The 275997-nt window shown below is 42.4% G+C and overlaps 15 protein-coding genes and 1 pseudogene across 27 annotated transcripts in view; 7 read left to right on the plus strand and 9 right to left on the minus strand.

The window, feature by feature from the left end:
* LOC139365990 (adhesion G protein-coupled receptor E1-like) overlaps positions 1–326 on the minus strand; it is a 4819-nt gene extending 4493 nt beyond the window's left edge. Inside the window, exons 1-2 of one of the 2 annotated variants that reach the window (XM_071103060.1) lie at positions 226–326; positions 81–119 (exon numbers count right to left, since the gene is read on the minus strand). In XM_071103060.1, the coding sequence (XP_070959161.1) occupies positions 81–119; positions 226–256 (70 nt within the window). In that variant the 5' untranslated portion in view covers positions 257–326. The remainder of the gene's footprint in view (positions 1–80; positions 120–225) is intronic. The other variant, XM_071103061.1, reaches the window with a different exon arrangement.
* An 11611-nt stretch (positions 327–11937) lies between these two features.
* LOC139366308 (insulin-like growth factor-binding protein 7) lies at positions 11938–22713 on the plus strand. Of its 2 annotated transcripts, none has more exons than XM_071103651.1 (5): positions 11938–12424; positions 15971–16098; positions 18961–19068; positions 20123–20249; positions 21083–22713. In XM_071103651.1, the coding sequence occupies exons 1-5, from the start codon at positions 11962–11964 to the stop codon at positions 21103–21105; spliced, it is 849 nt and encodes a 282-aa protein (XP_070959752.1). In that variant the 5' UTR covers positions 11938–11961; the 3' UTR covers positions 21106–22713. The 2 variants fall into 2 exon arrangements, with proteins under 2 accessions (XP_070959752.1, XP_070959753.1); XM_071103652.1 differs by having other exon boundaries at positions 11965–12424; positions 15971–16080; positions 21083–21239.
* A 110-nt stretch (positions 22714–22823) lies between these two features.
* Positions 22824–32662, minus strand: LOC139366307 (DNA-directed RNA polymerase II subunit RPB2). Its single transcript, XM_071103650.1, has 24 exons — positions 32476–32662; positions 32010–32082; positions 31752–31902; positions 31532–31644; positions 31201–31420; positions 29773–29931; positions 29481–29645; positions 29177–29373; positions 28863–28982; positions 28507–28693; positions 28237–28380; positions 27902–28041; positions 27636–27747; positions 27133–27486; positions 26746–26914; positions 26523–26619; positions 26346–26440; positions 25925–26175; positions 25457–25546; positions 24986–25093; positions 24644–24757; positions 24361–24521; positions 23568–23763; positions 22824–23298 (listed from the first exon to the last, which is right to left on the minus strand). The coding sequence occupies exons 1-24, from the start codon at positions 32492–32494 to the stop codon at positions 23209–23211; spliced, it is 3525 nt and encodes a 1174-aa protein (XP_070959751.1). The 5' UTR covers positions 32495–32662; the 3' UTR covers positions 22824–23208.
* Positions 32663–33746: 1084 nt separating this feature from the next.
* Positions 33747–37789, plus strand: LOC139366310 (nitric oxide-associated protein 1-like; annotated as a pseudogene).
* Positions 37790–38620: 831 nt separating this feature from the next.
* LOC139366309 (RE1-silencing transcription factor B-like) lies at positions 38621–46805 on the minus strand. Of its 3 annotated transcripts, XR_011626739.1 has the most exons (5): positions 46661–46805; positions 44013–44929; positions 43832–43915; positions 40354–43470; positions 38621–40238 (listed from the first exon to the last, which is right to left on the minus strand). XR_011626739.1 is itself a non-coding variant. In XM_071103655.1 (4 exons), the coding sequence occupies exons 2-4, from the start codon at positions 44917–44919 to the stop codon at positions 41489–41491; spliced, it is 2973 nt and encodes a 990-aa protein (XP_070959756.1). In that variant the 5' UTR covers positions 44920–44929; positions 46661–46805; the 3' UTR covers positions 38627–41488. The 3 variants fall into 3 exon arrangements, 2 of the variants coding, with proteins under 2 accessions (XP_070959756.1, XP_070959755.1); XM_071103655.1 differs by having other exon boundaries at positions 38627–43470; XM_071103654.1 differs by lacking the exon at positions 46661–46805 and having other exon boundaries at positions 39232–43470; positions 44013–44967.
* A 5253-nt stretch (positions 46806–52058) lies between these two features.
* LOC139366311 (beta-1,4-galactosyltransferase 1-like) lies at positions 52059–68925 on the plus strand. The gene is made up of 6 exons (XM_071103656.1): positions 52059–53635; positions 54738–54973; positions 62683–62870; positions 64716–64838; positions 66680–66784; positions 67431–68925. The coding sequence occupies exons 1-6, from the start codon at positions 53338–53340 to the stop codon at positions 67561–67563; spliced, it is 1083 nt and encodes a 360-aa protein (XP_070959757.1). The 5' UTR covers positions 52059–53337; the 3' UTR covers positions 67564–68925.
* A 7391-nt stretch (positions 68926–76316) lies between these two features.
* On the minus strand, positions 76317–78567 carry LOC139366313 (exosome complex component RRP40-like). The gene is made up of 4 exons (XM_071103659.1): positions 78107–78567; positions 77150–77299; positions 76724–76875; positions 76317–76547 (listed from the first exon to the last, which is right to left on the minus strand). The coding sequence occupies exons 1-4, from the start codon at positions 78422–78424 to the stop codon at positions 76340–76342; spliced, it is 828 nt and encodes a 275-aa protein (XP_070959760.1). The 5' UTR covers positions 78425–78567; the 3' UTR covers positions 76317–76339.
* Positions 78568–78577: 10 nt separating this feature from the next.
* Positions 78578–82355, minus strand: LOC139366315 (probable pancreatic secretory proteinase inhibitor). 3 transcript variants are annotated; one of them, XM_071103663.1, is made up of 5 exons: positions 82338–82355; positions 79716–79937; positions 79475–79509; positions 79195–79307; positions 78578–78868 (listed from the first exon to the last, which is right to left on the minus strand). In XM_071103663.1, the coding sequence occupies exons 2-5, from the start codon at positions 79771–79773 to the stop codon at positions 78823–78825; spliced, it is 252 nt and encodes an 83-aa protein (XP_070959764.1). In that variant the 5' UTR covers positions 79774–79937; positions 82338–82355; the 3' UTR covers positions 78578–78822. The 3 variants fall into 3 exon arrangements, with proteins under 3 accessions (XP_070959764.1, XP_070959763.1, XP_070959765.1); XM_071103662.1 differs by lacking the exon at positions 82338–82355 and adding an exon at positions 81025–81042; XM_071103664.1 differs by lacking the exon at positions 82338–82355 and adding an exon at positions 80612–80769.
* Positions 81428–86389, plus strand: LOC139366314 (nipsnap homolog 3A (C. elegans)). Its single transcript, XM_071103661.1, has 6 exons — positions 81428–81802; positions 83824–84031; positions 84291–84452; positions 85187–85336; positions 85458–85544; positions 85667–86389. The coding sequence occupies exons 1-6, from the start codon at positions 81728–81730 to the stop codon at positions 85741–85743; spliced, it is 759 nt and encodes a 252-aa protein (XP_070959762.1). The 5' UTR covers positions 81428–81727; the 3' UTR covers positions 85744–86389.
* An 86-nt stretch (positions 86390–86475) lies between these two features.
* LOC139366312 (phospholipid-transporting ATPase ABCA1-like) lies at positions 86476–127046 on the minus strand. 2 transcript variants are annotated; one of them, XM_071103658.1, is made up of 38 exons: positions 126902–126981; positions 125559–125622; positions 122581–122691; positions 120901–120994; positions 118388–118529; positions 118049–118167; positions 111804–111925; positions 107973–108170; positions 103626–103715; positions 100195–100438; positions 99919–100058; positions 99700–99816; positions 99184–99378; positions 98528–98733; positions 98117–98293; positions 97776–97998; positions 97309–97530; positions 95679–95883; positions 95417–95530; positions 95091–95265; positions 94836–94967; positions 94414–94691; positions 93767–94314; positions 93593–93644; positions 92964–93477; positions 92512–92796; positions 92227–92365; positions 91876–92120; positions 91566–91743; positions 91173–91433; positions 90888–91011; positions 90475–90788; positions 90263–90369; positions 89889–90165; positions 89232–89335; positions 88774–88866; positions 88130–88373; positions 86476–87937 (listed from the first exon to the last, which is right to left on the minus strand). In XM_071103658.1, exons 3-38 carry the CDS (start codon positions 122644–122646, stop codon positions 87782–87784), a joined length of 6900 nt encoding a protein of 2299 aa, XP_070959759.1. In that variant the 5' UTR covers positions 122647–122691; positions 125559–125622; positions 126902–126981; the 3' UTR covers positions 86476–87781. The 2 variants fall into 2 exon arrangements, with proteins under 2 accessions (XP_070959759.1, XP_070959758.1); XM_071103657.1 differs by lacking the exon at positions 125559–125622 and having other exon boundaries at positions 126902–127046.
* Positions 127047–134650: 7604 nt separating this feature from the next.
* Positions 134651–152528, plus strand: LOC139366318 (choline transporter-like protein 1). 2 transcript variants are annotated; one of them, XM_071103672.1, is made up of 16 exons: positions 134651–134842; positions 136328–136417; positions 136878–137020; positions 141150–141286; positions 144705–144798; positions 145015–145184; positions 145963–146052; positions 146245–146420; positions 146847–147033; positions 147515–147683; positions 148208–148364; positions 149125–149208; positions 149342–149479; positions 149907–150143; positions 151011–151112; positions 152379–152528. In XM_071103672.1, the coding sequence occupies exons 1-16, from the start codon at positions 134651–134653 to the stop codon at positions 152400–152402; spliced, it is 2190 nt and encodes a 729-aa protein (XP_070959773.1). In that variant the 3' UTR covers positions 152403–152528. The 2 variants fall into 2 exon arrangements, with proteins under 2 accessions (XP_070959773.1, XP_070959774.1); XM_071103673.1 differs by lacking the exon at positions 134651–134842 and adding an exon at positions 135424–135713.
* Positions 152529–156704: 4176 nt separating this feature from the next.
* Positions 156705–180917, minus strand: LOC139366317 (TBC1 domain family member 2A-like). Of its 4 annotated transcripts, none has more exons than XM_071103671.1 (16): positions 180738–180917; positions 172034–172547; positions 171454–171604; positions 165735–165861; positions 164814–164929; positions 164321–164559; positions 163782–164051; positions 163397–163522; positions 161301–161411; positions 160970–161142; positions 160360–160672; positions 160044–160231; positions 158969–159089; positions 158489–158674; positions 158162–158283; positions 156705–157448 (listed from the first exon to the last, which is right to left on the minus strand). In XM_071103671.1, exons 2-16 carry the CDS (start codon positions 172541–172543, stop codon positions 157244–157246), a joined length of 2958 nt encoding a protein of 985 aa, XP_070959772.1. In that variant the 5' UTR covers positions 172544–172547; positions 180738–180917; the 3' UTR covers positions 156705–157243. The 4 variants fall into 4 exon arrangements, with proteins under 4 accessions (XP_070959772.1, XP_070959770.1, XP_070959771.1 ...); XM_071103669.1 differs by having other exon boundaries at positions 156751–157448; positions 180413–180917; XM_071103670.1 differs by having other exon boundaries at positions 157010–157448; positions 163382–163522; positions 180417–180882.
* A 128-nt stretch (positions 180918–181045) lies between these two features.
* LOC139366316 (elongator complex protein 1-like) lies at positions 181046–196446 on the plus strand. Its single transcript, XM_071103665.1, has 35 exons — positions 181046–181256; positions 182504–182625; positions 182797–182966; positions 183087–183239; positions 183346–183427; positions 183540–183620; positions 185239–185324; positions 185411–185510; positions 185609–185699; positions 185831–185954; positions 187135–187228; positions 187951–188181; positions 188368–188538; positions 189291–189375; positions 189470–189634; positions 189714–189820; positions 189942–190042; positions 190179–190232; positions 190427–190657; positions 190791–190943; positions 191373–191452; positions 191553–191690; positions 191852–191937; positions 192026–192174; positions 193968–194091; positions 194199–194296; positions 194399–194600; positions 194715–194839; positions 194926–194986; positions 195131–195244; positions 195388–195499; positions 195630–195757; positions 195842–195993; positions 196074–196146; positions 196290–196446. Exons 3-35 carry the CDS (start codon positions 182817–182819, stop codon positions 196355–196357), a joined length of 3969 nt encoding a protein of 1322 aa, XP_070959766.1. The 5' UTR covers positions 181046–181256; positions 182504–182625; positions 182797–182816; the 3' UTR covers positions 196358–196446.
* Positions 196447–196631: 185 nt separating this feature from the next.
* On the minus strand, positions 196632–197939 carry LOC139365991 (uncharacterized). Its single transcript, XM_071103063.1, has one exon. It carries the CDS (start codon positions 197937–197939, stop codon positions 196632–196634), a length of 1308 nt encoding a protein of 435 aa, XP_070959164.1.
* Positions 197940–201017: 3078 nt separating this feature from the next.
* Positions 201018–205568, minus strand: LOC139366319 (WD40 repeat-containing protein SMU1). Of its 2 annotated transcripts, XM_071103675.1 has the most exons (12): positions 205331–205568; positions 204754–204964; positions 204488–204640; positions 204064–204174; positions 203809–203937; positions 203466–203585; positions 203199–203315; positions 202954–203081; positions 202716–202842; positions 202343–202510; positions 202074–202226; positions 201018–201708 (listed from the first exon to the last, which is right to left on the minus strand). In XM_071103675.1, exons 1-12 carry the CDS (start codon positions 205354–205356, stop codon positions 201610–201612), a joined length of 1542 nt encoding a protein of 513 aa, XP_070959776.1. In that variant the 5' UTR covers positions 205357–205568; the 3' UTR covers positions 201018–201609. The 2 variants fall into 2 exon arrangements, with proteins under 2 accessions (XP_070959776.1, XP_070959775.1); XM_071103674.1 differs by having other exon boundaries at positions 203809–204174; positions 205331–205443.
* Positions 205569–261048: 55480 nt separating this feature from the next.
* On the plus strand, positions 261049–263642 carry LOC139365992 (neural cell adhesion molecule 2-like). Its single transcript, XM_071103064.1, has 2 exons — positions 261049–261097; positions 261364–263642. Exons 1-2 carry the CDS (start codon positions 261062–261064, stop codon positions 262918–262920), a joined length of 1593 nt encoding a protein of 530 aa, XP_070959165.1. The 5' UTR covers positions 261049–261061; the 3' UTR covers positions 262921–263642.
* Positions 263643–275997: the final 12355 nt, after the last annotated feature.

A 275997-nucleotide genomic window follows, 5' to 3' on the forward strand; every position in this document is an offset into this window, starting at 1 on the left:
AGTCTAAAACCTTCACGTTCAGTCTTCATCATCATCATCACAAATAGCATAACACAAAATCCCCTTAGCTTCAGACCCACCTTCCTGTAGTGCTCCATGACCATAGTCCTTGAGAAGCGCTAAATGAAGACACAAAAGAAAGGTTGAACTGCACACATACATATAATATATATCTTTTAAAGACTCAGTGATGTTGGTCAAATAAAAAGCTGAACATTTACCGACCCAGAATCAGGAGAAATATAATTGCTCCCATGCTCTCTGACAAGCGATGAGTTAATGTCAAATGCCAGCTTGGCTTTCATTCTAAGTAATGATTTGGTAACATCACGCATATGGTAAGCACAGTGAAGTAAGAATAGCTCATCTTATCTAGCAACATCTTTCTCTTTAAACAGCAACCGCCCCTAAAAACCAACTTCTCATTTAGAAAACAGCCTATGTAGCATCTATATGAGTCCAAAACGTATTCTTCAATGTCAAAATCGACTACCAAGTGTAAATAGGATCATTTTTCATAAAGTCATTCTTTAACCAAGTTTTGTGAGATTGTGGTCGTGAATACTGCATCACAACATAAATGAAGGTTGGGTTTGTTGAAATGGAGTGTAATGGATGGAATGGACTGAATGGAATATTATCAAACCCATGAAAACCATGTTTTTTATACCATTCCATTTACTCTGAGACCTTCCCTACACCTGCCACCTCAGGTAATTCATCCTCCTTCTCTTCTAGTTCATCTCCAGAGCTACTGGAGTACAGCTCATTCTTATGGACTCGACACCTATCTTCCTCGACACATCGTCTCCCTCATTGTTGCTAGCTTCATCGGATTCAAACTTGTAACCTACTTCCTTCCATCTCCTCATTGACAACCACCCTGGAAATATACATCAGTTGCAATTCTTATCACTTTCACTGTCAGACACCATGTTCCCCGCATAGACTGTAAGAAACACAGTAAAAACAAAAAACCTGTCTCCATCCCGCCATCCTGTGTGTGAATGACGTCATTAGCTCTTAACGAGACAGCGTGCGCTTTCATAAAAGAAGAGGTTGTGTCTTTTTATGCAAATATCGTGGATCAGTATAATAAAATAAGTCCCAAATGGAAGGGAAACAGATTGTTTGTCATCTGTAGCCTCATGATATCAGCCAAAACATGCTCAATAACACTATTGAATATGCATTCACCTGAATTATGAATAGGCCTAGGCTATATCTTGGTTGATTTACACAGTTTATCAATAGAGATTTACCATTCATATAAATGATTACCATTATGTTATGTGCAGTAAACAAAAATATGAATGCAACATGTAAAGTGTTGGTCCTATGTTTCATGAGCTGAAATAAAAGATCCCAGAAATGTTCCATATGCACAAAACGCTTATTTCTTACAAATTTTGTCCACACATTTATTTACATCCCTGTTAGGGAGCATTTCTCCTTTGCCAAGACAATCCATCCACCTGACAGGTGTGGCATATCAATAAGCTGATTAAAAAGCATGATCATGACACAGGTGCACCTTGTGCTGGGGACAATAAAAGGTCACTTTAAAATGTGCAGTTTTGTCACTTAACACAATGCCAGAAATGTCTCAAGTTTTGAGGGAGCTTGCAATTGGAATACTGACTGCAGAAATGTACACCAGAGCTGTTGCCAGAGAATTTTATGTTAATTTCTCTACCATAAACTACCTCCAATATCGTTTTAGAGAATTTGTCAGTACGTCCAACCGGCCTCACAACTGCAGACCACATGTAACCACGCCAGCCCAGGACATCCACATCCGGCTACTTCACCTGCGGGATTGTCTTAGACCAGCCAGGAGTATACCAGGAGTATTCTGTCTGTCATAAAGCCCTTTTGTGGGGAAAAACTCATTCTGATTGGCTGGGCCTGGCTCCTCAGGCCCAGCACCGCTGCCCAGCCATGTGAAATCCATAGATTAGGGCCTAATGAATATATTTCAATTGACTGGTTTCCTTATATGAACTGTAACTCAGTAAAATTGTTGAAATTGTTGCATGTTGCATTCATATTTTTATTCAGTATAGTTAGATTTGTAAAAACAAAGTCAAATGTATTGTATGATTGTATAATTGACTGTATAAACAGACACAGGTCTGTGCGCAGTTTGACTGGCAATTTGCATTTCAAACAATAAGAAATCAGCAACCCTACTACAGTTTGGATAAAAAGCTAAGGGATTTGGCTAGATAAATGTCACCACTCTCAAAACAAATGATGATTAGCAAATTAAAAAAAGGGGCTTTCTGGTTAACCCTTCACATTTTTACAAACATATTTTATACTTTGCAAACACAAGTGGTCAAATATGTTTTTCTGAATATGACAACATTTGTGACTCCACAGATGACATTTGTGACTCCTTTTCCTCATATAATTTCCAAGCTAAATTTCCTTTCCTTGTTTCCTAGCATCCTTTCCTTGATTGTTTTCTTCCTTTCCTCCTTTGCTATGCTAGCTCTCCACTACTACTGCTAGCTCTACACTACTACTACTGAATGTCACACCATCCTTCGCTCTGGCTCCCCCTCCTGTCCAGCTCAGAAGTCCTTCTAGCTGCTGCCAAATCTGCTGTGAACAAACACCCTTCACTCATCAACCCCGTACATGTCTCGTAATCATTACACACACCTGGTTCCAATCCCCACTCTATCACTGCATATATACTCCCTCTGTCATTGTAAATGTTGCTTGTTTTCCTTAGAGGAATCTCTCCTACTATTCCCTGAGAACTTTATTATTTTGCACTTTGGGTTTCGTCCCGCTTTTATATATGGCGATTTAATAAATGTAGTAGTTCTATACCTGTGACTGCCTCCTCCTCTCTACACTTGTGACACTGCTACAATTACAGTTACTTTAACAGTACCAGCAAATCAGTGGCCCCGTGGTAGAGTCCACACTGAGATTGGAAGGGGGAAGAAGAAAAATAGACTTAAATTGAGATAGCCTCAATGGCGCTGGCCATGTTGTTGCAGACTCTATAATCAAATATTTGTATAACTAACCCAAGATAGACCAGACAGAATCTGTCGTTTCCAACGGCAGCAAATTAATCATAGTTGGCAGAACAAGCAAGGTGGTTGGCAGAGTGAGATCCTATTGGCTCGTTGATTTAACTTGCTGGATTGTAATGTACAGATTGCAGATTTAATTCATTTCAATATTAGTTTCTGCATTTGGAATGAAGGTGAGAATGTATAACTTTATCCAAACTGCATGGGATAGCTAGTTCATGTGCAATACATTATGTACTAGTAGCTAAGCTACACAGACAGGTTTTAGTTGTAAGATAACCTTGCTGCTGCTTGTTTGCAACAGCTTTCTTGGGTGGTTCCTATTCTTCTAAAGTAATGGGAAAGTTGCTTCAAAGTGCAAAAAACAATGTTTTAAGTTCCAATGTCCAGTGACCTTGTTGCTCGTGTCGCTAACTAGGTAAGCTGATCAATCAGACAGCTACCAGCTTTCTGGTAACACAGCCTGAAACAAGCACTGCAAAAACTTGGAAAGCTGGTATCACAGTCTGATTTACCAGACTACCTAGCTAGCTACACAGGCAACAGGTTATATACAAATGTGCCAATGGTGACTGTGGGTTTCTATATTACTGTGCAACTTATTTAGCCCATTCACAAATGAAGCCTACTTCTCATAAAAATAGTCGTCTCTTCTTAAAGATTTGTCACAATACTGCCGCAGAATATTAGCAAGCACTTGGAGCTCTCGAGTGGCGTAGCGGTCTAAGGCACAGCATCTCAGTGCTAGAGGTGTCCTACAGACCCAGGTTAAATTCCAGGCTGTATCACAACCGGTCATGGTTGGGAGTCCCATATGGCAGTGCACAATTGGCCCAGCGTCGTTAGGGTTTGGCTGAGGTAGGCCTTCATTGTTAATAAGAATTTGTTTTTAACTGACTTGCCTTGTTATATAAAGGTTCAATAAAAAACATTACATCAAATCAACCACCTCCCATTCGAAGCATCTCCCACACTCCCTTTGCCTGTGACCACCACACAACACACAGCAACCACATCCCTCTTAGGGTGGCCACATTATCCTGCCTCCATCCTAAAGTTGTCAAATAAACTTAATGTTTCAGCCCGGTAGACCAGTTCCTACAACCAGCGGTAGAGGCCGGTATGAGAGCATAGCAGACTCTACTCCTGTCCATCTGACTGAGCAGCTACTGAGATCTATCCATCAGAACACAGGTCTACCATGGTGGGCCAGTACCGTCTGTACCACCGTGGCCTTGAGGACAGTCGTAACACTGCCACTGGGAACCTATAAGGTGGTCATCCTCGCAAAGGCCTGTGTTGCATCAAGAACCAAGCATCCTATTATACAGTGTGTTTTTTCAGCCCTTGTTGGTGCACACACTAGTCTCAACAGGGTCAGAGTTGAGCTTGAGAAGCCCTGGGGTGAATCTCCATAGTCTAAAGTGAAGTAGCATCCTTCCTCATCTTATTTCCTTCATTTCCACAGGTGAAAGCAAATATCCAGGAAGCATCGACAAGTGGTTTCACCTATTTTGTGAACACAGATGGATGCAGTTGAAGGAGAAGAGATACGAGTAGGAAGCTACATTAGACTATCGAGGTACAACCCTGGTGTAATGTATTATTTGCTAAACAATTTAAAATGTAAATGTACAGTATCCAAACAACCACAACAGATTTTATCAGGAAAGAAGTGCTCATCCATATTGTTATGGTAAACAAGTGAAACATGATATAATCACTATGGGGAGATGTTCTCTGCTGCTCACCATTCCACCAGAGGGAACACATGAGACACTTGTTGAAACTCCCTCGTCTCCCATCGTTTTGTCTGTTATTGAAACATCCCAGGAAGATCAAGATGTTTACACACATTCTGGGGAACTATGACAGGCATTTTAAAGTCAGCCAATGCTGTGACTGGTGCAAACGTTGCTAAGCGCTTGGCCTTATTAAGCATTCTTTCCCACTCCTCCATCCTTCCTCAGCTGTGGGATGTTGTTTTTTTCTTGCCTCCACTTACTCCTTTTCCTCCCCTCCCCAGTGCTGCTCTCTCCCCCACTGTGTGAGAACAAGGGTCAGCATATTGCTCCCCCCTCTCACAGGCCTGACACACACACACACACACACACACACACACACACACACACACACACACACACACACACACACACACACACACACACACACACACACACACACACACACACACACACAAGCATTCTATTCTACTCATGTCTGTGAATGACCTTCATGAGTCATCATGAGGAAAACAGCATTTTTACTTTCATATTTGTCTGTAATACATCAAGGTCCCTGACTATTGGAGGACTTTGAGAACTTGATTTAAAAAAAGGAGCAGTCGGTTTGAATGTTTCGTTGTCATAACTCAGAGAGAGTGCTCCCTTCTGACCAGGCTACTTGGCTACCCTGATTCACTCTACGACCTATGTCCAGTTTTGGGTTACTAATGTGTGCAGTGTAATTTTATAACTTTTGGCTGCAGGGGGTGTCTATGTTGAATCAAAGCTAATCCCCGTGTTTCTCTTTGCCTCCAGCTAAGTTGAAGACCTGAAAGTGGAGATGAAAAGGGCTGGATAGAAGGGCTGGATAGAAAAACACTGCCGGTAAAGAAATGACCTTTGACCCAGGCTTATGGAGGGCTGCCTCTGGGAGCTTGGCACCAACCTCAAGACTCTAGTCTATACATATCAACAGAAATAGAACGCACTGCCTCACTCAGTACGGAAGTGGTCAGATGATGCAGATGCTTCGCTACCAGTACTGTTTTGCTAGCCCAGACTGGAATATGTTCCCATATTCATCCGATAGCATTGGCGAGTATTCCTCATTAGTCACCAGCTTCATCAACAAGTGCATCAATAACGTCGTCCCCACAGTAACCATATGTACATATCCCAAACAAAAGTCATGGATAACAGGCAACATCCGCCTAATGGCTAGAGCTGCCGATTTCAAGGAGCGGGACACTAAGCTGGACGCTTATAAGAAATCCCACTATGCCCAACAAATGAATCATCAAACAGGCAAAGTGTAAATACAGGACTAAGATTGAATCTTACCACACCGGCTCTGACTACCAGATGAGCTAAATGCTTTCTATGCTCACTTCGAGGCAAGCAATACTGAACCATGCATGAGAGTACCAGCTATTCTAGACAACTGTGTGATCACGCTCTATGTAGCCGATGTGAGTAAGACCTTTAAACATCTGGAAGGGGCCAAATGGATTTCAAAGACGCGTACTCAGAGCATGTGCTGACCAACTGGCAAGAGTCTTCACTGATATTTTCAACCTCTCCCTGGCTTAGTCTGTAATACCTACATAGTCCCTGTGCCCAAGAAAGCCAAGGTAGCTTGCCTAAAGGGTAGCCATGATGTGCTTTGAAAGGCTGGTCATGTCTTACATCAACACTAATATCCCAGAAACCCTAGACCCACTACAATTCACATATCGCCCCAACAGATCCACAGATGATGCAATATATATTGCTCTCCACACTGCCCTTTCCCACCTGGACAAAAGGAACACCTACGTGAGAATGCTGTTCGCTGACTACAGCTCAGCATTCAACACCATAGTGCCCTCAAAGCTCCTTACTAAGATAAGGACCCTGGGACTAAACACCTCCATCTGCAACTGGATACTGGACTTTCTGATGGGCTGCCCCCAGGTGGAAAGGGTAGGCAACAACACATCTGCCACGCCAATCCTCAACACGGTTGCCCCTCAAGGGTGAGTGCTTAGTTCCCTGCTGTACTCCCACGACTGGGTGGCCATGCAAGACTCCAACACCATCATTAAGTTTGCAGACGACACAACGGTGGTAGGCCTGATCACCGACAACGATGAGACAGCCTATAGGGAGGTCAGACACCTTTCAGTGTGGAGCGCTAAGTCTAGGTCCAAAAGGCTCCTTAACAGCTTCAACCCTCAAGCCATAAGACTGCTAAACAGTCAATCAAATGGCTATCCAGACTATTTGCATTGACCCCCTTTTTTTACGATGCTGCTACTGGCCATTTATTATCTATGCATAGTCTCTTACTACCTACATGTACATAATACCTCAATTACCTCGACAAACCTTTACAACCGCACATTGACTTGGTACCGGTACCGCCTGTATACAGCCTCATTACTGTTATTTTATTGTGTTACATTTTTAAAAACGTTAGTTTCTTTAATTTAGTATTTATTTTTCTTACTTACTTTTTAAAGACTCTGCATTGTTGGTTAAGGGCTTGTAAGTAAGCATTTCATGTTAGTCTACATGCATGTGACAACATTTGATTTGATAAGCCTTGCCTTTTTGAGTTTTTCTTAAAAGAAAAATGCTCTCTTGATCTTCACTGTCAATGCAATGGTGTATGACAGTTTCCTTTTTAGATCTATTTTACACTGAACAAAAATATAAATGCATTTTCTAAGATTTTATTGAGTTACAGTTCATATAAGGAAATCAGTCAGTTGAAATACATTCATTAGGCCCTAATCTATGGATTTCACATGGCTGGGAATACAGATATGCATCTATTGGTCACAGATACCTAAAAAAAAAGGTTTGTTTTCTGAATCATGCCCCTGTCAGTATCTGATGGGACCACCAGCCCACCACATCTCCTTCTCATAGAGTTAATCAGGCTGTTTATTGTGGCCTGTGGAATGTTGTCCACTCCTCTTCAATGGCTGTGCGAAGTTGCTGGATATTGGCGGGAACTGGAACACGCTGTCTCACAATGGATTTCAGGGGTGGAGTGTCATGTTTTAGTGTAACAAAACGTAGGCTAGAACAGAACATACTGTTAAAGATGATCTACTGTGATATGTTTGCAAAGGATAGAAATATGAATAGGGTTGCTAAAACATTTTTATATTTACATTTTAGCAGATGCTCACATCCAGAGCGACTTACAGGAGCAATTAGGGTTTAGTACCTTGCTCAAGGACAGACTTTTCAACTAGTCAGTTCATGGACTCAAATCAGCGACCTTTCAGTTACTGTCCCAACGCTCTTAACCGCTAGGCTACCTGGCGCCCTGGTTCAGATTTACTGTATGTGATTGACACATCTGTTTTGGATTTTAATTTGGTCATTCTGCATCCTTCACTGACCCATGAAAATACAGAATGTATTTCCCACTAGGAATGAGAACATTGAGACCTTATTGACCTTATTACGTCTGATTTCTGTGTTGTCCAGTATTTTCTCTGCGGAGGAAAGAAGCATCCAGGTTCCAGAAGTATGTAACCAACTTTGTCAGAGGGATTTCTCTGGTGATGATGCCCATAGCTGCCACCGTGCCCTCAGTAAGTTTATGTGTGTGTGTGTCTTTGCATGCGTGCGTATAAGTTATCGTGTTCGTGCCTGTTTGTGAGTCCATCCGTGCGTGTCCATATATCTGCATGTATGCACTTGCGAGTCTGCATGCTTGTCTGCACACGCAACCACAAACCAGAAACATTTTAGCCTTCAACAACATTTCATCACAAAAGCTATTAAACATGCCACATCACTTTCCCCTGTGGATTAACAAACAGCTAGCACATTTCCCTAGCCAGCCCTGTTAACACCCTACCACTAGCTCTGAAACAAAATACTTCAGCCACACCTCTGTCTCCCTAACTCCAGTTGCCTCTGTGTGCCTATCCATCCATCACATAAGGTATGGATGAGAGGAACACTTTATTTAGAAGCCCACATAAATGGTAGTAGCTGAAAACACACTGAGAATGTCTTCTCCCCGACTTTAGTGACAATTCCACCAAGTCCACAGACCCATGCACAGGACGCCTCTCTTATATGGAAGATGCCCACACACGCACGCACACACACACACACGCTGTACATTTTTTTATAGTTCGACAGATGTTGCGACAGACAAACCCTGCTTGTCCCTGAATAGCCTTCTCTGTTTTTGAAAGCCCTCTCTCGCTCTTTCCCAGGTACACTGATTCATGCGACTTATAATTTTGTTGTCTTCCTTTGGAGCACCATGATCGTTACATAAGAAATCGATCTGCCAAAGAGAAACCCAAAACACTGGTCCACGTGTGAGTAGGCCCATGAAATCCTCCAAGGTAAACTGAAAAAATTGGAGGCTATTCCTGACCTTTGGTTTAGTTAGATCTATTCTAGTAGGGTGATGTTTCGTATGCTTTTTCAGATATGATTCTGAGGGGCTACCCATATGAACCTCGCTTCCAGTTGAATTTTATTATATGTATGGAATTAAACCCTGCTTATTTGTCTATGCTGAATACCAAAGATTGACACACTATCCTTTTGGCCTCCTCATTCTTATCTAGTCTATAACTCTGTACTGGTTGACCTCCAGTTGGGTGGGACTGGGACACAATCTGCTCCTGTGCTCGCCTCGCTTCCGGAGGCTGTGCCGCATCCCCTCCACGTGCTCCAACTCAGACATGCCTTACAGAGATTTTGCTTCCTCCTTCGTTTCCAAATACATCAAGTCAAAACGGTTTTCCATCTCATAGTGGATAAAAGACTTTCAATCCTAAATCAACCCTAAAGCCCCTTCCCCAATTCAGCCAGTCAAGGTATTAATGATTAGCTGAATAATCACGTGTTAGCACTGGGTTGACACAAACGCCTGCACTGTACACCCTGTATCTCTCAAAGACAAGGGTTGGTGACCACTGAACTGAGATCTAGAGTGTACCACAATGGGTGATGGTCCATCAGAGAAAATCAGACATATCCAACACGTCCATATCTAACAAACCAAGTCAGTATCAAGATATCTATGTGACTGGTGTATACTGTAACATGTATGTGCATGCTTACTTTGAAAGGCAACCACTCCTTGTTCTACCCAGGGTAACTTGGTGCTGTGGTTAGGGAATGTAACTGGCAATGCAACTGGCAAACGATGTGCAAGAAATGTATTTAAGATGACCACCATAGTCATGGATGATCAGTGGATGCTACAGTGCCTTGCGAAAGTATTCGGCCCCCTTGAACTTTGCGACCTTTTGCCACATTTCAGGCTTCAAACATAAAGATATAAAACTGTATTTTTTTGTGAAGAATCAACAACAAGTGGGACACAATCATGAAGTGGAACGACATTTATTGGATATTTCAAACTTTTTTAACAAATCAAAAACTGAAAAATTAGGCGTGCAAAATTATTCAGCCCCCTTAAGTTAATACTTTGTAGCGCCACCTTTTGCTGCGATTACAGCTGTAAGTCGCTTGGGGTATGTCTCTATCAGTTTTGCACATCGAGAGACTGAAATTTTTTCCCATTCCTCCTTGCAAAACAGCTCGAGCTCAGTGAGGTTGGATGGAGAGCATTTGTGAACAGCAGTTTTCATTTCTTTCCACAGATTCTCGATTGGATTCAGGTCTGGACTTTGACTTGGCCATTCTAACACCTGGATATGTTTATTTTTGAACCATTCCATTGTAGATTTTGCTTTATGTTTTGGATCATTGTCTTGTTGGAAGACAAATCTCCGTCCCAGTCTCAGGTCTTTTGCAGACTCCATCAGGTTTTCTTCCAGAATGGTCCTGTATTTGGCTCCATCCATCTTCCCATCAATTTTAACCATCTTCCCTGTCCCTGCTGAAGAAAAGCAGGCCCAAACCATGATGCTGCCACCACCATGTTTGACAGTGGGGATGGTGTGTTCAGCTGTGTTGCTTTTACGCCAAACATAACGTTTTGCATTGTTGCCAAAAAGTTCAATTTTGGTTTCATCTGACCAGAGCACCTTCTTCCACATGTTTGGTGTGTCTCCCAGGTGGCTTGTGGTAAACTTTAAACAACACTTTTTATGGATATCTTTAAGAAATGGCTTTCTTCTTGCCACTCTTCCATAAAGGCCAGATTTGTGCAATATACGACTGATTGTTGTCCTATGGACAGAGTCTCCCACCTCAGCTGTAGATCTCTGCAGTTCATCCAGAGTAATCATGGGCCTCTTGGCTGCATCTCTGATCAGTCTTCTCCTTGTATGAGCTGAAAGTTTAGAGGGACGGCCAGGTCTTGGTAGATTTGCAGTGGTCTGATACTCCTTCCATTTCAATATTATCGCTTGCACAGTGCTCCTTGGGATGTTTAAAGCTTGGGAAATCTTTTTGTATCCAAATCCGGCTTTAAACTTCTTCACAACAGTATCTCGGACCTGCCTGGTGTGTTCCTTGTTCTTCATGATGCTCTCTGCGCTTTTAACGGACCTCTGAGACTATCACAGTGCAGGTGCATTTATACGGAGACTTGATTACACACAGGTGGATTGTATTTATCATCATTAGTCATTTAGGTCAACATTGGATCATTCAGAGATCCTCACTGAACTTCTGGAGAGAGTTTGCTGCACTGAAAGTAAAGGGGCTGAATAATTTTGCACGCACAATTTTTCAGTTTTTGATTTGTTAAAAAAGTTTGAAATATCCAATAAATGTCGTTCCACTTCATGATTGTGTCCCACTTGTTGTTGATTCTTCACAAAAAAATACAGTTTTATATCTTTATGTTTGAAGCCTGAAATGTGGCAAAAGGTCGCAAAGTTCAAGGGGGCCGAATACTTTCGCAAGGCACTGTAGATTTGTACTTTGAACATCCAGTGTAAATTGCACAAAATGCTTATTTATTGAATGTGAATCTCATTATGTCATCCATAAATCGTTGATTATATCAGATGTGTTCAAAAAGTTGAAGTAATTGGGTTGAAGTTACTTCAGTAAAATAAAACATTCTTTTGTATTAACTGTGGTGTTTTTGGTTCATTGCAAAGTCAATTTAAAATGGGGATTTAGACAAACTTTTATGGAGACATGGAAGTCAAAGGAGGGGATTTTGGGGGCGGGGTTGAGCTTCAACAAAATCGCTAATAAGAACTGTACAGTGCTTTACACTGTATGAGACAGCCATGGCGATACAGAATCACCACTATAAACTCAACATCAACATGTTGGTGCTTTTCGCCGTGGCGGTATCGTTGTCACTTGCGTCCGCATTTGCGGACCGTGTGCCGCGCACCTGTGGCACGTGTGAACCCAGCCTGTGCGACCCTCTACCAAAGGAGGGCTGCAAGTCTGGCACAATTTTTGACTCCTGCGGTTGTTGTTCAGTTTGCGCGTATGGAGCCGGGGAACCATGTGGGGGGCGCGGAGCCACAGCCAAGCGTTGCGCCTCTGGACTGGAGTGCATAAAGAGCGAAAAGGACAGAAAGACAAAGATCGGCGTTTGCGCCTGCAAAACCAACTACGAAGTGTGTGGCTCCGATGGGGTGACTTATAAAACTGGTTGCGACTTGAAAGTTGCCAGCCTGAAAGCGGTGAGCGAGGAGAAGCCTGAAATCAAGATCTTGAATAAAGGAAAATGCTCAACAGGTGAGAATGGGGGGGAACGGCAGATAACGGTCCACTTATTATATAGAGCGCAGTAGTAGTTTAGTTGACATTTAACCCTGTATATTTTGGAAAACTGTTTTGATTTGGTGTATCACGCTACAATAATTCTCATCCATATCAAATACATTCTGACCTGATAGCCAATAGTTCACCAAGGGGCCTAGACATGACATGACATTTGGTGTTACATGTTGGTGTCACTTTCATCTTGACTAATCTTGACTAATCTTTCCCCTCGATCAGTAAGAGGTATTATGTTTATTTTTAAGTGTGATATGCTTGCTATACACTTTCTGGCATAATCAATAACCATTTACACAATGCAAATAATGTTAATATATTAATCCGATGAATTCATATATTAAACTGATTCTAAATGGTCTTGATTAGACTACTGTCTAGTTACAGGATAGAAGAACTGAGAACTATGGAAGATCTTTGGCACTGTCCACTGGGTGTGGACAAGGTTTACATCATCCTCTATCTCTATAACCCTTCCAAAACAACCAGATCTAATGCCAGCCACTGAACAAGCTGAAAGCCGTTGTCTCCACTCTGGGGTGGCACTCTCTATAGAACATATAGCCCTGAACAGACATGTCTGAGATTTTACATTTTATAAAGGAGGATGACTGTCGATCAAACAGCGTCTCGCCTACAAACACACAGACAGGCCCTGTTGGTTTAAAGCAAAGCCAGCAGTGTCTAGTTCACTGAACCTTCACATGATTCATTATAACTGCATGCCGGCTCTGGATTAGGCAGGCGAAAAGGTTCAGGACGTGGAAAAAGAATGGGGAAAACCTGGCTAGCTGCCAGAAAAAGTCGTGCCACACGAAAGGCCCCACACTCTTGCTAATTTGCCCATATACAACAGGGCGAGGTCAGACCACCACTTAAGCTGCACCCTTTAGGCTCTCAGACAGGTCAAGGTGAATGTAACGTTAGGTTCAAATTCAAGGCCAACATTCCTCTCTCCACTCCAAGTTGTTATTGTTTTCTGCGGGTTAGTTGACTAGGCCTAGGGCTGTGGTTTCAGGGGAGGATTTTGTTGACCTTACTTAACTGGTGACAGTAAATTTCACCGGAACTCAAAACAACAGGGGCCTCTAGCTATAGTTGAAGTTGGAAGTTTACATACACTTAGGATGGAGTCATTAAAACTTGTTTTTCAACCACTCCACAAATTTCTTGTTAACAAACTATAGTTTTGGAAAGTCAGTTAGGACATCTACTTTGTGCATGACACAATTACATTTTCCAACAATTGTTTACAGACAGATTATTTCACGTATAATTCACTGTATCACAATTCCAGTGGGTCAGACGTTTACATACACTATGTTGACTGTGCCTTTAAACAGCTTGGAAAATTCCAGAAAATTATGTCCTGGCTTTAGAAGCTTTTGATAGGATAATTGACATCATCTGAGTCAATTGGGGATGTACCTGTGGATGTATTTCAAGGCCTACCTTCAAACTCAGTGCCTATTTGCTTGACATCATGGGAAAAGCAAAATAAATCAACAAGTCTGGTTCATCCTTGGGAGCAATTTCCAAACGCATGGAGGTACCACATTCATCTGTACAAACAATAGTACGCAAGTATAAACACCATGGGACCACGCAGCCGTCATACCGCTCAGGAAGGAGACGCATTCTGTCTCCTAGAGAGGAACGTACTTTGGTGCGAAAAGTGCAAATCAATCCCAGAACAACAGCAATGTGAAGATGCTGGAGGAAACAGGTACAAAAGTATCCATATCCACAGTAAAATGAGTCCTATATCGACATAACCTGAAAGGCCGCTCAGCAAGGAAGAAGCCACTGCTCCAAAATCGCCATAAAAATGCCAGACTATGCTTTGCAACTGCACATGGGGACAAAGATTGTACTTTTTTGAGAAATGTCCTCTGGTCTGATGAAACAAAAATAGAACTGTTTGGCCATAATGACCATCGTTATGTTAGGAGGAAAATGGGGGAGGCTTGCAAGGCGAAGAACTTCATCCCAACCATGAAGCAAGGGGGTGGACGCATCATGTTGTGGGGGTGCTTTGCTGCAGGAGGGACTGGTGCACAAAATAGATGGCATCATGAGGAGGGGGAATTATGTGGATATATTGAAGCAACATCTCAAGACATCAGTCATGAAGTTAAAGCTTGGTCGCAAATGGGTCTTCCAAATGGACAATGACCCCATGCATACTTCCAAAGTTGTGGCAAAATGGCTTAAGGACAACAAAGTCAAGGTATTGGAAAGGCCATCACGAAGCCCTGACCTCAAACCTATAGAACATTTGTGGGCAGAACTGAAAAAGCATGTGCGAGCAAGGAGGCCTACAAACCTGACTCAGTTACACCAGCTCTGTCAGGAGGAATGGGCCAAACTTCACCCAACTTATTTTGGGAAGCTTGTGGAAGGCTACCCAAAACATTTGACCCAAGTTAAACTATTAAAAGGCAATGCTACCAAGTACTAATTGAGTGTATGTAAACTTCTGACCCACTGGGAATAAAAGCTGAAATAAATAATTTTCTCTACTATCATTCTGACATTTCACATTCTTAAAATAAAGTGGTGATCCTAACTGACCAAATACAGGGAATTTTTACGAGGATTAAATGTCAGGAATTGTGAAAAACTGAGTTTAAATGTATTGGGTAAAGGTGTATGTAAACTCCTGACATTAACTGTATATGAGTCAGTGCTTATTTATGATCCTAATTATCATATCCATTCCTTGGGTTGGAGTATAGAGCATTGAAAAGACAACATAGTCAATCTTCCATAGGTCAGCTGTTTCATCATAACATTGTTCTAAAGCAGCCCTTACTTTGCAACCCTTGTCATTCAAAGCCTATTCATCATAACTAAAATAACATTCCAGTAAAGCTACATTTCTGTCGACACTTGTGGATCGCATGTAAAGTATTACGTGCCAGAAGTGTGACGTGATGTAATTGCACAAATTATTTTCTTGACCCATAGAAATGACAGATCATTCTGTTTGAGCTAAATAGATTACCAGTTTTGTTTTTCAGAATTAATAATAGAGTTTTAATTGGTGCAAGTCCGCATAAAGCCTGTCCCAATGTTTCAAAGGCAATTACAGTAATGTCCAGGTTCACATTGAGAAACCAAACAGAGGTCATGTTCAACTAATTCTTACTGGCATGAGAAAATCGAAGGGAGAAAGTATGCTTAATATTTCACCAAATTCCTAACTAACAGAATGAACTCAAAACTCCTTGATGTGTTCCATGTTATATCAGCTTCACCACTTACTGTAAGATTCACATGAAATATTTTCTGAACAGCTAAAAGGACTGGAGCCGCTATCTGTTCATTTGTAACACGCTCACTCATTTCCATCCTGTACCAGCTTGTCCCAGGGGATAACACCAGAGCTCTCTCTGAGTCCGCCCAAGGTAAAAATACATGTTACAGGTTGATGTGAAGGAGATATTAAATCCACTCAATTGTCACCTTTTTTTCCTTTCTTCTTCTCCTCCTCCTCTATAGCACCTGTCATTGTGACAGCCCCTGGTGAGGTCTACAATGTCACAGGCTCCCAGGTCTACCTGAGCTGCGAGGCCATTGGAATCCCCACCCCTGTGATCACCTGGAAGAAGGTACCAGAAGGTCCAACGGTGAGGTCAATAGGACATGTTCAATTGAAATTTGAATCAACACTTTTGTAGGTTATGGTACAAAAGAAAAGACAATCGCCCCATGCTTTGAGAAAACATTTCTACACAGGTATCAGAATCACTCCCATGTATAGTTTAGTATGACGGTCCAAATAACTGTACATACGGTAGGTTGTTAATGTATTTTCCTATGTCTAGATATTCATACATCCCCTTCAACTGAATGTTGATTTGGGCTCTATAGTTGAGGACACAATGGATGAAAGAGATATGACCATGGAGGACATGAAGCGCGTGATTGTTTACACTGAAACAATAGCACAGGACATAAGAGGTTAATATGAAAACAGATATAATCATGATGGAAATCTGGAAGTTTTGGTGGTAAACAAAAAAGTCTTCCTGCACTGAAAGAGAGAGTGTGGGTTTGAATTGATACATTTAAACATTGTAAGCATGGTTTAATTGATTCGATTAACACAAACGCCCACTCTCTACAGAATGTAGCTTTGTTCGAATGGAGCCCATAGATTAGAGATTTGCCTTGACCTGTTAAATCTGACCTATTTAGCAATCAATGCCTATGTAACTGGTGTTAGGGGTTTTCCTTTACATAGCCAGTCACACACCTTAAATAGCAGAACTTGAGGAATTAAGGGTGAGCTTAGCAACCACATTCCTCGTTCTCTTGTAGTGGAGGGGCCCCATTATGTTTTAATTACAGTAGGTAGTGGGCCTGTCATGGTCCTAATCAAATCAAATCACATTTTATTTGTCACATGCTTCATAAACAACCGGTGTAGACTATCAGTGAAATGCTTACTTTCGGGCCCTTCCCAACAATGCAGAGAGAACAAAAAAGAGAAATAGTAGAACAATTAAAAAATTATATCAAAAGGATTAAATAGAAAAAAGCTCAGTTGCCGGAGAGGAAGGAAACCACAGGGATTTCACTATGAGGCCAATGGTGACATTAAAACAATTACAGAGTTTAATGGCTGTGATGGGAGAAAACTCAGGATGGATCAACAGCATTGTAGTTACTCCACAATACTAACATAATTGACAGAGTGAAAAGGAGGAAGCCTGTACAGAATACAAATCTCCAAAACATGCATCCTGTTTGCAACGAGGCACTAAAGTAATACTGCAAAATGTGGCAAAGCAAATAAATGTTTGTCCTGAATACAAAGTGTTATGTTTGGGGCAAATCCAATACAACACATTACTGAGTACCGCTCTCCATATTTTCAAGCATAGTTGTGGCAGCATCATGTTATGGGTATGCTTGTTATCGTTATGGACTGGGGAGTTTTAAAGGATAAAAATTAAACAGAATGGAGCTAAGCACAGGCAAAACCCTCGAGGAAAACCTGGTTCACTGGTAGATTAATTTACTTTTCAGCAGGAAATTACCTAAAAGAGGCCAAATCTATACTTGCTTCCCAAGAAGACAGTGAATGTTTCTGAATTACAATTTTGACTTAAATTTACTAGAACATCTATGGCAAGAACTTAAAATGGTTGTCTAGCAATGATCAATAACCAATTTGACAGAGCTTGAAGAATTTAGAAAATAATAAAATGAGCAAATGTTGTACAATCCAAGGGTGGAAAGCTCTGAGAGACTTACCCAGAAAGACTCACAGCTGTAATCGCTGCCAAAGGTGCTTCTACAAAGTTTTGACTCAGGGGTGTGTAATCTTGATATTTCTGTATTTCATTTTTAATAAATTTGCAAAAATGTCTAAACTTGTTTTCACTTTGTCATTATGGAGCATTCTGTGTAGATGGGTGAGAAGAAGAAAAAAATCCCCAGAGTGGCCCCATGTTGAGGGTCAGCATGGCAGATATGTTGTTGTCTACCCTCACCACCTGGGGTTGGCCCATCAGGAAGTCCAGGATCCAGTTGCAGAGGGAGGTGTTTAATCCCAGGGTCTTTAGCTTAGTGATTGGACGGGATTATGGTGTTGAACGCTGAGCTGTTAGAGTGAAGGTGATGAATATGCCCGGGTTAGGTCCTATCTACTGTAGAGGACTAGAGCCTGGAGAAAGTAATGTCCGGGCCTCCTGAAGAACAGTTTTCAGCTTGCCTCAAATTCCCCTCTCCCTCCCTATCTGAGGGGATTGAGGGAGGAAAAGAATGGGAAAGGGGAGAGAGGGAGATAAAATTGAGGGGGAAGAGTAGGAGACGGAGACAGAACTGATGAGTGAGATAAGTGAGAGACGGGGAGAGAGAGTGAAGGAGAGAGAAAGGCCAAAATATGTTACAACATTTACATTTGACTAATTTAGCAGGTGCGCTCTTATCCAGAGTGCATACCTTTTCATACTGACCCCCCGTGGGAATCAAACCCACAACCACCCTGGCATTTCTCTCTGGAATTAAGTGACCTTCAACGTCTTCGACACACCAAAACAGGCCAAACTCACCTCCAGCTGGTTCTCACACTTCGTCTCTTTGAGGGGAGAGAGAGGAAAAACATGTCAGTGAGCTCGATAAAATACAACTGAAGATGGATGGTTTGGATCCAACAGAACATGTGTTAGTTACATCCATCTTTCCATACCAAGACTTTCTTGTGGCCCACTGATTTCCCAGATGAGCCTTTGCTTATGTCATGTGTTTTTATAGCTGTAGATGTCAGTGTCTGAGCTTAGGTCATATAAAGAGAATGTGATTTTAGATGACTTGAAATAACATTGGGCAATTTATTGAAACCTACTATAACCTGATTAAGTTGGTTGCCTCGAGAAGTGTAGTAGCTGAAGCGTCAAATGTTTCACAGCTGCACGCACACTGTGTGCTTTTAATGAGTTGATTTGATTAGTAAGTTATTACGTTAACGGTGGTTTTCCCAGGTCACCAGCGGAAAACAGAGAATGGAGCTGCTTCCAGGAGACAGAGACAACCTAGCCATTCAGACCCGTGGAGGACCTGAGAAACATGAGGTCACCGGCTGGGTCCTGGTGAGTCCAACCAGCCCACACACACATAAACATACAGATATGCACACTACTTGGAATATTTTTGCTGTCATACTGACTTGTGGATCTTCCCCCACAGACACAAATCAGTCAAATACCACAAAGACCACACACAGAGTTAATAAAGGGAAAATTAAAGCATAGGGTGGAAGAGTTACTATGTATTAGATAGCTGACATTCCATTATTTATGCAATTTATTTATAATTATAAACCAGGTATTTCGAGCCCTGGATGCTGATTGGCTTAAAGCAGTGGTGTACCACGGGTATGAGATTTTTTTTTTTTACTGTTCAAATTACGTTGCTAATCAGTTTATAATATCAATAAGGCACCTCGGGGGTTTGTGGTATATGGCTGATATACCACGGCTAAGCGGTGTATCCAGGCACTCCGCGTTGCATCATGCTTAAGAACAGCCCTTAGCCGTAGTATATTTGCCATATACCACACCCCCTCATGTCATATTGCTTAAATATTACCCGAGGCATATTCCAAAGTTGTCCATCAACGCTCCTCATTGACTTGTTCTGTTCAGAGCCTCTACATAACAGAGAGCTGAATAGAAATTAAACTCCTTCTTCAATGTCTCAGTAAAGGAACAGAAAACATTGGTGGGCCCTGTTCAGTGGTTAGACCTATATCTCTCTTCTTCCGTCTCTTTTCACTCTCGCTATTCTGCTCTCCTGCTGTCAAACATCAAATTCTCTCAATTTCTTGATCTCATTTCAGAGTATTTATCTTCCACAATGATTCGTTGCCATGTTTTCTTAATTTGCCATCTTCCACTGTAGATGTTTGTAGTTGTGAGAAGTAAACGTCTAAACATCTACACAGGTGCAAGCCGGCACTGGACAGCAGTTATACAACTGCAAACAATCCTGAACACTTGAAATGGCGCCCATGCTCTGTCGAAATGAGCAGAGTTTGGCTAGAAGGGAGAGTTTGAGGCTGTGTTTGTGTCCCCTTGTAGCTGCTTGTTTACTGCAGACCACATCATGTTGAGGTTTAATAACCACCGTCGCCATGCTTTTCAGATCTCGCCGCTCACCAAGGAAGAGGCGGGTTCGTACGAGTGTCACGCTGTCAACGCCAAGGGAGAGGCCTCAGCGGTGGGCACCATTCACGTGGTGGAGTCCATCGATGACATCCCTGTCAAGAAGGGTACTGAAGCACCCCTGTTCTTTTGCACTCCTATTTCACACGCATTTCTACTTTGTTTCATGTTAAATCTAGACCCACACAACATGGCACCAAAGGGCATGTCTACCCTTTATACATTGATTTTGTCTCTTCAGGTTTGCATGATGCTGTGTCTGTACATGTGCGTCCTTGTATGCGTACATTTTGTGTGTGTGTGTCTGTGCATGTATGCGTACATTCAATGTGTGTGTGACTTCTAGCCCGTGGTGACCATCCCGTCCTGACATGTTTAGGAGTGCCTGCTTTGCTTTTGGCTCGGCCCACGTCACTTGGCTCTCGACAGGGCTAGATGGTTGCCTCGACAAGGCAGCACGTGTCACTGGGGTTGACACATGCAATTTGACCTGCCTTTAAAGCTTTGCTCCATGGGAAAGAACCTGGATGTTTGAGTGAAAAACCCATCACAATAACAAGGTTAGCTCTACCTTTAGGTGATCTCCCATCCCTGGTGGTCTGTGATGATGGATACTATTAAAAACAACAAACCCTTTCCAAGGCACACTCTCCATCGTGCAAGATCCTATCTAAGCACTTCTCCTTCATTTCCAGTGATCTAAAAAGGAAGCAGGGCTAGATAGGTGACACAATCTGATGAAAACCAATCCAAGTATTCAGGTCTTCCCCAACTTTAGTCATCATTTGTATGTTTGTTTTTTTGCACCTTGGGTCTGAGAAAGCGCTTTTAACAATTAAATGAAGTATTATTATTTATTATAAACAGGACCAGTTAAGGACCCATACCCTAGACATTCACTTACCTCTTTGATAAATGAACTTGTCTGTGTCTCTTCCAGTGACCAAGGATGATGAGCTGTAAGGCATCTCAGCACAGTAGGGACTCAGTGGCGGCTCCTACAGGATCACGAGAGGAGGGAGCAGCCCCAAGCCCCCCCATCCCCAACTATCCCACCGCTGACACAAGTAGACCTGTACACTGACTGAGAAATAGGGCATCAATCGTATTTATACTTGATTTGTTATTTGGTAACAATTCATAGTTTTCATTGTGATACTCAGTATACTGTGTATGCACAAGCATCAACGCTGCATCTCACAACATTGAAAGTTACCATCATGGACATCCACAAGACACATCGAGGCCTCACACACATTTTTCTTGTCAGTTACTGCCAAAATAATTTAAACACTAGAGTAAATGAGGTATACAAAGCATATTGTAAGCAGGTATTATTCCTGGCTTAATTAAGCAATTATAACATCCCATCATGCTTAGGGTCATGTATAAAAATGCTGGGCATTCCATTATTTTGGCTACCATGACTATGCCCCCATAGGATGACAATGCCTGCATCCACAGGGCAAGAGTGGTCACAATGGTTTGATGAGCCTGAAAACCATATGCATGGCTGTCTCAGTCACCAGATGTCAACCCAATTGAACACGGGGGGATTCCGGCAGTGGCGCCTGAGGCCGCATTTTCCACCACCATCAGCAAAACACCAAATGATGGAATTTCTCATGGAAGAATGGTGTTGCATCACTCCGATAGAGTTCCAGACACTTGTATAATCGATGCCAAGGTGCATTGAAGCTGTTCTGGCTCGTGGTGGCCCTACACTACTAAAACACTTTATGTTGGTGTTTCCTTTATTTTGGCAGTTTCCTGTATGTGCGCACACACATGCATGCTCAACCAAACTCAGCAGTATTTCACATCTGCCTTACTCTTCCACCATCTCTTCCTTTGATGTAGTTTTCTATGTTTTTGTGAATTTATTTACTCTAAAGAATTTTACCCTGGGTACCTCAAAAATATTACATTTCAAGGCAATCATGGTTGGCCAAGGCAGAAATATACTGGCATGCAGGCTAAAAATAACTAAAATCACAACTTGAAAAACAAATGAATATGAATAAATCATTACATTCGAGATTCCACTTTTTATTGATAATGTACACTATTTTTCTTTGACCTCCTGAAAAGTACACAAATCATTCTTTCCCTTGACATGGTACTTGATAAGCCATAAAGCCATGCCTTTGCAAAAGCCATTGTGTGGAGTGAGCGATCTGGAATGACAGGCAGGCTTAACCAGACACAAGGCTTTCTCTAGCGTTCATATAACCCCAGGGCTCATATACCACGGGTTGAGCTAACAAACCACACAGCGGCGGATGTCTGGGGATGTACTGTAGGGTATTTTGAGGAAACGACAAGTTTGAAATGGCGTAGAAGAAAATTAGGATTTATGTTGGAATGCAGAGATCCACTTTCGGTGCTATTGCTAATAGTCTGCGACTCCAATGAAGGGGCCAGTGGACATTGCTTTTACCAAAATGTTGCTAGTTTTTCAGCTTAAGGATGTATTTGATGTATTCACTTTGGTGTATGGTTTACTAACACTGATGTTACTACCATGGGACACTTGCTGTACATTACTAATAAATACAAAATGGACTACAAGTTGTGGCTATTTCGATGTTATATTATCAAGACGTCTGCACAGAAGTGTAACACTGAAATATATATATATATATATATATATATATATATACATACACACACACACACACACATATATATATATATATACATATACACACACACACACAGTATATACCTCAGTTTTTCAAATCCACATAAAGCTAGCTAGCTCAGTACAAACACTGAATGAAGAAAGTGTGACAATAAATTAAAAACCAACCTTTATTTATTCTAGTTTGACAAAAACAACCGAGACGATGTTCCTTCCGTTATAAAACAGTGATATCACGCCCAAAATAATTTTGCGAGACAAATCGTGGGGACCTGACCATTAGCGTCAAAACAAGTTGACTGTTGCGTTTGGTTTTTGTCTCCCGAGGCTCCATCTCTCCCACTGAAGAGATAAGCGATGTCCTCGACATTCCTACAACACAATTAAATTCCTGTTGACTGGACAGGGGTTTAGTAGTGCTCCTAACTGGTCATCATGCGAGGGGCGATACTCATGGACATGAGCTCCTGGAAGAGCAGCTTGCAGGCGTATGGCATTCTGACCAGTGAGATCTGACAAGAAAGGGTGGAAACAGTTACATTGAACAAACATCTTATTCGATAAATCTTCAACAAAACTAAGGCTATAGAGGCAAGACTTTTTTATAGTCCTATTGGAACACTTTAAAATCTATTCCACTATACTGTATTGTAGTTAGAATTTAGAATTGACATTCTGGTTATAGTAATAAAGGTATAATGGACATATACAACATGTGAATAGGCCGGCCTAAGTAATAAACAGGAATAACTGGGAGACTGGTGGTGGTGTTGTTCCGTACCTGTGTTTTGTTGCGACAGCCCCTGCACTCGTAGGTGTGTGTACGGGTGTTGGCGATGGCCATGAGGCCACAGAGGTTGCAGACGTGGACCTGGTAGGGGTCAGACGCCTCGAACAGCCTCTCACGCAGGAACTGAGCCGCGCCGTGGGCTATCTGACAATCACGCTCCATCTCCCCAAAACGAAGACCTCCATCACTGGGTGCAACATGAGAGCATGGTTAGTTAAAGTGGCAATCTGCAGTTACTAAATCAAGTTTTGGACTTATAAAGTAATGACTTATAGCCATTGTTTCTTGAAGAATATAACTTATAAATGCCTCATGAGCTTAGTTCAACTGTCGTACGCCATCATAACCCAAAATATAACCATGTTTTACTGCATTATTGTTGCCTCAAAATATGGTTAAAACTATAATGTTGATATCATGGATGGTCAGTCCTTGCATCCATTGCTCTATGAATTTCAGTGGTTACATTTCTCCAGGCCCATCCCTCAGCTTTTTACCAAAACAGAGGTGGGGTGCCTGCTTTGTTTCAATTAAGGATTCTAGATTTAACTGGGCGAGATCAGGGCCTGTATTCATAAAGCATCTGATCTAGAAGTGCAGATCTAGGATCAGGTCCCTCTCCCACTGTGCATTTATTATCATCTAAAAAGACAGAACTGATCCTAGTTCAGCTCCTACTTAAAGTTGCTTAACGAATACAAGCCCAGGAATGCATGCCCAGTGCACTCAAATAGTGCCATAAAAGGGAAAAAGTCCTACATTAAATAATTCTTAGTATTCTTACCGTGATCTGCCCTCCATGGGCTGTCTGTTGAGGATCTGGACAGGGCCTCGGGCCCGAGAGTGGATCTTGTCGTCCACCATGTGCTTTAGGCGTTGGTAGTATGTGGGACCGAGGAAGATCTGAGAGGTAATCTTACGGCCGGTAAAACCGTTGTACAACACCTAGAAGGGAAAGACGAGGCCCGTTAATTGTACTCTATAGACAGACTAGTGTGAAATAGCTCTGTGTGAAATAGCTACTAAGGAAGTTAGATGTGAATGGTAAAGGAGGGTGTTGTCCTGACCTCGTTGCCCCTCAGGTGATATCCGTATTCAGACAGCAGGTTGGAGACCTTCTGCACGTTGACCGCATCGTTGAAAGGTGTGGCGTCACCAATCTCCCCTTTGTTGGCTGAAACCTACACGGTGAAAGAGGGTGAAAACAAGAAAACTCCCATCCATACACTATACTTTATTTCCATGACAAAAAGTCTGACCTTTAACAAACAAAATCACACTGACCTTTGTAATTTCTAAAATATTTAATCTAGGTACCTTATTAGTTTACTGTCACATTCTTCAGAGGTCTCAACATAGGAGTAACACAAGTTAAAATTAAGTAGGGGGAGGAGTTATTAGACAGGTACCTTGCCCTGCAGGCACTCGATCAAATGGCCGACTGTCATACGAGATGGGATGGCATGGGGGTTGATGATGATGTCTGGGGTAATTCCCTCGCAAGTGAAGGGCATGTCCTGTGGAAAGAAACGGAACAAAGGACATAGTTCCCTTACAAAAACTTGTGTGAGGGTTCCAGTTTTCTAAGCCAGTCTTTCTAAGGCATAACCCCTTGCAGGAATGTTGCACATTCTACAGAGACTTCCATGTTCTCTCTAAATCAGTTTTATAGTATTTACTGGGACGTGGTTGACTTAGCATTTCCTCTGAAGAGGCCTTTGGCTTTATTTATGTTTAGGCTCAGTCTAAACACAATGTCTCTAGGCCATTGACTAAACATCATGATAAACATTTACAGGCTCAATGTCATACTGTGTCATCTACTTAAGAGTGAGCAGTCCTGTAGACTATGCATGAGGAACATGTGTTTAATACGCTACCTCCTGTCTGTACTGAATACCACAAGTACCCTTCTGCCCGTGTCGACTGGCAAACTTATCACCAATCTGGGGGATACGAACAGAGCGAACCTGCAAGAAGAAACAAATGGAGTTTGAGATAAATCATGCCACAAGTTGGGCCATGAGGCTCCATAACCTTATGGCCCATGGTTAGAGGGTGCAATATTCAACCAGTGGAGCTCATATTTCATTTAGTCAATCTGTCAACATCTCAGATTTGGTATCTCGGGCTTGTTGCTTCTATGGAAGCAATCATGCTCGTAAAACTCAACTCAAACCTGCCCATTCTACGGATGACCTTCCTGCCTACTCTATATTTGACAAATAGGTAGAGCTGCCAACAGGGATAATTTATTATGGTTTGTTTGTCATTTTTACAACCTACTAATGCATTGTCAACTTGACACAATATGCCTACTGTGGGAAGCTAGAGGACTCAGGACACACCCTGATCTTGCAGAACTTGTAGCCCTCCTGGTTGAGGGTGACCATGACTTGGTCCACGATGCCCGTCTCGCTGGTGCGGAGGAAGGTGCTGCAGTCCCTCTTGGTGTAGCGCCGGTTGGTGCTGTCCAGCTCGTCGTCGTTCTCCGGCAGGGTCACCGTCTTGCCGATGATCACGTCCTCGCCGGAGACGCGCACGCCGGGAGCTATCAGGCCGTCGTCGTCCAGCTTGTCGTAAATGGCGTGCCTCATACCTGGGGGAAGGCAGGGGCATTGGATTGTTCACTGAGCAGTTCTGTTTGTATGACTGCCAATTTAAATGGAAGCTGCCGATGGAACATTTTATGAGATGATGGAAATAGTAGGCTCTGATTTTCTGGCCGACTCCTCTATACTTGTAGATGCCAAGATGCCTAGGACGTACCCGAACATGTTTCGCGTGTGGGTTTTTCAAAGACTTCCTCCTGATCAAAGCCTTTCTTCGACTCTTGTTCTTTATAGGAGCGGTAGAACACAGACCTGAAATAAACACCATTAATTACACCACCGCCTTAAAAGTCATTATCACAGCAAATTTCTATCTTCAAATCACAGCGCAAACCTGAAGAATCCACGGTCCACCGCAGAGCGGTTCATGATGACAGAGTCCTCCTGGTTGTAGCCAGTGTACGCCGCAATAGCCACAATAGAATTGATACCTAAACCAGGCACAAATGAGAGGATTTCAACGAGCCAGAACTTTAAAAAAAAAAAGAGGCATAAATCTTTAGGTCAGAGTTAAGGAGTGTTTTTGGCTGCTACTTCTGCAGCGCTCCAGTTCTCACCTGCTGGGAGCTCTCTGAAACGCAGGTACTCCATAGAGCGAGTGGTGACTAAGGGTTTCTGGGGGTAGTAGAGCACGTGGGCCAGGGTGTCCATCCGCACGTGGAAGTTGGTGATGTACACACCCATGGCTTGTTTACCCATGGCAGACTGGTACGTGTTTCTGGGAGACTACACAGGGGAAAAGATGGGGGGGAATGGTATTAATAAGATTACACTTAAAACAGAGGCATATAAATTACACATCGTGCGATACTATATACCAAGACTGAAAAAAAAACGTAGGTTTTATATCCTTGTCTTGTCATAGACAATACCACTGCCACCGCACCTAATCAACCATGCCAACTTAAAAATACATTTTAGGAGCGTAATATTTTTAGCCGTACCTGGTTGTGATCGGGGAAGGGGATGATGGAAGCACAGACTCCCAGGATCATGGAGGGGTGGATCTCACAGTGGCTGTATGTAGAACAGTAGGCCACGCCCTTCTCCTGGAGGTCATCAGGGGTCATGGCCAGCATCACTGTCTCTTCCTCCAGGGTGTCGATGTACTCCACCACGCCGCTGGCCACCAGGTCCTGCCAACTGTAGTTGTTGTACTCCCTCTCCTTCAGCTGGTCGATGTGTCTCCTCTTCAGCAGCAGCTTCTGTTTCTCTACGATCAGCAGAGGACGACAGATCCTCCCGGCGTCTGTGTAGATGCGGATCTCCCTCTCTCGGATGTCTCTGATCATGGACACCTAGAAACAGGCGTAAACACGGATCAGAACAACGTAGCACATCAGGATAAGGGATATTGTGTTTGTAGGTTAATTCAAATGAATAATAATAATAAATAATGAAAATGTTAGAAAAGCTGAAATTCCGGGAAAAAAATCATATCCCTTACCTCAGACACAATGATGTCCATCTGCCTCCTCAGTTTCCTCAGTGTGTTCATCAGCTGCTCTGGGTCCTTGTGTATTCCCACCCAGCAGCCATTCACAAAGATCTTTGTGGCACTGTTAGTGTTGAATTAATGAAGAAAAAAATTCTGTTAAAATGCAAATAAGAGAGGTTGACAAACTATACAAGTCACTCAGCATAAAAGACTGAGAATGCTTAGATATCTTCTGGACTGATAAAGAGCAGTGTGCTGCCATCTGCTGGACTAACTCTGCGATGGCTGCAGGTGAGATCTCCTCCAGGTTCTCCATGCTCCACTCCTCCAAGAACTCCAGGATGGGAGAGGGCTGGGAGCCCACAGAGATGTAAGCCATGAGGGCCAGGTTCTTCACCAGGCCTACAGCATGACCCTGGAGAGACCAGATAGACAGAGGGAGGCACAAAGACAGGAACAAAGTAAGAAGGGACAATAGCATTTCAATGACACGCCTTAATTGACGGAGAGCTTAATTCTTTGAGGGTAACCTCAACCTTAAAATATGGTATGATGCAACAATAGCCCTTGATATGAACACAGATGTCATTTGGGTTGGTTTTGAACGTACCTCGGGGGTCTCGGCAGGGCACACCATGCCCCACAGCGTGTTGTGAAGCTGCCTGGGCTTGGCTAGCTTGCCGTCTCGACCGATGGGGGAGTTCACCCGTCGAAGATGGGAGAGGGTTGAGGCAAAGGTCAAGCGGTTCAACACCTAATGAGATAAAGAACACAAAAAGTTCTGGTTCGGAATGACAACAATCATCTTGTCACAGCATAATGGCAAACTGAGCCTAAACTATATAGGAATGTGTACCAGATGTCTTCTGCACTGTGTTACCTGGGACACTCCAGCTCTGGCCTGATGGGCCTTCTTGACGTCACCCCAGTTCCCCGTGGCAAGAGAGTACTTCAGGCCATCGGAGATGATGCGTGTCTTGATGGCCAACTCCAGGTTGAAGTCTTTCCCTCTGTCAATGAACTTCTGGGCGTAGATGCGGATCTCTTTCAGCAGGTTCTTGAACATTCTAAACGCGTCCAAAAAAATGAAAAAGAGCTTGATTCAAGTTACAGGCTTAGTATCCCATTGACTTCATAAATATTCACCAAATGCAGTTTGGATAGGAGTGCGGTTTGCACAAAGTAGTCCTGCATCTGTGAATCATAGCTTTGTAGAGGTATTCCTTCAGGCCTTACCCTCGGAACAGGAAAGCCAAAAGAGGCCCAGCCAGGTCCAATCTTTTGTTGCCGTAGTGATCCCTGTCATCCAGCTCTCTTCTGCCCAGAGCAGCCAATAGCAGTCTGTGGACCATGTACCTACAAACAGACCCAAATATACAACACTGTGTTAGGCTAATACATCAAGCACAACAACAACATATTGGTCTTTATGCAATCAGTAACATCATACTGTGATAACCATAAAATTACATATAGAATCTCCAACAGAAACCTGGTGAATTATAGGATCTCTATGATTATACATCAATATAACATAATAAAAAACACACCCTAAGAAATAGGCTTTTTTGGTCTCACAGAAGTCACTGACTCCGACATGGGGGAGCACCTCCTTCTGCAGCACCTCCTTGGCGTACTTGATCCTCCTCTCTTTGGTGACACCGGGCTTGGCACCACGAGAGCCGATGAAGTTTAGGGCCACGTTCTGCTCCTGGATCACAAAGGCCTCATCCAGGGAGGGCTTGACCTGGTGGAGCACAGCACATCAGATTAGAGGTGTGGGTGGGCGCTGAGACAGAGGGGGGGGGGGGCAGGAGTATGTTTCATGTGTCAGTTAAAATGTAGAACTTTTACCATCTCCATCATCTCAGGGTCGTCAAAGTCGTAGATGATGTGCTCCAGGATGTCTCTGTCGGAAACAAAGCCCAGGGCTCGGAACACTATGATGATGGGCACCTCCTGTCTGATATAGGGCAGAGTGGACACGATCCTCTGACCAATGGCACTTTTCTTCACCCCCTGGGGGAAAAGAAACAAGGAGAGTCAACATTTGGGTGCAGTAGCAGAGGAAAGAGAACCTAAATGCAACTTTGCCAGCAAATTCAGACAGGGTATATTTTGGTGTTCAAGGTTGTTTGTTTCTAACCTGTCCTCCCCTGGCCATCATGCTGACCCAGATGGAGCTGGTGGGCCGCGAGGAGTTCTCCAGGCAGGAGCGGCACTCCCCTGTGTATGCGTACTTTGAGTCCTTCTTGGCAAAGACGTACACTGTGTTTGTGGCCATCTTTTCTTGGGCAATCAGGACCTTCACACCAAACACAACAATTGTTATCAATAAAACTTCCTCTTCAAGCAAAAGCGTGTGTTTCTCAGGTGCTTCGTGAAAAGTATTGAAGAAACATTGGTACCCAAACAAACAAGGCCAGACATACAGTACCAATCAATCAAAAGTTTGGACACACCTACCCATTCAAGGGTTTTTCTTTAGACATCAAAACTATGAAATAACACATATGGAATCACGTAGTAACCAAAAAAAAGTGTTAATCAAATCAAAATATGTTTTAATTTTGAGATTCTTCAAATAACCACCCTTTGCCTGGATGATAGCTTTGCACACTCTTGGCATTTTCTCAACCAGCTTCATGAGGTAGTCACCTGGAATGCATTTCAATTAACAGGTGTGCCTTATTATAAGTTAATTTGTGGAATTTCTTTCCTTCTTAATGCATTTGAGACATTCAGTTGTGTTGTGACAAGGTAGGGGTGGTATACAGAAGACAGCAGTTGCAAAAACCATCAAGCGCTATGATGAAACTGGCTCTCATGAGGACCGCCACAGGAAAGGAAGATCCAGAGTTACCTCTCCTGCAGAGGATAAGTTAGAGTTACCAGCCTCAGAAATTGCAGGCCAAATAAATGCTCACTGAGTTCAAGTAACAGACACATCTCAACATAAACTGTTCAGAGACTCCGTGAATCAGGCCTTCATAGTCAAATTTCTACAAAGAAACCACTACTAAAGGACACCAATAAGAAGAAGAGACATGCTTGGGCCAAGAAACACAAGCCATGGACACTAGACCGGTGGAAATCTGTACTTTGGTCTGATGAGTCCAAATTTGAGATTTTTGGTTCCAACCCCCTTGTCTTTGTGAGACGCAGGGCAGGTGAAGGGATGATCGCCTGACCTCAACCAAGTTGAGATGGTTTGAGATGAGTTGGACCACATTGTGAAGGAAAAGCAGCCAACAAGTACCCACCATATCTGAGAACACCTTCAAGACTGTTGGAAAAGCATTCCAGGCGAAGCTGGTTGAGAGAATGCCAAGAGTTTGCAAAGGTGTCATCAAGGCAAAAGGTAGCTACTTTGAAGAATCTCATATATTTGGATTTGTTTAACACTTTTTTGGTTACTAAATGATTCCATATTTCATAGTTTTGATGTCTTCACTATTATTATACAATGTATAAAATAGTAAAGATAAAGAATTTGAATTAGTAGGTGTGTCCAAAATTTTGACTGGAACTGAACATCCCACCCTCCACCCCTGTTCGCTCTTTCTTCTTCTACCTTCTCAGAGCCGTTGATGATGAAGTAGCCCCCGGGATCTAGCGGGCACTCGTTGAGCTCACAGAGATCACGGTCCGTCAGGCCGCTGAGAAGGCAGTAGGTGGAGCGCAGCATGATCGGGATCTTGCCGATGAAGGTCTTTTGGTGCTGGGTCTGCAGCTGGTCCTCTCCCTCCTTGATGATGGTCTTGGTGATGTCCACGTACAGGGGAGCAGAGTACCTGTATAATACATATGTGAGCCTGGTTGGCACTAGCAGGAATAAAGATTGCCTATGACATGCACAGGAAATATATTGTGATAAAATGTTGGCTCCAAATGGGCCAACTTACGTGAGGTTCCGGAGTCTGGCTTCGTTGGGCATCATAGGTGAAGGTGCTCCATCTCTTTCCCAGTGAGTGGGTTTGGAAAGGTAGATCTGTTCAAACTTCAGCAGGTAGCGTGGCTGTAGAACAAAGCAACAGGCTCATTAGTAACAGGCCATGAATTAGTGCCCTCAGAGAGAGGCCCTACATAGAGCAGTGTATCAGAAAGTTCCTGTCTGTCACTCACCGGGTCCTCCACCTCTCCAGAGGTGTGCTGGGCCTCAGCCTGCAGGTCAATGGGCGGGGCGTCCTCCACAATCCTCTGCACAGACATCTGGATGAACTCGTCAAAGGAGTCCAGCTGCTGTCGCACCAGACCCTTCTCATCAAAGTAGGAACTGTAGGGTGCATCAGAGAAGATAGTGTTATTTGAACATAAGCAAGCTGCATAGTGTATGCTCCATGATGATCAAAAGAGAAATAGGTAGGGAGAGCATCATTTTACCTGATAACAATCCAGCAAGCTTCCTGCCATAAATCGGGGGTGATTTCATCCTCATCCTCATCGTATTGGATATCTGCAAGAGATCACGGAAAATACATCAACAAAGTGAATGCAGACACAGTGATTTAATGTTAGCCTAGGCACCGGATCTAGTTAATGGAGTTTTCTACAGAAGAACAACTGATAGACACAAATAAAGGTATTTCAGCTCTGCAGATATCAAAGACAGCTTTTTTTGCACATAATGTCATTATGTGATGCTCATATAGATAGGCCTAGTTGAAAGTGTGCTATAGCTAGCTAACGTTGGGTGTTTAGTTTGGTGAAACCATATTTGGTATGTAACAAACGAGTCAACCTACATAGCGCTAGCAAGCTTGCTTGCTATCTCTTCTTGTTGATGCTCCTGGCGCCATATATTAGCCTATATGCTAGCTGGCTACATTATGTAAAATAGCTGAAATACCTTCATCTTGGTCATACATGGTTACTGCTTATTCCCTCTCGTGTTTGCCTAAATAAGCAGAATCCGACGTTTAAATCATCAACAGTGTCGGATTCAACGTTGTCTAACGTTGCACACTTTGCTATCTAAATTAATACAAAAAGAAATATTGACGGTCTATCGTAAAACGTCATTTCCTGCCAAAACTGTTATTTTGCCGTGCTAAAAATGAGTCTTAACTAAATATTTATACTATTCTGCTCTAATATTAACTATGATAATCATATTATTTGATCTAATAAATAATATGTTATTATTATTATCAGATGCCGAATCTTAATAGTTGTAAACGTAAATAAACAACATTTCCACCAACGTCAGTTCCGTCAGGATATACATGGAGTTTTGGTTGCAGCAACTCACATGTGTAATGGATTTAAACTACAGTTTAACAGACTAGATATTTCGCTGGATGTATAAAAAGGAAGCATCCGCTTGGCGTTTCCACTCATGACCAAATATGGTCGTGATAGGAAGCCTTTAGCCCACTGGCCGGCAGTGGGGGAAGATGGAACGAGCTGGATTTCGCCGACACTCTGCAAATGTTTTCATCGATCAAACATTTGATCTCAATACCGTTTTCTGTTCCCAAAACTAGAATCTGTTTTGAACAGAGTGGACTACGTTTTGTGGACTTTACCCTTTACCCTAGTTTTTAAAAATCGCGTTTAGAAGGAGTGCAAAGACTAATTGAATTATTGCGCACGTGCACTTCACAGAGTATGCGTTCCCTAACGAAAATATGCAGATGATGCTAGAACGCGCCAATAGAATCTCGCTAGCTCGTGCTTGGCTCTACCCACCTCCTGCTTGCTCTGCCCACGATAACTAATAGGTTCCCGTTGGAAAAGACAGGCTGTAGAAAAGACGTGCTGTGGTATATCTTTGTTTAGTTATACACTTTTGATAGTTCAGTTAGGGGCGGTAATGACTGCCAACCGCCGTTAAACTCCACCAAAGAAGAAGAAGAAGCAACAGCTTGTGTTATTCAAGGTTATGTTATCATTGTTTAATGTATGGTTCAATTGTGTTACTTTGTAAAGATTTATAAATTGTTGCCACCCCCATTATGGGAAAAATTTACATGTACATTTTTTCGACATCTATCAATTCCATGTCGATCTGTAAACCAAAGTACCAAATCGATCTCATCACCTCTACCAAGGCACTATATGTCTGTGTTTGAAGGAAACATGTTCCATCATAAACTCCCTTTTGTATTGGATGACCAGTGGTGGAAAAAGTACCCAAGTGTCATAGTTGAGTAAAGATACCTTAATAGAAAATGACTCAAGTAAAAGTGAAAGTCACCCAGTAAAATACTACTTGAGTAAAAGTCTAAAATAATTTGGTTTGAAATATACCTAAGTATCAAAAGTAAATGTAATTGATAAAATATACTTAAGTATCAAAAGTAAAAGTATACATCTTTTCAAATTCCTTATATAAAGCAAACCAGGTGGAACCGTTTTCTTGTTTTTTAAATTTACGTATAGCCAGGGGCATGCTCCAACATTCAGTATTTTATACAAACTAAGCATGTGTTTAGTGAGTCTACCCGATCTGAGGCAGTAGTGATGTTCTCTTAATAAGTGTGTGAATTAGACCATTTTCCTGTCCTGCTAACCATTCAAAATGTAACGAGTACTTTTGGGTGTCAGGGGAAATGTATGGAGTAAAAAGTACATAATTTTCTTTAGGTATGTAATGAAGTACAGATACCCAAAAAACGATTTAAGTTGTACTTTCAAGTATTTTTACTTAAGTACTTTACACCACTGTGGATGATACAAGAACGACCAGATTTTACAGCACTGTAAGAGAAGCAATGGGTGAAATTCAAGATCTGGGTAAAAATGTCAACATTCAAGGGAAATGCAACTCCATAGAGCCGGAAAATGAGGGGGAATTTGTTTTCCTGGACTACATAGATCAATAAAATACTCACAAGGACCAACTTCATGGTTAGCTCCATGTGATTGCTGTCCCCATGAATCACCGCCTGGTACGGCAACTGCTCCGCCCACAACCGTAAGGCTCTCCAGAGGGTAGTGAGGTCCGCACAACGCATCACCGGGGGCAAACTACCTGCCCTCCAGGACACCTACACCACCCGATGTCACAGGAAGGCCATAAAGATCATCAAGGACAACAACCACCCGAGCCACTGCCTGTTCACTCCGCTATCATCCAGAAGGCGAGGTCAGTACAGGTGCAACAAAGCTGGGACCGAGAGACTGAAAAACAGCTTCTATCTCAAGGCCATCAGACTGTTAAACAGCCACCACTAACATTGAGTGGCTGCTGCCAACACACTGACTCAACTCCAGCCACTTTAATAATGGGAATTGATGTAAGATATATCACTAGCCACTTTAAACAATGCTACTTAATATAATGTTTACATACCCTACATTATTCATCTCATATGTCTACGTATATACTGCACTCTATATCATCTACTGCATCTTTATGTAATACATGTATCACTAGCCACTTTAAACTATGCCACTTTGTTTACATACTCATCTCATATGTATATACTGTACTCGATACCATCTACTGCATTTTGCCTATGCCGTTCTGTACCATCACTCATTCACATATCTTTATGTACATATTCTTTATCCCTTTACACTTGTGTGTGTATAAGGTAGTAGTTTTGGAATTGTTAGTTAGATTACTCGTTGGTTATTACTGCATTGTCGGAACTAGAAGCACAAGAATTTCGCTACGCTCGCATTAACATCTGCTAACCATGTGTATGTGACAAATAACATTTGATTTGATTTGATTTGGTCATTGAAAGATGGGACCAAAGTGGCGACAGCTAGCCACGATTCTCTCATCGAGTTTCGTGATATAGACTTCCTTCTCGAGGAAACAAGCAAAAGGATGAAAAATAAAATCTATGGTACGCTAGATATGGAGGATTGACACCTGTTGCAACGGATGTGGTGCAGTCATGCACTGCACCTGATGTGGCAGGCTATCTACCAAGTGAGAAGTATAAACTTTTGCTAGAGGAGAAGGAATTGAAAAAAGGCATTTGTCATCGTTGTTACTTGCTCACACACCACCAAAAGGCATTGACTGTCAAGATGTCCAAGGAGGAATATCTGGATATAGTCTGCAGGGTCAAATCAGAGAAAGCCTTGGTACTGTTCATCGTGGATCTCCTGGACATCCCATACTCCATAGTACCAGACTTGCTATAGCTTGTTGGAGAAAACAAACACATAGTGGTTCTGGGTAATAAAGTGGACTTGCTCCCTGGAGACTGAAAACTACTTGCAAAATATGAAATGTCAGCTTTCCCAGTACTGTGCTGGTGTAGGCCTTTCCAGTGATAATATCAAAGATATCCCGTGTTGGTTCTAATGAGGGGGGTATGGCATAGAAAATCAAATCTCCAGAGATTGTGGAAGTACAATGGAGACGTGTATCTAGCGGGAATGGCCAACACGGGGAAATCCACATTGTTTAACACTCTACTGGAGTCAGACTACTGCAAATCCAGAGCCTCGGATGTGATCCACAAAGCCACCATATCTCCATGGCCTGGTAAGATGGAGCTCTGCCCAGCCTGCATGTTATTCACAGTTACTATAAGATACATTATGATTTATGGAACACTCTTCTTTGTCTATTGTTGCTGCAATCATTAGTCTTGAATGAGCTTCACATTCCAACCAATTTTACAGTCACATTGATGGAGGGTTTGAATCAGACTTACATTTGTTTATTTAAAAGTCTCTAAAATGTAGATTTTCTTCAATTTACTTTCAAATGTAATATTATCCAAAGATATAATGCCGAACCTTCTGAAGTTCCCCATCATCAACCCCATTCGGTACTGCATGTTCAGTAGGTCCTAGAGGCTCCAGAGTGCCTCCAAGCAGACGGAGAGTGATATCTCCACAGGAGCTCAAGCGACTGGAACAGTTCAGCAAGCAGGGCTACCTAGTGGGTAAGAGATTGGTATTGGCTGTTGGTGACAGAACTGGTGGTAACCCCACAGGGTAACCTAAATACCAGGGGTTCGAAATGGACATCCCATACAGCTCAACCCTTGTTGTTAATGGTTTGCATGGTTACTCATTGTAATGTAAGCTAATTATTTAAAAAATCCTATATTGATTTAGGTAGTATTGGGAGGACGTTCCGGACCGTCGTAGAATCCAAAAGAGGCCTGATACAGTCTGGCCTATGGAGAGGACATGATTGACAAGGAGGAGGAGAAAGACCGTACTCTTTTCATCCCTTCTCCAGATGTGGGCTTGACGCTCAACGAACTGAAAGATGCCCACTGGCTCTATGACACCCCTGGCATCATGAAAGACGTGAGCTACTTTCTGCTTCCGCTTGGTGCCACTGCTGGCTGTTACGCCGGGCTAAAACGACTTCAATGTGGTCTCATAGATTAGAGTGCAGCTCATAATGGAACCCTGTACCTTCCTAATTGAAACAGCGTGTATACATGTTGTAGCTGTTTACTAGCACTAGGAGAGAACACTGCTGACTAATTAATACCACTTGACTTAGTTTCCCTTCTGATGCAAGAGGGTTGGTAGATACAAAAAGTACCTTTGCATGTCCTCTGGGGGAACAAGGTGTGCCTTTCTATTTCTTCTATTACTAGGCTATACCACAAAGTATAATGCCAAGCAGGATGCCATGATACATTTACGCACACTGCAATAGAACAGAATTATCTATAAAGTGGTCACTGCAATAGATTTATGACTGGTTTATTATTGCATTGTACCACTCTAGTAAGGTGTTTCTTACAAGAAAAGCCCAGACTAGTGTTGAACAATGCCAACCATTCAGCTCATAATCTTCTGTTCATTGCTATAAACCAAGGCAAAGTCCCCCCCTACCCCTTTTCTCACTCTCTCATGCTTGATAGGTCCTCAATCTGTTGACCGAGCAGGTTAAGGTGGTCGTGCCCACACAAGCCATCGTACGCAGGACGTTTGTGTTGAAAACTGGAATGTTGCTGTTCCCGGGAGCTCTAGGATGAATTGATTACCTTCAGGTGAATGCCTTCTTTCATTATTAAACTTTGACATCAAAACAATGGTGCACACTTTTGTCTTTATGACAGACATATTACTAACTGCTGGTTCTTAGTCATTGCTTCTAACCGAGTCTCAATTCACATCACCAGTGTGGACAAGGCTGACCGCATCTATCAGAAGCATGCTGGTCAAATCCTGCTGGGGTTAAGTTGATGCTGCTTGCTCTACTCTACTCAGTTAAGGAATTAAAATCTCTTTCTCAAGTGCTACTACAAACAAGTTTACAAATAATGTTATCAACATGAAGAACTGTGTGAATAGGTATCAATGGGTTGAGAAGAACCCATGAAGGAATTCCCCCCTCTAGTCTCCAAAGAGTTTGAGCTGAAGGGGCAGGGCTTTCAGAAAGCCAGCCCTGATATTAAGATGTCCTCTGTGGGTAATACACACATAATTACAAATTGATCAACCAGATGACCCAAGATTGTCCTTTTTTCAAAAGAGGCAGGTGCTACTGATACATTTATTCTGTTCTTAGGTTGGGTGAGAGTGACAGGAGTGGAGGGGAACCGTTTCCTGCTGCGTGCCCATGCTCCAGAGGGTACAGGGCTCTCCTTGAATAGTCCACCTCTACTCCCCAACTTCATTAATCCTGAAGGGAGAGCACATCAACACATCAGTCTCTTGCTTATAAGACCAGGAAACCCCAGGGCCTGGTGGACACCAGCCTGTCCTACCTACATAGGAGCAGAGAGGCTCAATTTGAAGAAAAACTTAAGTGCGTAAAATCTAAATGGAACAACGTGCATTTTCAAAAGGCTTTTTGTACTCAATGTCTAATGTTGATACCGTACTTTAAGCTTGTGGATGGTTTTCAGCTCTGGGTTTTGTAACATTGTAAATGTAATGATTGTAAATACCCTACATATAAACAGCTGTCGTTATTTATCGATGTGTAGGCTGCTAAAATTTACATTGCTTTCATTACATTTAGACAGCAGGCACCATTAGTGTAATATATTATTAAACATATCAGTAACTGCTGAAAAGGTAAGAAATGGGAAGGAATCACACACCAACAATACCTCTGGATATTAGGCCAACTTTTATTAAAAAGTGTAGAGCAGAAAATGGTACAGGATGCTTTGTTTTAAACTGCACAAAATGGTTTTTAAAACAGCCAATTGTTTTCAAAAAGTCTTAGGGACAATGGCCAATAACTCCCCACTTTGGTGAAGGTATTAATAGAAGTTAGTTGTCAATTATTATATTGAAAAAGAGTACATTTCTTCACTAACTGCAAATGACAGGTATAGGCTAACAGTAAAACAAGTTAAAAAAAAAATTAAAAAAAATTGCTTGGGCATGTATTTGCTTTAATCGCTGAACACAACCGGTGCTTATTTGAGCCAGGCTTCTATTTCCTAATGCACACAGCTTTTCCTCAATAAAATGTTGTAAAGACTACCACACTGTTTGTGACCAGTATAAACATAATAACACATCCATCGCAGATCAGATTAGCAAAGGCTGCATATCAAACACCCCAATTTCACCCTTCAGCAACATGAATTTAATGTAGTTTTTTCTTTTTGGTGGCGACATGGCTAGCAACAATGACAGAATAAAAATAAATAATTAATGCACATGGGAATATCGTAAGCAATTCATTAGACCCGGGAATTCATTTGAAACATTTGTTTATTTGCTGAAATGTGTGCCGATTCCCAGCAATTAAAATGAACAGGCGGCTGGCAATTTGAGACTCAGCATTTAATTGAAGTTTTACGGTACATATGATTACAATATGTGAATGCAAAATGGTTACAATGATTGAAATACAGTTCTTATCCACTAACAAGCACAATACAGTAAGTGAACAAAGAGATAAAAGGTGTACATTTACAGTGCTATGGAATCTGTCTAGATAGGGTTCCCTGGGAAACTGCATTTATAGACCGGTTCAAGAGCACATCGGCTAAATTGGACCAGTTTCCCAGGGAACCCTGGTATAGTCTGTTCCTTCCAATAGTCAGGATACTCAAGACATACATCTTTATAATTCTATATCTTCTCACTTTGGCATCACACCCAAAATATATTGCACTGAATTTACTAAAAGAGTACACATGGCATATTTTTTTATTATTAGCTCAGTCTAACAATCACCTCATAGTACAGAAAACTAAATGCATATGAATGAAGTATTTCACAGGCTACGCTTTGGAAGTACAATTCTGTAAAAACAGATGAGTGGGGTACTAAAAACAGCAACAGTCAGAGAAATCAAACAATTACAACTAAACCTCAAGGAATGGTTATAAAGATAGACATGATGTAACAACAATATAATTGAAATCAGAGCTCTTACAGTGTACAAAGAATGTGACTCAATTAACAGAAACCTACACTGTTAATATGCAAAAACATAAAATACTGATTGTCAAAGGCACTGAAGAGTAAAAAAAAAAAAATAAGAAAAAAATGTAGAACTATGGGCATCTTCGCAGGCTCAACAACTAAAAAAATAAAAAAATATCTTTGGACTTTTTCTGAAATCAGATACAAAACTGATAATGGTGTGTTCACAAACTTCCATTTCACAACTTGTTTTCAATGTTAGCTGTCTATTCTCTGTCAGTGATATTAACATAGTATCTGTTTATACCACCCAGAAAATCTCTATCCATATCTTAAGTTCTAGAGGGCTACAAATGTCAAGGTCCAGTAGGCTGACACTAGGAACACCCTACCTTCCACAGAGTTGTGCATTTATTAATGAGTAGTATGAGTTTTTTTGTATGACTACATTTACTTGGATATTCAAAAAGTGACAACATATTTCAAACATTAACTCAAGAAACAATTCTATACACATCTCGCCACCATTGTACCGGATGAATCAAAAAAAAACTCACCCCATTTCATAGTTCATCAATTTGAGTGTAAGTCAAGTTTTTTTGTAATTAAGATATTTTTATAATTAGTCCATTGTGAAGATTGATAATTGATTTAATTGATTTTATAAAAAATCTCTTGATGTTATCAATAAAAAGACAAATTAAAGTAGTTGTCAAGTGCTCCCTAAATGGTGGAGTGAACAACTTACACGTGTGCCGACTTTGAACATGCAGCCCTCTTCCCCATTTAGGGCACAGACCACTTCACTGGAGTGGACTCACACAACAGGACCACCTGGGTCCTTCTAATATAATCCCCGTGTGAATGAAGGGGTTTCTTTGGTACTTCATTGAAAAAGTGTACCACTTCCTTTCATAATAGATGTACTGTTGTTGTTCAACTTGGCTGATGGATAAAAATACAAAAACCTGGTGCAACTCGTCTCTTGGTGGCTTCTTCTAATATAGAAACTCAACCGGCAAGGTGTAGCGATTTCTTGACTATCAACCACTATATATGTAAGATATATACAATGCTATTCGATTTTAGATACCAGTAGTTGAATAACCATATGAGATTTACAAGTATTCTGAGATTTACAAGCAACAAAATTAATATCCCATATTTTCTTTGATGGGTGTTTCAGCCAAATGCCAAACAATTAAACGTTTTTGGGGGCCTCTCACGTATTAACTCACATATCCTTTATGATTTAAATTAAAGGCATCCCATCATGTTTGAAAACAAGAACTTTAGAATTAATAGTCAAAATGTCTGGGAACCAATCCGTGAAAGCCCAGACACCAATAATCAAATTAACTAGTCGGCCTAAAACTGTATTACAATGGCTGTCAGAGAGTTTTAGGCATACCATATAATATTTTATACAGTACTTACTAGTGAGCACTAATGCAAGGTAACTGAATATGTAGTGTCAACATGTTTACACAGACAATTATGTTTTATAACAGGTAGAAAGGGTAAAACAAAAATACACTGCTGAAACTGATTAAAATGGGATAAATCAATGCCCCCTGCTCTGCAGTCACTCACTGGTCCAGCTTGGATGCATTGTCAAGATAATACACATTCACCAGGTGGCGATTCAGGTGCCGACGGTACTCCACCTCCAAGGGGAAGGTACGGTCGCAGAAAATACACATGTGACTCTTGAGTTCAGTTGGAGTCGGAATCTCTTCTGTGGGAGTTTCAGGGTCATTGGCCAGTTTGCCGGCGGCTGCGGCCAGTCCGTTGAGCCCCGAGTCGTCGCTGCCCTCCGAGGCGCTATCACTGATCTCACTTCCTCCGTCATGGCTGTGGATGCCCTCGTCCTCTTCAGTTTCGGTAGGCTTTCCTCTTGGCCTAGGGAGCTCCAGGGAGGGTGTTGTTGGTGTTGATGGTTCTCCCTGTGGCCGTCTGAAATCGGGAGAGCCGTCAATTTCTGTGGGAGATGGGGACTCGTCTTCAGGAGTAGGAGTTTCCTCTGAATGGTCGGCGACCTTAGCCTGCTCAGCCTGTGGAGTTGTGTCCTGAGATGTAGAGGTATGCATAGCGGGGACAGTCTCCTGGTCAGACGCCTTCTGCTCTCCCTGTAGAACTGTTGGCTGAAGCTTTGTAGCTGGACCCTTTTTGTTTTCAGGGAGGCTAATAGGGTTCTCAATGATGGAACACCCCTTGTTCTCACTGGAAGCCTCGGTCTCTTCATAGCTTGCTTCTGTCTTGTTGCTCTTTTTCACAGGCGAGTTCATAATCTGGTTTGCTGGGTTCTCCTGTTCTGACACTGGGCAAGGCTCAGTCGTCATGCTTTGGCGGATACTGGCTTTTGATTGTGACTTGTGACCAGCCTTGATTTTTAACCGTTTGGCCTTTATGTTGGTGCAGGGCTCCTCAGGAGATTCCTTCATTGATAAGTCCAAGGCCTCTGCAGCCTTTCTCTTTAGCGGCTTCGTCCTGCTCTTCTCTCCCCGTTTTTCCACTGGTGCGTCCAGACTTTGAGGTGCTTTTGCAACAGTCTTATCAACCACTTTCTTAATTTTTTTAGAAGGACTCTTCTTAGATTTTGTTGTGTTTTTGTTCTCTTTTCCTTCCCTCTCATTCTTCAGTGTTCCCAGCTGCTCTTTTTTCTCCTTCTCCAGCTTCTTGTTTTCCTCCTTCACTTTCTCCATATTCTCCCTCTCCAGCATGTCTTTCTCTAACTTCTCCTTGACCGATTTCTCCTTCTCAACATCGTCCTCTTCCAAACTCGCCTTTTGAACTTTTTCCACGGTTTCCTTTATTTCACTCTTATCCTGAACACTCGTTTTCCCCTTCATCTGTTTTTTGGGACGTCTCTTAACTTTATAACCTGTGGTTTGAACTGCAGCTGCTGTCTCCTTCAGGGTTACATGCTGCTTTGTATTCTCACTGCTCATCTCTGTACTCTTGCGTTTCAGTGTTACCTTTTTCTCTGCCTTGTCCTTTGCCTTTTTAGGTGTCTCTTTGACAGGGGAGACACAACATTTCTTGTGGGTCTTGTCTGTTGCTACACTTTCTGCAGCTTGAAGAGGGACGGGATTGCTGCTCTTCTTGGTTGAGAGATTGATATGGCTTGATTGTTTATCAGCTCCAGAGATCTCTGGTCTCTCCTCCATGTCCTCCTCCTCATCATCAATTGCAGACAGCTCAAACTTTGCAATTCCATTCACGATGGTGTACTCATCAGCGAATTCATCAGAATCAGGTTTCTTGACACGCAGCTTGACCTTTGACACATCCATTGCAATCTGTGGGCAGCCGGGATGTCTGGATTTGATGTGATACTGCAGGTTACACTTCTTGGAAGCGGCGTACTTGCAAACAGGACAAAGGAACTGACGCGGGTTGAGGTGGAGCTCCACATGCTTCTTGTAGTTGCTGCGATCAGCCGTCTTGTATGGACAGTGGGGGCAGCACAGGGGCTTGGGCCCATTGTGAACCTGTCTGGAATGGCGTGTCACCTCATGCTGATTTGCAGCCAGGTAGTTGCAGCGGTCACATTTGAAAGGCCTTTCACCTGTCAAGAAAAGCAATGTGGAAAATGCTCAGGTTACAGACATTTTAACTGATATTAAACTTCAATGGGAACACTGGCTCACATTTCATGCAGGGAAGATGGACCAGAGTAAGGAGAGACAAGCAACAATTACAGGTCGAACACTAAGCATCTCACAGCACGTATCGCAAACCACTTTACCGTTCTTATCCAAAACCATCTGCTCCAGCGAATGCAACAAAGGAGAAAAAGTTGACTATGAGAGGAAAGCAAAACAGAGACCTATATCTATGCATAAACAATTATGTGTGTAATTTCTGCTACATGCTAGAAATATGTACCGTCAGGCTTTTTTGTCATGTAGCCTGTGTTAGACACTCACCTGAGTGGGTTCTCATATGCCTGGTAAGATGGGTCTTCTGGGAGCTTGAGTACTCACAGTACGGACATCGAAAAGGACGCTCCCCTACAGCAGCAAAAACAGAGTTAGCTATACTGTTAAAAACACTCATATGTTGACCATTAAGTGCATTCTTGGAGTGAAAAGGTTCTGTTTGACATACCTGTGTGGGTGCGGATATGCTGCACGTAGTTGTTCTTACGGTCCGAGAAATAGCAGCACTGGTTGCAGGTGAAGAGCTTACTGGGGAAATGGTTCCTGAGGTGCTTCCTCCAGTGGTACTGGCTGACGGTGGTATAAGTGCAGATGGTGCATTTGTAGACCCTCTGGTCGTCGCCCTCCTTCTCGTGGTGCTTGAGGTGAGCCATGTAATGGTCGTAGCGGTTGGTGTTGTAGCCGCAGCGCTCACAGCGGATCACCCCTTTGTTGTTGGCCCCACCATCACCGCTCTCCGCCTCTTGATCTGGTCCCGCCAAAGTCTCTTTTGCCCGTGCCTTGTCCCCCTCCACGCGTTTCACCACGATCATCCTATTGGCACTGTGGATTTGGATGTGGGTTACAAACTCCTCCTCTCGCTGGGCCTGGTAGTTGCAGGGTTTACAGAAGAAGGGTTTCTTCTTCTTAGCTGACTCCATGATCATGCCCAGAGGGGTAGAAGGGGTAAAAGGGGTGGGAGGGCTAGAAGGGCGCTGTTCAGATGGTTTGGACAGGTCCAGACCTTCTTCCTCTTCTACTTCATTGTCAATCTCCTCAACCTGGGAAAGGGCCACCCGTGGAGACTCTGGGTAGTCTACAATACACATCTCTCTCTCATGGCTATCGTAACTGTATCTGATGATGTTCTCGTCTTCACTATCGGAGTAGCTGCTGCTGCCGACGGTTTGAAGCTCCATCATCTCCTTCCCTTCTGTTGGATTTTCACAGGCTACGTTGGCGAGCATGACCAGCTGTGGGGCCGGCAGCTCATTCTGTGGAAGCTCAGCCAACCCCTGGGCATCCTCCACCAAGGGCATGCCAGCTGAGGTGGCATACATGACCAACCCCATTGGATATACCGTCTGAGAAGCCATGCTGGGAGGGCTGTGGTTGTGGGGGAGGAGAGCAGAACCAGAGGTCATGGTCATTGATCAAACAACTTCAAATAAGATATGTTAAATTACATTTGTTTTCATTTCAGAACCAACATTTTTGTAGTAGTAGTCACAGAGAGTATGAGTTTTAACAGGCCTTTAATTCAGGACTTCATCAAACTTTTGAACGTTTATCACATAGGCCACTCAGTCCCACGTCATCAAAATGATATGGCTTGCAAGTTTTCCAAGCAATTACCAACCAGGGACATACCATGTAAGGTAATGTCACTGTTCCTTCTCTGAATTAGTAATTTGGTATTCATATCATAGTTGGAAAGTGCAGGATGTTTTTATAATAATCCAGGAATGGTGGACACAATAAAGAAAAAACAAATGTCATCAATCCAAGTGTCAAAATAAATAAAAGGGAAGTATGCTAAACCTATACAATTTCAGAACACTTTCATCATGTCATTGATTCCTTATCTAGATTTATTCATGTCTTCATGCAGTCTGCTGTACATATCAATGTGATGAACCAGTATATAAACAGATGACAATGTTGTATCTATTCTTCATTTGTAAAAAATAATATTTATCCAGACAATTTCATAATTAAAATGTAACCAATTAAATTTTTAAAAAAATAGTTTTTTCCCCCATAAATATATGTAAATGTTTAGCACAAAACTACCAAGAATATCCCACCACTTCAAAATGTATGTTTCATAACTTCATTGTGGGCCTACGTCATGTATTTTACTTTAACACAGTGCCTTGGGAAACCCCATAGTGTCCTAGTCCTGTGTTTGCATGCACAGAAATGTCTGTTCGGCCATTTTGAAACAGCACCACCAACTTGGTCGACAGCGCCCAAAAACTACAGTAGCCTGCCCTACATTCTAACTAGTTAGTACGCAGAGAAAATAAGAAAGGGGTTGTATGATCTCAATGCGAAACAAAAATATATAGCTATAATTGACCTAAATAGTAATGATGACCAAATACGTAAAACAAATAAAAAATAAACGTTTTACATGTCTTTACTTTCTAACTATGAGAAAAAGTGTATAGACATACTTTGTCACCGTGCTGGTATTACAATAATCAAACTGAATGCAATATGACTTGCAAAATAACATTTATTTGACTGCGTTATAGTCTATGTATAGTTGTAAACAAGGACTTGGCCTCAGCAATACAAAGCAGAAAGTTGCAACAAAAAAAGCTACAGTAAAGGTTTGGGCGTGGAGAAGACAATTATTTATTTAACAAATGGATCGATTGTAGTTAAAACGTACTTTTACCAACAATAGTATTCCACAAATCGCCATGCAAACTTGCCACGACAGGCAGAGAATGTCGCTGTCCAGCAAGGCCCTCAAAACTTCACTCAGAAAACTAGTTTTGCGGAAGAGCAAACTCCGAACAAAACGAGGTTGTTAACTTGTAAACTCTTGAAAAATGTAGCGATAATGAGTGTTGTTCGTTTTACTTAAAAAAAATGTATATATATATCACAAATAAAGTTTGGCGTGTAAACACTTAGGAAGTTAAGAACAGCGTTATGTTAGCCATGGTCCTGATCTTCGTGCTGAAATCAGCCCTGGACAGCGCCTCTCCCTTTCAACAACCCCCACACTGCCTCCATTTTCAAAACTGTTCGTCAAAGTTAGTTTGTTTCACAAATTAAAACAATAGACAACAAATATGTTAATTCCTAAATTAAACAACTCACCGTATATCTGTATCCACTCCTTGTCGGTATTCAGTCTATATTATCGATGTAATAGTACACAAACTATTCACGGAAGAAGTTTCCACACATTCCTACACATCGGCCTGGCTCCGTCTGTTTGCAGGGATGGTGACGTCAGCGCCAGATAGTGTTTCTGCCGGGGGCTTCTTCTTTCCAAATCCCAATGTTCCAAATGGCCATACAATCTAGCAATCCGGTTAGTATTAATCATTATGAGTAGATTTTTTTCATTTAGAAACGTTTTTGGCAAAAATGTATTCCTCTTATATATAAATTAAACTAATATTAAACTAATATTGAGTGGGGCAAAAAAGTATTGTCAGCCACCAATTGTGCAAGTTCTCCCACTTAAAAAGATGAGAGAGGCCTGTAATTTGCATCATAGGTACACTTCAACTATGACAGACAAAATGAGAAAAAAAATCCAGAAAATAACATTGTAGGATTTTTTATGAATTTATTTGCAAATTATGGTGGAAAATAAGTATTTGGTCACCTACAAACAAGCAAGATTTCTGGTTCTCACAGACCTGTAACTTCTTCTTTAAGAGGCTCCTCTGTCCTCCACTCGTTACCTGTATTAATGGCACCTATTTTAACTTGTTATCAGTATAAAATACACCTGTCCACAACCTCAAACAGTCACACTCCAAACTCCACTATGGCCAAGACCAAAGAGCTGTCAAAGGACACCAGAAACAAAATTGTAGACCTGCACCAGGCTGGGAAGACTGAATCTGCAATAGGTAAGCAGCTTGGTTTGAAAAAATCAACTGTGGGAGCAATTATTAGGAAACGGAAGACATACAAGACCACTGATAATCTCCCTCGATCTGGGGCTCCACGCAAGATCTCACCCCGTAGGGTCAAAATTATCACAAGAAAGGTGAGAAAAATCCCAGAACCACACGGGGGGACCTAGTGAATAACCTGCAGAGAGCTGGGACCAAAGTAACAAAGCGTACCATCAGTAAAACACTACGCCACCAGGAACTCAAATCCTGCAGTGCCAGACGTGTCCCCCTGCTTAAGCCAGTACATGTCCAGGCCCGTCAGAAGTTTGCTAGAGAGCATTTGGATGATCCAGAAGAAGATTGGGAGAATGTCATATGGTCAGATGAAACCAAAATATAACTTTTTGGTAAAAACTCAACTTGTCGTGTTTGGAGGACAAAGAATGCTGAGTTGCATCCAAAGAACACCATACCTACTGTGAAGCATGGGGGTGGAAACATCATACGTTGGGGCTGTTTTTCTGCAAAGGGACCAGGACGACTGATCCGTGTAAGGAAAGAATGAATGGGGTCATGTATCGTGAGATTTTGAGTGAAAACCTCCTTCCATCAGCAAGGGCATTGAAGATGAAACGTGGCTGGGTCTTTCAGCATGACAATGATCCCAAACACACCGCCCGGGCAACGAAGGAGTGGCTTCGTAAGAAGCATTTCAAGGTCCTGGAGTGGCCTAGCCAGTCTCCAGATCTCAACCCCTTAGAAAATCTTTGGAGGGAGTTGAAAGTCCGTGTTGCCCAGCAACAGCCCCAAAACATCACTGCTCTAGAGGACATCTGCATGGAGGAATGGGCCAAAAGACCCGCAACAGTGTGTGAAAACCTTGTGAAGACTTACAGAAAACGTTTGACCTCTGTCATTGCCAACAAAGGGTATAAAACAAAGTATTGAGATAAACTTTTGTTATTGACCAAATACTTATTTTCCACCATAATTTGCAAATAAATTCATTAAAAATCCTACAATGGGATTTTCTGGATTTTTTTCTCATTTCGTCTGTCATAGTTGAAGTGTACCTATGATGAAAATTACAGGCCTCTCTCATCTTTTTAAGTGGGAGAACTTGCACAATTGGTGGCTGACTAAATACTTTTTTGCCCCACGGTGTATATATATATATATATATATTACACTGGGGGGCTAATTAGCTATCTAGAATGCTCGGAACACCTGCGTGTAATGGAAGAAGGCTGCCAGAAATGTGTAAGCTGCAACTGTGATAAAGCCAGTTTAAACAGTGTACAGTAAGTGTATATTTTGCATTTCTGAAATAATTTTGATGTGATATGAAAGTAAAGGGCTGTACTGAGAATCAATTCACGTTTAGATGGAGTATTTGGCTGTTTTGGCTGCCAGAGCCAGTCTACCTCTGAAAATAATATGTTAAATCCTTGGACATTAAGGAGTACCGGTAGGCTCCTTAAGAGTACATATTGGGTTACATACAATGTCTACTGCTATACACATCATTCCCAATAATACCATCACGAATGTAACATTATAATTACATATAAAGAAATTTCACAAGTCAAAGTACAACGATTTTTGCATAATTCATGATGTGTTTTAAATCTTCACATTGTCGGCTTCACAACAAACAGTTGACAGCTCCAGCACCCTGATAATGCCACATAATCAGATGGTATCATGATTTAATTCACCATACCTGGGTTGGCTGGTCTGGTTATCTCCCCAAAACAGTCCTTAAACATTGTTTACATGATGTGTAATATATACATACAGAATGTGTAGTTATTAGATCAGTGTAAGGGGAGAAAATAGCTTAATCTTCCTGTTTCTGTGTTTTATTACCAGGTATACTGGGGGAAACCCACACTGACCATGGGGAAAGAGCTATTGCATAAATTCCACAATGCAGGTTTGATTGAATTCTGTCCACACCAATATAATATAATACCTGGATGGGATGGTTCAAGTGATGCCCATACTTCTGTGTGACCTCTGTGTGTGGGGAATGTTTCAGGAGAGGATCTACCAGGCCTAAATGCTAAATAAAAAATTTAACATGAGAGCAACCCACACCGACTGCATTCTCCAGTCCACAGTGTACTGCTGCACAAAAACTAACTTTGGTCTGTTGGGTCCATGGTTGGGTCCAAAGTCTTTTGGAGCATTCCAGGAAGCAGGCTCTAGTCTGGGCAGACATGTGCCCTCACTTGTGAAATTTGGTCTTTTCAACTGTATAGTCATGGGTCTGTTGCAAATAGAGACAGATTTTCAGCTTGATGAAAGTGTTATAAACAACTCAAGGCTTCCAGGTCATGAATTACACCAGAAGCATAGGTAGTTAGTTACCTTGGGGGAGTTTGCCTGTAAAAAATGTAATTGACACACACCAGCTGGTCATGATCAAATAAAAATTAAAAAAAAAAAAAATTTTGCTAACACAATATTCAAGAGAAACAGAATTATCATGGACACAATGTATCACAACGAATCGCCGTCCGCCACGGGGTGGCGCTCGTATGTTATATTTGACATGGGTACACTGCCTCAATCAACATTTTAACAAATATTGTTATAATTAAACCAAGATGAACCACAGACTGTCGTTTCAACTCGAAACAAATGAGTCAGTGGGAAGAACAAACAGGAGGTGGGCAGAGCCAAACTCCAGCTAGAGAGATCCTATTGGTGCGTTCTAGCAAATATTAAATCTACAAAACTTAGTGCACTCTGTTCGTAACAGGTTATAGTTTTGGGAATAGAAAACTGTATTGAGATCAAATGTTTTATCGATGAGAAAATTTGCAGAATGTCGAACAAAATCCATCTCGTTCCATCTTCTCCCACGCCCGGCCACTGGGCTTCCTCTCACTATCACATTTGGTAACGTTAGTGAGTCGAAACGCCAAGAGGATGCTTCACATTTATACATCCGGTGAAATATCTGTCTCACACAATAGGATTTTTATGCAGATTTGATCAAAACATTTTTTGCGGTTGATTAATTCTATCAATGGAGGTCAATTGATCTCATTGTCCAATGAAATAAAGCGTGCTCTTAATTTAGTGCTCCATTTGAAATCATTGTTACTAACAGACTAAATGTTTCATATTAAAAGGGACAATAACATAAAACCAAAGTTACACTAAATAAACAGTTTAATAACTTTCTACCACATGTTATTTATTTACACTGACAATTGAATTTCATAGTTTTATTTTATTTCCATCTGTCAAACAAAGAAAAAAGTTGAGAAAGACCAACTTCAGTTAGTCAGTGCATATATAAAGGAAATCCAACCAGTAACATTTACAAGCATATCATATAAGATATAACTACTACAAGCACTTTTTTGCTTGGGATGTATTCATTACGTCTTGCAACTGAAACCGTTTAGCGTTTAATAACCGAACGGAAGCAAACAAAGCAAACGTAACGAAATGGGGAGGGACCTACATTATTTGTTCAATAGAAACTCGTTTTCGTTACAAAACGTTTTCCTTTTGGAGTAAACATTTTCTGGTGAAAAACCTTTTGCAACAGAATAAGCGTAATGCCATGTAACTGTCGTGAGGGAGCTTGAGCAAAGTTGCAGGCAGTGAATGGACCCTGAGTGCGCGCTAGTTTGGAATTGAAAAGTGTCGCGGGAGCTTTTGATAAAGAATATCATCAAGACGAAGCAGCTGCATTATAAGTTGGATGCACTGTTGAGCGCTACATACCTAGGGGTTTGCGCTGATTGTACGGAGATTGTGATAGCTGGTTATATGACATCCCTTGAGAAAGCAAGAACAATATGTATGTATGTCAGGAGAAGTTCAGTATTATCATAAGGAGATGTATACTTGGAATAGGCAGGGGAGGTTTAAGAGAGAGCGGGAGGAAGATGGTGAGCTTGAGTCGGTTAAAAATAGCAGAAAAGGGAGATGGTTTGTTAAAGAAGAATGGTAGAAAGTGTAAGTGGAGTGTGCTGAAGACAAGAGGAGAAATGAAATGAGGGCAAAATATCGGAGGTGGTAGGTGTGGTGAAATTCTCGGAGCCCGAGGCTTGTACAGGGGGTCAGGATAAAGATGAGTCTGACAGTAGGAGCGAAGTTTTTGGCTGATCGATTTGTGGTTTCGGGGTTGGTGAAAACAGATTTGGGTACTGTGGAATCGGTGAGGGAAACTAGAAGTGGTCTTGTGATAATTGGTTGTGTTTCTGCTGGTCAGAGGGAGAAAGAGCTCTGTGTTTAACGAATGGGGCAAGAATTGTGAATTGTTTCCCTCTCAAGAAAAGGGCGCCATTGAAAGGAGTGATTACTGGGGTAGCAGTAAATGTAAAAGTTGACCAACTGAAGAGGAAGATTCCTGGTGTTTGTGATGCTCGTGGTTTGGTGCGACGCAGACAGGGTGGCGAAAGTGGTGAAACTGAAGTCATTGTCTGTTATTTTGAGTTTTGATGTTGAGTCTTTGCCCGACAAAGTTGATGTTAGGCTATATAAGTTATACTGTATGAGCTTTTGTGCCGAATACGTTGTTACAGGTGTCAAGCTTATGGGCATGTGGCAGCAGTGTGTAAAAGGGAGGTCCCTATGTGTGCAGAAGGGCATGAGACAAAGGAATGTGTAGCATTAGGGAAAGTAGTGGTATGTGTTAGTTGTCGGGGTGCCCATGGTGCTGGGGATCAGAAATGTCCCGTGTGAGAGAGGCAGGTTGAGGCTTCCAGGTTGAGAGTAGTGCAGAAGTTGTCATATGCTGAGGCAGTGAAGAAAGTAGAGCAAGATGGGTCAAGGGGAGGGAGCCTAAGAGGAGTGGTGTGAGTAGTAGATCTGTACCAGTACAGAGGGATAGGCCACACGTGATATATGTTTTAGTAAGGTTGGATCTTTAGCATTTATAGCAATGGTTAGCAACTGTACTACAGGGATGGAACATAAGTCACAGAAAATTGAGGTTGTGGTGACAGCTGCAGAGAGCTATTTGGGTGTGCAAGACTTGACATCAGAAGAGTTACAGGTTCTGTTAAGTGGTTATGTCCCATTCTTTCATGTTGTTGGCATGAGTTAGGACTAAATAGATTTAAATAGTGGAGTATGGTGGTGTTATTTTTATTTGATTAGATATTTTTTTTGTGAGTAGTGTTATAGTATGGTATTTATTTATCTAGTAGGTGAAGCTTTTGTGCCGAAAAAATAAAATAAAAAAATATAGTAGGTGGCGGTAATGCAACATATTGGGTGCCAACCGCCGTTAAACCTCATCGAAGAAGAAGAAATTATTCGTGGGGCAGACTCCTCCCTGCTGCAGTTCACATGGAAGATGTCACTTGAACTAGTCACGAATTTCTGTTGGGGTCTCCACAAGGAAATGGCTGAGGGATTACGTAGTTTTTTTCAAAATTGTACAACTCTTTAATCCTGGACGCGAATATTTTAATAACACTAGCATTATACCATCAGATATGTGTGTTTGAGTTTAGTTGAAGTCAATTTGGCCAACACAACGGGAAAATAATACTTTTGAACTTTTCGGACTTGCTGCTGTTAGTTTACTACCTAGCGATAACACCTGATATAGCTAGCTAAATAGTTTTAAGTAATTTGGGACAGTTAGTAGTAATGGCTGGATGATTAACTTGAGGGAGGCTTTTACAACAAGATAACTAATTTCTTATACGAAATACGACTGAAGTACAAGCAAGGTAAAGGATACAACGGGCAACTTTTTATTGAAGTTGTCTCGAGCGAAAATGAACAATTGTACCGTTAGCACCTAGCTAGCAAATTATCTAACGGTAGCTAGTTGAGTGACATCAGTGGAAATTGGGTATGGTGTTGCAACTTTGTAACGTCAACGTTACCTACTTTAGATTTGTTTATCAATTTAACTAGCTACAGTAGCTGATTTAGCATAGCATGCTAATGATGCGGGATTCAACTGTGAATTTCAGTGTTCTCCATAGAACTTGCAAATTGGTCGTCATTCTTTGTTTTCTCCATATTTCGGTCACTTTAATTTTTTACGTGAGGTCGTTAGATATTCCATTTTCGTTTGCACAAAATCAGCAAGCACACACAGCGAAAAAGCATAACCAAACTACATCAAAGGACACCAAACCTGACGTGGTTGAAACGAACCGCTTTTCTGTAGACAACGTGACATCTACATTCAACAAAGAACTTGTAAAATGTTTTGACACTTCACCACTGCTTGGTAAGTAGCTATGAATGTGTTGCCAAAACTAAACGAGTCGATGGCAACTAATATTTAATCAATATTTCTGACGTATGCTGTAGACTCACTGGTACTTTTTATAGTCATATGATGCCTGGTTGGTAGTCTTGCCAAAAGTGTTTTTTATCAGCAAACAATAGTTGTTGGCCATGTAAATCGGACACAGTCATTCATCCATCTGCTCTAATGAGGAATGGGTAGAGTTTGCTTTAATCTATATCTTAATGCAACCTACAAGCGCCAAGTATAACCCGTTAGCCACCAGTCGATGTCTTAGTTATTTTATGACCCCTTCCTTAGCCTGTAGGGTTTGGTATTTCACTTATTCATACACGCCCACACCCTTATGTAACAGTTTTGCTTCCGTCCCTCTCCTCGCCCCTACCTGGGCTCGAACCAGGGACCATCTGCACACATCGACAACAGTCACCCTCGAAGCACGGTTACCCATCGCTCCACAAAAACTACTTCAAGGTCTCAGAGCGAGTGACGTCCCCGATTGAAACGCTATTAGCCCGCACCCCGCTAACTAGCTAGCCATTTCACACCGGTTACACTTGCATTATTAATGCATAGCATAGGACTACTGCTAGTGCTCTTGAATGAGCAGCGTTGCTTGTTTCCACAACGGTTTGTTGTTCAGTGCCCTTCTCTCTTAGCTCAGGTTTAAACAAAAAAAAAAAGGTTTATGTGGCTGTGGCCCGAGCTGATCTGTCCCTCTGCCACAAAACCCTGACTGCTCCACAGGTGGGAATTGGTGGATTAAAGTGGTGTGCACATTCTCCCCTCAGCTGACTTGGAGATTGAATTGAAAAGCAATGCAGTCTAGGAACATCAACCTCCAGGTCACATTGCAGAAAACAATACAATAAGTTCACTACATCATATATGCAGTTTAAGCATATAGAGGAGAGGAGAATGAGGCTCAATTTTCTTACAATAGTATATTAGGCCTACAATGTTAACTGATTTTACATGCTATTTCCATTGGCTCTACTGAAATCATCAGTTATCAGGGCTGTTGTAAATAGAGCACTGACAAAATTGTATAAGACTTCCCTTCTCTCCCGTTCTCATCCAGTGGGCCCACTGCGAATTGAGTTTTCTAACCCAGTCAGCCTTGATGTGGTAAGGAAGGAGAACCCCAATCTTCAGAATGGGGGGCGCTTCAGGCCCAAAGACTGTGTGGCCCTCCAGAAGGTGGCTATCATCATCCCTTTCCGCAACCGCGACGAGCACCTCAAGTTCTGGCTGTACTACCTCCATCCCATCCTTCAGCGCCAGCAGCTGGACTACGGCATCTACGTTATCAACCAGGTGAGGCCTTCCCGGCCCCTGTCTGCTCTCTGTCTGCCTGTGTGGAGTAGTTGGTAGTGCTGAGCGATTATTGGAATTCAATTTTTTTCCCTTTTTTTTTTCTTTCTGTGAGCTCAATGCGCACATCGCACAGTTTCTCTAGAGATAAATCAAATCGAGCCTGAACTGTGCAATGTAGTAGGCAGTTGTTTCCAACAGGCCAATATTCTACAAAGTTTAGCGCATAAAACATGGTAATTAACCACAATGACCATAATCCATTGTGCATCTACTTGTCCGGTCTGTGTTTCTTTTACTACTGCTATGGAAGAGAGAACAATGCACAATTGTGAGGTAATATAAAGAGTAGTCGTTTTTTTGCGAGGTATCACTACCTTAAAATGCATGATCTAAGTGATTGATACTTGGTATTCAGCAGTCTTAAAGGTATGCCTATTTTATTTTGAAGAACTACAGTAAAGTGATTTTGTCAGACAGCTTAGGCAGTAGCTCTATAGAGATCAACCTCCAGGTCACATTGCAGAAAACAATACAATAAGTTCACTACTGGCTTGGAATGAAATAAGTCATCAAATAAAACAAATGTAATATGCACAACTGAAACATATTACTAAAGTAATGTGAATTAATGGTTAGTAAACAGTAATGGGCAGTCACTACTATCATAGGACTGGTATTCATTGTTTTGTGTTACAGCATTCAGCCCAAGTGCTTTTAATGTAACATAAAAAATACAATTATTTTTTACATAATCAAACCAACTTCAAAAAGCGCTTATCACTCAGCACTAGTAGTGGGAAATGCAGTAAGATTTTAACCAGTGAGCAAATCTGTGCCCCTTTTTAATTAGGTGGTTTTAATGCATGAAACAAACAAAGTTTGTCTGTATATTTCAAATATAGGATAGCTAATGTTTACTCATACGGTAAACCACAAGTACGCGTACTTTTGCCGTATTTTATTTGGGTTTGTTTTTTACGTGTTAGACTAAGCTATGTAAAAAGAAAAGGGCATCAAGCTCCCAAATGACAGGCTGTAATGGCAGTTACCAAGTGACTAGTTGAGAGATGTACTGGTAGATTTGTTTTCTTGTTGAGTAACTCTTCTGGGACAGAGACATATGGGCAATTCCATGGTAACGGTGTACGCTGAGACTCAGGTTTTTCACTTTAAAATGTATACCAAAGAAAAAACATTGATTTTAAGGTTTAACAAGAAATTAAACTTTATGCACAAGGACTACTACACTTTCAATACTTTCCACTGAAAATTTTACAAAAACACATTGATAGGAAAAACTGTGCAGATACAAAGTTTGGTAACAATAAAACTGAGGGAGATTTTATCGTAATTCTGTTGCCAAACTTTTTTTCCAGTAAATATACAATACTGTTCAAAAGATGGCGTCACTTAGAAATGTCCTTGTTTTTGAAAGAAAAGCGCTTTTTTTTGTCCATTTTAAAATAACATCAAATTGATCAGAAATACAGTGTAGACATTGTTAATGTTGTAAATTACTATTGTAGCTGGAAACGTCTTATTTTTTTAATGGAATATCTACATAGGCGTACAGAGGCCCATTTATCAGCAACCATCACTCCTGTGTTCCAATTGCACGTTGTTAGCTAATCCAAGGCTATCATTTTAAAAGGCTAATTGATCATTAGAAAACACTTTTCCAATTATGTTAGCACAGCTGAAAACTGCCATGCTGATTAAAGAAGCAATAAAACTGGCCTTCTTTAGGCTAGTTGAGTATCTGGAGCATCAGCATTTGTTGGTTTGATTACAGGCTCAAAATGGCCAGAAACAATATTTTCGTCAGTCTATTCTGAAGGCTATTCCATGCGAGAAATTGCCAAGAAACTGAAGATCTCGTACTACTCCCTTCACAGAACAGTGCAAATGGTCTCTAACCAGAATAGAAGGAGGAGCAGGAGGTTCTGTTGCACATCTGAGCAAGAAGACAAGTACATTCGTGTCTAGTTTGAGAAATGAATGCCTCACAAGTCCTCAACTGGCAGCTTCATTAAATAGTACCCGCAAAACATCAGTCTCAACGTCAACAGTGAAGAGGCCTTCTAGGCAGAATTCCTCTGTCCGGTGTCTGTTCTTTTGCCCATCTTAACCTTTTCTTTTTATTGGCCAGTCCGAGATATGGCTTTTTCTTTGCAACTCTCCGGGTTTGGCTGGTGTAGGCCATCATTGTAAATAAGAATTTGTTCTTAACTGACTTGCCTTGTTAAATTTAAAAAAGGCCCACCTGTTAATTGAAATGCATTTCAGGTGACTACCTCATGAAGCTGGTTGAGAGAATGCCAAGGGTGTAAAAAGCTGTCATCAAGGCAAAGGGTGGCAATTGGAAGAATCTAAAATATATTTCGATTTGTTTTAAACAAAAAAATTGATTATTACATGATTCCTTCCATATGTGTTATTTCATAGTTTTGATGTCGTCACTATTGTTCAAGAATGTTGACAACAGTAAAAAAAAAAAAAAATTTTTTTAAAAAGAATCCCTTGAATGAGTAGTTCTAAAACTTTTGACCGGTTGTTTGTGTATTTTTTCCTGTTTTAAATTGTTCAATATTTGTATGGTTTGAACTTTGAAATGAATGTTTTTTGTTTGGCATGCATTTTAAAGTGGAAAAATCGGAGTCTTGGTGTAATTCCGTTACTGTGGAATTGCCCAAATATCTGTTTTCCATAAAGGAATTTCTTGCTTTAGTCAAGAGGAAAAAGTAGGCCAGCGTCCAAATAACTCTTGCCTCGCTTCTTTAAAGAACTCCTACAATTTGCAGTAGGCCTAATCCTTTGTGTTCCCATCTATGGGGAAGAAATCAGATCTGGCAACATAGTGCCAGCATTTGTCTCTGCGTCTGTTCTTTGTCCATCAGCAATTTCCTTTATTTATTCATGGTGTTTGCACAACCAAGAGACTCATGCTCTCTATCGTCAAACTAGCACTGAACACCAATGGACGTGGCACAAAATAGAGAGTGGCTTTCAGACGGGGCTATCTCTGTCACTTTAAAGACCTGAGAGAACAATCCTATTTGGAATGCTCTTTTTATCATCACACATTCCTGTTTCTTTTCATCAAGATCCTTTATTAAAGGAAAGCTCTTATGTACTAAAAGTGTATAAAGTTGGTTACAGATAACTAATGGAAGAATTAAACAAGGGTTGTACTTAAATGTGAATGCACAACATTTGGGCAACCTGGCCTGGGTACAAAATGTCCTGTCTTTTCCAGATGTAAAAATGATTAGTAGGTGTAATTTGGGCTTTTTATTGCAATCAAGTAGGCCCATTTTATTGTTTAGCGGTGCATGTTCTTACGCTACTTGACCAAAAGTATGTGGAAACCTGCTTGTCGAACATCTAATTCCAAAATCATGGGTATTGGTTCCCCCCTCCCCCTTTGCTGCTATAACAGCCTCCATACTTCTGGGAAGGCTTTCCACTGGATGTTGGAACATTGCTGCGGGGACTTGCTTCCATTCGGCCACAATAACATTAGTGAGGTCGAGCACTGATGTTGGGCGATTAAGCCTGACTCGCAGTCGGTGTTCCAATTCATCCCAAAGGTGTTCGATGGGGTTGAGGTCAGGGCTCTGTGCAGGCCAGTCAAGTTCTTTCACACCGATCTCAACAAACCACTTTTGTATGGACCTCACTTTGTGCATGGGGGCATTGTCATGATGAAACAAGAAAGGGCCTTTCCCAAACTATTGCCTCTAAGTTACAGGCACAGAATGGTATTGTATGCTGTAGCATTAAGATTTCCCTTCACTGGAAGTAAGGGGCCTAGCCCGAACCATGAAAAACAGCACCAGACCATTATTCCTCCTCCACCAAACTTTACAGTTGTCACTAGGCATTGGGGCAGGTAGCGTTCTCCTGGCATCCGCCAAATCCAGATTTGTCTGTCGGGCTGCCAGATGGTAACGTGTGATTCATCACTCCAGAGAACACATTTCCACTGCTCCAGAGTCCAATGGCATTGAGCTTTACACCACTCAAGCTGACGCTTTTTGCATGGGGATCTTAGGCATGAGTGTGGCAGCTCGGCCATGGAAACCCATTTCATGAAGCTCCTGACAAACAGTTCTTGTGCTGATGCTGCTTCCAGGCAGTTTGGAACTTGGTAGTGAGTGTTGCAACAATACTATTTTTACGCGCATCAGCACTCAGCGGTCCTGTTCGATGAGCTTGTGTGGCCTACCACTTCCCAGCTGAGCCATTGTTGCGCATGGATGTTTCCACTTCACAATAACAGCACTTACAGTTGACCCGGGGAAACTCTAGCTGGGCAGACATTTTACAAACTGACTTGTTGGAAAAGTGGCATCCTATGACGATGCCACTTTGAAAGTCACTGAACTTCAGTAAGGCCATTCTACTGCCAATGTTTGTCTATGGAGATTGTATGGTTGTGTACTCCATTTTATACACCTGTCAGCAACGGGTGTGGCTAAAATAGCCAAATCCACTCATTTGAATGGGTGTCCACATACTTTTGGCAATTTGTTGTATCTAAAACCTTTGAATGAAAACGGACAAGTTGACCATAGACATCACATAATTTGTATGCCTGCCGATGACTAGTGATCATAAGCACTTAGTGCCACAACATGTTGGCTACTCTGTTTTGACAAATAGCCTAGCTACAAACTGGCCATTTGGTCATTTATCAATGGCAATCATTAGCCAGAGTGGTGCCACCTAAAACACTTTGGTTTCATGAATTGAGGGCTTTCCTGCCTAAAATCAGGTTCTGTCTCCATCTCTCACTGACTATCTCCCCATTTGTAGAAGTCTCTAAACATGAGGCCACAGACATGGGCAGAAACGTATTTTGTGTCTGTGTGCGTTGATGCTGTAAGTAGTTAGACTGAATTCTCACAGGTGTGGGGATTTAGTGACTTATGGGAACACTAAAGTTGGCCTCAAGTATATTTGGAAATTAATTTGGCAAAAGGACAAACTAGTATGAATGCCACTGCAGAGCCCAGAGTTGACAAGGTGAAAATGTAGTAGTTATTGGTTCACCTAATCCCATTTCACGCAAAGGCAGACCTTAACATAGGATAACGATATCCATTCTTCTCAATATCCTTCTAGTCATCAACACTGTCTGGGTTAAAGCAAAGTAACTTTTGAACATTTATTGACAACCAAAGTTAATACTAGCGTACAGGGCCATGTTGTAGATTAAATCTATTCCTATTTGATAAAAAATGCGTATCAGTTCGGTGTAGTTCAATGGTCTATTTAAGGACATGATTCTTTGCAGATGTAGGCTCTATTGGCACTTGCGAGGCCTGTACTGGGTTTCAGCTTGAAGGCATAACTAATTTCTCTTTCAGGTCTCATGCCAGGACATGAGTCTGTTGCCTCCCACCCACTAACAGGTAAAGTGTGGGAAACCAGCATGTTGTAGGTCAAACGCAACACCTAGGCTTTATGCAGTAAATACATGGTTCTATTTGAGCAGATAACCTTTTTTTTTGGACTACGCTCCATTCCAGTCTCCTGCACAGGTAGCAAATTGGTGTCCACTGCAAAGAAAATAAGCTTTAATGGCTGCTTTTATACTAATGGGCCAATCTGATAGGCCTAGCTATTGCTAGAGGGCCGTTCAATGCTGTTAAACACAATTATGGGGTCAAGGTTGAAATTATACTCAGTCTTTCTGTTTCTCTCTTCTCTCCTATTTCTCCTAGCCTTTCCTATCTTTTCCTCCCTTGTTTTATTTCCTCCTTTCCCTGGCCCCTTGCTCAAACCGCCGTCCTTTTGCATGTCAGGCGTATCTGGCCAATGGCTGTGGTCGCTGGAAGAGGTGAGACCGGCCCCCTGCTTGCTCTGGCCAATTGCGTGATCCCATGGGCTGAGGGGTTCTACTGGTAATATGGGATTATTTTCTCTCTGTCTCATTGAATTAGAGATCTATTTTAGTCTCATGCTGTCTTCTTCACTTGCTTGTTTCCGTCTTTGCAAATGATCCACATCCTGTATACAGGTGAAGCTGTCATGCACTGGAGGAGAGAGGGATGCATCACTTGGTGGAAGAAAAACGCGAACACACACACACACACAAACTCACTCCCATAAACACACTCACAGACCTCCTTAGCGGATATTTATTTCAAACCGTAGCAGATGTCGTTTATTTCAATCAGTGTACATGTCTGTTTCATTTCACCACAATGTGTGACATGTGACTGACGGAAGTGCATCCGCAGAGAACACTACTGAACATTGAATCAATTGTCCAAGGGTTGGAACGCCTCTTCAGATGACTTGAACTTCGCTGCTTTGTGGCATCCAGACCCTCTTCCTCATTTTCCATTTCTTTTTAGAATGTTGTCATTTTAAAAATAGAAATACATGTTTTTATTAAAACACTAGCCACACTATTCTTTAATTTGAGAACCTCGGTCCTTGTTTCGACTGCATGTTGGGTTTCATCTGCCTCCATTTGAGTATTTTGGTTCTGTGGGTATTCAAGCTGAACTTTTTCAGGAGGACCATCAGATAAAGCCAGTGATACATGAGACATGACCATTTGAAAGTAATTTGAAGGCACATTGACACAGAACACGATGCTCCTGTTTTTTTTGTTTTTTTTCTCCAAAGGACACCACACAGAGAATCATGCCAGGACACTGACGTACATTAGCCCTGGTAACTGACCATGTATGCAGCCCGAGAACACAAAAATATAATTAAAAATACCCACCCAACAAGTAGTGGATGACATGCCAGCCCTGAAAAGAGCCCAGAATATGTTGGTTTAACAGAGGATTAAGTTTAAAGCCTGTACAGACTGCAATATGATATTCTGTCATTCAATCCCCCAATTTAAGGATATTTTGTCCCCTTTCATTAAGCTAGGCCAATATAATATAAGACAAGAACTGCTGAAACTCGATTACTGCTTTAAGTTTCAAAATGGGAAATGGTTGTCTCCTAGATTTATCTATCCATGTCCATCAGCATTCCTTTGTTTTTGAGTCATAATAATTATCCTACACCTTGGAGAAAAATCTCTCCTTCCCATTAGAATTCTGTCTCTAGTTACATTCACTCTACATAAAGCGGTCGCGATCCATAAGCTGACACTGTTTTTAGCACTATTAAATTGTATTTGAATCTGTTGATTTATACACCCTTGAAAAGACCTAGCGTAACAGCTACATGAAGCCACAAAGAGCTGGGCCTGCAAAGCTTTGATGACCCTGCATCAGCAACAGAATGAATTTAAAGTTTGTGCGTGCACGCACTCTTGATATTAAGGGTAAACACATGTTTTCCAGCAAACAAGAAGATGACTACACAACGTCATCAAAGACCAACGACTCAAAGTCCTGTACTGTATACACCAATGTTTTTCAGTTGTCCAGTCCAACTAGCTACACAAGTCTGGTACCTTTTCTTTCCAAACTTCAGTGTAGGATGTTTGTAGCGTCTAGTGCTCAGTCTCTGACACGTTTTGTATTCCCAATCACATTATAATAGATAGCCACCTGGATGGTTTAGTTTAGCCTTGGTTCTGGTGTACACTTTAGTCCAATTAGAGATGGGTTGCCAAACAATGAGGACCAGAGTTGCTTACTCCTGTCTAGACCCTCAAAAATAACTATTTATTTTACCACGATTCACCTTCCAATTCCAAACCCATATTCTCTCCATTCACTCTCTAGGACGGTGATGAGATCTTTAACCGCGCCAAGCTCCTCAACATTGGCTACACAGAGGCCCTGAAGGAGTACGACTACGGCTGCTTTGTTTTCAGCGATGTGGACCTAATCCCCATGGATGACCGCAACACCTACAAGTGCTTCAGCCAGCCCAGGCACCTGTCTGTCTCCATGGACAAGTTTGGCTTCAGGTAAGTCAACCCCTCCCACAGATGACCAGGCATTCTCCCCAGTCCACGGCGGCCTCAGCCTCTCCCCAGTCCACGGCGCAGACATAGGACAGACACATGTGCATTCACATTGTCAAAGGCACATACACACAGCTCATTTAGTAGGAGTGGCCACATAAAAGCTTAAAGAGCACCTGTGGATTCCATGATGTTCTATCCCTGTCACTCACTTCAACCAATTTACTGCTGAATTACCACTACGGTTACAGACGGCTAACGGTAGACTTTGCTTGATGCTGCCTATTGAAAATTGGCTTGTCTTTTGTTTTGTTGTTGAGTTTCTGGTTCTGCCTGTCTGTATCTCAATAGCTGTCTATAGGTGTTTGCTGTGGACATTTCAAATCAAGCCCTTCACTGGGTTTTAGTGATTGACTACCACATTCCCCATGGGGTGGGGATGTAATTATGAAGGATATTTTATGGTTGGTAATGATTGCCTTCTTCCTTATTGATCACGTGACTGATCCTAACCAGGTTCTGTAAAAGATTAGACAATAATTAGGCTAGAAAGATTAGGCTATGTGTAAAGTATCACATGCCAAAGGAATAACATTATTTAGTTTCTCCCTATTAAATGCACAAAGGCTTGTTTCTCCTTTGTCGGTAAGACAAGCAAGCATTTAGATCGCTAATGCAATAGGCGGTGTTGGAAACAGCTTGACATGTCATTTGAAACTGTTGTTCATTTGTATTTGTTATGGATCCCCATTAGCTGCTGGGACTTTATTTGCCTCGAGTCGTGTGTTGAATAGCCTGCCTATAGACTTACATAGACTTACAAAACTGTGCGACACTCACATGAGCAATACTGGCTTCAAAGGTCAGCTGTCAGAATGGCTTAAATGCAAATCATTTTAGCCTTAGGTGGCAATGCTGTGAGTGTCTCATGGGTTTTGAACTGTTTTCTGCTTTGTGGAGTCCAGTGACCTGTAGCGCAAACTCCAGTTGGTTTAGCTGTTGCTCTATACGTGTAACACGTCAGACAGGGAAGGGCTCTTGTGAGGCTACAGGCTGTCTTTGTGTTTGATAAAGTGATTTGGGCGCTTCTCTTCTGATCTACACCTCTGGGCCTACACAGCTGTAGGGTTTATGCTTGGCTAGGCGCTGATCTACAGTCAGTTTGCCTCCGTTGTCTGCTTCTGATTTTAAGATTTAGATTAGTAAAGTAAGCTGCTCCCAGATCTGACGTCAGTGTGCCCCCTGTGTACAGGTCATAGAACCGGTCTCTCAGCTTCTAACTGGGCTTTTATGGGCGTCCTGTCACTAAATTCCTCCCTGTGTTGCACACACAACAGCTTGTGTCCTGTCACTGTGTCATGTTCCTCCAGGGGCATGCAGCTCACAGAGCATCCGGATGCAATATCCAGCAGGATTTGGGCAGGAAAGTCCAGCTCAAGGAGAGACGCCAAGCTCCCCTTGTTCGGTGACTAAATCCCACAATGGATGAATGTTTTTTTTTTTCTCTTCATTCGATTTTCTTAATTGTGGCCACCTTATTATAGCCAAGGATAACTCGTAGAGTGTCCAAAATCAACAAAATGAGGCAAGGCTAAACCAGGGAGCCTCAGTCTCTCAGTTGCCCTACAGTGTACAGAAAACCAGCATGTAACTTACAGAAGGCAGTGATGCATAGAGGAGGGTTTTTCTGCAGCATAAACTTCTTTCCTGGAACATAACCGCTGACTGCAATTTCTGCCGGGCCCCAAGTCCTTGACCCCTTCATTTGAGAGCTGTTTAAACTCCAAGTATCACTATGTATTTATTTATCTTTCTCTCTCCCGCTCTCTCTCTCGCGCTTTCTCTCAGGTTGCCGTACAACCAGTATTTTGGGGGCGTGTCGTCAATGAGCAAGGAGCAGTTCCTCAAGATCAACGGCTTCCCCAACAACTACTGGGGCTGGGGAGGGGAGGACGACGACATTTTCAACAGGTTAGAGTCCACACACCCACTCTGACTAACGTCTGTGGTGTATCAGGACTCCATGTAAAAGTCAGCCGCAGGACAGCGAGAAATACGTCTCCAAGTAATTCATATTTATTGGGTAAAGTGTTAACCGTTTCATGTGAAACCTTGGCTTTCTTGTTCAGTGTCGAAGCCCCATCACATAGTAACATAGCCCTAGTTCTTGTCACTCGTCAGTGATACTCGTCAGCATTGTTCCAACTTGTCCCCGAGGGTGCCTTTGTATGCCACTACCACCTTTTGCTCTTGAAGGAAATGTTAATGAGTTAAAAGAGAAATGTTTGCTTTTGAAAGCGTTATGGCTCCTTCACACCCAGTCTGACCTTTCCTGAAATAAGACTAATAGGGTATTTTATAGGGATTGGAACCATAAATATTTTTGTTCTGTTCCAACGAACAAAAATACAGTTCTGAACCGGTTCAAACCAAAAATGATTACCGGTTTATATCGTTCCCTTAACCTGTGAAAACAACTTTTTTTTAAAAACATTCATCTTATTAAATTAGTTCACCAATCAGTGTGGCTAGAGCAGTCAAGCTAGTTGTTTACATGTGTGATTGACAGACAAGTGTAGCCAGGACACAGATGTGGTGAGAGAGGGTTGAGGAGGAGGCTTGAAGCGCTGGGCATCTTATGACAGGCATTATCTGAATTGGGTCCACAGAATTATACCAATGATAGGAGGAGCGGCTTCTATGGAGGAACTTTGAATGTCGGCTTCTATGGAGGAACTTTGAATGTCGTTTTAGCTAGCTAGCTCACAAGCTTGAGCAGAGCAGCACCACTACCTTTTTGTAGTTAAATCCAATGTGATAATGAGGCCTATAGTATCCTTAACAAGCATTGAAGTTCATCCATTGTTCTCTAGCGAATTAAAACATCTCTATCTTCTGAATCACACTTGTAACGTCAGTACATTAGCCTAGACATCGCAGGTAACCTCAACACTGGCAAAGATTTTGCGCTTAGTTTTTTTTTTTTCTGTAACGTAAAATAACGTTAACTGGTTAACATGCTTTTAAAATAACAGTATGCATCACTTTCTTCCCGTTTCTGTTACTTGAAAAATTCTGTTTTCCGGTTTTGTTCCCTGAACCAGTTCCAACTCCTGGTACTTTGTGAAAAGAGAAACAAAGAGAACCATGCATAACTTAATTTACAGTATCTCCTGTTCCAGAGCCAGTTTTGTTCAGTAGTGTGATCCAAGCTTTGCTGGATTTGGCATTAAATTAGCTCTACAAAACATATACTGTGCCTTGTTAACCTGTGTCTTTGAGGCATGTGTAACCCTATAGTTGTTATTTAATTCAGTTTGGCTGATCTATAGAGCAACTCCACCCTTGGTGCGGAATGCCAAACAGCACAAGGTGCTAAGATGTGTTTTTGTTGCTTCTGCTTTACGTAGGTCTTCGTAGGGGTTGGTTTATAATTAACTTCATCCATTTTGATTGTGAAACTGTAAACTGGCAGACTGGATGTTTCCAGAGACGATCAATGTTATTCACGGTGTTCGGGAAGCTTTTGTAGCTGTGTCACTGAACCCAGCTACACAAATGTGACCTGTTATGTAATAAGCAAGGCCAATTTGCATCTCTTCCAGAGGCAACTGAATTGAAATCAAAGAACATGTTTTACTCCCTTTCACATCTATCCTATTTTAATTTGACTTAAAAAATAAATAAAAAAATTCACTAGTGTAAAAAAAAAAGTGCAGATTTTCTCCTCTGAGTTTAACTTTTTTGCAACTGCGGTCCAGTGTTTTAGTTAGACTGGGGTTCTGACGCATGTTGCTGCTGTCTTTTAACAGGCTGAGCTCCAAGGGGATGACCATCTCACGGCCCAGCGGAGCCGTGGGGAAATGCAGGATGATCCGCCACAACCGGGACGGTGGGAACGAAGACAACCCTCAGAGGTGAGGTTCCCCCTTGTGAACAGGACTCCTGCACGATGCTCAGGGGCGATATTTCAATCTATAATGGTACAGCCTCTGTCTTCATTCACTTCCTTTCACAGGAATATAGCCTAACTGGATTTGATAGGAGTAAGTGTTTTGGTCCACCTAGTTTCAGCTATATTGCTTTCACCTATCCAGCACTGTCAGATCTGTAAAGGAGAGCAGAAGGGATGGAACAATAGGTGAACCCTCCCCAGGCTCTGCTTTCCTTCTCCACACAAAGATCCGTTCTCTCGCTACTGTTCCCCTTGACGTCGTTTCTCACTAACGCTGGCTGACTTTCTGAACTTGGACATTCTTCTCCGTACCGATGCAACCTTAATAGAATATTAAAGTCTGGGAAAACATTGGCGTGCAATGTGTTTATCACGCAAAGCCACTTAATCCTTAATCTCTATTGAAATCACTATGTAGATATTTATAGTAATGACTTTTCCCTATAGCACTTTGATTTGTTTGATGTCGTGTAGTTTTTATGTTTAATCTAGTGACGATTGTTGTGAAATCCAAAAGAGATGTTTGCCATAGGCTACACCTTAAACAAAAGACATGGTTCCTGAACCACGATATTGAATTGTGGTTGAACTGTGGTTTTTCGTTCCAGGTTCGACCGCATCGCCCACACCAGGGAGACAATGAACAAAGACGGCATCAAAACCCTGTCGTACAAAGTTGTCAAAGTGGAGAAGGATCAATTATACACCAAAATTACTGTGGACGTGGGAAAAAAAGACTGAGAACCAATAAAACATGAACAGCCTTGACAACCTGTGGTGGATGCGGTAACCAAATGTGCCTTGACATTGTAAATAATGATATGCCTTGGACTCTTTGGACTACAGAGAATGACTGATCTGATCAGCAAACAAACGTTCCCTTTATTTTCGGCCTTTGCACATCCGATGGTGAATTGAACTGGGATTCCAGCTTTTTCTTTATAGGATCCATAAATCATTGACACCAGGAATGACCGTTGACATTCAGTACATTGACACACTGTTGGTTTCCTATTGGGCTTGTACGTACTCCACACTCTTTTTGAAGATTGCTGCTGCGACAAAGTCCTTTGTGAGCCATTTTGTCTTGACGGGTGGTTGTAAAATGATTCATTTATTGTCCTATGCATCGGGGACTCATTGTAGTTTTCTGTCACTTTTGTGAGATATTTGCTATTCCTTTTGATTCCTTTGCTGATCGAGCAAGGTTTCAACCCATTCAATGCCAAGTGCTCAGGCCAAAGATTGAACTTCAAATTGTAGAGTTCCATAACAAACCAAGTCACTTTTGTTTTGTTTGTTCAAAGGCAACCAAACAATGATCTTAAGATTGTTGTACTTTTGGATACATTCACAACCTTTTGATAGAGCATCAAAGGGCCTAGAACTCCAAAAATATATATTTTTTAAAGTCCAAATCCCATGATAGTTATATTAGAGAAGGGGTCCTTAAGGGTATTTGAACTATCTTGAAAGTGTCTCTGTTGAAGCTCCCTTCCCTGTGAAGAGCACCATTCAAGGTAGCCTCTAAGGAGGCCTATCCCTGGTGGAAAATAGGTATCTGAATGTATTTGCATGGTGTGTGTGTGTGTGCCCTGAGGTAAAATGCTACCATGCTGTTGTCTGTCATGAGTGTCTGGCGTTCTACTTTTTTGTGTCTACGAGAGTGGGTTCTATGCTGAAAAGGATCCTCTTGTAGTCCGTGTATGTCTAAGGAAGTGTGCGGGTTAGAAAAACAAGCATTTTGTATCCTCAATACGTAGTAATCAATACCCTTAAAGACATCCGCATGTTTTTAAACTGGATGGTCACCATGTCTTCCTCACAGGTACTTTATAGATCCTCATATACAGTGAAAATGGCTCAAGCTTGTGAGCCATGGGGCATGATGTTGCACAAGTAAAGTTAGTAACTCAAGCTTGAGAAAAAAAGCCATTGAGATTTCTGACTGGATGGAACAGAATAATTGTGCTGTCCATACTTAGGCTTAAATGTTTGCCATTCCTCTCCTGACTGCTTCTTAATTATATCAGTGCTGGTGTCTGGAGAATCTATAAAATGACTGCCATTTCTGCCTTACCTAAATAAACTTGAAAATATAAATTAATTGGTCAACATTTTTATATTGACATTTTAGTAATTTAACAGACACTGACTTACAGGAGCAATGAGGGTTAAGGGCCTTGTTAAAACGCACATTGACAGAGTTTTCACGTATTTGGCTCAGGGATTCCAACCAGTGACCTTTCGGTTACTGACCTCAATTTTAGAGACAATACTGTACAATGGACCTTGGACCATTTAGTAGGAGGGATGAGTACATTAAGCTCTGAAGCATAGTCAGTAATTCCCCAGCTGTTTCCCAAAAGTATTTACCCAGATACTGGACAATAGTTGGCTGCCTACTGTACATTCTGTAGTGAATGTTCCAATGAAGCAGCCAACCCATATGTATACACACACGCAACTATAGTTTCCACTGTAAAGTAGAGAATGGTCGTGATGTCACTGGGTTGCTCTTCAAGCTGTAAGCCTTTATGGGCTCGGCCAGGAAACCCAATATCGTGGGCTTATTCAACTATGGTGGAACGTTGCGTATAGAAATCCTTTTATATAGAATGAGCACAATGTACAATCATGGTGACTAGAGGATTGTGTCAGCTCTACGCAACACATTTCTATACTTTAAATTTGGAGTGGTTGCCAACATGAGTACATCTTAAAGGCCTCATCACCACATACCTCCTCACTCTGTCTGGTAGCCACACACAAACGCTCTAAAGACATGGGAGATGCCTTGCATGCAGGGATGCGTTATGTGCAATGCATACCATTTTTATCTCATTTTTCTCAATCCACCCAAAGGCTCTTTCAGAGTTAAACTAAGGTCTTTATAGGTTGGCTAAAGCCAGGTTGTGTACCTCCCATAGACAATGGCCTTTATTGAGAGCCAGCATTTTGTATGTCAAGTGTGAATTCAGTTTGTTTTACAAAAGTTAGCTGGCTAATCTGCAAGGCTTCATTACTCTGTTCCCTTTTCTCTTCATGGTTTTCATTATGATTCAATGTGTGCATGTATGCTTGTGATTTCTACAAATGCATGTCTTTGTAAATCTTTTGCTGGCTCTTCACATTTTCATTCAAACATGTATACTGACTTGCAGCAATGTTTTGGTGTCGATTTAAAAAAAAATCTGTTTAGGTAATTAAATATTTAAGTAAACGTCTTCTCATTCATTAACATGGGTCGAAGACTTGGGGTGGTTTCCATGACACAGATCAAGCCCTGGAATGAAGTCTCAATTGAGAACATTAATCTGTGCCTGGGAAACTGTCCCTGAAAGTCCCCTCACACCATTATTTTTGTCCAAGCATTGGGTCAGCCAGCTAAACTCTGTTAAGCGCCCTATTGGTTAATGTTCAGTGTTGGAATTGGCCAGTAGTGTCCTATGCACAGAGCAATGGGATACTTGACGGGACAAAGGTGTAGGGGCGGGCAGAGTAGCCCTCTGTACCTTTTTAAACTAAAGACAAGCTAACTGCTTTCTACATTTTATTTAGTGAAGGAAAAAAAACGTCCAGGTGAGAGGTAACTACTACTTCATCGTTGCATCAGTCTCACTCATGCAGTTTTGAGTTGAGACAACCAGCTTGAAGCTGTTACCTGTAGGTGGTGTCGTGAACACTGCAGTGTTATGGGGGGCAGGGGTTTTGACACAGGTTGGCAGCAGAGGCCGAAGTCTTTTCCACTTTCCAACCCCGTGGACGATATGCCACCTGGCTGACTTCGACTCACCCAACCTGGGACGGTTGACCTTCAGGGCCTCCTGGACTCGGGACAGCGTAGGAGAGATCTGGAAGTCAGTCTGGCTCGGGTCGAAAGTGCTCTGCAGAAACAGAGGCTCCGACTGCTCCAGAGAATGGGCCGAGGGAGCCGACATGCACAACCCCAGGTAATAGACAGCTGCTGCTGCCACCTGTTCTGTAGTATAGGCTATGTCCTTCATGACGCTTGCCGCATTCCATTATGTTTGTGTTCCATTTTGTATCAGGGATTCTAAAGGAAGGGAATTTAGGCTAATGACACATCTAAATAAATACCTAGCTGAGTGGATTTCCTTTCTCATAGGGTAACTGCTAACTTGTGCCATAGTTTGACCCATATTTGTTAATTGCTTCCCCCACAGATACTTGTTTTGAATCTTCGGCAGATCAAACGACCAGTAAAACTCCATCCCAGACTGTTATCAGGGAATGTCTACATCCCACCATGTGGTGACCTTTACTGAAGGTAATGAATAACTATGGTGCTTGTTGATCAGTGCAGTGGATCATTGGGCTCCTGAGTGGCGCAGCCGGCTAAGGCACTGCATCTGTGCTAGAGGCGTCATTACAGACCCTGGTTTGACTCCAGGCTGTATCACAACCGGCCGTGGTTGGGAGTCGCATAGGACGGCGCACGATTGGCCCAGCGTCATCCGGGTTAGGGTTTGGCCGGGGTAGGCCGTCATTGTAAATAAGACATTTCTTAACTGACTTGTCTAGTTAAATAATAATAAAGACATTTGGGGGGGCTTTCTCTTTTTGTATGTTGCCCAGGACTTTTCTGTCTCGTCCTCAGAGTGGGCAGGTTAAAGTTGGACTTGGAGATCATTAGCGCCCAACTGGACCAGGTTTTCTGTTCTGGGGGAAAGTGTCTCATTCAGCTTCACTCCTGTAAACCCTTCATAAAAGCATAGGAAACTATCCTCCCATTGGCAGAATGAAAGCTGCCCACTATGAAAGTCATATGTCCACTGAAATGATATCTTTCATTTTGACCTCTGTCTGTCAATCAGGAGAATTGACTCGGTACCGTTCCTCTAGTGTCAGAGAGAGGACCATAATATCAATGACCTAGCTTATTTCTCAAGCAGTGGACAAAGGTCAACATTTGAAAGTAAATCACTCTATATCATCCTTTTGTTCACTAATAACATGACAAAACTGACACCAATCATGTAAACACCATGAGAAAATAATTCTGGGTGGCTGACTGCTGTGTTTGGGCCCTAACCCAAGAAACTGTTGGTGTTTTCAGGAGCGAGACAACCTTGAGCATCTGCTGGAGGAGTCTAGGGCCTGGTGGAGCAGGTAAGGGATGCCTCAGAGGCCCGTATGGAAGCCCTCCACTCCCAGCTGTATTAGGAACGCTTCAGCCTCCAGGAAACACACAGAGAGACTGGCCACACAGACAGAGCAACATGGCAGCAAGCAGGTGGAGCCATGGAAGACCAGACCAACTAAATTTGTACAGAAGCATGTAATCTTGCCAGACGTCTTGGTAGTATCTAACCCAGGCCACACCTGATAAGGCTAACAGAAAACTGAAAGGGGTTGTGAACCAGTAGAAGTCAGGTTTTACCAATCATCACACCAGTTGTGAGTAGCCACACAACAGTTGTCTCTATAATAATGCCACAGTAAAGACATATACTGTTTTGTGTAACACCACTTTGTTGGCTGATGATCTGCAGATTAATGAGTCCCTGTAAAGGGAGGTGGTGTCTCTCAGACAGAGGCTGGGGTCTGCAGAGGAGTGACCAACCTGATGGAGAGTGACAGGCGCCTACTCAGGGTTCTCCTAGCGGCACCGGAGACTGAGCGGGAGGAGCTGCTTCAACAAGGACACCCCTCAGCCCTTGTAAGGAACCCCCAGCCTCTAATATTGGTGCACTTCGAGGGCTGAAAGAATCAGATGGATAAAATCAATATGGTTCTACTTTGCTCTTTTTATAGGCTGGGTAGAATGTCCTCCGTATTACTGCCTTACGCCTATCCAAACCTTATGGTCGTCATAGAGTATGGGTGGATTTGGGATGGAATCAGTATCTCTACCTTTATCTTGAGGTAATGGAGAATTTTATTTTCTCATTGTTTTCACTCTTTGCATCATCAGAGTGCTGATAGCTCCAGAACACGGAGAAACAGTCAGACTTCTAACGGAGGAACAAAAACCAGTGGTTTGTCAGTCCAATTGGAAATGGTCAGACTTATAAAGGACGAGCCAGAAGCATGGGTTTGTCAGTCCACATCTTTTTGTCTCTTAGGAGCACTTGGGAAACGAAAGTGGAAATCTTTGGAAAGGAGGAGAGGGTGAGGGAGGAGAGTGCCGTGTATGAAATGGAGGAACAAGATGAGGAGGAGAGAGCGGAAGGGAATAATGTGTCTGTTATTCATCTGCAGTCAAAATTCAGTGAGGACTTAAGATCCATGAGGTGACCCACTCTAGGCCTGGCCCACAGAAAGAAATAAAGGAAGAGAACCTGGTAACTGCCTCTTTGGGAGTCCTTTCCTACAGCACCATGTCACGTTGAAGCGGTCTAACATGTGGCAGACTGATGTTTCCTTTCAAACATACCTCTCCTCCAAACTCCACTTCAGCAGTTCCCAAACTTTCATTTAACATATAAAAATGTTATATAATATAACAAGCATATATTTTTTTTAAACCTGAGATATTATTAAGACATGGTATGTATTATACTTCCAGTACTTTATGTTAAAATATCACTTTAGTAAAGTTCATGCAACCTGAGAACCATTTTTATGCCAAGATGCTACTTTTTGCAGTTTACTGTGCTACATGCTTCACCATCCAGTATATGCCAACACATGCTGAATAGACAAGCTATAGACATACCTATGAGTTATGTGTATTGTGGATTTCTGAGGATTCTCTGGCTTAGAATACTGCTGATCAAAGATAATTCTAGACAGTCTCTGCCTCTGGTCTGTGAGGGGAAAGAGGGGAATCTGGAGAGCCCATTCTCTAACAGCTGTGCTCAAATCTGGCTATGTATACATTATAACAACCTTATGTAACAGCAAGCTTGTTACAGCCACAAAGCCCATGACCAATGTCCATTTCTTCATGTAACACCCAATTACACTGGTTGACACAGAGTGCCATTGTCTTAGTCTGAGGACTCTGACATGTTCTTGTTTATTGTTGAGGCTGGTGAGGAGTTTTGATTTCTGGCTTAAGCTAATACTAATCCCTCTCTGAGACTATTTTCTTTGGCCCTGAGCTTGTGGTCCACGGTGCACTGCCTTTTACTGCCCTGGTCCCCGAGGACACATAAACATGGATTCGTGGGATATGCAGACTGGGAAGACATGGTTGGAATACCGCAGGGCTAGACACTTTCTCTCACCGATATGACACTGTCATTATGAAAGGACCAATCAGAGCTGGGTGATAATGATGTCATTATGAAGGACTAATCAGAGAGAAGGGTTAAGACAGAACTACGTTTAGGATGTAAAGAAAGCACTCCTAGATAGCAGTATTTTTCTTTGAAAAATATGTAGACGGTTATTTTGTATTTATATTATTATCATAATATATGCCATTTAGCAGTTGCTTTTATCCAAAATGACTTAGTCATGCGTGCATACATTTTAAGTCTGGGTGGTCCTGGGAATCAAACCCACTATCCTGATGTTGCATGCACCATGCTCTACCAACTTAGCTACTTCATATTTTCCTCTGTTCTTTTCACTTCCAAGAACACTGCTTACTCAGGAATAGGTGTTACATAATGTTATTACAATCATACTGACCAATCCTGGCACTTTATTCATGGAGCATACTGGACTAATTTCCCCCTACAGTTTAGCTGATCTTGCACTAATGTTATTTGTTGCAATTGAGAGGTATGTGCCCAAAACCATGTACTTATGGCTGTCTGGCTGATGCAACGTTGCATGACTCCACACTGGCACAGACCGCACAGACAGTCCTTCTTGATTGAGGAAGCTGGAAACTTCCTACTCACTTACTAACACTCTCACTTTATTCTTCCACCTTTTTCTCTGTTACATTCTCTCGCTCTCTCTCATTATGAGGAAATGGGATGATGACCCTGTCATGAGATTTTCCATTGACGTCATCAGAGTCCAAGATTTCCATGTGTTCTCAGTGTATGCTTGTCCCTGTTGCTTTTTAACAGCCCCATGTCTGCTAATTTCAACGGCGATACAAACATCAAACTAGGTATGTTTCATGTTAACATTGCTCCACAATCGACTCCTGATAAGTACACTTCAGATACTGTAAGTGTAATCTGTTTTAGTGCAATAAAGTTGCATTTACCAGACGTTGACTGTAATCCAAAATAACTACTATTCATACAATGTTAATGCAACCCTATCATTCCATGTACAGAACCTGCAGGAACCCTAGCGCAAATCCTCCTTTTGAAAACCCAGGAGTTACACCAGCAGGTAAGAATGAAAACAAATAGTCATGTGGAGATTGAATAGATACACCTCCCTGTTTCACATAAAATGTCTTCCATGCGTTCCATTCCATCTACTACATAATGATGTACTTCGGTTTCACAGGCGGAGAAAGTCCTGGCGGTAAGGCACATTCTTAGTTAAAAAGATGCTATCTACAACCTAAAAGGGTTCTTTGGATATCCCCATAGGAGACCCCTTTGAGTTCCATGTAGAACCCTTGCCACAGATGGTTCTACATGGAACCCAAGAGTTCCCCTATGGGGACAGCCGAAGAACACTTGGAACAATTTTTTTTTCTTCCCTAAGTGTAGCCACAGATGGCAGACTTGGTGCCCTTGGGACCAGTATTTGTCATGAAGCTTAACTTTATACCGTCCTTCCTCATCTGAGGACAGAGAGAAGGGGCTGGTATTTGTCAGTTGCTGGAATTCATGGCAGCACGAGCCAATGGTAGCCAGTCGTCAGTTAGTTCATGGCATCATCATAATCCAATTCTTAGTATCACCTCACACCAAGTTGCCCATATATCGATATACCAGGCGGTGTCACTGTTCTTTCTGCTACCGCAACGCCAAGTCCAAGAGGCTTCTGCTTCTACCCCCAAGCCATAAGACTCCTGAACAGCTAATCAAATGGCTACCCAGACTGTTTGCATTGCCCCCCCGCTACTGTTATCTATGCATAGGCACTTTAATAACTCTACCTACATGTACATAATTACCCAGAGGCTTTCTCTCTCAACAAACAGTTAAGAAATTTTTCTGACAATTGAATCAATCCATGTGGACAAAGTTGTGTAGTAATAATTGTTTATGCTTCTACAGTTGGCATGACCAATATGTGCTACTATATCAGTGGTTCCAGTTATCATGCTAGCAAAGGTAACTGAAAGTGGTGACCCCTTGTGGACTGGTTTGAACAGGAGCACTTATTTATTTTTAATCAACCCAGATTCATTATTTATTTCTCAAATGTAGTTGACAAACAAAAGATGTAAAAAAAAATAAATCTGATTATTCACACAGCGCAAACACACTGGGGTCAAAATCCCCTTTGACTTGATAGGTTTCAACTACACTGCATTCATCACTTTTAGCTCAGTAGTCAGGAGAGGAGACAAGGAAAGGAGACGACCACACCAATGCCTCCTTGCCTTCAAATGATTGAGACAAACCCCATTAATTCAGACAGTTCTCGAACATCCTTCTCCGGAGCAGAGTGCTCCCCTAGCCTAGATGGATCCGTCGGCCACCCTTCTGAAGAGCGTCTGTCGCTGCTGGGCTGTCATGTTCTCACAGCTCTCCAGCAGGTTGGCCACGATGAGGGTCTGCTGGATGGTCTTGGACTTGACCCACACCCGTCCGTTCATCCCCACCACAATCTCAAAGGGAAACATCTTCTCCAGGTCCTTGGCTATCTCACTCTGGGGTGCCAGCAGCCTGGATAAAGAGAGGGCAATTACTATTCAGAACCAGGGTCGTGTTGAGTGGTGCAACATTACAGAATGTTTAGATAGATTTGTAAAATGTAGATCATATGCTGAATGTTAACTGTGATGCTGTTTTGAATAACACTTGCTAAATGACCATAGACTAGTTTTATTATTGTGACATACCTGCGTACAAGTCCTAGGGATACCTTGAAGAGAAGCCCGCCTGCTCCAAACACCCCCATCCCGTTGGCTCGTCCACAGCTGTCTATACACACCAGCTCCGGCTCCATGTCTTTGTTGGCAATGATGAACTGAGAGTACACCAGGTCCCCCACCTGCAACGGCACCACAGAAACAAAATTGAGAGACTAGTGCCATCAAACTTTAAATTGAATTGATTTCAGGTGAATTTGACTTTCTTTACGTGCTCACATGCCTGCAATTAATTGTTAGCTGAAGTTTGTAGTGGCTGTTTAAAGAACAGCCCTGGATGACCTTTTCTCTTGGCCCGTAAACTACTTTTTAGGGTGAAGAACCATCTAACGTCAAGTTGTAAAATAGTGAGCCTTCCACCTGGAAGAATAAAGAAGTGTTTGTGACAATACTGACCTGCACATTAGGTCTATTCCTCTTGGTAGCACCCTCGAAGGCGAGGTAGGAGAGTGACGCCTGCTCACTCCCCCCTACATCCACCTTGAAGATGTCACCTGACTTGGAAGTTATGATGCCAATCACACTCTCCCCCTTCCCTGGAACATACTGGGCGAAAGGAAATAAGCAGCGAGTCCATAACTTACTTGAAAAGGACACTGCCTGTGTTGTGCCGAAAATCTCCCCCCTGACAGAATTCTGCCCCCCCACCCTCGCGTGAACGCGCACAAACAATTCTTCATTGCTGCTAGTTGGGATTTCTGCTCTTCACTCCGTTGTCAGTTTAGGCTACATTTCACTGAAAACTGAACTGCAGGCATTACTAGTGCCTCCCCCGCGATCAAAACACCATAAAATTAAACGCAGCCTAACTGATCATTGACAGCTGCCTTGAAGGACATAAATAAAAAAAATACTTTCTGCTACTAAGATCCGTGAAATGTAGGCTAAACTGACGACGGAGTGAAGAGCAGAAATCTTAACTAGCAGCAATGAAGAATTGAGTGTGAGCGCCTTCACGCGAAGGGAGGGGGATTCTGGCAGGTGGAAGATTTGTCACAAAACCGGTAACAATCACTTATCTCCTTTGGGAAGTCCAAGTCTGGTACTAGAGTGCAAAATGTTCATGCATGCCATCAATTTCACCAACCTTTTTACCTCATTCCTGCCAAGACCATATTTGTATTGGGGTTGTGAATTGTCTGTTTACTGTGACAAAGATAGTAACGTTAGCTAACTAAATATAGTAGCCAAACTCTGCAGAGATACGATAGGCACGCGCCTTTCTTTGTAAAAACACGTGGTTACCAACGCATCGTGCGTTTCTTCTTCAAACACATTTAATGAATCTGACCCTGAATGATATCGCTAGGTATCTAGATAGGTAGCTATTTATCAGTTATTCCAGATACATACCCTCCTTTGCTGAGAGTCTATCCAGTACAGATTCGGTTGTTTATGTCGAAGGATTCCGCTTTTGCAAACGAGAACTTCATCTCCGTTTCGCCGAAGCCCTGGTCCACAAACAACTTTCTCGGGTTTGCTGTCGGTGATACTTTCAGGCATTTGAAAAGAAAATACATCTCCTGGTAATAAAACATCACCAACTTTATCTTTGAAACAACTCAGCATGTCTGTAAATGTGCACTTCTGATAGCGGAAACAATAAATGTGACACAGGAAATCTAGGAAGAAAAAGCAAAAACGGAAGTATATTTGTTGTAGCTCACCCATGTGGTTACTACAAGTTACTACTACTAAGAATGTGACTTAAATGTATTGTAGGTGTAATATCTTGTGTATTGTATTCCAATCAACATACTACGTGAATAATGACAAAAACAGGACAATATAACACAATCAAATAAACAAACCATGTGGACACAATAATGTGCATCTGGACCTTTAATGATAAAAGATTCCACACGAGCTGGGACTGAAAAATCGATTTATTCTTTACAAAGATAGTGTTATGATTGAATACAAATCAATATGATTATAAATGATTGTGTGTGTGTACTGTGCATGAGTGTTCCATAAAAAACTACTTCTACAATCACAGAAAGAATCAAAGATAAATGTGATAATATCACATTCACAGCGGAATCATCTGTACTTGAGTAGGCTACTCTTCAGCAACTTCCGTCTTTCACTATCAAGATGTCTGCATTGGTTTCCCTTAAGAGAGACACAGAAACAAACAGCCATTAAGATTTTTTAAAGCAAGCAAAATGTCTCTTATAAAGCTTTCCAGTGGACTAATTCTGTGTTTTCTATAGATCTTTTTTCATAGGTGGAGTAGAAAATCACTTGCCTAGTCACCAGATCTCTTTGTTCAGATCCTGCAACCAGGCAAATGTAGCACCACCCTGTGCTTACTGGCTATAACAAAATGTACAACTGTGCGTGGATGACGCTGGGGGTGCTACAGAGATGAGCAGCACACCCAAACAATTAGAGAGGAAACATTTCAGGATAATTAAACTGATATATGGTAGACTCACAGCCGGTGAACACACAGAGAACACTCGTTGGGATAAGTGTTTCCATCATTACCGCACACTGGGGAGTAGTTGAGCGGGCATGCCTGGGATTGGCTCATATCCCCACAAGATGGCTAGTAAAATAATAAAATAACATTTCAAGATGACATAATCTTGCCACCTGGAAGACTAAACCAATCCTGGTTGTCTATAGTCATGCATGGACATTCTCATTAATTCATTTGTAGTTGCCACATTAGTAAAGGGAACTGTAATGATAATATTGTAATGGAAGCCTCACCCTCCTGTAGAGTCTGGACTGGTCTGCTGCGTCTACTAATGTGACATATAACCACAAGTAGAATTTAACCTATTATTCTTTACTACCTATCATTTATTATCATAACTGCTAATGAACAGTACAATCAACAGTACAATCTTTGTCATGTTTTGACAAACTACTGTTCCTAAATGGAAATTAAACATGAATTATGTACAGAATAGTCAGACATTTTGTTCATATAAATGATTAATGTATTTACCTGCAGAAAAGAAGACAGCCAGGCAGACTAGCAAAAGAGTTTTCCCAATCATGTTCATGCGGTCTGACCAAAAGAGATCCAATTCAACTGATAACAATAGTTGGTATAGGTCCAATTACTGAATGCAGCTCCAAAAGTACACTATAATCTCTATGATGTCTCCTTTGCTACTGTATTATTTGCGATGTGCCTCTTGCTCAAGGTCTGCTGTTGGTTTAGTCCCTGTGGATGGAGTGGCGTTGTCATATAGTGGAGGTCGCGTCTGTTTGTCTGTGAAATAATGTGACCCTGTGTTGGGTAAAGCTGATGTTTTGACGGCATTGCACCTGACCAGCCCGCCAGCAACAGTTACGGCAGAGGCCCCCTATTGTCCAGGCCTTTATTAAGGGATGAACATTCCTACTGCCTAAATATTGCTGAGCGCCCAATAAAAACGGGGGTGTGACACTGGTGTTGTTGATGATGAAATGCATACATGTTGACCAAGATAAACTATCAAACCTTCCTATGTAATACGTTTTTTTAAAGCACTGAATTAAAGACCGTACATTATGTTGTTTACTGAATGTGTACCAATTTTGTAATATTTTGGTCCCCACAACAACATAACCTGGTCTTGTTTTCACCTGTATGTATACTGATATTGGCCGTGTTCGAGAGCATCAAATCCATGATGCATTATGAGTAAATGGTGACTGCCTGACTGATCTACAAATACTAATGAGTAGTTATTAAAGATGCATGGTGATTTGTAGCTCAGTCAGTCGGCAGTCGCCTGCACTGTCGGCTGCAACGTCGACAAACCCATTGTCTTTGTGCTAATGCTAATGAGGCTCTCATTCACATGACTTCTTCTATGTACAGTCAATCAAATATGATTTATATAATAATTTTACCACAGAAGGCTCAATACAATACGGTCAGGTAGCGTTGGGCCAGTAACCGAAAGGTTGCGGGATCGAATCCCCGAGCTGACGAGGTAAAAATCTATCGTTCTGCCCCTGAGCACGGCAGTTAACCTACTGTTCCCCGGACTCAAAAGACGTGGATTTCGATTAGGGCATCCCCAGCACCTCTCCGATTCAAGTGGGGTTGGGTTAAATGCGGAAGACACATTTCAGTTGTACAATTGACTAGGTATTCCTCTTTCCCTAAATTCTAAAATTAGTGACAGGGAGGACGAAAGTTTGAGATGAATCAGACTCTAGAGGGGGTGGTATTAATCTGGTTGTATTAAATATTCGGAATAGTAAATTATACTTTTCTTTTCAAATTTTACTTTTTTATTATTCATAATATTTTAACTCACCCAAGTGTGGATATTACATGTCATATTTCATTCTTCCTATGCGTTACCAAATTACATTTTATCTTCTCCCTTATTTTTTTCATGGATCTCTAAATTTGAGCTTCTCTCGGTTTCCGTAGTCTACAATTGCACAACGCCAAAGATTATCTATTATATTGACAAGATAGCCGAGTGACCGCTCTAACAATGGAAATAGGCAAGTGAGATCAGGTGGGACCATTCTAGCCAATGAGAGGGCAGATAGGCGTGTGAACAACAGGCATAACTGAGTTGTTTTTCTCAATGTCGCCGGAAGGCCACGTGCATCCACTTATACATTAACATATGTGTAACAGACTAAACTTCTATTCGATCAAATTAGCCTCACTTATATTCGACACTCTCTCATAGACGTCCATACAAAAAAGGACAGAGTAAATCATTTTTGGGCGGAGTAAAATCCTCTCGCTTCGTCTCTTCGGACAACTCAAAAACAGTTTACTGAACCAGAGATTTGTATGTAATGACGATATGCTAATGTCTCCGCCCAACAAAGGCAGGCGATGGAGTTTAGGTCCAAAAGAAACCCATATAAATTCGTTATTTTGTACAGATTTGGACGAGAGTGAAACGTCTCGCTCCGCCATCCTCTCTGACTGAACTCGCAAGGTGCTCTTGGTCACTTTTTGTGACACTAGTGTTATTATAAAAACTTTGAAGCGAAATGTTTACAGTAAGAAATTCATTTCGCAGATCGTCAAGGCTTATAGAAAATATTTGCTTGAAAAATGGTTACGTGGTAAGTTTGGACTATTATAATTTGGTCTATTTTGACAGTGGGATGAGGGCAAATTCCAATGCAAATCGATTGTTAAAACATTATTTTAAAAGTTCAAGTTTGTAGCTTAACAGTCACCAGGTTCGACAAAAGTCAATGTGAGTTTCAGTTTATCTATGCAAACGCTTTTTTTTTGCAATATCCGCGTGGTATTGCGAAATCTTAAACTAGGAGAGATTTGCCCTCGGTGTATGTAGCCCAACCGGTCGGCAGATGGCACTATTATTAATTTCACGTCGTTTGACAAAGTATTGCCTTAACTTCATTAAGTCATTCTATGAGAAAATGTCATGCATGTTACATGTTTTATTTACAATGGACCTATAGGATACAGTGTGTGACTTGTTTTTATAATTTACCATATCTAACTTTGCATAATAATTTAACATTGTCTTAGATTTTCGAAGCAAGAGTACGAGTAACGTTATGCAATATAAGTCATGCACACTGCAGACATTTTAGACTGGAAGAAGTCAAACTCCAATGTACGACAGACATTTGGACCAAACTGAATGAAAGGTTGGGTAGCAAACTGATTCCAAAACGCCAAGGCCCGGTTTTCCAAAAGCATCTCAATGCTATGTTCAATCTCCGAGCTGTTTCCCAAAACCACCGTTAACGTTGCCCTTGAAAACGCTCGTAGTCTAATTTTTGCCTCAGCTTTTCTACGAGTGGTCGAAGTGCTTCGTATATGCTTTTTTTTTGCCCTACCGCGTCACTTTAGGCCTATAGGCTACACAGAATATCTCCGCTAAATATTGGGTTTATCAGTCTGTGACCGCAGATAACTTCAGAATAAAGTTCACTACAAATAAAGTTACCAATGTCTTTGCAATTGATACAAACAAGCGAAGTATAAAAAATATGCTTCAAATTAAAACTGAGATGACTGCATTAAAATATAAACAGTAGGCCTATTTAAATCATATTGAAATACATTCCATGTTCAATCAATTTAGTTATATTTTGCTACAGGCTGTAATTTGTCTCAATATATTTTATGATGTGTAGCCTAACTGCATTTTTATTGGGTAAGCAATAAGACGCATCAATATTTGTAGCCGTAAACGGTAATATTTCTCTAGAAGCTGATCCGTCGTCAGTATTGTGAAATAATTCAAATGTAAAAGTCATATTTGCATTCAGAAAGCTGACCCGTGAACAGCACTCCCTTTCTTTCGATCATACCAGTATCGACACATTGTCCAACGATGTATTTGCGTGGTGTTTTGGGAAACGTGTATCTCCGGCGGTTGAAGGAACGATGCATCAATAAAACATCGGTTAGCCTAAATTCCATCGCTATCGGGAAACAGGACCAGAATAGTTTTGCTCATAGGAGTAGGCAATTAGTTTAAGATTAATTTAACGTGATAAATAGCGGAAAGACGACACCAAAGGTTTGACTAAAACTCACATTTAAGTCATGACACTGAATAAAGTATCCAGTTGGGTCCCTCAAGCAAAAAAAAACATGAAATGAAGAGAGAAATTAGAATACATATAGTATCGTATTAGAATTTCATGCTGTCAGTAATGGACAATTAATTCCATGGTAACGGAATTATGCTGAGACTCCCAATTTCTTTAAAACAATTAAATAAACAAACATTAATTTCAAGGTTTAACAAGCCATACTATGCACAACGACTACTTTGAACAGTTTACACAGTACATAAAAAAAACCTGCAGATTCAAAGTTTGTTAACAGAATTTCTGTAAAATCTCCTTCAGTTTTATTCTGTTGCCAAACGTTGGATATGTAAATTTCTTCCTGTAAATGTGTTTTTGTAAAATGTTCAGTGGAAATTATTAAAAGTAGTTCCTGTGCAAACAATTCTATTGTTTATTAAACTTTGAAATCAATCGTTTTTGTTCGTGTACTTTAATCTGTCTCAGCAAAATTCGCTTACTATAGAATTCATGTAAAAACCCACATTGACCACAGGGTGTCAGCAGTGACTGTACTTCTCTCCTGTCAGGCTCTAGACTGTATTTCCACTGGCCCCCAGCAGCAACAAGGGACCTTCTATGAATTCCGTACCTACAGAATCCTTCCAGAGAAGAACGCTGCCTTCCTCAAGCTGACCAATGAGAAGATCCACCTGCGTACTGCTCACTCCGAGCTCCTGGGCTACTGGAGTGTAGAGTACGGAGGCTTGAACCAGGTCTTCCACATCTGGAAGTATGGTGAGGAGGAGGCAGAGAGCAAGCTAGGGCTTTGAGGACCAGTCCATGTGTAATTCAGCCAACTCAGGAAATACTGTACATTGAAATTGTATAAAGGTATGGATATTCACCTACAATAAGCAAGCACTCATGTTTGCATTTCGGAATCCTAAATTGACTGTAAGGGAACCTGCATGAACTCAAGCCCAGAGAACAATGTAAAATAAGCCATTGTATCGTCAGTATATCTCACGGTCTCTCCTGTTGTGTTGCTATCTAGACAGCTATGCTCAGCGGGCAGGTGTGCGCGCATCCTTGGCTCAGGACCCCAAATGGATTGAGGAGTACATCTCCAAGGCCATGCCCATGCTCATGTCTCAGGACAACGAGGTCACGTATTTAGTACCCTGGAGCAAGGTGGACAGGCCACCCAAGGAAGGTGGTGAGTAGCTGAGTTAAATAATTACCCTCTTGTCTGACACTGTTTGAGTTTAGTTGTCCCAGGACAGAAAAACAGAACTTCTCCCTCCTTTGTTTGTGTGTATTTGTGCGTGTGTATTGACCTTTTGTGTTTATTTCCTTGGACAACACTAATATTTTTAGTTATATTATATTTATTGTAAGTACAGGACAGCACCTTGTGTTTTTAGCAGGAAAAGAAATCAGCCATGTTTACCCAAAAGAGGTGGTGGCAGCTAGCCTCGCTTCTTAGCATGTTGGCAAGTAATCGAAAGGTTGCTGGTTTGAATTCCCCGAGCTGACTAGGTGACTAATCTGTCAATGTGCCATTGATCAAGGCACTTAAACCTAATTTGCAACTGTAAGTCGCTCTGGATAAGAGCGTCTGCTTACTGATTGAAATGTAAATGAGTGATTTCCCCACAGGGAGGAGTTTAGCCTAATTTAAAAGGAGTTTTTGAAACGTACAGCACATGATATTCATATTGATTTGGTAAACAAAACCACTGTGTTCCAATTAAGAAAAAGTTCCTTTCAACACAGATCTGTAGTGCTATGTTGCATCACCCTCGACAGTTGAATGCACTTTTAACTGCTCTAGAATTCTGCCAAACCACAGCTCGATTTTAAAGCATTTGCAGAGGCTAGGGGTTGGTTTAAGAAATTATGATAGTTGGATATGTTGCATATTATTAAGGGCGTTGTGTGTATTTTCAGGGGTATATGAGTTGGCATCGTTCCAGATGAGGCCAGGAGGCCCAGCAGTGTGGGGGGAGGCCTTCCAGGCTGCAGTCAGTACCCACGCTGCCGGGGGGCATGCCCACCTGGTAGGGGTCTTTCACAGCGAGTTTGGACGGCTCAACAAAGGTACAGTAACAATCGGGTCAATGATTATCAGGATGGAATGATCTAACACGTGTAACAACACTGATATTATAATATGAATGCAAGAGTGTGAGGCAGAATGAGATTTCTCCTTGTTTGCCAGTCAATGCCCTGTGGTGGTATGAGAGTCCGGACCAACGGGCAGCAGTACGCCACAAAGCCCATGGTGATGCCAGGGTGGTGGCAGCCGGTAAGCCCTTCAATTTATTCCCCTTTTAATCCAGGAAGAAAAGGGAATTTTGACAGCTCTATTCACATTTTAGTTTCTATCTGCACTCTTCCAAATCTCTCTCATGATCTCTCTCCCCAAAGTGAGGGAGAGTGTGACCTATCTGGAGTCGCAGACGAGCAAACTCATGTTCCCCTGCCGCTACTCTCCCCTCAAGTGATCTCACACTGAAACCCAGGATTAAAGGGACTGAACCTCAACTGGATCTAATATGCGTCTTACACTGTTTATAGACCTAAGTAGAGGTTATAAAATGCTACTGAGATTTCTTCAATCAACCAATGGTGATTATATCACCAAATGTGATGACAGTTGCACTCAAACAATGTATTAATTGTAATTATGAATGTTATACTGATATCAATATATAAGTCACTCAGAACCAAGTATAATTAGGACCTTGGCTATAACAATGTTTATTTCATTCTACTGAGGACTGTTCAGTCTTAACAATAGATGGCTCTTGTGAAATGCATTTATATGTTGTAAAGAACTGCTTGTTATGAAATGCCTCTGTCCTGAATCAAACAGTTATGTTAGTAATGGATTAGATTTATATTATATGTATTATAATATATCACATGCGTGCATACGTTTTGCATATGGGTGGTCCTGGGAATCGAACCCACTACTCTGGCGTTACAAGCGCCATTCATACTATAATAGGTATAGATAATTGTGCCTTATTCATCGTGTACATACCACATGAATACTTGTCTGGACTAGAATGCGCTTTTCTGTAACCTTTGTCAATAAGAAGGTTATGTGAAAATGTATGACCAATAAAGACATATTTCAAAATGAAACATTCTGCTAAAATGTGGTTTTGGACAGGATTAAGTTTACGGCCATGTTGACACAAGATTAAGAGAATGGAAAACACTTGCCAGGACTGACGATCTGCTGGGTTTTATTGTGTAAATAAGTATTGTACAGGGCGAGTAACAGACATTCCCACAGCCTTTCTCAATACATTAAAAACAAACAGCTATTAAATAAATAATTTTCTTGATAGGATTCTTTCTTTTTGATCAAAAACAAAACAAACAATTGTATACAGTCTGTGGAAATTCCAGTGCAAAAACAATATTCCAATTAACACCACAAATAAAGTGCTTGGAATGTTGAACTGCCCTCATTTCAGGCAAGCTTTGTTTCAAAATACTGAGTCACAAAATGAATTTCACAATAAAATGGCACTTGACTGCACCGGTCTCTGCAACGATACATGACAAGCTTCCAGGTCACACGTTATGACAGGAGTTCAAAACTGACACGGCACGGTTGGTCCCTTCCAGTATCCATGATGATGTTACTCGATTTACTATTATCAACCCATGGAGGGAATGTTTCTGTTTTCACCTAGTGGTTAGGTGGTGAAAATACTGAAGTATCCTTAACAGTTTGTCTGGCAGGGCACTGTGGTATGTTGTGTTGAGGTATTCATTGCAAATGTTGATAATGTGTCTTAACCCACAAACAAATCTTTTAGTTTTCTGTAAAAGCTAAAATGTTTTTTTTATATATATATTTTTAACTTGTAGTTATTTGCATAGTGTACATTGAAAAGTGTACTTAGTCTCTGCAATTGGAGTGTTTCCAAATGGCTGAGTCCACTACATAGTAAGGTACTGAACTACAAGGAAGAACATTCATAATTACAGTAATGCCACAATGTACAAAATTAAACTATTCCTTGATATATAAATAAAAGATACTTCTTTCAAAACAAAATCAAACCAATTCAGATTCTACAGTACAGCCCTTGGCCACAGAAATGATTGGGATTCTTCATCATGTAATTCTGGTCTTGGAGAACAAAACCAAAAGAAACAGACCATTAATTATTTTCCTATCATTGGTAGAAACCAGTTAATTGGAATTACACAAATGAACACAGTTTCCTTAAAAATATACACTGCATAACATCTGCTGAAGCACAGGATAGAATTATGGCAGTTATTCCAAGTTTAATACTCTTTCTCCTTAATGACTATCGTGAAGGGCTCTCTGGGCCTCAACTCACTTCAGCACGATTAGGAAACTTTGCATTGAGCTTTCCAGCCGGGCCCTTCCGAGGGCAACACCTGGCTGAAGAATTAAAACGTTAAAATACTACTGTAATAATACAAGGACATAAACTCAGTCCAACACTGTTTGCGGGTTCCAGTTTTGGGTGGAAGATGGTGTCTGTTTGCTCACACCAAGCTCTCCTTTAGCCTCTCCTCGGCTAGCTTCTCTTCAGCCTGCCGCGAGCTGAGCGGGGTAGTGTCCACCACCGCCTCTTTGCGCTTTACTGAATTGTCTTTTGAGTGGTAATCGTCACTCTGGTCCTTGGCAAAGTTCACAAACACCTGGTAAAGAAGACAGCGTGTAAGCTATTATCACAGTACATCCCAATCCTCAATAGCGCACATGATGCTATGTCCAGTCTACTAAGAACATGCAGAAAGACAAACATGCATAGTGCTGTAATCCACAATCACACCTCAACGAAAACAACTCTTGACCACAAAGCCTTAAATCAGTGACGGATGGCGTCTTACCTGGTCCAGTGTGGTCTGCGACACAGAGTAGTCTTCTATCCGAAGCAGGTCCTTGTTCTTGGCCAGGATGCTGAAGATGTGTGCCAGGGAGGTGAGAGAGGAGGGCAGCTGGTACTGCAGCATGTTCCTGTGCTTTTCCTTCAGGGTGCTGCCCGGCAGCTCGCTCTCAATGAACTTCATCACCGGCGGCAGGTCAGGGTCCGCCCCCGCCACACGCAGGATGATGGTGTACCCGTCTCCGAACCTGGAGAGACAGAAGGAGAAAATATGGGGGGGGGGGGGGGGGGGGGGGGGAACGTCAAGGTGAAAAAATTATTTTAGCATTCTTTTGGCTCACAAGAAAATAAGATGAGCGTTTAAAAGGCAAACAAAGAGATTTCAGGAGAGGTAAAAAAAAAAAACAACCCTGAGAGGCTTGTAAGGCACCTCCCCTTTCAAATGATTACAAAACCATACAAAAAAGTATTGTTAAGAATTATAAACAAATACATCTCTAGAGTTACACAAAAAAATTCAAACAAAATGCAAAATAAAAAATATATCAATACATCATTTGAGCAATTTACTGTATTTAAAGCCACAGAGCACACTTTGTAGGTATTGGCTTGTTTCATATGCATCAGTGAAAGGACTTGTCATTTTACCTATTCTTTAGGTGCTGAACGCTCCCCAAGCAACGGAATCTGCCGTTGACCATGATGGCCATTCTGGTGCACAGGGCCTCACATTCCTCCATACTGAAGACACAAAATGGTAGACACAGACATTAGGTACAGTGTAAAGGAATTGATTAACTAGAAATCACATCCCTGCAAAGGTTAGTCTATGTCAAATAAGCGAATACCTTGTCAAATTAAAGTTAACACTCCAAAAGCTATTATTGTCATCCTGCACAGTAAGTGGGTAAGCAATACTTTGAATCATGTCAACTACGTAGTACAAGCCAATAGGCTACATTTGTGCTAATGAGGATTGCCTAACCGCAGCCTATACCGTACATAAGCTATGCTGCCAACCAATCAACAACAAGACCATGCATTTCAATGTATAGCAGTTAGCTCTTAGCCTAGCATGGCTGAGGTGTTTTGGTGTTTCTGGTTACCTGTGCGAGGTGAGCACCACGGAGCGTCCCTCCTTGATGACGCTGTGGATGCAGTTCCATAAGGCCCTGCGCGCTTTGGGGTCCATCCCAGTAGTGGGCTCGTCCTGTCACAAAGAGCACAGCCAGGTTAAGGTTGGCCCACAGGTTGAGCAGGAAACAACAGAGAAGACCAGCAGCAGGGGGGAGCAAGGCATTATGGCTCTTCTAGTGTTGCATTATGCTATTAGAAACTTGCTTTCTCTCTGGCTTTGTTTGTCTTTTCTCTTTCGCTCTCACCATGTCTCTTGGTCTGTCTCTTGCATTGTCTCACCACTCAGTTTCTGTCTCTCTCTCCCTTTATCCCGCTCACAGCTGATGTGGCCAGCCCCTCTCTCCAGCCCAATAGGAGCAAAACATAAGCCTATGATTTTCCAGGAACCATTTGAGAGCACTGGTGTGCCAGTGGGAGAATTTTAATCTAACCCTCATTACACAACCATCGCTGCTGCAATCCCCACCGGGAGAACAATGAAACACCAGTTATCTGATTTAGAGGAGGTTCCTTTGTTGATATGTCACATCAAGGTCACCTCCAAGCTGATGCAACCAGTCTGATCCCCTTGTGTTGGTGGTTACAGTTTATGTAGGTCTGTGTGTGTGTTGGGACATAGTACGTACCAGGAACACGACGGGTGGTCCTCCTATTAGGGCCATGGCCGTGGAGAGTTTCCTCATGTTTCCTCCGCTGTAGCTTCCTGCTGCCTTGTCCACATACTTTACTAGGCCCAGCTTACGGATGCCCCATTCAGCAACCTCACACACTTCCTTCTCGGGCACTCCACGCAGGACGGCGTAGAACTCCAGGTGCTCTCTGCCTGTCAGCAGTTCGTTGATGGCGTCAAACTGGGGACAGTAGCCCATGTTCTGGTGCACTTCGTCTATCTCCCGCAGTATACTATCAAAGCAAAAAAAGTAAGTCTCACATTTAGACTACTGAAGCTCTCCACTGTAATACCTAGTATGAGCTCTCTGGCACAAAATGGCTGACTTACCTTTTTCCAGCCAGGAAAGCTTCTCCACTGGTGACCATGGAGTCTCCTGTCAGCATTTTGAATGTGGTGGTCTTTCCAGCTCCGTTCACACCCAGGAGGCCAAAGCACTGAGAGAAAGAGAAAGGAAACAGAGGAAATATACCAAAGGAGATTGAAAGAGATTGCATGTCATTGCATCGTGTATTTACTTGTTTTAAATAATCTAATCTTACCTCTCCAGGAGGGATGCCCACACACAGGCGGTCTACAACTGGCTTTTGCTTCCTCTTGTAGACCTTGGTGAGCTGTCGGAGCTCCAGGATGTCTCCGTGTCCCAGTCCGTTGACAATCCTCTGCCTCTCTCTGGCCACATCCTCGTCCTCCTCGCCTACCGGAGGGAGCTTGGTGTGCAGGTTAATGGGCTTGATGCAGAAGCGGTACTGGAAAAGGACGGTGATGATGAAGAAGACCACTCCTTCCACGGCCATGGCAAACAGGTTCTTGCCCACCATGTCCCATTCCAGAGGGGATCGGAAGCGGTTCTCACCTGTGAACAGCAGGAGGAGTGGGTTTAGAGAAATGTTCAAGAGACACCTCTGCGCTGAATTACATAGAAAAATGGCTCATGGGGAAATGCAGTTCTTACCAAATCTCTCCAGAGCGTCGGCCATGGCCTGGTTCTTCACCATGTCGATGAGACCTCGGCCAAGACAGAAGTGAGGGAAGATCAGCAAAACGTTCTTCAGGATGTTGTTGATACCCCCAATTTCCTGAAGAGGAGGAATATTTAACCCTTAATGTCACCAGATAAGTGGAACATTAACAAAAGATTGTGTTAATTCTCTGTTGTCAAAAAAAATAAAAATGAAATGGCTTCCTTAGGCAAGGATGAGCACACCACATTATGCAGCTAATGTGTGGTGTCCCTTACGTTGTCTCCGAAGAGTTCCATGACGAAGGTGGAGATGCTGCCGTTGATGCCGATGAGGATGTTGACGGAGGTCAGCACCACGTAGGCCGTGCTGGGGATCTTAAAGAAGAAGGATGCCGGGTACATCAGGGGAGTGATAGACCAGCCATAGAGGAGCAGAAGCAGGGCCAGCACTGGCAGGTTGGTGGACGACACATAGGCCTTTTGTTGGAAGCAGACGAAGATGATGATGACAAGCGTTGCCGGGACGATGTAGTTACACTGCAAGACAAACGAGATGACAAGGTTAGCAATCAATCAAACTAATTCTGTTCATGTAGCGCTTTACACTAGTAGAAAACAGCTGCTAAATGCTCAGAAGAAATACTCAAAATGGCGGTTAGGAGTTCTCACCATATCCCAGATGAAGTTGGCAGTCCAGTAAAGCAGGGGCTGCACACCGCTGATGAACTGCATGTGCTTGGCCTTGCTCACTCTCTCCTGTATGAGGAAGACTACGAAGCTGGCTGGGACGAAGGACATGGCAAAGATCACGCAGATGGACACCAGGACGTCCACTGAGGTGGTCATCCTACAAAGAGGGGGTAGTTGGATGTTAAGGAGAGTACACTGTGCTTGGTACACTTTACAAACTCTACATTCTACTAGGTCAATTACTTTAATGATGTCATTGTTCCAAGATGTCTGTGGCGTGGGTACTTACAGTGCCACCTGGGACAGCTGCTCCTTGGTGAGGTTGAGCGGGTGGTTGAAGGCGCGGATGCCAAACTTGCTGGGGTCCTTGCCAGGGGGCAGGTTGGAGCGCAGGATGCCGTTGTTCATCACGTTGAGGAAGGCTCCCATGCTGTGCCATCCCTTGTTGTTGAACCAAATCTTGACATTGTTCTTGGTGTCCAGACCATTGATGAAGCTAGACAAGCTCTCCAGGAATCGGTCTGCGGCTGCACCCTGAAGATATATAATAACAATGGTTTAGATTGGTGAAAGTGATGTTGTGTTCAGTGGCAGAAACTGAGTTATAGTGAATGTGGAAATGAATGAATGGAAGTCTCACCTTCTCCAATTCAAAAATCTTCCTCACTCGAGCGATGGCGTCGTCAATTTCGTCAGCTGCGGGGAGGACGTTGGTGCTCCTGGCACCCAATGAGAAGCCACCGTACCTAAATTCATTTACCCAGATTTTGTTCTTCAAACTGTGATAAGAAAAAAAGAAGCATAATTATTTAATGGCAATTTGGGCTAGACAGGTATACAAAAACAATTGTATAACTCAATCATTGTACATACTATATCATACCACTGTTATAAAAGATATGCAATATATATATGAAGGTGATACCTTTTCCCAATGATCTCTGCATAGGTCTTCACCAGATAGTCAGAGATGTTTCTGTTGGTCAGATTTTGCAGGGTGTCTGTCTCACTGATCTTCATCTGAGGGGGTGGCAGTCCTCCGGCTCCAGCAGGACACTCAGGGAGCATTTTCTTGCGGCCGTCACAGCTGCAGGCGCATGCGGGGGACGGCTCCTCCATGGTCCAGTTACCTGTGCGGAAGAGTTCCAGAAGGGTCTCTGGGACCTCCGGTATGGACCAGTCTTCGTCACCCATCGTACAGGGAGTGTCACTGAGAGAGGAGGGAGAGAGAGAGATTGAGAGTAATTATCTCCTAAAGAACATTGAAAATATGTGCCTTATCATACACCTATCTGTCATATTTATTTCCTCAAAGACAGGAGAAATTGTACAAATGGAAATAACCATTTTGTTAGACCCTGGCATATTGAGACTCACGGTATGGGCTGTCCTTCCATGCAGCGCGTTCCAAACCCAGGTCCTTCGGTGAGGGCACTCAATAACCGTTGTGTGCTAGCGTCTTCAGGGGCGTCATCGCTGATGAAGAGGGACTGTTCTTCGTACATCCATGGCTGCAGCTCCAGACTGGGGTACTTTCCGAAAGGTGGGACGATGAGACTGAAGACCAGGGCAATGCACACAAACACAGCAGGGAGTACAATCTGAGCAAAGAAACCTTTTCTGGAGCGTTGAGCGTACAGAAACCTCTTCCAAATCAAGGCCACAAACTGCTGCCTCTTCAGACTCCATCCCGTCACCTTGTAGGAGCCTTTACCGTCCGATCCGCTCAAGAAGTCTGTCTCTCTGGATTCTGGGTCTGCGTCCGAGTCGTTATGTTCATTGTTGTCGTCATCAATCTGGGGTCTAAGGCAGCTCTGGTGGTCTCCACCGAAGGCATTTCCTCCACCAAAGGCATGATTTCTACGACGTCTGCGCAGGGGGAGTGTACCGTCTAGGCAAAAACACATACAAAATAACAACAATTAACAGATGCTGACATGTTCGAGAACCATTCAAGACTTAATAATCCGAGTCATACCCACAGGCGATTTCTAAAGGGTTCTTACCTGAGGGAACTTCAGTGTCAACTCCGTTGTCCTCTGCCACTTTCAGGAAAATCTATGAGGAGATAGAAAAGACAGAAATCAAACACTATTCCCCAATGCAATGTAAAGCACTTTGAGCATCTAGAAACGAGATATCCATCCCATTATCCATTTAATAATCTATTGTAGTTGTACCTCTTCCAGGGTGGTGTCGGAGACGCCATAGCTGGATATGCCCAGGTCAGGGAGGTGATTGTCCATGTCCTTGAAGAGCTCCACGAAGGCTCCGTCCTTGGCGGCGCCATAGGGTAGGACGTAGATGAGCTCGTGGCCAAGGTTTTCCACCATGCGGGCAGCCGGGACATGCTTGAAGATCAGGCTGGAGATCAGGGAGACGTCGGGGGGCACGAAGGCACTTTCACAGATGGAAGCTGCCTGAGCAGTTTCTATGGTAGCTACTTCGCTCTCGTGTTCGCTGCCAAGGCCTGCGTCAGAGCTGCTCTCAGAGGGACAATCCTCCTCCTTCTTAGGTAAGGAGACGGTACTGGAGGAGTTGCGGCAGGAGCTGAGGAAAGGTTCTGGGCCCTTCTTGACCAGGGTGAGGTAGTAGCCTGTACCCAGCTGGTTCTTCAGGAAGAGGGAGGAGCCCACGCAGCACAGCTTGCCGTGGGAGATGATGGCAATGCGGTCGCCCAAGATGTCCGCCTCGTCCATGTGGTGGGTGGAGAGGATGATGGTACGACCTGGAGAGGGGAAGGGAAAACAGTGAGTTATCACACAGGACTCCCCCCAGTAGTTTGTTATGCATTGCTGCTAAAAAGAGGTAAGGAGTTAGTGGTTACCTAGACGATATTGGAGCAAGAGGTCCCAGATGCCCCTGCGGGCGTAGGGGTCGACCCCTGCAGTGGGCTCGTCCAGAATCACAACCTTTGACCCCCCGACAAAGGCCAGAGCCACAGAGAGCTTCCTCTGCATCCCTCCGGACAGTGTGCTGGTCCTGGAAGTGCGTTTGTGCGGCAGGCCAGTATCTATCAGGATCTGTTCGATCTCAGACTTCACCTGTTCCTCAGATAGACCCTTCAGGCGAGCATAGAACCAGATGTGCTCCTCAACGGTCAGCCTGGTCAAACCCAAAAACAAACACGTTAGACTTCATATAACAACTGCTCATAACAAACCAATGTAACTATTGACATAAATATTATCATTATAATTAACTTTCTGTTAAAACTGGTTGCTAATATGATGGACTGGGAACACTTACATGCTGAAGAGAACGTTGTGCTGTGGACAAACACCCAGACTCTGTCGAATAGCACTCAGCTCCGATCGGATGTCTTTTCCCATGATGTAAGCAGTGCCAGAGGTAGGTGGAAACAGTCCCGTTAGAATCGACCTGACAAATACAAAGATGTCAATACTAGATGAACTCCCTTTAAAATGTATAAATGTAACTTTCAACTAAATTTGTATGGGCTATTGTTCACAGATGGCACCAGTTGTATGTCATTGCACTTACATAGTGGTGGTTTTCCCTGCTCCGTTGTGGCCCAAGAAAGAGGTGATCTGTCCTTCGTAGAAGCCCAGAGTCAGCCCATCCACAGCCAGCTTCTTCCCGTGCCGGTACACCTTGACTAGGTTCTCTATGAAGACACCAGTTTTCAGGTGGGCTGGCTCTTCCTCTATACAGACAGCTGAAGACACAACACAACATAATGTAATTCAAATGGGGTACAATGACCATCACATTTTCCTTTGCTTGAATAAACAAACAACTGCTCAAATTAATTCGCCCACCATGTGGATAATCAGTTGTTCTGCATCGGAGTTAAATCGGGGTCTTACCTTCACAGCTCCTTCTCTTGTTCTGACTGAAGTCAGTCTTCCTGTTGTCCCCTTCTCCGAACCAGTAGGACTTGGAGAAGAGGAAGTACCAGGGCCTGGGAATACCATACTGACCTGAAGGAGACCACAAAAAACACATACATTCAGACAATGCAAACAACTAAACAATACAATACAATGCAAGTGGCTTCAACATAAGCCTAACAAAATGGTACCCAAACAGATCCATTACAGTGGAATAGTTCAGCTCATGGACACCTACCAGGGAAGACAGACTCGATGTACCAGGTCATCACCATGTAGAGGAAGGAGTCGAAGTACATCATGATGATGGCGGTGGTCAGGCTGAAGTCGTCCTCCTCCATGGGGCTATTGAACAGGTTGTTCCACTGGATGCCGATGCCCTGCTCTTCGAACAGGGCAAAGTACTCACAGCCAAAGCCAAAGGCCACTGGGGACAGCAGGCTCTGTAGAGAAGGAGAGATGTTAATACACTACATGACCAAAAGTATGTGGACACCTGCTTGTCAAATATCTCATTCCGCAATCATGGGCATTAATATGGAGTTGGTCCCTCCTTTGCTGCTATAACAGCCTTCACTCTTCTGGGAAGGCCTTCCACTAGATGTCGGAACATTGCTGCGGGGACTTGCTTCCATTCAGCCAGAAAAGCATTAGTGAGGTCGGGCTCTGATGTTGGGTGATTAGGCCTGGCTCACAGTCGTCGTTCCAATTCATCCCAAAGGCGTTCGATGGGGTTGAGGTCAGGGCTCTGTGCAGGCCAGTCAGGTTCTTCCACACCGATCTCAACAAACCATTTCTGTATGGACCTCGCTTTGTGCACAGGGGCATTGTCATAGTGAAACAAGAAAGGGCCTTCCCCAAACTGTTGCCACAAAGGTGGAAGCACAGAATCATCTAGAATATCATTGTATGCTGAAGCATTAAGATTTTTGTTCACTGGAACTAAGGGGCCTAGCCCGAATCATGAAAAATAGCCCCAGACCATTATTCCTCCTCCACCAAACTTTACAGTTGGCACTGTACATTGGGACAGGTAGCGTTCTCATGGCATCTACCAAACCCAGATTCGCCCATCGGATTGCCAGATGGTGAAGCGTGATTCATTACTCCAGAGAACACGTTTTCACCGCTCCAGTGTCCAGTGGCGGCAAGCTTTACACCACTTGGCATTTCACATGGTGATCTTAGGCTTGTGTGCGCCTGCTCGGCCATGGAAACCCATTTCATGAAGCTCTCGATGAACTGTTCTTGTGCTGACTTTGCTTCCAGAGGCAGTTTGGAACTCGTGGTGAATGTTGCGACAGAGTACAGATGATTTTCACAGTCCCATTCTGTGAGCTTGTATGGCCTAACATTCCGCGGTTGAGCCATTGATGCTCTTAGACATTTCCACTTCACAATAACAGCACTTACAGTTGACCGGGCAGCTCAAGCAGGGCAGAAATGTGACAAACTGTGCCACATTGAAAGTGACTGAGCTCTTCAGTAAGGCCATTCTACTGCCAATGTTTGTCTATGGAGATTGCATGGCGGTGTGCTCGAATTTTATACACCTGTCAGCAACGGGAGTGGCTGAAATAGCCGAATCTACTCATTTGAAGGGGTGTCCACATACTTTTGTACATATAGCGTATCATATACAACAACAATGCCAATAAGATGATGAGCCTGATGAGGTAACCAGCAGCAGAAAAAACAATGATGTGACAAAAGAGTTACATTACAAACACATTTCAAAGAAAAAGCTGCCCTGTTCGTAGTGGCACTACACTTAATAACTTAATGAAAGTGTCTCCTCTTATAAAATGTCACATGTGGACAACCAACATCATCTCAAAATGTCTAGTACATATAAAAGCATGACTCACAGCGACTATTTTGGCCCCAAAGCCCACATAGTCCTGCCAGGCCACACAGAGGACGTAGGGCAGGTAGAGGGTGAAGTAGATGATGCCCCCGCATGCCGCCGCCAAGTTGGCACGGGCAAACATTGTGCTGATGAGGAAGCACTGCATGATGGTTACCACGGCGAAGGAACCCAGGAACAGGAAGATGACGCCGGGGTCACTGTAGGGCAGCAGGTTCCCCATCTGATTAGAGGAGAGAGAGGGAGGATTCTCATTGGTAAATAGAGAGGAAGTCAATTAACATCAGAAAAAAAAAAACATTCTCACATCAACATAAAATATTAAGACAAGTTATTGTCACGATACCAATATCACTGAAATACTGATATCACTGAAATACCAATATCACTGAAATACTGATATCACTGAAATATTGTGATGCGAAAAAGGATCATTGCCATCCTAAATCATGGGATACAGTGCAATACCTTGAGCAGCACAACCAGCAGGCCGGCAGAAATTAGCAGGGGGATGAGGCTGCTGATGAACCAGCTGAACCACAGGATGCCGTTGTCCAATCCCATGATCCTCATGGTCTCCTTGAGCCTTGCCTCCTTCTCGTACACCACGCTCTTGATGATGATGGCCACAGAGTACATCCAGGCCAGGGTCATGAAGAGGGGCATGGAGCGACTCATCACCCGCAGGAAGCTGGAGGACAGAGGTCATAGGTCAAAGGAGGAAATGGAAGCCATTTTAAAGCCTTGCAGTTAGCCACTCAACACAGATCCCAGGTGAATAAGGTCAAATCCTGCTCGGTGTGACTCACATGTCATCCACGTAGCAGGGATAGGGCATCTGTTGGATGTAGACTCCCGTCTTCTCCTTGACGCCAGTTACTGCTGTGATGATGCTATGCTCGATGATGTCCTGGAGGTAAGAGAAGCCACCCCAGATGTAGCGCAGGTCCTCAAATGGGTCAGCACGAGGACCAGGGTCCCAATATCTGTTAAGAGAGAAAAAAAGCAACGCATAAATCACCCTTCCTGTAAACCTCTTACAAATGCATTCCCTCCCAAGGAGCAAGGTTCACAACAAATTCAAATTTGACCAAAAAGCTGAAAGTGATCCCCCTTCACAAAAAAATAAAGTGAGTGTTCAAAATGACCCCAATGACACAGGCATAAAACACTGTCCAATACATCTAGTAGATAGATTGGGGCGCTTTGAATCAACATACCCGTCTTTGATCTTGTTGGTGCGCTCCACGTTATCGATGTCCATGCGGATCTTGTAGTTGACGTTGGCCGGCAGTTCAGAGCTGTTGGCCTCAATATCTGGAAACACAATCCCCGCCCAGAACTTCCTATCGTCCAGGAGCGCCATGGATTTGTTGACCATCCTTTCCTCATTGGCCACGGGCTCCATCTTATCCAGGTTTACACACTGTAAACAAACAAAACGCATTTGTTAAAGGCCTATCCTCATCGGGTCTTGGCCAGGACTAGCAGATCTATTCACATGCTGGAAGTGGGGGTGGGGAGGCTTTAAATGGAATGTTCATCAGGTTCCTGGCTAACTTGGTCCAGCTGTGTTTTTCTTTGCCATTTCCCATTATACAGTGGAAGAGGTTGGGGCAAAGTAAAATGGCTGCAATTGACTACTGTTTCCACAAAGAGAGGGCAATGACTGGAATGAAAACTCTCAGGCCCAAAGCACCTTGATGTGTTTCACTTGTTGTTTTAACGCCCGCAATTATGTAATTGGTATGTATTGCAGAAGGTGCTGAATGGGGACTTCACCAGAAAGAGAACAAAATTGAACTGAGGCTAAGAAAGGGGCCAAGTGACTGTGTGCGTGAGCGACACATAGAGAGACAATGAAAGAGAGCGAGACCTCCATGAAGCGGGATATGCTCATGATGGCCTGGTCCGTCTCGTTGAAGACTTCCCTCCAGGTGAAGGCGGTACCGTGGGGATGCGTGTCCTGCGAATGTTTGGTCAGGAAGTTGGAGATGTCCTCCACAGTCCACTCTGAGCCCGCCAGTTGGGAGGTGAAGAAGCTGCCAGTGCCATTGTTCTTCAATAGGGTCTGGGAGAGAGGAAGGAAGAGCAGGAGAGTGACTGTGAGTGGACTTTGTGGTACCGTCCCGCATCTCTCCACAAGATGCCAGTGTTGACCATCTGAAAGGGCTGCTTCCCATCATGTATTTTGTTGTATTGCTATTTGCTGTGTTACTGTGTCATGTCCTGGGTGTTGTCTCTGAGTTATTATTACAGATGCCATTCTATAAGCCAAAAGCATTTCAAAACTGAAAAGAAAATATTGTATAAGGTATTCTACAATGGTGCTCTACAAGGCTAACATAAGTGATGTTGGCTGTAGTAGAGACAACAGATTAGTCAGACATACCCTTACTAGGTCCATGTTTTCGCTGCTCTCCATGAAGGTCCAGACCTTGGGCTTAATTTCCTCCCACATGCCCCCCAGCTCTCTGAGGACCCCCAGCTCCTGGAATGTTCTGTTCACCTGAAGGAGAGGGCAAGATTGGGACTGTTGGTGTTCTGCTAAAACTACTACTGGGACCAGCGATGTACTGTAACTAAGAGGTATAGTATAACTGATACACACCTCGTGGATGATCTTCTGTGTAGCTGGGGTGTCGGGGGTGTACAGGATCTTGCCCATGAGCAGAGGCTTCAGGGCCTGCCAGATCATCCTGGACACGGGGCTGGACTCCATGTTCCTCATCATAGCGTTACAGTATGGAGCTGGAGGGGGGTCACAGAAGGAACAATGACGTCAGGTCCAGACAAGAATGTCACAACTAGCAAAGAAATTGGTTCCCCGCTAAAAAAATGTTTGAATACCACTGAAATACATTAACATAAAGGAGAAGTTGCTTACTGGATGTGTTGTCGTAGGCAGAGACGGGCTCCTCTCCGTTGGTTGTGTTGTGGTTGCCGAACAGAGCCTTGTAGTTGTTGTCCTCGTACCAGTTGAGGGACTTGATCTTTAGTCCGCCACCCTCGGGATGGCCACAGACGATGCGCGACACAGCCTGGTACATGTGGCTGGGGGAGGATGTGGCGTTCTCCGTGAGGAAGATGATCTCGTTACGCAGGTCTCTCCAACTCTTCATGCTGGCCAGCTATTTGGGACACAAATGAGTGTGATGTTAGCAAATGGGGTCATCTTTTAGGATGCAAATGGGAATGTGACCTGGACTTGGAGCAATTCATTGTGATTCAAGACCAGCTTGTTGACATGGTGAGATGGATACATATAAGGCAACTTGTAAATGTGTTGTAATGACTGTGTGTTAGTCTTCGCCTTATACCTAGTACCTCAGCACAGCCATCCTAAAACCACAGTTTTGTGTGTTAATGCCTTAGTGTTCGTTATTATTATAATTTATTTTTAACGCTATTATGGTATTTTACTACCTTGGTTTTTTATTTATTTCGCCTTTATTTAACCAGGTAGGCAAGTTGAGAACAAGTTCTCATTTACAATTGCGACCTGGCCAAGATAAAGCAAAGCAGTTCGACACATACAACAACACAGGAAAACAAACATACAATCAATAATACAGTAGAAACAAGTCTATATACGATGTGAGCAAATGAGGTGAGATAAGGGAGGTAAAGGCAAAAAAAAGGCCATGGTGGCAAAGTAAATACAATATAGCAAGTAAAACACTGGAATGGTAGATTTGCAGTGGAAGAATGTGCAAAGTAGAAATAAAAATAATGGGGTTGGTAATAATGGTTCCTTGGCTGACCAGCGCATTTTTACAACAACCTGATTTTGCTACCTTGCATTTCTGGTCAAAAATGTATCTTCATACCGAATTATAAAAAGGTGAGACTCAGAGTAGACTAGGAGCAGACAAGGAGCAGACTCTGAGCATTAAAAACACAACAACAGACCTCACAAGAAGCCTGTAAAGCGTGTGTGCTAACTGTCCTAATGCCTTGTAATGCACAACGCCTTGTAACAACATTCACACAATACAGTGCTAACAAATGTGTCCTGTTATGTCTGCACAGAAAAGCTAGACCTTTTGTGGCAGAATTGCCATTCTATGTTTGACCTCTTCTCTCTCACTATCTATTTCTATCCTTCTTTTTCTTCGCTCTCCAAAGCTGGTTTCCTCACCCAGCATGGGAAAACAAAGAAAGTTAGGAGTGAGAAGAAAATAAGTGCCAAAGGGAAAAGGTTACTCTCGGTCATTCATCACTGGGGAGGAGGAGGAGACGTGGTCCCGACTGTTGACTCTCCCAGAGCCTATTTGACAATGTGGTTACATGTATGCCAGTCAGGCCCTCCCATCTCCTCTCCTTCCCTCCTCTCCATATAGACGGACCTGACTCAGCCCAGCCACGACAGCAAGAAGGCAGTCACATGGTTCCAATCGAGCCCAGGTGGCGCACCTGGAACAGAGTGTGTGTGTGTGTGTGTGTGAGAGAGAGAGAGACACGGGGGAAACAGCTGTACACACTGAACTCTCACACAATAAGTCATAACCACACAACAGGAGCTCTGGACCCCTGAGTTGTTTCTAGGGCGTTGGTTGGGTTCGAGTGGCCATACCACTACATAACTCCAAGGTAATGTGCCAAACCAAGTAATATTTAGTGACTTAGAGTTTCTTGACATCTTCAGATACATTGTTGGGGTTAGAGGGCAACAACGAACAACAAAGTGTGTCTATGAAGCGCTGGGGTTGTTTTAGTAACTCCTAAAGACTGTACACTATACTGTAGTTAAGGGCCTTCATAAACACTACATAGCAGTTCTACATAGCTCAAATCTAATTTTATTGGTCACGTACACATATTTTGCAGATGTTATCACGGGTGTAGCGAAATGTTTATTACATGGGTATGCAGCTGCAACATACCATGTGTTTGCGGACATAAGAATCTATGTATACTTATAGGGGGTTATCCTTATTGTTGTAAGCAGAGTAATCAACAGAGCACTGACTGGTTGAGAAAACACAGACACAACACTTGGGTAGTCAGGCCCGCCATCGAGCCAGTCTTATAGCCTCCTGTTTGTTGTCATAGGGGCATGCATTCACCTCGTCAGCTAAAGTTAACTTTCCTTTGCGTAAATGCTGACTTGCCCGCTAACTTGTTTAGAAACCCTTCTCTCTTTGTTCAGCTGTTCCCAGTTATCTATCTCCTGAGGAAATCTAGGCTCAGAGACACTTGATACCAATACAGTTACTGCCAAGTTACTTATAAGGCCGTTTTCTATTGCTGTGGAGGACAGTATAACTGACAAAGCAAGAAAATAGCAAGAACACAACGAGAAGAGATATTCGCAATATAAGAGATATCCTCAACATATGTGTCAGGCCTACAGTACTTGACTTCATTGAAAGAGGTGAATGCCTCCATCCTCTTCTGTTCTCATATCTTTCACAGGAGGAAACTGTGATTATCATCACATTAGAACATTGGCCAACAGTTGTCCTCGACATTAAGCTGTTGCTCAAACGTCTAGGGACCAACTGCCTCTCCAATTGACTTTCTAGCTACATGTATTAGCAATCCAAACAAATTGGGTCAGGTTATCAGGCAACAAACAAAATACTGCAGGGAGTTGAGGGGGACAGCACAATGCCACGTGCTGTTTTTAAGCCAACCTCTCCTCCTGTATGCTGTGAAACTTCAAATAAGACTAGATGAAAGGTTGGGGTGGGGTGAGAAATATGTGGTGGCCATTTTGTAATGATGGGGAGAAAAAAACTGCTGTACACTGAGTGTACAAAACTTTAGGAACACCTTCCTAATTTTGAGTTGCACCCCATTCTTGATTCTTGACACACGGGAAACTGAGTGAAAAACCCAGCAGCATTGCAGTTCTTGACACAAACCGGTGCACCTGGCACCTAATACCATACTCCATTCAAATGCACTTAAAAAGTGTGTCTTGCTCATTCGCCCTCTGAGCGGCACACATACAAAATCCATATCTCAATTGTCTCAAGGCTTAAAAATCCTTCTTCAACCTGTCTCCTCCCCTTCATCTACACTGATTGAAGCGGATTTAACAAGTGACATCAATAAGGAATCATAGCTTGGAAAGCAGGTGTTCCTAATGTTTTGTTCACTCAGTGTACATCTAAGGGCCTTTTCTGTCTGTGGTCCAGCCAACAGCAAACTGTTGATCTTAGGCAGGAGTGTTCGTTAAGACAGCGATAAAAAGAAACATGGTTATAAACAAGAAATGTACTGGCCAATCATAATGGGGGAGGGGGGGCAACAGAAAATCTTATAGTTTTCATCATGTAATAAACTGCAGTGATGACAGTGATTGTCTACCTCCAAGGCCAGGGAGCCCAGGCTCTCCAGGAGTTTGTCTGTAGCCTTGGCCACCTGCTGGACGGCTTCAGGGTCAGTCCTCACATCTTTCTGTGGAGGGAAGAAGTGTCAATTCACAGACACATAGAAAAGAAGAACAGTGACTGTTGTTTTCAACTTTGAATTATTACACTCATATAGCAGTAAATACAGACTGAAAACTCTTGTTTTTCTTAAAACTGCATTGTTGGTTAAGGACTTGTAAGTAAGCATTTCACAGTAAGGTCTACCTACACCTGTTGTATTCGGCGCATGTGACAAATAAAATTTGATATCTATACAATAATATTAAACGGGTGAAAGTAACAACAATAACATAAGAGTAAACTTTTTTTTATCAATAATGTCCTGCAGTTTTAAAGCATTTTTAATTTGCAATGAGCAGAAATATTACATTTAAAAATATATATATTTTTTTTAACCTTTATTTATTAGTGACCCATTCAGTTAGGGATTGGTGACCCATTAGTTAGACTTTGGTTTGTTTTGACTGTGGGTGTTCCTGCCTGTCACTGCGATTCGGTCAGTGGGGTAGCCAGTCTCTGAATTGACATTTTAGGAGGCTGGCAGCGAGGTCAGTGCAGTCTTTCATGATACTGGGGTAAGGACAGGGTCTGAAGTGCCTCAGTATAACTGGAGTATCCTCCTAAGATGGTGCGGCACGCTCTTTTCTGAATAATCTCCAGGTCATCAGGATAAGCCTGGGTCAGTGAGCTGTGCCAAGCAGAAGCAGCATACTCCAGGGTGTGGCATGTGTAGCCAGTGTAAATGCTCACCAGGTAATCCTGTGGCACATGGAACCTTTTAAAGCGGTTGGAGGATACAACATTTTCTGTTGCTCTTGGTTACCATAGTAACAACCTGCTCACCCCATTGTAAGTCCTTCTGTAACTTTACCTCTAAAATCTTCACACCATCACACATTTTGAAATCCTGACCCTCGATCCGGAGAGAGCATGGGACAGGTGGATTTCTTGTGAAGGTCACCGTGCACTTGGCAGGGTTCAGTAACATTTTGCTTGCATGAACCCACGGGTCCACGTTGTTCAGGGCTGTTGTGGTGTGCTGATGTTTCCTATTGTCCACGTGTTGACCAGATATATTGTCAACATATTTCCACCTGCTGTCGACATCCAGGGCTGCACTGTCTATGACCGGAAGGAAGATGAGAGGACCCAGAGGAGTTCCCGTTGGCTCCTACCAGTCTGAGAGGCTGTCTTGGAAGTGTACCTGTTGTTTGCGGATGGGCATAAAACTGCAGAGCCATGCTGTGAGGGCAGGTCTGACACCCAGTTGGATTAGGCGTTCAATGGGGATGGTGTGGTCGATTTTGTCAAAGGCCTTGGAGAAGTCAGTTGTGATTAGGGCTGTTACTTCGACCGTATTACCGCCACACTAGCTGTCACGTGGTGACTGCAGTCAAATTCCAGATGATCATTTAGTCACGGTAACTAGGCTTCTCCAAAACTGGGCTCTGATGCTGCTGATGGTCATTAGTAGCCTACCAAACTTGCTAACTGCCAGTCGCTAATGGCCTGGTACTCAGTGATCTATTGTCCCGCGAATCACTCTGACATCAATGTAAATGCAATCGAAAATCACATCAAACACTTCATGAGGGCCTATGAGCTCATGTTGCGCAACATTTCTATAGGCTATGAAATTGCTTGAGAAAACTGAGTTCTGATAGCCTTTATTAAAAAGAGGATCCCATCAGATTTCTATAGGCTAGGCCTACTATATTTATTTATCAGCTTTCCTAATATTAAGCACATTGCTTTGCTTTACAACAGGAGTAGCCTACCTGGCAAGAAAGAAACCCCTTTTCCGAAAGGTGCATGATAATGGTCCATTCTAAATCAAAACTAATTCCACACATATATTATTTAGTATATGTAAAGACAACATTAAATTAAGAATAGTCTGATGAGTGACAATATTATCCCTTGTGAACGATATATTATCAATTGTGAATGATGCCCAGCGTGTGCAGAAAGGTAAGAAACAGACTTTTTTTGCGTCTTTAAAAAAAATCATAGTCATAGTAGATCTTTACGTTATATTAATGTTTGTATCACAATTGAAGTGGCCAAATAACTCCAAAAGGTTAGCCCACAGTCCGAGAACCCTGGGAACACGGTTAGAGAGCACATAACCTACAGAGCCTTTGTGAAACATGTGTTCTTAGGAGCCCAGTCATTGTGCAATCGTATGTGAAAACAGAGTCGACTGGCCACTGTTTAAAAGAGGATCCCAGCTTTCTTGTGCTGCTATGTTTACTGCTAAATTCTGAAGCACATGAATCTGCTTTAGAACCTGGCAGACATAGGAGGTGCCTGCAGTTTCAAGCTTGGGGAAGCAAATTGTCACCATAAAAATGCACTTTCATAATAAAGCATTCCATGCATCTTCACATTTGCAGATACTGTAGGCCTAAATAGTGAATATGCGCAGTTAGGATATTGCCAATCAGATAGGCTATACTGTTGTTCATTCGATTAGGCAGAGATTTTTGATAACTAAACGAAAGATTCGTCTTTTCATCGTCTTCTATTTACAACAATAACCATTTGCTTTCCAAACTATGTATTCCTGCGTTTGTATTTTGAAATATTTGCGATATGCCTGGCTTGACCTCTCTACCTTCCACAGAAGTCGCAACTCAACAATAATCTGCCCAAAATGTGCCTTTCCACAATTTAAAAGCTACATGATCTTCTGGCCAAATCATGCTTTAGTAGCCTATTTTGTATAATTGTATTTATTTCTGTAGAGACAGCAGTAGGCTAATTAGGCTATATAATTGTGTTAATTTAATTCAGTTTACTTTAGGAAAAGCTTAGCTGCCTATGCTTGCATATTAAAAATGTATCCTCAAAACATTTAGTCTAACGTTTGTTTCACAACTAAAGTTGCATAAATAACTCTAAATTAAGCATATAGGAGGACCGTTTGGGGAAAATATGCTTTCTATTTTATTCAGTTATGTTCAATTGTATACTTCATATTATAAAATTTAATTAAATAATGCCACGAGCAAATCTTGTCTGCTAAATTAACTAGTGTAGCCCACAGCCATACGGCATAGCCAGATCAAGGCCTAACATAAGAACAATTCAGAATATGCTACTCTGTTCTTCTGAAATAGACTACATTTTCATCATATATATTGTTTTAGACCTGTCTAAAATAAACAATGGATTTATTGTGATAATGTAGCCTATATTAAATATATTTATTTAACCTCTTAAAATGTAGATGTTTCATAGGTCTGCATCAGTGGCTTATCGGCTATGCGTGGAAGCAAGGAGATGCTAAACGTGTTTATGTTAATTAACAGTCAATTACTGGTTGCCGGTTTCAATACCCAAGCTGGCAAGGTGAAAAATCTGTCAATGTGCCCTTGAGCAAGGCACTTAACCCTAATTTGCTCCAGGGGCGCCAAACTACTATGGCTGGACCCTGTAAAACAACACATTTCACTACAACTTTCCAGAGTGAGACAATAAAAACAATGTTTCGATTTCGATTTAATAGCACCCTATATGCCCTAAGGTCTTGTTTAACATGTCTTGTTCCCTAAAGGCTACAAAAATAAGAACCAAAAGAGGGACACAAACACACTGTTTCTTGTATAAAACTATCATCAGAATAAGGAAACTGACCCTTGGTGGCATGTCAGAATGGGGACAGGGGTCAGAGAAGAACATGTTGCCCTTGACTCCTTAATGTTTATCATTGTGGGCAGTCAAACTGTACCTGACTGACAAGGTGATACAATCAGCAGCACTTTTATAGATAGAAATCACACTAACTTCTATGTCTGGTTTCTAGGAACCTTGTTTTCCATCTATAAACGTTACAAAATATGCCGTTGACGTGCAATTTCTGCCTTTTTGAATTCAATTCATGATCTAATCGATGGGCAAAATGACCATATTGCAAGGATGTTAATGATAGAATTCCCTGACACTGGTGCTAAGGTGTGGAATTGGAAGTGACCGTTATAAAACTTTGATTCAGAGAGAAGTGATACTAATAAATGACTACCAATTTAAGATTGAGGGGCCAAAATCCTATCTTTGATGGCAGTTAGTTTTGAAACATATCACCAGGCTACAACTAGAGGTAGGTCGACAGGGACAAGCAACAACATGCCTCCATCTACACTTATCACTTTCTTTCTGATCTTCTGCTTTCCCCCCTACACTTTGTTTCTCGACACTGTGCATGTCAGTGATTAAGTCACCTGGGTTTGGTCTTTAATGGAGAAAAACAATAATGCGCCTAGTGCCCATTTGTTCTCACCCGTATGGGTTTGAGGAAGTCCAGGTTGTGGAGGAAGTGGCTTTCTGCCTGGTTGAGCCAGGAGCCTGGGGACACGCAGAGCATCTTCTGGACCAGACTGGACACCTTGCTGTCTGTGATGGTCACAAAGTCCTCTACTCTGGTGCCGTTGCTGCTGCACAAGTCCCTCAGGTGGACACCAAAGCCTTTGACCAGCACCTGGAGATGGAGAAAGGTCAGTGTGTAATGTAGCAATGACCCAGTATTTCATCAGAGTCGAGAAGAACGTCTAGTATTGAACATTCTCCAGGTTACATTACTAGTCCAGAGGGGTATCCCTGCTTCATCACATTAATAGCTAGCATTTCATAACGAGTAGACATGGTGACAGCGGACACACTTGTTTAATGCCTCTTGACAATTCAAAACTCTGTGATTGTGCCGCTATTTACTATTTTACACATGGGGTTGCTATATATTACTTTTACCCATTTTAAAAGAGAATTACCGACATGTAAAAAAAATCCAGGTAAAAATTTATAAAATCCAATCTTACTTTATCAAAGGACAGTTCATAATACGCTGTAAATACCAGGCCTGGCTTTTTAGATGTTTCATGTTGTTCTATTATTTCTAATAGTTGTCGTATATTATCTCCAATGTAACATCCATGTAAAAAACCTCTGATCAGGATGAACAATACTGGTAAAACCTTTTTAATTCTGAGTGCTATGCATTTCGCTAGTACTGACTGACGAATAGACTGACGAGTTTCAGAAGAAAGTTCTTTGTTTCTGGCCATTTTGAGCCTGTAATCAAACCCACAAATGCTGATGCTCCAGATACTCAACTAATCTAAAGGCCAGTTTTATTGCTTCTTTAATAAGCACAATAGTTTTCAGCTGTGCTAACATAATTGAAAAAGGTTTTTTAATGATCAATTAGCCTTTAAAAATGATAAACTTGGATTAGCTAACACAATGTGCCATTGGAACACAGGACTGATGGTTGCTGATAATGGGCCTCTGTACGCCTATGTAGATATTCCATAAAAAAATCTCATCAAAAAGAGGTTTTTAGAAATGTATTAAAAATAAAAAACAGATACCTTATTTACATAAGTATTCAGACCCTTTGCCATGAGACTCGAAATTGAGCTCAGGTGCATCCTGTTTACATTTATCATCCTGGAGATGTTTCTACAACGTGATAGGAGTCCACCTGTGGTAAATTCAATTGATTGGACATGATTTGGAAAGGCACACACCTGTCTATATAAATAAGGTTCCAAAGTTGACAGTGCATGTCAGAGCAAAAACCAAGCCATGAGATCAAAGGAATTTTCTGTAGAGCTCCGAGACAGGATTGTGTTGAGGCACAGATCTGGGTACCAAAACATTTCTTCAGAATTGAACATCCCCATGAACACAGTGGCCTCCACCATTCTTAAATGGAAGAACCACCAAGACTCTTCCTAGAGCTGGACGCCTGGCCAAACAGAGCAATCGGGGGAGAAGGGCCTTGGTCAGGGAGGTGACCAAGAACCCGATGGTCACCCTGACAGAGCTCCAGAGTTCCTCTGTGGATATGGGAGAACCTTCCAGAAGGACAACCATCTCTGTAGCACTCCACCTATCACGCCTTTATGGTAGAGCGGCCAAATGGAAGCCACTTCTCAGTTAAAAGGCACATGACAGCCCGCTTGGAGTTTGCCAAAAGGCACCTAAAGGACTCTCAGACCATGAGAAACAAGATTCTCCAAATATCCACTATTTCTAATGTGTCCATAATATTTGTGATTTCCTTAATTAAGGGCACGGTGATGATAGTTTGTAGAGTGATTTCCTTTACGGTCCAATGAGGTACGTAACACTGTGTCTCCCACCATAATGATTTGATCGTTTGTTGCCTGTAATTTAAATAGATTGGTATAAATATTTTCAAAAATGTATGGATCATCCTGATTTGGACCATATAGATTAATGAGACATCTGTTTTTCATCCACTCTCATGTACAAAAGGATCCACCTTCCTCGCAAATCATTCCTGACTATTTGCAAATTCAGATGAACATTTTTTTTTTTTAAGGCAAGGCAAGAACAAATTCTTATTTTCAATGACGGCCTAGGAACAGTGGGTAAACTGCCTGTTCAGGGGCAGAACGCCAGATTTGTACCTTGTCAGCTCGGGGATTTGAACTTGCGGCCTTCCGGTTACTAGTCCAATGCTCTAACCACTAGGCTACCCTGCCGCCCCACACCTTTTGAGTTCTTTTGTCCATGACAGAAAATTATTTTACTACCCCTTATGGCAGTAACTTTCTAGGCACTTTATAGGCACCTTTTTCCAAGTAACTTCATCTAAGGATGTAGAGTGAGTTTCCTGTAAACAGTATATGTTATATTCCTTTTCTTTTAGCCACGTAAAGACTGATCTTTTTTTATAATCTGCTAAACCATTACAATTATAACTGGCTATACCCATCTATATCCTATTCTCAGTCTAAATTGACCATAATCAGTGCCTATAAAGTTACTGCCATAAGAGGTATTATGACAGTCAAAATGAGAGATTTCAAATGTCTGATGTTTAGAATTCAAGAAACAGGTTCTAGCAATATTTGTTTTATTCCCTTGCCTGTTTGCCTGTACGCCAATGCCACAGATGTTAGAAAATGTAGTCAAGATATTATGTGTGTAGTAAATCTGAGTAGGTTGATGTGTGTGATAATGGATGTGATTTAGTGAGTGTGTATGATGTCTGGATAAGAGTAATACTATAATGTGTGATGTCCAAATAAATAATAACCCAGACAAGTTGTATGGTTGAGTGTCTATGTGTGTAACATGAAGTGAGTATCGCCTTAATATTCAGAATGATAATTGTAATCCCATAATCGCATCATCACCATCATAGAATTTCCATAGCAATTGATGTTTCACATGATTATGAAAGAGACCTTGCATTGCTCTAGAGACGGCTTCACTACAGTACAAATGTATCCCGTACAATATGTTATTATTCCCTAACTTCCCTGTTCTGATATCTTCCCATTGCTTGTTGTTAACATATATAAACATGGGACCTGATCTGCTGGGAGGCTAGGAGGGAAATAATGGACAACATGGGACCTGATCTGCTGGGAGGCTAGGAGGGAAATAATGGACAACATGGGACCTAATCTGCTGGGAGGCTAGGAGGGAAATAATGGACAACATGGGACCTGATCTGCTGGGAGGCTAAGAGGGAAATAATGGACAACATGGGACCTGATCTGCTGGGAGGCTAGGAGGGAAATAATGGACAACATGGGACCTGATCTGCTGAGAGGCTAAGAGGGAAATAATGGACAACATGGGACCTGATCTGCTGAGAGGCTAAGAGGGAAATAATGGACAACATGGGACCTGATCTGCTGGGAGGCTAGGAGGGAAATAATGGACAACATGGGACCTGATCTGCTGGGAGGCTAGGAGGGAAATAATGGACAACATGGGACCTGATCTGCTGAGAGGCTAAGAGGGAAATAATGGACAACATGGACCTGATCTGCTGGGAGGCTAGGAGGGAAATAATGGGCCATGGGCATGTTGAAGAACTACTACACTGCTTTTCATGGTGTCCAGGATGTGGAGAACTGATCCTAGTAATATGCCTCATAATATTCCTCATGGGGTGGCAGGTAGCCAGAAGGATGCTGGTTCAAATCCCAGAGCCAAATAGGTGAAAAATCTGTTGAGCAAGGTACCTAGCCCTAACTGCTCCTGTAAATTGATCTGAATAAGAGCATCTGCTAAATGACTCAAATGTATATGCCATAGAACTTTGGAAAGGTGGTATTTTTCCTCTTACCTTTTCCAAGTTCACGTCGGCCTCAATGATCTGGCGCACGGCGTGTTCGGAGAAGGAAGCGTTTCGCAGGAGGAAAGTGGACAGGGTCTCATTGTTGTGGAGGAAATCCTTCAGCTTGAATCCTGTGGGAAACAAACACAACAACTTGTTCAAACCAGCTCTCTCCTATACCCTGACATTACTAGATGTGTGTACGGAATTGTCTTATTTTAGTAGACTTATTTAGCAAATGTTGGTTGTTCCTTCTGACAAAGCATACTATTTTCCATAGTCGTGGGTACTGCATTAGCTTTCAACCTCATTAAATGTTGTCATGGAGCATGTGCTTGCTTGCTAGTTACTCAGGTGACCAACTCGAAAACGCTTGGCGCAGGAGTTTAGGATTATTTGGATACGTTTTTTTGTTGTCTTTTAAAGTTCAAAAGAATGTTTGGAAATGAATAAAACATCCCAGAAAAGGTTGGGTCTATATCAGAGGTTGGAAAGAAGTGCCAGAATACACCATTTCCATCATTATGTTATCTAAAATAATCAACCGTTGACATAGACCTGTGGAGAAGGAAGTGACACACCTCACACCTTCAGCCACAGGGTAATTCCACGGTCACCGAATTACGCTGAGACTCCGGTTTTTCACTTTCAAATGTGTGCCAAACAAAAAACATTTTCAAAGCTTAACAAACCATACAACGCAACATATTCTGTGTAAATTGTTCAAAGTTGTCCTTGTGCATAGAGTTATATGGTTTGTTAAACTTTTAAATCCATGGCTTGTGTTTGATATACATTTATACATTTTAGAGTCTCAGCGTTACTCCGTTACCATGGAATTTCCCCAAAGTAACGCTCCGCTAGCACATACACACTGAAAAACACTGGATCATACACAAACTGTCTGCAAATTGTCTGCTAACTGCCCCTCCCCCATCTCTCATTGGCTACTTCCCTCAACTCCTGGGCCCTTTCAAAGAACAAAAGCTGGAAGTGAGTCCTGTCACTAGTACTGGTAGCAGTGGGGGGTTAGGGGGACAAAAGGACAGTAGGTGGCAGATTCCTGGAACATTAGCTAGACGACCCGTTTGAAGACAGACGAGGTGAGGGGGTGGGGGTCAAATTGGGTCTCAGAAAATCTGGAGCCTTTGCAAAAGCTGACAGACTCCATTTTGTTTTACTGTCTAGAACCCCTGTAAATCATTAGAAACGATTGTCAAAAGGAGTTACAAATTAGCAACAAATTTTACGCCAATGAACCATGAACATGCGTTAGAATTTAGTGACAGACAATTTAATCAATATTTGTCCACTGGTTACAGTACATTAAGAATCCACCACGCCCCCCAAGGACACCTTTCAGCAAATCCACTTTGACAAATTCTTCAGTGTATTGACCGGCTTTGTGAATTCCTGTTTTGTCTCTGGAAGTAAGCCATTGGCTTGGTTTTTACATGACGGCCTGACAAAACATTGGTGGCCCTAGGTCTTATTCATGCTCCTTTTGTTAATTGTGAGACTAATCAATCTAGATATTTTCCACAGAATCAAGATGTAAAATGTGTGCTCTGAGAACACCAAAAAGATCAGACTTCCTGAAATACACTGGATCCAAAGCAATTTCAAAAGTCAATGCAAGATTATGCAAACTCACAAAAGCATTGTTTTGAGAAATTGAGACCTAACTATCTACTCTTTTAGATAGATGGCTCCATTATAAATACCATTTACAGTGCCAAATTCAATCAACTAAGCCATGGGTCCACAGTGAACCCAAAAAGTAAGACGTCATTGCCAAAAATAAATGATATTCAGATCAAATGTAAAAAAACATGACATGGAAAAATATCTGATTATTTTGTCCATGTGAAAGCTGTGGTAGTGAGGGCTTTGTGGAGAGCACAGTCCGGTCAAAGCTCTGTTCACAAACTCAATGATAACCAGTAGCATAAAAAGAGGGAAACACACAATACCTGGCAGAACCTTTCAAAGAGTCCACTTTGGTCATGCAAACACTTGCTGACATCAGATTTATTGTGGAATTTGCTTATTCAGCTTCAGATCTCTGTTAAAACTGTTCAACTATCTATCCTCCATTCTAACCACTTGACCCCAGTCGCACAAAGAAGCTGAAATGTTTACTGTACAAACTAACAACTAGATTCTAAGAACCCCCCTGGCCTCATCAGACAGGTTTTCAGAAAGGACTGATTAACGGATATCATCAACGTGGATTATCAGGAGTATCTTGATCAGACCCGTGGCTGTGCAAAAGTGCTTCATTGGCATATAGTCCATGCACTGTGAACTCAGGAGCCTGAACGTTATCAACAACCAATACTGAAGGGATGTTACATCATCACTGTTCATACTTCCACATAACCAAGCCATGTTGGTATGAGTCACATTTAAAATATCCCCCAGCCTAATCAAACTACACTGGCTTGGTTTATCAATATCATGCTTAGACTAGTAAATAGGACGGACTGAAGCACAAACTGATTAGCAAAATCAAATAAATGAATGGGAGTGTTTTAAAACAGGTGGCCACCATCATGAAAGCCATGTCATAAGAGAAAGACCTAGCATAACCGTTCATCTTTATTGCCACTCGCAAAGGCTCAAATCAGATATCACTGGATTACCTTCTTAAAGTCCTACTCCAGTCTACTTTTCAGCTCATATATCACATGATTTACTTAACAAAAGGCACATCTTAATAGGTGGTCCAGGTGTCCTCATGACATGGCACAACTAGGGGGGTGGGCATTTCCTCTTTTGGTCTCTATTGCGTGGTGAGGAGTAGTCGTCTACTGTGATTGGAAGCGACTTCACCATTCATTTCCTTGATTCAGGTTCACCCAAACATCGTTTTAAGCTTTGTTTTTACTATTGGCAGTTACAGTTGATTTCGGGATTGTATATTGATTCGCTCTCCTTAAATATTTGTCATCTGATGTATTCGTTTAAGTCTCTGAATTGTTTAATCAAACTTTTTTTTAAATCCCAGAAATGTTCCATATGTACAAAAAGCGTATTTCTCTCAAATTTTGTGCACAAATTTGTCTACATTCCTGCTAGTGAGCATTTCTCCTTTGCCAAGATAATCCATCCACCTGACAGGTGTGGCATATCAAGCAGCTGATATCGATTTGCTGAGGAGTATTTCTGTCTGTAATAAAGTCCATTTGTGGGAAAAATGATTCTGATTGGCTGGGCCTGGCTTCCCAGTGGGTGGTGTCCAAGGCTGCACCCCTGCTCAGTCCTGTTAAATCCTCACGAGTGGCACAGCAGTCTAGGCACTGCTTGAGGCGTCACTATAAACCTGGGTTCGATCCCAGGTTCTCACACAACCGGCCGTGACCGGGAGTCACATCGGGCAGTGCATAATTGGCCCAGCGTTGTCCGGTTTAGGGCACCTGTAGACTGACTTCGGTTGTTAGTTGAACAGTGTTTCCTCCGACACATTGGTGCGGCTGGCTTCCGGGTTAAGTGGGTGGGTGTTAAGGAGCGCGGGTCATGTTTCGGAGGACACATGACTCTATCTTCGCCTCTCCCGAGCCTGTTGGGGAGTTGCAGCGATGAGACAAGATCATAGTTGAATATGAGGATATTGGGATTTTTTTTATTTTTTATAAAATAAAATACACACATACCCTTAAGTGTGTGTACATTACTATATTTATACAGTGCCTTGCGAAAGTATTCGGCCCCCTTGAACTTTGCGACCTTTTGCCACATTTCAGGCTTCAAACATAAATATATAAAACTGTATTTTTTTGTGAAGAATCAACAACAAGTGGGACACAATCATGAAGTGGAACAACATTTATTGGATATTTCAAACTTTTTTAACAAATCAAAAACTGAAAAATTGGGCTTGCAAAATTATTCAGCCCCTTTACTTTCAGTGCAGCAAACTCTCTCCAGAAGTTCAGTGAGGATCTCTGAATGATCCAATGTTGACCTAAATGACTAATGATGATAAATACAATCCACCTGTGTGTAATCAAGTCTCCGTACTGTTGTGAAGAAGTTTAAAGCCGGATTTGGATACAAAAAGATTTCCCAAGCTTTAAACATCCCAAGGAGCACTGTGCAAGCGATAATATTGAAATGGAAGGAGAATCAGACCGCTGCAAATCTACCAAGACCTGGCCGTCCCTCTAAACTTTCAGCTCATACAAGGAGAAGACTGATCAGAGATGCAGCCAAGAGGCCCATGATCACTCTGGATGAACTGCAGAGATCTACAGCTGAGGTGGGAGACTCTGTCCATAGGACAACAATCAATATTATCGCTTGCACAGTGCTCCTTGGGATGTTTAAAGCTTGGGAAATCTTTTTGTATCCAAATCCGGCTTTGAAATTCTTCACAACAGTATCTCGGACCTGCCTGGTGTGTTCCTTGTTCTTCATGATGCTCTCTACGCTTTTAACGGACCTCTGAGACTATCACAGTGCAGGCGCATTTATACGGAGACTTGATTACACACAGGTGGATTGTATTTATCATCATTAGTCATTTAGGTCAACATTGGATCATTCAGAGATCCTCACTGAACTTCTGGAGAGAGTTTGCTGCACTGAAAGTAAAGGTGCTGAATAATTTTGCACCCCCAATTTTTCAGTTTTTGATTTGTTAAAAAAGTTTGAAATATCCAATAAATGTCATTCCACTTCATGATTGTGTCCCACTGGTTGTTGATTCTTCACAAAAAAATACAGTTTTATATCTTTATGTTTGAAGCCTGAAATGTGGCAAAAGGTCGCAAAGTTCAAGGGGGCCGAATACTTTCGCAAGGCACTGTACATGGGATATTGTTTTTCAAAAGTAAAAGCTCAAAAATAGCTGGAGTATGTTTTTAACATCTGTTGTGCTCATTTGAGTGTTTTAGGAGTGCGGCACCTACACTTCGAGGCTTAACGTATATACCTAACTATCCAGGTCTCAGCGTATACCTAATTATCCAGGTCTCAGCGTATACCTAATTATCCAGGACTCGGCGTATACCTAACTATCCAGGACTCGGCGTATACCTAACTATCCAGGACTCGGCGTATACCTAATTACCCAGGACTCAGCGTATACCTATTATACTTCTGCAGACATTTTCTACCATCAGCCAAAGTGGATACACAGGCATGGCAAATACCTAATTCATTACAGTGGTGCTGTATTTGCCTTGAAATGTAAGTATTATCGGTATGTTGATATACTACTCCAATGAAAGGCTTATCCTTTTATAAAGTCCATTACCCAAGCTAATGTAATACAAGGTCACCTGACTAAGGTAGCACAGTCTTATTGTGTCTAATGCGAAACACACCATTAACCCAGCTCACAGTAAGTATGGAAGTACGTCAAATCTGTCCTATCTTGAATGGCATATGAGAATACCTTCAAGCCATGCGGCAGGCAGCCTAGTGGTTCGAGCGTTGGGCCAGTACCGGAAGTTTGCTGGATCGAATCCCCGAGCTGACAAGGTAAAAATCTGCCGATCTGCCCGAGCAAAGCAGTTGACCCAAAGTTCCCTGGGCGCCGAAGACATGGATGTCGATTAAGGCAGCCCCCCGCACCTCTCTGATTCAGAGGGGTTGGGTTAAATGCGGAAGACACATTTCAGTTGAATACATTCAGTTGGACAACTGACTAGGTATCCCCCTTTTGCCTTTTCCCAATGGCCTGCCACGACCTGTCAGTTGGGAGAGGCTCTGCCGGCTTTCATCCATCTACTGCCTCAAACCATCTCACATATCGCCACCACTGTCACTCTAAACACAGCATTGTCTAAGTGCTCATAAATAAAATGTCATTATAGAAGAAATCTGGGTGTGAAATTGAAGTGGTATAATATTAAATCAGTTTTAAAATGATAACTATCCATCCACAGCCATTCACAGGCACAGTAGGAGAATCCAGAAGGCAGGTTGGAACAGGACAAAAGGGGATGGGGGAGTCCCGCTGTGAGTCAGCACAGCGTAAGGGAATTAGTGTAAACCCTCTTTTTTCTGCCCAGACGTGGGCGTACAGTAACTCTCCGGGGCCCGCCCAACGGGGAGTAAAGTTCAGGGCAGACAGAGATGTACTATGTAGACCTGGAATGAGTCTTGATTCAGCTTCAGTGAAAATACTGTCTATTCTAGGCTTTGAGTTCATGAACATTCCGCTCAAATGAATAGGCCCCTGGTGTTTCTTGTGAATGTAGTAAATGTGTACAGTGAACAATGGTTTATATAGAGGTGACTCTTACCTTTGGTGTTGGCCTGTAGTGTCTTCAGGGCTTGGATGAGGCCTTTAAAGCCATCCAGATTCCGGTCATTCTGACTGTACAGCAGGATCTTCTTGGCATCGGAGAACAGACGAGAGATTCTGCAGACATCCACAGATTAACACAGAATAAAATTGAATCAGTTCAATTCAAGTTATAAACAGGATATTTACAGGAAACATTAAAGTGACCATTTTCTTTATTTGGAAACAATGATGTTATTAATCCAATGAAGCGGATGAATTATAAAATAAAGTGTATTCATGTTTTTATATTTAAAAACAAATCAGATACAGAGATGCAGCTTGGGGTGGGACTCACATGGACTCGTTGAAGTTGCCCACGACCCCGGGGGACTCTCCAGGAGTGGGGTTGCGGAAGCAGGGGTTGTTGGCGTTGCAGATGATGCCTTGGATCCAGGGCAGGGTGCCCGCCGAGGGCATGGCCTTGTTGGGGAAATGACCTGAGCGAGACACCGGGAGAGATACCATCAGTAACATCACTGTATAGTCGTCATAAGACACAAATTGTGGTGCTTGAACTTCAATCATTTATACAGCACATTCAAAACCACATCTCTGGTTGTATAGCAAAACACTTTTTGGGGGACGTTTTTGACATATTTAGTCTATCAATACACTATCTACAGAGAATGGACTGCAGAGAACACAGGGTAGTTCTAGTCACGTTGGATCTGATACTGAGACACTTAAATGGCCTCTATATCAACCCGACGGAACTACTTGAGGTGGTCTTTGAACATCACCTACAGAGTTTCAAAATTCTATTTTTGTCTACGCAAAAGACACCTAACTGATGTGTGTTCTCAGATTAACTTATCGGGCTGGTGGCGGATAAGCTAGCATCAGCGTAACCTCGTCTTGTCCCATCTTGAAGGCTTCACTGTAGCTACAGGCCTTATCAATGTGAGGGAGTGATTGCCTAAGTACAATGTACAACCTTTGTCCCCTCCTAAGGTGCCATCCCTCCCTCCCCGAGAGGCTTGCCTTTATTTGTGTGATGAGTTAAAAAAGTAGGCCCGCTATCAGTAAACCTGAGGCCTGCCAACTGGCCCATTACTAAGAAAAGCAGAGATAAGAGATAACCCCACATAGCCAATTGCTTAGCTGATTCAGGGCAGCCATATTGCCTTTCAGAGTGATCGTCATCGACGGCCTATAAAGATGATGAATTAATGAACTAGTGGGTGATAAATGTGAATCCTAAATGCAATTTAGCTAGGCAGTTTTCAAACTAGCACCACATGAATCTGAAATCATTTGAAATCTTCCAAACTAGCACCATATTCAACTCAAATGCTTTGAAATCTTCAAAAAGAGCAATGGGTATTTGGAGTCTTATTGCACGGTCACATTTTTTTCATGGTTAATATCCATCCCCAAAAGCAATAGGTTAGCCCTGTGCAAGGAAGACCATGTCTTTCCTATGGGGTGTAGGAGAAGTTACAACATGCCCAGACCCACGTGCTGTATGACTCACACCAAAAGTATCCCTGTGCCTGGTGCCTAACCAAGACTTTAGGAAGAACTGAAAGCAATTCACCCCTAATGCTTCTTCTTTCTGGCAGATGGACAAAGCGCAGGCTTCCGGGAATGAAAGAAAGCGGATATTCTGACGTAGACAAAGATTTCTCAGGAGATGCGTTCACCCCATTGATATAACAGTTATAACAGTTATTAGTAGCTATACGAATGCTTTGTCCTACACAACTGTATCCTGAAGCAGGTTTGTAGGCTATTACACAAAGTAGGATCAATAAGAATGCAAGTCCCATACAAAGAAACAATAGTTGCTTTAGCAAAGAGAAGGTAACCGGCAGCTTCATTGATCCTGTTCTGTGAACTGACCCCAGTGATATAATTAACTGAAGAATTCTCTAGCGTATCATTCCGGGGAAAACAGGCTTTGGTTCAGCAAGTGCATTTCCATTATATAAGCTTTTCCCATACCCGTGCCAAAGATAGTCTCCGAGGGCCTTGCGACTTTTATCAGCTTTCACATATAGAACCTTGATAATGAGATTAGAGCAGTAATAAAGGCATCGTAAACTCTAACCCCCCCCCCCATAAAGTCACTGATATGTCCACAGGCAATCTGAGCCACCTCACAAACGAACTGTCAAATCAAACAGAAAACAATCAAACTTATATTTGTACAGTTTTGACTAATCAAAGAGACATTTTGTTTTGACAAAAAAAAGCTCCAGTGATTAGTATTGGATCTATTGTGATGTTCGTATCGGAGGCTTCATGCAGGAGAAGTAAAGGGATACATGCCCAGTGGGAAGAAATCTTCTGTCAAGCTTTAGATAAAAACCCATTAACAGGGGTATATCTGCCATCCCATACCAGAAAATTGATTAGCAGGACAGAATATTCCCCATATAACAGTTAACGCATAAAACAACCAGCATACACACCCGATAAGGACCTATCATAAACAGTTCAACACGATTAGGCTGCTGTTGGACTGTGAAAATGTATGTCTTTTTTTTCTCCATAGTGGGTTTACTCGAGTGGCCAGCACGTAGCAGTTTCAGAATAAATGACTGTACATGGCATTGTAGCATACTAGTGCATGGTATTGCTAGCTTGTATACTGTAGCATCAATGGCTTGTATCTTTGGCAGTGTACAATATGTATACATGCGACAACATAGTTCTTCCACAGATTCCAAATACAAATGCCTCCGTGGCCACAACAACAGGAGTGGTTGAACAGCCATTTGGGGTGTGGGGTGGGGAATTTAGTTGAGTGTCTTGTGGAGAAGTGTCTGTGCGTAAACAATGACGAGGGGGGTGCATCATACTTACATTCATGTTGTTCGTATGGAGGGTAGTTCAGTCTCACTGATATCAAAATGAAGAAGATCAACAGGGGCCATACTATCTCAATCAGCAGTTGGAGCTAGAGAAGAAAACAAGAGAAGAAGGCCAGTTAGCATTTTTTATAAGGAGCGTGGCCCATGGTAACCATTACTACCCCCCCCCCCCCATTTATAACCATAAGCCTAGCTTGTCTGCTAATAGTCTGGAGCGCTTAAAAGCTGCCATTCAAAATGGCTCCCTCACTACACCATATAATAGGTCTGCATCAACGCTATACGCAGGCATGATGTAGCTGTCATAAGACAGTGTCTATTAGGACTGCATTCCTAATAGACGCAAAGTGATCAATACAACCAACCCCCACGTCAAAATAGCCAATGTTGCACACCCACATCCAGCAACAGTGAAGTCATCTCTGTTCAAGGGTTATCGGGTGCATGCTGATTGGATTAGGAGACGGAGAGAGATGCTACTCCAGCACACGTAAAGCCATCTAGAGGCAGGGTTCTTGCACAGGTGGGAGACAAAGCTGTAGTAGCAATTAAAGCTAACACTGCTAAGATAAAGCTCTGTCCCTTTGGGCATGTAGCATATTACTTTCCAGAAAAACTTTGTTTTTTGACTACTTGAATAAAGGAGCCTACGTCTCGCATCTAATACACCGTCAAATCTCCCTCCAGTTAAGAGAATTGCTTACAATAGTTATTGTAAAAATCAAATCAAATGTATTCTTCACATACAGTTTACAGCAGGTATAAAAGGTACAGTGAAATGCTTGTGTTAGTTCCCTCAACAATGCAGAACATTAATCAATAACAACAATGAAAGGAGTCAAGTCAAAAATAACAGGTAATAGAAGAGGTAGTATGCACAGTAATAATGGACTGGATTTACAAATATAAAGTGGGTAGTGGAATCAATGGTATATATTGGAACAGCAGCGTTGACTGTGTGTGTGAGTGTGTGTATATGAGTTCTCTGTGTGTGTGTGTTTATGGGTGTTTGTGTGTGTGTTTGTGCGTGTGTGTGTGTTTATGGGTGTTTGTGTGTTAGGGTTGGATGTGTGGGTTGTCAGTGCAAATAATTTATCCGGTGCAAATAGTCTCTAAGGTGCAGGTCTGTCCAGGGAGACGGCTAGCATAAGCTTTTCAGCAGTCTGATGGCCTGGTGGTAGAAGCTGTCTCGAAGCCTTTTGGGCCGGGACCCGATACTCTGATAGCGCTTGCCAGACAGTAACAGAGCGAACAGTTCGTGGCTCGGATGACTTGAGTCCTTGACAATCTTTCGGTCCTTCCTCAGACACCGGCTGGTGTAGATGTCCTGGAGGACAGGGAGATCGCCCCCAGTGATGTATTGGGCCTATCACAGTGCTGTTCTTACTCTTATAATAGGAGAACAGGACATGACCCCTCTTTGAAACTAAACAGCTATTGAACTATTGTGTAAAGTATGATTTGCTACAAAGAAAGAATTTAAAAACTGTAAACCTGGTATATGACAATAATAAAGTAAATACATTTGTTTGAAATACACTGTAAACATTATAACAGAAGAACATCATTATACATCCTCTTTTAAATTGTCCTATCAAACAAAGCCACGGCAAAAAGTTCCAATTCCTATTTCACCAATTCACACAATCTGATTTAAAGATGTTCTGCTTACCGTTTGCCTTCTCCTGTAGGTAAAGTTCTTCCACAACAACAAGCCCAGCTGAGTTGAGATGGACATCTCTACTCTGGACCTCTTCCACTCAAGCTTCCCTCCAGCTCCAAACTGAAATGACACACAGGCAGTGGTGACTGTGGGTAAAAAGTCCAGCCAGCCAGCACACAGCTCAAAGGTACAAGGTCAAGGGTCATTTGTCTAGTTGACAACATCTCTCCAATAGGTCCTCCTCACATGGGAACTTATTCTGCACTGTGTCCCCACTCAGTTCCCAAGCAGACTTTATGAGAGTGAGGATGGGTTGAGGGGACGTATTTACAGGTTATTAGTGGTTCTGTCAGTACAAATCGTGTGGTTCTGATGGTCCAGATTTGGAGTGTATATCTTTGCAGATGTTCCTTATATCTGGTCAGAATCCCTGATACAGGCCCTCCTCCACCCTCTGGGGTATGGATAATGATTATGTCTCCAGAGAAACCTAGATGCAAATAAAAGTCTTAAATATCAAATTACTCTAGGCAGAATTAGATGTTTTTGGTTTGGGTCAAAATGACCCATATTCATGCAGAAACACAAAACATGATTTAGATTTGTTTATGAAAAATGTAAAGTATTAAATAAACCACCTTGGGGGGTTATGACCAAAAATATGCCCCAAGATGACCTTATGACCCCAGTCAGAATCGGAGTTCCATCTCTCTCTGGACCCCTTTCCCATGAACTGTGTGACTGACTGACTCTGCTGCTAGCTAGGCATCTTGTTCGTTAGCTATAGCTGTGTAGCAACTTAGCCAACCAGGCACAGGTAGATAGATGGTTTAAAGCGGCTCTGGCTCCATGTTCATAACTAAAACTGATAGCTATTTGCTTTGTTGCGATGACAATACATTCACCTGGATATTAGCTAATTGCCAGGGTAGCTAGCTAATGAACTCCCCCGGAGTATAAACTAGAACATCTACGATCATGAAGCAGAGCCAGACAGAATTCCTGCCTAGGGATGAGAGCGCATCATTGCACCGGTTAACACTGAAGCATGCCTTTCCTCACATGCACAATTGTAAACAACATAAATACATCCAGGCGTTTGGCTGCACCATGTTTTACTGGACATATATGGCCCTAACTTCATAGACGAGGGATAAAACACTGGGTCACAGGGATGAGATTCGCGCAAAATGGATAACTGTTTATGTTGTCCAAGTGGCATGAATCGGAGTTTGCACAAAATGTATTTTGTTTGCATCGTAAACATGCATCATTCAGTTTTGACTGCTAGTGAGGCTCCTGGCTTTTCAGGATATTGAAATTACAAATCACAAGGGTTATTTGTCCTTATGGTTAAAAGGCATATGAAAACTCTGAAACTGGAAATAAGCTATTGAATGATCAGTGATAATCACCATTTGAAGCATGTAATTTAACTAAATATATTTACTTACATTAGGCTGCAATTGTTGTAGGCTAAGTGGGAATGAAACCGTCATGGTACAGAAGGAGAATGCGTTCCTATTTCTTACTTACTTTTTTCAAACTACATTGTAGGTTAAGGGCCCTATAAGTAAGCATTCCACAATAAGGTATACAATTTTATTTGGTCGGAGAGAATGAATTAATAAATAGATTGAATGAATGTTTATATTGAGGGAACTAATAAATAAAAAACCCAACTGAACGGATTAGTCTGGACATTTTTTTCACCCACCATGGCGCATTAGGGCTCCTGAGTGGCGCAGTGGTCCAAGGCACTGTATCTCAGTGCTAGAGGCCTCACTACAGACCCTGGTCCAATCCCGGGCTGTATCACAACCGGCAGTGATTGAGTCCCATAGGGCGCCGCCCAATTGGCCCAGCGTAGTTAGGGAAGGGTTTGGCCAGTGTAGGCCGTTGTTGTAAAATAAACATTTGTTCTTAACTGACTTGCCTTGTTAAATAAAGGTAAAATAATTGTTTTTTAAAGTGTCTCAGCATGAACCCAACAAATGGAGCATGGGTATAAGTGAATGAGTGAGTAGGCTACACAGAAATAAAGGACTCTAGTGCACAAAAGCCTGTTTTAGCATGTGCAGCACCAATGAGGACATTCAACATTTTGAAGAAGTCAACTGGGTGAGACTTCCTATGGGTTAAGGAAGGATCACATAATTCCTCCAGGTCACCAGGAGGGATCAGCCAATGAATTTTTCTTGTGAGAAAACATTCCATAACTGCAGGTGGCAGTAAATCATCAATCTTGTCTTTATACCTGTTCAAACACAATCTAGGTTGCAGTGTCGACCCGCCCTGTGCAACTGGGTCCTGGACTTCCTGTCGGGCCGCCCCCAGGTGGTGAAGGTAGGAAACAACATCTCCACTCCACTGATCCTCAACACTGGGGCCCCACAAGGGTGCGCTCTCAGCCCTCTCCTGTACTCCCTGTTCACCCACGACTGTATGGCCATGCACACCTCCAACTCAATCATCAAGTTTGCAGACAATACTACAGAGGTAGACTTGATTACCAACAACGACGAGACAGTGAGGGCCCTCCAAGTGTGGTGTCAGGAAAATAACCCTTCACTCAATGTCAGCAAAACAAAAGAGATGATCGTGGACTTCAAGAAACAGCAGAGGGAGCACCCCCCTATTCACGTCGACGGGACAGCAGTAGAGAAGGTGGAAAGTATTAAGTTCCTCGGAGTAGATATCACCGACAAACTGAAATGGTCCACGCACACAGACAGTGTGGAGGCTGAAAAAAATGGTATTGTCACTCGAAAACACTCACTAACTTTTACAGGTGCACAATTATGAGCATCCTGTCGGGCTGCATCACCGCCTGGTACGGCAACTACACCGCCCACAACCGCAGGGCTCTCCAGAGGGTGGTGCGGTCTGCACAACGCATCACCGGGGGCAAACTACATGCCCCCCAGGACACCTACAACACCCGATGTCACAGGAAGGCAAAAAAGATAATCAAGGACAATAACCACCTGAGCCACTACCTGTTCACCCTGCTTCCATCGAGAAGGCGGGGCCAGTACAGGTACATCAAAGCTGGGACAGAGAAATAGAAAAACAGATTCTATCTCAAGGCCATCAGATTGTTATACAGTCACCACCAGCACAGAGGTGGCTGCCTACCTACAGACTTGATACCATTGGCCATTTTAATGAATGGATCATTAGTCACTTTAATAATGCCACTTTAAGAATGTTTACATCTCACATGTATATACTGTATCCTTCACTATCTATTATTTTCTATCTCTTGCATTTTTGCCGCTCTGTCACTGCTCATCCATATATTTTATACTTATATATTCTCATCCCATTCCTTTAATAGATTGTGTGTATTAGGTTTTGTTGTGGAATTTGTTAGATATTACCTGTTAGATCCTGATGCACTGTCGGATCTAGAAGCATTTCACTACACTCACAATAACATCTGCTAGCCATGTGTATGTGACCAATAAAATGTGATTTAAGTGTGCACTATGTAACCTTTCAGTTTGTTTACCATAGAAGTAGTAGAAGAAGAAAATGTACTACTTTAAAATTGAGATGGACTCAATGACGTTGCCCATGCTTGCACAGACGCCATAACGGGAAATATACAATGTTGCATCCTCTATCTCTACCGTACGCTACTATCAGCTTCTCTACCGGTGTTTGGAGTGACAAGCTCAGTCTAGGCTATTGTCTCCCTGTCTTTTGTACTCACAAGAGCCAGGTGGGCTGTTTGTGTGATAACTCCCGCAGGTAATACGACAATATAAATTACTCAATAACATGTTATTTTGCTGGGCTTCACATTGACGTCCCTTACTGTAAATTAAAAACAAAGTAACTTGTTTCTAAGTTGTTTATTAACTTGTTTGGTGGCAAAATGTTGTAGAACAAGTACAGGGATAACTCTGCAAAGAATGTAATTGAATTGAAAATATGGGATCGTTTTTTTAAAGTCAGTTTATCACAATGGGTGAGAAGATTCGTGCCATGCGGTGTTCTCCGCATGCTTGGAAAAATCTAATATGAAGTCCTTTTCCTAAATGAGTAAATCACTGTTACATAACAATACATAATGTGGTTGTAAATGTGACGGAAGACTAGTCTACATCGTGTTTTATAATTAAGTACAACAAAAACTACAACGAACACATTTTTTGCTATAAAACAAAATATCTATAAGTGATGCGTTGTTGAAAAGAAAAATAGCAAAAGTTTGCCATATAACTCCGTTATATTTTCAGCTTTCTTTCTAGCAGATAGGACTACCATTAAAAGAAGAGAATAAACAAATGACAGACAATTAATCAGTGGAAAATCGAAATACCTTTTCCCAAAGGCACGAAATCAGACCCTTTCAGCATCAATTGTGTTTCCTCCTAAGCTAAACCACACTTCTTCACCACTTTTTGAAATATTTTTTATCCTGGCTTGTTATCCAGGCATGTGTGACCTGTACACAGAGGAGGAGAATCATCTGGATCTAGAAAAGCTTTTATATGGAGTGAACCTTGGCTACATCCGCTTGGAGAACTACAGGGGTTACTCTCGGTCATGGAGATGTTCCGTGATTAAATCCCCCTAGTGGAGCACATGTAGACTCGGGGCTACTCGCACTCCCCGACCTCCTTAACATCTGGAACTAATGATAATCGAAATAAAAACCATAGACCTACATGTATTTAAAGTAGTAAATATCCTTCCCGGGACTACATTTCGTTTGGGTAAACAGTTGGGTTATAGGCCTATACGCCATCGTCTTTCCACAAATTCTGTACATTTTAGTTTGACATTTTTGTCATTTAGCAGACCTTCTTATCCAGAGAGATTTACAGGAGCAATTAGGATTAATGAAGTGCCTTGTTCAAGGGCACATCGACAGCCAGCTCGGCTATTCGGTCACTGGCCCAATGCTCTTAACCGCAAAATGAACAATCACTGACGCTGAATATGTTTTTTTTCCATGGATTTAGATTAAACCCCATAATTTACTGTCAAAACATAATCTGGTCATGTTTACCTTTCATGAGATTCAACCATTAATTAGATACTTCCCCTGATTTCTTCCAATCATTTCCAGGTTACATGTATCAAATCAAATTGTATTGGTGAAATACACATATTTAGCAGATGTTATTGCAGGTGTAGCGAAAAGCTTGTGTTCCTAGCTCCAACAGTGTAGTAGTATCTAACAGTGCAGAAGTAGCTAAAACAATTCACAACAATACACACAAATCTAAAAGTAAACTAATGGAATTAAGCAATATATAAATATTATATAGAGCTATGTCAGAGTGTAATTGACTAAAATACAGTAGAATAGAATACAGTATATACATATGAGATGAGTAAAGCAGTATGTAAACATTATTTAAACATTATTAAAGTGACTAGTGTTCCATTATTAAAGTGGGCAGTGATTCCAAATCTATGTAAATAGGGCAGCAGCCTCTAAGGTGCAGGGTTGCATAACCGGGTGGAAGCCGGTTAGTGATGGCTATTTAACAGTCCGATGGCCTTGAGATAGAAGCTGTTTTTCATTCTCTCGGTCCCAGCTTTGATGCACCTGTACTGACCTCGCCTTCTGCATTATAGTTCGGTGAACAGGCAGTGGCTCGGGTGGTTGATGTCCTTGATGATTTCTTTGGCTTTCCTGTGACATCAAGTGCTTGTAGGTGTCCTGGAGGGCAGGTAGTTTGCCCACGGTGATGTGTTGGGCAGACCGCACCACCCTCTGGAGAGCCCTGTGGTTGCATGCGGTGCAGTTGCCGTACCAGATGGTGATAATGCCTGACAAGATGCTCTCAATTGTGCATCTGTAATAGTTTGTGAGGGTTTTAGGGACAAGCCAAATTTCTTCAGCCTCCTGTTGCACCTTCTTCACTACACTGTCTGTGAAATAGGCTGATGATTAATGACTCATCACTTGGGAAACAACAATGAGTTCAGCCGAGGGGGTGTTCTTTTTAAAAGACTGAAAACATTTCCCCAAAGCAATGTGACAATGACAAAAACACAAACACAAAGGTCAATTATGACCTTTTCATTCTGCCAATCTGAATGGGACTCTTAGCCGGTTAAAAGTTCAACTACTCAAAGCTCAATAACTTATCAACACAGTAGGATTTATAGCTGTAGGCAGAGCATATCCTCAGAATACCATCTCCAACACTCTAATCAGAAAAGGAACAGTTCAAAGTTTGCCAGACGTTTTCATACCTCAAGTGGTCTAAAGTCAAGCTGATGTCATCTCATTCTAGTCAATAGGAGAACTCTGCAGTGCAGGCCTCAGTCCCTAATTAATGTGAAAAATGGGAACAATGTATTAGTAATATTTGCAGAAGCCTAGTACTGGGAAATAACAGTAGAAAACATTTTATGGTATTAATCTGTTTTCATCAACCTGGCCAAGGCTTTCGACTCTGTCAATCACCTCATTCTTATCAACAGACTCAAAAGCTTTGGTTTCTCAAATGACTGCCTCGCTTGGTTCACCAACTACTTCTCAGATAGAGTTCAGTGTGTCAAATCGGAGGGCCTGCTGTCAGAACATCTGGCAGTTTCTATGGGGGTGCCACAGGGATCAATTCTCGTGCCGACTAATTTCTCTGTATATATGAATGATGTCGCTCTTGCTGCTGGTGATTCTCTGATCCTCCTCTACACAGACGACACCATTCTGTATACAGTAAATCTGGCCCTTCCTTGGACACTGTGTTAACAAACCTCCAAACGAGCTTCAATGCCATACAACACTCCTTCTGTGGCTTCCAACTGCTTTTAAATGTTAGTAAAACTAAATGCATGCTCTTCAACCGATTGTTACCCGCACCTGCCCGCCTGCCTAGCATCACTACTCTGGACGGTTCTGACTTAGAATATGTGGACAACTACAAATACCTAGGTGTCTGGTTAGACTGTAAACTCTCCTTCCAGACTCACATTAAGCATCTCCAATCCAAAATGAAATCTAGAATCAGCTTCCTATTTCGCAACAAAGCCTCCTTCACTCATGGTGCCAAACATACCCTCGTAAAACTGACTATCCTACCGATCCTTGACTTCGGCGATGTCATTTACAACATAGCCTCCAACACTCTTCTCAGCAAATTGGATGTAGTCTATCACAGTGCCATCCGTTTTGTCACCAAAGCCCCATATACTACCCAACACTGCGACCTGTATGCTCTCGTTGGCTGGCCCTCGCTACATATTCGTCGCCAAACCCACTGGCTCCAGGTCATCTATAAGTCTTTGGTAGGTAAAGTCCCACCTTATCTCAGCTTACTGATCACCATAGCAACACCCACCTGTAGCACGCGCTCCAGCAGGTATATTTCACTGGTCATCCCCAAAGCCAACACCTACTTTGGACGCCTTTACTTCTAGTTCTCTGCTGCCAATGACTGGAACGAATTGCAAAATTACTGAAGTTGGAGACATATCTCACTCACTAACTTAAGCATCAGCTGTCAGAGCAGCTTACCGATCACTGTACCTGTACACAGCCCATCTGTAAATAGCACACCCAACTACCTCATCCCCATAATGTTATTTATTTATTTGCTCTTTTGCACCCCAGTATCTCTACTTGCACATCTATCACTCCAGTGTTAATGCTAAATTGCAATTATTTCGCCACTATGGCCTATTTATTGCCTTACCTCCCTAACCTTACTACATTTGCACACACTGTACATAGATTTTTCTGTTGTGTAATTGACTATACGTTTGTTTATCCCATGTGTAAGTCTGTGATGTTTTTGTCGCACTGCTTTGCTTTATCTTGGCCAGGTCACAATTGTAAAAGAGAACTTGTTTTCAACTGGCCTACCTGGCTAAATAAAGGTGAAGAAAAACAACATTTGGAGTACACTGGTCTGTGTTAAAGAATTCTCATGATCACTTAGGGTAAAATAAAAATTAAACACATAACGTCCTGTGTAAGAAAGGCACGAAAAACAATGGCCTACTACTGTCAATATAGTATGCCCTGTGAGATACATTTAAACAATTCTCATGACTTCTGCAACACCACGTAGGCGACATGGTGAAAGAAAAATACTGGACGGAGCTCCCTAAATCAGAAAGGTTACAAAAGCAATGTTTTACTATAGCAGCTTGCATATAGTGTCGCTTGTGACGTTGAGGTACATTTAAATAATTCTCCTGACTTTTGCAAAACCACATAGGCTATAAGACATGATGAGGTAGAGCATGTAAACAGGTAATAACATGGTTTCATTGTCTGCTGAATCACATAATAGATGTGTAAAAGCTCTACCTTAGACTAGAGGAGCATAACGACTATGTTTTAAGAGTTAAGTATTAATTGGGTAGGCTACCTGCTATCGATTTCGGCCTTTTTCACAGGATGTTTCAGACATACTATAGTAACTTGGCCCCTGCTCAGTGAAAGTAGGTGAAAGGTGAACTGATGTCATCTGACCCTGGCTGCAATTGCCCCCACCCAGATGTTCCAGCTCAAAGGGACTAAACTTATGTAATAGCAAGTGATGAGTCAGCAAAAAGTTTAGACAGTATGGAAAAGACACATCTAATCAGAAAAGCCTTTAAATATATACGTTAGGCTCTTGAACAGCTTCTATCCCAAAGCAATAAGACTGATACATAGCTAACAAAATAAATACACGGACTGAGTTAACCTTGTATCTTTATTGACCTTTTGTATTTTTGCACAATCACAGGGCCCTACACACACACACACACACACACTCACTCTATCAACTGCTCTCACACATAATACGCACATATATATACTGACTCTACACTCACATGCAAGCTGCTGCTACTCTGTTTATCATACAATGTATCCTGATGCCTAGTCACCTTACCCCTATACATATCCACCTCCATTGCGCCAGTATCCCTGCACATTGTAAATATGGTAATATGGTATTGGAACTGACCCTGTACATAGCATGCTTGCTTACTTATTGTGTTCTTCATATTTCTTCTCATTTCTCGTGTTTTTTTTCTTGTATTACATTGTTATTATTTCATTGTTGGGTTTTGAGTTTGCAAAAAAGGCATTTCACTGTACTTGTGCATGTGACATTAAAAGTTGAAACGTGAAACTTTATAGACCTCATCTAAGTTTGGATATGTTTTAGGCTCATAGTGAAAGATTCGCACTATATGAGCAATTCCTATCAAGAATGTAAATTGTAAGATTCAAGTCAGTGGATTTAGTCAAAATTACTCAACCTTATTCTTCTCGAGTGTACATTACCATAGATTGTGATTCAAGAGAACATTTTCTGTAGAGAACTGTTGCCATTTTGTCTGAAACTTGTAAACACAGAGGCCCCCCTTGTCAATGCAGACTCATGACCCATTCCACATTGAGTGTGCGGGCCCCAGGAAGAATTAACAGTAGGTATTATGTAACCTGAGGAAGTGTGGCACACCTCAGCAGTGTGTCCACAGTATACCCCCTAGCCCAGAGGAACACCAGGTTTTATTCTGAGCCGTCAACATGGAGACGTCAGATGAAAAGGAAATAAGAGTCGACCAACACCACAACGGGAGGACTACAGGGTTAACATGACAATAACGCAAATTAAGAACTTGACTTTTCTCAAATGCTACACTACATTAATAGGTTTCATATGTGTGATAAAATAAATTTAACTGACTTAATCTTCCAAATAGGTTCTTGATTAGAGCCAGGAGTTTTTACTGGGACATACATCAAACCATAAACTGTAAGCGAGACTGTAATCTGAGATATCTAATACAACCATCTCTTAGGTTACTACTGTAGGCACATTTAACACTTGCTCTTAACCCATGGTGCCATTAAAACATTGCTGATATAGTCACACTATAAACCGTCTCGCTTTAATGAAATACCCTGGTCTATTAAATATTGAGTCCCACAGTAACACCGGCATGTTTTGGACTTCTAAGCCCTTTAATACATTGTGTGTTTGAGACTGCTGGGTTGTACCTTTGGATTGGTCTATTTCTTCTGCATCCACTGGTACCAATCATTTGGGGCTCCCGAGTGGCACAGCAGTCTAAGGAACTGCATCTCAGTGCAAGAGGCGTTACTACAGTACCTGGTTTGAATCTAGGCTGCATCACATCCGGACGTGATTGGGAGTCCCATAGGGCGGCGCACAATTGGCACAGCATCGTCCAGGTTTGGCCGGGGTAGGCAGTCATTGTAAATAAGAATTTGTTCTCAACTGACTTGCCTAGTTTAAATAAAGGTTAAATAAATAAAAAAATGAGTGTGTGATTAACGGAAGCTGAGCTAGAGCAGTGTTTGAGACTGGGCTGATCCCAAAAACGGTTCTCCTTACAAAAACGCATGTAAAGTCATAACGTTTTGTGCTACAAACTAGTATGACATATCAAAAGACTCTCACGAACACATAACTTGTTTGCTCTAAGATGCTCACAAGCCACACAAGTGTCGTTAGAAGGTAACGGGTTCTTCTACAGTACATAGATCATAGGAAATCCCAGTGTCTATATTGTAATAAGGTCACAGTTGCTGTCACAAACGCCACAATTGTCACTGTCTAGTTCGATTTTAATTTCCCACTGAGCAAACAAGCTGTACTTACAGAATTCTTAGTCTTTTTTTATCAGGTTGTTTCTTTGGCAGACATTCTTTTTGACATTCATCAATAAAACTAATAAACGCAACTGTATATGTCAAATTGTTTTGTGTTTAACTTGTAGTCCTGGTGGTCCTGCAATGAAAATTGTAAAACACTTCAATTTGAGGCTATGAGGGCAGAGCAAGCAGATGAATGAAAATTGTGAATTTCATCTTGTTTTTCTGAGGGTACCCTGGTAACAATGGAGTCTATTAAAAACTACCAGAGCGTAGCGAATCAGACCCATTACACAGGGTCTGAATGACCCACCAAATGGGAGGCTCTCACCAAACACTGCCTCATTACACACTAGGCCAACAAAAACAATAAACTGCCCCCTACTGCAAAAAGACTGCTAAATAATATGCTACATATTAGGTAACAAATGGAAGTGAAAGGTTCAAGCTACAGATTTGGAGCCCACCACACACATATAGGTCCAAACAAAAAGCAATGGTCGACTCAGGAGATATTGTCCAAAAAAAAGTGAGGATGGCACATTTAGTTGAAATGCTGTGTCGTCACATTTAGTTGAAATGCTGTGTCGTCACATTTAGTCATCCAGATAGTCATGAGATCCACTCCCTAAAACAAGATGAACTCTGTTATTTAGTCTGGTTTATACATAGACCTTTCTCAAAACCTCTGATTTGCTGTTTTAATGGAATGCCTAGACATATCATAGTAGCTCACAGATAGGAGTGCAAAAGGGGACAATTGTTGTAGTTTTGCTACCATGTACTATGTCAATCTTCTCGTAAGTGAGACACTAATGCAGCTAAATAGTTCAAAGATGTCCGCTTTCTTTACTTCCTTTCCTTCAACTGGAGTGACCTAAGTGAGCTGTGAGATTGGTTTTTAGATCAATGTACAAACAAATGTAGTCAAGGTGATGAGTAGAGGTAGCCAGTTCAGACTATTGAGACGCCCTGAATCTTTGACAACTCCATCCGTTTCATCTTTTGCTGTTGGGTCCACTTTACTGCCGACTTCTCCAACTTCTTTTACACAAGGTGTGACTTCCCTCTAGTGGCTGAAACCAAAATGGCAAGACATTTGTATTGTACAAAGATAAATCACATACGGAATGATCTCATCAAATGTTGCCCATTAATCCATTATAATCATGTACATGTCGGTATGTACAATTACATCAAAACAAATACAGAGAACACTGAATTTGTTTAGCAATGTTGTGTCTAAATTGTAGCCCTACAGTTGATGGTAAAAACAGGGATTGATAATCGAAAAGAACAAGAAAAACAAACTACTAACTTAGTACTTTGGACACATACTGTATCGCTCCAAAACCTATATTTTAAAAAGGCATGCCAAAGGTTGATAATGCACTCACTCATTACAGCCTTAAAAATAAACATCACACACACATTCACGCGCACACATACACACAGCGCACTCTCTCCCTGGTACAACAGAAAACAATGCAACAAAGGCCCCTCTTTCTGCCGTCAGACTGGCATCTCCCTGCCAGTGCTGTGCCCCACACAGCCAAGAAGATGGAACAGAGAAGTTCGACAAGCGGTACCCAGCAAGGAAGGCCCAGGAAAACAGTGGACAACCCTTATTTGGGGACAGAATACAGCGTGCAGAAAAATTCTGGATACCGTATGAGAGTGAGAAAAGCGTTAATATATATTTTGGTATTGTGAAAAGTTATTTATGCTTCTTTCCCCCCCAGTTTAAAAGATGTGTATGCTATTCATACATTATCATACATTATACATTTGATTAAGATGATTGGTTTACGAACAAATCTTTCAAAAACAAGTAAATGATAGATAGTTGCTAGAATATTGATCAAGTAGCCTAGGCTATATAGCATCATTTATTGGCTGATAAGAAATTGCATTAACCTCTGTGATGAACAATTTGGATTTAGATGAATGGAAACGGTCAATCCATTATGTTAATTTTAATTTGATAATGGGAACGCTGACAATACAAATTAATTGGAACATTTCATGCCCCTTTAGCTGGCCTATTCATTTTTAAATTGATGTGCATTAGGGTTATGTTTTCTTAGGCCCACAACTCCTCCAGTTTTTAATGTCTTATAGTTTATCATGGGCGTGTGCGTCATATTGTGTAGTTAGAGTAAATGGACATTAGGATACAAAGAGAAAGCCGTGCTTTTAGAAGTCCCGCCATCCTCCGGTTATGGTCGGGTACCAAATGCGCAGTCGCATGAATGGACGCTACGTTCCTTTTCCGGCTGCATCTGCACAATCCACCAGGAAGTGTGGTGCGATAAATCCGAAACTATTAATCCCTTATACCTGGAGGAAGGAGATAGATATTAGTATGCATTTTGGATGGAATATACCATTTGTGTCGCCTTTCTAATCTACAAATTGGTGTTTTGCAATTCATGCAGGGTAGACATAATACCCTTAACTCCCTGCAAGTTTGGGTTTTTGTGCTGTAGCATTTAGTCCTTCTCAAATCTAACCCTTGACTGCAATGGGATGCTGCGGTAGCACAGAGGTAAGCTAACGGTTTCCTCCACCCCCATGTTGCATTCATTTAATTGCACCTTAAACATCATGCATGCAACGGCGATTGCACTGCTTATATTGTTGCGACCGCTGGCATCCAATGACAATTCTCACCACCGTAGTCAGATTAGATAAACCTAGGCTATGTTCATCGGGGAAGAGTAGTGGTAATCCTATTATTGAAGCCAAGAAATATCGAGCTATAATTTGCGACAATAATGGTTTTATAGTTTAGTTCATTACCACCGACATCAAGCTACCGCTTGAAAGCAGCTTTGCATACCATAAATAGCTCGTGAGCACCGTTAGCTTTGTAAACAAACCTCTCGCAACGTGCGAGATTTGACGCAATTGAACAGCGCCTTGACAATGAAGAAGAGTAGAATATCGTTAATGTGATTGTTTAACGCAAAGTAATGTTTCACTACATTCGGCCACAGTCTATCTACGAAAATAAGATGTCAATGAAATTGCGTGCCATTGTACATTTGTGTGAAATAACATGTGTAGCCTACAGTTTCACATTTGAATTGACAGGCGCATATAGACTGCATCCTATTTGCTAATGTGGCACCGACGATGTGTTGGTATGTTGTTTTACAGAGGACAAAGAGAGAATGGAAACCCTTGGAGGATCGAAGTTGCACGGATTTGCCGTGGTTCCTTTTATTTACTGTATTCTGTGTTGGAATGGTAAGTGTATGTATATATATATATATGCTTATTTATTTTACAATTGAAAACGAAGTACAATGTAATACCATAAATGTATGTTAAACCACATTTTAATACTAAATACAAGGCTCACCTCAATGAAAGTCGTTCAACTCCTCCTATGACACACTTTTTTAAATGCCCAGCTGATTGATTGCCTGACTAGTGGCACCTGTTAGGTTACCACACCTACCACCTTCGCTCAGCCAATTGTCTCCAAGCATGCAGACAATTAACATCTCCTGAAGTTTAAACTTGAAGTGTGCTCAGACTTTTGAGAATGGTTGACAGTGTGGCTAAAATGTATGAAACTAACAAACTGATCTGAATAGATGTTCAACTCTCAGACCAGGCAATGAGAGCGAGAGACTTTCACTACTTACTTTCACATATTGCATTTGTAGCATTGGATGCTAATGCTTGGTAATGCTTCTCTCAGGGGAGTATCTGTGGGTTCACCATCGCCACGGGGGGCGCAGGCCGCCTGGTCTTTGGGTATGACAGCTACGGGAACACCTGCGGCCAACGCAATGAGCAGATCGAAGGGGTCCGGCTGAGTGGACTGGATCAGACGGACAAAAAGTGAGTCTTTCTCACCCACTTCACACACTTCTATCTTGAAGTGGCAGTGACATTTGCCAAAACCCAACCCTATGTTTACAAACACAAATGGTAGGCCGAATTAGCCCTCATTGAGAAATATGAAGAAATAGCTTTGCCCCGTTGCTCATTGGTTCAATAGAAATGTCAAATTGCAGTCATTTTAACCGTGATCTGGACGCTACTGGCATAAATAGAACCTTGAATAAATATGCAGAGGCCTCAGGAGTAGGACGTTCTGTCACGGTCAACTGTACTTACTGCCTGCACCACCCTCTGGGAACACTGGTATTTCAGCCACTTCATTTGCATTGCATGCTGATTACTTTCCCCTCTTTGGATTGACCTTAATGCTTAATGATTGGCTAGGGGTACCATAGAATTAGGAATTAGAATACCTCCTGTGGTACAGACCTGTGGGTCATCAGCACAGGGTAATTCATTTCTTTTTGGTTTTGCCGGAGTGTCAGTCAACAGATATTAATGGGTTTGAATTCGCTCTGCTTGAAGTTTTTCCTCTTACCGTTTGGCCAGACTGCTGATGAAACAATGGAACATGTAATTTTTCATTGTTTTATTTGCTAGTTTCTTCCTATTGAACATAGAATTCGTCCATTGTGTTAATGTGTGTATAAATGGTATGCATTGCCCTGCTGCCAATGTTTACAGACACAAGATATAGCTAGTCATAGGGAATGGGGAGAGGGAGAGAAAGTAGCTTGGTATCAGTCAGTGACTATGTAAGTGAACGGAGGTAGACGTTTCTTGAGAGGTTGCTGGCTCACACCAGGAGGACCCTGTCACCCAAATTGTTGTGAAGAAGACTCCGATGTCACTGGCTGGCAGTCTTTTTCTCTCTTTTTGTATTTCTCTTTCTCTCTCGCTCACTATTTATGTTTCTTTGTCTTTCTAGGTCTCTGTAGGTTTCTCCCTTCTATTACTTTCCATACATCATTGTTTACTTTGTTTCTGCACTGTTGGGTGGTGCAGAGTGCAGACACTGCCTTGTCTCTCTGTCTGTTGGGTGGTGCAGACACTGCCTTGTCTCTCTGTCTGTTGGGTGGTGCAGACACTGCCTTGTCTCTCTGTCTGTTGGGTGGTGCAGACACTGCCTTGTCTCTCTGTCTGTTGGGTGGTGCAGACACTGCCTTGTCTCTCTCACTCTTCCTTTGAACAACCACAAACTGGCTGTGTTGCACATAACACCCACCCTTTTAATGTGTCTCCTGAATGGTGACTTCAGTCCCATTTTAGAGAGAGTTATACCAACAATGAGTAAACTGATTTCACTTATAGTGTGCTGTTGATGCTTGTGGTAGGGTTGTGTTGTGTAAAGACACACCTGCAGGTAAAGCTATTTAAATGAATAGCTATAGGGATATTGGACCCTTGGTTGTACATGGCTATTGTGTTGATTGATCCCACAGTGACTAGCCTGCCCAGTCTGAAATGATCCCCAAGCCTCTAGTCCTGGGTAATAGTCTGACATGGGTGTCAAAGGTGTGGTTGTATGTTTATTGACAGGCACATGCAAATGTATAGATGGAGGTTTTATCGACAGAACTATTTTGAAATGAAATGGCTTCTGCCCTTGAGAACCCTTTTCAGGCTCACTGGTTAGCTTCCCCGGTCCATAATCATCACATTAGCTAGCAATTATATGCTTCATTAAAGCACCTTTACGGCCCCTCCCAGGATTGGGCTATTGATGTGACTGATACACACACACACACACACACACACACACACACACACACACAGACTGGCGCTGTAGACTGAGACCACTGGATTAATGCTGGCCCCAGCGGCAGTGTGTGTGAGTGTGTAGAAGAGTTTGGTGGAGAGGGTGTGAGGCTTGACTGACAGGCCTCGGTGCGAACGCAACCACCTGATGCTGAACTCAATTGAGAAGGCAGCTGTCACGGGATTCAATTAAGGACTACACAGCTGTCAATCCTGTTTCTGTCTCTCTCTCTCACTCTCACTCTCTCTCTCTCTTATTCTTCACCTCACTTCCTTCTCTCTCTTGGTATATCTTCTCTTCATGTCATTAGACCTATGGTGCTTTCAAGACTAATCATGGTGTGTGACCTTCAGGCCGGAATGTCAGAAAGTCAGAGCTCTAGAAAAATGTTCCTAAATTCCTGACTTGGAATTACAAGTTGGATTTGTCCCTTTTGGAAATAGTTTTTTTCCGAGTTCTGAGTTGTCTTGAATGCACTGAAGTCGGACGTCGGAGATTGCCCAGTTCCCAGTTGTTTTGAATGCGGAAATAACAATAACACAGCTGTGATCTTTCTTGGTGGTACTCAGACATTGTTTGTTCGAAAGTGTCTATTTTTGCAATTCTGTGGGCGAAAAAGTCTAGCATTGCTGGGGTGGATAATGTAATCCTAGCAATGTAGGCCAAGTTGAGGTTATGTTCTATGCTGTTTTCAGTCCTGCCCTCAGCAACCCTTTAAGGTATAGGCTGGTGTCACACAATACAGTCAGTGACAACAAAGTCCGAGCTTAAGGGATAGCTGGTCAGGGTTTATTTGGCTAGTACAGTTAAGCAGCTCCTCATTCACAAGGCAGGGACCAAATGTAAACAGTACAGCGCAGTAGACGTATTGTTCTGGCCATGGCAGCTGGTTGATCCAGGATCAGTCTATCCAAGTCTGATCCTAACCTCAGCTGTTAGGAAGAACTGACTTTAGAGAAAGTCAAACTGCCCTCAAATATTCTGATAAATCCAGTGTGACTTGATTTTCATATCTATCTTCCTTTCAACAAGCATGTGTGCAGTGCAAACCACTGTGCCAGCTTATGAATCACCAGAAATTCAAATCTTGTCCATATACTGCTTACAGGGTAAGGAAACAATGTTGTTTTGTAAAATGGGTGAACTATCCCTTTAACATTTTAGAGGTGGGGGTACTTCAAACTTTGTTGACCTAATAGCAGGAACGGCACCATCTAGTGGTCAGAACCTGGTTATATCAGGATGTCGGATGGGACATAAAACAAACAACTTCAGTGGCTAATTTCTCAACAGGAGAAAAAAACATCACCAAATTCACTGAGAATACAATACATAGTATGAAGAATCAGTACTCAGAGCTGCAGCTTCATACTACTTGTCAGACACATAATAATGTCTGGAACGGAGTGAATGGAATGGTATCAACCACATGGAAACCATGTGTTTGAGTCGGATACCGTTCCATGTATCCTATTCCAGCCATTACTATGAGCCCGTCCTCCCCAATTAAGGTGCCACAACCGCCTGTGTTGTCAGACATAGAGAACTGATACTGGTTGTTGGGGAGCGATTGGTGTGAGGGGTCTGTGGGTGGCTTCTGACAATTTCTTTGGATTCTTAATCATTGTTAGTAGAAAACACTTTTAGTCCAAATTGAATGTTAGGTACTATATTTATTGAATGTTCTATGAATCCTATAAATTAATGTCAAATTTAGGTGCAATCTATTTCTGAGGTCAAATTATATTTCAACAAAATAATGTTGCAGGAATGCTAATCGGATCTGTTTCTAACTACAGAAACGAGTTCAGAACAATCTGAGATGGTGGGTGTCATTACTTGCTGAAATTACATGAAACGACCCTCCTGTGTGTGTGTGTGTGTGTGTGGGCGAGGTGCCCACCCCCTAGTGTATAAAAGCACCAGGCAGATGGACCACAGTGAAGGATTCTCTTATTGACATGTCCTTGTTCCTTCCACTCTCCATTCCCCTGCCAAGTCCCATGGACCAGTTCCAGGAGCAGCAGCCAAAGGCTCTCTATCTCGTGACATTCTATCATATCTCAGTGGATAAGGTATTGTTGAGGCAGTGGGTTTGCTTTGTCCCCAAAATGAACAGGACATTGAGGGGAGGTGTAGGCTTCTGGGTTTTCCCGGTCATTTTGTGACTTTGTTTTCCTCTCTCAGAATCACATGTTCCCACAATTTCACATCTCGTGACTCATTCCTCATATTTGTAATGGGAAACAGATTTTATTGATAAACTGTTAAACAAATTGCTGAAAATTCTCACATTCCTTGTTACCCATCCCTTATGTAGGTGTTATTGATAAAGAACAGATATTTTGTTGTCTGATTTGTCTGCAGGTATGTGTTCTTCCTGGACCCATGTAACATTGACATAGTGCAGAGGAAGATCAAGTCCATGGCCCTGTGTGTGTCCCTGTGTCCTGATGAAGAGCTGAAGACGTACCAGGACCTCAAGAGATTCGCCATGCACAATGGTGAGTGAGTAGGGCCCCTGGTGAAACAGAGTGGACACTGTCAGCCAGTGGTGATTTTAGCATGCAATTCTTGGTGGGGCAAAACAATTATCATGTGTAATGCACTACCAGCAAATCCACTACACAACACTAAACAATACATTAAATGCACTATAACCGTGACAAACGGTGCCCACAAACTGTTAGGGCCTACATAAATCTGTCCCAACACCTTACCAATGCTACAACTGCTATCAGCGGAGCCTTGTCTGGCAGCGAAACAGTTCATTCAGCTTCATTTACTGCCTTTAAAAAAAAACATAGCTGATATGGCTGACTTACTTAAACAAATGTGGTTTCTACTGACAATTTAGATGTACAAACTATGGCATAAGGGGATGACAAGCGTATAAGAGGCAATCCGTAATTTTGATTAAGACATTAGTGAGCGAGCTAGGATGGACATAGTCAGTATAAATATCCCAGAAACCCTAGACCCACTCTAATTTGCATACCGCCCAAACACATCCACAGATGATGCAATCTCTATTGGACTCCCCACGCCCTTTCCCACCTGGACAAAAGGAACACCTATGTGAGAATGCTATTCATTGACTACAGCTCAGCGTTCAACACCATAGTACCCTCCAAGCTCATCACTAAGCTAAGGATCCTGGGACTAAACACCTCCCTCTGCAACTGGATCCTGGACTTCCTGATGGGCCGCCCCCAGGTGGTGAGGGTAGGTAGCAACACATCTACCACGCTGATCCTCAACACTGGAGCCCCCCAGGGGTGCGTGCTCAGTCCCCTCCTGTACTCCTTGTTCACCCACAACTGCATGGCCAGGCACGACTCCAAGACCATCATTAAGTTTGCAGACGACACAACAGTGGTAGGCCTGATCACCGACAATGACGAAACAGCCTATAGGGAGGAGGTCAGAGACCTGGCCAGGTGGTGCCAGAATAACAACCTATCCCTCAACGTAACCAAGACTAAGGAAATGATTGTGGACTACAGGAAAAGGAGGACCGAGCACTCCCCCATTCTCATCGACGAGGCTGTAGTGGAGCAGGTTGAGAGCTTCAAATTCCTTCGTGTCCACATCCACAACAAACTAGATTGGTCCAAACACACCAAGACAGTCATGAAGAGGGCACGACAAAGCCTATTCTCCCTCAGGAAACTAAAAAGATTTGGCATGGGTCAAATCTCCTCTAAAGGTTCTACAGCTGCAACATCGAGAGCATCTGGTTGCATCACTGCCTGGTACAGCAATTGCTCGGCCTCCGACCGCAAGGCACTACAGAGGGTAGTAGTACATCATCACCAGTACATCACTGGGGCTAAGTTGCCTGCCATCCAGGACCTCTACACCAGGCTGTGTCTGAGGAAGTCCCTAAAAATTGTCCGACTGTTTTCTCTACTACCGCATGGCAAGCGGTACCGGAGTGCCAAGTCTAGGACAAAAAGGCTTGCCGGGATGCTGGCCTTCTAGGCAGAGTTGCAAAGAAAAGTAATATCTGACTGGCCAATAAAAATAAAAGACATTAAGATGGGCAAAAGAACAGACATTGGACAGAGGCCAGCATCCCGGAGTCACCTCTTCACTGTAGACGTTGAGACTGGTGTTTTGTGGGTACTATTTAATGAAGCTGCCATTTGAGGACTTTGAGGGATCTGTTTATCAAACTAGACACTCTAATGTACTTGTCTTCTTTCTCAGCTGTGCACCGGGGCCTCACACTCTTTCTATTCTGGTTAGAGCCAGTTTGCGCTGTTCTGTGACGGGAGTAGTACACAGCGTTGGACGAGATCTTCAGTTTCTTTGGCAATTTCTCACATGGAATAGCCTTCATTTCTCAGAACAAGAGTAGACTGATGAATTTCAGAAGAAAGGTCTTTGTTTCTGGCCATTTTGAATCTGCAATCGAACCCACAAATGCTGATGCTCCAGATACTCAACTAGTCTAAAGAAACCAGTTTTATTGCTTATTTAATCAGGACAACAGTTTTCAGCTGTGCTAACATAATTGCCAACAGGTTTTCTAATGATCAATTAGCCTTTTAAAATTATAAACTTGGATTAGCTAACACAATATGCCATTGGAACGCAGGAGTGATGGTTGCTGATAATGGTCCTATGTACGCCTATGTTGATATTCCATTTAAAAATTCAGCCGTTTCCAGCTACAATAGTCATTTACAATATTAACCATGTCTACACTGTATTTCTGATGAATTTGATATTTTAATGGACAGACAATGTGCTTTTCTTTCAAAAACAAAGGTATTTCTAAGTGACTCCAAACTTTTGAACATGTGTGTGTGTATATGTTTGTATGTATGTGTATATATATATATATATATATAAATAAATTACGCCCTGAATGACAGGTTGCCACTGCTGTCAGCTATATGCTTTTCTGCCATCAAAGCACACAAAAGCATAACACTGACAGCATATTGAATCATTGACAGAGTCTCTATACCTCTTAGTAACTCTCTACTGATAATGCTGTGGACCCCAGCACATACAAGTTATTGATTAGAAAATCTGTTTGACGACAGTGGTCATGTCGTGAATTGTTTTGAAAGGAAGCGCTTGCATTTTATTCATCACAATCTCACCTCATATCCATGAAGGAAAAAAACAACTAATCACCACAAATTTTTAGATGAGCGGCGTTTAAAAAACAAATGGAAAGGTTGTTCCGTTAGAAAAGAGTGCTATGAGGAGCAGTTGTTTCTCACCCCCCCCTCCCCCCCACCCTCACCCCACCCCCATAAACAGAAGGCTACTAGGTCATCGTTCCAGCAGCCATCCATCACGTCATTGACAGTGAATCACTGCCATCCTTTGGAACGACAAACCCTTTCTACAAACACTGACATGACCGTGATCCCGCGTGCCATCTTCCCTTAATACTGTCCTTTCATTCAACACACACTCTGGCACAGCAGGCACCTTGGCACATGTGGAGAGCGAACTAGATGAACAAAGGCACCATTAAGGCCAATGCCACCCCTTGCTGTATGGGTACTGTTGTTTGTGCTATCCTAGCCCGTCCTTCAGCCAGGCTTGCGTGTCTCCTGTCAGCACTGTATATACTTATTGTGACACACGCACTCCATGTATGCCCCATGATAGACTGGGCTGGGGTTATGTAACTTTGCCTTCTCCAGAGGTCTTGTGTTCTGATTCTGAATTCCTGTGGCAGTGAGCGTAACACAGTTAAGAACAAGATTGTGTAACGTGCTCAGTTGCATGAAGGGAAAAGGATGAAATATGGATCAGCATATGTTGGTTTAGACAACATATTGAGCTATAACTGATCACTTCTGGGGAGACTGAATTTAAATCAATCGTCCTTATGTTCCTAGGTATGTTTATGGTTTCACTTTCCTGTGTTCAATGTCTTTGTATTTCACTCAGGGTCGGAGCTGTGTTCATACGAACTAGCCGGTCACAAATACCCCAGCCTTCCAGAGAGGTTTGAAAAATGTCCCAAACTTCCAGTTCCACCAAGGTAGGAAGGCCTAACATTAGGGCTGCATTTCAATAGGCTTAGATTGCTTATTTTCATTCAGGACTTTCACTTAACCAGTCATATAGATTAGATATTACCTCAAGAAAGGGGGGGTACATATATATTTTTTTAAGTATTCAAACCGTTCATGTTTTAGAGAACCTCCCAGGTCATGTGACCCCTGACGGTTGACCTCTACTTCGTTCCATCCCACAGCAAATCTCTCCCGGTGTTCAACCGCTGCACACCGGTGGACATCTCCTGCTATGCCAAGTTTGCAGAGGCTGTGGTGACGTTTGTGAGCGACAACAGCGTGTTGCACAGGCTGATCGGTGGCGTGATGGCCAGCAAGGAGATCATCGTGGGCCTCTGTCTGCTGGCGCTAGGTGATGACCTCATCAGCATGTTTGTTATCAGCAGTATCTCGGGGATGCTGGATAGGTATAAGCAATATGGCCAAATCTGCACCCATTGGGGAACAAGGTGGAACTACTACCATGCCTATCCAATTGTTTCAGATCTACATGAAGAGCCAGGGAAAGGAGCTAATGGGTTGTTTCTGGACAGGGCCTTAGTCTCTGAACTCAGTGGGATTGGTCTTGTGAGAGTGAATGACTAAATCTTTATTGTATTTCTGGGGCCCACTAGTCTCTGAGCCTTCACTAATGTGAGACAGTAAAGAATAGACCTGCATAGGGAACATCTGTCCTGCTCTAGTGCATTCTGCTGATTTCTCCATATCAGTATGTAGTGTCAGTACATAGGCAGTTACTGTAGGTCAGACATCAACGGTGGAGAAACGCAGTGCTCGGTGAAAATACAGCAAAGTCATCACATCTTTGAGTCCCCCCGAGACTGCGCTCTTTGGAATGAGAGGAAGGAAGCTCTCAGGTAAAGGGCATGACATGGGAGCCATGAACTTGTACATTTGGGAGTTAATGCTCAGAGTACATGTGGGTTAGAGTAAGACAAGGTTCTGCTGTGTCAAGGTGGGGAAGGAAAGGGTTTGAATATGGTTAAGCTGATCCTCGATCTTCACTTGGGGAACTGGTTCTCTTGAGTTCTGATTCGTGGTCAGTTTTGGTTTTTGATTCCAAATGGTTGAGGTTAGGGTTGAGGCCCGAGGGCAGGGTTAGCTGATCCTAGATCTGTGTTGTGCTACAGTGCTCTCCATGATCCTAATGCTGATCATCCGCTACATCTCTGCTGTGCTGGTCTGGATCCTCACTGCCATGGTGGTCCTAGGCTCCCTGGGTGAGCTCATTTACCTGTTTCCTGGCCTTACTTCCTGTGCAGTGTTTTGATCAATCAAAATAACAACTGAAAACCGTGCCATAGTTTTGCACCTAGCAGTCATTCTATGATCATTTTTGGGACAGTCCTCTTTGCATTTAGCAGTGTGCAGGTGTTCAATCTATCATAGAAAGTGTCTCCGTTTTTCTGTAGCGGGCACAAGCATTCTGTGGTGGCTGTACATAGACCACCGGTTAACTGCCAACAAGACCTTATCTAAAGAGACTGCAGAGACTACGGAGACGAAAGATGCTAAGGAGGAAGCAGAGATGACAAGGGACAGTGCCCAGGCGCTTCTGGTGTATGCCATCGCTGCCACCGTATTCACAGTGAGTACAGTTAGTGTTTGTGTTTGGAATGAAAGGGAGACTGGGCAACCAAGCCTTGTAAATTGTGGGTGGAGTGTGTGTGACATTTCAGATTGAATGCCTGGTGCTGCTTTGAAATCTCAAACTCTTGACTCCTGGCACCTCCCTACTTTTTTACTCCCCCCTCCTTTCACTCTTTAACCTTCCTCTCACTCTCTCCCACTCCTGTTGGCCATCTTCCATTTGTTTCATCATTCTCCATTACCCCTTGTCTTCATGTCTGTTTTTGTCTTCCTATGTCCCTTCCACCTTCTCTTGACCTGTTGTTCTCTTCTTCACTAATTTATATCCCTCTCCCTCCTTATCGATCCCAATTTCTCTCGCTCTCTCTCATCCCTCTCTTCCTATACCCTTCTCTCTCTTTCTGTGTGATTTCCCCCCCCCCAGGTGATCCTTCTCCTGCTGATGCTGTTCATGAGGAAACGAGTGGCCCTGACCATCGCCCTGTTCCACGTGGCCGGCAAGGTGTTCATCCACCTGCCGTTGCTCACCCTGCAGCCCTTCTGCACCTTCCTGGCCCTGCTCCTCTTCTGGATGTACTGGGGCCTGGTGCTGCTCTTTCTTGGGACCACCGGTGAGGGAGGGAGAGGGAGAGGGAGGGAGGGTGGAGGAGGGAGTGGGGCAAGGGTTCTCCTCTTCTGGATGTACTGGGGCCTGGTGTTGCTCTTTCTCGGGACCACCGGTGAGGGAGGGAGAGGGGTAGAGAGGGAGGGAGGGTGGAGGAGGGAGCGGGGCAATGGTTCTCCTCTTCTGGATGTACTGGGGCCTGGTGTTGCTCTTTCTCTGGACCACCGGTGGGAGAGGGAGAGGGGTAGAGAGGGAGGGAGGGTGGAGGAGGGAGCGGGGCAATGGTTCTCCTCTTCTGGATGTACTGGGGCCTGGCACTGGAAGCAAAAGTGAGTGAGAGAGAATCTTTACAAATGGTAAGTGATGAATTCCAACACAACAGGACACCGCACTAGTACGGTTTAGTTCAGTTTACTGTATTGGCCTTATTCAGGAACTTGTCCAAACTAGTCCCGACCACTAGACTGAGACTGAGATGTCCACCTCAGGGAACCCGGTCCAGAACGAGGAGACAGGTCTGACAGAGTTCCGTCTGACTGGGCCTCTGCAGTACATGACGTGGTACCACGCTGTGGGCCTCATCTGGATCAGTGAGTTCATCCTGGCCTGCCAGCAGATGACTGTCGCTGGAGCTGTGGTAACGTACTACTACACAAGGTCTGACTCTGAAATTATATTTTCATGATTTGTTTATGTACAAACTCTACCTACATGTACATATTACCTCGACTAACTGGTGCCCCCCCCCACATTGACTCTGTACTGGTACCCCCTGTATATACTGTAGCCTCGCTATTGTTATTTTACTGTTGCTGTTTAATTATTTGTTACCTTTTATTTTCTATTTTTTTTACTTAACACTTATTTTTTCTTAACTTCTTAAGGCATTGTTGGTAAAGGGCTTTTAAGTAAAGCATTTCACTAAGTTCTACACCTGTTGTATTCGGCGCATGTGACAAATACAATTTGATTTTAAATGTTTATTCTATAGGATATCGGCTATAAGATTAGTAATAACATTCGATTTTATTGTCTGTCACAGAAGTGTGTTCTGCTAAAACAAAAGTCGAGGAATTTATGGGAATTCCAGAGAGAAGAACAAGAATGTCAATTTAAACTTCTCGGTCTCTTCATTTATTTGGCCTCCATTCTATTTCCCTCTATCCTTTCCTCTGTCTCAGGGACAAGACCAGGCTGCCAGTCACCCCCATCCTGTCGTCAGTGCTGAGACTGATGAGGTACCACCTGGGCACGGTGGCCAAGGGATCCTTCATTATCACCCTGGTCAAGATCCCACGCCTAATGCTCATGTACGTCCACAACCAGCTCAAGGGCAAGGTAAAGCACCCTGTTGACTAGCTTCTCTCTCTCTCTCTCTCTCTGACATTCATTGTATGGATAATAATAAAATACTGCATGTTACATACAGTGATGTGCTGTACAAGCTAATCAAGGCTAGCTTGTTCGTTTGTCGCCAGTAGATCTTACATTGCTGTCAATGTCAACATTGTTGTGACATGACACCTGCCAGAGAGGATGTATGTTCAGATGGCTGTTTGAGTTTGACACAGTGCTGGTAACATTAGGGGTGTTGGTTTGGTTAATAAATGGGACATATAATGACTATATATTTTGTCATTTTGGATAAACATCTGGTAAACCATGTTACTATATTATTATGTCATTTTCTTTACAGGTATTTTTCTTTATTCTCCTTGGAGGGTAATGTGAGTTAGTGTCTGTTGTCCTTAACCTACTGATTGTTGTCACGTCCCATGTGTTGCTGCTTGACTTGATCTATGGAGAGACACCTTGCAGCATAATGAATTGAAGGGATAAATTGGCATTAGCTCTCCAGAGTTCTGAGAGTGGAGGTAACTTCACCTGACTAATGCCCTGAACTGTAGGCCTACAGTTCAGTTGGGTAGGCCTACAGCAATCTGACTGCCTGCTGCTTTCAGTTTCCACTATCTTTTGGTTTAGCATGGAGATGTGAGAACACTATGTTCTGGAGCTCTGCAGGGAACAGTTTTGAAAACTATTGTATCTATTTTTGAATAGTGCATCTGATACCTTTCCCCGTCTCTCTCTCACACAGGAAAATGCATTTGCTCGCTGCATGTTGAAGACCTGTATCTGCTGCCTGTGGTGTTTGGAGAAGTGCCTCAACTATTTGAATCAGGTAGGAGTGCTTTCCTTCCCCCTAATTGGATATTTGTTTTATATAAATAAAGGATAGATAACAGGTGTAAGTTGGTTTGTGTCCTGCTGGTCTGCTTTAGTGACTACAGTCTCTCCTCTCGCTCTGTCTTTAGAATGCGTACGCGGCGACAGCCATCAACAGCACCAGTTTCTGTACGTCGGCGCGCGACGCCTTTGTGATTCTGGTAGAGAACGCTCTGAGGGTGGCCGCCATCAACGCCGTGGGAGACTTTGTCCTCTTCCTGGGCAAGGTGAGGGGCGCAGCTGGGATACTTGAGGGCTTCAGAGCAGTCCCTATTCACTGTTACAGGATCAGATCTACTTTTCAACCCCTTGATGATTAAGGTTAGGATGGGGGTAGGGTAATCTGTTCCTAGATCTGTGGTTAAGGGCAGCCGTTACATTGAGTGTGGGCCTGATTGCGTGGACTCACAGGAGGCTGCTGAGGGGAGAATGGCTCATAATAATGGCCAGAACAGAGTAAATGGAATGGCATCAAACACCTGGAAACCATGTATTTGATACCATTACACTAATTCCATTCCTGCCATTAACACGGGCCCGTCCTCCCCAATTAAGGAGCCACCAACCTCCTGTGACGTTGACTGTTCAATTGCCTGAATTTGAGGAGTAAAACTTTGACCCTGAGTGTGTGTTTGTGTGTGTGTGTGTGGTCAGATCCTGATCGTGACTTCCACAGCGTTCGCCGGCGTACTGCTGCTGAACTACCAGCGGGACTACGCAGAGTGGGTCCTCCCTCTCATCATTGTCTGCCTCTTTGCCTTCCTGGTGGCCCACTGCTTCCTGTCCATCTTCGAGATCGTGGTGGACGTACTCTTCCTCTGCTTCGCCATTGACACCAAATACAACGACGGTACACCGGGCAAGGAGTTCTACATGGACAAAGCCCTGATGGTAATCTACGTGAAGATATGGTATACTGGTGGGATTTCGTTGAAATGGGAAATTATATGTGTATCTATACTGGACAAAAATATAAACGCAATATGTAAAGTGTTGGTCCTATGTTTCATGAGCTGAAATAAAAGATCCCTGAAATTTTCCATACGCAAAAAAAGCTTATTTCTCTCAAAGTTTGTGCACTAATGTGTTTACATCCCTGTTAGTGAGCATTTCTCCTTTGCCAAGGTAATCCATCCATCTGACAGATGTGGCATATCACGCTCCCTCAACTTGAGACATCTGTGTCATTGTGTTGTGACAAAGCTGCACATTTTAGTGGCCCTTTATTGTTCCCAGCACAAGGTGCACCTGTGTAATGATTATGCTCTTTAATCAGCTTCTTGATATGCCACATCTGTCAGGTGGATGGATTATCTTGGCATAGGAGAAATGCTCACTAACAGGGTTGTAAACATAATTGAAGAGAAATACCGTTTTTGTACATATGGAACATTTCTGGAATCTTTTATTTCAGGTCATGAAATATATGACCAACATGTTCCGTTTAAATTGTGTTCAGTCTAGGTTTTTGTTTTTCTACACTAAAGCTAAGGATTCTGTGGTTTAATGACGAAGGTAATGCATTCATTTACATTGTTTTCATTTTAGCAGACTTACAATAGTGAGTGCATACAGTTTTATATATTTTTTTCATACTGGTACCCCATGGGAATCGAACCCACAACCCTGGAGTTGCAAGTGCCATGCTCTACCAACTGAGCTAGACGGGACCATTCACATGATATATTAAGTGTATATTAACCGACACTGGTGCGTTTCAGCACATGGTATGACACTCCTTTCCATCTCTTCCTGCAGGAGTTTGTGGAAAACAGCAGGAAGTTGGAACGGGTGGTGGAGCGAGGGCGGAGCCGCCCCACTGAAGCGGTGTCGGTGGAGGGGCCGGAGATGAAGCCCATGGTGAGTGACAGTGGAGAGGGCGGTGACACTGAGGTGGGCTGGGGCTTGGACGGAGGCGGGGGAGAGTGGGAGGAGCTGCAGGAGTTCCATGTGTACTACCTCCTGGTAGGGGTGCTGGTGGACTGGGCCCTGGGGGAGCAGTGTACCATGGTTTCCTTGATCCTCTGCCTGACCGAGGACTTGGTCCTCTTCTTCTGCGTCTACCTGCCCACCTCCACACTCGTGCTCTTCGCCATGCTGCTCCAGAAACCCTCCCCCGTCGTCGTGCCTCAGCCACAACCAAAGGCACAGACGCCGTCGCCATCTAGATCGTTGTCTTCGCATGCTAGCTAAAGCATGCTAACTAACTTACCACAACAGCATCTTGCTCACCCTCATCTCTAATAACTCTTCTCAAACTATTCCATCCCTCTTTTTTCTTTTTTTTTTTTACTGTTTTTTGTTTTGCTTGCCTGTCATCTCCTGGCCATCTTTAACCTGAAGTGTAAATTAGTTGGAGGTTTTTGTGCCTTATCACCATGGTGCTTTTTGGTAAATAGGGACATGTCTGGTAGCTCTTCTGTCAGCTTAGAAAGATGGTGGGGGGGGATGAACACAAAGAAACAGTATGCCATGAACAGTCCACCCCCCTAAAGTACACAGCAGTGAGAAACAACAACGCCAGACTGCTGATGCATTGCTAAAAAGGGACCAATGGGAAAATGGATATAGGACTTTTTTTTTGCCTGTCTATTGTACGGTGCTGCTGGATTTCCATTTACTGCTGGAATTATTTAAAGCATTGTTAGTTGCCAACTTCAGTAGCGCCTATCTGTTTACTTGTAGATTTGGCCTTTTCTTATCTCCTAGATACTCAGAGCATTATGGGTAAAGTTATTCTTGTAATTTTGTAGTTAAGAGGTAGAAGTATCTCCCCCAGTAGTTTGAAAATAATAAGCTATGTGTATTAGTCATAATGTACAATCATTGTTGATAACCGCAAGCAAGTCAGCTTTGGCCTAAGGATATACAGGCGTATCCCTCAGCCCTCCTCTGAGTGTCCCTCAGCTTTCAGGTCACAAGATGGATCTTAACATCACCACTCCACTGCATGGCTTCCATTTTCTTTTCCGTACCATTTTCTCATCCATACATTTCCAAGCTTTTTTTTTTTTTATCTAACCCTTTTCCCACCCATTTATTATTTTACCTTGCAAGTACTTTTTTCAATGACTGCATGTGATGCTGTGAATGGAGTAATAAGACTTGAATAACTTTGCTTTCCAGGCTCCAGGAACAAGTTCAGCTTGACCAAAATCACCTAAAGGGACTTTTTTTTAAAGACATTCCAAAATGTTTATTTTTACCAATGTGTAACATGTTTACTATGGTTTCACTCCAGGGATACAATATTTTAATAAGAAACTGTAAAAAAAATATATAACAATGTAATGAAGCACTTTATATTGAAGCGCTGCATATTTTAAAAGGCTGATGCATTTTTCGTAGTGATGTCCTTTTTTATAAGACAAAGAATTGCCATCTAGTCAAACACAGTACTAAAATGTATTGAATCACTGGGTTGTCAACGTTTTGCATAACAAGTTTGCCTTTTGGTTGGACTTCTCGATCAGCGTGATACTTATTCATCATGCAATGATAGCACTTAGATGTGTTTTTAATCAACCACTGAAACTTAAGTACGTTAGACTCACGTTTGCATTTGAATTCAATCTGCATCATGGAAGAGTGTTGTTTTGAAAGGAGATGTATTTTTTTACCAGTGAGTAGGGGATTTTTTATTTTTATTTTGCAGCGCGATTTTTGGGATGTTCAGAAACAGAGGATGTGATCATACAACTGTGTTACAACAGGAGGAAGACAACTTGTAGTTCCCATGGTTTGGAGGGACACAGAGACAAAGTTACTGCGATTTGGAAGTCTACCCCCCCCCCCCCCCCCCTACACCTAGGCACTTAGATCTACAAGGGACCATGAGAAGTTTAGGGGTAGGGACTAAGAGTTCATTATGAACTGGGCATGACATTTACAGAGAAATATCCAGAGGGCTGCAAAGGCTGTTGCTTTTCTTACTCAACCAATTGTCCCCTAGTTTGACTCATTTGGTTCCTCTATCAAACCAGTCAGTCATTGTTGGGATTGATGGACAATGTACATTTGACCTAATCAGGTGAGGTGTAACGAGTCCTCTTCCACTGAAGTCTCAGTAGGAAGTGAACTCAGACTTTGCAGCCCTCGAGCAATAACGCAACACCATGTATTTACCGCTATAAAAATGTCTTCCTACTTGCACTACAGCTTTTAAAGACAAAAGATCCTGGCATAGAGCTATCATCTGATGTTAGGGGGGGGGAGGAGTGGAGGTGGACACACTCTCACTTTGCCTTAACCGGTTCCATAGGCTGTGCCCCCCATCTTATTGGTTAATGATGGGACTCCCCAGTTTAACTTGGGGGTGGGGTGGTAGAAGTGCTGTAAGCCTTAAGTCCCCTCTTCTCTTTGCAGTAGATTTGTATTTGATACCCAGAGTACTGAATCCATTGGAGCGACTGAAGAACAACTTTGACCCCCCCCCCCCCCCCTTTTTTTATTGTTGCTTTTAATGATCTAGGTGAGAAAAATGCTCTTTTTGTTTATGTGAAGGGTTTCAGAATGGTATGAATAGCAAATGATTTATGCAGTTATTTTGTAACGAGAGTTTAATGTGTTGATAAGACTGAATAGTATTCTGATATTGTGACGTGATCCTGGTGGATATGAAGGGAGAGATGGCTGTGACTGTTCACATGATAACCTTTTCATTTTCAGCTTCTCGTGTGAGAGAATGACAAGCGCCAGCCATCCTTCACAACACCATTGTTAATGTTTCAAAACAGGAAAACAAGTCTGTTGGTGCGCTTTTTGTCCGGGAATACACTACTAGACCGTACACTGATGTACCTATGAAATATTAAAGAGCATGTATTTAGAAAAAAAAATGGTCAAGCCGAATTAACATTGCCGCAGAACCCTATTGCGCAAAGCATGTTAAGAATTGCACTAAGATGGTATTCATTGAAACACTGATCAATTTAAAGTATATGTCAAATATTTATAGTTGAATGACTAGCTGTCAGTCAGTACAATGTAGAGATGTTTCTTAAAATGTTTCAGAGGATGGAACTTTCCCCAAGTGCGAGAACCTGCCCAGTGCAATCAAGGAATCCACTTAAGGCACAGGACAGACTACTGATAACTAAACAGCATTTCTCTGAAAACGACATGTCATTCATGAGTACATTCGTATGAAAGAGTTTTGGGCACCCCTGACAATTTCCATGATTTCCATTTATAAATAATTGGGTGTTTGGATCAGCAATTTCATTTTGATCTATCAAATAACTGATGGACACAGTAATATGTCAGTAGTGAAATGAGGTTTATTGGATTAACAGAAAATGTGCAATATGCATCAAAACAAAATTATACAGGTGCATAAATTTGTGCACCCCAATAGACATATCACATCAATATTTAATAGAGCCTCCTTTTGCTAAAATAAGCCTCTAGACGCTTCCCATAGCCTCTAATGAGTGTCTGGATTCTGGATGAAGGTATTTTGGACCATTCCTCCTTACAAAACATCTCCAGTTAGGTTTGATGGTTGCCGAGCATGGACACTCTTCTTCAAATCATCCCACAGATTCTCAATGATATTCAGGTCTGGGGACTGGGATGGCCATTCCAGAACATTGTACTTGTTCCTCTGCATAAATGCCCGTGTAGATTTTGAGCAGTGTTTTGGGTCGTTGTCTTGTTGAAATTTCCAGCCTAACTTCAACTTTGTGACTGATTCTTCAACATTATTCCCAAGAATCTGCTGATATTGAGTGGAATCCATGCGACCCTCAACTTTAACAAGATTCCCAGTACCGGCACTGGCCACACAGCCCCACAGCCTGATGGAACCCCCACCAAATTTTACTGTGGGTAGCAAGTGTTTTTCTTGGAACGCTGTGTTCTTTTGCCGCCATGCATAACGTCCCTTGTTATGACCAAATAACTCAATCTTTGTTTCATCAGTCCACAGCACCTTATTCCAAAATGAAGCTGGCTTGTCCAAATGTGCGTTTGCATACCTCAAGCGACTGTTTGTGGCATGTGTGTAGAAAAGGCTTCTTCCGCATCACTCTCCCATACAGCTTCTCCTTGTGCAAAGTGCGCTGAATTGTTGAACGATGCAGTGACACCATCTGCAGCAAGATGATGTTGTAGGACTTTGGAGGTGGTCTGTGGGCTGTTTTTGACCGTTCTCACCATCCTTCGCCTCCGACATTTTACTTGGCCTGCCACTTCTGGCCTTAACAAGAACTGTGCCTGTGGTCTTCCATTTCCTCACTATGTTCCTCACATTGGACACTAACAGCTTAAATCTCTGCAATAGCTTTTTGTAGCCTTCCTCAACCATAATGTTGAAAAATCTTTGTTTTTAGGTCATTTGAGAGTTGTTTTGAGGCCCCCATGTTGCCACTCTTCAGAGGACAGTCAAAGAGAACAACAACTTGCAATTGGCCACCTTAAATACCTTTTCTCATGATTGGATGCACTTGTCTATGAAGTTCAAGGCTTAATGAGCTCACCAAACCAATTGTGTGTTCCAATTCATCAGTGCTAAGTAGTTACAGGTATTCAAATCAACAGAATGACAAGGGTGCCCACATTTCTGCATAGCCTATTTTTCACATTGATTTAATTTCATAACTTAATATTGCTACACTAAAAATCTTTGTCTGGACATTACCCCAGTACTCAGCTTTTATTAGAAAATGAATGGCATGCCACTGTGATCATTTTCTGTGATAACAGAGTAAATTATTATGCGGCCTCAGAGGGGTGCCCAAACCTTTTCATACGACTATGTGTCCATCATAGAAGATCAAAACTTTGACCGAGGGACTGTTTCACTCAGCCTTGTCCGATTTGTACGTTGAACACACCCAGCCATAACCCACAGCGTTGTTTGCCAAACTCAACGTTACCAGTTGATGCACACAACGGGAAAAATCAGACACTGAACCACACAGAGACGGTGTTCTGGTTTCTTTTTCTTTACATGACAGTAAAGCAAACTGCTCTGCGAATAGCTGAGACGCAAGGCCTGATTTGTCAGCTTCTATTAGCGCGGACAGAATACCCTACTACTGAGAAGGAAGAGCCAGTATTGTAAGAGCCAGTATTGTAAAAGCCAGTACCTATACTCAAAACGATGGACCATAGACGACTTGCATGTTTTCTGTCTGTTTTTCCCTCGCTCCTCAGGGCGAGCCATCTTTGTAGGGTGTGAATATTACGGCATTAGCTCCACGTGACTTAACAGATAGAACAATAGCTTTACTCAGCAACAAAGCCACTGTTTTTCGAGATGTTAGTCGACCTCTTCTTCGTTCTTGGAAACAAACTGCACGTCTATTCTTGTCACACAGGAATGAGAGATACTGTTCTGGATAGGCAACATCAGTTTAACTGGTGTAACAGTAGCTTTTAGAAATGTCTGCAGTAAGGTTGTTTAACATTGGGCAATGTTTTGTTTTTTATATTTCTTATGTATATTCGTTTTTTTTTTTTTTAAGGTAATAAATTGGAGAAAGTAAATTTGTCATTGACTGTCGTAGTTGTACATTTATACATAAAGTTGACATCTTGTTATGACACACAAATGACAGGAAAAGTAAACTAAATGCCAAACAGTAACACACAAGTATCCTGCATTTGGACAAAATATGCTGCAACCCAAAATCTGGAGTGTGACTTTTGGCAAATGAGTGAAACATGTCAGATAAAAATCTATGTGCCGTGTGCTCGTTGACATACATACTGTAGTTAAATTAAGTGCGCAGATGTGTACATTGTGTGTTTTGCATTAATTCCTATGGCAGTGCATGTACACTATTATATGATCTAGAGAGAATGAGGTTGGTCAGGTAGTGTTCTTGACCATAACATACAGTAAAAAAATAGGTATTGGACCAGAGCTTTGGGTGGGTCATATCTGTACCGGCAGGGCCATTCTTAATCAGATGGCTGTATAGTCTAGAACTCCAAAACCATTAGAGCCATTAGTTCCACAGGATCCATCCCTCTGTCCAGAGTCTCTACAGGTCCTCATCGTCCTCGCTGACAAGTATAGTGTCCAGGTCCTTGTCCTTACGCTCTGCGCTCTCTGTGACAAACTCCCTCTGCTGGGCCTCCAGCTCTCTGAGCTCCCCCTGCAGGCGCTCCAGATGCAGCACACGCCGGTTCTTCAACAGCTTCATGGGGAACGGGTTCATGTCGCTGAAGGCTATGTTGGTCAGTTTCCTGTTGGAGGGAACAGAGTAAAGTGAGGCAGGAGACAGACACAAGCCCAAGATTACTCAGCCTGCTTATTTCCATACAAAGAAACCACAGAATTGAACTCTATGTAAGCAGCATAGACAAAAAATACTCCATAAGCTGTATGGCCCTAACACCAGACTTAGCCCTCTCACACATGTTTTACTTGCATGCATTGGACAGAGATAATCCCATCTGCTCTTTGTTTGGAGATATGAGACTGCTGTGAATGCTGCCCTCAATGCACTCCTCTGGCTGTAGAGCCTCGTTTTCTCCCATGTGTTGAGCCCATAGCTGAGACAACTGAGCTATCTGACTTATATATGGTGAGAGCATCCGTCTCGGCCTACAGCAAATAGCTATTCCGTCTGCTCTGCCAGCAACACTCCGACTAAACAGAGCAGCAGAAAAAGAATGGGCTCAGTAGGTACAGGGCAAAAAGCACAAAGATAATACAACAATTAAACAGGATACAAAAGGACAAGCTAAATGTGATTTAGTGGAATCGTTCACAAACCACTTAGGGGTGAATCAGGTGTACTGGGCTGTAACAAAAACATACACGCCAGCCCTCCAGGAGTTTAAGACCTCTACTATAGTGGTTCCTATCCCACTAGAGAAACATCTAATATAGTGCCTTTTCTTTCAGAACACAGCCTCCATAGTTTGAACTTGGATGATCTTTAATGACCTCTCACCTGCCGTCAGAGATGGTCTTGGTGAAGAACCGCAGGTATTGGTAGATCTCCACGTTGTCATGGATGTTCAAGATGTCCTCCTCTTTGTACTTGAACAAAGCCAGGGCATACCGAAATATCACCTGGATCAAAACCATGCATGTACGTTTACATTAGAACTGCCGCAACAACAAAAAATGTAACACCAGGTGGGTAGATTCTGGACAATCAATATCATTTTGTCAATCAGTTAACAACCAGTCATACTGCAGACAGGACCCACATTTGAATAACCATGAGCTAGAATTTCCTTTCGGCCCAGGCGCTAGTCTCTCTTAAGCGCGGTACCTTGGTGCCCTCGTAGAGGAAGGCGTCCCACACCCGCAGGAGGATGTCGCTGGGCAGGCTCTCAACGAACACCACCAGGAACCAGCTGAAGGTGATGAGGGACACGTCCACACTATGCTCCTCAAAGTGGGCTGTCAGTCGGGGCATTTTCTCCGCCATGAAGTCCTTCAGCACACGCTGGTCCACCTGCAACATCCACCCATACACCATGTCATATTGAGTCACATCAGCAGATGACAACAGATATTGGCATGACATGAGCAATGTTGTTGAATTCATTACGTTATTCATGAAATGTATGCACAATTTAAAAGTTTCAGTTCCATGTTTTGGAACAGATGCAGAACTAAAACGGATTAAATCCCACTAAAAGCACCACTTCCCAGATTTTTACTACAGAGAACTATAGAAACAATTATTTTACACATCTATACAGTTGTTTAAAATCACATATTTTGCTCCTTCGAGCCAGATCATTACCTGCGAGGCTATGAGTGTTTTGGTGTAGTAGTCCTGAGGCATAATGGTCTCCACCACAGCTACTAGACACCAGAAGGCATCCTCCTCACTCTCCAGCACCAGGAGAGCTATGGCTGCCAGCCTGAAAGGGGAGGGACAGGCCAATATCATAACTGCCCTCGGATATTCTGTCAAGATTGTTTTGAAGTCTGAAAGCTTGTATGGTATATCTACAGCCTAGTCTGAGTAGCCAGATCTAGGAAAAGGCACATTTTTAGACTAATCATAGATTTTCACAAAAAAAAAAAAACTCTAAATTGTTATAAATCAGGCTTCCCTAAATTGAGAAGATTGTGTTGATTGAGTTGGTAGCATGGTTGCATCACTGCCTGGTATGGCAACTGCTCGGCCTCCGACCGCAAGGCACTACAGAGGGTAGTGCGAACGGCCCAGTACATCACTGGAGCCAAGCTTCCTGGACCTCTATACCAGGCGGTGTCAGAGGAAGGCCCTAAAAATTGTCAAAGACTCCAGCCACCCTAGTCAGACTGTTCTCTCTGCCACCGCACGGCAAGCAGTACCGGAGCGCCAAGTCTAGGTCCAAAAGGCTTCTTAGCAGCTTCTACCCCCAAGCCATAAGACTCCCAAACAGCTAATTAAAGGGCTACCCAGACTGTTTTCACCCCCCTTAACGCTGCTACTATTCTCCATTTATTATGTACGCATAGTCACTTTAACTCGACCTACATGTACATATTACCTCAATTACCTTGACTAACCGGTATCCCCTGTATATAGCCTCGCTACTGTTATTTTACTGCTGCGGTTTAATTATTTGTTACTTTTATTTATTTTAATTTTTTTTACTTAACTTCTTAAAGCATTATTGGTTAAGGACTTTTAAGTAAGCATTTCACTGTAAGGTCTACCTACACCTGTTGTATTCGGGCACATGTGACAAATCAAATTTGACTTGACATTGTTTTGGAGTCTGCACTTTATATCAGTTTACAGCTTTGTACATTAGGTGGCAGTATTTCTCTAGATTTAATATTTATTGAGCACACTGCTGACTGATATAGGGAGTCTTAAGTACCTGTTGAGGCCCTGGCAGTAACCAATGGTGGGATTTTGCCAGGAGAAAGCTAGCAGAATTCGTTGGAGCTGCTGCAGAGTGGGGCTGGAGGGTGAGGAAAAGCGCTGATTGGTGGTGAGCGTGCGGTGTAGGTCCAACTGGATCTGTCTGGAGGCTTGGTGGGGTGACGTAAGGCTCTTCTGGCACAGCTGAAACAGTAATGGATGGATTTCATGTAGATAGATGGATGGAAAGACTGACAGACAGATGGAGAAAGATTCTGAAATTGAGAGATGCATTGTAAGGAAGTGAACTAGCCTGATCCACTAGCACCCACCTGCTCATAGCGATCCGGGTGGCGCTCCCTCAGCGAGCGTGTGCGTGCCCTTACCACCCAGCGCCACACCCGTGGGCGGTACTCCCGTGGCACGCCACACCGCAGCAGGAATTTGAGCTCCGGGGAGGGGCAGAGGTCATCGGCCGGGCGGCCGCCCAGGTACTGAGCCCAGCGGTCCAACAAGGGTTTGACCCCGGCCTCCTGCCTCAGCAGGTTGTGGGAGCGGATCTCCAGGGCCTGGATCTTCGCCAGCAGCTTCATGTCCTCCACCTCATAGTCCGGGATGATCTTGAAGCCGTACTCGTCGTGCTCCCTGAGGAATGGAGATCAGTGTTCATTCACTGTTTTTAGATGATTTAAGCCTTCATTGACTATTGATAGTAATCTCATTTTTGTTCATTGTGGGACTGCATTGGTGATTTAATGTGTTCTTGTAACAAGGTGTCCCCCTTAAGAGACTGTTGTAAATCTTTAAAGGAACGCCTGTATGAATAAAGAATACAAATAAATAAAAGAGGTTGGTCCTGTCATCTATCAGTGTAGTGAAGCAGAGAAGACAAAAAGACAAGGAAAGGAAGCCAGTTCAGAGTATTGAGCCAGGGCCCGTTACCTGACAGGGTTGAGTTTGAGGACGTCGTTCAGGTCTCCTTTCAGTGCGTCCTCTATGAGGTTCCTCACAGCCTCCCGCTGGCCTGGTTCTAGAGCCTTGCTCTCCTGCAGCTTCCTCAGTACACCCAGGTAACGACTCTCTATCTGACAGTTACGGGCCTCCAGGTAGGCACACTGCAACACAAAATAAGCACACCCTAAGACCGAGACGGAGGTCCCAATTCAATCAACTGTAGTGGCCTTCAGTGTTTCACTTAAGCACAACCCACTTCAACAGCACATGCAGATGTATTTGGCACTGAGTAGCACCCATATTCACAAGGCAGACCCACCTTTACCATAAGGCTTTTCTCCTGCTCTGAACTGTTGCGCCATAGCTTGGTCAGCTGGTAGATCTCAGAGTTCAGGAACTTGTTCTGGATCTTGTAGGCCTCAATGTCATCCTGTGTGAGAATTATTAATAGTGAGAGGAAGGGCAGGGTGAAGGCCATTTAAATAAGCAAAGAAATATGATTCATATTTGTACTACAACTACGTTTTTTTGGACCAGAGAATAGAGATTCTATTCCAAAAGACTCACATGTTCTGGCACCTCATTTATAACCGTTGTGTAAATTTGACACTAAATATCTGCGTGTGATCTTTTTGAAGACTGCCACGTACGAAAATTGAGATTTCTAAACGTGGGAGCACGGCATACGCATGTTTCTGGTTATAAATCAGATCTGTCGTAAACCTGTTCGCGCATGAACGCGCATTATAACTCCTCCTGAATAGTGCCCGTCATTCACCTTTTAGAGTGGCAATAACACCCTTATTTGCTGTATACTTTGGAAGTATTGGAATTAGACCAACACGTTATATCTAAAGGAAATATCAAATGTCTTTGGGAGGTGTTGGCAGAATGTCGTTTTCTTTTGCGTTGACATTTGACCGTTTCTGAAACACAAAAACAATTGCAAATTGTTGTGGACCTGTAAACATATAGTTTGAATTCAATAGTGTTTTGCATTTACTTTGTCCTGAACCTAAATGTGCAAAAAAACGGAAACATTGTCCATTCTGAGAAAAAAAATCTAAACTACAGTAGGCTGTACCAGTGGTAGTCGATACACTTCAATGCAAAATATCAACTGTCTGTTCACCTGTATGTTATAAACCACGCTCCCTTTTGGATGCATAGAGCAAAAACTAGAAATTATAATAGCCTCTCTAATAGGCCAAACTAAATGAGCATGGTAATGCGCATGGTAATTCGGTAAATGGATACTTTGGGAATATGAACTCATGGCCAGAAAAGGTGAAATGGTTGTGATATATATATATTATGTTTATAAATGAAATACTGTCTAGGCTAATCGAGAAATGTGATATTACAGTAGTCAGACGTAGCCTACAAAACGTCAATGGAAAAGGTGAACCGTACTGTTCTACCGTGACACTGCGCTTCGATCGGATCCCATAGAGCAAAATACTTTAAAACCAGTAGCCGATCAATTTACTACTGTGAAGTGGGTCCCATTAAATGAGAGATGGAACGAACTGCAGCCTATCCTAACTTGTAGGTCTATAGGCTATTTCGCACGTATGAAACCATCAGTCAGAAAAGAGGAATGTATTATGCATAGAAATAGCTTTCTAATTATAATTAGAATGCAAAGATAATTGCATGTAGTTATTATATTTAGCTACAGTTTTTTGTTGTTGTTATAAATAAGTCACCATGTTGACTCCAATACTTCCCACAGTTGTGTCAAGTTGGCTGGATGTCCTTTGGGTGGTGGGCCATTCTTGATACACACGGGAAACTGTTGCGCATGAAAAACCCAGCAGCGTTGCAGTTCTTAACACAAACTGGTGGGCCAGACACCTACTACCATACCCGGTTAGGCCCTTAAATATTTTGGCTTGCCCATTCACCCTCGGATTGGTACACATACACAATCCATGTGGCCTCAATTGTCTCAAGGCTTAAAAATCCTTCTTTAACCTGTCTCCTCCCCTTCATCTACACTGAAGCGGATTTAACAAGTGACATCAATAAGGGATCATAGCTGTCACCTGGATTCTCCTGGTCAGTCTATGTCACGGAAAGACATGTTTTGTACATTCAGTATATATTCCCCATTTGCACAAGGCTAATAGTCTACTTTGCCTTCTTGCAATGCAATACTTCAACCACTGGAAACTGTGCGTATACATGGTCTAAAGTTTGTGGGTGGATAAGCACATTCTCACATCAAGTTTAGTTTTTATAAATGACAACTTTTACGTTAAAAAAAAATGGCACGCGCATGTTTTGGGGCATATTTTGTGAGTATGCAACATTTATAAATTAGGCTTCTGGTCTTTGTGTCGAGGCTGGGCTTCAGTCTTGATTCCATCTCTGTTGTTGGACTGACCTACTACCTACAAACCACAAACCAACCTTGAGGTTCTCAGTGTCCTCCTGCAGCTGGTGGAAGGTCAGGGCCTCCAGGCCATTAGTGGTGGACATGGTGCGTCTTGGGTCGGTCATGCAGGCCGCCACCTGCTCTGACAGCTTCAGGATCACCTGGGATAACATCAGAAAATATGATATTATTAGGCAGTGATGCCATACATTATCATATCATGAAGTGTATACACTTGGAGCCAAATAGAACTCAGGCCCATATTCAAAAGGCATCTCAGAGTAGGAGTGGTGATCCAGGATCAGGTCCCCACTGTCCACATAATCATTATGCTCGATAAGGCTAAACTGATCCTGTATCAGCACTCCTTCTATGAGACTCTTTGTGACTACGAGACCAGACCCCAAAAATGGGTTTCACCTCCTGTTTGGAGTTGTTCTTCGCCATCATCAGGGTGACGTTTTCCTTCAGCTCGGCCACGTGGGTGTCCCTTTGGGCCAAGCTCGCCCTCAGACCCTCTGCCTCGACCTTCAGCTCCTCCAGACGACCCTGCAGGTCAGCGGCTTGGCGCTCGCGGTGCCTCAACAGCTCCAGACGCTCCTGCTCACACTCGGCTGCCAGGAACTCAGTGCAGGTCCGCTTCTCCAGCTGAGCCGCCTCAAGGGCCTTGTGGAGAAGCCACACCAGCTCCTGGATGGGGGAAGGGGAGGAGGAAGAGGATAGGGTAGAGCCAGGGGCAGGATGGGAGGTGAATAGTGAGGTTAGTCCATCTAGTCTGGCACAGATTCAAATGAGAAGGAATACACTGAATTTCAAGATATTTGTAGGCATATCAAACCAATCAATACGCCACATTCTAGACGTCAGAGAGTGGATAAGGGCAGGGTGAAAATCAAGCATGGCTTTGTAAGATATTGGAGGTTTATTAGATCTGGCACAGCTTTGGTCTTAGCTCTAACCTTCTGGGCCTTGACCTCCTCAGCCAGCATGTGTTTCTCCTGCTGAAGGCGGGTAGTCTTGTCTGAAGCAGCTTCCCGTAGCGCAGCGGGCATGGTGGCAGAGCTGCCCCTCGTTTTCCTCCTGATCCTCGGGGACGGGCATGTGAACGACCTGCCCTCCCCTGGGGAGCGCTCACCCGCAGGGTCCGCCAACAGCAGCGGGGTGGTAGGAGTCGGAGGGTCAACGGGAGTCCTAGGGTCTGTAGGAGGGCATGGAGGTTAGCTATGGCTCTGTGGTTATTATGGACTGTGAGATCACCAACTTGTGAAATAAAATGTTTCTTTGTTTAGACGAGAAAAAAATGACAATGTTACTCGAGCAATGAGGACATTATGCCATCAGACAATGAGAAAACCTGATCCTTCTGTATTTCAATCAGCTGCCGACAGAGGGCAGAAGGATGCCAGAGAATTAGAGAACATCTCCAGAGGCTAGGGTGTGTGTGGGACATACCAAGCCTGTCCTGGGCTGTCTGGTAGGAGGTCCAGGGAGGAGGCACCTCCAAATGGAACACACTCCGACTCAGTTCCTGGGAGGACCGCTTGTAAAAAAGACTGTGCACCGAGTTCCTGTAGGAGCAGCACGCATGTGTGAGAACACACACACACACATAAGCATGCACGCCAACATCCCCACCCCCAAGTGCCAGCCTTAGTGTAAACCTGCTACTAGAACAATCCCTTTATTATGAAGCGATTAAGGTACAAGTCCTCCAAAAAAACATTAATCTCAAAGTCACTTTCACTATGAAGTCAATCTTGACATGTTCGATTGGCAGAGGACAAACATCTGTAGTCACATATCCACAAACAGTTCTGTCTACGATCAATAACTTCGATGAATATCAAGTCAATCGTCAACTACTACAACGTATCCCAAAGTGATGGAGAAAAAAAAATCTACACAGTTACATATTGGGATAATATTTTTGAAGATTCAACATCATATCGTTTTGACAATATCACAATGTTACTTTTGCGCTAGTTGGCTGTACCTGCACCAAAACCCCAGTATTTTTCCTTCATTGGTTTTTCTCCATCTTCTTTTTGTTTTCAGCACTTTTATTTGCATGACTGATTGTTTTGTCATGGCTCTCTCTCGTCCCTCTGCAGCAGACATATGGTGAGCAATATGTTTGGAGCATCGAATCACAATAAAATCACAGTATCAAATTGCAATACAGATAGAATCTTGAGAATCGCAATACATATCGTATCGGCGCCTAAGTATCATGATAATACTGTATCGTGAAGGTACCTGGCAATTCCCAGCCCTATTATCCCATACCATCTGTTGTACAGGTCCAGTCATATGCCTCAATGCCAAATGAATGGTAAAGATAGGCAGAAAAAAATAAAAATAAAATTAACCTACTGAATCTCTATCAGAGGATGTTTGAGGGAGAAGTTGCTTAGGGGGGCCCGTTGTTGCGGTGCGGGCAGATTGGCAGCCTCCTCACCCAAGAGGCCTGGCGGGGTCTTCATGGTGGGCAGGAAGTCATCTACGTTACAGGAAGTAACAGGAAAGAACAATGTCAGTGGATCACGCCCTCTGGAGCCAGGGCACACAAAGGACACAGCTACTCATGTAACAAGCAGGAACCTTCTGGCTGAAGACAATGAGTGATATTATGTGTTGTAATACAGAGAATAAAGACCATGACTATCCGGTCACTTGGTCTTGAGATGAAGTTGTTTGCTCTTACTGTACTGCTATGAACTGAAAGTTATGACACCATGGGGTGAGACCCATTGAAAAGTCTAAAAGATTCATATATTTTTATTAACTGACAAAAGTCCTGATATCTTTTGGGCAACCAAATTGTGCACGCTAGATACAAATACAATGGCGACCGTGGGAATATTCAAAGGAGTACCACGGTCAAAGCATACTGTTCTGTTCCGTCGTGAAACGTTCTGGGCATGTCAGGACAAGCATGAAATACCTCACAGTTTACAAACCAGTTGGTAGGAAAGGTTGTGTCTACAACAGGAGCAAACTCAATGACGTTGGGCAAAGTCAAAACAGGGAACTAGCAATAACGTCACTTTTACATTGTTCATTGATGCATATTCAAGACAGCTATGACTTGAACAGTTGGATTTCTCACTTATACAAGCCGTTTAAGCTTCAAAATATCATACGGATGTGTTGATTTATTGGACCAGAATAGCCTGTAGTATGTGTAGTGTAGCCATGCGGTGCTGTAACCAAGGCTCCTAGTTCAGCAGTGTGTCAGACGGGCACTTCCTCTCTCTCTCGCTCGCTCTCTCTCTCTGTCTGGGCCATGCAGAATCACCTCCTGCAGCTGTCAGTGGAGCTGTAGCTTAAACATTCATTACATAGATTACCCAGGGGTCAAAGAGCAGGGCACATTGGGATCACCTGCGACACGTTCAGTAGGCAAACATTGTGGAACTCTAAGATAGAAATATTTTACATAGAACAAACATGTCTCAACTCTATTCATGACATTTCTATCTGCAACATTCTACAACTTTTGCCTACTGAATTTGGCCCTGGTTAGACTTCTTCGAACACTTCATATTCTACTGTTGAAATACTATTGTAAAAGAGGTGGTGCTTGTTTTATTGACTAGTTAAGAAAGTGTGGCGTAGCTACGGAGTAATAATGTTGGGTAATACAGTAGCTACTACCATGTCAAATCAATACCAAGTGGATAAAATCCAATTGAGTTTACCTTCACATTTAGATTGAATGAAGGTACATTAGCATCTCAATTCCTGTAAAATCAATACTCATAGTATTTCTATCTGGAAAGTACAGTGTTTCAAAATGTTGTGAATAGAGCTGAGAGACATGTTTGTTCTACGTAAAATATTTATATCTTAGAGTTCCACAATGTTTGCCTACTGAAAGGTCCCAGGTGATTCCAGTGTGCCCTGCTCTTTGACCCCTGGAGAATCTGTGTACTAAATGTTTAAGCTACAGCCTTACTGACAGCTGCAGGAAGTGATTCTGCATGGCCCAGACAGAGAGAGAAAGAGAGATAGGAAGTACCTGTCTGACACCCTGCTGAACTAGGAGCCTTGGTTACAGCATCAACTGTACATTTCAGTGTTCCTCAAGGCTCCGTTTTAGGACCACTACTGTTTTCACTATATATTTTACCTCTTGGTGATGTCATTCGGAAACATAATGTTAACTTTCACTGCTATGCGGATGATACACAGCTGTACATTTCGATGAAACACAGTGAAGCCCCAAAATTGCCCTCCCTGGAAGCCTGTGTTTCAGACATAAGGACGTGGATGGCGGCAAATGTTCTACTTTTTAGACAAAACAGAGATGCTTGTTCTAGGTCCCAAGAAACAAAGAGATCTTTTGTTGAATCTGACAATTAATCTTAGTTGTACAGTTGTCTCAAATAAAACTGTGAAGGACCTCAGCGTTACTCTGGACCCTGATCTCTCTTTTGATGAACATATCATGACTGTTTCAAGGACAGCTTTTTGCCATCTACGTAACATTGCAAAGATCAGAAACCTTCTGTCCAAAAATGATGCAGAAAAATGTATCCATGCTTTTGTCACTTATAGGTTAGACTACTGCAATGCTCTACTTTCCGGCTACCCGGGTAAAGCACTAAATAAACTTCAGTTAGTGCTAAACACGGTTTCTAGAATCTTGACTAGAACCAACAATTTGATCATATTACTCCAATGCTAGCCTCTCTACACTGGCTTCCTGTTAAGGCAAGGGCTTATTTCGAGGTATTACTGCTAACCTACAAAGCATTACATGGGCTTGCTCCTACCTATCTCTCTGATTTGGTCCTGCCGTACATACCTACACGTACGCTATGGTCACAAGACGCAGGCCTCCTTACTGTCCCTTGAATTTCTAAGCAAACAGCTGGAGGCAGGGCTTTCACCTATAGAGCTCCATTTTAATGGAATGGTCTGCCTATTCATGTGAGAGACGCAGATTCGGTCACTGACACGCAGACTGAGTCACTGACATGATCTTCCTGTCCGGGTTGTTGGCCTGGTTCCTCTAGGTTTCTTCCTAGGTTCTGGCCTTTCTAGGGAGTTTTTCCTAGCCACTGTGCTTCTACACCTGTATTGCTTGCTGTTTGGGGTTTTAGGCTGGGTTTCTGTACAGCACTTTGAGATATCAGCTGATGTAAGAAGGGCATTATAAATACATTTGATTGATTTCAATTACCCAAATACAGTGTCCTCAGTGTAACCCCCGAGTGTAGAAATGATCAGTTACAATGTGAACAGTAGATAAGTGGTTTACGGGTATCAAGTCTTCAGAGATGAAAGCGGCAACGCAGCTAGAGCGAGCATTTGTCTGCAATTTGCAGACGCCGCAGAGAAAGATCTAAGCACATCTGATCAACGTTGTTTCCTGTCCTGAACCCCACCTACCAATCTCAACCTTGGCCAGACACGCCCCCCATGGGGCATATAATAATAGATAATTCAATACTGGAAGGATGAATTCGTTATTTGCAATGATAAAGGCCTGTGTATGTGAAAATAACCTTTCATCTATTTCATGAAAATGCCATGACCCTAAAAGTCCATGAATAGCTCCCAGAGGGATTTAGATTGTTCTTGCGTTCCCCTCCCCAGTCTATCTACATTTTACGTCATTTAGCAGACGCCCTTATCCAGAACGACGTACATGAGCAATAATTGCCTTGCTCGAGGGCACAGACAGATTTTTCACCTAGTCGGCTCAGAGATTCAAACCAGTGACCTTTTGGTTACTGGCCCAACGCTCTTAACTGCTAGGCTACCTGCAAAAGGGAAGTCAACCCTCCATTTGTTAGTCAGATACTGTGCCTTTACGACAGCAATACAGGTTTACAGAGTAGAGACATGAATGTTGGCAAAGAATGAAATTTCTTCTAGAAACTATTGCAACAGAAAAAAGTTATTTGCCAGGGCCAGTCGTTTGCCAATGTATCTAAGTAGTGCACATACTGAATATATATATTTATATAGAAATGCCTGACTTAACTCATGGAAATATTTTATTTTACATGATGGAAATGAGCAGCAAAGACAGCTAGCTTCCTTATTATTTGTAAACATAGGTCTCTGTTCTAAAACACTAGAGACCAAATAGGCCAGTTGTTTCCCCAGACATCAGCTGACTGGCTTGCTGGAGGAACATGGAAGAAGTCTGTTAATCTTCCAAGCATTTTAAAACATTGGAATGGCTCCAATCATGCATTCTGTTTAACGACACTAGGGCCTGTTCCGAAGGCTGCAACATTACAGAACGGTCCTATAGAAATGTATCGTTTGGAAGAGTTATGACCGTCTGTCATGTAGAATAGGGAATCATATCAGCAGAGTCAGCTCTACTCATAGTATTTCTATCGGGAAAGTTCAGAGTGTTTCAATTACCTGAATAGTGTCCTCAGTGTAACCCTCGAGTGTAAAAATGATCAGTTACAATAATTCTTGTTCTTTTCTGACAAGAATACTGTCAAATTAAAGTGACGTCAATTGTTACTAACATTTTTGTATGTAAACTAGAATTTTTGACAGAACGTTTGTATGAAAGCCTATTTGAGAGTTTAAGATGAATAACTTACCCAACGTTCTGTTTAAGTCTCTGATTGGCTGGCTACACTTGATGCCCACGGTAGATTTGCTGAATCACTGAAAGGAAGTGGGTGTGCTGCCAGAGTAAAAGGTTTTCAGGAAGCTACGTCTCAGAGGGAGAATTTGGAAATCCCTAGTGAGGCCAGGGAGAGGCTGACAAAGTCGACTGCTGATGATTCATGAAGTGACTATGTAGCCAAGGGACAAGTGTGGTAAATATTGACATCACACTCCAGTGCATTGACATCTGTTTTCACTCAAAATAAATTTGTTGTTGTTGTTTGGACATTGTGAGTTATTACTAATGGTTAGTTAAAAATGATAACGTTCAATTCAACTAACTTAATTTGTTGCCTAGTAATATGTCTGCTTCCAACTCACTCTCAAACACGTAGATCCACTGACACAGCTCACTCTTCAGATCCCAATCAGCTGAATTCTGATCACCTGTTTGTCATTATCACACACTATTTAGTTCAGTTACTTGCACCGCATCATTGTGAGATATTGTTTGTTTTGTGACACACTTTATTTGAGCTCTGTTTTTCCCGTAATTTAATCCTCCAGTGTATGATAGTGAGGAAGGCAAAAACTGACGCCTTTTGCCTGTACTTTAGGCAATCGGATTTCCTGTTATCAACCTATTGCCTGATCTCCCGGACGACGTTACTAGCCTTTTCTCTGCCTGTACTGTTGCCTTTTTGGACCCCCCATGTATGACCTTCTGCCTGCCCCTGGACCCAGCTACCTGCCTTCTCCTGTGGTCCCTTACAAATAAACACCTGCTGCGCCCTGCGCTTGAAACCAGCTCTCTGTCTCCCATCGTGTTCATTACACCTAGTTTTTCACCTCTAGTCTGCCAATTGTAATCAAACGGTGTCATAGGGTGTTCTGTATCTGTGTGTAGGATCTTGTACATATTATAAATTACCTCTAAACTAGCATGTGTCAATTGGGAGTGGAATAACTTGAGACAAACCCCTTTGATAGAATATGACACCCATCTCCTAAGGTATTCATAGTACAATTTAGTATGATATCAACTTTAAACAAAACATTTCCTCAGATAACACGACCCAACTGGTTACATGATTAAAAAAAAAATGTTAACCTTTATTTAACTAGGCAAGTCAGTCAAGAACAAATTCTTATTTACAATGACGGCCAAACCCGGACAATGCTGGGTCAGTTGTGCGCCGCCCTAGTGGACTCCTAATCACGGCCGGATATGATACAGCCTGGGTCATTGACATTCCAGTCACTGCTAACTTGACTATGTGTCCGATGGTTCCACGTGAAGTATTACATTTCTCTCACATCTTTTAACGCTTCACTAAGCATAAAACCACGCATGGTATATGATGGTACTGAGCTGTTATTCTTAGCCTGGTTGCCAGATCTGTTTCTACATGAACAACCTTCTCTGTCGATCATTGTCATGCCAGACATAATCTTGATCAGTGTCTGGGGCCACTTCATTCTACTACCTCCCGTCTTTCTGTACCTGGGCAGCTGGTGGGTAGTTCCCCCTGTCCCTCTGGTCTCTGGTGGTCAGTGCAGTGACGTGTGGATTCTCCTGTCAGCTGGTCTCGGTGCTGCCATCTCTTCAGCTGCAGCTGTTGTAGCCAGTACATCATGGCCTCCTGGTTATCTGCCTGAAACAGACAGAATATATATTGTTAGCCTACTGTACATGTGTGCCCAAGTCGGAATATCTGTAATGCATAACTTCTAAAATGTTTGTTATTTTTAATCACGTTATTCAGATACAGGAGCACCACTGTTTCGCTGCCTCATGTATCCTTTTAGCGGTCTTCCCATCCCTCCACAAAAACCAATGACATTTCAGAAATATTGATGACACTCACATTCAGAGCAAAGTCAGACGTTTGGGAAAACCCTGGGGATACCGGTTGAACTTGTGATGGCACCAGAAGTGAATCCCCTCTAAATCAGGGACTTTGGCCAACCACTGACATTAATAATCAAGTAACTACCAGGATGAAAAGAAAACAGGCAGAACGGCCAACCTCGAGATTCAGATTTGACCACCCCTGTTATAGTATAGATTAAATAAACATTACCTTGAGGACGAAGGTCCGTTCAGGGTTCTGGATGTGAAAGGTGCCCTGCTCTCCGTGGAGGGGGTAACCGAACGTGGCTCTGCACAGCTCAATCCTCCCCAAAGAGGTCACATCCTGCGCCGTCCTGTAGTAAAACAACTGGCTCTTCTTCTCCTCGTACGTGAACCAGCGCCACTTCCACGACTTCAGGGGACCTCCTTGTTTAAGGAGATACCCACATAGTTTAGTGATAGACGGGCTTTCAGTGGGTTGTTGCTGGGCTTGGTTGTCCATGGTGGTGGCAGACTGACTCTGGTTGTTGTCTGTGGCAGCAGTCTTAGCTGGGACCCCTTCACTCTGGTGGTCCTGACTCGGCTGGCCCATGCTGTTTGTGCGTGTAGCGGTCTCTTCAGAGTTCCTCCCTGTTGTGATACAATCATCCTCATCCGCTGGGCTTACCGCCTCTGCTTGGGGAGGAAGTGAGTGAGACGAGGCAGTGCTGGGATTTCCTTCTGGGTCCTCTCCCTCCATCACACTGAGAGACCAAGAGGGAGTTGAAAAAAAGCTCAACTAAAACAAAGCATACAATGGTAGCCTACAATGGAGAGGTCACTCTGCTCCACTTGGAGACTTGACATGATAGTGAGGCTTTGACAATGGGGTCAGCATGAACACATCTAAAGCTGTTCAATGTGTAATATTTTATTTTCATCTCCATTTGTAAACTAATATATGATTGGCTTAGAAAAGTGTTACACTTTGTGTCTCTAATCTTTTTGCCATGTTTTTCCTTGCATCACTCTACAACGTTTTTGAAATGGTCATACTGGTGCTATGTCGGATTTCATGAGGGTTGCCAATGGTGTAAAAAGTTGGATTTGTCTGTTTATTTTTGTGGTATCGATAAAAAAAAGGTATTTGATTGGGGAATGGGGATCCATTTTCACGATGGGAAATCAATTCATCAATAAATGTTGGGAAACAGAAGACCAGCAAAAAAAAACTGTGGTTTAAATTCCCCTGGTGCAACTGCATGGTATTTGCAACTATAACGAGTCTGGACTATGATCAAGTAAGCCATATCAATGCAGTTAAACAGGTTCATGTAAAATAATGAATTATGTTGGCTTACACTTATGGCACTTCCAAGGCCATTTCATGATGATTATTACGGTCGTGTCAATCATGTTTTATAATTAGGCTACTGTAACAAGGCAAATACCAGCATTGTAGGCCTACTGCCTCTGCCCAGATGCCTACTCATCTTTCAAGGCAACAGCCATTAGAGCTCACTTTGCCACGCATGAGCCCTGGTCAGTCCCAGCTTTCACTTTCTTTCGCTACACTGGTGGCAGCGTTGGGATCACGTCCAGCTCACGTCTAGTTATGTGATATAGTGGTGGGAAGCATTCTGTAATTACATTGATATATCTAGTGAACAATGGATAAGCAACAATGGGCGTGATGGATAGAAGTCGTCACTACGGGTGTGATCAAGCCTTACATCAAAGTTGCCTGAATGTGCAATGCCCCGATCAGTTATTCAGAAGAAAATCCTCTCTTTCTAAATTACATGAGTTGTGTGGATCTGAAACAAACACATTCTACACATTTACAAAACTACCCGTTTAAAGTGTTATTATAACCATGGTGTTATTTTGTTAAAGTTTATACATCTAATAACCTGACAATGATCCACATCATATGGGTAGATAATTAACGCAGCAAAACACAACCATCTTTTTTTAAGGACGCAAACCAGTAATATGAATCACTGTTAATCCATCCTGTTCTGATCCAATGAGATGGATGGAGGATTTTCTATGGCCTAGAATCAAGGCCTTTCCCTGTCATGAAGGACAAAGCTAGGCCCCTCTTGGTTCTCATTGGTGAAGACTGAACTCAAGTTAAGGGTTATATGTCAGACTCTCCAATACCACTTTGCCCAACATGTTATACCCCAGAGGTTGTAAATAAACCATGTTTGAGGTGATTTAACTTGGATTATCATCATCATTATTATTGGGCTGTGAAACCCATAGCCAAATCGCTTCAGACTGAGCATTTCTCACTGGAAAATGCTGCCGACATTGAACACAGCCTAGGGTTAGGGCGTTTAATTTCAGACTGTCCCGTGCCACTATTCCCAACATCTTATACACCATAGGTTGTAAATAAACTATTTTTAAAGTGATATAACTTGTATCATTATTATAGGACTGTGAAACCCATAGCCGAATGGCTTCAGACTGAGCATTTCTCACCATTTATTTACAGAGGGCAATTTCTGTTTTATAACAGGTACTGTCCATCATTTACAGTATTGTGTTGATTAATTATGGCTTTCTTTGGTGGAAATACAGAATATGTATAAACATGCCAAATATACCAAAGCTAAGGACCATTAACCATGTTATTCATTACTGAAACATGTAAACTACAATGAATACATGACAACTAGATACAAATATTTAATTTTTTTAAATTATTCATACATAAGTCAAGAGTAGGCTATAACATGAGTAAAAACAAAGTGTGTGTAAGTGTTTGTGTGCATGTATTATGGTGTGTATTATAATTTTCCATCATAAAAATGTATCCACATTCCCCAATCAAATACATTCATCAATACCACACAATAAAATAAGTAAAGTTGGGCATTTTGTCTCCAATCTGTCAACCATAATAAAATTCGGCATAATGCATTTTATACAAGACTATGAAAGAAATGGTGTAATGTACACCAAAAAAAGAGACTTTAATTAAATGCATTAATGAAAAATATGAATATGCAAAATATGAAATGGGTTATGAAGAAAATTGTGTAGGCCTACTGTTGCCTACATGGGAAAAAAAGGCCTTTCTGACTACAAGTGCACCTGTATCCCAAAGTATTAAGTGAAAACAAGCATAGAAAACAGTATTGGCATTCAAAAAAAACACAAGGTTACTGTATTTATAATTATTTCGGTGACAACCTGGTTGATTAAAAATGTTGGGTTCTTAACACGTTTTAAAAAATATATATAAATAAATGTGGTACACAAAAAGGCAGTGTAGAACACCATTGCCCATCACGCAATGCTGTAATAACTTTCAAAAGAAAGATTGTTTCGAAGTTTGCCTGCCTGCCTGCATAGAAAACAAAGACAAAACATCATCATAGGTACACTTCAACAGACAAAATTAGATTTTTTTTTCTCCAGAAAATCCCATTGTAGGATTTTTTATGAATTTATTTGTAAATTATGGTGGGAAATAAGTATTTGGTCACCTACAAACAAGCAAGATTTCTGGCTCTCACAGACCTGTAACTTCTTTAAGAGGCTCCTCTGTCCTCCACTCGTTACCTGTATTAATGGCACCTGTTTGAACTTGTTTTCAGTATAAAAGACACCTGTCCACAACCTCAAACAGTCACACTCCAAACTCCACTATGGCCAAGACCAAAGAGCTGTCAAAGGACACCAGAAACAAAATTGTAGACCTGCACCAGGCTGGGAAGACTGAATCTGCAATAGGTAAGCAGCTTGGTTTGAAGAAATCAACTGTGGGAGCAATTATTAGGAAATGGAAAACATACAAGACCACTGATAATCTCTCTCAATCTGGGGCTCCACGCAAGATCTCACCCTGTGGGGTCAAAATGATCACAAGAACAGTGAGCAAAAATCCCAGAACTACATGGGGGGACCTAGTGATTGGGACCAAAGTAACAAAGCCTACCATCAGTAACACACTACGCCGCCAGGGACTCAAATCCTGCAGTGCCAGACGTGTCCCCCTGCTTAATGATCCAGAAGAAGACTGGGAGAACGTCATATGGTCAGATGAAACCAAAATAACTTTTTGGTAAAAACTCAACTCGTTGTGTTTGGAGGACAAAGAATGCTGAGTTGCATCCAAATAACACCATACCTACTGTGAAGCATGGGGGTGGAAACATCATGCTTTGGGGCTGTTTTTCTGCCAAGGGACCAGGACGACTGATCCGTGTAAAGGAAAGAATGAATGGGGCCATGTATCGTGAGATTTTGAGTGAAAACCTCCTTCCATCAGCAAGGGCATTGAAGATGAAACGTGGCTGGGTCTTTCAGCATGACAATGATCCCAAACACACCACCCGGGCAACGAAGGAGTGGCTTCGTAAGAAGCATTTCAAGGTCCTGGAGTGGCCTAGCCAGTCTCCAGATCTCAATCCCATAGAAAATCTTTGGAGCGAGTTGAAAGTCTGTTGCCTAGCAACAGCCCCAAAACATCACTGCTCTAGAGGAGATCTGCATGTTGGAATGGGCCAAAATACCAGCAACAGTGTGTGAAAACCTTGAAGAATTACAGAAAACGTTTGACCTCTGTCATTGCCAACAAAGGGTATATAACAAAGTATTGAGAAAAATAAGTATTTGGTCAATAACAAAAGTTTTCCACCATAATTTGCAAATAAATTCATTAAAAATCCTACAATGTGATTTTCTGTTTTTTTTCTCATTTTGTCTGTCATAGTTGAAGTGTACCTATGATGAAAATTACAGGCCTCATCTTTTTAAGTGGGAGAACTTGCACAATTGGTGGCTGACTAAATACATGTTTTGCCCCACTGTATATTGCTCAACTAAAGATATGGCCCTAGTCAAAGTCAGTCAACGGTTCCACATTTAATTATCTGTAACGAAGCAAGTGTGTGAATAGTAGACATGTAAATATCCTTCCACTGTTTACAGCAGATCTCCAACTTTTCACAACCATATTCTGAGGAAGAACAAGAACTACCTGGTTAGGGTGATTGGCCTGATAGGATGTGTCCAGCAATGGAATGAAACATCCAACCAATGCCTCAAGTGATGTGCTGAACGTCCTCCACAAACCCACAGGGTTGTGGGGTCTGTCCAGAAACAACCACTAGCTCATACATCCTCGGCACTTATGGAGATTTGAGAGGATTGGACAGGTGTAAGCAATATGGCAAAAAGTATACCAAGTCTGTTAGAGGGTGGAGCTATCACCATGTCACCACCTATCAATGACTCTCAGATCTCCACAAGTGTCTGAGAGAAGGGGCTAGGGGTTGTGTCTGGACAGGGCCTGGGTATCACACACCATAATAAATACTCATGCACCGGTCATTGGTTGTGTGAATATAAAGGGGACTGAGCATACTAGACCATATCATTTCTGAAAAGGTGTCATTTCAGAATGAGGGGTGTTGTAGCTCTATTGGTGTTGCTATTCTGTCTGTCAAGTAGTCTTACGACTTGCACTAAATTCTTCCACTGCTCTGTCATTCGCTACATACTTTAGACGGAGACTGCCATCATTGAAGTAATTTGTGGTGACGAGGGGCACTGTACAAAACAAAGTCTTCGGCTTTGCTACTTTGATACAAATCGCCGATTGCCAATACTTAGCCTTCAAGGCAAGCAACACTGAACCATGCATGACGGCACCAGCTGTTCCCGATGACTGTGTGATCACGCTCTCCATAGCCGATGTGAGTAAGTAATATTCACAAAGCCGCAGTGCCAGATGGATTACCAGGCCGCGTACTCGGGGCATGCGCTGAACAGCTGGCAAGTGTCTACACTGACATTTCACCCACTCCCTGACCCAGTCTAATACCTATATGTTTCAAGTAGATCACTATATTCCCTGTGCCCAAGAACGCCAAGGTAACCTGTCTAAATGACTATCATCCCGTAGCACTCACATATGTAGCCATGAAATGCCTTGAAAGGCTCATATCAACACCATCATCGCAGACACTCTGGACCCACTCCAATTTGCATACCGCCCCAACGGATCCACAGATGACGCAATCTCCAATGCACTTCACAATTCCCTTTCCCACCTGGACATGAGGAACACCTATGTGAGAATGTTTTTCATTGACTACAGCTCAGAGTTCAACACCATTGTGTCCTCCAAGCTCATTACTAGGCTAAGGACCCTGGGACTGAACACATCCCTCTGCAACTGGATCCTGGACTTCCTGATGGACTGCCCCCAGGTGGTGAGGGTAGGCAACAACACATCCACCACGTTGACCCTCAACACAGGGGCCTCTCAGGGATGTGTGCTTAGTCCCCTCCTGTACTCCCTGTTCACCCATGACTGAGTGATCGCGCACGATTCCAACACCATTGCTAAGTTTGTAGACGACACGACAGTGCTAGCGATGATCACTGACGATGATGAGACAGCCTATAGGGTGGAGGGCAGAGACCAGGACAACATCATCTCCCTCACCCTCAGCAAAATAAAGCAGCTGATCGTAGACAACAGGAAATGGAGGGCTGTGAATGCTCCATTCAATGTGTAAATGTAACAATCTGCTGCTGTATTTTTTGTGTTATCTGTGATCGTTTGTTTGTCTTGTGTAGTTTCTTAATCATTGTATCTAAACGGTATGTGGAAACATGTATATGCAGGGCCCAGCTGTAAAAGAGACCTTGGTCTCAGTCTGGTCTTTGTTGAAATAAAGGTGTAATAATAATAATTCACATTGACAGGGCTGTAGTGGAGCGGGTCGAGATCTTCAAGTTCCTCATTGTCTACAACACTAAGGATCTAACATGGTCCACACAAGCCAACAGTCGTGAAGAGGGCATGGCAATGCCCTCAAAAAGTTCTACAGCTGCACCATTGAGAGCATCTTGACTGGATGCATCACCAATTGGTATGGCAACTGCTTGGCATCCGACCACAAGACGCTACAGAGGGTAGTGCGCATGGCCCAGTACGTCACTGGGGCCGAGATCCCTGACATTCAGGATCTCTATACAAGGTGGTGTCAGAGGAAGGCCCTAAAAATGGTCAAAGACTCCAGCCACCCAAGTCATAGACTTATCTCTGCTCCCGCACAGCAAGCAGTACCGATGCAACAAGTCTGGAACCAACAGGACCCTGAACAGCTTCTACCCCCTAGACATAAGACTGATAAATATTTAAATAGCTCCCCGGACTAACTTTTTTTTTTACTCGTAGCATAAGCTGCTGGTATTGTTTATCATCTGTCACTTTATTCCTAGTTACATATCTACCTCAATTACCTCGTACCCCTGCACATCGACTCGGTACTGGCACTTCGTGTGTACAGCCAAGTTATCGTTACTCATTGTGTATTAAACTTTTTAGTTTTCTATTATTTCTCTATTTACTTTGTCTGCATTGTTGGGAAGGGCCCCTAAGTAAGCATTTCACTGTTAGTCTACACCTGTTCTTTAAGAAGCATGTGATAACTAAAATGTGATCTGATTTTAAATCCTAGACTTCCGACTGAATGTTTTTATTTAACTAGGCAAGTCAGTTAAGAAAAAAAATCTTATTTACAATGACGGCCTACCCCGGCCAAACCATAATCACAGCCGGTTGTGATACAGCCTGGAATCGAACCAGGGTCTGTAGTGACGCCTCTGTAGTGCCTTACATGCTGACCAAACCGCACGTCTGCGAGTGCCATCACGGCAAGTTGTTTTTGTTCACCCACACCGGAAGTGATCAGGACACGCAGGTTGAAATATCAAAACAAACTCTGAACCAATTACATTAATTTGGGGACAGGTCAAAAAGCATTAAACATTTATGCCAATTTAGCTAGCTAGCTTGTTATTGCTAGCAAATTTGTCCTAGTATATAAACATTGGGTTGTTATTTTACCTGAAATGCATAAGGTCCTCTATTCCAACAATAAATCCACAGATATACCGTGAAACACTCGGTTTATCGTTTTCTCTCCTCCTTCCTTCAAGCTTATTTTTCTTCTTTTGACTAAAGTCTAAAGAAGAATATTATATGGCGGTTGGCAACCAACATTACAGCATTACTACAACCCACCGGAGTGTGGACCTTCGTTCATCTTTCAATCACCCACCTGGGCATATGCTTCTAAAAACCAATGAGGAGATGGCAGGTGGATATATCCTCCTAAAAAAACTATTTATATGTTAGCACCTGGCCACACAGATGCTCATGAGCAGTGTGGGTGCAATGATTGAATAACATGCATGTGTACATTGAATTTGCAACAGTGTGGTCAACATGTTAGACTGCAGCATCACTTGTGTTCAAGACAACTGGGAACTAGGTAATTATTTTAAAAAACGAGCTCATTCTGAAAAATCTGTCATCCAAATTGGAATTCCAAGTTGGAAACACAGGCATCTTTCAAGAGCTCTGACCTGAAGATAAGTAACATCATGGTTTTACCTCGTTTTTTCGTTCCCAGTTGTCTTGAAAGCACTGAGGTCATAAATTGTAGAAATAGACACTTCAAAATCTTTACACACACACACACACACACACACACTTGAAATATGACCACATTTTAAAATTTCGAACATATGGCCGTCTTTATACCATAATGTCACAGTCACATGTAAAAACGACAGTAAATGAAATATTTACCTACTCGTTTTAAACTCCTTCTCCAAGTAATAACATGCCATGGAATGCTCACTGGATCCCGAAAAAGGAAAGTCAGCAACAAAATTAGTTCCAAGGACCTACAGGTTGATCCAGGCGCGATAGAAACCAACGCCAATCTAGAGCTTCTTGGAATAGGGCGGTGGCGCGCGCCAAGCTATTTTCAATACATTACACAATGTATTACTTGCAGTTGATGCTTGCTTGAGTTAGCTTATTTTAGACTTAAAACATAAGCTAGTAAAGTTCGTTCCCTTCCGAAACATTTTGACAGTATAGGAACAGAGGTGTGTAGTAGCTTACATACCTTAGGCTTGCACGTAGGCGCTGTTTACTGGCAGCGGAAATTTCACTGGCAAAAAACGTCTCTCTGCAGTTGTCTAAATATTGGTGCTTTGAAGACAACTGGGAACTCGGAAAAAAACGAGGTCAAATCATGACACCAGTGATCTTCAGGTCGAAAAGTCGGAGCTCTGGAAAGTTGCCCGATGCCGCGTTCATATTATAGTCGGAACTAGGAAATCCCACTTTCTGAACGCGACCTATAACTACAACCAGTTAGCATGTCGGACATTTCCGAGTTTCTTAGTTCCGACTTGTACAGGAACGCCGCACGAGTTTCGGACTTGGAATTCCGAGTAGGTTGACGGTTCAAAACAGTTTTTCTCAGTCGGAGCTCGTTTTTCATGAGTTCTCAGTCTTGAACACGGTCGGAGATTTTTGATAATAACATAGGATACTGAAGGCATTCGCGTCGACGCACTTGTGTCTCTATAGTGGTTGTACATTCAATTTCAAGTGTGGTTCACTTTTCCCAAGTTACAAGGTAAAAACATTCACAGCTAAACATCGGTTGCTGCCATGAAAAACAATACAATTTGCGCGCATGTAGGAGAGTCATATGTAACATATCGAACACACATATTCATCCATTTCACAGATGAGTCAGTGCAATGAATGCTAAATGATTTGCTTCTCGCAAAGTAAAAAAAATACAAAATAATAATATATATGTGTGTGTGTGTGTGTGTGTGTGTGTATGTGTGTGTGTATATATATATATATATATACTAACTACGTTAGTAGTTGTGGTGCTTGGCTTGCACATGCAAATTCGGAACACACAACATTCTATAATAGAAATGTGTTATTTGACGTGTCAATTAAAAGCTTATTTAATGCGTAAAATAGTGTTATGGCGTGTATCTTTTTTGACACGCAAAGACCCAAACGGCGTTCAATGTGCCTCACACTAATCATTTGGTCTATTTTCACCTCTTAATTTCACCTACTGTTCTCACTTGGTGGTGCACAAATAGCATATAACCTGTTTCAGAGAAAAGTAATCATCGAATATTGTAAGATGTTTCATTTTCTGTTTATATGCCCCATTTATTTATCCTATGGTTCTGGCTGGTACAGGGAGTTCACCGAGAACGGCCCATGTTCTGAATTCTGTCTCAGTACATTTCAAAGTGCTGAACAACTAGTTATATTGACTATTCCGCTTGTCGTTCCCTTATGCCATAATGTGTAGATCAAAATTGTCAGTAGAAACCAAGCAAGTATGTCATATCAGATGTTTTTTAAAAAGGCAGTAAATGAGGCTGAAAACTGTTTCGCTGCCAGACAAGGCTCCGCTGAATGCCAGGTGTAGCATTGGTAAGGTGTTGGGACTCTGCTGTTGGGACAGCTTTATGTAGGCCCTAACAGTTTGTGGGCATCGTTTGCCACCGTTGTGGTGCAATTCATGTATTGTTTAGTGTTGTGTAGGGGCTTTGCTGGCATGCATCCCACTTTTTTTCCTCCCACCAAGATTTGCATGCTAAAATCGCCACTGTATATATTGTAATGAAACCGCAGGGAGCAGGTCTCGAACCCTCAACCTTCTAGTCCAAAATCCAGCGCGCTATCGACTGTGCAGCAAAAGCATACTCGAACAGCAGAGTCGAAAGCCGCGCTTATAAACCCAGGGTCGTGACAATATATATATTTCTTACACTGCACTGCCTACACCACTTTAGCCTATTTTCGGAGTCAGTCGTCAAAGTCATGCCATTTTCCCCCGTACAGGAAGAGGGAGACGTTGCAATAAGAGTCTACTCATTTCAGCATTTTACGTCAGGGTTGAAAGGTGAACAAATTGAAATCGCAGCTGCAGCAGCGTTTGTAAATATTATTGAAGCTACGCAAAGGTAGGTTACTTGCGTGTCACAGCTTTTATTGATGATACGATTATAAATATTCTATTGAATAACATGACTTGTCTCTCCACGCAGAGTTAGTTAACGTTACCTTACCATATCGGCTAGCTTGCGAGTACAGATGCTAACCAATACGTCTTGTCGGCATCTGCTTACTGTTAGGTAGGTAGCTAAAGGGTGTGATGCGGAACTTGAGGTTGCTGAAGAGCCTTCGTTGCTCGGAGCTGCAGGGCCCGGGCACGCCGCAATGTTTCTCTGTTCGGACAGACACCCGTACGGTGCTCATCGCTTCAGAATACTCCGTCACCGAGTTGGACCCACGAGCTGGCCAGGTACTTTACACATAGCAGTGTTCTTCAATCATGGTCCTGGAGTCCCACCGGGTAAAGGTTTTTGTACCAGCCCATCACGAACACGCTGTATTCAACTATTAATCTCCCCATCATGTTCAGGTGATGAATGAGGTGTCGTTGACAGCTGAGCGCTACCTTCCAGAGGATGGCAGTGGGACAGTTGTTGGTATCCAGGACTTACCAGACCAGGAGTCTGTGTGTGTTGCTACAGCCACTGGTGATGTCATCCTCTACAACCTCAGCACTAACCAGGTATCAACACTGTAGAAATAACCCTGTTTATTGAAATTACAAAAGATGAACACTGTTACTCATAGCAGGTTTGTACTGCCTTTGTTTTCGTGTGTGTCCATTTTAGTTGGAGTGTGTGGGCAGTGTGAACAGTGGTCTAACAGCCATGAGCTGGAGCCCGGACCAGGAGCTGGTCACTCTCACCACTGGTCAGTATATCAACCACATTCACTTATGGTCTATTGTTCATGGGGTATATCATCAGCCATCAGAAGTAATGTTCTTTCTTTCCTTTTCTTTTCTTTTCTTGATACTTTTCAGGTCAGGACACCATTATCATGATGACCAAAAACTTTGAACCCATCATAGAGGTTGGGATCCATCAGGATGACTTTGGAGAGGGTAGGACAGATGTTTTTATTTTTCAAGAGACCCAAAGTTTCTTTACATACACAAGATAATCAGCAGGATAAAAACCTATAAAAGTACACCAAACATGATGACAGACTAACCATGGAGAACACCAAACATGATGACAGACTAACCATGGAGAACACCAAACATGATGACAGACTAACCATGGAGAACACCAAACATGATGACAGACTAACCATGGAGAACACCAAACATGATGACAGACTAACCATGGAGAACACCAAACATGATGACAGACTAACCATGGAGAACACCAAACATGATGACAGACTAACCATGGAGAACACCAAACATGATGACAGACTAACCAGGGAGAACACCAAACATGATGACAGACTAACCAGGGAGAACACTAAACATGATGACAGACTAACCATGGAGAACACCAAACATGATGACAGACTAACCATGGAGAACACCAAACATGATGACAGACTAACCATGGAGAACACCAAACATGATGACAGACTAACCATGGAGAACACCAAACATGATGACAGACTAACCATGGAGAACACCAGACATGATGACAGACTAACCATGGAGAACACCAGACATTAAGACAGACTAACCAGGGGAGAGCACTAGACATGATGACAGACTAAACAGGGGAGAGCACTAGACATGAAGACAGACTAACCAGGGGAGAGCACTAGACATGATGACAGACTAACCAGGGGAGAGCACTAGACATGATGACAGACTAACCAGGGGAGAGCACTAGACATGATGACAGACTAAACAGGGGAGAGCACTAGACATGATGACAGACTAAACAGGGGAGAGCACTAGACATGAAGACAGACTAAACAGGGGAGAGCACTAGACATGAAGACAGACTAACCAGGGGAGAGCACTAGACATGATGACAGACTAACCAGGGGAGAGCACTAGACATGATGACAGACTAAACAGGGGAGAGCACTAGACATGAAGACAGACTAACCAGGGGAGAGCACTAGACATGATGACAGACTAACCAGGGGAGAGCACTAGACATGATGACAGACTAACCAGGGGAGAGCACTAGACATGATGACAGACTAAACAGGGGAGAGCACTAGACATGAAGACAGACTAAACAAGGGAGAGCACTAGACATGATGACAGACTAAACAGGGGAGAGCACTAGACGGAGGATAAAAGCCGGGTAAGCCTGTGTGAAGAGGTGTGTCTTTAGTGTGGACTTGAATATGTGTATGTGTAACACTATAGCTTCCGTCCCTACCTGGGCTCGAACCAGGGACCCTCTGCACACATCAACAACTGACACCCACGAAGCATCGTTACCCATCGCTCCACAAAAGCCACGGTCCCTGCAGAGCAAGGGGAACAACTACTTCAAGGTCTCAGAGCGAGTGACGTCACCGATTTGAAAAGCTATTAGTGCGCACCCCGCTAACTAGCTAGCCATTTGACATCGGTTACATATCGATTGTGAGGTTCTGACATGGAGAGAGAGGGAGTTCCAGAGTTGGGGGGGTGCTAAGAGCACCTAAAATTGGAAGATGGGATCCTAATGTAAATATTCCTGTGTATGTACACTATGCCTTTGGTTGACTGACATACTTTTTATGTGTTTTAGGGAAGTTTATTACAGTGGGCTGGGGGAAGAAAGAGACCCAGTTCCATGGCTCAGAGGGCAAGCACGCTGCCCAGAAGAAGACCATAGTAAGGAATATGATTCACCTTTCATCCTAAGAGCAGTTGAACTCTATTTAATGAAGGTCTCACTGTCTCGCCCCTCTCTGTGACAGGAGGTGCAGCCAGCCATGTCCTGGGACGACCGCAGGACGAGGGTGACGTGGAGAGGAGATGGCCAGCTCTTCGCTGTGAGCTCTGTTTGCCCCCAGACTGGTGAGAATCAGTGTTTTTCACAAAAACAATTACTGTAAAAATATAAATACTGTAGATTGTGTTGGTATCACATGCATTGCATATGTGTGATGTTTCAGGTGCCAGAAAGGTCAGAGTGTGGAACAGAGAGTGTGTCTTGCAGTCAACAAGTGAAACCGTCAACGGTCTGGAGCAGTCACTGTGTTGGAAGTAAGATCTCTGTGGAGAATCATTCAACATCTTTGACCACCTTGTTGTATTATGGTTTAGGGAACTTAAATACAATGCATACCACAACATGGTTTGCATGTGAACCTTATGGAACCAATGCCTTGTTTCAGACCGTCAGGTAGTTTGATAGCAGCCACACAGCGTCATCCTAACAAGCACAGTGTGGTGTTTATGGAGAAGAATGGGCTCCTACACGGGGACTTCACCCTGCCCTTTGGAAAAGAACAGGTCAAGGTCGGTCATTCAAATACTCTACACGAAAACTGGGCGATATGGACAAAAATCCATATTGCGATACATTTCCTAAATTGATGCAATAATGATAAATAGAACGATAGGTTTATAACATAAATGGTCTTCACAGTTTTTTAAATTGTTTATATTACCCTTAAAACTACTGCTACTGCTTTGAATGTTGTAGCTTTCAATTGTCCCATTTAACAATTAACCATATTAGCAAACTTATTTCATTTCAAACTTCACATTTCGCTAGTATAGACCCCCACAGTGGTGGTGTCATAATACGCGTCAAATCGTTTTTCCACCATTCATTTTTCCCATAGGGGATTTTAGAAACGCTTAAAGTAAGGGCTGTGTTTCGTGTCGGCTGACCCTGGTGTGATGTTTTGATAACCATGTACATCTCTCTCGGACAAGGTGACTTTTCTCAATATATTCGGCACGATTTACTCTCAGATTTGAAAATACTATTTAGCCTTAAAGTAAGACAACATGCAAAACTACAAAATCTGTAAGCTCCTGCAGGTCATCTCCATGTGAGACCTTTGCAAACAGGTCTAGTGACAATTTAAAACTTGCAGAAGACAGTTCATAGAATTGTCCATTTTTAAGAAATGTAGCCAATTTATTCATTACTATATGTAGCTAACGTTAGATAGTTAATCCAAAGATTCCTACCTTTGCCTCGATTCGGCAGCCTCGTCCAGTTCATGGTATTTGTAGTTCTTTATGATGGTTACATTAGCAGCTAGTTAGCATTTCATTTTTGGGGGGTAAATACAGGCAAAATATATTGATAAAAGTCACCTTGTCCAAGAGAGATTTACGTGGTTATGAAAACATCTCGCTAGGGTAAACCCTACACGGAACACAGGATTTTAGAAACACTTAAAATAAGGGCTAAGGGGAAACATTTATGGGGGGGAAATTATTGGAACCATTTCCCTGTTTGACCACTAGGTTTTATGGGTATTATGACTCATACTGTGATACTCGATACCTGTGGTAATGAACGATATCAGCAGTGCCTGCAATAAGTGGTCAGTGAATTTTGGTTTATCGTCCCAGCTCTACTCAACACACTGATCTAGGATCAGTCTAGCATTTTGCTCCCAATGGTTCAGGTTAGGATTTGGGGAGGGAAGCTGATCCGAGATCTGTGTGACTGTTTCAGGTGAAGGCACTGCTGTGGAACAGTGACTCTACTGTGTTGGCTGTGTGGCTAGAGGACATGACACGAGAAGAGGGGGGCCAAGTCAACACATACAGTAAGATCTCTACCCATTACTCCCAACATTATTTCATACATTTATAATATGGGTTAATCAGTATCTTTCAGTCAATGTGTTGCCTTTTTATTAAGCAGATTTTTTTTATTGTAAAAGAATACTTTGGGATTTTGGCGATGAGGCCATGTATCTACTTACCCAGAGTCAGGTGAACTCGTAGATACTATTTTCATGTCATTATGTTTTGTGTGGACCCCAGGAAGATTAGCTGCTGCTTTTGCAACATAGCTAATGGGTATTCTAATTAAATACCAAATGTCTCTGTGTCCAGTATGAAGGAAGTTTGAGGTAGTTTTGAGAGCCAATGCTAACTCGTGTTAGCGCAATGGCTGAAAGTCTATGGGTACCTACTAGCATACTAACAGATACCCATAGACTTCCAGTCATTGCGCTAATGGTAGTTAACGATTGCGCCAGTTAGCAACTTACTTCATACCGGACACAGATGGAGACTACCGGACACAAATGGAGTCCACAAGTTCATCTGACTCTGGGGAAGTAGATAAAGGGCCTCATTGCCAAAATCCTGAAGTATCCCTTTAACTGATCTGGAGTGACATCCAGCATATTTTTATTTTATTTTTACCCCTGCCTCACTCCCTATCCGCCTCACTCCTTATCCGCCTCACTCCCTATCCTTCTCCCTCCCTATCCGCCTCACTCCCTATCCGCCTCACTCCCTATCCTTCTCCCTCCCCCAGTTCAGCTGTGGACAGTAGGTAACTACCACTGGTACCTGAAGCAGAGCCTATACTTTGGCAGCGACCCCCAGAGGGCGCCAGCCGACGTGAGCTGGGATCCTGAGAGGCCCCTGGGGCTGCACCTGGTGACCCGAGGCTGGGCTAGCCTGACCTACGACTGGGGCTGGAGCACTGACCGCAGCCACGGGGAGGACGGGCAGGACAACGCTAACGTGGCTGTGATCGATGGAGGTGAGTCAGATAGGGACCTTCTTCCAATATCTTTGAAATGCATCCTATCCGTCTGCATTCATGGAGGTGATCACTAATTTATAAGTGAGCGGATAGGTTAAAATATGGTTGCACCTCCCACTGCTTTCACTAATCTTAATCAAGTATTTCAAAGTATAGTGTTTGTGTGACTGTTTCTCTTTGTAGACAAGGTCCTAGTGTCGACATTTCGTCAGTGTGTGGTGCCCCCACCCATGTGTGCCTACGAGCTCCAGCTGCCTGCCCCTGTCAACCTGGTGACCTTCCACCGCCAGCCCCAGAGAACCAATGAGCTGGCAGCACTCACCGCTGACGGACACATCCTAGTCTATGGTCAAGGTGGGCCACCAGAAGCTTTGAGCATCTGCCCTCTCCTTTCTAAATGATCAGCCATCACTCTTCTCTCTCTTCACCCCTACTCTCTTGATGCATACACTGAGTATACCAAACATTAGGAACACCTTCATAATATTGAGTTGCCCCCCCCCACACCTTTTCCCTCAGAACAGCCTCAGTTCACCGGGGATTGGACTCTACAAGGTGTCAAAAGCGTAGGGATGCTGGCCAATGTTGACTCCAATTCTTCCCACAGTTGTGTCAAGTTGGCTGGATGTCCTTTGAGTGGTGGACAGCTCTTGATACACACGGGAAACTGTTGCGCATGAAAAACCCAGCAGCATTGCAGTTCTTGACACAAAGCGGTGCGCCTGGAACCTACTACCATACCCCGTTCAAAGGCACTTAAATCTTTTGTCTTGCCCATTCACCCTCTGAACGGCACACATACACAATTCTTGTCTCAAGGCAGATAAATCGTTCTTTAACCTGTCTCCTCCCCTTTATCTACACTGATTTGAAGTGGATTTAACAGGTGACATCAATAAGGGATCATAGCTTTCACCTGGTCAGTCTATGTCATGGAAAGAGCAGGTGTTCTTAATGTTTTGTACACTCTGTATATCTCTCTGACCTCTTTCCTCTTCCTTTTCATCTCTTTTCCCACTCACACTGTGCTGTTAATTAATTGTTAAGACAGGTACTGGGTACATAAATCCCAGCTACTTTTGTGTTTAATTCTGTTGTCTGTTCAGGTACTGGGGACCAGAGTGACCCTACTGCCAGAGTGGGAGGATTCCGATCTATCACACACGCTCCTCAGTTAAAGACTACCTACAGGTACAATCTGGACAGTCATTCCAAAGCTTTTTCATTTATGACCCTCACGCTAAAGTTCTATTGCGCCCTAACATTGTGGCTGTATTGTGTGCAGGGTTTTGTTGGATCAGGAGCTGCCCCTGGCTCTGCGTCTCCTGCTGTGGCTGAGGGGGGATGTGTTCCTGGGGGTGGGGGGCAGTGTAGAGGGGCCGTCCCAGTCCACGCTGCTTATCCTGGGACCCTCGGAGGCCCAGAGCCCCCAGTCAACCCTGGAGATCAAGTAAGAAAGAACAATAAATCACAACAACGCTGCTTTTTACATACTGTCAGAAGGTCCCCCTAACTGTTTGTATCCCCAGGTCACGTGTGGAGGTTGAAGGTCACGTTATCAGCATGTGTCACAGCTCCAATACGGGCACAGTGGCCCTGCAGCTGGAGGATGGCCAGATCAGGAAGTTCCTCTGGGGTACGTGAACTACTTCCTGGGCTATGAGAATATTGTTTGTAGACTTGCTTGTGGAATTGAGCCAGCTATCATGAGATGTTTTCTATGCCTCCAGCATGAGCAGCCTTGTGCATGTCCCCAGATTCCCTGAAGCCTAGTGTGGTGAGCTGGCAGGACGCGACAGGCTACAGCATCAACTTCCCAGATCCCTGTGTGCAGACGGCCCTCTGTACTATAGAAAAGGTAAGGGTATAGTCCAACTGAATACTGCTGTCACCGAAAATCACTTACTATTATTTGCTGATTTGATAATATTGATTGTGCCAAAAGTACCTACCTCCTGGTCTCAAATCTAGGGGATTTCTTGTAATGTCAACAGGAGCATCTGCTGGGGCTTACAGACCGATCTCACCTGTTTGTTGACGACACAGAGGTATGTCTGTTTTACCTTGGTGATTCAGCACAAAGGCAGAGTTACCATTATGATTGATGTAAACACACTTATTACTTAAATGTAGCTGCTTGGCAGCCACATGTAATGCAAAGCCAGGTCATATTAATTAGAAACAGTCAGCTTTATTGACCAATCTGGTTGTGTCACTGCCTCCCTCTGTTCTTCTTCCACAGGTGGCCTCCAACGTCTCCTCCTTCGTGGTCTACGATGACTTCCTGCTACTCACCACACACTCGCACACATGCCGCTGCCTCCGACTCAGCACACTCACTGTCAAAGGACTGCAGGTGGCCTTGGCTGCAGACGGAGGTCAGAATGACCAGAATGACGAGACTCTCCGCAGGGTGGAAAGGGGCTCCAGAATCGTCACTGTGGTCCCCCAGGACACCAGGCTCATCCTGCAGGTCTGAACTGTTCTGTCTGTCATAAAAACAGATTGCAATCCCAGATTATTTTACCTCATTGCGATTACCCATATTGTTTGGCACTGCATCCCTGGTCGTGTTGATGGTGAGTATGACACGTGCGTGTCTGCAGATGCCTCGCGGTAACCTGGAGACCATCCACCATCGAGCGCTGGTATTGGCTCAGCTCAGAAAGTGTCTGGACAGTCAGAAGTTCCGAGAGGCCTTTGAGTGCATGAGGAAGCTGCGGATCAACCTCAACCTGATTTACGACCACAACCCCAAGGTTAGTAAGCCACCCATTCACTTCTCCTTCACCTTAACCCGTCTGACCTTCTGGTGTGGAATGGCACATACAAACTAGATGTCACAAAAACGGTTGTGTTAAATATCAAATGTGTCTACTCTAGCCAACAGTTCGCAGATACAGTGCGGGTAGGCTAGTCTACATGAGGTTATTATTGATAAGAGAGAGAATATTTTTATTTGTCAAATGGCAGTCAAGCATCGATCATCCTGCCACCAAATTAAGACCCTCAGTATTTAATGGAGAAGCTCATCGCCTTGCACTTTCACCACCCTGTGAAGTTCATTATCATTTATTTCGTCTGTAGCCTAATAACTTGTATGCTTTCCGGAGTCGTAGTGGGAGGACCACAAACCATATCATCGCGTGACTGCAAGTTTAATTCTATATGATGTTCTTCTCTGGCAGGTGTTTTTAGAGAGCGTGGAGACCTTCCTGAGACAGCTAGACTCTATCAACCACATCAACCTTTTCCTCACAGAGCTCAAGTAATAACCATTTTTATTTTACAACAATAACAAACAACGGCCATTTTGTAATGTATAGGACATTTTAATGTGGAAGTTTTATTCTTTTTTGATTTTACAGAGAGGAAGATACCACTACGACAATGTACCCATACCCATCGAACGCTACAGGCCAGTCAGCGCCCGGGGCTTGTGGGAAAAAGGTTGATATTGTTTGTGATGCGCTACGCTGCACCATGGAATCTATGGACCAACACAAGTGAGTGCGCTCTTGATACAGGTTATTCTTTTTGTCAATGAAAACCAATACAATTTGATTTGTATAGTCTCTATTTACAGAACATTTTAACTAGCATTGTACTCAAATCGTGTTTCCTTTACGCTTCATTTTGAGTGTAATATTGTCATTATCACCCACAGGTACTGCCTGTCTATCTTGACGTCACATGTGAAGAAGACTGTTCCTGAGCTGGAGGTTGCCCTGCAGAAAGTCCACGAGCTTCGAGGTAAAACGGTCACAAAGCAGATCAGCAAGAGCAATACGAAATTGTTAACAAGATATCTGAAAATCCATGTGTTTGTGTGTATTTGTAGTGAACCCACCCGATGCAGCCAACGCGGTGAGTGCGGAGGAGGCTCTGAAGTACCTGTTGTTCCTAGTCAATGTCAACGAGCTGTATGAACACTCTCTGGGCACCTACGACTTTGACTTGGTCCTCATGGTAGCTGAGAAGTCCCAAAAGGTCAGTGACAGAAGAATGGTACTGCAGGTAAACCGTACTTAATACAGTGCCTTGTGAAAGTATTCGGCCCCCTTGAACTTTGCGACCTTTTGCCACATTTCAGGCTTCAAACATAAAGATATAAAACTGTATTTTTTTGTGAAGAATCAACAACAAGTGGGACACAATCATGAAGTGGAACGACATTTATTGGATATTTCAAACTTTTTTAACAAATCAAAAACTGAAAAATTGGGCGTGCAAAATTATTCAGCCCCTTTACTTTCAATGCAGCAAACTCTCTCCAGAAGTTCAGTGAGGATCTCTGAATGATCCAATGTTGACCTAAATGACTAATGATGATAAATACAATCCACCTGTGTGTAATCAAGTCTCCGTATAAATGCACCTGCACTGTGATAGTCTCAGAGGTCCGTTAAAAGCGCAGAGAGCATCATGAAGAACAAGGAACACACCAGGCAGGTCCGAGATACTGTTGTGAAGAAGTTTAAAGCCGGATTTGGATACAAAAAGATTTCCCAAGCTTTAAACATCCCAAGGAGCACTGTGCAAGCGATAATATTGAAATGGAAGGAGAATCAGACCGCTGCAAATCTACCAAGACCTGGCCGTCCCTCTAAACTTTCAGCTCATACAAGGAGAAGACTGATCAGAGATGCAGCCAAGATGCCCATGATCACTCTGGATGAACTGCAGAGATCTACAGATGAGGTGGGAGACTCTGTCCATAGGACAACAATCAGTCGTATATTGCACAAATCTGGCCTTTATGGAAGAGTGGCAAGAACAAAGCAATTTCTTAAAGATATCCATAAAAAGTGTCCTTTAAAGTTTGCCACAAGCCACCTGGGAGACACACCAAACATGTGGAAGAAGGTGCTCTGGTCAGATGAAACCAACATTGAACTTTTTTGCAACAATGCAAAACGTTATGTTTGGCGTAAAAGCAACACAGCTGAACACACCATCCCCACTGTCAAACATGGTGGTGGCAGCATCATGGTTTGGGCCTGCTTTTCTTCAGCAGGGACAGGGAAGATGGTTAAAATTGATGGGAAGATGGATGGAGCCAAATACAGGACCATTCTGGAAGAAAACCTGATGGAGTCTGCAAAAGACCTGAGACTGGGACGGAGATTTGTCTTCCAACAAGACAATGATCCAAAACATAAAGTAAAATCTACAATGGAATGGTTCAAAAATAAACATATCCAGGTGTTAGAATGGCCAAGTCAAAGTCCAGACCTGAATCCAATCGAGAATCTGTGGAAAGAACTGAAAACTGCTGTTCACAAATGCTCTCCATCCAACCTCACTGAGCTCGAGCTGTTTTGCAAGGAGGAATGGGAAAAAATGTCAGTCTCTCGATGTGCGAGAGAGACATACCCCAAGCGACTTACAGCTGTAATCGCAGCAAATGGTGGAGCTACAAAGTATTAACTTTAGGGGGCTGAATAATTTTGCACGCCCAATTTTTCAGTTTTTGATTTGTTAAAAAAGTTTGAAATATCCAATAAATGTCGTTCCACTTCATGATTGTGTCCCACTTGTTGTTGATTCTTCACAAAAAAATACAGTTTTATATCTTTATGTTTGAAGCCTGAAATGTGGCAAAAGGTCTCAAAGTTCAAGGGGGCCGAATACTTTCGCAAGGCACTGTAGTTACCCTGATGAAGCCATTTGCTGCAGAAACTTTGAGGGACGATCACTGCAAATGGAGAAAACGCCGCTACTTTAATTTATTTTCATGGGTATTAAAGATGAATTATCTGTTGCCCTCCCAAACATTCAAGGACCCCAAAGAGTACCTTCCCTTCCTGAATATGCTGAAGACTCTAGAACCCAACTACCAGCGCTACACCATCGACAAACACCTGAAGAGATACAGGAAGGCCCTGCACCACCTCAGCAAGTGTGGTGAGTGTGTAATGCAATAGCCCTCAGCATTTCATTAAGAGGACAATTACATAATTGCAATGAATGACCTAGACTGGGTGTGTTTTTTGTTGTTGTTTTTGTACCAGGTGAGGAGCACTTCACCGAGGCCCTAAATCTGGTGAAGGACCAGAGGCTGTATAGTGATGCCCTGGGGCTCTATCCAACAGACAGCCCTCAGTACAAGGTAATGCATTTTCACACATTACTAAATAAGTAGCCACACTGTGTGCTACTGTTATGTCTCTGACCTCCCAACCCTGACCTCTAACCTCTGACCTCTGTCCAGGCCTTGAGCTGTGCCTACGCTGAGTACCTGGTGGAGCAGCAGCAGGCGGAGCAGGCAGGGTTGTTGCTGTGGCGCTGCGGCGAGGCGGTCCGCGCCCTCCAGGCCTTCGTGGGCAGTGCCAGCTGGAGGAACGCCCTCTGTGTGGCAGAGCAGATCCCCCTTCCACCCGACCAGCTGGCACTGCTGGCTAGGGACCTGGCAGGTACTGTCCTACCGACGTCCTGGCACTCAGCGCCAACACATGAAGTCTTAAAGTTGTGTTGTCGATTCAAAACGTGTTGCTCATTTGGTTTCATATTTCCCCCTATTGTTTCAGAGAAACTGATAGAGCTCAGAAGATATACGGAGGCAGCCATATTGTTGGAGCAATATGCTAAGGACTGTGAGGAGGCCATCTCGGCTCTGATCACAGGTGCAGTCTGGGAAGAAGCACTTCGACTGGTGAGTTAACAAGATGGCCTCCATCGTACAACATGCTCTACAAACTCCTCCCAAGACAAAATTACATTGTCTTTTGTCTGTTCTAGGTGTATTTGTACAACAGACAAGACATCATTGAAACAAACCTCAAACCAGCTCTCTTGGAAGGTAAAGCCCCAATTTTTCATTGGTGAATTGAAATGCTCTTCATGATAGTGCTAATGATGTTTCAGTGTGCAATATATTCATTATTTGTGATCTTTATGGCACCAAATGTATATACATTGGTTTTATGAACACTGTTTTCTTAAGCATGTAGTTCTCAGACCTCCTACCTGGAAGCTCAGAGGGTGATGTTCATTCGTCACAAAACCCGTCTGGCCGTGGTACGGGAGCTTAAGGAAAAGGCCAGGCTGGAGTTACTGGGTAAACCAGCATTACTTACACACATATAATTTTTGTAATAGCTTAAGGGGCTTTGAGAATGGGCTTGTCCATGTTATACTGACGTGCCTCCCTCTCTTTGTTTCCCTTTCTCTCCCTTGTTCTGTCTCCCTCTCTCATTCAAGATGAGGATGTCCCAGACTGTCCAGAGGCAGAGCTCTACTCAGAGGCCAGTAGTGTGATGTCCGGCAGCCGTGCCGGGTCCAAGTACTCACATAGTAACTCCCGCATCTCCTCGTGAGTTAGCCCTTTACACATCTGTATGAATTGCATGAAATACCTAGTGGGGGGTGGATGTGGGGTTGGGACTTGGTAGTAAGATGTCGGTAGTCTCAGTATGAGATAGGAACTAACCTCTGTCTCTTAGGAGGTCGTCTAAGAATCGCCGGAAGGCTGAGCGCAAGAAGCTGAGTCTGAAGGAAGGGACCCCCCTAGAGGACATGGCTCTGATGCATGCCCTGGCAGAGATCATCCACTCTGTGGACAAGATGAGAGGTAGGAGACGCACGTTCTTGTTGATAGGTAGAGTCATGTGGGCAGGTCCTGTGTGATTGACAGTGTTATGCTCTGCCCCTGCAGAGGAAGTGCACAGCCTGCTGAAGGGCCTAATGCTGTTCCAGTTTGACGGACAGGCGGGGAGGCTGCAACAGGCCTATGGGGAGGCTCTCCAGATGATTGAGGTGGCCCTTCCTGAGGTGTGGCAGGAGGGTCTTCAGCAGAGTCAGGCTCCGGTGAGAGAGAGACACACACACACACACACAGGCTTGTTCTTAGGAGTTAATTTAACCTGTGTTTTAATTTTGTTCTCCAGATTACCGGTCCTAACTCCACAGCCAACAGCATCATGGCTTCATTTCAACAGCCAAGACCCTCATCAACCCAAGGTCCGTTTTAGTAATATTATCCTATTTATTACTATTGAACATACACAATTTACTCATTTGTTTAGTAATATTAGGTGCTAAAATCAAATGTTCGTATTCCCTTTTTAGTTTATTAATATAGTATACACGTTTCCTCTTTGCAGATTCAGAGACTCCCCCACCCCCAAAGATGAGAAATGGTGTCAAGTGGAAGCTGAGTATTTTGAAGTAGCTTTTTGTCATCACTATTTTCTTCTTGTTTCTTCTTTTAACTGTAAAGCTATCTTATCACGTAACCTGTTAATAAAGATGTATACTGGATTTTCTTGTAACTCTTGTATGACTAAAGCATGATCAACAGAGCTGTCAAATGTTCTCACAATATAATGTTGGTAATGGATATGGAATTATTAATACTGTCAGAGATATGGAAACGGCAGGCAGTCAGTTCATAGTTCATTTACTGTTTCATTTGCCAACCTTAAAGGCACATTGATAAGTAGCTTTCAGAAACATTTTCGATAAATGACAAAGGGCCCTTTCTCCTCATAGTCTTTCCTCCAAATCCAAAGTGACTGGAAAGAGGACAGGGAGGCAAGAATTGAACCTCCAAGCCACACAGTGTTTTGACGCTCCTGGGATGCCACAATGGTAGTCCCACCACATGGTGCTATCTGGTTGAGCTCGCTCTGCAGCCGTTCAGGAAGACCACTGAACATTGTGGAGCCACCACATATTAGGATATTCTGTAGCATGTCACTCTTCAATCTGATGTCACATTTATTGATACAGTTCATGACCATAATAGGAAGTCCTGGCTCACGGGATCCAATCAGATTTGGTTGGAATAGCACCTCTGGACAAAGAGAGCGCTCATTTCCCAATGAGATATAATTCCCATCTGGAAGCTTGTATTGCACCATGTCACAAACTCTTAATTCAATGTCTATATCAGGGGCTACATAGCAACATTTTGCCTTGATGTCATCCATTAGGCCCAATTTGTCAAAAGAAAACCCTTTTCCAGACTCCTGCAGTAACTTCTGCAAGTAAAGGTCAAGGCTTCGTCCTGCATATTCTGCACGACAGGTGTAACTTGGCATGTAGTGGCCGTCATCAATGGGAACTGCGTAAGAGCATCCATGCCCGCATTCCAAAACCAGTCCGCTAGTTCTGCCATAGGAATACATGGATAAAACGGACTGGTTTTCAATAAACATTGCTGGAGTGTTGAAGCTCTCGAACATGATTTCGGCGAGTTTTTCTCTGTTGGTGGTCGGACTAAGAGGAGGGTCACACAAAAGCACGGCGTGCTCCTCGCTTGGGATACCCAGCGTTTTGAACGAGTATTCCCACAGTCTCTCCATTGCATCCCATTCTGTTACTATGCCGTTATGCACCGGGTTGACGTGGGATATGTCTAGTGTTTCTAGAATTTCCCTCCCCACATAGCCGTGCTTGTAATCCAAGGGGCCTTTCCGCGCCAAACCCACAACACTGGGAATTACGCAGGAGGGCGCATCTGCACCAGCAAACCCAGTTTTCAGGTATCCTGTACCGACATCGATGACTACCGCCTTGGTGCACTTCACGATACCCTTCGCCTTTGGACTCGACTCCTCTTCATCAAGCTCTGTTTTCGGTTTAGATGATTTGGATGTCTTCTTCAATTTAGGGTTATCCGGAGAGGTGTTTTTTGACTTCGAAGACTTTTTCTTTTCCTGACTGTTCCCTTCATTCACTCTGATCAACTTTGCGACTTTTGCAGGACCCTCACTTGGAAGAATGGGATCCACAAAAGTGTCGTTATCCATATTTTTACTTCAAGGTGTAGGCCATAACTAACATGCAAAAACCAAAAGCGCTACGTCCTGAACTGTGTCCCGACAGTTTTGAAGCGCCAGGATGATGCGCATTCAATCACTGTGTTACCTTTGTGACGTAATTGATCGTAATAATAGTACACGTAATTTGGAATGCATATGTACGGAACAGTCAGAAACGAGAAGAGTAGCTGCAGATCGCTAATCTGGGTACCAGTCTTTTTAGCTCATATTCCACCCCTTGCCAGAGACTGGCCTTTTGGCAATATAAACGTTCAGTATGCAAACAGGTTTACGGCGCAGTTGCTGTTTGGTAGTTGGAAACAACATTCATATTTTCCATGACAATGTTATGGAACAACAATACCCTAGTCAAAAAATCCTATAGGATTAGCGATTTTTTTTCCAATCGAATCCTATAGGGTTTTGTGTCCCCTGTATCAGAATCCTATTGGACTACTTTTTTCCCCTATTGGGAATCAAAAGTAATCAGATTGGTTCCTATAGGTTTGGTAGAATTTTGTTACCCCATTCAGATTCCTATTATAACTTATTTTTCTTCCTAATTGAACCAATTCAATTATAGTTTATCATTATTTACAGTACAATGCAAAAACATTAATTACATGTTCGTTGGTCGGAAACAGCAGTTCTATATCAATATGATACAATAAATATGTGGAAATGACAATATCACTGGCGTCATTGCAAATCAATACCGAAACTTGTGTAGCTACCTGGAGCCGGCAAACGGATTTAATAAATAGCATTTAACTTCAGTTTATTTGTTGTTACAGTTTGTGTTATGGTATTATTGAGGGCAATGTTTAGTTAATTCAATTGGAAGTTATTCATTGTGATCATGGTCACAGCTCTATCGCAATTGACGATCAGATAAAATGCATTAGATTGACGGTAACAGTCAGTCAGATTAGGCTACAGGTTTTTAAAAACACACTTGCTGTTGTTAAGCAGATTCAGTTCATATCTATATTATAGTAGCCTATTCCAGTAGGCTATTGGGTAACACAAGCACTTACCATTTATGTTGAATAAATTAGTCTGTCAATTTGAACTAAACAAACTGCTAAATCCTTAATTTTGCATTGGTGCTATAGGCTACCTGCATCTAGCTAAGCAAACCATGGCAGTTGAATTACAATCATAAACCCAGATTTTACTGAGATTTTAGTGAATAGTCAAACGAGTTCACTCCCAGACAGTCCTAGCAAAATTCTTTCTTGAGAAATTGCTCTTTGCTAAGAATCTGTTTGTTTCTCTTTGACCATTTTTAATTGAAAATAATCACAGTAATACCCTTTACTGACTTTACAGTATGTAGAGCCCAGAATGTTATTTTTTAGAGCCCAGTCCCATTTTAACCACGTTCTTGCCAGGATGAGCCTTTTATATCTCCTGTCTCCTGGCAAGTGTAGGAGTGGGCCAATGTGGGTGGATGTCTATTTTAATAAATCAATTGACTATACACCATCACAAATAAATCTATTATACATTTGTTTTAGGCAGGTCCTAAGAAACAATTTAGGCTATAAAACTAGTCAAATGTATTTTCAAACGAATAGAATGGCATATTTTGAGTTTGTTACTGGTCTGTCAACACACATTTTGCCCTATGTTATAGTGCGCTAAGAATATAATGAAATATAAAATACAAATATTTTCCCAGCACGACATGCGAGATATAAAACGTGATATTTTGAAACCGAGCCCACCCAAGGCAAGCCCGTGCTATTTTGATCCACGTTTGATCTATTTTCTACCCTCTTGCCTTGTTAGGGAGCTGGCATAGGGTCTTACATGGAGAGTATCTTCGTCATGATACCCATAGAAAATAATATCAATCCAAATTGTCAACAGCATTAAGTCTCGTGTTCATACTTCACAAACTCCGCAGGATTTTGGAGTTGCCGGCGATCGAGCAAAAATAACAGGCCTACACTTAATTTAGGCCACATTATTACATGCTAAATGTTTCTGATCAGTAACAGATGAACTATACCACCTCCACTTATTTGCCCAGCCAGAGATCTTAACAAATATACAGATGGAGATTCAAACAATATGACATGAAGACTAGTCACAGGCTTTTGGTTGGGAGTGGGAGTGGGCCTAGGCTACTAAACGACTGCAAGTGAAGAGCAAAATAACCCACTTGTACGTAACATGCTGGCAAAATGTTCTGTTCGGTGTTGATAAATGAGCCATCTAGACAAGATTACATTTCTACAGCCTGATTGTAGCCTAACCAATAGCAGAGATTCAGTGAAAAGAAGAGTCAGACATTGATTTATCAAGACCCCAGGCTTGTCTCAAAGCAGCATGAAACGGTTGATCACACGTGGGTAAACTATTGCTTCAATCATATAACATCTGGATGGCTTTGGGAGTTTCAGTAAGCAACAATTTTCCTTCAATTGCATAAGCCTACTTTATTCCAGTGCATGTGGTGGGCTGTGAAGATATGGGAGTAGTGACATGCCTTGCAAAGATATGGGAGTAGTGACATGCCTTGCAAAGTTTAGAATTTCCAGGATTGTAGTAACAGGCAATGCTAGGCTTTTAAACACATATGCAGTTTTACAAAAATAATTTCTAAATATACCCATTTTGCCATGTGGTGGAGAGCCTTTTGCAGTTTTGTACACATTTTCTGCATTTCTACACATTTTGTAATGACTTGATATGAGTGAGAATGAATAACAAAATCAATGGGGCCCTGTTGGTATTTGGCCATGATTACTAAGACTAAGACTACATTTCACCTGGCAAATTCTATTCTTACTCAATAGTAAGTTGAGACTCCGACTGAGGCCCCCTGCAGCCGCTTACATCTAGAACCGGCCCTGCAGATTGCAACCATGCAATAAACATTCCATCTGAGGACATGAATCATGTTTAGAAGTTCTATTGATAATCATTAAAAATGTTTGATTGCATGTAAATTAAGAGTTGTATTGGTAATTTTGTATTGGGTTTAACAACTGTTCAAAACAAGTACCAAAAGTAAGTTCACAGCCTCCGCTTGTCAGGAAACAAAGAAAACACATACCTGATCAAATATCTTTAATGGGACAGACAAGAAATAGTACATGACAATCCATACGTAATAGCAATAACACATGCATTTCACATCTAGGAACACACAGCAACACATGAAAAGGTTATATCTGATCGGGGAAATACAAAAATCAACATGAGTCATTCACCAGAGACAAATGAAAGCCCTTTCCATTTCTTGCTGTGCAGTAACACAAGCAATTGTTGACCTGACTGACAAATGAGGCAAAATACCCAACCAGATGTTATTGGAAGAAAAAAAATCCTATAAAAAAAATATTTACATAAAGAAAAGTTTGTATTAAAAAAAGGTATGTCTAAAGCCCATGCCTGCACTCCCATTACCCCAGTGTTTCCCCTAGCTACACTTTCTCTGAGGCGTGGCACAGGTGCCCTGAAACAGCAACACATACTGCCAATTTGAATAAATTGGGGCCCAAAACATTTTAGTCTGAACAAAAAGAGCTAGATGGGAGTCACTACCTGGTCTGCCTAAAGTGATGGTAGAGGAAACACTGCAGCATCCCATGGGAAAAGCAGCTGGCATGCTGATGAAGGGGGCTTGTGGGGTTAAGGTATACGCTCAGGGTTTCCAGAGCTTGAGTAGGCCGTCCTCACTGTACGTGGAGATTAGGTTCTGATGGGGGTGGTGGGCGATGCCAATCACATCCTTCTCATGGACCTGGGATGGGGGAGACAAGAGTTTATGATGAGACAAAAGTCTAATACAAACTTTAGGCCAGGGGGTAGGCAACTAGATGATCGGAGGCCGGAACATAAATATAAGTTGGTACACTGCAAATTGACCCCGTAACTCCAAAAAGCCTTTGGGGGTGTCCCCCCCCAAAGATCTCTGGGCTGCCTGTTGCCGACTCCTGCTTTAGGCTATAGTTCATTGTAATTGTGCCAGGATTGGCTAACATACATTTTGATTTACGTGCATAATCCTGACTAAATTGACAACTCCTATTTTTATAATTGAGAAATGAGTTTTAACCAGGCTTGGGGTTGATTGTTTTTAATTCACATGATTTGGAATAAACATACTGTTAGGGTTCTCTCCAGCTTGCCGGTGACTGTGCTGAAGCAGTAGAGCACAAAGTCCTCTCCTACACAGTATATCCACTCGCCACGTGGAGACAGTGTACAGCAGACAAAGTCTCCACCCTCCCTCTTACCAGAGCTGAAACTTCTCACAATCTGGAGGACAAGGGGAATAAGGTCATACCAATATAATATTTTAAATATTCAAAATGAATACTTCATTCTTTTTTTTAAATGAAAAGTGACCGTAAGTGGTCAAGTTAAGTCCTGACCTGGCCCTGCATGTTCATGATGACAACAGTGTTGGAGCGGTTGCACACCACAAAGTGCTCTGGGTTCTTGGGCAGAAGGATGACGTTGTTGACTGTGATGTCGGTGCCGGCCGAGGTGCCCAGGGACTTGAAGGTGTTAGTGCATTCTGTGGTCTTCATGTTCCACACCTGACAGGAGATTCACACAAGTGTTAATCAAAATCCATCAACATATATTCTGCTGGAAATGCAGGTACACAGGACATACCATGAATTGGACAATCTGGTAAGGGGTGGAGACAAGTCAAAATACAGTATCTGATGCAAATAGCTTTTTTTACTTTTTATGGGACTGTTGGCTTCTCGCAGCCTTTTGCAGAGTGGGGGTTCATACCTTCACAGTGCCGTCAGAGGAAGCGCTGATGATATGGTGGCCGTCAGGTGTGAATGTCGCTTCATTAACAAATGAGGAGTGTCCTCGGAACTCTTTCAACGACTTGCCCGACTTCAATCCGTGAACCCTATGGAACGCAAAAACATAAACGTTTTGGTTCCTTGGTGACCACTGATCTATAGGCAGGAAAAACAAAGAGAAACAATGAGAGAAAGAGGGCTTCATGTGTGCAGGTCACCTGATGGTCTGGTCGAAGGAAGCACTGAGCAGCTGGCTGCTGTCCTTGCAGAAACTGAGGCACGTGACACCTTTACTGTGGGCGCGCTCAAAGCGCCGCAAGCACTGACCACTCTGGATCTTCCACACCTGTCAGAGGAGAAACGAGGTAGCGAAGGTAGTGCGAGTATCCACTCAACCCAATGCAAGAGTTTGTACATTAAAAAGTTGAGGGGAAAGTGACATTCCTATAGTGCCGGTAGAGACCTTTATTTTGCCGTCCTGGGCCCCTGTGGCCAGCATCTCTGTGTCCCTGCTGAAGCACATACACAGCACTGCATCATCCATCATCATGAAGTTATCCTGCGCCTGGTACTTGAGATCCTATCACACACACACACACACACATTTGATAAGGTCATCTTATTAAAACTCCACCAAGGCAGTAAAAGGGTATTTTGAAAACTTCATGAATTGAAATCAAGTGTATTTTCCCAAATCAGAGTATCAACTGGTGTTAGATCACACACGCACCTTTCTGATTTTGCCAGTGGTGAAGTTCCAGACCTCGATAAAACCATCCACTGATCCTGTGACTAAGTACTGACCATCAGGGGAGAAGCGGGAACACTCCACGTGGGACTTCTGCCCAAACTAGTAAGAATAACACTGCATTATGATGACACCCAAGCAGAACTCCTTGTTCTTGTTTTCATACATTGTGTTTTTATGCATAATTTAATTAAAATGTTACATAACCAAGCCAGTACCATTGAGATACAACAATCTCTGTTGAAAAAAAGACAAGGCCAAGGGCAAGCATCAAAACCACCCTTACTAATAAACACTGGCAATACCATAGCTGGACATACAGTACCTTGATGTGTCTAGTGAGCTGTGTGGGGAAGCGCTCCTCCTCCACGTCCTTCACGGCTGCCTTGCCCCTAAACAGGTCAATGGTCATACCTGGGGGCAGGAGACCCTGGTGCTGTTGCCATTTTAGGGACTGAGAGACAGAGATGGTGGTTAAAATACTAATCTGCATAATATTATCCTGGTCGTAGATCAGACTATGTGCTGAATTAACATGAAAATACCATATATTCCAGGTGTATAGGAACATGTCACCCACCTGTCCCAGCAAGGCCATGAGACGGGAGGGGGGCACCACGCTGACCTCCCCGGCCAGGGCCTGGGCGATGGCCACCCGTCGTTTCTCCTTACTGCTGCCATCTGGGTAGGCCTGGAAGACACAGAGGGAGGAGAGCACACAGACACTGAGCAATGACACAAACACAAGACCGCAGGAACTCTGAAGAACCCATAACAAAACAAACCAGTCAATTCTGAGTGGCAACGGAACAAATAGACAACTGATGAGGTCAAAACACTATAAGACATTTATTAATGCTATATTTCAGGAGAACACGGGTGAAGGTTATTTTTGGTGTTCAATTAAAGATGTTCAGGCATACAATAGAGGCACAGACATAACCAGACAACCTGGAAATAATTCATACTGAGTTATATCTCCCCTATACACGGAGTGAACTCACCTCTCTGGGGTCAAAGTAGGAGCGAGCCAGCAGGTTCTCCAGGTGAATGTACCTCTCTGGTTGCGTCTGCTTCAGCATGATCATGGGGTCTGTTTGCCTTAGCAAAGACCTGGCTGCTCCCAACTCTCTCAACTCAATGAGCTCCAACACCACCTAGGAGGGCACACAAACGCACTTTACAAAAAACAATGACATAGCAGCAGAGCTAGCTAGAAAAGGACGTTCTGGTGCATACGAATTCCAAATACAACACGACAACTTTTTACCTGTTCATACAAGTCTATCAAAGTCTTGTCAGGGAGCTTGAGGGACTGAATAGCTTGCAGCACAGTATCCCAATGGCCACTGTTGATGTCTGCCACGAAACTCTCGATACTGTCCACAGTGTTCAAAGACACCGTGGTCTCTTCCTGTAGGGTGGTCAATGTCCGGTGAAGATTGTTCTCTTTCAGGTACTGCATTATCAGACGAATCACGCTGCAAAATCATGGGACACTCCATCAAGGCATGTCATATTTTGACGCAAGACAAGTTCTATCTAATCGTGTTCGCTTGCAAGCCAGTTAGCTAATTTAGGCGTTCTGACAGGCTAACGTTAGTATTAGTTAGCTAAGACTATTACAGCTACATTAAAAAGATCACTGGTGGGTACAAAAACACTGAAACATAGCTACCTAGCAGGCAAGTTATGTTAGCTTAGGTAGCTAACGTTTACTGGATACAAGCTGCTTGCAGGTTGAGGTAGGCCTCAACTGAGTTTAGAGCTGCCACGTGAACCATAATAAATAAACAAAACATTCAGCCATTTACAGTTGTGCAAATATGAATAGCTATAATACTTACTCGGCTGATTCCACCTCCAAAGACATGACTAAATCACCAAAAAGTAGATCGCTGTGAGTAGAGAAATCAGCGCAAAGGCAAACTAGGAACGAACAGTCGTTGAAGTGGGCGGAGTTTCCAGCAGTAGTAGACTAGAAATATATTTTCAAAATAAAAGTAGATTCACGTCAATAACGTCTGTAGTCGACTACATGCATCAACCAATGCTTGTGTGTGACGCCATCGTCTTTAGACTGATAGATTGCTATGTCATATAATGTGGTTAGCTGATACGTAAAATACCTATCCAGTTGTTGTAAGATCTGGTGGGCGGCAGCAACGCCTGGGCAGCAGGGGAACATGACCTGTATGTAGGCCCAGGCAGGGCCCTAATGGCGGTTTATTCAGGGCTGTGTTCAGTACGAAAAAAACGTAGTGGAACTTTCAATTAAATGCGGGAACGGTGCTTGGGCTGTTGGTTCAAAATGCATGCTGCCCTTTGATGCTGCATTCATAAACAAGTGGGAAGGTGGTAATTACCAGTTGTGAAGTCGTAAATACCAGTTGGATGCATTCAAGTGCTTTGAACTCGTTGAGAAACGCCGATTGGCTAATGGCCAACAAGCTGCGTCAACCATGAACTAAAAGTACGGCTATCATGCTTGTAAACAAAAAAACATGAATAGATTACTTTTTGTAAATACTGTTTTGTAGTTGCATTTAACTTCCAAAAATCCTGTTATAGAGGTAATTTCCTTAGTAGGTGACATCAGAGATCACCCCGCCACACCCACCAAATGGGTCAAATGTACCTCAAAGTCTGTTCAAGAACATTGAAGAATGCTTTGAGGAAACATGTTGTTCAGTACAAAGCATTATTCAACATAGCAAACGTTCAATCAAATTGGACGCACCCCAGGTAGGCTACTGCATCTACACAGGCAGCCCAATTCAATTGTTTTCCCCCCATTAATTGGTAGTGTAATGGGGTGGTGTATGCATGCACCTTAAATTGGATGCGATCTGCCAACCAAATCTCAAAAAAGAAGAAGCAGTGCTTGCATTTTTATCGTAACATGGACGGCCTCCCGGGCATAACAATACTCAGTCGGGTATAAATATAAAGAGAAATATAAAGTATGTGGACACCTGCTTGTCGGATATCTCATTCCAACATCATTGGCATTAATATGGAGTTGGTCCCTCTGTTGCAATAACACTCTTCTGGGAAGGCTTTCCACTAGATGTTGGAAAGTAGCTGCTGGGACTTGCTTCCATTCAGTCACGAGCATTAGTGAGGTTGGGCACTGATGTTGGGTGATTAGGCCTGGCTCGCAATCGGCGTTCCAATTCATCCCAAAGGTGTTCGATGGGGTTGAGGTCAGGGCTCTGTGCAGGCCAGTCAAGTTCTTCCACACCGATCTCAACAAACCATTTCTGTATGGACCTCACTTTGTGCATGGGGGCATTGTCATGCTGAAACAGGAAAGGGCCTTCTCCAAACTGTTGCCACAAAGTTGGAAGCACAGAATCGTCTAAAATGTAATTGTATGCTGTAGCGTTAAGATTTCCCTTTACTGGAACTAAGGGGCCTAGCCCGAACCATGAGAAACGGCCCCGGACTATTATTCCACCCACACCAAACTTTACAGTTGGCGTTATGCATTGGGTCAGGTAGCGTTCTCCTGGCATCCGCCAAACCCAGATTCGTCTGTCGGACAGCCAGATACTGAAGTGTGATTCATCACTCCAGAGAACGCGTTTCCACTGCTCCAGAGTCCAATGGCGTTGAGCTTTACATCACTCCAGATGATGCTTGGCATTGCACATGCTGATCTTAGGCTTGTGTGCAGCTGCTCTGCCATGGAAACCCATTTCATGAAGCTCCCAACAAACACTTATTGTGCTGATGTTGCTTCCAGAGGCAGTTTGGAACTCGGTAGTGAGTGTTGCAACCGAGGCCAGGCGATTTTTATTATTCTTAAAAAAAAAGGTTTTTATTTATTATTATTATTTTTACGAGCTTCAGCGCTCTGCGGTCCCGTTCTTTTATGTCTAGCACTTCGTGGCTGAGCTGTTGTTGCTCCTCGAAGTTTCCACTTCACAATAACAGCACTTACTGTTGACTTGGGCAGCTCTACAGGTGAAAGAAACACACACCTATTTCGGCGAGGTGCTGACTAGGGGAGTGGAACACTTTTAAAAAATAAAAGAAAGTCGCACACTCTAGGAGCTCAGATGCAAAAATATTAATGTCCAACATTTCAACAGACAAGCTGTCTTCAGGGTATAATGACAAACACTGCGGGTTGACTCATTTATATGGTGTCAAAAGACACACAGGTGTCTGTAATCATGGCCGGGTGTGGCCGGATATCATTAGTTAATTCTCATATATTAAAATAGCATACATAAAACATAAATGGATAGTGTACGATCATAGATACAATTTGGATACATAAGCCTACAAACATTTACAATGAATAGCAAAATCACAATAATCACAAGAATGGCTTCAGATCAAAGTCTACGTTGAGACCGAAGGGAGCAAGGGTCTTTAAATTAAAGATCCAGGAGGCCTCTCGTTTCAACAATAAATTGTCGAGGTCACCCCCCCTCCTAGGGAGGGTGACATGTTCGATGCCAATATAACGCAGAGACGAAAATCGAGTGGTTTTCTTCCAAAAAGTGGGCCGCAACTGGGTAAGTCGAGTTTTTGCACCTAATGGTGCTAGGATCCTCCGAGATACATACTTTTAATTTGCGCTTTGTTTTACCCACATCGTTTTTACCACAAGGACAAGTTATAAGATAAATAACGGCCTTAGTGGAGAACATGATAACACCTTTGATTGGGATCTGTTTCCCTGTTTGGGGGTGTTTGAAGGATCTACATTTATAAGTGCCATTGCATTGAGCACAGCCATTACATTTGTAGTTTTCATCCAGTAGGGGCGCAAATACACGTTGTGCAGGGATATCTTGGTGGTGGTAAATCAGAGTTTACCAATTGATCTCTGAGGTTTCTGCCTGCACTCGGCGGTCCTGTTCTTGTATGACCTACCACTTTTTGACTGAGTCGTTGTTGCTCCAAGATGTTTTCACTTCAAAATAACAGCACTTACTGTTGAGTGCTCTAGCAGGGCAGAAAGTTGACAAACTGACTTGTTGGGAAGGTGGCATCCTGTGACGGTGCCACGTTGAAAGTCACTGAGCTCTTAAGTAAGACCATTCTACTGTCAATGTTTGTCTATGGAGTATGCATGGCTGTATGCTTGGTTTTATACACCTGTCAGTGAGGGGTGTGGATGAAATAGCCAAATCCACTAATTTGAAGGGGTGTCCACATACTTTTGTGTGTATAAATATAGTGGCTATGGGATGTATAGACAATAAGGACAGTATATGGATAGAATATGTAATTTATCTGAATAATAGTATATGTACATCAATAGTTAAATAGGATAGGCCTTGACTAGAATACAGTATATACCTGGGTAAACGGTATGTAAACATTATTAAAGTGACCAGTTTTCCTTGATGATGCACATAGGGCAGCAGCCTCTGAGGTGCATGGTAGAGTAACTGGGTGGTAGCCGGCTAGTGACAGTGACTAAAGTTCAGGGCAGGGTACTAGGCTGAGGCCGGCTAATGGTGACTATTTAAGTCTGATGGCCTGGAGATAAAAGCTGTTTTAAATTCTCTCTGTCCCAACTTTGATGCACCTGTACTGACCTCGCCTTCTGGAGGGCAGGCAGCGTGTCCACGGTTGCAGACGGTGCAGTTTCAGTACCAGGCGGTGATACAGCCAGACAGGATGCTTTCAATAGTACATCTGTAAAAGTTTGTGAGGGTCTTAGGGGACAAGCCAAATTTCTTCAGCCTCCTGATGTTGAAGAGGCGCTGTTACACCTACTTCACCGCACTGTCTGTGTGGGTGGACTGTTTCAGATTGTCAGTGGTGCAGACAAACTTTAAGCTTTTCACCTTTTCCACTGCGGCTCTGTTGATGGGGACGTGCTCTCTCTGTTGTCTCCTGAAGTTCACAATCAGCTCCTTCATTTTGTTTTCCTGGCACCACTCTGCCAGGGCCCGTCGCCATTGGTAGTCAGGTTTCATTTGAGAAGACCTGTTTCATTTGAGAAGACCTGTTTCATTTGAGTAGGCTAGCAGTCTTATCAACATAGCCCACTTCCTCTTCGAATCAAACCAACATAGACTGTAGGCCTATTCTGCAGTCTTGTCTCTGAATGCTTCTTCATGCAGTGTCAAAGCTTACCATAGGCCTACTTGTGTCCCTGTCAATAAGGAAACAAAATAATTTTTGTTGCTGATGTTTTGCGAGGTTTTGTACATAAAATAGTTTCGGTCACACTTTATTTGGATTGTTCAGATAGTCCATCTGTAGGTGCTCTACAGATAGTTTGTTGATAGTCTGACCATCTGTTAAGCATAAGCAACTGCTTGCTAAGGTTAGGGTTAGATTAGGGGTAAAGGTTAGGGTTAGTAGATAGTCTAGTGTCTGCTGGTTTTTTGTTTTTTCCTTTCAATTAAGACCTAGACAACCAGGTGAAGAGTTCCTCACTTCCTCATCAGTGACCTTAGTTCATCAATCAAGTTCAAGGGAAGAGCGAAGGCCTGCAGACACTCTGCCTTCCTTGGAATGAGTTTGACACCTATCCAAGGAGTATTTTCATATTTCCCTAACTTCAAATTCCCTGGTAAAGTAAACATTGAATAAATAAATAACCTTGTTCTAAACTTCCCAATAGACCCCCCTGTACACCACCCTGGCAACATCCCTTGAATGGCCAATGGCGCTTTCACGCCATTTGCTGCTTTTCCCAAATTTGTTCAACAGGGGGAGCTCCACGTTTATAGAGAGGATAGTCTCATCAGTACTCTCTGCCAGTGAAGGTCTTTCAAGGTTATGATGTTCAGTGCTGTGCTGCACCAGTCCAGCTTGTCGTTCATTTCATGTATGTTTGTGGGGACATTGGCTCAACGCTGCTTAGGCTTGGTATTAAATAACTTTTGTCAGAGAAAAAACACTATATGTTTGCATTGTTTGCAACAATATTGCATTGCACATGTGAACATCGTCTGGTAAAAGCTGAGTAATTGCGTCCTCCCTGATTTTTAATTAGACTTGGTCTTAAATGTTAGTATTTGGGATGATTGTTCAGCAAATAAATATAATGTCAGTGTGTATGATACAACTGGAACACTGAGATGTTTGACCCCACACATGATGAGCCGTTCTCCTAATAACATCAAATACATGACCTTATAAGACAGAAACAAAATACCACCTGTTTTATCTTCTTGATAGGGGTCTGATTAATTTGTCCCAAGAAGCTATTCACCTCTGTGCACTAACAGTGTGTGCATTAGTCGGCTCTTGAGTGTGAAGCAGGGGTGGGTGGGAATGGGCTAAATCGATTTTCCTTCTAGGCAGCTTTTCCCTGGGGTCCTAGTTCTCCATTGATAAGCCGTTATTGATCCTGGAGTCTCCCAGGCTGAGGAAGGAGAAAAGGAAAATAAGTGAGAATAGTGAACCAGACAGGTCTAGCCTATTCAAATGGCTGTAACATTCACATAGTCTACAGTGCAAACAAAACCAGCTGGCATCAGAATACAATTAATGATGGCACATCAAGGTGATGAAAAGCTACAGTACAAATGTGAGTGTTCCTGCGAGGCAATGTGTCTGCACACACAGGCACAGATGCATGGAGCTCCCTGAACAGCCTGGCTTGGAGAGATGCACAGCAGTGGGGTATCCTTCTTCCTGTAACACAATAAATGGAGTATCATAAAGCTCACCACAGAGAAACCGCTCTTCAGTAGAAAAGCTACTGGGCTGTATCACATTGTATTTACATGAAAAACCTAGCAAAGTGCTGACACAAGCAGATGTTTTGAATGGTGTTGGTGCTGTCTTTACAGACGCTGGGCTGACTCCTTGGCTAAGGCCTCTGCCCGGATTTAAGTAAATGTTTGACATGTACAAGGTTTGTTATTTTTTGTTGATGAGGAAGTCCCGCTTTTGGGGGGCCTTGTTGTTGAGAATGCACAAGAGGTCTGTATAAGCTTTACAGGATGTGACAGTATCTTGTCAGTTCAATCTCTGATCAAAGGGATGCTTTTGTGGGTTAGGATGCATTGGCTGTGATTTGAAATTTCTAACAGAGTTATTTTATTGGAAAAAGGGAATGACGGAATGAATCACAGTTTACCACAAAAGGCTTATTTGAATGAACTTAATAAGCGACCAGAAATGTTGCATAATCCTTGTCATAACAATAGTAACAGTAAACTAAGTCATATGAATTGATAAGATCATGTAATGGACAATGAAAACTCCCTTGGGAGGTTAAAGATTCAGTCTACGCTACACTACAGCCGACTTGCTGACAGGGCTCTTGTCATCTGTCGTTGGAAACACAAAGAAGTGATGAGGCTGTAGTTGAAGTGTTTTGTAATTGTTAAACCATCCTTGCTTATTTTCATCAGTGACACTCCACACAGTACGGCTTAGAACATACTGCGCAGTCAGTAATTGCTGTGCTTAAGGTATTTACATACACACATGCAGACTTAGTTCGTACTGAAACAACAGATAGGCTTAACAAGTTTGAATGAGGGTATTAGGCATAAAACAAAAGAAAAATAAAGATAATTTGTGGTAGCCTAATTAATACTGTTATTACCAGGCAATTGTTTGATGATAGGATAGAGTGATGGAAGTAGAATGTCTCTCTCTACTGCCTTTCTTCCTTTTTCCCCAGCTTTGACAATACACGTACACTTCATGAGTTATTGGTTCCCTGCATCTACTTATTGCAGTGCAGAGTCAAGATAATAACCAAACCCATCTTCTGTTGGACTGCTGAAAATGATATATACTCCTTAGGCGAACCCATTTTCCAGACTTTTTAAAAGGGTTACATCATGGAGAATGTATTCTCTTACCATGAGCACCGTTTAGCTATTTCAAATTCAAAACATGCTAAAGCAAACAGTGGAGAAATAATTATGCAATGCCTTGACCTCATTTGGGATACTTGCATTCTGAGATCATTTTGTAACAGGACAAATTCATCTGTGCTTTAATTAATGTTTCATTCAAGTGAAACAGAGCTGTCACTGTCATGTAAACATCAAAAAGAAACACACTTTGCCCTTGCAGTGGGGTCTAGAGAGGTAGGACTGGTGTGGGTCATTTTAAAATATTAGAACACATCCAACAGTGCTCGTGGGTTCTCTCGGGCGACTGCTGAGAGGGAAACAAACTGAAATGTCACTGCCTTGTACCTACCCATTGTGCTCCTCTGTATAATAATACTTTTTGAAAGGAGAGTGGCATTTGTCGCCATGGGAATAGGCCTGGCTGTCAGAAATTACTGAAAGTACAGCAAAACCCAGTTTGAAAAGGTCAAACCCGTATAATGAGAATTAAATGCCATTTTTCTCAGGATATCGAAGATCCATTTCAAGATTCCACATTAATTATGGCCACAACTACCTTGAAGTATTTATCATTAGCATATAGAATTAGTTATTATTAATTATTAAAATGTAGGGAGAAGTCATTCTCCCTCTGGCTTGCAAAAGTAGCAAGTGGGATTGTTCCAATTGCTGACAGTAACAATTAGCCTATCAGTCACACATACAGTGCCTTGCGAAAGTATTCGGCCCCCTTGAACTTTGCGACCTTTTGCCACATTTCAGGCTTCAAACATAAAGATATAAAACTGTATTTTTTTGTGAAGAATCAACAACAAGTGAGACACAATCATGAAGTGGAACGACATTTATTGGATATTTCAAACTTTTTTAACAAATCAAAAACTGAAAAATTGGGCGTGCAAAATTATTCAGCCCCTTTACTTTCAGTGCAGCAAACTCTCTCCAGAAGTTCAGTGAGGATCTCTGAATGATCCAATGTTGACCTAAATGACTAATGATGATAAATACAATCCACCTGTGTGTAATCAAGTCTCCGTATAAATGCACCTGCACTGTGATAGTCTCAGAGGTCCGTCAAAAGCGCAGAGAGCATCATGAAGAACAAGGAACACACCGGGCAGGTCCGAGATACTGTTGTGAAGAAGTTTAAAGCCGGATTTGGATACAAAAAGATTTCCCAAGCTTTAAACATCCCAAGGAGCACTGTGCAAGCGATAATATTGAAATGGAAGGAGTATCAGACCACTGCAAATCTACCAAGACCTGGCCGTCCGTCTAAACTTTCAGCTCATACTAGGAGAAGACTGATCAGAGATGCAGCCAAGAGGCCCATGATCACTCTGGATGAACTGCAGAGATCTACAGCTGAGGTGGGAGACTCTGTCCATAGGACAACAATCAGTCGTATATTGCACAAATCTGGCCTTTATGGAAGAGTGGCAAGAAGAAAGCCATTTCTTAAAGATATCCATAAAAAGTGTTGTTTAAAGTTTGCCACAAGCCACCTGGGAGACACACCAAACATGTGGAAGAAGGTGCTCTGGTCAGATGAAACCAAAATTGAACTTTTTGGCAACAATGCAAAACGTTATGTTTGGCGTAAAAGCAACACAGCTGAACACACCATCCCCACTGTCAAACATGGTGGTGGCAGCATCATGGTTTGGGCCTGCTTTTCTTCAGCAGGGACAGGGAAGATGGTTAAAATTGATGGGAAGATGGATGGAGCCAAATACAGGACCATTCTGGAAGAAAACCTGATGGAGTCTGCAAAAGACCTGAGACTGGGACGGAGATTTGTCTTCCAACAAGACAATGATCCAAAACATAAAGCAAAATCTACAATGGAATGGTTCAAAAATAAACATATCCAGGTGTTAGAATGGCCAAGTCAAAGTCCAGACCTGAATCCAATCGAGAATCTGTGGAAAGAACTGAAAACTGCTGTTCACAAATGCTCTCCATCCAACCTCACTGAGCTCGAGCTGTTTTGCAAGGAGGAATGGGAAAAAAATTCAGTCTCTCGATGTGCAAAACTGATAGAGACATACCCCAAGCGACTTACAGCTGTAATCGCAGCAAAAGGTGGCGCTACAAAGTATTAATTTAAGGGGGCTGAATAATTTTGCACGCCCAATTTTTCAGTTTTTGATTTGTTAAAAAAGTTTGAAATATCCAATAAATGTCGTTCCACTTCATGATTGTGTCCCACTTGTTGTTGATTCTTCACAAAAAAAATACAGTTTTATATCTTTATGTTTGAAGCCTGAAATGTGGCAAAAGGTTGCAAAGTTCAAGGGGGCCGAATACTTTCGCAAGGCACTGTACTTTAAAGATGCTACCTACAGTTCTCACTTCCTACCAGGCAGCTGTTGAAAAGCTACGTTTACACATCTTCCAGCTACAAGGAAGGCCGCCTTTCCCATCTGAATCAGCCATATGTTGTGTTTCTACACCGAGTGTACAAAACATTATGAACACCTGCTCTTTCCATGACATTGACTGACCAGGTGAAAGCTATGATCCCTTATTGAAATCAATTGTTAAATCCACTTCAATCAGTGTAGATGAAGGGGAGGAGACAGGTTAAAAAATGATTTTTAAGCCTTGAGACAATTGAGATCTGTGCCATGCAGAGGGTGAATGGGCAAGACAAAAAATGTAAGTGCCTTTGAATGGGGTATTGTAGGAGGTGCCAGGTGCACCGGTTTGTGTCAATAACTGCAACGCTGCAGGGTTTTTCACACAACAGTTTCCCGTGTGTATCAAGAATGGTCCACCACCCAAAGGACATCCAGCCAACTTGACACAACTGTGGGCCAGCATCCCTGTGGAATGCTTTCATCAACTTGTTGAGTCCATGCCCTGACGAATTGAGGCTGTTCCGAGGGCAAAAGGGGGGGAGGGGTGCAGCAACTCAATATTAGGAAGGTGTTCCTCGTGTTTGGCATACACAGTGTATTCACTATGTCTTCATTTGCAGGAAGAAAGCAACACTCAAAAGATGAATGAACTTTCCACCCTTTCAGTGATTGAATGCTCCTTTTGCTCTCACACACTCGTGTTGACTGGAGTGTGAAGATTAAGATGTGTGTCCATCTGTCAGTCTTTCCCCTCCGGTGTGTCTGGTGCATGCTTGATCAGCACAACGTGAGGGCGAAAGGGAAAAGACAAGTGGGTGCACTATAGACAACACACAGTCTTAGAATCATCTCCAGCCTCTCCTCAAGTAAGGTTGAAATTAATCTGTAATCTCATATCACCCTCCAATGTTCTGGTGTCACCCCAGTCTTAAGCTATGATCCAAGAGGAGCATGTCAGTGTATAATGACTATGGTCATGAATCATGACACGTGCAACTGAACTGCAATCAGCTTGGTCGCTCTCAAAACGTTCTTTGAACATTGCATGTAGTCTCAATTTAAGAGATCACTCCCAGGGCACAACACGTGTTCAATACGATCACCTGGGACTTCTTGACTTCTCATCGGTACAAAGTCCTCAGTACAGAACTAAGCTGCCACTTGGCCATGCAGTGACAAGCATTACAGAGCAAGATGAGAGAAGAGGTAGGATAGAAAAGCGGTAGAAATAATTCTAAACAATATGGATTGATTAGGAAGAGAGGGAGCAAGCAGTGGTGGAAAAAGTACGCAATTGTCCAACTTTAGTAAAAGTAAAGATACCTTAATAGAAAATTACTCAAGTAAAAGTGAAAGTCACCCAGTAAAATACTACTTGAGTAAAAGTCTAAAAGTATTTGGTTTTAAATATATGTAATATAAAAAAACGACTTAAGTAGTACTTTAAAGTATTTTTACTTAAGTACTTCACACCACTGGGAGCATGTGTGTGTGTAGCAGGAGACGGAGCGGGAGAGACAGAAAGAAAGGGTAACTTGGTCCTAGCTCAGCACTGTTACAACTCTACCAGCGTGCCACAGCGATTTCCTTCCCCCTGCGGGAACCTGATATTAATCAATGGGACACATCGTTTAGCCGTGGCCATCGACTTCCACAAGCATGGAGCTCCACAGTTCACTCTGCTAATGTGTCTATTCACACACTTTTTCAGGGGAAAATGGCTCTGGATATTATGTAAAATACTACCATTATAACACCATACCTTGAGGTTGTGTCATGGAAATCTTTTGAAACCCTTATTACATACATTTACGGAAATGTTTTTCAGATTTTTCTATGTTTATGTAGCTGTTGTTGTTTCCCTCTGATGTATGTTAGTCCTCCAAGTGCATTATAGCCACAGTAGGCCAATGTGTGGTTTATTCTTCACAAGTTTGGTCATGCTGTGGTAAACACTGACTGAGCTAAACCATGAGATACTGTAATTGGTATGTTCCGAAAATCACAGTGTTGATAATTAGGTTGCTTATAAAAATGCTGTCGTAGACCTGGGAAGGCAGCAACATGTGTTCTTCCTGACAGCGCCAAAAACATTTATCTCCATTCCTCAGAACGGATTTCACGTGACATGGAAAATAGCACAGGCCGTGCTGCTCAAGGATAAACAGTGTGGTGTGTGTGTGGAACACAGACAATGTCTTCAAACTTTTTTAAATTATCAAAGTACAACATGACATACCGGTAAATGTTCTGTTTACACCGATATAATAATATCATCGCTTCACTGCATTCTTCCAACATTGCTCATGGAGGAACGTTTCCCATTTGCTAGGAAGACATTCATGCCAGTATGGCCCAAAAATATCTTTGGTATCTCAGATTGTTCTGGCAATTCTCACATAGAAACTTAATTGTGAGGAATAATGTTTGATATGCTTTTTACACTTGTGCTTTAACACACACCATTTTTTGGAAAATCATGATGAAAGTGGCCATTTTAAACCTATACATGCTTCCTAATATTATGCTCTAAAAAATGAATTATATCAACAGTACCAGTCAAAAGTCTGGACACACCTACTCATTCAAGGGTTTTTCTTTATTTTTACTATTTTCTACATTGTAGAATAAACTATGAAATAACACACATGGAATTTTGTAGTAACCAAAAAAGTGTTCAAAATATACAAATATATTTTATATTTGAGATTCTTCAAAGTTGCCGCCCTTCGCCTTGATAACAGCTTTGCACACTTTTGGCATTCTCTCAACCAGCTTCACCTGGAATGCTTTTCCAACAGTCTTAAAGGAGTTCCCACATATGTTGAGTAACTGTTGGCTGCTTTTCCTTCACTCTGCGGTCCAGCTCATCCCAAATCATCTCAATTGGGTTGAGGTCGGATGATTGTAGAGGCCAGGTCATCTGTTGCAGCCCTCCATCACTCTCCTTTTTGGTCAAATAACCCTTACACAGCCTGGAGGTGTGTTGGGTCATTGTCCTGTTGAATAACAAATGATTGTCCCTCTAAATGCAAAACAAATTTGATGGCGTATCGCTGCAGAATGCTGTGGTAACCATGCTGGTTAAGTGTGCCTTGAATTCTAAATAAATCACAGACAGTGTCACCAACAAAGCACCCCCACACCATCACACCTGCTCCTCCATGCTTCACGGTGGGAACTGCACATGCAGAGATCATCCGTTCACCTACTCGGTGTCTCACAAAGACAAGACGGTTGGAACCAAACATCTCAAATTTGGACTCATCAGACCAAAGGACCAATTTCTACCAGTCTAATGTCCATTGTTCATATTTCTTAGCCCAAGCAAGTCTGTTCTTCTCAGCATGAAGGCCTGATTCACACAGTCTCCTCTGAACAGTTGATGTTGATGTTGAGATGTGTCTGTTACTTGAACTTTGTGAAGAGTTTATTTCGGCTTTAATTTCTTAGGCTGGTAACTCTAATGAACTTATCCTCTGCAGCAGAGGTAACTCTGGGTCTTCTTTTCCTGTGGCGTCCTCATGAGAGCCAGTTTCACTATAGCTCTTGATGGTTTTGTGACTGCACTTTAAGATTATTCCGGATTGACTGACCTTCATGTCTTAAAGTAATGATGGACTGTTGTTTCCATAATATGGACTTGGTCTTTTACCCAAAGAGGGCTATCTTCTGTATACCATCCCTACCTTGTCACAACACAACTGATTGGCTCAAATGCATTAAGAAGGAAAGAAATACCACAATGAACTTTTAAGAAGGCACACCCGTTAATTGAAATGCATTCCAGGTGACTACCTCATGAAGCTGGTTGAGAGAATGCCAAGTGTGTGTAAAGCTGTCATCAAGGCAAAGGGTGGCTACTTTGAAGAATCTTGAAAATAAAATATATTTTGATTTGTTTAAGGCTTTCTTGGTTACTACATGATTCCAAATGTGTTATTTCATAGTTTTGATGTCTTCACAATGAGTAGGTGTGTCCAAACTGTTGACTGGTACTGTATATTCTGAAATACAATTGTCACGCCCTGACCTTAGAGATCCTTTTTATGTTTCTATTTGGTTTGGTAAGAGTGTGATTTGGGGTGGGTATTCTATGTTCTATTATTTGTATTTCTATGTTTTGGCCGGGTAGGGTTCTCAATCAGGGACAGCTGTCTATCAATGTCTCTGAATGGGAACCATACTTAGGTAGCCCTTTCCCCACCTATCTTTGTGGGAAGTTGACTTTGTTTATGGCACATAGCCTTTAGCTTCACGGTTTGTTTTGTAGTGTTTATTGTTTTGTTCGGCGTCTTTTCTAAATAAAATAATATGTACGCTCACCACGCTGCACCTTGGTCCAGTTCTTTCAACGGCCGTGACAACAATTGTATTTATTCAACCTTAAAACATTTCATATCTCAAAAGTACCATTTTTGATTTTGTTCATTTTGAGACGTATTGTTTTAAACAATATACTCTACAAGAACATCACATTTCCAGAGTGTACACTTTGCTACTTTTAAAGTTATGATACATTTTGTGAGCGCCACCAACAAAGTGAATGAGAAAATGGATTCAAAGGGAATTCCCTCTGCTGGTGATTTGCTGAATGTGCCATCATACAGGAGGGCTATGATTGGTTAGTAACCTATAAAACCTATTTATATGTATAAAATTGATAAATTCTTCAAAAGTAGCAGAGTCCGTTCTGCAAATTGTATTTGTTTGAAGAGTGTTGTATATTGTTCCAAAATTATTTGCATAAAAGGGTACTTTTATGCAAATAATAATGTTTTCTGTTGAATAAATGTATATGGAAAATAGTATTTCAGAGTCTAGACATACTTCACATTTTAGAGCACGCCGTTACCAGTATAATCACACCAAGATGTTATCTGTACCATGTACGGTTCACAGATCATAGTGTCTTATAAAGGGGGGATACCTAGTCAGTTGTACAACTGAAATCATTCAACTGAAATGTGTGGGTTAACTGCCATGCTCAGGGGCTGCCATGCTTACCTCCTCAGCTCAAGGATTTGATCCAGCAACCTTTCGGTTACTGACCCAATGCTCCTCCCTGCCAGGCTACCTGCCGCCCCATGACAGGAGTCAAGTATACCGATATTGGATCTTAATTTGACTTATATTGTGACAGTAAAATAATTCTACAACAGGATTTGAGCGTTTAGTACATAGTGTTGCAGAATCGATAGTTAGGCTATAAGCAGTTCAACAGTAGCCTACATGAAAAGTGCAATAGTGTTTTATAACTGTGTGTTAGTGTGGGTTTTCAGTGAATTTATGTAAATCACGAAGCTCATCTGCATTTCCTGCTGTGCAGGAAAATTCTCAGCAACAAAAGTGATCAAATTAGTATGTTACATCTGTAGGTCGAAAATGGCTTAAAATGGTCACTTTCATCATGATTTTCTCAAATGGTTTGTGATACAAATGTATAAAGCATATCAAATATCATTCCTCCCAATTAAGTTTGTATGTGAGAATTGCCAGAACAATCTGAGACACCCAAAATATTTTTGAGCCATGCTGGGGTGGAATCGCCCATTTGACTCTTACAGGTCAGTTGCTCTTTAGCGTTTGAGGGATGAAGCCCTATCAATAATTAATTGGCTAAAATGAGATTTGTCGCTTACGCCAGATGAGGATGGAGGCAATGAGCTATAGGTCTTAGGCTCCACACCTCTCTGACCTTACTACATCACACAGGAAATAGGTTAAGATATAATCACTTTCTGGGAGCCGGTCTGGATCATACATCTGGCCCAAGCTCCTTTACAGTGTGGTTGCAATGCTAACAGGCTGCCTTAGCAATGTCATATGTTTTCCCACAGTGGTTTATCCATTTACGCTGAAAAGCTAATGTCACATTGAGCCCGTCACTGTGTACTAAGGTTGTATTTCCAGGGATTTATATGACATGGGGAATAACTAGCCAAGGAAGCGTATGGATCCTTTTTGTAATGTGGATAGTCCAGCTACTGTAGCAGGGCAGTTTCTGGCAGTTTGGGGTCCCTAAGGAAGATTTTGTTCCTCCTCCCCCACCTCACGTGCAAAACATTTTAATGGCCCCCCTCTTGGCGGTGGAGGTCGGCGGGCAAATTTCCTGCAGGTCAGAGCCCCTGGGCACGTGCCTTGTGTGACCGGTCAGTAATTCGCCCATGATTACTACAAGGTTTAGATTGCTGGGTACTATAAGTGATTCTAGCCAGCTATCTATAAAATGTTAACTGACATGGGCTAATTGAGTGACTGTCAGTGACTGACATGACAAGAGGAAAACTACTGATGCATAACCAAATTTCGAAATTGCTGTTGTGTATTCGACTATCCTAGCTAGCAGTAAGTTGAGACCACCACTGACTTCCTGAAAAAAGCCTGTCTGACTTTCTAAGCAGCCGCTTATGTCATTTATGCCTAGAAACTGCCCTGTGCTGTAGTCTTGACGTGTAGACAACTGATTGTGATATAGACTGCACCTTATATATTTTCACCAAAAACAAATAAAAAAGCCATAATGCCACATTCTGACCCATTCTAGTTTTCATCAGGTGAGATACTATCCAATCACTTCTTTTATCGACTATCAAACTCTCTACTCTGTCTCAAGGAGTCTGCCTGGGTCCCACAGGGCTGAAGGAAGATGACAAACAGAATTAAAGTGACACAAGGGGAATTTCAGGACACATTCCTAGGATATTAAAGGCCATCCAATCTTGCACCGATTCCCTCTCCCCTCTTGTCTTTCTTTCAGTCTCGAAGCAATGAAGATAGCCTTACTGAACTGGGAGTTGTCTCCCCTGAGACGGCAGGTTATGAGAGAGCAACGCATAACGTTTTAATCAATAGCCACCCTCATGAATATGGTGTTTTGATGGGTTTAATTCGCTGCTTCATCCCTGAGAGTGCTGTGAGGGGATTCCCAGATTAATGATTGCATTCAGTGTTAGCATAGAATCCCACTCAATCCCCTCAATGGGAGACAGTATTAGCCGACGCTTAAACTGTTAGGGTTTGTTCTGCACTGCATTGCAGTGGGATCCCAAAATAAATAAATCAACAGTTTGTCAATCCAAAACATCAGAAAATATACAGATTTTCAGTGATAAAGGAATTGCCTTTCATATTATAGTTAAATAAAAGTGGATGACCAGCAACACAAGACTGCAGTCTGTTCTGTGGTGGAAAACGGATTGGGACAAGAAATTGGCCCTGGCATTTCTAACACAACAGCACATTTCTTCCCTTGAGGCCACATTATTAGCCAGATAATGGTTATTTTGTGCAAATAAACTAGTTTGACCGGCCCACTGGGCTAAAAATGGACCATCCCAGATGGTTAGTCCGACCCTGGAGGAACCAGTCATTCAGTGCTTTCAGAAAGTATCCACACCCCTTGACTTTTTCCACATTTTGTTGTGTTTCAGCCTGCATTTTAAATGAATTAAATGAAAATTGTGTGTCACTGGACTACACACAATACTGCATAATGTCAAAGTGGAATTATGTTTTTAGAAATTTGTACAATCTAATTAAAAAGGAAAAGCTGAAATGTCTTGAGTCAGTAAGTATTCAACCCCTTTGTTATGGCAAGCCTAAATAAATTCAGGAGTAAAAATTTGCTTAACAAGTCTCACAATAAGTTTCATGGACTAACTCTGTGTGCAATAGTGGTTAACATGAATGATTACTTCATCTCTGTACTCAATATACAGTATATTCACAACTCAACTACTCCTATGCAGACTTGTCTACAGACGCTACCAGTCGAGCAGTGAATTTCAAACACAGATTCAACCACAAAGACCAGGGAGATTTTCCAATGCCTCACAGAGAAGGGCACATATTGGTAGATGGGTACAAATAAAAAAGCAGACATTGAATATCCCTTTGAGCATAGTGAAGTTATCAATTACACTTTGGATGGTGTATCAATACACCCGATCACTACAAAGATACAGGTGTCCTTCCTAACCCAAGGACGGGGAGGAATGAAACCGCTCAGGGATTTCACCACGAGGCCAATCGTGACTTTTAAACAGTTACAGAGTTTAATGGCTGTGATAGGAGAAATTGAGGATGGATCAACAACATTGAAGTTACTCCACAATACTAACCTAAATGACAGAGTGAAAAGAAGTCAGCCTGTACAAAATAAAAAATATTCAAAAACATGGATCCTGTTTGCAACAATAAACTAAAGTAAAACTGCAAATGCAAAAAATGTGGCAAAGAAATTAACTTTATGTCCTGAATACAACGCATTATATTTGGGGAAAATCCAACACAACACATCACTGAGTACCACTCTTCATATTTTCAAGCATGGTGGTGGCTGCATCATGTTATGGGTATGCTTGTCATTGGGAAGGACTATGTAGTTTTTTTGAGGATAAAAATAATTGGAATAGAGCTAAGCGCAGGCAAAATCCTAGAGGAAAACCTGTTTCAGTCTGCTATCCAACAGACACTGGGAGACAAATTCACCTTTCAGCAGGACAATAACCTTAAACACAAGGCCATATACATATATACATTGGAGTTACTTACCAAGATGACATTGAATTTTCCTGAGTGGCTAGCTACTTGAAAATATATGGCAAGACTATGGCAAGACTTGGAAATGACTGTCTAGCAATGATCAACAACCAACTTGACAGAGCTTGAAAAATTGTAAAAATAATAATATGCAAATATTGTACAATCCAGGTGTACAAAGTTCTTAGAGACTTACCCAGAAAGACTCACAGCTGTAATCACTGCCAAAGGTGATTCTAATGTATTGACTCAGGGGTGTGAATACTAATGTAAATGGGATATTTCTTTATTTTATTTTCAACACATTTGCAAACATTTCTATAAACATGTTTTCACTTTGTCATTATGGGGTAGTTTGTGTAGATAGGTGTTTTTTAAAATTTAATTTAATACATTTTGAACTCAGTCTGTAACACAACACATGTGGAATAAGTTAAGGGGTACGAATACTTTCTGAAGGCACTGTATAGCCTACAGATCCTCTTGATGGCAACATGTTTTGAGCTCCCACTGCAGATTAATTCAGTATCATTACAGACACCCTGACATAAAAGGGCTCTTAGCTACTTTGTGTGACTGAGCATAAAAAGACCCATCTCCTTTTCGCTGGCTCAGGAACATAGAAGGTATACAAGTCTGCATTGTTCGTGTCAAAAGTAGTTTGATGTATTTTCGAGCATCTGATCTCCCCAAAGCAAAGTCATCCCAGAGGAAAACAAGTCACGAGCATCTTCTAGTTTCTTTTTCTTTGTAATTCCGTATCGTATAACAATAAAAAATAATGGCTGTTGACTATATATGTTGACATCATGATCACAAGTTGCCTCAGGAATCTCCATGGATGACTGCTCTCTGCTGGTTCATTCAGAAAATAAAGTTCCTCTCAGAAGGTAATGGAGATCTCGCTTGCTGGTAAATTGGCATCTTATTTCAAAATTGTAAAAGATAAGGCCGCCTTGCAATTCAGTGATCTTTTATTCACGTTTGATCAACCCATTTGGCTTGCGATTTAAGCAAGTCATTTTGGATTGTGGTCTTGTGGTTTCCTAAGAGAGAAATACTTCTTATCAGGTAGAATCCTTTGAATACCTTCATAAAACAGGTACCACTAGTTCAAGTTGAGTAGCTGAAGATGTGACCGGCATCATTAAAGGCATCTATATTAGTCCAGTCGCAAGGCGACTAAACAAGACTGAATGCAAACAGTGTAGCTTTTCCCTCCGTAAGGCATTCAAACAAGCAAAGCGTCAGTATAGAGACAAAGTAGAGTCGCAATTCAACGGCTCAAACACGAGTCGTATGTGGCAGGGTCTACAGTCAATCACGCATTACAAAAAGAAAACCAGCACCGTCGCGGACATCGACGTCTTTCTCCCAGACAAATTAAACAACTTCTTTGTTCGCTTTGATGACAATACAGTGCCACTGACACGGCCGCTACCAAAGCCTGTGGGTTCTCCTTCACAGTGGCCAACGCGAGTAAAACATTTACACGTGTAAACCCTCACAAGGCTGCCGGCCCAGATGGCCCTCAGAGCATGCGCAGACCAGCTGGCTGGTGTGTTTACGGACATATTCAATCAATCCCTTTCCCAGTCTGCTGTTCCCAAAGCTTCAAGATGGCCACCATTGTTCCTGTTCCCAAGAAAGCTAAGGTAACTGAACTAAATTACTTCTGCCCCATAGCACTCACTTCTGTCAGCATGAAGTGCTTTGAGAGACTAGTCAAGGATCATATCATCTCCACCCTATCTTATACTCTTGACCCATTCCAATTTGCTTACCGCCCCAATAGGTCCACAGACGACGCTATCGCCATCCCACTGCACACTGCCCTATCCCATCTGGACAAAAGGAATACCTATGTTAGAATTCTGTTAATTGACTACAGCTCAGCATTCAACACCATAGTACCCTCCAAAATCCTCATTAAGCTCGAGACCCTGTGCAACTTGGTCCTGGTCTTTCTGATGGGCCGCCCCCAGGTGGTGAGGGTAGGAAACAACATCTCCACCCCGCTGATCCTCAACACGGGGGCCCCACAAGGGTGCATTCTCAGCCCTCTCCTGACTGCGTGGCCATGCACGCCTTCAACTCAATCATCAAGTTTGCAGACGACACTACAGTGGTAGGCTTGATTACCAACAACGACGAGACGGCCTACAGGGAGGAGGTGAGGGCCCTTGGAGTGTGGTGTCAGGAAAATAACCTCTCACTCAACATTAGCAAAACAAAGGAGATGATCGTGGACTTCAGGAAACCGCAGAGGGAGCACCCCCTAATCCACATCGACGGGACAGTAGTGGAGAAGGTGGAAAGTTTTAAGTTCCTCGGCGTACACATCACGGACAAACTGACAAATTGCTTCAACCTCGGGAGGTTGAAGCAATTTGGCTTGTCACCTAAAACACTCACAAACTTTTACAGATGCAAAATCGAGAGCATCCTGTCGGGCTGTATCACCACCTGGTACGGCAGCTGCTCTGCCCACAACCACAAGGCTCTCCAGAGGGTAGTGCGGTCTGCACAACGCATCACCGGCGGCAAACTACCTGCCCTCCAGGACACCTACAGCACCCGATGTCAGAGGAAGGCCAAAAAGATCATCAAGGACAACAACCACCTGAGCCACTGCCTGTTCACCCCACTATCATCCAGAAGGCGAGGTCAGTACAGGTGCATCAAAGCGGTGACCGAGAGACTGAAAAACAGCTTCTATCTCAAGGCCATCAGACTGTTAAACAGCCATCACTAACATAGAGTGGCTGCTGCCAACATACAGACACAAATCTCTGGCCACTTTAATACATTTAATAAATGGATTTAATAAAGGTATAACTAGCCACTTTAAATAACGGGACCTTAAAAATATGTCTACATATCCTACGTTACTCATCTCATATGTATATGCTATAATCTATACCATCTACTGCATCTTGCCTATGCCGCATGGCCATCGCTCATCCATATACATATTATTTTTCATCCCTTTTACATTTGTGTGTATGAGGTAGTCATTGTGGATTTGTGAGATTACTTGTTGGATTTCACTGCTCTGTCGGAACTAGAAACAGAAGCATTTTGCTACACTCGCATTAACATCTGCTAACCATGTGTATGTGACCAATAACTTTTGTTTTGATTTGATAAAACAGGTACCACTAGTTCATGGCTGCCAAGTTGTGTAGCTGAATATGTGACCGGTATCATTAAAGGCATCTACAGTTTGCAAATAAATTAATAAAAAATCCTACAATGTGATTTTCTGGATTTTTTTTCTAATTTTGCCTGTCATAGTACCTATGATGAAAATTACAGGCCTCTCTCATCTTTTTAAGTGGGAGAACTTGCACAATTGGTGGCTGACTAAATACTTTTTTGCCCCACTGTATATTAACAAGGTCATGGATGTGGAACTCTGTTAAAACATGTCTTTTCAATACTACTTTCTGAAGGCTTTTTAGAAACTTAATTCACACTGTTATCCAAGTCATTCCAATATTTGTTATTTCATTTTAATAAAATACTACATTTCTTTAAATATTATGTCATTAGCCTTATGTTAAATACCAGTCATTAAAGAACATGATTTCATTGTGTGCTGGAATTATTCCCTAATACAACTATTGTCAAGTACTTAGTATATTTGGCTTTCCCTGTTTCGACTTTCAAAAATAGAACAACATCAATTGAAATCTAAATGTCACTGTAACTGCTTTGATTCGAAGTTGCTCCATCTTGCTAGCTACTATTTTGTGCCTAGGGGATGTTTAGACTAGGGCCACAAGTAGAATAGGCAGTGACTTAAAGCTGGATGTCCCAACTCCGCCCTTTCCTCTATGCCAAACTGACGTTGTATCCATAGAGACTTGTAAACCGAACGTTAATACATTGTGGGAGGCAACCCGTCTGTCTAGACTCTAGACTCTAGAGAGACTAACTAAAAACATGTACTGTGTCTGCACTGCCAGAGAGGTGTGGGAAGGTTTGTGCCCCTACTAAGCTACTGTCAAGCTCTGCTGAAATAACATCTAGATTCTGTACTGGGGGCCTCTGTGTTTCCATGGCACTTCATAGATCTCCTTAGTTAAGCATGCCATTGAATATACATTCATTTATTATCAGTCACATATTACAGTTTTTCTCAGTCGCTTTGGTGCATTTTTCACATCATCCCTAACATGTGCAAAATAATAAGTGCATTTCTCAGAACAATTTGTACAAACTGCAATATACAATAGATATGTTTCTAAAGCTAGTCAGTCACTAAAAATCCTTAGTACATCTCTCAAAAGTAAATATTCATGCCAATGATCATGTCAGTGTCATCAGAATGATAAGTCATTGAGTCACTGTTCACGAACAAGGTCGTCAAAATGTTTAGGCATGTTGTCAATGTAACTGTGTACTTCGACAGTATTACCTGATGTAAACTTAGGCTACAGTTTGGATGACAGTTACTGTATTGAAAATGCACAAGGCTGCACTTCTATGGCATATATCAATTTCAACAGTACTATTTACATATTACTGTATGTGGGTTATTGATTGAAAGAGACTGGACAACCCAAGGGGCACAAAGGGGAAAAAAACTAAATTAGAAAGAAACAGGAAACCACCCCTAAGGCACCGGTCTGTCGGCCCACATATTCTCATCCACATCACACCGGATATTTTCCCTTCCAATGCAACGTGGAAAGAATCTTTTGGAATGCCTTATCCATCCTCTGCAGGCGTCTACTGTGAAGTCCTCACATGCTGCATCCATTGCAGCCAGCAGGGTCATCTGTGTGTGTGGCTGACGATCGTACACCTTCCACCTACATGCTGAAAATAACTCCTCAATTGGGTTAAGGAATGGTGAATAAGGTGGGAGGAATTCTATGAGCATCCTCGGGTGGGTCACAAACCATTGCCTTATGATGTTTGATCGATGGAAACTCACATTATCACAAATGACCACATACTTTGGGAAATCCTCTCTAAACACACCCCTCTCATCATCAGGGATGAGAGCCCTGTAGAGAGTCTCTACAAAGTTGAGTAGATGCTGGGTGTTGTATGGCCCTATAAGGGGGATATGGGTTAGGACACCATGCTCCGAAATAGAAGCACACATGGTGATATTTCCTCCCCGTTGGCCTGGCAAATCCACAGTAGCTCTGTGACCGATGATATTCCGACCCCACCTTCTGCAATTTCTGTATGGACCTCACTTTGTGCACAGGGGCATTGTCATGCTGAAACAGGAAAGGGCCTTCCCCAAACTGTTGCCACAGAGTTGGAAGAACAGAATTGTCTAGAATGTCATTGTATGCTGTAGCATTAAGATTTCCTTTCACTGGAACTAAGGGGCCTAGCCCGAATCATGAAAAACAGCCCCAGACTATTATTCCTCCCCCACCAAACTTTACAGTTGGTGTTATGCATTGGGTCAGGTAGCGTTCTCCTGGCATCCGCCAAACCCAGATTCGTCCGTCGGACGGCCAGATGGTGAACGTGATTCATCATGCCAGAGAACACGTTTCCACTGCTCCAGAGTCCAATTGCGGGGAGCTTTACACCACTCCAGCCGATGCTTGGCATTGTGCATGGTGATCTTAGGCTTGTGTGTGGCAGCTCGGCTATGGAAACTCATTTCAGGACGCTTCCGACGAACAGTTCTGGTGCTGACGCTGCTTCCAGAGGCAGTATGGAAGTTGGTAGTGAGTGTTGCAACTGAGGGCGGTCTCATTGTTTTGTGGCATACCACTAAGTGGCTGAACTGTAGTTGCTCCTAAACATTTCCACTTCACAGTAACAGCACTTACAGTTGATCGGGGCAGCTCTAGCATGGCATACATTTGACAAACTGACTTGTTGAAAAGGTGGCATCCTATGACGGTACCACGTTGAAAGTCACTGAGCTCTTCAGTAAGGCAATTCTACTGCCAACATTTGTCTATGGAGATTGCATGTCGGTGTGCTTGATTTTATACACCTGTTAGCAACGGGGTTGGATTAAATAGCCGAATCAACATATTTTGTATATATAGTGTAGTTCGGCACCATTTATTCTACTGCCTGGGTAGTTGAGTCTGATCAGATGATGCAGTGTCCCTGTCGTCAGACTGTCACTGTGGCTGTTGTTGTTGTTGGGACTGGGAGTATATCTGGACCCTCCTGCCAGTCCTCAACCACACAGATCCGACGGAAAAGGTTCCCATCCCATCCGCATTCCCCAATGTCAAGCAGCTCCATGCACTTACTGGACCAGACAACGACCTGGCATCCTCAAAGCAGGGAGACGGACTACTACACCATGTCTGTCATTGAAGTGTCCTTGCCGGGATCCTGACTTCTCCATCTTTGTTTTCTACTCAAATCTGCAAATCTGTTTCCATTTTTAAAAATATATATTTGGGAGACCCAGTAATTATAGGTTTGTGTAGTCTTTGTTTAACAGCATTCATCAAGTTGTCAGCTTTCATACAGTCACAATTTTGACGGCTCTGAGAACAATGACACCAATGCTAGTGTAAGCTTTCAGTATGTCTCATGTCAAGTTCTAGTATACTCACACTTTCACCACATTGTAAAGAGGCATGAGTGGTATTGTAGCCGATATCAACTGTCACGAGAGTACAAGTGTCACAAATGTCAAACTATTGTAATGCATATGAGATACTCATCCAGGATAACTCCTCCAGTACAGTTAAATAACACGTCTCTCTATCTGAAGAGCATATTGTTTTGATTCCATGTACACCTGTGTTTGAAAATATTCTCCTAACTTCCCTTCGATGATCATAGTCCAATTTGCTTTTACTACACACTGTGTAAATAAAGTCAGGGAGAACACATTGCTTTACTACACACTGTGTAAATAAAGTCAGGGAGAACACATTGCTTTACTACACACTGTGTAAATAAAGTCAGGGAGAACACATTGCTTTACTACACACTGTGTAAATAAAGTCAAATAAAGTCAGGGGGAACACATTGCTTTACTACACACTTGTAAATAAAGTCAGGGAGAACACATTGCTTTACTACACACTGTGTAAATAAAGTCAGGGAGAACACATTGCTTTACTACACACTGTGTAAATAAAGTCAGGGAGAACACATTGCTTTACTACACACTGTGTAAATAAAGTCAGGGAGAACACATTGCTTTACTACACACTGTCTAAATAAAGTCAGGGGGAACACATTGCTTTACTACACACTGTGTAAATAAAGTCAGGGAGAACACATTGCTTTACTACACACTGTGTAAATAAAGTCAGGGAGAACACATTGCTTTACTACACACTGTGTAAATAAAGTCAGGGGGAACACATTGCTTTACTACACACTGTGTAAATAAAGTCAGGGAGAACTCATTGCTTTACTACACACTGTGTAAATAAAGTCAGGGGGAACACATTGCTTTACTACACACTGTGTAAATAAAGTCAGGGAGAATACATTGCTTTACTACACACTGTGTAAATAAAGTCAGGGAGAACACATTGCTTTACTACACACTGTGTAAATAAAGTCAGGGGGAACACATTGCTTTACTACACACTGTGTAAATAAAGTCAGGGAGAACTCATTGCTTTACTACACACTGTGTAAATAAAGTCAGGGAGAACACATTGCTTTACTACACACTGTGTAAATAAAGTCAGGGGGAACACATTGCTTTACTACACACTGTGTAAATAAAGTCAGGGAGAACATAATGCTTTACTACACACTGTGTAAATAAAGTCAGGGAGAACACATTGCTTTACTACACACTGTGTAAATAAAGTCAGGGGGAACACATTGCTTTACTACACACTGTGTAAATAAAGTCAGGGAGAACACATTGCTGTGTAAATAAAGTCAGGGAGAACACATTGCTTTACTACACACTGTGTAAATAAAGTCAGGGAGAACACATTGCTTTACTACACACTGTGTAAATAAAGTCAGGGAGAACACATTGCTTTACTACACACTGTGTAAATAAAGTCAGGGAGAACACATTGCTTTACTACACACTGTGTAAATAAAGTCAGGGAGAACACATTGCTTTACTACACACTGTGTAAATAAAGTCAGGGAGGACACATTGCTTTACTACACACTGTGTAAATAAAGTCAGGGAGAACACATTGCTTTACTACACACTGTGTAAATAAAGTCAGGGAGAACACATTGCTTTACTACACACTGTGTAAATAAAGTCAGGAAGAACACATTGCGTAACTACACACTGTGTAAATAAAGTCAGGGAGGACATAATGCTTTACTACACACTGTGTAAATAAAGTCAGGGAGGACATAATGCTTTTTAAAACACTTCAACATTTCTTATCTAAATAAAGAGGTGATCTAACAATGAGCAAATGGAGTGTGTGTCCTTAAAAGCCCATTCTTGCGATGACACACAGAGGCCCATCATTTCTCCTCGATTGGTGCTCTTGGGCCCTTAGATCAGGGCCTCTGATAGAGCCATTTGATGTCTTGAGTCTATAGTGGGTGATTCCACTTGGTCCCAGTCATCAGACTGCTACTGGGGGTAATGAGCGTCAGTCCTGAAGCCTGCCAGCTGCCATGAGTACTTTAACAAGGCCAGATCAGTCTCGGCTGCCATTAGCACAAATGTCAACACTGAAGTAAGGGCTTGAATAATTTACTGCTGTCTTTATAAAGTATAAACATAATACCTTGCCAGGTCATATATTTCACCTTGGTCTTCATAGAGGACCTTATATTTTCACCTTTTTGTATTTTCACTTTCTCATAATTTTATAGCTTTTGTGGTTAAGGTTTTTCTTTATTAGTTGCTGTCAAAATGTATCTCATTAGACTGTCATGGCTTTCAAGTTTAATTAGGCTACTATGAAAGATGCAATCAACCGTCTGGATGGGTATGTATTGACCACCCGTGCATCCGTTCATCAAAAGGTTGGCGCTAATGTCGGATGACGTTGTGTCACACACCAGTTGATGTAAACATTCCGTAGTGTTTCCACATCATATTCAATATTACACTGTTCAAATCAATGAATTTAAGCTAATCAGTATACCCTTCTGTCCTGTCGCTGACCGAGTTTGGTTCAGTACCAAGTGCCACCGTTTCAAACCTACAGCATACATCCTTAGAATAATATTTCCGTAATTGCTCAGTTTTCATTTACGGGAATCTTTTGCTTTTGAGAGATACATTTTCCATTCAGCTTCCCTCTTTTATGCCACCTTTTATGCCACCTTGCCAACACAATGGCTCAGCTGAACGAATTATTCCCAACTAGTACTTGGAATTTTGTAGGGGGTAAGTCTTTGCAAGTTATTTAATTAAGGTTACCGGAACTGGTGCGACTACTCATCCATTAATATGAACCTCCTATGTAGGCCTAAAACATCTTGTAATTCCTTGAAAGTTGCATCTGTTGGTGCCTCCCGAGTGGCGCAGTGGTCTGAGGCACTGCACTACAGTGCTTGAGGCGTCACTGCAGACCCGGGTTTGATCCCAGGCTGTGTCACAAGTGGCCGTGAATGGGAGTCCCATAGGGCGGCGCACAATTGTCCCAGTGTCGTCTGGGTTAGGGGAGGGTTTTGCCGCGGGGGACTTTATCAGCCCTCTAGCGAGTCCTTGTGGGGGGCCGGGCGCCTGCAGGCTGACTTCGGGTTGTCAGTTGAAAGTTGTTTCCTCGACACATTGTTGTTAAGTGGGCGGGTGTTAAGGAGCACACTTTGGTGGGTTATGTTTTGGAGGACACATGACTCCACCTTTGCCTTTTCCGAGCCTGTTGGGCAGTTGCAGCAATGACACAAGATTGGGGAGAAAAGGGGTGTCAAATATATATATATTTTTAAAGACAGTTGCATCTGTAAACAGTTCACATGCTGTAAAAACATCCTACTGTTTTAGGGTAGAAAATTCTCAGCTCCAAGAGACAATGCATGATTAACTCCCAATGTCATTAAATTAACACCCAGTTAACTACCTTGTGTTTACCATGCGTAAGGACAACAATGTGGTATTATTTCGTCCTTCACAATGAATTAAAGCAAGGTTGGACTCATTCTGTGTGCAGAAAATTGAGAGAGAGAGAGAATGTGGCATGGCCGAGTTTTCACGGAGAAGGTCTCTGGTCAATATCTGCCTGTTCAGCTGGGACTGCAGCACGCGGATTAGCGGTGCAAGGCACTCACTCAGCATGCAAGGCAAATCAGCCAGTCAACATCAGTCTTTAGCACAAGGGGATCGGAACTCTGTCTCCATGAGCATTGATCTAACTACACACACACACACACACACACTGGTAGGCCGTCATTGTAAATAAGAATTTGTTCTTAACTGACTTGCCTAGTTAAATAAAGGTTAAATTTTTTTAAAACACACACTCACACGCACACACACACGCTGAGTAGACAGTGCAGAGCAGCCCAAGCATGGGGGGAAATCTAATCATCACACTGCAGAAGCTCAGTCTGCTGTGAGTCCTGTGACAAAGGAAAATGGGTTTTGAATAGCGTTGCGTAGACGCCATCTTTTAAAGCCGACGTGTAATATATAAACCGCTCGCTCATGACCAAAGAAAGAGGGCAAGAATGAGGTATGACACGAAAGGATCATTAGTAGTCGACAAGCAAATGGGGTTGAGTTGACGAACGGGACATGAAAGCCTGTTGTAAGTTTGGTGGCTTGTTAAACCTCAACCAACTTCCTGTCAACTTTTCTCTTTGAATTAAAAGGAGTGGTTATCTGTATGTCAGGAGAGAATGTCTGTCACTTATCGCTTTGGATTTTGCAGTCCCCATTAGTTTCTTGCAATAGAACAATTTGTTCCTGAAAGAATTTCACAGTAACGCATTCAGTGATTTTCAGAGCATGTCCGTAATGGTGTTTCAGTCAGGCAGATGCACATATGTTGGCTTCCCTGGGGGATCAGGAGAGGGTAGGGAATCAGACACCCAGCCTGAGGAAGGACATTTATGAAGGGGAAAACAAGCAAACAAAAACATAAAGTGTTCACTGAGGAACTGTGCATTATGGACCGGTAACATGATTCGTTAGAAGTATTTTTCACCAAAAAAGAAGATGCAGTTGTTGAAACTGAGATGTTGTAATGCCAAATATATGTGTGCAACTCTGCATGCTGCCATTCACAAAGATAGGGGAAGTGTCCAGATAGTTTCCTTTTGATGCTTTCAGGAGCCAAATCTTGATGCAAATTGTAAAAGCAATGTATTTTATTACACACACTGCAATGCATACATACATACATTCATAAACCATGCAGAGGCAGCTGTTATTTTGAAGTCTAGTGTAAATATTAACATGCTACACAATATGGTTGACTGATAGGTTGTTACACTCTACATTGTTCACTGAGTACACCCTCAAGTTCTATTTTGTTGCTCACAGGGAATCTGCACTTTTCAAAGACACTAGGATCAATGTTAGCATGCAAATCAAATCAAAGTTTATTTGTCACGTGCGCCGAATACAACAGGTGTAGTAGACCTTACAGTGAAATGCTTACTTACAGGCTCTAACCAATAGTGCAAAAAAGGTATTAGGTGAACAATAGGTAAGTAAAGAAATAAAACAACAGTAAAAAGACAGGCTATATACAGTAGCAAGGCTATAAAAGTAGCGAGGCTACATACAGGCACCGGCTAGTCAGGCTGATTGAGGTAGTATGTACATGTAGATATGGTTAAAGTGACTATGCATATATGATGAACAGAGAGTAGCAGTAGCGTAAAAGAGGGGTTGGCGGGTGGAGGGACACAATGCAGATAGCCCGGTTAGCCAATGTGCGGTAGCCAATGTGCGGTAGCCAATGTGCGGGAGCACTGGTTGGTCGGCCCAATTGAGGTAGTATGTACATGAATGTATAGTTAAATTGACAATGCATATATGATAAACAGAGAGTAGCAGCAGCATAAAAGAGGGGTTGGGGGAATAGTCAAATAATTTAAATAGTCTGGGTAGCCATTTGATTACATGTTCAGGAGTCTTATGGCTTGTGGGTAAAAGCTGTTGAGAAGCCTTTTTGTGCTAGACTTGGCACTCCGGTACCGTTTGCCATGCGGGAGCAGAGAGAACAGTCTATGACTGGCTGGGGTCTTTAACAATTTTTACGGCCTTCCTCTGACACCGCCTGGTGTAGAGGTCCTGGATGGCAGGCAGCTTAGTCCCAGTGATGTACTGGGCCGTACGCACTACCCTCTGCAGTGCCTTGCGGTCGGAGGCCGAGCAATTGCTGTACCAGGCAGTGATGCAACCAGTCAGGATGCTCTCGATGTTGCAGCTGTCGAACCTTTTGAGGATCTCAGGATCCATGCCAAATCTTTTTAGTTTCCTGAGGGGGAATAGGCATTGTCGTGCCCTCTTCACGACTGTCTTGGTGTGTTTGGACCATTCTAGTTTGTTGTTGATGTGGACACCAAGGATCTTAAAGCTCTCGACCTGCTCCACTACAGCCCCATCGATGAAAATGGCTGTAGTGGAGCCATGCATATAGTTTCCAGAAAATGAACGGTCCCACATCGAGAGGTGCTGGAACCCATTCTAGCTGTAGCGGCACAAATTAAGCACTGGTATCTATGAACTTGTACCCTATGTACCTATAAACTGCCAGAGTCTCTGTAACGGCGATACTGAGTCTGTTGCTTGGTGCTTACAGTAGCACGGTAGCTTTTCATAGGTTTTCTGAGCCAGCAGCGCAGCTACTTACCAGAGCCCTACGTTTGTTTTTTCTTCTACAAAACATATTTTTCTACCACACGCACGTTTCCTCTTATCATCACAATAGTTGGGGCCTAGAGAGAGAGAGAGAGAGAGAGAGAGAGAGAGAGAGAGAGAGAGAGAGAGAGAGAGAGAGAGAGAGAGAGAGAGAGAGAGAATATGTGTGTGTGTGTGTGTGTGTGTGTGCGTGTGTGGAGTGCGAGGGACCCAAAGCTACTGACCTTTCTAAATCCATAGGAGTCCTCCGCAGCTAACACCGCCATACACAGACGGGCTTAGAGGAGCAACACTCACTCAACCAGACGAGAAACCATTCTTGAGTGACATGAACTCTGCAATATGCTGAAGAGGAAGGATTTTAAGATGATTAAGAATGATTATGGCTGGAATAATATTATCTACATTCAGTTCGTGTATTGTAGAATAAGTCAAGGTGTCTAGTTATTGTCAGAAACCATTAGCTTTTCCAGCATGAATTCTTTACTAACATTTTTATCAACGTTAAAATTCATATAATGTAATGGCTTGGTGATAAGCTTATAGTCATTCCTAGTCATGCTCGCACATTTACTTCAATTTTCAGATATCCAACCAGCATTCTGGAAGATGGTCATGTTATTTAGAAGCTGGTTTTGTAATGTGACGGTCCTACACTCCATTGTGCCCTGTATGATCAAGCTATTCCAAGTACTCTGTTAAATTGGGGGAAAAAGTGCAGTTGTTGCACAATAAACAGTTTAGTTTATACTTATCTATTGTCAAATCATGATCATCTTTAATTATCCTCGCATGAGGGATCCAATCAAGCAGATTGTTCAAAATCAACATTTGAATTCCAGAGTTTGGACTGCTATGGACAACACACAAATAAAGAAGTTCACTTAGGAGTCACTATTACACAGCTTGGAGCACACTTAACTCACATGATTACGGCAAAAATGACATGTCTTATTAGTGGAGAATTTCAAAGCACTAGGAGGCCTTAAAAATGAATGGTCCTTCTCAACAAAGAATACAGCATATACCCTTTCTCTTGGAGAAAGATGAAAGTGAATTGGAATGGGGAAGAAATTCCCTTGTATGCAGTACCTCACACTCGAAAGGCCATGAAGTAACTAAGTTGATTTCACATATAAAATGCATTTTGTAGTTGCCAGTTCTAGGAGCATCCGCTATTGCTCTCTAATTTCAAGTCCTCCCAAAATCTCAATCAATATTACTGTATACATTTCCTAGATGTAAACAATGAATTAATATGACTGCAGATATAATTTTTCTTGTGCATGAAATGATAATAAAGTCTAAGTCCTCTTGTTGTTCTTATTTTGTTCTTCAATTCTGACAGAACATCTGAAGGAGTGGAGATGACTATTTAGAGGCGTGACTTAATAAATGCCCCATCAAAGCCTAATATTCTGCATGTGATTGGCTCATTGTCCTCTCTCATGCCTGCGAATTCTTACCGCATCTAATAGGTTGTGATCATTGCACCTATCCAATAACATCAACTAACAGTACCAGATCACTTGAGCCAATTAGTGTGAAACAATGTTTTCTGACAGGAAACCCCAGGTGTTTTTCTTGCCAACGAGGGGTCCTGCAGAGATGGTTAAAGGCTAACATATGAGCAACACTAAATCACATTAAACAACCTTTCAAATGATTGGCTTAATTAGGCGTGTGCTTTAAAGCCCATTCCAAATCCAATGTGGGTCCTTTAGAAAGAGTTAGAGAAAAGTGACTGTTTCTCACTATTTTTAAATGACAACAAAAAACACAGAATGTTTGGAGATATGTTTATTATGCTTATGGTGAATTTGAGGACTTGCTGAAATTGATATGTGGAGAATTGGTTGAGTGGGATTGTAAACCTATACACTGTGAATAATTTGTCTTGAATAATCTGTTTGTTTAGTTGACCAAAAAGCATTGCAAGGAATAACATTTTGCGACCGTTGAAGATGCCGAAAAATCCAATATTGCAATTTCCCCACAGCTTTTTGGGGCACAAATGATTGAGAGAGCTGTGAGCCCCAAACACACAGGGCAATTAAGCAAGGAACCCCTACCTCTCTCTGTCTCTATCGTTCCCTCTCTCTCTCTCTCTCTCTCTCTCTCTCGTGAGACAGAGCTGTGGTACAAAGCCCCAAATTCAGTTGCCAGAAGCTTAGTTCTGTTCCGATAAAGCGCTGCTTTATTGAGGGGCCCAGCATCAACTCCAGACGTAACATAAACTGACAGCTCCTGAGTTCCACCATGAGCTGAATCTGCAAAGTGACACCCAGAAGCTGTCTGGCACAGGACCCACAATGGATGAGCTGCATAAACAGTGCAGGCACTTGAGTTTCTTGCCTGGATGGAGTTCTGGATGGAATATTTGATGCGGAGCTAACCTCATACCACTTAGCTTTTGCATATTCGCTTGGAGCATCTAAATAGTTTTTATATGCTCCAAATATAAAGTATTTACACTGAACAAAAATATAAATGCAACATGTAAAGTGTTGGTCCCATGTTTCATAAGCTGAAATGAAAGATCCCAGAAATGTTCATTCCTCTCAAAAAGCTTATTTATTTCAAATGTTCTGCACAAATTTGTTTACATCCCTGTTAGTGAGCATTCCTCCTTTGCCAAGATAATCCATCCATCTGACAGGTGTGGCATATCAAGAAGCTGATAAAATAGCATGCTCATTACACAGGTGCACCTTGTGCTGGGGACAATAAAAGGCTCTAAAATGTGCAGTTTTGTCAGGCAACACAATGCCACAGATGTCTCAAGTTTTGAGGGAGTATGCAATTGGCATGCTGAATGCAGGAATGTCCAGCAGAGCTGTTACAGGAGAATTGAATGTTCATAAGCCGCCTCCAATGTTGTTTTAGGGAATTTGGCAGTACGTCCAACCGACCACACAACCACAGACCACGTGTATGGCAACATGTGGGCGAGCCGTTTGCTAATGTCAACATTGTGAACAGAGTACCCCATGGTGGCGGTGGGGTTATGCTATGGGCAGGCATGAGCTACTGACAACGAACACAATTGCATTTATCGATGGCTTTTTGAATACACAGAAATACTGTGATGAGATCCTGAGGCAATTTTTTTAAAGGGTATCTGTGACCAACAGATGCATACCTATATTCTCAGTCATGTGAAACCCATAGATTAGGGTCTAATGCATTTATTTCAATTGACTGTTTTCCTCATATGAACTGTAACTCAGTAAAATCTTTGAAATTGTTGCATGTTCCGTTTATATTTCTGTTCACTATAGATGCTCCAAACGAATGTGCAAAAGCTAAGCAATATAAAGTTAGCTCCACTTCAAATATTCCAACCAGAACTCCATCCATTATCTTATTTAATGTATTATGTGTACTGTTCAAATGTATTGAAGTATTTGGAATTCTAAGCAAATATATTCTTCAGCCATCATCAATTACTCACATAATGGTCACATCACTTTTATAATGAGGAATTACAACTCCTTAAAACTTCCCCCCGTAGACAGACAGTAATGAAACTCATCAAAAACACGCTTTCTCCAGTGCTGACACCTTAAAGCAGGCAGAGAGAGTATCGCACCAAAATGAGCACTTTAAATGCATGGCTGCCAATCTGTCAAGGTTTGTTTGTTGCCCCTGTCCTTGGTCCTCTGACAGCAGGAACAATGTGCTCCAGCCATCAACTCATCCCTCTCTCAGCCCTCCCTTCCTTCTTTTTACTTCCACAAGTCTAGGACAAGCTAGAGAGAAGCGGTGGGCAGGGTTGTAGCTTTTTTGTCAAAAGGAGTGATGTTAAGGACCATGTCTGTGAAGTTATGCCGATGACAAGAGGAGTCCACAGAATTGAACATCTTCCTATATTCTCTGCTCTCTGCTCTGTTCTCTGCTGCCAATGACTGGAATGAACTGCAAAAATCACTGAAGCTGGAGACTCATATCTCTCTCACTAGCTTTAAGCACCAGCTGTCAGAGCAGCTCACAGATCATTGCACCTGTACATAGCCCATCTGTAAACAGCCCATCCAACTACCTCACCACCATACTGTATTTATTTATTTATCTTGCTCTTTTGCACCCCAGTATCTCTACTTGCACATTAATCTTCTGCACATCTACCATTCCAGTGTCTAATTGCAATATTGTAATTACTTTGCCACCATGGCCTATTTATTGCCTTACCTCCCTTATCTTACCTCATTTGTATACACTGTATGTAGACTTTTTTTCTATATTTCTTTCTACTATTATTGGCTGTATGTTTGTTTATTCCATGTGTAACTCTGTGTCTCTGTCGTATGTGTCAATCTGCTGTGCTTTATCTTTGCCAGGTTGCAGTTGTAAATGAGAACTTGTTCTCAACTAGCCTACCTGGTTAAATAAAGGTGAAATAAAAATAAATACAAATTCTTACTGCCTATTGCTCCCCAATATAACCACTCTGAACGTTTCCAAATAAAATACTGGAACTAGCTAATGATGTGAACTTGGGCAACATTTACTACTTCTAATAGCACCCAGACAGTGCCCAAAGTAACCATAACATTTACTACTTCTAATAGCACCCAGACAGTGCCCAAAGTAACCAGAACATTTACTACTTCTAATAGCACCCAGACAGTGCCCAAAGTAACCAGAACATTTACTACTTCTAATAGCACCCAGACAGTGCCCAAAGTAACCAGAACATTTACTACTTCTAATAGCACCCAGACAGTGCCCAAAGTAACCAGAACATTTACTACTTCTAATAGCACCCAGACAGTGCCCAAAGTAACCAGAACATTTACTACTTCTAATAGCACCCAGACAGTGCCCAAAGTAACCAGAACATTTACTACTTCTAATAGCACCCAGACAGTGCCCAAAGTAACCAGAACATTTACTACTTCTAATAGCACCCAGACAGTGCCCAAAGTAACCAGAACATTTACTACTTCTAATAGCACCCAGACAGTGCCCAAAGTAACCAGAACATTTACTACTTCTAATAGCATCCAGACAGTGCCCAAAGCAACCAGAACATTTACTACTTCTAATAGCACCCAGACAATGCCCAAAGTAACCAGAACATTTACTACTTCTAATAGCACCCAGACAGTGCCCAAAGTAACCAGAACATTTACTACTTCTAATAGCACCCAGACAGTGCCCAAAGTAACCAGAACATTTACTACTTCTAATAGCACCCAGACAGTGCCCAAAGTAACCAGAACATTTACTACTTCTAATAGCACCCAGACAGTGCCCAAAGTAACCAGAACATTTACTACTTCTAATAGCACCCAGACAGTGCCCAAAGTAACCAGAACATTTACTACTTCTAATAGCACCCAGACAGTGCCCAAAGCAACCAGAACATTTACTACTTCTAATAGCACCCAGACAATGCCCAAAGTAACCAGAACATTTACTACTTCTAATAGCACCCAGACAGTGCCCAAAGTAACCAGAACATTTACTACTTCTAATAGCACCCAGACAGTGCCCAAAGTAACCAGAACATTTACTACTTCTAATAGCACCCAGACAGTGCCCAAAGTAACCAGAACATTTACTACTTCTAATAGCACCCAGACAGTGCCCAAAGTAAAAGGAACATTTTGGAACGACAGGACATGACAATAATTCCAAAATTAGTTTGCAGTTTGCCATTGCACTGTGTGCAACACTTTAGGATTGTACCCTATGACTCTTGTCACATGTTGTTCTCTAACTTGAATTGTGTACCAATTCACAGTGTAACACAGCAAGTCTACACCAAGCTCAATCATACAAAAGCCTTAGAAATAGAAAAGTGCTTTGAATTATGCTTGTATCTGCGACCATGGAGAGATATGTTTTGAGATGTAGAGGGTGAAAGGAAGCCGGGCTTGCTGAAAAGGCACTAGAAGGCATAGTTTCCAGATTTATTCAGAACTTGCATGAGGCCTACAGTGTTGTTGGTGATAATGCTGATCTGTGCTCGAGTCTCCTAGACATCAGAAATGGGCACACATTTTTTAAAGAGTCTTATCAAGTTTTCTTATGGCAGATTATCTTCCGAATCAGTTATCGGTTCTAGTGAATCTAAATTGATTCATTGTAACTTCGAAGGACATTAAGCATGCAAAAGGTTGCTTTAATCGTAAAAGGTTCCCCTTTTTGCTTCAGGCTTGATTCAAACTAACAGAACTATGAGTTTCTCCTTTCTGCAGAGCATTCCTAGAAGATTAGCTACTACACATCAACGTGAATGATTGGAATGGATGTCATTTCACACTCAAAACAACACACATATGTTCGGTGACAACTGATAAGGATTAAAACAGACTCACTAATGATGTGTGCAACATTCACTCAGCTTCTAGATACATGCCTACATAGTTAGGGAAATTCTAATCCATAAAACAGATTTAGTGCATGTCTCCTTGCAGGTAGCTACGTCTGTAGGCATTAGAAGTATTGCATTTACAGTACCACACCGATGCCTGGGCATTCCTCTGTTATTTTAGACACAAAAACATACTGTGGACGTGTGATATGCACCAATTGAGATTATAATATATAAACCATTTAACTAAAAACAGTGAGTCATTGCCTTTTAGAGCTTATAAAATAAAAAACCACAGGTTTTTGCCAGCATCCTGTCAGAATGAATGTAACCCATTGATCCATCAACTAGACTATTGGCAACACAACACTGTATCATCCCATTCATGATTTAATTGGATAGTTCACTTGGATAGTGTCCGACTATCAGAGACTGTGAAACAGGGAAATCAACCGTACGAACGGGTAACTGATTGTCCTCACGGGCATCTGACAGATTTTTAGGCTCTATGCCAACAATATCATAATAGTTCTCAGCTGACTATACAGTGTACAAAGCTGTAAGTTGTTACAGTGGCATAGTGGAGTATAAATGAAATGTGTCATACTATGAAGGTGTATGCCATTTTATAATTTCATCAGACTGTTAATCAAAACAGCACTCCTCTCTTGCGGTGTGGGAACCCTGTCTAATTAAATACAGTAAACAGAAATGCATTTCAATATGCTTCGCTTTCCATGTTCCCCCCTTCTGTTACTATGAAATGAATTGCATAATGTATCAGCCTCTCACATTGATTTAAACCTAGTACCGGATCCCGTCTGTAGAGAGAGGGAACCTCTGTTAACATTTGCCCTATGGTGTCTCCCTCCTTCAAATGGGTCAAACATTCACATATACTGAACAAAAAATATAAATGCAACATGCAATAATTTCAACAATTGTACTGAGTTACAGTTCATATAAGGAAATCAGTAAAATTGAAATGAATTCATTTGGCCCTAATCTATGGATTTCACATGACTGAGAAAACAGATATGCATCTGCTGGTCACAGATACCTTAAAATAAATGTAGGGACATGGATCAGAAAACCAGTCAGTATCTGGTGTGACCACCATTTGCCTCATGCAGTGCGACACATCTCCTTCACATAGAGTTAATCAGGCTGTTTATTGTGGCCTGTGGAATGTTTTCCCACTCTTCTTCAATGGCTGTGTGAAGTTGCAAGATATTGGCAGGAACTGAAACACCCTGTCGTACACGTCCATCCAGAGCATCCCAAACATGCTCAATGGGTGACATGTCTGGTGAGTATGCAGGCCATGGAAGAACTGGGACATTTTCAGCTTCCAGGAATTGTGTACAGATCCTTGCGACATGGGGCTGTGCAATATCATGCTGAAACATGGGGTGATGGCTGCGGATGAATGGTGCGACAATGGGCCTCAGGATCTCGTCACGGTATCTCTGTGTATTCAAATTGCCATTGATAAAATGCAATTGTGTTCGTTGTCCATATCTTATGCCTGTCTATACCATAACCCCACCGCCACCATGGGGCACTCTGTTCACGACGCCCACACGATGCCAAACCTGTGGTTTGCCGTTGTGAGGCTAGTTGGACGTACTGACAAATTCTCTAAAACGACATTGGAGACAACTTATGGTAGAGAAATGAACATTACATTTTCTGTCAACAGGTCTGGTGAACATTCCTGCAGTCAGTATGCCAATTGCATGCTCCCTCAAAACATCTGTGTCATTGTGTTGTGTGACAAAACTGCTAATTTTAGAATGACCTTTTATTTTCCCCAGCACAAGGTGCACCTGTGTAATGATCATGCTGTTTAATCAGCTTCTTGATATGTCACACCTGTCAGGTGGATGGATTTTCTTGCCAAAGGAGAAATGGTCACTGACAGGGATGTAAACACATTTGTGCACAGAATTAGAGAGAAATAAGCTTTTTGTGCATAAGGAACATTTCTGGGATGTGTAATGACACAGTTTTGGAGGGATCCGTGACAATAGGCTGTCTCATCGTTATTGATGATCAGGCCTACCACTGTTGTGTCGTTAGCAAACGCAATGGTGTTGTAGTCGTGCTTGGCAACACAGTCGTGGGTGAACAGGGAGTATAGGAGTGGACTAAGCAAGCACCGCTGAGGAGCCCCCGTGTTGAGGATCAACTTGGCAGATGGGTTGTTGCCTACCCTTACCACCTGGGGGCGGCCCGTCAGGAAGTCCACGATCCAGTTACAAAGGGAAGTGTTTAGTCCCAGGGTCGTTAGCTTAGTGATGAGCTTTTTGGGCACTACGGTGTTTAATGCTGATCTGTAGTCAATGAACAGCATTCTCACATAGGTGTTCCTTCTGTCCAGGTGGGAAAGGGCAGTGTGGAGTGCAATTGAGATTGCTTCATCTGTGGATCTGTTCAGGCGGTATGCAAATTGGAGTGGGTCTAGGGTTTCCAGGATGATGGTGTTGATGTGAGCCATGACCAGCCTTTCAAAGCATTTCATGGAGACCGAAGTGAGTGCTACGGGGCGCTAGTCATTTTGGGCAGGTTACCTTCCCATTCTTGGGCACAGGGACTATGGGGGTCTGCTTGAAAAATGTAGGTATTACAGACTCCATCAGGGAGAGGTTGAAAATGTCAGTAAAGATACTTGCCAGTTGGTCCGCGCATACTCTAAGGACTTGCCCTGGTAATCCGTCTGGCCTTGAGGCCTTGTGAAAGTTGACCTATTTAAAGGTCTTGCTGACATTGGCTACGGAAAGAATGATCCGGAACAGCTGGTGCTCTCATGCATGCTTCAGTGTTGCAAGCCTCGAAGCGAGCATAAAAGGCATTTAGCTCGTCTGGTAGGCTCGCGTCATTGAGTAGCTTGCGGCTGTGTTTTACTTTGTAGTCTGTAATAGTTTGCAAGCCCTGCCACATCCGACGAGCGTCAGAGCCAGTGTAGTTGGACATCATCTAACCACTTCCGTATTGACCGAGTCACTGGTACTTCCTGCTTTAGTTTTTGCTTGTAAGCAGGAATCAGTAGGATTGAATTATGGTCAGATTTGCCAAACAAAGTGTGAGGGAGAGCTTTGTATATGTCTCTCTGTGTGGAGTAAAGGTTGTCTAGAGTTTCTTTTCCCTCTGGTTGCACAAGTGACATGCTGGTAGAAATTTGGTAAAAATGAGTTAAATCGGATTTAAGTTACGAAGCAGATTGAAATTAAAGTTTGTACAGTACAGTCTGCTAAATGACTAAAAAGTTAACTAATAGTTTTGATAAGCAATTCACCTCTAAAATACGTTTTCTTTTGTTCTTGGAGTGCATTAAGGCGCCCCTTGTAAAGCACGCCCATTTCTGTGGTGTCAAGTTAAGAAGCTTGATCAAATGCCGTCTCCTTTTTGAGAGCTTGGGTTTGATTTATAATCAAATTACACTGACCAAAAATATAAATGCAACATGTAAAGTGTTGGTTCCATGTTTTATGAACTGAAATAAAACATCCCAGTAATGTTCCACACCTGGTCCCCATTTCCCTGATTGCAATTGCATAAATGTGCCCTTTGGTTTCCTTTGGGCTGTCGGTTATTGTTACAATGTCCATTGGTCGTGTGAGTACCTGTGCTGTGTTGTTTTGGCTTTTGTGCCACATGGATTGCGCATATGATTACGGGTCTCGTCACATGTAGAATCATTGTGTGCTTGTATGTTACGGATCTCGCCCCGGTGTATTTATTCGAGTTACTCCTCTCTCTTTTGTTTGGGTTTCAACCTTGTGTTTTGTGTACGTGTTTGTTTGGTCTTTGTCCCCGTGCTTTTACATGACACGCTGTAATTTGGGTAAATAAAAACCCCGATTACGCATTACTGCGCCTGTCTCCCGACCCCCTTATACCAACGTGACAGAATAATTGACCATTGAGGGAGACAGCGGGAATGGCCCGACGACACTGTGACTGGTCCGTCCGGCGCCGCCGCAACTTCGGCAGCTGCAACTGGGTCGTCCGATGTTGCCACAATGGGTCCGTCTAACGATGCAACTTCAGCAGCCACAACTGGCCCGTCTGACGCCGCCACAACCAGTCCGTCTTATGCCACTGCTACTGGTCCGTCCGATGCCGCCGCAACTTCGCCAGCTGCATCGGGTCCTGATCGACCCGCACTGCGTTCCTGTGATCGTCCTCGAGACCGATGTCGTTGCACTGTTGGGGGGGGTTACTGTCACGGATCCCACTGGAACTTTCATTGCGCACACTTGGCCCCTATTCCCACTGATTGTAATGGTATATTTGTGCCCTTTGTTCACCATGGTGGGGTCGATTATTGTTACTATGTCCGTTGGTGCGTGTGAGTACCTATTGTTGTAATCTTATTGTGTTACTTTGTATTTCATTTTTTACTTTGGTTTATTTAGAACATATTTTCTTAACTCTATTTCTTGAACTGCGATGTTGGTTAATTAAGGGCTTGTAAGTAAGCATTTCATGGTAATACCTGTTGTATTCAGCGCATGTGACAAATAAAATGCCATTTGATTTGATAATATAGGCCTGTGAGACATACCCTGAGACTCCTATTACCTGCCCATAGTAGCGTACCTCAATGAAATACAGGAATATATTTCAATATGTTTCCCTTCATGGTTTCTCCTCAAGCATTTGCTTTAAATTGGATTGCGTACTTGTATCTGGCTCTGGCTTTGATTAACACAGTAGCTTGGCCTGGCTCTAGAGAGGTAAACACTGTTAACATTTGACACACGGTACCCACCCACACTCAGCAGCGTCAAGCATTTCACATAATTCAATTATAAATAAGAATTTGATAGAGCCTCTTATCGGAAAGTATTCAGACCCCTAGACTTTTAACACATTGAGTTACGTTACAACATTATTCTAAAATGGATTAAAACATTTGATAATGACAAAGTGAAAACAGGTTTTCAGACATTTTTGCAAATATATTCAAAATAAATACCTTATTAACACAAGTATTCAGACCCTTTGCTATGAGACTCAAAATTGAGCTCAGGTGCATCCTGTTTCCATTTATCATCCTGGAGATGTTTCCACAACTTGATTTGTAGAGTCCAATTGTAGAGTCCAACTGTGGTAAATTCAATTGATTGGACTTGATTTGAAAAGGCACACACCTGTCTATATAAGATCCCACAGCTGACAGTGCATGACAGAGCAAAAACCAAGCCATAAGGTCGAAGGAATTGTCCGTAAAGCTCTGAGACAGGATTGTGTCAAGGCACAGATCTGGGGAAGGGGACCAAAACATTTCTGCAGCATTGAAGGTCCCCAAGAACACAGTGGCCTCCATCATTCTTAAATGTAAGAAGTTTGAAATCACCAAGAACTGAGCAATCTGGGGAGAAGGGCCTTGGTCAGGGAGGTGACCAAGAACCTGATGGTCACTCTGACAGAGCTCCAGAGTTCTTCTGCATTCCTTCCTCTGATGGTTGTCCTTCCAGAAGGAAGGACTCTGCAGCACTCCACCAATCAGCCCTTTATGGTAAAGGGAAGCCACTCCTCAGTTAAAGCCACTCCTCAGTTAAAAGCACATGACAGCCCACTGAGATTCTCTGTTCTGATGAAACCAATATTGAACTCTTTGGGCTGAATGCCAAGTGTCACGTCTGGAATAAACCTGGCATCATCCCTAGGTGAAGCATGGTGGTGGCAGCATCATGCTGTGTGGATGTTTTCAGCAGCTAGCATTGGTAGACTAGCCAGGATCGAGAGAAAGATGAACGGAGCAAAGTACAGAGATATTTTTGATGAAAACTTGCTCCAGAGCGCTCAGGACTAGACTGGGGCAAAGGTTCACCTTTCAACAGGACAACGACCCTAAGCACACAGCCAAAGACAACGCAGGAGTGGATTCGAGACAAGTCGCTGAATGTCCTTGAATGGCCCAGCCAGAGCCCGGACTTGAACCTGATCGAACATCTCTGGAGAGACCTGAAAATAGCTGTGCAGCAATTCTCCCCATCCAACCTGACAGTGCTTGAGAGGATCTGTAGAGAAGAATGGGAGAAACTCAAATACAGGGTGTGCCAAGCTTGTAGCGTCATACCCAAGAAAACTCTAGGCATAATTGCTGACAAAGGTCCTTCAACAAAGTACTGAGTAAAGGGTCTGAATACAGATGTAGATGTGATATTTCATTTGACATTTTTTATACATTTGCAATAAAATTTAAAAATGTGTTTTTGCTTTGTCATTATTGGGTATTGTGTGTACCTTAATGAGGGGGAAAACAATTTAATCAATTTTAGAATAAGGCTGTAATGTAACAAAATGTGGAAAAGGTGAAGGCGTCTGAATACTCTCCGAATGCACTGTATGAGATCAATTAAATGAATTTACTGTATGCGGTTGGCTTTCGGGATAATGCTTAAAGTCCTGACAGAAAGTCACAAGGAGAGCCATTAAGACGTGAAAGAAAATCAAGGGCGAAACAAAATTCTATGATGATAATCTCTACCTAGGGGTAGCTGATGATATCAGTTCATTGGTTTGAAGTCGAGGGGATTTTTTCTGGCGGGAACTCAGCCCTACAGCAGGTGAACTATGTTCAGTTGTTATGATGACCACTGTTCATGAGAGAGAGAAAGAGAGAGAGAGAGATCAATGCCCAAAGCTATCTTAATTACACAAGCAAGGTCGAAATCAATACACTATCTTGGCTGTTAGCTGTTTTGGACATGTTTACTCACAACAGTGCAGAGTGTCTCGAACGTCCAAAATATAGCAGCCTACAGAATAAAATGGCATAGAGAAGGGACTGGAGAATGAATTGAAATCCATGTATTTTAGCATTATGTGATATACAGTAGATGCACCTGTAGCTCCTTTCTTATGATGATCATCATGTTTTATCCTGTTGTCATTGATTATTCAAAACAAATCCTATTTTTAAGATCACTGCTGTTGAGAAATTAAAACCAAAACAAGACCGTCAATCTCCTAGACATGCCAACAGAACATAAAGGGTATTTCACTGTGAATAAATCTCACTGGCACACAAAACCAACCCTTGGAAACATAAAACATTCCCACAGAGTCCATTTTTCTTTCCCTATTTCTTCAGCTGGAAAACATTGATATCCAACACGCCGGTAACACAGGAGACATGAAAGCCTGACAGCTTCCTTCACCTAACCTTCATCGTCCCACACATACATTTTAAAAGCCCCCATCTCCACTAGTAGTCCATATTACAATCCTGATCACACACACACCTCCTGTCTCCTTGCAGAGACAGGAGGAACAGCAGATGCCTCGTACAGTTTCCTCTTATGGCGCCAACTTAAGCAACAGTTCGGCTTTATACTGCACAAATAGGAGAGGATGAGGAGCGATTTCGTGTTTATTCCCTTTGTTTGGTGAAATGTGTTTCTCCCCCTCATTAATTCAATTGCTAGAGGTGCTTCTGTGCTAAATGCAGTTCAAACTACACTGGGTGTTATCTGTCTACTTTCCCCACCTAATGCACTGAATTCAATTCTAACTGAAGATATTGTAAATTAGATGCATCATGGTATGCTATGAGTCCAAATGGGCCCATGTTAGTCTATATATTGACTATTTAAATGAATGTTTAAGCAATGAGATACATTTATTCTATCAAAAAGAGGAAATTCACATGTCCACATGTAAAGAATTAAGTAACAGTAAGTACATGTATCTCAATATTTCAGCTTTATGGGGAGGAGAGGTATAGGACCATTAGATGGGGCTACACAATTCCAGTCAATAAGACATCGACCCTACATTGTAATTGACCATTCTCCAACGCACAAGAGAAGTATCACCTTTGGTGTAACGAGAAGGAATTCTGAGGTTTCAGAACATTGTGTATCCCAAAAAACATTACTATTGTGATCGCATTTTTATCGTGACAATGTTAAGAAAATGTTCCTGTAACCCTACAACGTTAGGCCTTAATCCTATGAGAAATGTCCTTACATTATAGAAACATCGTCTCCATCTCTATTGATCTCTCTCTGGTCTGTCTCACCCTCCTACTCATTTTCACACTCCAACATTGCCCATGCCATAAGGACCCCCCATTTTGTTTCCCTCCAGACCTACAGCACCAGAGACTGTTTCTATGACGATGGCTTCCTCACCACGCACCAAGAAGAGTTACTTACCTGCATAGCCGCGGGAAGTAGGGGTGCTGTGGGTGCTGTAGCACCGCCTGAAAAATTGTAATAAAAAAATTGTAATAAAAACATTTATTTGTTATTTTTTAAATATATTTTTTACAAAGTAGTGCACTGGGCCTTTACTGTATTAGCAGACGATATAGGTGTCTTCAGTGCAGGCAATCTTTGTTGTTGTTTTTTCCCTTCCTGTCGGCACACCAGCCCCACCCCCAAACTGCTTCTTGCGGCTATGCTTACTTGGGTTCAGTACCCACCTCCCCGTCTGGGCAGCACTCCCACCCCCAAACTGCTTACTGCGGCTATGCTTACCTGGGTTCAGTTCCGCTGGAGACCAAATAAATCATGTAGGCAACAGTTTGGAGCGAGTGGCACATCTGTCTCTCTGGCACTCCATTAAAATACTGATGGGTTTATATTCCTCACCAGGAGCAATCAGCTTTGCCCGGATGACCGCCGAACACACCTCCAATTGGAAGAGCTGGAGTGGCACAGTGTGAGAGAAGACCCGGGAAGTCTCATGTGTCGCATGAAGGGAAAGTGAAAATAAAATATGGTAATATCCAGCTGTGTCATCTCACTAGTCATTGAGATCTCTTATGGCAGAAGAACCCGGCCAGGACCGAGGGCATGGAGGCATGATACTCAACCATGTCAAAAAGATCTGGGATCATCTTTCACAGCAACTAAGGGATGGTAGAAAGAAAACAGGCTCTGCACTCAGGACCAACTTTCAGTCCTACCATATGGAACTATGCAGCAGGATTGAATGTATGCTCAAGGGAAAGACTGCGATGTCCACTTGTAAAACATGTAACAGAGCCATAGATACTGTTGTCGTAACGTTTGCTGTTCATTAAGTGTGAAGACTGTTATATGATCAAATCGATTATCTATGTGTAATTATTAAACAAATCACAGAATAGTAATTACCTAGGAAGTCGGGACACCACAGGAAAATGTTTAAAGAGTTATTATTTCCCGAATTTAACTCTCTTCAGATATTTTCATATCTTATTGATTACAGTCACTTATTAATGTATTATTACCTCATCAGTCATATTCTGAATGTTGCAAACTCTTGGAAATGTGCACGAACCCTAACATAAATTCTGAATCAGCGCTATACACATTGTCTTAATTATTTCTTTACTAACTAACGAAATAATCACACAGAACTACATAAACACTCACAGGAGTGTCCTTTTATTAACTCTGTGTAAAGGGGCGTTCCATGAGGTTTGGGTATAATGTCTGTGCTCACTGGGTGTGGCCACTGACTCGTTTCAGACTTCATATGAAAACAATTACTCGTTTAGAAGGCTAACATCACATTACATCTTCTCACAAATAGTTTCATATTTAATCATATACATTATACAACATTCCGATGCAACGCTAAAAACTGAGGAATGTACACTTCCAGAGTTACAGTTATATTGGTCTTTCATGATGTCACAAAATAAAACAACTGATATGATTGTTCTTCAATTTAACATTGGTTCCAGCATGGCAAACAGTTAGCTCTGATAAAATGTAATATACTTTTTTTGCAACAAGAATGCATAAAACAATTCAAAAGGGTAGGGGTCCAAATTATTAACACTGTTTTCAATACCTTTCAATACCTCACCTTGCTAGTATTTAAAACAATTTTTTTCATGAGTTGGAGAACACATTGGGACAGATCTAAGACCATTCCTCCACACAGAATGCTTCCAGATCCTTGATATCCTTCATCTGTGCTTTGGATGGCCCTCTTCAATTCAAACCACAGGTTTTCAACGGGTTTCAAGTCCGAAGACTGAGCTGGACATTGTAAAATGTTGATTTTGTGGCCAGTTAACCATTTCTTTGTAGATTTTGATGCGTGCTTGGGGTTATTATCTTGCTGGAAGATCCAGTTGTGGAAAAGTTTCAGCCTCCTGGCAGAGGCAACCAGGTTTTCCCGGTACTGGGTAAAGTTCAAGATGCTGTTGACCTTAACGGCCCCAGCACCAGTGAAAGCAAAATAGCCCCATAACATCAAAGATCCTACACCATATTGTATAGTAGGTATGGGGTACTCTTCTCCTCATGCATCTTTATTTCGATGCCAAACTCTCCACTGGTGTGCGCGGCCAGAGAGCTATATTTTAACATCTTCTGACCAACGCACCAGTTCCAATCCAAGTGCCAATGCCACGTGTTTACATTTGTTCGATTATATAACAATAGAGCTCTGTAGCCACACATACCAGTTACCCTCACAGGCAGCATGTTGCAACCCACTAAGCTATTTGTTATCATTAGGAATAACAAAATGACCTATTGTGTGTCTACCATGGCCTTGACTAGAAGACAGGAGATGGTGTATCACAGAGGGTGTGTACATTTTTACATTAGTGAGGCACTGCTTGATCACACAGACACCTAAATTACCAGATCATATCCAAGGCGAGTCTACCTTAATAGATCATTGACCCGTTTGTGCGTCTGGAGACTGGGACCAGAGAGAAGGCTAAAGCTCTTTGTTGGTGCCCAGGATGGTTAGAGAAATAGGAGCAAAGAAAGAAACATTTCAGCTTGATTTCCTAATTTCGGATTGAGCCACAGATGATTTGACTCTTATAGCAGATTGATCCTTGATTCTTATCAGTGCTATTACATTATTTTTAGTCAAAGCCATTTCAAACCAGAAGGTGAACTTGAGAAATGCATTTAGGCATTATAACTAAGAACAAAGAAAAATAAAAGTATTACATTAATATTTATATTGCTCATGTCATCTAGTTTAATTCCTTGCCTACCACCTCTTCCTCGATAATGACCTTTCCATGAAATCCATTGCTTTACATGTACTGTATCTGACTAATAGGCTACATTACTCATAGGCTAGATTAATTTGGCTGCCTTCTACATGAAAAGGGCTCCAATGACAGATATTCCTTGTCTAGCTAGATTTGTAAAGGCCCAGTGCAGTCAAAACATGATTTCCTGTGTTTTATATACGGTGCATTTGGAAAGTATTCAGACCCCTTGACTTTTTCCACATTATTTTACATTACAGCCTTATTCTAAAATGGATTAACTTGTCATCCCCCCTCATAAATCTACACACAATACCCCATAACAACGAAGCAAAAACAGGTTTTTAGAATTTTCTGCAAATGTATAAAAAATAAAAAACTGAAATATCATATTTACATGAGTATTCCAACCCTTTACTCAGTACTTTGTTGAAGCACGCTTGACAGCAATTACAGCCTTGAGTCTTCTTGGGTATGACGCTATAAGCTTGGCACACCTGTATTTGGAGAGTTTCTCCCATTCTTCTGGGAGAAACTCTCTGTCAGGTTGGATGGGGAGCAGGTTGGATGGGGAGCATTTCTGCACGGCTATTTTCAAATCTCTTCAGAGAAGTTCAATTGGGATCAAGTCCGGGCTCTTGCTAGGCCACTCAAAGACATTCAGAGACTCATCCCGAAGCCACTCCTGCATTGTCTTGGCTGTGTGCTTAGGGTCGTTGTCCTGTTGGAAGGTAAACCTTCGCCCCATGTCTGACGACCTGAGCGCACTGGAGCAGGTTTTCATCAAGGATCTATCTGTACTTTGCTTCATTCATCTTTCCCTTGATCCTGACTAGTCTCCCAGTCCCAGCAGCATGATGCTGCTACCATCATGCTTCACCGTAGGGATGGTGCCTGGTTTCTTCCAGACGTGACGCTTGGCATTCAGGCCAAAGAGTTCAATATTGGTTTCACCAGACCAAAGAATCTTGTTTCTCATGGTCTGAGAGTCCTTTAGGTGCCTTTTGGCAAACTCCAAGTGGGCTGTCATGTGCCTTTTATTGAAGAGTGGCTTCCGTCTGGCCACTCTACCATAAAGGCCTGATTGTGGAGTACTGCAGAGATAGTTGTCCTTCTGGAAGGTTCTCCCATCTCCAGAGATGAACTCTGGAGCTCTGTCAGAGTGAGCATTGGGTTCTTGGTCATCCCCCTGATTCCCTCTTTTCACCGATATAAATTTTGCGTCTATTCCATAACATGGGGCTTGTGAAAGCGACCTTTTTCTACACATGAGAGGAACCGGACAAGAAAATGGTCACGGAAACGGCTGTAAAACCCAAACTGTGGGAGCTACAAACTAAAAAGTCACCACCATCCAAAGATGAGACGTACACGACAGCCTTGGTTGTTTGGCTCTATGACATCTGCAAGCTTTTCGGCAGTTGTCTGAATTCTGTCATGGGCTACCTCTTTTTGAAGAGGTCTCACAAAACTGACTGTCCAGACCAAACCGTGGGAGCTACACCCTTATATGTCACCAAAAGGGGAGACTCTCGTGAACATGGAGGTGTTGGTTGTTCTGCTCTACAATGCACACAGGCTTCAGGGGAGTCTTCTGATGGTAACCCAGTACCTTATTCCTTATAATACATTTTTTGACGGTCTCAAATCAAATCAAATGTTTTATTTGTCACATACACATGGTTAGCAGATGTTAATGCGAGTGTAGCGAAATGCTTGCGGTCTGTTTTGTCATTTATGAATGTGTTATTCTATGGGCTATAGCAGGTCAATAAAAAATAATATATAAAGTCAGCAAATAAAGAAATGTCCCTTTTACAGGACCCTGTCTTTCAAAGATAATTTGTAAAAATCCAAATAACTTCACAGATCTTCATTGTAAGGGGTTTAAACACTGTTTCCCATGCTTGTTCAATGAACCATTGACAATTAATGAACATGCACCTGTAGAACGGTCGTTAAGACACTAACAGCTTACAGACGGTGGGCAATTAAGGTCACAGTTATGAAAACTTGGAACACTACTGACACAACTGACTCTGAAAAACACCAAAACTAAGATGCCCAGGGTCCCTGCTCATCTGTCTTAGGCATGCAGCAAGGAGGCATGAGGACTGCAGATGTGGCCAGGGCAAGGTACTTTGAGACGCCTAAGACAGCGCTACAGGGAGACAGGACAGTTGATCGTCCTCGCAGTGGCAGACCACGTGTAACAACACCTGTACAGGATCGGTACATCCGAATATCACAACCGCAGGACAGGTACAGGATGGCAACAACAACTGCCCGAGTTACACAAGGAATGCACAATCCCTCCATCAGTGTTCAGACTGTCCGCAATATACTGAGAGAGGATGGACTGAGGGCTTGTAGGCCTGTTGTAAGGCAGGTCATCACCAGACATCACCGGCAACAACGTCGCCTATGGGCACAAACCCACCGTCGCTGGACCAGACAGGACAGGCAAAAAGTGTTCTTCACTGACGAGTCGCGGTTTTGTCTCACAAGGGGTGATGGTCGGATTCACGTTTATCGTCGAAGGAATGAGTGTTACACCGAGGCCTGTACTCTGGAGTGGGATCGATTTGGAGGTGGAGGGTCCATCATGGTCTGGAGTGATGTGTCACAGCATCATCGGACTGAGCTTGTTGTCATTGCAGGCAATCTCAATGCTATGCATTACAGGGAAGACATCCTCCTCCCTCATGTGGTACCCCTCCTGCAGGCTTATCCTGACATGACCCTCCAGCATGACAATGCCACCAGCCATACTGCTCGTTCTGTGCGTGATTTCCTGCAAGACAGGAATGTCAGTGTTCTGCCATGGCCAGCGAAGAGACCGAATCTCAATCCCATTGAGCACGTCTGGGACCTGTTGGATCAGAGGGTGAGGGCTAGGGCCATTCCCCCCCAGAAATGTCCGGGAACTTGCAGGTGCCTTGGTGGAAGAGTGGGGTGACATCTCACAGCAAGAATTGGCACATCTGGTGCAGTTCATGAGGAGGAGATGCACTGCAGAACTTAATGCAGCTGGTGGCCACACCAGATACTGACGGTTACTTTTGATTTTGACCCCCCCCCCCCCCCCCCTTGTTCAGGGACACATTATTCAGTTTCTGTTAGTCACATGTCTGTGGAACTTGTTCAGTTTATGTCTCAGTTGTTGAATCTTGTCATGTTCATACAAATATTTACACATAAACACAGTTGACAGTGAGATTTGACAGTGATTTTAGATTCTTTAAAGTAGCCACCCTTGGCCTTGATGACAACTTTACACACTCTTGGCATTCTCTCAACCAGCTTCACCTGGAATGCTTTTCCAACAATCTTGAAGGAGTTCCCACAGTCTAAGGCACTGCTTATCAATGCTAGAGGCATCACTACAGATGCTGGTTCGATCCTGGGCTGTATCACAACTAACTGATCGGGAGTTCCATACGGTGGTGCATAATTGGCCCAGTGACGTCCGGGCTAGGGGAGGGTTTGGCCGGGTTAGGCCATCTTTGTAAAATAAAAATGTGTTCTTAACTGACTTGTCTTGTTAAATATAGGTTAAATTAAAAAAAATATGCTGAGCACTTGTTAGCGGCTTTTCCTTTACTCTGCAGTCCAACTCATCCCAAACCATCTCAATTGGGTTGAGGTTGGGTGATTGTGGAGTCCAGGTCATCTGATGCAGCACACCATCACTCTCCTTCTTGGTCAAATAGCCCTTACACAGCCTGGAGGTGTGTTGGGTTATTGTCAAGTTGAAAAACAAATCATAGTCCCACTAAGCCCAAACCAGATGGTATGGCGTATTGCTGCAGAATGCTGTGGTTGTCATACTGGTTATGTGTGCCTTGAATTCTAATTAAATCACAGACAGTGTCACCAGAAAAGCACTCCCACACCATCACAGCTTCTCCTCCATGCTTCACGGTGGGAACCATAAATGCAGAGATCATCCGTTCGCCTACTCTGTGTCTCACAAAGACACGGCGGTTGGAACCAAACATCTCAAATTTGAACTCATCAGACCAAAGGACAGATTTCCACCGGTCTAATGTCTCTTGCTTATGTTTCTTGGCCAAAACAAGTTTCTTCTTCTCATTTGTGTCCTTTTGTAGTGGTTTCTTTGTAGCAATTCGACCATGAAGGCCTGATTCACACAGTCACCTCTGAACAGTTGATGTTGAGATGTGTCTGTTACTTGAACCCTGTGAAGCATTTATTTGGGCTGCAATTTCTGAGGCTGGTAACTCTAATGAACTTATCCTCTGCAGCAGAGGGAACTCTGGGTCTTCCTTTCCTGTGGCGGTCTTCATTATATCCAGTTTCATCATAGCGCTTGATGGTTTTTGCGATTGCACTTGAAGAATCTTTCAAAGTTCTTGAAATGTTCCTCATTCACTGACCTTCATGTCTTAAAGTAATAACGGACTGTCGTTTCTCTTTGCTTATTTGAGCTGTTCTTTCCATAATATGGACTTGGTATTTTACCAAAGAGGGCTATCTTCTGTATACCACCTTGTCACAACACAACTGATTGGCTCAAATGCATTAAGAAGGAAAGACATTTCACAAATGTACTTTTATCAAGGCACACCTGTTAATTGAAATGTATTCCAGATGACTACCTCATGAAGCTGGTTGAGAGAATGCCAAGCTGTCATCCAGGCAAAGGGTGGCTACTTTGAAGAATCTCAAATAAAAAATATATTGTGGGCCTCCCGGGTGGTGCAGTGGTTAAGGGCGCTGTACTGCAGCGCCAGCTGTGCCATCAGAGTCCTGGGTTCGCGCCCAGGCTCTGTCGTAACCGGCCGTGACCGGAGGTCCGTGGGGCGACGCACAATTGGCCTAGCGTCGCCCGGGTTAGGGAGGGCTTGGTCGGTAGGGGTGTCCTTGTCTCATCGCGCACCAGCGACTCCTGTGGCGGGCTGGGCGCAGTGTACGCTAGCCAAGGTGGCCAGGTGCACGGTGTTTCCTCCGGCGCATTGGTGCGGCTGGCTTCCGGGTTGGACGTGTGCTGTGATAAAGAAGCAGCGGCTTGGTTGGTTGTGTATCGGAGGACGCATGACTTTCAACCTTCGTCTCTCCCGAGCCCGTACGGGAGTTGTAGCGATGAGACAAGATAGTAGCTACTACAACAATTGGATACTACGAAATTGGGGAGAAAAAGGGGTAAAATTCAAAAAAAAAAATATATATATATATATTGTGATATGTTTAACACTTTTTTGGTTACTACATGATTCATAGTTTTGATGTCTTCACTATTATTCTACAATGTAGAAAATAGTAAAAATAAAGATAAACCCTTGAATGAGTAGGTGTGTCCAAACTTTTGACTGGTACTGTATGCGCCTAAAGTGGTCCTAGAATTATACATTTTATCACCATCTTAAAATAAGGATACATGTTAGCTTTAGTAAATATTGTAATCTAAGGGCTTAAACCTACAGGGGTCAACTCATTTATCACCTGGTGATGTCCCCAGGCAAGCCAAAACTGCAATTTAAGTCTGTAATTTCAAACAGCTCTTACAATAAAAGTGCATTATCATCATTTTCACAATTTCACAGTATTATTCCAAGCTCATAGTGTCCAAATAATATATATAAAACACTTGAGAATCACGTTTTTGACCGCACTGGGCCTTTATACCAAGAGTACTTGCTGCAGATTTGATCATACATAAAACCACAGAAAGATTGCAACAAACATAATAACCCTTGAACGCTACTAAACTCCTGTATTACATTTCTGATGGCCCGGTTTAAGTCCTGCCTGTTTGACTGTGCTTCCCTAAAGTTTTTGTGCCAGAGGTTCTGATAGGGAATTTCTTATGCTAATTCCAAGCCGTAGGTGTCCCATCTGTTTCCTAATAGCCTACATACACGCAATTTAGAAGAATAATTGAGCAACAAAGAAGGCGTTATGCACATTTCTCTATTGTCATGCACACAATGATTCACATTCTGTTCTGAAAACCTATTATAATCCATTTACAAAACATATGTGCACATAAGGAATGATTAGGCAAAGAAAGAGGCACTGCGCTATTCAACGTGCAATATTCCACAGAAAGACTCATATGAGCTACACTGGGGATCGTCAGTGGTCTTTTGTGTAGACCTCCGAGTGCATAGAGACAAGATGGCTAGAGAAGATGGCTAGCAAATTATCTTGGTTATGCCTTAGATGAGCTGATTGAAGAAAGGGATTGAATTACCATCGCCTGATGAAAGACAAGACAGAAAAGCGAACTGAATCCATCAGAATGATCTCTGTTTTAATGTGGTGAATCAGCCCCAACTGTTAACCGGTGATGTGATTTAATTTCTCTCTTTCAAAAAAGAAGAAAACATCATTATCTATTCTAGGAACCTAGCAAGTGCTTAGGGTGGGGAAATTAGTGTGGAGTTGCCCGTGGCAGCGAACAGCTTTCACAGCCTTCAAGGGCCACTGAAGAGATGCTGCAAACCTGACTTGACATTGCCCAGCAAACTATTTATGAGTGCTCACATTATGGAATATCAATGTAGAATGCATCATGGAGTTCCCAGTTCATATACAGTATAAAGGAGGCAAGTTATATTGGCCTATTTGTAAAAGCAATAACTCACAAGCGAACTAAGAGCTCACATTCGGAAGCTATCTAGTAAAACTGAGGAATTGTGCAACCCTAGAATTGTATCGTTAGATGTACAGAATTGATTAGCTTGAAGAGAGATGAGTCTACTGTACAATTGGATCTCCGTGCTTTAGTATTGTGGTTTTCGCTCAGCCTGGGGAATGGACTGCCCTCAGAGTGGCTGGATCTGTTCAGCAATTCAAATATCCATCTACACAAACAAAACATGGTCACCAGCATTTGATCTCATACGATATGCATGCGGTGCAATCTGCAAAGAAATAATTGCCTGAGATTGAGCCATTTCAAACCTGTCCTCTGGTCCCTCTATTTCCAGGCTCCATCATTTCCCATGACATGAGCCCTTTAATGGGTTTTCTCATCTCCTTGTCTCAGGTAATATGATGTATATTCATCAGAGTATAAACAGCTACCTCTGGGATCGAAGACGGATGGAGAGGCTATCTCATACAAACATGGTTTTGTTTGGAGAAATCAAAAGTGCTTCCTTATTACTATTGTGCAGATGCATGGTATTTGGCTCTTCTCATATTAACATTCAAACGCCTGAACCTTTATCACTTGTTTTCCCTCATCACTGCTTACTGTTTGAGATGCTGTCAATACTGTGTCACTTTATTTGTCAAGGTTGCTGGATGAGGCTGCTGTATAAAATCCTGTCAAATTGCATTGGTATAAAATCGTCAGAGCCGATGTAGTACAACATTTGTCTTTTGGACGTGCTACCATGTTGGTGGAGCTTTATTGGTCAAAGTCAAGTTGTGTAATCTACTTGTACGAATTCATTTCCCCCCACATCCCCTTATCACTCTCCTTTGTTAGTTTGTTGTTAGTTTAAGCAACCTCTTCCTGATTGTGAAATATATGAAAACCAACACTGAGATGACAGTGCGAAATATTAGATTGTAATTCTCAGGGGATAAAAGGGGGGGGGGGATCATTTATCTAACCAATAGAGATGTTAATGGTGTATCCCACCGTAACATAGAGCTGTAACAGAAGTGATTTGAAATGTTTCAGCTACATTTATCTTAGCTAACAGTGTCAGGTATCCCATATAAAGTTAGTCAGATTCTGTTCTTTGCCTTATATAGTCATCACACCCCCAATGTGCCTTAAGGGAAGGAAGTGGGTGAGATGTGTATCAGCAACATGTCCTGCCTCCGTTTATTAAGAAACATCTTCACAGTTATATTTCGTTCAACTGTGCTGCCAGAAATGTTGAAGATATCAGTTGAGCATCTTTTCCAAAGTGTAAGTATCTTTGTGATTATTTACTTCACTAATTACATTTCTCTCAATTCACACAGCTTAAAACCCCAAGACTTCTGATCCCATTTGTCAAAAAGCTAGCTTTTCAACTTCTGGAAAAGTTTGTTGACATTGACGTCAAAGTAGTTTTTGGTTTCTAGAGCATAGAATATGAATATTCTATGAATATGAGGCAAACATTTCATGCTAAAATCTTCATCAAATACTTGATTCATTATATCTATGATGTTATTGCCTCTACACTATAGGTAACTGCAGAGATCCCCATGACACTGACAGGAAGAACGCTTTTTGGACTGTTTCTCTTCATACCAGGTCTTCTGTCTGTGAACGTGGTGAATTTCACCTGTGCAGAGTTGACTATCTGTGCATTACAGGGACAAACTGTGAAAGTAAGATGCCTCCATCCACCAAATACCAGAAGTGAATACCAACACCTCTACTGGTTTAAAAAAAAACAGATGCGGAAATGGAGGGACAAGACTATACCTGAGGACCTCTCCACAGACCCAGAATATAAAGGTCGTTTGACGTTTGGTGGCAGATCTTTCTTTGAAATAAGAGATGTTAGAAAGAGTGATGAAGGTGTCTATCGCTTTAGATTTAAGGCAGAGTCCTTTGGATGGATAAATAGTGTACCTGGAATCAAGTTGATTGTCACAAATCTGCAGATAAAGAAGGATTCTGTGACAAATGGACAGGGGGTGAAACTGACCTGTACCACTAACTGCACTCTGAGTGATGACCCCGCCTACATCTGGTACAGGAATGCTAAAACAGTTCCACACACCAACACCTTCAGCCTGTCCCTCAACTCAGTCAATAGTAGGTATACAGGCAGCTACTCCTGTGCTATAAAGGGCTATGAGGATCTCCGTGCTCCTGCAGTGTGTCTACAAAGAAACTGTTTGGATGTGAGTTACACCCCCAAGACAATCTGTGGCTTCCCTGGGTCATATGTAGACCTACCTTGCACTTACACATTCCCCAGAGGTCTCAATATCTCAGAGACACTTTGGGTGAATAGTACAGATCTCAGAATGGAGCCTGAAGATCTGACTCGCCACCCGGAGTATGTGGGTCGTGTGGAATATCGTGGCAATGGTAGTGACTGCACCCTGAGAATCACAGATTTGAGAAAGAGCGACTCGTCCAAGTACAGGTTCCTGTTAAAAACGCAAGGGACATACTTCAATTCGTCAGCGGTCTCCCTGTCTGTCACAGACTTATATGTGCATGTATATCCTGACGTCGTGGACCAAGGAGCCTCTGTGTCGATCTGGTGTCATACCCAGTGTGGTCTTCCGCAAGGCTTTGGGGGCTTCATCTTGTACAAAGACGGACAACGCATAACCAGCCCAAATGGTGAAAAAGGTTACATAACAATCCACACAGTCAGCAGTGAGGATGCAGGTAGCTACTCCTGTGCACTGATTGGTCAGGATGGGTTACCCTCCCTGGAAGCTACACTCACCGTCACTAAAGGACCAGTGTCTGTGTTAATTATTGTTCTGGTGGTTGTAGTTCTCCTGACTGTCGCAGCTCTTCTGGTCTTTACCTTTAGCACACTGAAAAGGAGAAACATGGGAGGGCATGATATTAGAATGAATGTCCAAACTGTCAATAATGATGGCGCTCATCTAGATGTCAGTAGGAGGGAGAGCTCCCCCAACTATGAAAACGTTGAACATATCTATGCGGACCCAGATGAGTTTGATGACACGTACACAGCTCTTCGGCGGGGGCATTGGCACTCCGTGTATGACATCATCCAGAGGAGGGAGTCACCACAGAACCTGGACTAAAGGCTGTCTGTGAGGAGAGCACTGATAGAATTAAAAAGCCGTTTTGGACTGACCAATGTAGACATTTTCAAATAAATGCAACTTAAATGTTTGATATCAAGACATTTCGAAAGATTTTGGACATCACAGCAATGTTGAGGGAATTCTATTTGAGTCAGAAAAAGATAATGTACATAATTTATCATACGAGAGACAAAATTCATAAATTCTACAGGACAACAGCAGAGGCATGTCTTAAGTGTAAAACTAGCAATGACTCACTAGTTAATGCCTTCTGGGAGTGCTATGAAGTCCAAACGTTATGGGCAGAATTAGAAAGCTGTCTGTCAAAAGTTTTCTAATGTAAGTTGACTTTTAATCAATCTATCTGCATATTTCAAGACATGGTGAATATTTCAAGACTTAGTAAGATACCCAATGGACTGGGCAATATTGTTTTCTTCACTTACATTAGAGAAACTATTACTTAAATACTGAAAGTCAAATGAAACTCCGTCGTTAAGAGGAGGGAAGAATCAATGCCTTGTTATTTAAATATGTAAAACAATCTGTCTACAGACAGAAACAACATAACATCATTTGAAGTCATGTGGGGCAGAGTCTTACAAGTATCGGGGGTGGATACGGGGGTAGATATGGTGGGAACATGTGTGATGTCATTAATGTTTGTGGAAATGTATGTCAATGTTACGTTTTTTATTGTTTATTGTAATAAAAAAAAACAGAATAATATATAAATAAATAAATAAATATATAGTACCAGTCAAAAGTTCCTTTATTTGACTATTTTCTACACTATAGAATAATAGTGAAGACATCAACGCCATGAAATAACAAAAAGAGCGTGCATAGCTGTCATCAAGGCAAGGTGGCTACTTTGAAGAATCTCAAATATAAAATGTATGTGTTTAACACTTTTTGGGGTTACTACATGACTCCATATGTGTTATTTCATAGTTTTGATGTCTTATTCTACAATGTTGAAAATAGTACAAATAAAGAAAAACCCTTGAATGAGTAGGTGTGTCCAAACTTTTGACTGGTACTGTATATAAAGAGAGAGCACTGGCACTAAACGAAGGCCAGGATATGCACAAGGTCATTGGATACATTCTTGAGAAAGGCTGATCTCTCTTTCCTTTTTAGGGAAACATGTATTGAATGGAAATAATAGCTGTAATGGCTATTTCTATGGTTATTATTACAAGCTAATGCATACAAGCTAGTTAGTGTGCCGTTATCTACAGCATGTAAGCCATTTAGGCGTGTGTAGGCTACATTAAAGAAACCTAATAATATTATTTGATTTAGTCTTTTGTTTATGACTACTGCCAAGACAGGAAATTACCTTGCATGATAACCTGAGTGTTTAGCAAATAGGTCACTGATTACCTGCTGATAGACTTGAAATAATTACAATTTAATCATGCTAAACAAATATTCTGGCCATAGACTTAAACATTCAGAATACTCCATGCAATGTCTTTCGTAGTGTATGCACACTGAGGAAGCATTGAAAAGAATGCCACGTAGACCCACTCCACCGTAGCCCTGCCAGATTCTCTGCAGAGTGCACATCATCCTCAACCTTGTCCTTGCTCTCTCTAGAGTTTGACCGTGAGCGGGCACAAAATGTCACCAAGTTGAAGTGGCAGACAGGCACCCTCTCTCCGGGGCTTCAGGTCGCTTCTCCTCTCATTAGAGAACATAACACAATCTCACCCTTCTCCTCAAATCAAATAAGGAGTAGGTGATGATGTCCTCGGCAACCTGAATGCTCTTAACGAGTTTCAAAGGACACTATTTTTTATTTCTCTCTGTTTCTATCCCACTGTTTCTATCCCCTGTTTCTATCCCTCTGTTTCTATCCCTCTGTTTCTATCCCTCTGTTTCTATCCCCCTGTTTCTATCCCTCTGTTTCTATCCCTCTGTTTGTATCTCGCTGTTTCTATCCCTCTGTTTCTATCCTTCTGTTTCTATCCCTCTGTTTCTATCCCTCTGTTTATATCCCTCTGTTTATATCCCTCTGTTTCTATCCCTCTGTTTATATCTCTGTTTCTATCCCTCTGTTTCTATCCCCCTGTTTCTATCCTTCTGTTTCCATCCCTCTGTTTCTATCCCTCTGTTTCTATCCCCCTGTTTCTATCCCTCTGTTTCTATCCCTCTGTTTCTATCCCTCTGTTTCTATCCCTCTGTTTCTATCCCTCTGTTTATATCCCTCTGTTTATATCTCTCTGTTTCTATCCTTCTGTTTCTATCCCTCTGTTTGTATCTCTCTGTTTCTATCCCCCTGTTTATATCTCTCTGTTTCTATCCCTCTGTTCTATCCCTCTGTTTATATCCCTCTGTTTCTATCCCTCTGTTTATATCCCCCTGTTTCTATCCCTCTGTTTCTATCCCTCTGTTTCTATCCCTCTGTTTCTATCCCTCTGTTTCTATCCCTCTGTTTCTATCCCCCTGTTTCTATCCCTCTGTTTCTATCCCTCTGTTTCTATCCCTCTGTTTCTATCCCTCTGTTTATATCCCTCTGTTTATATCCCTCTGTTTCTATCCCTCTGTTTCTATCCCTCTTTTTCTATCCCTCTGTTTCTTGCTGTTGTTCTGCTCTCCTAGACCTTCATGAGGAGCCTCATGTCATTCATCTGCTTGACAACAGATTGCCAATTTGTCCATTCCATTTTATGTCATATTACATTTAGTGTGTATGTCATTGTGTACGTAACTATATATATAAGACTGCTATATTGATTTTCAGCATACTGGTATGATTATTTTGATCAATACAGGCTTTGGTTGTTGTTGTTAGTTTTATTCAGTTTTCTTTTCGAGTTCGAAACTGCCAGCCCCTAACTCGCTTGTCTGCTTCAGTTTGTGCTTTCCATGTGGTTCATGCCGGTTGAATGAGCCTACCGCTGAGAGCAAGCCTCACCTGTTGTGCTCCATGAAAACGTGATCAGTCAAACCATTAACATTTTACACCTATCAAGGGATTCTAATTAATGTTCCACTGCAGCGTTGGAGCTGGCCTGCCACAAACCTAATTTACTCCACCATATTTTATTCAACGCGTACCTGCATTGGGAATACACTGCTTTCCTTGCCTGTGGAGGATCATGGCCTTATTCTTCTGAACTCTCCCTCAAGTTTACCATCTTCCTTTATACCCAGCTTTATGCTAAGACTTTATTTTGGTCATATTCTGTGTCTCTAGTCATATAGACTCCTTTCCTTGATTACTTTTATCATGACTGACCACTGATCTGTAGAGAACTGCAATTAAAGTAGGATGGCAGAAAGCGATCCATTCCTTTGAAATAGGAAGTGGTTTAAGAGTATTGGGACACGGCAGTACAGAACGAACAGTAGCAGTCAAAAGTTTGGACACACCTACTCATTCAAGGGTTTTTCTTTATTTGTACTATTTTCTATATTTTAGAATAATAGTGAAGACATCAAAACTATGAAATAACACATATGGAATTATGCAGTAACAAAAAAAGTGTTAAACGAATCAAATATATTTTATATTTGAGATTCTTCAAAGTAGCCACCCTTTGCCTTGATGACAGCTTTGCACACTCTTGTCATTCTCTCAACCAGCCTCACCTGGAATGCTTTTCCAACAGTCTTGAAGGAGCTCCCACATATGCTTAACACTTGTTGGTTGCTTTTCCTTCACTCTGCGGTCCAACTCATCCCAAATCATCTCAATTGGGTTGAGGTTGAGTGATTGTGGAGGCCAGGTCATCTGTGTGTCCAACCTTTTGATTGGTATTGTATATTTGACTACCTCTTCAGCAGGTAAGTGAGACAGTTGGTCAGACACTAAAGCAACCCTTTATTCCCTAACCTGTGGGTTGTGGCCCATCCAAGTTTTACAATTGGCCTCATGAGTCATCATGAACTATTTGAATAAAAAACAATGAGGCCACAGCATGAAAACAAAAGCTAGAGCCTCTCTATTCCAAATTGATTACTTTAATTTAACTTGCGGTCTGAAATTAGCTCTGTGAATGGTACATAAACTGCAGAAATGGTCTTGGTAACAACATGCATTTCTACATCTAATGTCAATGTTATTTTATATGTTTATTATTAATGTTATTTTCATTGCTATGCTGTCATCGTTGGCCAATATTTCCAGAAATTGTAGAGCCTCTATATCCTCAGTTTCCATGAAACACACCACACCAACGTGTTGTAGCAGCTCTGAATTTGACTCAACTTCTCCAGCTCAGCTGTTGATGCAGGACATATTAATCAAAGATTGCTATGAGTTTTAGTTTTATTTGACCTTTATTTAACTAGGCAAGTCAGTTAAGAACAAATACTTATTTACAATGACGGCCTAGGAACAGTGGGTTAACTGCCTTATTCAGGGGCAGAACCACCGATTTTGTTTTATCTTGTCAGCTCTGGGATTCAATCTAGCAACCTTTCTGTTACTGGCCCAATGCTCTAACCACTAGGCTACCTGAGGCTGGTTCATACAATCAGCAGATTTAACAAAAAGAGCTTAAAATCCAAAGACTTCTGATCCCATTTCTGATTGCCAAATCATTTTAATAGAGGTGGTCAGTCTAGTCTTAGGCAAGTTACGCTATATCCTCAGCCTACAGTACTAGTCATTACCTGTCTTTATAATGTCTTGGACTCAACAACCTAAATAGTTGAGTATATCAACCACTTAAATAATCAGGCATCGAGTTGTGTCATTTTTTTTAGCTCTTCCTTCCTCTCTCTCAAGAGCACAATGTTTGTTCCTGTGTGAAGAAATGCTATGTGAAGCAATAACTCTAAGTGATTTTTTCACAATTCCTTTGAGTTGGTTTATCAATCCAGTGTGTGTACATAACACAAAAGGGGCCATAGTTGGTAAGAATCAGTACCTTAAATTACGCTATTGTGTATTAACCATGTACTTACTTTGTTTTAGAAACACACTCAGAGGAACGACTTGATGAGTGATGAGCAGAAGTGCTATGTGCTCCACCCTACATCGCAGCTCCACTCTCTCTGTCCATGACTGAACATGAGGGGGAATGCATTGTCTGGCCATGATGCTCCTCTGTATTGACGCTAGAATGATTGATGAGTTTTGAGGGCGAAACAATGGAGCCCGTTGAGAAACATTAGACTTAGCAGCACCCTCTTTCTCCTTGAGACAAGGAGGCAATTGCACACTCCACTTGCACTTCTAATAAACATCCGACCTTCAGTCCCCCATGCTTTGTTAACACTCCAGAAAGAAGTGGCTTGTTTATCAAAATCCTCCAAAGCTTTCAGTTTACTGCCATTCGGTTCAAAAGAAAACAATTTGGATCGAGGGAACATTGTCTTGTGAATTTGTGCTCGTATCGTAAAACAACGCAAAGGGATGTTGGCCATCTGTAATCAGTGATTTATTTGTATCACCTTGGTGATTTATCACCTATGGGCTAGGCTTTCGTATGTGAAAGTGACACTTCAATTAGCTGATATGGCTAATGTAGCTGAATTCAGCTAAGGTTTTATTATGCTGTTAATGTTGTTCAAATCGTTGCAAAGTATGGTGATACCACAGCACAGAATCCATTAGTTGGCACAAGCCTAGTTGCCAAGGGAATAAAAAGGACCTAGAAATAACGTGTTAAGACAACATGCCTCCCTTTACTGTAAGAACATACAGTCATGCAATCACATGTGTGTTTAGCAATGTCCACAGGCAGCGAAACTCTATTTGGTGACTTCACACAGTTCATCTTAATGACTTACTTCTCCCAGAGCATTATTTCACATTACTAGCCATGCTATTTCCTTTCCCCATCATTAACACCACTGGGGTATGACCAAATAAAAAAGCTGATGTCAGCCTATGCATACAGATTTGTGGGATCTTAACTTGATCAGTCTTTGATTGCTGAGAATTTTTCTGCACCGCAGAAGATAGGAGATAGGGTTTTGGGAGGCAGGGGGCTGTACTATGTTGTACGATGGTGTGTGTGTTGGAGCTAACTGATAGTCCACAATTTTCCTATATGACCTTGAACACCGTTTAACCACATTGGTCACCTCCGATCTCAATTATAATGGAGTTGACTGTCACAGAATATGCTTTCATGATAGATATAGAATATTTGATATAGTTTTGGTTGCTCACATTCCTGTTCCCCAACACTGGTTATGCTATGATGTCATTATGTATGTCATATTCCAGAATTCAGTCAATTTGCCCTCCAATCGAGCTAGGGCTTTGCTGTGATGTCATGTTGTACTCCTTGTCAGAATGTTGGACATTTCATAATATGGTTTCCAAGGGAACTCTTGTTCTGTGTTAGTAGATCAGAGCAAATCATTTCCAATATGGATACTATTCGGATCAAACAGATTTGCAGTCATGAAGAATTTTCTGACAATGGTGCAAAAACAAATGACTAGCTGGAAATTAAATTACATACGGATTCATGCAAGGATCCAGAAGGTACTTCTGAGAACTAACCTCATAAAAAGTTTAATTACTAATGCTCAATTTGTAGGTGTTTTTTTAGTATGAGTTTGAGGGTTGATAAGATGCTTGATACATAATTGTCACGCCTTGACCTTAGTATTCTTTGTTTTCTTTATTGTTTTGGTTAGGTCATGGTGTGACATGGGTGATGTATGTGTTTTTGTACTGTCTAGGGGGTTTTGTAGGTTTATGGGGTTGTTTACTATCTAGGTGTTTATGTATGTCTATGGTTGCCTAGATTGGTTCTCTTATTAGAGGCAACTGTTTATCGTTGTCTTTAATTGGGAACCATATTCAGGCAGCCATCTTCTTTGGGTATTTTGTGGGTTATTGTCTATGTCTGTGTCTAGTTGCCTGTGTCTGCACATTTGTAGTATAGCTTCACGTTCGTTTTGTTGTTTTTGTAGTTTGTTTAGTGTCCATCTTCATGAAATATATAACATGTATTCAAATCACGCTGTGCCTTGGTCTCCTCCGTACAATGAACGTGACAGAATAACCCACCTTAAAAGGACCAAGCAGCGTGATTGGGAGGAACAGCGCTTAATGGAGAAATGGAACCGGAAGAAGGACGAATGGGTAACAACCTGGGAGGAGATTGAGAGTTGGTTGATCGATCCAGGGAGAGTGCCAGAGCCTGCATGGGATTCTTTGGAACAGTGCGAGGAGGGATACAGGAGAATGGAGGAACGGCGAAGATATAAGGGTACACGGCTAGCACGGAAGCCCGAGAGGCAGCCCCAAGACATTTTTTTGGGGGGGGGCACACGAGGAGATTGGCTAAGTCAGGAAGGAGACCTGAGCCAACTCCTTGGGCTTACCGAGGGGAGCGTGTAACTGGTTAGGCACCGTGTTATGCAGAGATGCGCACGGTGTCTCCAGAATGAGCATCCAGCCAGGATAGGTTGTGTCAGCTTTACACTCCAGACCTCCAGTACGCCTCCACAGCCCAGTATGTCCTGTGCCTGCTCCCCGCACTCGCCCTGAGGTGCGTGTCCCCAGCCCAGTACCACCAGTGCCAACACCACGCACCAGGCTTCCTGTGCTTCTCCAGAGCCCTGTACGCCCTGTTCCTCCTCCCCGCACTCACCTCGAGGTGCGTGTCTCCAGCCCGGTACCTCCAGTGCCGGCATCACGTACCAGGCCACCAGTGCGCCTCCAGGATCCAGTACTCCCTGTTCCTGCTCCTCGCACTCGCCCTGAGGTGCGTGTCCCCAGCCCGGTACCTCCAGTGCCGGCACCACGCACCAGGCCTATAGTGCGCCTCGGCAGTCCAGTACGCCCTGTTCCTTCTCCCCGCACTCGCCCTGAGGTGCGTGTCCTCGGCCCAGTACCGGCACCACGCATCAGGTCTACAGTGCGCCTCGCCAGTCCAGAGCGTCCGGCAACAGTACCCAGTCCAGAGCGTCCGGCAACAGTACCCAGTCCAGAGTGTCCGGCAACAGTACCCAGTCCAGAGCGTCCGACAACAGTCTACAGACTGTTCGTTCACACGACTCCATACAGTACACGGGGTCTCTGGTTGTGAGGCCGGTTGAACAAACTGCTAAATTCCCTAAAAAGACGTTGGAGGCGGCTTATGGTAGAGAAATGAACATAAATTCTCTGGCAACAGCTCTGGTGGACATTCCTGCAGGCAGCATACCAATTGCATGCTCCCTCAAAACTTGAGACATCTGTTGTGTTGTGTGACAAAACGGCACATTTTAGAGTGGCCTTTTATTGCCCCCAGCACAAGGTGCACTTGTGTAATGATCATTCTATTTAATCAGCTCCTTGATTTGCCACACTTGTCAGGTGGATGGATTGTCTTGGCAAAGGAGAAATTCTCACTAACATGGATGTAAACACATATGTGCACAACATTTGAGAGAAATAACCTTTTTACGCATATGGAAAATGTCTGTTACATTTTCTTTCAGCTCATGAAACATGGGATTAACAGTTTACATGTTGCATTTATATTTTTGTTCAGTGTAAATGGGAAAGGCATCACCAATGACTCTAATGCCATTGATTCCAATGAGACTGGTTTGGATTCTCCAAAGCTCCATTCTGGAACTTTGAGGGTTGGAGAGAGAGGAGGAAGGCACCAGCCCCTGGAATGGCCCCTCCCAGGGTTCTGAACAAGAGGAAAGGCAGAAGCAGCACATTGGAGCACATCGGAGCTCTTCACCTCCAACTCCCAGAAGGAGGCACTAAGCCTACATGTACAGTATATGCAGCACATCGGAGCTCTTCACCTCCAACTCCCAGAAGGAGGCACTAAGCCTACATGTACAGTATATGCAGCACATTGGAGCACATCGGAGCTCTTCACCTCCAACTCCCAGAAGGAGGCACTAAGCCTACATGTACAGTATATGCAGCACATCGGAGCACATCGGAGCTCTTCACCTCCAACTCCCAGAAGGAGGCACTAAGCCTACATGTACATTATATACTGCCATCTGCACTTATCTGTCCCATAACGTCAGAGGCATATCAGAAATGATTCAGCAGTGGACTGATCATGGCAGCAAAGGCATGTTGTGACTCACTGTCTGAGTGCCATGTGCGTGTGTGTGTGTGTGTGTGTGTGTATGTGTGTGTGTGTGTGTGTGTGCGCGTGTGCGTAAGCACTCCCCAAGAGTGGCTTAGGGAAGTTCCTGAATAATTGGTCATGATAATTTAAGTGTATGGTCATCACTCAGCCCACCTCAAGTCTTCACCATAATACATCCCCCCCCCCCCCCCCCAAGTCTCAACTGTACCTAGAAGTAGCTGAAGGCTTAATGACTCCAAATTATTTTATATGCTAGCTAGCTACAGACCGGAAGGCAGTGGCATCATAGAAAATTAATGAAAACGCAAGCCACATGCTAACCATGCCAAGACAATACCGACATTATTTGGGTGTCATATTATGACCTATTTGCACACTTGCCCTTATTAAATTGAGATCCCCACATCTCCCATGTAATATGCTGCAAGGTATCATTCAATTAATAGTGCAACCTTAATAACGCATATTAATGAACCCAAGTCGATCTCCATTACCAAGCAGCAGCACCAAAGGGACTGACACCTTAGGGATTACTGTTCAGTAATTATCCACGTTAAAATATCAGGTTGATATTATATGACTGGATTGACATTTACACATTGCAGCTTCATTTTTTTAATTTTTCTTATCCACAAAATGATGATGTGTTATATTACAATATTATATTTGTTTGTATTACTTTCTACTCCTTATGGATCTGATCCACCTGTCAGCCATATTTCTTACCCCTATTCGGTCATTTTATATCTGAAAGGTGTGCTCAACGAGGAACCCCAGGGATAGAAGCATGATATTAGGGTATCCATTAGGAAGAATCCCCAAATATCAGGATGTAATATGCCTGCTATAACGGCCTCCATTGGTTGGAGATTAGGTCTTTCATGACAGGATGATGGATAGACATACCAACTTCCTAGTTATTTTCCCACCACCACCATCAGCAACTAGCAAGTGAGTGTCCCTATCCTTCCCAGAGGTAAGAGGAGAACTGAGAAGAAAGCAGAGGCCTCATTCCAGTATCCCTCTGTCCTCCACTAGGTGATCATATGAAACACACAATCTCCAGGGGAAATTTGAAATTACATGCACATTTGAGTCATGTAGGAGACGCTCTTATCCAGAACATCTTACGTTAGTGCCTTCATCGTAAGATAGCTAGCTGAGACAACAACAATTCACAATATTTTCAAGTACATGTCATCCGCAAAGTCAGCCCTAGTAGGGAAATACAAGTGCATATATTTTTTTTTATACAAGTGCCACAGGATTTTTACAAACTCTTTAAGGAGGTAGGGCTTCAGACGTTTTCGGAGGACCAATAATTCAATTAAATGACGGAACACACGTTATCAAAGTCTGTAGATTACCCACCTTGATTTAGAGGCCAACTCACCATTTTAAGGCAAAGACTAGTTTGGGCAGATCAGTGTGATTTATTAGCTCGGATAGGCAGAGCATGCATTACAATGACTGCGTCTCTAGTCTTTTGTAATAAACAGAAAACTGAAGACGCATCAGGTCCAAACCATGCAACCCTGTGTAGAAGTTGTATTTTCTTTAGTACTCTGTTAAACCATTTTTATATATGTGGATTGTATAAGGTTTACTGGAAGAGCTCTTTGAACACGAGTGTTTGGTTTTCTAGAAACTGAAGATGATTAATCAGGTAACAAGATGATGATCGTAAATCCGGACAGGAGAATGGAAAGCAAAACTAAGGCAACCTATGTAAGGAGCAAGAATACCTTGGGATATGGTTTTACAACTGGGAATTTCATTACACTGGTCGATATTGCCTACTGGTGCATAAATATGAAGAAAAGTACATGGATGGTGTTCAATTCAATTAAGTTAGAGAAATCATGTAGATCATAGAATTGAGCCAATTAAATCGCAAAGCAATGTTGTAATGAGTTTTAAAATCAATGAATCTGAATGAATATCTGTTTGTGGTGAAAGATCAGTGGTTCTCTCAAGGAAGCATTGGAATGTATTCAAGATGGTCTAGGGCTGACCTCTGAATTGGTTGGACACCTTGGTTGGACCCCTTAAATTATATTCGTCAGCAGCTTCTTCTGTATTAAATTGACTTTATTAAAGGTAGCAGATAGCCTAGCGGTTAAGAGCGTTGGGAGAGTACTTGAAAGGTCACTTGTTCGAATCCCTGAGCCGACTAGGTGAAAAATCTGTCAATGTGCCCTTGAAGAAGGCACTTAACCCTAATTTCTCCTGTAAGTCGCTCCGGATAAGAGTGTCTGTTAAATGACTAAAATGTAAGTTTAATAATAACCTGTTTCCAAGGTGATTTCAAAGTGTGAACAATACAAAAGCAACTGATCATCATGAAAAATATTTATTTTCATCTCAATTTAATTTATGTACATGTTCCTATGTGTTGTGCTTATGGCTATGGATCTGTAACCTATTTCAGTCAATAATGCTGTTTGAGTTAACTTGGATTTTATCTCCGCTTTTTAAGTCGTGGGTGTTCGGGAAAAACCTCTGTGGGGAATTGCAGAGTAAGCCTAATTACCTGGTTTTGGCAAGCCTATTCAATCCCAACCTCATTGTTTTGCTCCTCAAAATGAAACAGGATAGAAAGCTGAAAAGGGGAGGATGAAAAATTCTCGACATGCGCCCTAATTTCAGCAAACGTGTCAATCTATTACAGTGGAATACTGGAGGACCCTCTGTTTACATTTACATATGAAAATGTGTGAGATTCAGTTAGTTAAACGTTAAAGGAGGCCTCATAATCTGTAGATCCATAGAGGTCCCTAGTGATGTTTAGCTTGTGAACTGCAGTACAAACAAGGTATGATATTACAGTTTATTGTGATATACTTGCATGGTAAGTAATTCCAACCACACAGCGTTTGACTATGATTGGGTTTGTTTGATCTTTGTAAGCCAAAGTGCTTAAATGGGCGAATGTCATGTAATGCACTGAAATTACATACAGTACAGGACAGTATATCCACCCTGATCCTAATAATTACAACAACAATAGTAACAATGATCATGATGGAGCACTAACAAAGCCCATCAATTAGTTTGTTTGTTTTGTACATTACTCAGTGTGTGGGCCCATGTTGTTCATGTGGGCTCACTAAAAGCAACGGATGACGCCGCGGTGCTTGTTTTGCACTCGGTGGGTGGAGAGAGAAATATCTCCAAATTTCAGGTTTGAATTCCATAGGAATCTGTGACACCCACGTCAATCTGTAATCCTGGCTATTAGAGGGCTTTAGTTTCGATACGTGCATCATCATCACTTGGGTTGCCATGCACACACAAACGGCTGGCTTTGAAACAAGGCTTGGGAGAGTATTGCAGTACCAGGGCACTTTATAGTCATGGCACAGTGTTGATTTGTCTGTGAACAACCTGCAGGCATGCTACTGCATTTTTTCCTATAAAGTATGTACTTTAAAAGACATACAGATTGTCTACTGTGTGCATATGTGTCTGCATAGAGGTCACCAGCCAACTCAAGACAGGTACATATCTATGCCTTTTGCTAATTACACTGTTAAACTGGGAGTGCTTCACATTAAATTGGGGATGATTTAACCCTACCCATCTCTCATCTAATTGGAGGAAAGGTTAAATCAATGTGAATCTAATAAGGCCAAGAAAACATTGCAAGCCTTCAAATGAGTGCACATAGAATTCCATTCAATAATCAGTCAAAGGTTAACAGGCAAAGATGATCAGCTGAATCTGCTACTAATTCCTCCATCTTATTGGCTAAAGGTGGCCAATATTCTGCTATTCATTTTAAATGGCAGTAAATGACATAATTGTCCTGTTGAAAATATGGACACATGCTGACATGATGTTGCTACACTATATCTGCAAGGCCAATACAATGTTGAAGGACAAAGGGTTTGGGCCTAACGAAGGTTTGAACTAGGCCAAGTACCAATGATGAGCAGGGGTCTGATTGTCAGATTACATTTTTTTGGCACAGGACCTCCTGTGTGCACCAACATTTTTTGATGGGCCTAATAATTTAATTACATATAGAATCCCTATTAATTCA

The sequence above is a fragment of the Oncorhynchus clarkii genome, chromosome 14 (assembly GCF_045791955.1).
Source record: "Oncorhynchus clarkii lewisi isolate Uvic-CL-2024 chromosome 14, UVic_Ocla_1.0, whole genome shotgun sequence".
Lineage (NCBI taxonomy): Eukaryota > Metazoa > Chordata > Actinopteri > Salmoniformes > Salmonidae > Oncorhynchus > Oncorhynchus clarkii.

Coding starts and splice junctions, on each gene's coding strand:
- LOC139366308 (XM_071103651.1), top strand. CDS start 11,962: ATGGCGATACAGAATCACCACTATAAACTCAACATCAACATGTTGGTG. Junction 12,425..15,970: donor TAAAGGAAAATGCTCAACAG/GTGAGAATGGGG, acceptor CCTCCTCTATAG/CACCTGTCATTGTGACAGCC. Junction 20,250..21,082: donor TGACATCCCTGTCAAGAAGG/GTACTGAAGCAC, acceptor TGTCTCTTCCAG/TGACCAAGGATGATGAGCTG.
- LOC139366307 (XM_071103650.1), bottom strand. Junction 27,748..27,901: donor TCACCTGCAGCCATCGCAGA/GTTAGTCCAGCA, acceptor CAACACTAACAG/TGCCACAAAGATCTTTGTGA. Junction 24,758..24,985: donor TCGAGTGCCTGCAGGGCAAG/GTACCTGTCTAA, acceptor TTCACCGTGTAG/GTTTCAGCCAACAAAGGGGA.
- LOC139366309 (XM_071103654.1), bottom strand. CDS start 44,967: ATGACCTCTGGTTCTGCTCTCCTCCCCCACAACCACAGCCCTCCCAGC. Junction 43,916..44,012: donor GCATATCCGCACCCACACAG/GTATGTCAAACA, acceptor TTGCTGCTGTAG/GGGAGCGTCCTTTTCGATGT. Junction 43,471..43,831: donor GCATATGAGAACCCACTCAG/GTGAGTGTCTAA, acceptor TTTTCTTGACAG/GTGAAAGGCCTTTCAAATGT.
- LOC139366311 (XM_071103656.1), top strand. CDS start 53,338: ATGCTAATGATGCGGGATTCAACTGTGAATTTCAGTGTTCTCCATAGA. Junction 62,871..64,715: donor ATGGACAAGTTTGGCTTCAG/GTAAGTCAACCC, acceptor GCTTTCTCTCAG/GTTGCCGTACAACCAGTATT. Junction 64,839..66,679: donor GACGACGACATTTTCAACAG/GTTAGAGTCCAC, acceptor GTCTTTTAACAG/GCTGAGCTCCAAGGGGATGA.
- LOC139366313 (XM_071103659.1), bottom strand. CDS start 78,424: ATGGGTGAGCTACAACAAATATACTTCCGTTTTTGCTTTTTCTTCCTA. Junction 76,876..77,149: donor GGAATAGACCTAATGTGCAG/GTCAGTATTGTC, acceptor GTGCCGTTGCAG/GTGGGGGACCTGGTGTACTC. Junction 76,548..76,723: donor TCCCTAGGACTTGTACGCAG/GTATGTCACAAT, acceptor CTCTTTATCCAG/GCTGCTGGCACCCCAGAGTG.
- LOC139366315 (XM_071103663.1), bottom strand. CDS start 79,773: ATGAACATGATTGGGAAAACTCTTTTGCTAGTCTGCCTGGCTGTCTTC. Junction 79,510..79,715: donor GGCTGTCTTCTTTTCTGCAG/GTAAATACATTA, acceptor ATGTCACATTAG/TAGACGCAGCAGACCAGTCC. Junction 79,308..79,474: donor AGTCCAGACTCTACAGGAGG/GTGAGGCTTCCA, acceptor TTATTTTACTAG/CCATCTTGTGGGGATATGAG.
- LOC139366314 (XM_071103661.1), top strand. CDS start 81,728: ATGTTTACAGTAAGAAATTCATTTCGCAGATCGTCAAGGCTTATAGAA. Junction 84,032..84,290: donor CTTCCACATCTGGAAGTATG/GTGAGGAGGAGG, acceptor GTTGCTATCTAG/ACAGCTATGCTCAGCGGGCA. Junction 85,545..85,666: donor TGCCAGGGTGGTGGCAGCCG/GTAAGCCCTTCA, acceptor CTCTCCCCAAAG/TGAGGGAGAGTGTGACCTAT.
- LOC139366312 (XM_071103657.1), bottom strand. CDS start 122,646: ATGTCCATCTCAACTCAGCTGGGCTTGTTGTTGTGGAAGAACTTTACC. Junction 99,817..99,918: donor CACAGAAGATCATCCACGAG/GTGTGTATCAGT, acceptor CCTCTCCTTCAG/GTGAACAGAACATTCCAGGA. Junction 93,478..93,592: donor TGACACTGAAGTTCCCTCAG/GTAAGAACCCTT, acceptor GTTTTTGCCTAG/ACGGTACACTCCCCCTGCGC.
- LOC139366318 (XM_071103672.1), top strand. CDS start 134,651: ATGCAACAAAGGCCCCTCTTTCTGCCGTCAGACTGGCATCTCCCTGCC. Junction 134,843..136,327: donor ATTCTGGATACCGTATGAGA/GTGAGAAAAGCG, acceptor GTTGTTTTACAG/AGGACAAAGAGAGAATGGAA. Junction 146,421..146,846: donor TCGCTGCCACCGTATTCACA/GTGAGTACAGTT, acceptor CCCCCCCCCCAG/GTGATCCTTCTCCTGCTGAT.
- LOC139366317 (XM_071103668.1), bottom strand. CDS start 180,453: ATGGCATGTTATTACTTGGAGAAGGAGTTTAAAACGAGTAG. Junction 163,523..163,781: donor AGAACAACTCCAAACAGGAG/GTGAAACCCATT, acceptor ATGTTATCCCAG/GTGATCCTGAAGCTGTCAGA. Junction 161,412..163,381: donor TCAAGGTTGGTTTGTGGTTT/GTAGGTAGTAGG, acceptor ATTCTCACACAG/GATGACATTGAGGCCTACAA.
- LOC139366316 (XM_071103665.1), top strand. CDS start 182,817: ATGCGGAACTTGAGGTTGCTGAAGAGCCTTCGTTGCTCGGAGCTGCAG. Junction 188,182..188,367: donor CGTGGCTGTGATCGATGGAG/GTGAGTCAGATA, acceptor TTCTCTTTGTAG/ACAAGGTCCTAGTGTCGACA. Junction 192,175..193,967: donor TAGCTGAGAAGTCCCAAAAG/GTCAGTGACAGA, acceptor CAAACATTCAAG/GACCCCAAAGAGTACCTTCC.
- LOC139365991 (XM_071103063.1), bottom strand. CDS start 197,939: ATGGATAACGACACTTTTGTGGATCCCATTCTTCCAAGTGAGGGTCCT.
- LOC139366319 (XM_071103674.1), bottom strand. CDS start 205,356: ATGTCTTTGGAGGTGGAATCAGCCGA. Junction 203,586..203,808: donor AGCTCACTAGACACATCAAG/GTACTGTATGTC, acceptor TATTCTTACTAG/TTTGGGCAGAAGTCCCACGT. Junction 203,316..203,465: donor CCACTGGCAAAATCAGAAAG/GTGCGTGTGTGA, acceptor TGTGTGTGATAG/GATCTCAAGTACCAGGCGCA.
- LOC139365992 (XM_071103064.1), top strand. CDS start 261,062: ATGTTGAAGATATCAGTTGAGCATCTTTTCCAAAGT. Junction 261,098..261,363: donor TTGAGCATCTTTTCCAAAGT/GTAAGTATCTTT, acceptor TCTACACTATAG/GTAACTGCAGAGATCCCCAT.